We start from the raw sequence: 288,358 nt of genomic DNA, 5'->3' as shown, positions 1-288,358 counted from the left end.
AACGCTTGCGCCATCGCTGCACCGAGCCCTCGCAAGATTGCCTTGTGTGGCGTGGACGGACGGGGAGGTTAATCGGCGGAATTGCCTCCGCCGAAAGCTTTTACGGAAGCACGTCCATACCGGCCTTACTCAACGTCTTGCACACCAGGTAAACGAAGTCCAGCTCAATCGAAGAGCTTGCGGCACACAACGCCAAACCAGGAAACCGGTGCTGGGAGGCGAGCCGATGCGAGATCGCGGAGCGGAGTACTCCCCCTGACGTCACAGTACACCTCACCCAATCCGGGCGCGGCGACCGCAGCGACGCTTGTGCTCGCTCTCGGGGCCAGTGGCAGCAGCAGTAGAGCAGTAACTAGGGGTGTCGCGAACTTTTGTCGAACCGGATTTTTAGGTCGAACTTTCGGGGTTCGACTGGATCGAACCGGTTCGACGACCTTTGAACTTTTCACCAGATTCGACCCGTTCGACTTTGTGAACAGTGTGGCCAGACCTTGATACAAGCATGTCTAGGTTCGGAGTTTTTTTTTATGCAAAGGGTTATTATATTTTATTAACAATTGCAATTAAAAGAAACCAGGTCGAATCACTGAAGTTAATAACTTAATTTTGTGTACACTATTGACTGAAATAACGAATCAGCGCTGCCCTTGATTCATCCCTTAGTCATCACCATCCAATCCGAAGCCAACTGGCCAGCCTGTCGCGCATGCGCACACGAGTCGAACCTCAATACAAGGTTCGTCGATATTCCTACTAAAACTTCGAAAAAGTCGCACCTGGTCGAACTCGAACCTCGGCCGGTTCGCGACACCCCTAGCAGTAACAGTGGTAGCCGTTTTGTGGTTTTATGTCTAGTTTCGGATGGTGTCGTCGGTGTTGTGTTGGCGTTTTGACGGATACTTTCGGTCCTAGTTGGCAGTAGGAATTTGTGGTGCTTTAACGAGCAGGTTAACTACACTGTTAGCAAGTCCCGTGTGTTTGGTGAATATTTGGGGTGAAAAACACGCTATTTACACAGATTACCATAAATTTACACGATGAGTAACGGATAATTCGTTCAGAAATCATGCGAGGTTGTAAAAAACGTGTTTTGGTTCGGTCATACACGCATAACCGTGTAGCCGACCTCGATAACACGCATCGCCCCCGGCGACGACCGCGGCATTGCCGGCTATCGAAGCACCGGAATGCTTGGGGTCACACTTAGAAAGGACCGTCGAGACAAATGCCGCGGAAAGAAACATGTCTCGGAGACAGATATGCACCAAAAGCAATTGCGCCATGTCGCAGGACGTTGGCGAAACCCGCGCCTACCGTGCTCGCCGCCATTTTCTGGTCGATGTCAATGCGGCTTCACTCACGTCGCCAATGTTTGTATTTAGTTTAGGGGTCTTGATAATAGTTTCTTACACACCACAAATAAAGTCATGCGTCAAATTATTCGTTCCAAACAGTTAAAATGGATATAAAAAGCGTGTCCTCGATGTGAACACGTGACATTGCAGTTGGTTTCGTTTTTGCTTCAACCTTCAACTGCTTCAACTGCAAACGATCTGGCCACGGCGCAAGCGCCGATGTACGCTGGAAGCAAGAGCCTGTTGGCTTTCGTTGTTTTTGTTTGACCGGAGAAAATCTGTCAAGTACGCATGGCGCCGCTACTGTTTTGGTTTGACGGGACGCGAGAAGCTTCGCATAGAGCTTCGGAGTTTGCGAGCACATAGTGAAGACGTGACCGGAGAAGTGCCCCTGTGATGTTCCTGGAAGACGGAAAGTACCATTCGTAATCGTCGTGTGTGCTTTGAAAGCGAAGGGAGTCACAGGGTCCACGAGTTCGCAACCACAAGCCAAGGTTCACGACAGCGCGGCGTTGTCTTCGGCGATCTCGTTCTGTTTGGTGCAACCCGGCGATGCGAAAAAGAGCTGAAACGTTCGTCGTGTGTGGTGCGGTGCTTTGTATTCCGGGTCTGTTTGAACCACGCTTTTAACAAGGAGCGCAAATTGTTTGTTGCGTCGTGGAGGTTCAACGGGTACAGTCCCGTCGTCGTCAGCTGCTCCGGTCCAGCTGGTCCGGGAGGACGCAGCGAGCGTTTTTAAAAGTAAATCTTCCTTGGTTCCGTTTCAAACTGTGGAAGTACCCCGACACATACCGTCAGCAAGAAGCAGCGGGCGTTTTCAACAAAATTACGTCGTTTTAATTGAATAATGGACTCCGGATTGTTGTCTTAAATCTGCCGTTTTTTATGCTTCGTGTTGGACTGCGTTTGCACAGCGACGCACACCGCTCGAGTAAATGATTCGGTCCTGCAATGAGTTAGTTGCGCCAATCATGCGGCGTGAATAAATTAGGGCAAGGTTTCCTACCTGCCCACAGATGCATGTACTGAGACCATTTTTTACGTTGTGAACGTAGTGCTCTTTCTTTAATTTGGAAGAGGCGTTGGTGCATTTATTATGGTACAATCACTTGAGAGTTAAGAAATTGGAGAGCGAGCAAGCTTTCCCAACTTTGCCTCTTTCTCTCTGGCACTGCCCCGTTTCAGTTTCAGTAGGCATATCTACTAGCAGGTACAAACTGCTCTAAAGCAGGTAAAAAACGGGAAACTTAGGACGGTGCGGACTCCGTGTTTCGCGCTTTTCGCAAGGTGACAGGGTAAATGCTTTTGTGAGATATGCGGAATATGAAAGCGATTTGCTTATGCCCGTCGTTTGCGTCTCTCCAGCAAAACGAATAAGATGATCAACTACAAAGGCGCAATCACAAGCCAAGATTTAAGATAGCAGTGCGTTTGCTTCGGTGATCCGTTTAGCTGTATTTTACCCTGCTCTCTGCAACACCGTGTCATGACGAAGAGCTGGAACGGTCACGGCGTGTGCTGGCCTCCCGGTTGACAGAAACCTGCGTCGCCCGCATCGGCACCGAGTGCGCTTGGGCTGTTGATGCTCAAGCCTTTCATCCGCGGCTTGTCGCCAGCTCATCCTGCTGCTCAACGGTGAGGAAGCGGCGAGAGTAACCTCGGAAGTGAATGTAAATCCTCGTTCATTCAATTATCCGGTGTCAAAGTGTTGAAGATGTCCAACGTCTACTGAGGGCGGGAACTGCGAGCGTTTTGCCTTGCTTTTATAACCGAAACCAGACCAACGAAATAACTGCCTTGCGTACTATAAAATGACGGAAGCAATAAGTTTCAACAGGTCGAGTACGTCACCGGGGATGTAGGCGAGACGGCGCACACTGTTTAAACGCTTGCAGTATCCACAAGTGGTACCAGGAAAGCGACGTCAACAGAGAAGGAGCTCGCGATTCAGCATAATGCACTGCTACGGGCCCGTGTATTTTCAAAGTTCGGGGTGGTGGCAGTATAAAAAAAAAAAAAGACGCATCAGCGCCCCAAACCAGTGTTCACGAATAACACCGGTCACAAATTCCCAAGCCCCACCGCTCCACTCGACACCGAAACGACATACGACAACAAACTACATCAAAACGCCCCAAAAGTGAAGGCGTCTGCTCCCGTACTGCAACTAGCGGAAGTGAAGTGTTGGGCGGATGTCTGGATGTCCTTCACAGAAATATATGAAAAATGCTTTGCGCAAGGATCATTTTCATTTATTATTGTATACGTGATGACAAAATCCCAATAATTTGTTTTCCTATCTGATTCAAGCTAGTCAGACTGCTCATAACACTAGTCAAGCAAGAAAATAACAAAAATGTGAACTTTTTCATGACCGGTTTAAGATTTATTGTTGACATATCGTTATTTATTGCAACGGACTAACATTATAGATTTTGCCTCCATACTTTTTAAATGCAAACAGTTCTAACACACGGCTGTCCATTGCGCCGTGTTTTGTGTATTCTTCTATAAATCTGTAATGGTCAGCGACCAAAGAGCTCACCCGCACATGTCAAGCTTATATGCGCCGCGGGGAGAAATGGATATCGATTAGGAAGTGTCGGGCGGAGTGTCGTTGTTGTGTTTGTGTACATGTCGGTGCTGTGTAGTACGTGGTACTGGTGTTGCCTGCGTTGTATGTAGGGTTGCTGTGTAGTCGTAGTCGTGGTCGTTCGGAGTGTTACCAGGCTCGTCTTTTTTTTAAATACAGGCTGCTAGAAATCTCGATAGGTGGCGCAAGTTACTGCCCGATTCTAAATAGTTTGCTCAAGTTATTTATCCGTGTAAATTCGGCATTCGTTTTTTTTTTTTTTTTTTTTTTTTTTTTGTCTAGCGGCTTGTTGAAGCTACCGACGCCGCCGACCGCCGACAACGCACGTACGTACCTTTGCAAGTAGCTACGTCCGCCGCTTGGAGACTTTACTGTGTATAAAAGACATAGAACGAGAACTAACGCGCCCTGTGTGCTTTCAATTCGGCTGAAACGCGCGCGGCTCGCTGGGCTCGTCTCTCGCCTGTTCTCGGCCGCTGGCCGCCATGTTTCATAAGGAACACGCTCGAAACGTTTTTGCGGAAGGCAGACACGGTGTAGCGTGTTAAGTTTACACAGCACCTCATGTGTAGACAAAAAACACAGATGGTCTCGTGTAAAACGAACACGTTTCGACGTGTCCGCTATGGGACAACGGTTTACACGTCTGGGCGTGTTATTTTTGCTAACAGTGTATGAAACGCTCGGGGTGTTAAATAAATGGTTGCGAACACTGATCTCTATGACCATTGCTGGTAGGGGTGTCGCAAACTTTTGTCGAACCGGATTTTTGGTTGAACTTTCGGAATTCGACTCAGCCGAACCAGTACGACCCTTCGACCTTTTAACCAGATTCGACCGGTTCGACTTCGTGGACAGTGTGGTCAGACCTTGATACAAGCATGTCTAGGTTCGGAGAATTTTTTTTTTTTCATGCAGGGGTTATTTTATATTTTTGAACAGTTGTAATTAAAATAAACTAATTTTAATCATTAAAGAAGTTAATAACTTAATTGTTTGTGTTGTATTCACTGAAATAACCAATCACTGCTGCCCTTAATTTATCCCTTAGCCATCACTATCCAATCCGAAGCCAACTGGCCAGCCTGTCGCGCATGCGCATAGCAGTCGAACCTGAGTCAAACCTTTGTCGAACTTTTCATAAGAAGGTCGAAAAAGTCGAACCTGGTCGAACTCGAACCTCGACCGTTTGGCGACACCCCTAGTTGCTGGGTCACGTTTCCCGCTGCTCCCGCGAGTGAAGCCACCGGACGGCCGTCTTGTTCGTATACAAATTGCGGTTTTGCTAGCTTTGCAGAGGCTGGCGGCAGCGTGCCGAAGACGTGTTTTTTTCTGGTTCGTCGTCATTTGTCGTAATTTTTTTTTTTTTTCAGACCCTGTGTAAGCGTTGAGATTGCCGTTGAAAACAAGTGGAAAATTTTACAAAAGCGCAATGCCACAGGAAAAAGGCAGAACACATAAAAAGCAAGGTTCGCCGGTCTCGCAGCGTGATCAAAGCTTCCTTGGCACGCCTGAATGCTGCGTCTCTGTGCCTTCGCACGCTTGGATACCGATCAAGAATCGACACCGTGTGAACGTGTTTTCCGAGTGCAATGTGTGTGAAGCCGTATGTGCCTCTGGAACAGTGTTTTACTTTACTCTGAGGACTGTATTTGTAACTTCTGGCACTCGCGGTTCAGAAACTAACTTGATCCAGCGTCCAGGGACGACGGAAGAGGAGGGGAAGGTACGTCTTGTTTTCGTCGTTAGGCAGTCTATAGAATACCACGCGCAACAGCTCCTCATCACTGATCAGTGCTGACTCGTTATCAACCTACTTAATTGCACTTGATGTTTGAGCGCGGCTCGCCTAATTTTGATTGGTCAACGGACTGCACACGACCGTCTGGGCTGCGCTTTAAAAATTTTAATTCTCGCCGTCTTGTATGTTTTGCTTTCGAAAACCCTCCTTGCTCCACAGCGTTGCTCTATTTGTGCTGCCATGTGATCCATTAGAGTAGATTTGAAACATAGCATGGTTAATAGTGCTTAAGACCAACCGCACGCATTGTTTCCCCCCTTTATTGATAGCAACTCGCTGCACATTTGGGCGATCCAGAACTCCGTGGCCGATATACGATGCAAAGACTTATACGCGCGACACACCTTTAAAGGCTTTGCCGCGGCGCCGATTCTTGATCCGTCATGATGTACGAGTGAAATGTAAAAGAAATTAGAGCAGAACAACTTTGGTTTTGATGTGAGTTTAATTGGAAGGAGGGAGAAATGCAATACAGGTGATACGAGGACGATGTATACGGATGACATAGTACTCATGACAGATAACCAGGATACATTATACGAACTAGCTGGAATATGTGGAGAGGAAGGGGACACCTTGGGCATGAGTTTTAGCAGTGAATGGGGAACCCTTGAGGCATGGCCAGCTTTCTGGGACACGCTGTTTTAGTTCTCGATTCTCACAACACGTGGCGTATCAACCTTGAGCAACCTAAAGCCCCTCTATCCTGGGAAAAGTGGCGCCATTCATTGTTGTGGAAATGTTTGAGGCACGTGCCGCGCGCCACTTCTGGGAAGAACATGGCGCCTGAAATCAAGCTCAGTGCTGCTGCAGTGCTGCGCTGTGCCGCCATGACCTTCCCAAGGGCTGCACGCATGCACTGTGGAAGGCTGCACGTTGCAAGTGCCTCGTGCATCGATGCCCCTTGCGCTACTTTTTTTTTTTTTGGCAAATAAGCTATCATCATCATCAGTCGCAGAGATTTCACGACTACGCGCTATGCCAACGTTATTAGATTACCTCAGTTAAGGGGTATAGACCCTTTTCAAAAGTCAGAGTCCTCTTGTGGCAGTCCGAAAAGCTCCAATATTGCCGCTCTAATGGCGGTGATAGGAGATCATGCGCGGCTAAGTCAAGCACCCTCGATTTCGTGCATCGAAGGTGACGTGAAACGACCAACATCTTTTCCTTCTTCTGCTCTATGCTTTCGAAGACGTTCGATTTTTCTGGTGTGGAGAAACAGTGTAGTTCCGCCATTAGAGCGTCGGGTCTGGCTCTGCACAAGGTGGGTAGACTGACTTTCGGAAAGGGTCTATTCACACGAGGGAGAAATTCCGAGGATTTCTCCCCGACACGCGCGCATCACGAGACGAAAACACGAGGCTTTTGCACATCGCAAAGCCTGACGAAGTTCGTCGCGGAATGCGCGTGCCGTGGAGAAATCCCCGGGATTTCTCTCTCGTGTGAATACCCCTTCGGAACTGCTCATGGACGCCACATGCACGAACAGTACCCCCCCCCCCCCCCCCTCACTCACCACGACTCGCCCAGCGTAAAGCCCCTTGATAAAAGCGTTTTTTTTACAAGTACCGCCAACCATTGTTGTGGAAGCGCGCGAGACACGTGCCATGAGCGGGTGCTCCGCCGCCATTCGCTTCCAAGGCTCGCTCATTTCAGTGCTGCGCCGCCATTTGCTTCCAAGGGCCGCTCGAGACATGGGCCCCGTGCACTCGCGCATTTGACGCTACTTGCACGACAAACGCAAACACATCGAGGGGCTTTAGCCCAGCGTCGCTCGACGCGCCGCCAGACGGCTGCTTTAGTAACTGAATCAGGATACGTTCGTATTAACGTTACTATAGAAACGTAAAAACCAACGGAAAAAAACTCTTTTTGTAGTAACTTTTACTGGAGTTTAATACAAAATGGGGGGCGCGTGATGTTTTCGAAAATCTTTAGTTTGCTAGGTTTCGCGGCACAATAATAGGGAGTTTTAGCAGGTCGTTTCCACACGAACGGTTCGCCTTCAAACGCATCCGCGACGCCACTGCGCATGCGCGAGCGAGTCGTTCGGGGAGTCGGGAGGCTCTTCTCGTTCGTTTCTCCCATTCCGGCCGCTGGAGTCGTCACCGCGACGCAGCCAGCACCGTTCACGACTCGGGTAAAAAGAAAAATGGCGGTCGGTTTGGCGACCGCCTTCGCCGACCCAGCCGAGCGTTAGGCTTAGGACAGTGGGAGGCGATTTGGGCCGTCCTGTTTAAGTCTGCTTCATTTGAGAGGTTGAACCAAATCATTTCAAAGACTACTCACAATGGTAAGCGATCGTGAATGCTGTAAACTGCGCGTGCTAGTAAGTTTTTGCGATCTGCGGGCAGACTAGCTGCCGTGGCGACGGCGAGCAGACGAAATTATTTGGTTCGACGGCACACAACGTGAACGATCGTTCAAGTTGAAGATGACGGAGACACACCACATACCTTTACGGTCGTTCAGACACTTTTTACTCTATCTAGCTTCGCAGTTCTTGAAATTCCGACCGGCAAATGTTACGTCAGCCGTCTTGTTTACATCAGTCGTACGCCGGAAACACGAACCGCCACCACGGTGTCCGCCACCGACGCCACTGATTTACACGTTGCAGAATGTTTCACATGTTTACTAGAAGATGGCGCCACCATTAAGTACGATCATCATCATCGTTTGCACGGTCGCGCCACTTTCACGATTCGCCAAAGTGTGTCAAATTTGACGTACGGTTTCACGGAACGGACCAGCTGTACCGTTCGTGATTTTGGAACCGTGTGCTTGAAAAACGACTCGCTAAAACTCACTAATATATTTTTCATACAACCATGCCTCAGCGGTGATTTCAGGTAGCGCGTGCCGACCCAGGCTCATCTTAACTACGCGGCGCGTCCGCTGGGGTGACGGCGGTGGCATCCCTGTAACCCTTTCTACCGTATCTGTTTCGGCTCCGAAATGGCCGATTGAAGCGAAAATAGATGTTAGGTGCAGTTCCTCGAGTGACCGCTGCAGGGTAAATGGCGGCGTTGTGATCGCGATTTGGTGCTTTAGCTGGGCTCGTTGGATCGCATAGTCATGAAACGAAAATATAGATAGCGCTTCGAACGAAGCTTGGCGGATTGAAGTGAGTGAGGGGGGGTACCCCCTTCCGCGGGAGTTCCGCAACTGAAGTAATCTAATAACGTTGGCTATGCTACGCCGGCGGTCGGTGCGCCAGTGCAAGCCACTGTCTCAAGGTGTGAAACAACGTCAAATGTGTTGCGTGGTGTTTTCGTTTGATACTTTTTCGAAACGATGCACACGATATACCTTGAGCTTCAGCAAACATTAGTTTTGTTTAGGTATCTGAATTTGGCTTTTAGAAACAAAAAATCTCCCCATTTATGTGTATTTTGCCGTTTTGCGTTCAAGAGACAATCTGTTATTTCCTGTATTGCGTATGTTATTTCAGTGATGTGCGCCACTATAAGGAGTATTCACGGGGCGCCATATTTGTGGGTGATGTCTAGAGCGCATGCTCTGAACGAGCCCACATTAATAGACTGCTAAGACCGGCAATCTTGAGGGTGCGGAATGCACGTTACAAAAGAACTGTGGAAGCTCGCCATCAGCACGCGCTCACCAGTCGAGCACACAGCTATGGCCGCCAGTGAATACTTCCTCACGTGGAGCGAAAGCTCGCGCTGCAGAACCCAGGGATCCTGGGTTCGAGCCCCACCCCTGCCCGTTTCGATCTGGATGAGCATCGTACCGGCGTGCGGTCGTGTATCACTACTGCGTGATGCACGTTAAAGACCCCAGGCTAGCGGCTGTACCGCACTGGCTAAATTTCTCATCTACAGCTGGGAGACTCGTCGCCCCTGTGAGGCAGACCAAGTTCTAGGCTGTATAAACACACACAAACAGCCCAATTTTTTTTTAATACTTCCTACACACTGTTTCACCTTATGTCGTACCACAGCGAGGGCTAGAAGCACGAGCTCATAGCGTTGACAGCTGCTGATAATGCACGAGAGCTTGCGCCGCAGAGATGTGCCGAGCAAGGAGCTCGCGCTTATAGCCGTTCCTGCAGTGTGAAATAGAGCATAGCATGGTGTAGTTTTGGAATTTGTATCCTCTAAACAAGGAAAAACTATTGTTCTTTCTTTTAAGGCGCTACCGGCTGTTGGTCAGCAAAGCATTTTGTCTTTAGTCCTAAGTTTTTAGTCTTTATTTATTTGGCTCTGGAGAGCCGCGGCACCGTGGAAAGGCAGCAGCCCGTACCATGGAGGCCCGCGATGCCGCGTCTAGTGATCATGATAATGTGATGAGTATATACATGCATGAGGACGAAGACATGGATTGTTGGTATTGGGGAGGATGGCAGTCCGATTCGCAGAAGTCCAGATTTTGTGGAGGTGGGTTGGGTGGTCAGCAGCGAGCCATGGGGATCTGGCACGCCGTTCGATCGGTGCATGAAGGAGCCCCAGGAACATGATGGCGCTGTTGCTCACTGAGGTCGAAGCATCAGGCTCCAAGGAGGTAGCCCATCAAAGAAGAAGCTGCCGCTTCCGAGGAACCAGGGTTCAGATTGGGGCACCGCAGTCGCCCTGTGTGTCATCCTCTCAACGTCGTCGTCGTTGTTCTTTATTTATACGTGTACATATGTATAAATAAAATAAGGTAGATAAAAAGACCCACAATCGAACGGCCAGCGGCGCGCCGTTTTAGTTATATCTCTGGTTATTTCTAGTTATACACGCCTGAAAGAATTTTGTTCAGTTTGTGTCTGTGACCGAGCAAGAACTTTACGTACACAACCAAATTCAAAGCCAAATATATACAATGCAAGTGTTTCTGACCATACATAACAATTGCTTATATTTAAAACCCTGGGCAAAAATTTTGATTGTAAACATCCAATTATTATATAGTCATATTAAACCGCCACATTCTTAGTCAATAAGCTGTCACAAACGCATCGTACAAATCTTTTTTTTTTTTTTTTTTCGGTAAGCCTATAGACGTTTTCTATTTCCTGTCGTTCTCAGTCACGCTGCTTCCATATCTGGGCCCGTTTACTCGAAGCACTAACTGCTCATTCACACTAGAAGCGGATCCGCGTTCGCAAAGCGGTTGCGAACGCGGTTGTATAAAGATTCAGTACAATTGCACGCGCATTTGATGTCATCGAGTGCGCGTGCAATTGTACTGGATCTTTATACAACCGCTTTCGCAACCGCTTTGCGAACGCGGATCCGCTCCCAGTGTGAATGAACGTTAACCGCGGCTAAAGTTAGCCGCAGTACCTAGGAGAGGGATTTTGAGATCACGTGACTGGCTCGGTAGGGATGCGGGGAAACATGGCGGTGCCCCAGTGAGTGAGCGCCGCTCGCTTTGGAACTAATATGTCGTTGTGGTTGCAATATCGGGCGCGTTAGTCAGCAACGAATGGTGCAGGAGGCTTTCGCTTTGCCTTACCTCATTAAACCGCAAAGCATGGGCAATGACATCGCCGCATTTTTTAGATAGTCTTTCGATTCTGGGCACTCGTAAGCCTAAATGAACGCGATAATTGTCGGCATAGCAACGTCTTTGGAAAGCGGATTGTTGATAGCACACAAAAGCAGACGGCGTCCCAACAGACTTTTTTTCTAAATTATCCAAGCACCGAGGTGCATGCTACGACTGTAGTTGCACGCGTCGCACGTGCTGGCGTCTGCAGTAGTAACCGTTCTGAAGCAAAAAGTATAAAACAAATTTTGCCTTGCACGCGCGTTCAAATCTTTTATAAGAGGAAGGCCAGCGCGCGTGAACCGTAGAATTACACTTCCAGCTTTCTCCTCGCGATGCTTGGATAATTTATAAAAAAAGTCTGTCGGGACGCCGTCTGCTTTTGTGTGCTATCAAGAATCCGCTTTCCGAAGACGTTGCCATGCCGACAATTATCGCGGTCATTTAGGCTTAGGAATGCCCAGAATCGAAACACTATCTAAAAAATGCGGCGATGTCATTGCCCATGCTTTACGGTTTAAGTGAGGTAAGGCAAAGCAAAAGCCTCCTGCATTATTCATTGCTGACTAACGCGCCCGATATTGCAGCTACAACGACATATTAGTTCCAAAGCGAGCGGCGCTCGCTCACTGGGGCACCGCCATGTTTCCCCGCATCCCTATCGAGCCGGTCACGTGATCTCGAATTCCCTCTCCTAGGTACTGCGGCTAACTTTAGCCGCGGTTAGCGCTTCGAGCAAACGGGCCCTGGTATGCGGGACGAAAAAATAATAAAACATTTAAACCTCAAATATGGGAGAAAAGTTGGGTGCGGCAAGACAAGGATCTGACAATCACGCATTTTTCGTAAACACCTTCCAGCGGCGTGGACAGATCAGAACGATGTTTTATCGCATACCAGAAGTGACGACATTCAAGATGACTGCACCCTGGCTGAAAAGGTGTAGCCTATGGAAAGGTAGCTTGGCCGCAAGCTTCTTGGTACACGGCGGAGTGCTAACTTTACTGGGGAAAAAAGTAGGTTGAATTTGAAAGTCTCGAGGAATAAAAAGTATTAATTAAAATACCGAAATTTTAACTGCGGTGTGCGCTATGAGTCGGCAGCTATTATATTCCCCGGGAACTTTCCAATTCTTCGTTTCAGTGAGAAGAAATTCAAAATTTTGTCAAAGTAGCCCATGGCACCCAATGCAACAATAATATATTGGGCCCAGGAATAAAAAGTATACAATCCTGAGGTTCAAGTAGGTATTAACTAAGAGTGTATTAGTGCCGTCTATAGAAATCCCGTGGAAATTAAGGATTTCTGCTGTAGTTTGGCTGAAATTATCATTTTACTGCGTTTTGCAGAGAATATAGCCAAGAGAGGGCGCAAGGAGACCGTGTTCATTAGAGTTCCTATATAGGTTCCCTACGAGAGCCAGAGTTGCGCGTTCATCCCCGTAGCGCCGTCTTTCCTGCACGGCATGTTGATCCTGTTCCTCACGTGACTGAATTCGGCGAACAGCGACGCCGCGCGTTCGAGGCGCGCGGCGCACTCAAAAGCAAGTGTCCAGGAATGCTGGGGATGATACAAGACATTGTAATAGAGCATGTGGGAAAATACAAATATCTGGGAGTCTGGCTCAATGAGGAAAATAAATATCTGGAGGAACATGAGAATATAATTAGAGAAAGGAAAGAAATTAATCTATTAAGATGCTCAAGGCACTATGAAACTATAATAGATATGAAGTGTTCAGAGGTATATGGAAAGAAGTGATTGTACCAAAGGTAAGGGCGCAAACGAGCTGGTGGTTGTTAAACATTTTGACAAAAAACCCCAGACTGGGTCAAAAAGGGACGGACAAACACAAAGTCTCAATAAGACTTTGTGTTTGTCCGTCCCTTTTTGACCTAGTCTCGGGGTTTTTTGTCGAAATGGTTGTACCAGTCCTGTATTTTGACAACGGGGTACTGTGCATGAAATCAAAGGTTCAATCAGGATTAGAAATTCTACAAAGAAGCGTAAACATATTGGCACTGGGAGCACATTAAAAAAACATCAAATGAGGGAGTACAGGGGGACATGGGATGGTCATCGTTTGAGAGCAGGGAGGCAATTAGTAAGTTGAAGTTTGAACAAAGGCTGACGGAAATGGATGATACGCGGTGGCCACGGAAGGTATTCAAGTATTTATATATTAAGATTTTAAACACAAAATAAATAAACCGAACCCCAAAGCTTACATTTGAATTCCTAAACACTGGTGATGGGGCTGAGCAGACTAGCGGGAAAGGGGGTGGAAGAGGCAGAGAAGAAAATCTGGGAGGGAAGAATGTAGGAGAAATAAGTTCTAACGGTGTACGGGTCACGAAAGCTGGACATAAGAAAGGACAACGTGTTTGACAATTCACTGGGAAGTTCCCAGTGGGGCTAAATTTCGGGAGACAGACACATTATGTGCCGCCTGCCATAATGATAGCGAGACACTAGAGCACTTGGTTTCGAAGTGCACAACGCCCTGCCCTCCCTGAAGGGGTAACGGATTTGACCGGGGCCCTGGGTTTTACTGGCGGCGATGGAAGGACGGAAGACAAAAGGATTGCTGCAACAAAGAGGCGATTAGAAGATTGGCGGAAATTATCTAGGAAAATTGAATGATAAAACAACTAACAAGTACAGCTGGGACAGGCGGGACAGAGGAATATTGGGACTTCCTCCCGACGTGGCTCCGGCCCAAAGTCTGAACCCTGTCTCCCAGTGGGTCCGGTACTGGGGTAACCAGGGTAACGCCGACAAGGCTTGACCAGAGGAAAATTGCCGATTCCCTCGCCGGGAAAAGAGGCGCGATGTGATTTTTTATTTTTTTTATTTTGCTTGATCCACCGAAGGTCATCTTGGTGATATCCCACACTGCCTGGTAATGGTTAGGTGGAGAAAATTGGTCTTAGAAGGGCGGGAGGAATCATATATTCGTCTTTTTAGACGTAGGCTAGGTGGCGCAAGCTACCGCCCGTTACAAAGGGTATAGCCACTAACATCTATCCATCCATCCATCCATCCATCCGTTGCCTAATCTTTAGAAAAGTTCGGCAAAAATTCATTTTTTCCAAATCCGAGGATTCGGCAAAAGTTCGGCCCATCCACGGTAGAAGAAACACATTTAGGTGATGCCACTCGCCGCTCTTCCCGCTCTTCGCCAAAACATCGATTCGCTCAAATTTCGCTATTCGCTAAAACGCCATTCGCTCATGTGATATGGACCCATGGCACGGCTCATGACTTCCGCCGGAGCCGATGGGCCCCAGGAGGGAGCGAACGTGAACGGTGTATGTTTTGTCTGATGCATGTCTTCTTTTGAAATCTCATCTTCTTTGTCTGCGAGTGTGCTTTGTGCTATTTGTGACTGCTCTAGTGGACTTCATTCGGACTGTGTTCTGTCTTGTGTATGCGCTTGCTTTTCTAGAATGTTCAAGTTTGCTTTGGGCTCCAAGCCTTTTCATTGGCTCGAGGAGAGCCTTCTGTGATTGGTTGTCGAGGTGGCCCCCAAGGGCTGCTAAACCAAATATAAGCGGCCACCGAAGAGCCGTAAGGGACTTGGCTCCCGGATACCAAGCCCTCGACATCTCCCTGCCTCTGGAGGCCAACCAGTACGTCCGATCCCCTTCGGCTGTGCAGTCTTACGCCCGCTAACTCGCAAACTTGGTCCCCCTTACGGCTGTGCAGGAGTTCGGCTCGCCCGCCTTTGTGTGGAACCTTGTTTTCCGAGTTTGGCTGGGGTCGGGGCACCCGCTGAAGGTGTGTGTGGTCGAGGAGGACGGCAGGGAAAGTTTCCTTAGGTTAGAAGTATTCTCCCGAAAGTGTAATTTCTTAAGTGTAATGCTAAGACTTAACTTTATGTCAGTTGGTTTATAAACCTCTATTTGGACTAATCCAGCGAAGAAGTGTACGCGGCAGTATATTACTTTTGACATGTGAATGTTAAGTTCACAAGAACAATTATCCTCTCATAAATCGGCTATTCACCATAGTGCTCCCTTTCTACAAGAAACATCACTTCGTTGTAGCCGCATAAATAATAATTAGCAAGAATATTCTGAAAACTCCTTTTTGTTATTATAATTTATCGTAATATAAAAACAACTGTTCTTGTTTGCTAGTTTATTGATATCAGTATCAGAATAGTGGAAATTACCATAGACGTATAAACGAGAATGATTCCACCTTATTTGGCAAATTGGTCTCAGGGAACCAAAAACAAATAATTTTAAGAAACAACAAAGCGTACCAGCACATTATCGAATCTTCTGGTTTACTTCAGCCGAAATGCAATTCTTGCATTTTGTTGTATTTTTAAATTGTGCTCGTTTGAACTTTACTGTTTCTCAAACATTTGCGTGACGCGCCTCCGAAATATATTTTTCAACATATGTAATACGCATCTTAAACACTACAGAATTCGTCAAATATTGAGGAAGGATTCTATTTAGTTTACACAATCATGAGGAGTTTTTTTTTTTTTTTTTGTAACCAAGAAGAAATTGCGCGCTTTGATTAATTTTGATACTATATATATATATATATATATCCGTGGTGTCAATACATCGACAAGTGTATTCCTGATTAAAGATTAAAACAGCGCAAGGACACGGACAAGAACAAGAAGGTAGACAAACAAGGCGCAGCGCCTTGTTTGTCTACCTTCTTGTTCTTGTCCGTGTCCTTGCGCTGTTTTAATCTTTAATCATGAAATACCAACTAGCCCAAACTTCTACTTTAAAGTGTATTCGACTGAAGAACGCGCTGTTTACACTTCATCATCATAAAATTTCGGCAGAATGATTGCGGTATATGATAGAATGGAGTAGCAGCATGAAAAATTGTTGAAGGCGTACCGTTTCAGTGTTATGGCCATATTTGTATATTAAACACACAGCCTTGTATGGGAGCGCTGCCGCAACCCGCTAAGAAATGGCGCAAGCACACGATGGCACAAATGTCTGGGGATGCGTAATCGTCATTGTTCCGCTACGCGCCCTTGTGTGCTTCATTTTTGTCCAGCCCACAGACACACAAAAATGCCATCCATTACATGAAAGAGACAATAGACTTCTATATATTTGAGAAATTATATATGTGTCAGGAACACATAATTACTTAAATCAGCTTCAAAATCTGAAATTTGTTTTATCATGCTCACCCAAATCACTTATGCACAATTGTCTACCATGGATAAAAACGTCAAAAAAGATTTGCAGAGCATCTTTGAAAGGCTTTGGGGGAGCATTCATCTTATGCAATCTTGTGCGCAGCAAGGACGAGGACAAAAGGGAGAACAGGACACAAGGCGCAACTCTCGACTGATTTTTATTGAATACGTCTTCAGGTATTGATAGTCTGAACCATCGTCACAATGACAACAAACAAAGCGACAAAAGCAAAGAAACAACCATCACCGAGCAGGATTGGCAAAGAAACACAATGCAAGCAAACACAAACATCTTATGCATTGCATAAGATGTCAAACCAACTCGCCCAAACAAACACTCTTCTTGGGAGCATTCAAGTACGATGTACATCTTTAAGGGGATGGGCCCTTTATTTATGTTGTCGAATCTTCATTCAGTAATAAAATATATTTTAATATCAGCAATAAATTTGACCATGAAGTTCACGTAACTGTTCGAGACAGACATAATGAACGATACTCGAAAATACGTCGGCTGTTGAGTCTGCGGAAACGTGCACGGTTTTTTGTTCGCTCCTTCGCAGTGTAAAACACCAGGTCGTGGGTATGCCAAAAAGGTCTTTGCACTAACATGATAGATCTTAAAGAAAAATGTGCGGAAAGAACGGTAATAAATGGTATTCTTCAAAAGCATGCGATGCACGATGCCTAACCGCAAAAATAAATACATAGAGATGTAAGGATATTCCTAATTACACATAAATGGCGCGAGTGACAGACGAAGATTCTTATAATTCTAGCATAAATCACATTTGGGCATCAGCTGGCACGAACTCAAAGCTTCGCAAAATACCGCTTCGGGAATCTAATGTTATGTTCGGTTGAACATGCACTTGTTTTGTGCCCTCACTATACAGCTTTGTGGTTTATCAGTCATGAACTCTATCATTTTATTAGGATGCCGTTTATCATCGCGAAATTGCTAGATATACCGCACAACTTTGCAATTTGGGAATCTACTTTTTCTAGAGTAGCCAACATCGCATTTCACTAAAAATCTAAACTGTTAACATGGTTTGCACGTGACATCATCGCACTATATGCTGGTGGTCGTTGTGATGTTTTCTTGCTGAGAAAATCCAAGTCATTCGTGCAAAAGTTCACGTTGCAGAAGGTTCGCGGTCGGTGCAAGCCATATATTTTAGAGACAAATTATTCTTGCTTGGTGCAGCGCCGTGAGGAACTGAGCGAGCGTTTGGCACCACGGAAACACCCTTCTGGCATTAGTGTTTTTTTGCAAAAATAGAAAGTAGTTACCGGGGACACGCTTTTTGGTCTGTGCCGAAGAGGCGGAACAGAGGAACTTTTACAACCTAGTATGCTCTTAAAATTACCTCCCCCCCTTTTTTTTTTTTTTCTTTTAGGGCGCAGCTTTTAGGCGCCCGTTTCCGGCTTGAGCGGCGTGGCCGTCGGCGTAACCTCGCGGCGCATTATGGAAAACGTCCCATAATGCAACGCGCGGGTCTCACTCATGACCCGCGCGTTGCATTATGAGACGTTACCCATAATGACGTCCCACGTGCCGCCACGGGGGTCCCGCGCTTTGCATTATGGGAAACGTCCCATGATGCAACGATGGGTCTCACATATGACCCGCGCGTTGCACTGTGGGACGTTTCCCATGATGACGTCACACGTGACGTCACGAACGGCGTCACGAGGATCACGCGCGTTGCATTATGAAAAACGTCCCATGATGCAACGCGCGGGTCTCACTCGTGACCCGCGCGTTCCCCCGTACCCTCCCCTCCGTACCCTCCCCTCCTCCTCCTCAAGAGCTGCGTTCTGATTCGGCATTACAGGAAGTTGTAAACGTCTTTCATTTTTTGCTTTTCTAGTTTATACTTGTTATTTCTAAGGGACTTCCCGTTTGGAGGTGTTAATTTGACAATTACGCTTGTTTCACTTGTTATAAGTAATCCTCCATTGCTCTTATTTTGCACCTAAAAACTGTCAAGTTCAAACAAAATACGGAGGTGGTCTAAGCTCGTGGAAGAATTTGAGAACGACACTCCTGTGAGACTTAAAGCTCGTTCACACATTTGCGTCGACTGCGTTGCGCTGCGTTAAGACGTGCTGCGACGTGTTGCACATCGCCTCCCCATTGGCTCGTCGCAAGGGTCGCCATAGCAACAGCTCGACGCAAGCAGTCTTATCGAAGCGCAAGTGGTTGCAATTAGGGATGCCGCGAACCACCCTAGGTTCGAATTCGAAAGGTTTCGATATGTTCGAAGCGAACTGATGTTCGATTTCGAAAAGTTTCGATATTTTCGACCGTAGGAAGGTTCGAATTCGAAAAGTTTGCAACTTTCCAAAATCATGGGGTTTGGAATTCGAAAAGTTCGAAGCTTTCACGGTTTCTAAAAGTTCGAGTTCGATTATTTCTAATATTTGTTTACTTGAGTTTAGATAAATTCGAAGATTTCGAACTTCCATAATTTGAAGTTCGAGAGATTCGAATCTTTAAAGACATAAAGGTCGATAAATTCGAAGATTTCGAACTTATTTCTACATAAATTTCGAGAAGTTCAAAGGTTTCCATTCTCTTTTAATGCTAAATTCGAAGAAAAAAATTCCGAAGGTTTCCGATTTTTTTAAAGTCCAAGTGCGCAAAGTTCGAAGTCCGGTTTTCATGTTCCGCCACAGTTTCAGTTTCAAATAACGTTTTCACGCCTCACTGGTTTTCACGAAATCAGATTTAGAAAAGTTCGGGTGTGATATTTAGACTGCGAGAAGTTGGTCAGGGAATTAAATGAGATGACGAGTGCCCCGGATGTGCTGGAATATTTGCCAGTGCAGTGACGTGTAGCAATACATCTGTAATTGTGACCGCCAGCCCGGGGTGGTCATTAACGTGCATTACGAAGTAGTTAACCTACGAACGCACTGTTTAACGATACTCATCCAGTTCGAAATGGCCAAGGGCAGGCAGGTGATTGACGTTCAGAAAAACCTTTAAGTGATCTGGCAAACTGCCCCCCTACCCTCTTGCACGCTGGTAATCCGATCGAACCCCGTCCGAGTGGCGCTGGCATATAGTAAGTTTAGTTTGTACATGATGCAAAATCCTGAGACTGGGAATAAAATTTGAAAGAAAAAGCGTAAGAAAACAGAAAAAAGGGGACAGGACAGCGTCTCAAACTCAACTCAGCTGAAAACCCAGCTCCGGACAACGTCTTAAACTCAACTCAGCTGAGTTTGAGACGTTGTCCTGTCCCATTTTTTTCTTTCTTCTTACACTATTTCTTGCGAATTTCATTCCCAGTCTCGGGATTTTGCATCATGATCAACATACACCAGCTCGCCTGCACCTTGACAATTATTTTTGTTTGTAATTGCTTTGGAGGTTTATTTTCCGGGGCGGAAGACACGCCGAGCAAAAAGCACAGAAGCTGACGCAACTTGAGGTCGAGGAGAGTTCTACCATACCAGTGGCGTCGGAAGAGGAAAAACCGGGGGGGAGCTCCAGTCTCCCCCCCCCCCCCCCCCCTCCCAGATATTTCGGACTGTTAAAGAAAACAATGCGGGAAAAGAGGGCATGGTTGAGCTTATTTTAATGTGAAATTATTTATGCATATGTATAGCTACTGTCGCTCTTCACTGCATAAAAGATCGCGTAAATGGTCATTGTTAAGGCCGGTTCTCACATGCAGCGAAGCGCTGATGTAACGCTGCTCACGTGCCGTCAGGTACTTATCGTATGCCATGAGCAACAGTTTTGACGGTGCGATACAAAGCTGGTGAACGCTCCTGTCGGCACGTGCTTACCACGAGGTCACCGCTATGCTTGTAGCGCTCCACTGCATGTGTGAACAGGCCTTTAGAAACTCGTTGTCAGGAGGCACTACTCGTCACATGCTCGGTGGCTCGAAAGTTAAAAGCTATGTCTTTTCGACCTAAATAACTGTGCCATTCGTAAAAAATAATCAATAAATAAACATAACAATAAATGCAAAAATAAAAAGCTGGAGAAAAAAACTATCAAGAACCCGCCGGAAGTGTTGTATTCTTGCATATTCAGAGGCCCAGAACTATGAAACAAGATTCTCCTACCAAAATGTGTACAGGCCAAAAGAAACACGTCCCAAAAACGTAAAATGAGAAAAAAAAAAAAATGTATTGCGCGCTGGACTTGAAAAATTTAAGAAATCTTCCCCTATGAGTTAATTTATTCCTCAACGTGAAAAAGAAAACAATAAATACATTATTTTGTATTCTTCAGATGGTAATGATATGTACTGTCTCTGGTGCTCATTTAAACGCGATACCCACACAATGTAGGCGGAAAAAAAATTACCAAGTTTAGGGCATAATTGTCCGTAGGTACATGTTTGGATATTTATTCGAAACTCGTCTTGAACAACAATAATCATATCTTAAGACGACATTCACCTAGGCTATATATAAATAATTCTCAAAAAAGTTTACATCTCTACCATGAATTGCTTCGGCTATAGCGCGCTTCAAATATGGCACAAACGACAATTGTCAAAAACCCGTCGTCCTTCCTCGGTCCTTCGGGAATCTATTTTTCTAAAACCAAGCATGCCAGATGATTGAAATAAACGGCACTGTCTTTCGCAAGGAATGCGGCACCCCATGTAAAATTGCGAGAAAATAATATTACGAATGTACCTCACTGCTTGAATCCAAATGAAACCGCCCGCCGGTCTTTCGAAGTTCGACGAACTGCGAAATTTTACCCTAAAAGTTCGAAGTTTGTCGAACTTTTAACTTTCCAGGAATCGAGAGTTCGACAATTTTTGAATTCTTTAGATTAATAAGTTCGAAAGTTCGAAAATTATTAATTTCTTAGCGTACGAAGTTCGAAAGTTCGAAAAGCTTCGAAATCTTTAGTACAAGAAGGTTGAAAGTTCGAAAATCATCGAATTTGGTAGTCTATCAAGTTCGCAAGCTCGACAAGCATCGAATTTTGCAGCGTAATAAGTTTGAAAATTCGAAACGCGTCGAACTTCTTAGTTTAATAAGTTCGAAAATTCGACTTTCGTCGAATTTCTCGATTTGGAAAGTTCAAAAATTCGAAATCTTTCGAACCTTTCGAACCACTTGAATCGATCATCGAAACTTCGATGCGAAAAAAGTTCGCGGCATCCCTAGTTGCAATCGCTCTCGAACGCAACTGCGTGAACGAGCCTCTGCCAACGTTCGGATGCCCTTCTCAGGCCACTATAGATCCATCTTTTCAGGTATACCTCCCGTACACACTTGTAGTTATATTTAACGTCTAATTAATAACTCACATTTATTCCTTTCGGTGCTTCTAGTCTCGGGACCAACTTTCTGAGGCACTACACTAACAACGAAAACGCGCTGATGTGCCTCAATGATGTGTATATCTAAAAGAGGCCGTGCAACAATTTTTGTACTTTCGGTAAATACCGCTAAGAACTAATCCCTGACGATGATAACTTGCAAAAACACTCATTAGTTTTCCTCTCTGTGCAACGGCAGCGACAGGGCTTAAAGTTTCCCTCCAGTCTGGGTCGGTCTCTCCTAGCTCGAGCACAGGTGAAGGCTTCCGGAAAAAGGAGGGGAGTGTGTGTGTGTGTGTGTGTGGGGGGGGGGGGGGGGGGGGGGGGGCTTTATTTGTGCTTCTTTGATAACATGAAACCGACACTTCTACAGCTTATTTCTACAGTTATGCATTCTTTCAATGTATCCGGGACTTGTCATTTCTGTTCCCAAAGCACAAGACTAGGGACCTTAGGTACAACGGGGGGGTCTCAGATTCTCCGCCAAAATGGGAGGGGGTCCTGGACTCCCTGAGACCCCCCAGACTTTAAGCACTGGCCGAGACAGAAAAAAAGTAAAGGAAAGAAACAACATTCTTCTCCTCAACTCGCAATTATAACAAGCGGCCACGTGATCTTACGCTAATTATATACCGTCAGTGTTCATCATAGTCTGCACTGGATTAAAAAAAGCACAGAGCATGAGCTGAGCTTCGGACATTGTTAGAGCTCGGCTATTCTCATCTTTGATTGAACACAAGCCACCACCCGAATACTTGGCGACGCTGATTGTCATTAACTCGAGCACTCGTCTTGGGTTCATGACAATCTAGTACCTCACTGTGTCACGTGACTCGCGGTGCGAAGTCGGGATGTCATGGGACTTCACGGTGTCAACAACTTTAATCAATCAAGTGACGTTCTCAGTTTAAATCGACTTGACGCATTGAGTCACGTGACTGCGTCACGTGACGTCACGGGACCACGTGGCGTGATATTACTAGGTAGCAAGTTTTACGTAATGACGTCTCGTGACCACGTGACACATGATTAATCATGGTGCCAATACAAAAGGGCCATGAAAACCCACAATTTCTCATGCAATGCAATTCAGGTAGAAATACAAGGCTCTGACAAATTATTTATTCTCAAATATTCATTTTGTGGTATTAACAAAAAAAAAATAGAGAGAAACATGAGGAGAGGAAAACTACCGTGAACCGTTTTTAACCGGTTACCGTTATGTTTTTTTCCGGTTTACTTCCGGTTCACTTCCGGTTCGGTTCCGGTTCCGCTAAAAATAACGGTTCGGTTCCGGTTCGACACACTGTTCAGCCGTCTCTTTTTCGTCCCTACATGTTCCACACACTTCATCTATGTCCTGATATTTCGCTCTGTACCCATCCTAGTTCGCAATACACCTGTCCTGGCCTCAAACCCGCGATTTGCGCAGTCAGTGTCATACAAGGGCCGATGCAGGTGTTTGCAAAGGGAGGGGGGTGTCAGGACATCCGAACCTTCCCTGCGATTCCACCACTGGTGCCACCTGGCGGCAGCTTTGCGCAGATTTTGCTGACTATACCAGAGCTAGTTTCCCATTCTGCCGGAACGCCTCGTGTCACTTGTTTTTCGCTACCACGGTGGAGGCAGCTGCGCCCGGCTGGTATGACTACTGCATTATCTGGCTAAATGTATCAATAGCGTAAACCAGAGTCAACCATACTTCTGTTGTGTTCACCTAGTTTCGATTTCCACTTCATCTTCTTCACAGTGTTGTAAATAGTTCGATGCTATCATCATTCTTCTCTTCTTCATCTTTCTTTGTTTCTATTGGCTCAATCTAATAAAAGAACAGGGGGGCTATGTTGCGCTTTTTGCACTCCCAGGAGACTAGGGAGAGGGAAGTGACGTCAACGACTAGAGCAAATGCAGATTGGATGTTGACAGAAGAAAACAAAATCAACATCCAATCTGCATTTGCTGCGTTGTTGACGTCACTTCCCTCTCCCTAGTCTGCTGGGAGTGCAAAAAGCGCAACATAGCCCCCCAGTCTATCAGAACGCTCGGACCAGACTGGCTGCTCACTTCACAGTGTCCCCGTAGCCCGGGACACAACATACATTTCTGGCGACGAGGAGTTCCTGGACCCGATTGTCTTCACCGGCAAGACATCGGCTGCGCCCCTGGTTTCGTCGGCTGGTTCTCGGCGAATTATTCTGTTCGTCCAGCCGCGTCCTTCGGTCGTCCCCAGCCACATTCAAGATGGCTGTGCTATAGAACGGCCTCCCTCGCAAGCAGAAGGTCATCATCCCATGATGGCGACGTCCGGCGGCAGACTTCCACCAGAGTTCTTGGCGAAACCGGGTACTCCGCCCATTCCATGGAAACGTTGGATACGCATTTTTGAGCGATATCTTCTGGCCACTGGCGCTCGAGATTACGACGCCGAACGTCGGCAGGCCATGCTGCTAAACTGTCTCGGCGAAGCAGGCCAACAGATATTCGACTCATTACCAACGCCCGAGAATGCTGTTGCAACGGCGCCAGCTACGTCGGCAGCAGCAAGCGGCGAACAAACTCGCCGTACACCGGCGAGAGACATCTACAAAGAGACGGTGGAACTCCTGGAAGCAGAGTTCACTGAACCTGTCAACGTGACTCTGCAACAGCTGCAATTTCACCTTCGTAAGCAACAAGAGGGTGAGTCCCTCAAGGACTTTCTGTCGGCGCTGCGAGCCTTAGCGATTCCGGCAAGTTTTGGAGACCAAACGCAAGCAGAGGTTAGGAAACAGTTCATGATCGGCGTCGCGTCGTCTGAAATGCAAGAGCGAATGGTTCTAGATGCCGCTCTTCCATTCGACGTGGTCCTTCAGACGCTTCTCAACATTGAACGTGCACGACGTGAAGTTCGGGAATGGACAACGGCATCGACGCCTTCACCGAACTCTCTATCGACTTGCAACGTTTCCACCGGAAGTGCAGGCTTCGAAGCAGGATCGTCGACAGAAAGGAGCTTGAGACGGAATCATACACCACCACCGTCTTCAAGAAACTCATCACCTCGAGAGTCTTCCCGTCGGTACAGTTCTCGCTCTCCCGCAAGGAGTGAACGTGCTGAGAGCCGAAGATCGACATCTCGAAGCACGCGCGACGCACGCGCGCCAGCTATTTCGCCCTGTGCCACCTGTGGCGGTACCGGCCGAAAACAATCGTCTGGAGGTGGACCACGACGGTCTGGACAGCCAGGTCGTAGGTCGGTCCAATTCACGTCTTCGCCTAGCTCGTGGCAAGACCAACCCCCAAGACGTAACAGTCAGAGAATTTATGGACGAACGTGTGCGAACTGCGGACACGGGTTGGAACGCTGCCAGAGTTACGACACGTGCCCAGCCCGGAATCTTTACTGTTGCAAGTGTGGTCGTCGTGGTCACTTCGGCGGTGTCTGCAGAAGCACGCCCCAGGGCTATTCACAACGGCCGCGGCGCAAAAAAGTCGAACAGATTCTGTCGGATGACGACGACGACGATGAGAAAGACTCAACGCTCGTGAATCATATCACGGGAATGTGCAAATCACGAATCTTCATTACGGTAAAAGTCTTTAAGACGTCACTACCGTTCTTGCTTGATACAGGATCGTCTGTTTCGATAATGGACAAGTCCACATTTATACAGCAGTTCGCAAGCGACGCCAAAGTTGTGCCACCCCCTGTCACGTTGCTGAATTTTTCCCGTGAGCCCATCAACGTGTTGGGAGCTTTCACGGCCACAGTTACGTTCAAAACGAGACAGGCACAAGTGCTGTTTTATATAGCGGACAACGGTACGTCACTACTTGGAATGGACGCTGTGGTAGCACTGGACATTAAAATGAGTGGAGCAGCCAGAACATGCTTCTATACCGACGCTGACGAGCCTGATAAAGCGTCGCGACTGCCAGACCCTCCTTTGGAATCTGAGAAGACTACTGACAACACGGAAGGTCGACAACCAACACCTTCCACATCTACAACTGATGTAACCTGCCAGCCCGACGACATGTCTGCGGCGCTGCAAGAAGAGTGGGCAGCGCGTGCCATGCCACAAAAACAAGCGGCAGCAATTCTGCCTACCGCATCCGCACCGGCAACGCAAAGTCCAACACTTCCAGCGTGTCTCGCACGTTTTAATCACCTCTTCACCCCTGGCTTGGGTCGAGTGAAAGGAATCCAATGCAAGGTAAAGATTCGAGCGTCGGTTCCACCGGTTCAACATCGCATGAGGCGAATCCCTCAAGCGGCTCGGCAACCCGTCTCGGAAGAAGTCAAACGCCTAGAACAAGAAGGCGTGATTGAGCGCATTAATGCCTCAGAATGGGTCTCGCCCATTGTGGTAGTGCAGAAGAAAGACGGCACCATTCGGATGTGCGTTGATCTTCGTAGCGCAAACAAAGCGGTTGTAATTGATAGTTACCCGCTTCCTCACATCGAAGAGCTGTTGAACGCTCTACACGGTGCCCGTCACTTCTCAAAATTAGACCTCGCGGCTGCTTACCATCAAGTGCCATTGCATCCAGACAGCCGTGACATAACAGCATTCATCACACACGAAGGGCTGTTCCGCTACAAAACAGTGTGTTTTGGACTAGCGTCTGCTCCGGCAACGTTCCAGCAGATGATGTCCAAAATCCTGCAAGGCTGTCAAGGCGTACTGTTTTACCTTGACGACGTTGTCGTCTTTGGCAAGACTCAACAAGAACATCTGGAACGTCTGCAGGAGGTCCTTCAACGCATTTCTGACGCAGGGCTCAAGCTTAACAACAAGTGTGTCTTCGGCGCCCCAGAACTCTCTTTTCTGGGACATAAAGTCAGCGGCGCCGGAATTACTCCTTTGCAACAAAAAGTGGATGCTCTTCAAGCTACTCCGATCCCAACAGACCTGACGCAGCTAAGGTCCTTCCTGGACATGGTCGAGTATTATGCACGATTCGTTCCCCACCTTGCGTCTGAGGTAGAACCTTTGCGCAAGTACCTCCGGAAGGGCACGCCCTTTATCTGGGACCAAGCCGCGGACAAGAGCTTCACTCGAGTGAAGAAGTTGCTTTCGTCTTCAAAAACACTCAGGATGTTCAATCCAGACCTACCCATCACTGTGACTACCGATGCTTCGGCGTACGGGCTTGGAGCCGTGCTTCAGCAACTCCACGGCACGGAAGTCCAGACGGTCGCCTTCGCATCACGTACGCTGACCCCGGCAGAGCGCAAGTACTCTGCGGGGGAAAGAGAAGCCCTTGCATGCTTGTGGGCGTGTGAAAGATGGCACACGTACCTGTGGGGTCGTCGTTTCAAGTTGCGGACAGACCATCAGGCACTCGTTGCACTGTTAAACACCCGAGGAAATGGCCTTCGCCCACTCAGAATTACTCGGTGGTCGACCCGTCTCCTGAAGTACAACTTCCAAGTCGAGTACCAGAGGGGCAGTGAAAATCAGGTTGCAGACGCGCTTTCAAGGCTTCCGGTGCCAGATGACGAAGGCGGAACACAATTCGACGAAGAGATTGTGTCATTTGTCTCCCTGGACAGTGAATGCATAACAAAAGCGCAGTTACAAGAGGAAACTGCGGCGGACCCGCTCCTTTCTGCAGTAATGACCTACATCATCTCTGAGTGGCCACCCTGGAGGGCGTTGTCCGCAGATGAGGTCATTCTCCATGATCAGAAAGACACACTCTCGGTGGATGACGGCCTTCTGTTAAGGGGTGAGCAGTTTGTCATCCCAACAAGCATGCGAGCGACGCTGATCGCTAGGGCACACGAAGGTCATGCTGGCATTGTCAGGACGACAACTCGCCTTCGCGAACTTTACTGGTGGCCCCGCATGAACGCGGAGGTGAAGCAGGCAGTTCACGCCTGTGACATCTGCAAGACAGCCGACAAGTCTGCGAAGACGGCAACCACGCCTCTGCAACCGGTGCCTCTGCCGGATCGCCCGTGGTCAAAGGTCGGCATCGACATAGTAGGACCTTTTGAGAGAGCGCCGCCGGCATACCGCTACGTAATCACGTTGGTGGATTACTTCTCTAAATGGCCGGAAGTTCAGTTCTGCTCTAACGTCACCACAAAAACGGTGACTAATTTTCTACATCTGGTGTTTACGCGCGAGGGCTATCCCGACAGTCTCGTCTGCGACAATGGGCCCCAGTTCGTTTCTGAGGAATTCAAAACATTCCTGGCTCAACGGGGGATCAAACACAAGCTTGTCTCTAACTACCATCCACAAGCCAGCGGGCAGGTGGAAAGATTCAACAGAACCCTCAAATCCTACATACAGTGCGCAGCACTCGAGAACCGCGCACTGCACGCTGCAGTCCTGGACTACCTTTTCGTCTACCGCTGTACGCCGCACGCCACCACCGGGTTGTCTCCTGCTCTTCTGCTCCACGGTCGCAAGCCAAGACACAGGCTGCACATTTTGGGTCTCTCCTACACAGAGTTCCTCAAGAACCCGTTTGAGGAGATGCGGCGACTGCGTGAGCGTGTAGAGCAGAGACAAGACCGCTGCAGGAGATATACCGATGGAAGACGGGCGGCTAGAACACCGCGCTTCAGAGTGGGAGACCTCGTCAGAGTGAAAAAGCCTGGAAAAGTGCCTAAGGGAAGCCCAGCTTTCAGTTCTCCTACGCGCATAACACAGCAGGTCGGAAGGTGGACCTATCGACTGGAGGACGGCAAGGTATGGAATGCCTCCAAGCTAGCAACCGTTCCAGAGCCGGAGGTGACTGTGCCTAAAAGCCTCCTCCAAAACAAAACCAACAACAAAGAAAGGGCGATGTGCAATCATCATGACTGGCAACCAACAGCTGTCGCTCCGACACCTCGATTGAGACCAGGATCAGCGGAACCAAATTCAACAGCACCAGCGCCCCAAGTACCAAGACTGCGACGGTCTCAGCGCAGCCGGCGACCACCAGAGCGATTCAGTAGAACTTATATATAACGGAACTGTCATAGTTTATCTCATGAAACCTGTATGTGTGAGTGGTTAAAAATGAGTACATGTAGTAGTATGTGTTAACGTCGATAGTCCTGGTCAGGAATAACTAAACGTGTAGAATTGGAATGAATGTGCTGTAAATAAGTCTGAGAATGGGTCGTGTTATCTTGAGCGATGCCTTCGAAATTGTTGTTGGTTTCAACGTAACGAATTTGGCATTGTACATCGAAAAAAAATTGCCAGTTGTATATATGTGTAATTGTTGTTGTTCACATGCCTTTGGTACTGTATAGTGATCCGGTTTAATTTGTAATTTCCTTGAAATGTTGTTCTCTTCTTGGCTCTCTCTATTAACTATATTCAATGTTTCATTCTTAATTTCCAAATTCAAGGGGAGGGGGGAGAATGTTGTGTTCACCTAGTTTCGATTTCCACTTCATCTTCTTCACAGTGTTGTAAATAGTTCGATGCTATCATCATTCTTCTCTTCTTCATCTTTCTTTGTTTCTATTGGCTCAATCTAATAAAAGAACAGTCTATCAGAACGCTCGGACCAGACTGGCTGCTCACTTCACAGTGTCCCCGTAGCCCGGGACACAACAACTTCGAAGTCAGATCGACCTTACGGTGTCTTAGCACGAATGTGTACTTTGGTGTGCTTCGAACATGGAACGAGTTGTAAATGTCTTACGGGGATCTCTGAAGAGCAGGGCGTCCCAGAGGATGAGGACATTCTGCCTCAAGTCCCGACAGATCTGGAAGCAGAGGTAGACGCCGCCGACCAGGAGCACAGCTGCGACGACGAGACAGATGATGGCGGCCAAGATGAGCCCCACCAACTTCTGCATTTCCTCGTCGACCTTCTGCCAGACATCGACAAACTGCAGCGGAACAACATGGTGTGGGCTGCAAGACAGTCTTCGAGGTGAATGCCGAGACCCCATTCAAAAGCCGGGCACTTGTCCCGAAACCACTGAAGGCGTGGTGTAACAGCCACTGTGCAGTATTTTCAGCTCTACTAAGAAAGAGCATAACTTTGACAGAGTACAGCACCACGGTAGTGATGATGGGATGTGTGTGGGTGGAAGATGACTGCTCTGCGTCAAAAATTGCAGCGTACCACTGCCAGCGCTCTGTCGCAAATGGCAGCGCGTCGCCGGTGACCATGTGGCAGACGGCGCAACCAAAAGCTAGCTATGGTCGGCATTCTACGATTGTCTAAGAGCTCACTTGTGACTGGGCAGGAGGTCGAACAATATGGGGCGCTTTATCGAAGTTGTTGTTTTTAGTTGTTGTCCCCACCGCCTGGTCCCCCCAGCCTGGTGCTTACTAACACAGCATCACAAAGAAATTGAACCTCGCGTAGCACGACCTGGGCTCGAGCGCTTTCCTCTGTCCATTGCTTTGGTTACAGTGAACTAGAATATAGGGCAGTGGAGCGAGCGAGCCCCTCCGCCTGGCGCGTGCCGTGTCGACAGCAGCGGCGGCGCTGCGATCGACAACACTTGAATGCAATGGTCCGAAACCGAAACAGACGCGGCGCGCGACAAACTTTGTCTTCTTTGCTGAAATGTGAATCACTGAAATTCAGGGTGCGTACGCTCGTAATTTATGCGGTCAGTGTTTCCTGTTCGCCTAGCTGCAAGAAAACATCGAATCTTCCCGTACTGCGACTTTCATATAATGCCTGGGGCACGAACTACGGTGCAATTTTCTTATTCACCTAATAACAGCGCTCTAATAAGCTGACTCCAGCGTTGTGGTATTGAACAAAAACAAGATTTGCATTATTTTAAAATCGTACACAACTCGGCATCTGAGTTTCTATGCACCACAAATGAAAAACAAAGCTATACGGAATGCTTGGCAAACTTTATTGCTTGCCTTTGCATATTGTTGAAAGTAAGTTAGCAGAAACTAACACATAATGAAAGTAGTGAATTCCACAAGACTAACACATTTTGCTCATCCTGGCGTGCATAGCTGCCCTTCTCTTAGATAGAAGATTGGACCTGTTCAGACCTTTCACAAAAAAATGAAGTCTCGATGTTACATAAAAGCTGATAACGCAAGGCGTCAGGCTCTTTGCGTGATCTGCGCATCCAATCTTCAAGAGACCAGCACAGTTAATCATCTCCAAAATGTCCATCACACTCTCCCGGTGAACTTTCCGTACACTGAAGCAGCCTGTGAAGATATCCTCCAACACTGTTATGAAGCGAAAACGTTCGACTGAAGGATACAGCAGGACACCTTTGTCATTATAGCGCACAGTCTCTGCAGCATGCAAAAGGCGTCCCTCCTCTTCCGGCAGCAGGAGGGTGCCAACACAAGCAGAGCATCTGCTCGGAAGAACGCATTTTCTTGCAACGTACCCAGCCAGGTAGTATATGAGCCTAGAGTCGCTCCTCTGCACATGGTATTTATGTTCTATACTCTCATCCGAGGTATGTGAACTTGACAACGTTGCCTTCTCATCTGTGTGGGATTTCACTGTGTTGATCAGCATTTGCTTGGCAGTTTCTTGTCCCTTGTCCCCAGCGTCAAGGAGAGAGCTGATCACATCCTCATCTGCATTGCTGCCTGCAACGCTGCGTGCTAAGTTGTAGAACGACAAACAGTGAACTGTGAGCAAAAATTGTTGCGGCGTGGGGTGCGTGTTGCAACCTGAAGAGAGTCTAACTATTCCAAAAAAGTTCTCGATCTTGTCTTGGCTCAGCCGCGAGGTGAGCACGTACGTGTATCCTACCTTCTCACGCAAATAGCGGAGCAGCTCAAGAGTACTGGTGAGAGTGATCCTTAGTCCCTCTGCAGTCGAATTGCTTAGGAAGTGCAACTTATCAGCCTGATACTCCCATGTGTTCAGAAAATTGAGCATTTCTTTGATCTGCTCTACACCTGCAGAGCCGGGTCTCAGGGCTTCTGTCGGGTGTCTGGCAGTCATGACACTAATCAGAGATTTCATTCTCATGAAGAACCGTTGTGTTCCTTCGATGTCACCGCAGTTCCTCTGCAGCCGCGTGCGATAAAAGAAGAATGCTCGCAAAGGGCCCTGTCCGAACAGCTGAAAGGCGTAACTCACTCTCATTTTTTCAAAATTGTTGGGTGCGACATGGACACTTGTTATCCCTGGCATCACTTTCAAAGTGGCTGCACTGCCTTCCAGCTTGAGGGCTTCTCTCACAAACTGCATGGACACGTGTCCTTCAGGCGTTTTGAAAGTCGCGGTGAGGAGTCTGTTCCGGACGTTCTTTACAAGGTGGGGAAATCAGAAAACAAATGAAGGAACCGGCTGCTGTCGACTGGATGTTGTATTTTACAAATCACTTCTTTCAAAGATGCCCGCACGTTAAACATTCGCCACATTTTGCTGTTCCATGACGCCGCATCGCATGTCACATAGTCCACGAAGAGACCAGCCTTTTCTGCCAGAACTGTGGCCTCCAGCACAATTTTGGCTAGAAGGTCACCCTTTACGTTCTCATTGCTTCCAAAAGCCCCAAGAACTTGCGTCCAAGCGCCTACCAGAGGGACAAACATTACAACAAGACCATGATTGCATGGCAACGTTTTTTGTTCATCAGGTGTGTAGGGTCCTAGGTTAACAAAGCCTTCGATTTCGGCTCCTGTGGTGACCGACAGGTGTTCAGAGAGCTTCATTTCATCAATAATTAATCCCCCGTGCCGATGAAACTCGTCAAGTTTGGCAGTCTTTTGCTTCAGTACTCTCAGCATTTTTTCATTAAAGCCATAACTACCTTTGTACTGAGCTGTGTATTTCCTAATTGTTGTCTCACTTGGAAGGGTCAGAATGCCCTGCCTACGCATGTACCGATAGAGCTTTGGGCTTCTCATTTTAAGCAGGACGCACTCCAGAATCCATTGCTTGTCATACCTCATGCCGCGTGCGTCTTTTCTCTTCGATGCTTCGAAGCATTGTCTGACAGCCAGTTGCTGTTTCGGTGGCAGAGACTTTATCTTTTCGGTAAGCACATCATCAGGAGTCGCGGCACATTCATTTTTCATTCTGTTGACATCTCCTGCAAGCTTGTCTAGCCTCAGTAAAAGGCGCTTGTTTTTGCTGGTGCATGCTCGCAGCTTTTGCATAGCGTACCCTCTGGTGCTTCTGGGCATTCTTTTACGTCTTTTGAGACGTGACTGCCGAGTAAAGAGGGCCTTCCTTAAATATCTGCAAGCGGTGCAAGGTGTGCCCTTTTTTGTAGCCCTTCCTTGGCAGTTAACGCTGAAAATAGTTCCAGACTTGCGTTCTGTTTGGTCTCGCAAGCTCGTTGTGAGGTTGCTCACCAGGAAAGCTTCGTTTAGTGCTGCGGCGCCGTTGCAGGGATGCATTTCACACACGCGCTGCAATACGTTTGCTGCGTCCTGCATGTTTGACATTGCCGAGCCGGCCACCAGCTTACCAAGCACAAACGCCTTTGAATAGAAAACACCGGCACTGTCTGCGGTGAAGAACACTGCCTTTTCTACCTTCACTTCAACGGTGAGCGAGTTGAGAGAGCACGATGTGAAACACACTCCCTCGGTGTCGTCAAGCTGGTGAAGGACCCAGTGCCTGTTCGGCGGTATGATTCCCTTCAACGTGGCGAGAGGTGTGACCACAGGGGGTCTGCTAGTACCATCTGGATGGTCGACAAATTCGGGTCCGTCTGCAGTCGATGGGCGTGACTTTTTTGCTGGCGTGACACCTTCGTCGCTTGTCACGTCCCTCTGATCTGTCTTGGGAGCCGCATGCATGCTTGTGCAAGGTGGGAGGCTCCGTGAATCCATGGGGACAGCGTCAGGAGCGAGTGTAGGTTTCCCTCGTGGGATGCGAACTTCCTCACCGTTGATCTGGTGCACATAGTCTCTAATAATGAAATGTGGTTGGAAATGAAGTTCGCAAATTACGCAGTCTGCGGTGAGCGGCTTGCCAGCTCTGTGCAAGCTCTGATCCCACAGCCTTCTTCGTTCAGGATCGGCGGGCGCCTTGAACATCGAGAGCTTTCTTGCGTCGTGGCTTTGGGCGTACCCTGTGTTGCATCCTGGAGCGTAGCAGTGGTTCAGACGTCTTTTAAGGCTCATTGACCCGTAGTGTCAACACGCAGATCGACTGGAGGATAGGACACTGTTCCGAGCAAAGTAGCAATAGAACACGCTGTGAGAAGAAAGAAGACGAAACGCGCTGTCCGAACGTGCCCCAGTCTGCCCCATTCAATAGTCGGCGATCATAGCGCCGCCGCATCTTTCGCCACCGGCGGTGACAGCCAACACAAGGCGCTCCGCTCTCCGCTTGCTCCACTGACTTTGGTCGCACAAGTAGCGGCCTTCAAATCGTCGTCTTCAATTTCTTTGATGAAAAAAAAATATAACAAATTTGATTTATTGTCCCCACAGCTGAAGCGTGCCACTAGAGGCGTGACTGTTCAATCTCCTCCCAAATAATCAAATGTTTTTGCGAGAAGAATCAGTTTGTAAGGCGAATTTGAGTAAGTACCGTGCCTTATTCACATGCATGAGCGTGAAATAAAAGTTGATAAGGTTTTAAATTTTTACTCTCAGTAAATACCGCTTAGAATTATTCATTAGAAATCATAACCTACAAACTCCGTGTTAGAATGTTTTTGTTTGTTTTTTCTCTCCACACATTGGCAGTTGCAGGAAAAAATTACTTCCATAACTTACAACGAGAATAAGCAGTCACGTGATCTGGAGTCGATTATATGTCGTCACCGATTAATTATCAAAGCATTGGGGTTGGCAATGCTCAGGTTCGGCTATTCCCGTGATCGCAGCAAAAGGGCACGAGCCACTACCCGAATGCATGTCGAGGTATCGATTGCCACGAGCCCAAATCGAATGCTCACGCTAGAACACTGTACTCACGCAGTGCTCGGGTCAAATCTATGAGCAGCATTTAAATATCTTGATGACGAAATACTGGCATCGGGTTGTTCCCAACGTCAATATATTGCGATACCCATAGCTTCGTCATCAAGTTTTGTGAGGGAGAGACTGAATGAAAACGTTCGCTTTTATCCCTGAAATTAGGTGGCGGCTTCAGTGGCGCCAAGGAAGCTTGTGAATAATGAAAAGCATTCCTAGCCAGTATCGTTGCGCGGCCCCCTTAAAGAAAATAAATTATTCAATAAAATTGTTAAAAATCAATATTGTTTAGTGATTATAACGTTTAATGAGCCTAAAATACCGCGCAAAGTGCTCTAAAAAAAATGACCGCTTCATAAAATCTTCCAAAAACGTATCCGCCATCTTTTTTTCTTTTTTTTTTTTCGTTTATCTGGCACAATGTTTTGATTTACCAGCGAGTTTGAGTACGGCACCCAAGGAGGTTATTCGCGGCGAGAAGTTTGCGTATCGCCGTCTGAACATTCTCGCAACCCAGAGTGAGCTAGGATACTTAAACTTCCTCTCCTGGTGCAAGCACGTGCAATGCCAAGCTTCTATACTCGCGCTCCACACCAGAGCAGGCACGCTTCCACTCCGATGACAGATTGAGACGCTCAAGTTTATACTACCCAAAACAAGTCCTAACGAGTCCCTTTTAGCAGCGCCCCCTGGGCAACGCAGGAGGCCTATTGACTCGGCTTAGGCTGCGCATGCACGATCGAAGCTCTGAGCGATATCGTTGTTCAGGCCTCGGAATCGGAACTATTCGGGGGGGGGGGGGGGGGGGTTCACTTTTTTGATTCCTGTTCTGATGCCACTGAATCGCTGTAAGACCGCTGATCTCTCTGTCTATTAGACATAGACTTAGAGATCATGCAGTGTGTACGGCCAACACGCTTGACCTTCCTCCAACTCTGTCTATTAGACATAGACTTAGAGATCATGCAGTGTGTACGGCCAACACGCTTGACCTTCCTCCAAGACGTTGGAGGAAGGTCAAGCGTCGGAGGAAGATTAAGACGTCGTGCCACGACGTGGCACGACGTCTTGATCGTATAACTAAAAATACCCCTTGACGCTCCAAACACATCCCCCCCCCCCCCCCCCTAGGCGTCAGCTACATCTAGAGCCACTCTATATGGCAGCGTACGCTGCCATATCGAGTGGCTTTAGCTACATCAGCACACTATACAAGCGCGAGGTAGCCCGCACTCTTGGCTCTGAAACTCGCTTTTCTACCGGGAGCGCTCCTTCTATGTAGTGCCACTAAATAAGCTACGCTCTAGTTCTATGTAAGAACGTTTCAAAGCCTCAACCTCGTGCTCTCGCGCTTGTAGCATTGGCTGCGTGCAGAATCAGCTTAAAGGGACACTGACAGGGTATTTAGGCTCGCCAAGGTTTTTATTTGTACGTGACGTATGAGAGCTATTTGCAGCTCGAAATTCATTTCCTTTCCGCGCGGAAACCGACGATAAAGAACTGGCCGGTTTGAGTCGCGCTCACTCTCTTCACTGCGGTCAAGTGCTGTTCTCCATGGTTTAGACAGTTTAGACACACACACATAAAATGCAGTCAAAGTCGTGAGTCATCGAAGGCACACACTCACTTTTAAAGATAGGAAAACAAATTATACCCAATTTTCGAGGCTTCTAAAAAAACTGCAAATACGTCGATTGAAAAAAAAAAAAAGAGTTGCACAGAGACTTGGAAGCGCTTTGTGCATTCTCTGCGTAATTCTCAACGTGGCGTTGTATCACGGACGGCTGAACAAAGCGGACTGAGCGATGGTGGCGGACGACGGGCCTGGCCCCTCTACTTCACTGCTGTTCGCTGTACCGGCGAATCTGTCTAGCTTCGAAAAAAACGTTACCCGTTACTGTATTGAAAAAGTAGCGAGTACGTTACTACGTTACCGAAAAAACTAAAGCGTTACCGGTAACGCCATTACCTGTAACGCGTTATCGCCAACAGTACGGCACGTGCACGCCCGCCCGCATAGCTCATTCGCACGAACGATGTCTCCTGACTGAAGACATCGCTCGTCTTACGAACATTGAGTTTCTGTCGAATCTTGTAGACCCTGAGATGGGGAACAAAAAACGTTCCTTTTTTTTCCCCCCATCTCAGGGATCTACAAGATGTTTATTCCTTACCAGCTCGCCTGCACGTGCACTCTATCACTGCTTACAATTTCTGTTCCGAGCAGTTGCGTTTTTTTTTTTTTTTTTTTTTTTTGTTTTTTGTTTTATTAAAAATGTACGTGATCAGGTAGACTTCGGACACCGTGTTCCTTTAAGGCTAAGCGGAGTATAATCAAACTCACGTCTTCAGTCGTCACTCGCGCCGCATCATCCTCAACGTTGCCCGAAGACATGGCAAGTTTCGTCTGCACATGCAAAAACTCCACCTGAAAAAAACTGCAGTGTTTACAGAACGTCACTCGGAGTCGCTGTCCCTTGTCGACTGCGCGAAACTATGCAGGCCTGGGAGTGCGAAATGAGCACACCGGCAGTACAAAGTTTCGCTCAGGAGTAAGGCCCGGCGTGTGCAACATGCACGCGAACGCGACTCGAGTTTGTAATCGTGTGTACAGGCGGTACACAAGAGCGTGACCTGTGGCTATTCGAAAGCGTCACTTATTTGGAATGACAACGCAAAAGTATTCGCTCACGTGTCGCGTGTGCATGGGAAGAGGGACTACTGTAGAGGGACAACGTGCAGTACGGTGTCTCGATAGCGATGCGAGTTTATGAGTTCACTAGTGGCCGGATGGAGTGGACGACCGACGCCACACGTTGCATGCATGCCCTTACCACTCATTCACACTGGAAGCGGATCCGCGTTCGCAAAGCGGTTGCCAACGCGGTTGCATAAAGATCCAGTGCAATCGCACGCGCACTCGATGACGTCAAGTGCGCGTGCAATTGTACTGGATCTTTATAGACAATTGCAAGCATGGCGCCATAAGTGGTGCCCCATGCGTACAAGCGCGTGCAACGCGCGGGTGAACGTAGCTTTGGCAAGCTCGTAATCGCACGGGCGTGCCTGCTCGAGCAGATACATGGCGGCGGCCAGTCGCCCGGCTTGCAATCGTCTATACCACTGATCTCTATTGTAGTAGGCTGGATCGCGGACCGCGGCCTCGGCAGCTGGGGCCGGGTGTCGCCACCGGCGGCCATTGATTGACACCAGCCAATGCATGGGACTCTATGGGAAGAACGAGAAAAAGTGCCGTTTTCCCCTGTTTCTAGGCTGTTGTCGGCACTGAAACTTTATGGATACTTTTCGATAAGCCCGTCAAATAGCTTGCATACAAACATTAATACTGTCAGCCCTCGCAGTTCTTATAAATAAATATTTTGTGGTCGAGAGTGACTCCGCTGTAGTGCAGCTCAATGAGGCGAGAGTTACCTAGAGTTACCGCGGAGTCGGTGGCGGTTTCGTTGAGTTGGGTTTAGCAGACGACAAGCTCGAAGGCTTTGCTACGCGGAATTCGCTCACTCCCGGAAAGCCGCTGTCGAGATGGAACTTCTTTGTCATTCATCGACTTCTGGGCTTCCCTAAGGACGGTCTTATTGACGGCAAGTTTCTTTTTTTACTCCGCTACGAGAGCAAGCTTGCCAGCTCAGCCGTAGGTGCTCCGGTACGTTTGATTTTTTTATTCGGCGACCGGACGTTTGACAAATACCGATTCGATCTCCAAACACCCGACATAAGGATCGCAGCGCACCATAAAATACCCGCCTCCGAGCACAGTGTACATGCTTCGATATGCTTACTTTTGTGCGTTTCTTCCATAGACTTGCGTGTATTGCCTGGTGTCAAGCAATGGCCGCCGGTGGCGACACCGACGGGCTCCCGATCCGCGATCCAGCCTACTAAAATAGAGATCAGTGGTCTATACAACCGCGTTCGCAACCGCTTTGCGAACGCGGATCCGCTTCCAGTGTGAATGAGCGGTTAGGGTGCCTTTATGCGCGCTTTGCTTAGGCTGGAGACATCTGGCCATTTTGTCCCACGCTTTTATTTTTATTCTTTTGTTCAGAAGCGCGAGAAAGAGCGTGTCCCTGCAAGCGTTTGTGGTGCTGATTGTGGCGACATTTTGTTTTCGTCGATTTCTTGGTATTTTACGTGTGAGCGCGTGCTGTCCGCATCGGGTACTACAAAGGGTGGCATCACCCTAAACAGAAGGACATTGAGACACCCTACATGCCCTTGGTTGGTACATTATTCCCAGGTTTACAAATCCACAGCAGCACGTAATCTCCACAGCCTAGCACGCGCGCATTCATTGCTTTGCAAAGCGGGCAAACCACGCGCCATACGCACGAAAACCTATGGCGAATTCGCGTGGTCATTTCCCGGCCAAATATTTTGCCATATCTCCGCCAAGGGCGTTCGCGTGGTCAAAAGCTGGCGAGTGCGCGCCGTTCGGGTGGCAGTTCTCAGGCTTGTGCTGGCAATTTACCGGCACAATTTTTGCCCGAGCTCCAAGAGGTCGGGCAGCTTGTCTGCCAGACTGTATCCGGTATCGTCATATCCGAATCGGGAAAGGGAACCAAACGAAACAATGGTCGCCGAGAGCGTGTTCGAGTAGAAAACGAAGCCATTGAGACAGACACCCCTCTGTGGTCCGAGAAAGACAGCAAAAACAACGGAGATAAAATATTTTAAAGGAAGCTTCCGCAAGATCAGTTTCCTACGGGACACAGCGTGTTATTACACCGCTGTAAAAAATGTATTGATAGTGCTGCAGCTCGACACTTGAACGCGCATTACTATTTTAGAGGGCTGGGTCAAATCAAAATGCCGAGGATTCCAGCAAAAAGGTAATAACAAGAAAATGGAATATAAAATGCGACGCTGGTGAGCCTTCTAGGATCCTTGTAAGATGGCAACAGTTCCTCGAGAATCTAAACAAAATATATTACAATTTGTTTACCCCCATCTCAGAGTCCGAATATATGTTGCTGATGCCTAGAGCGTGCCTATTGTATCATAAAATAATCGTGGAAGAAGATAACGAAGTTCACGCGCGACCCAGGCAGACGAAAACGCCACTTGCAGGCGCTTTGTGTTCGGGTGGAGAGGGTCACGTGGTGCGCCGCTGGCGCGGTTTTCGTTGCCTGTGCCGCCGGCGTGAGCTCGCCGGCGATTGACCACCCGAATTCGCCACTAGAGTGCCTCAATGTTCTCCTGTTTAGGGTGATGCCATCGTTTGTAGTACCCGCTGCCGATAACACGCGCTCAAAGGAAAAATACAGAGAAATCGCAAGAAACAAAATGTAGCCGTAGCACAGTCAGCCTCGAGCGTGCACGAGCACGCTCTTTCAACCGCTTCGGAACAAAAAATAAAAATAAGCGTTCGAAACAAAATGGCCAGATGCCATCATCCCGAGCAAAGGGCACATGAAGGCACCCTACAAAAACTCCTTTCGAAAGTCACGTGCTGATTTTTAAAGGGGTACGGAAAAGAAATCGTAGCTCTTATTTCTTTGTTTAGCCAGAAACGACGTTGTGTCAGCGCCTTAGAAAGACCAGTCTTCCGCTCGTGAAAGCACGAAAACCAATTTTAAAACGAATAAAATGATTTCTCAACCGCCTTGTAGCTGGGAGGCCGATGTAGTTATCAAGTAGAATGCCTCCCGCCCCAACGCGACTCACGGTAGTATTCAGGGTAAATGTATAGACCTTGGGTTTGAACGGAATCGCGACTCTTGGCGAGGAAATCCACAGTGCTTCCGCAACGTGCATTCCACACCATCAAGATCGCCGTTCTTAGCAGACGATAGGTAGGAAGTTGATCTGAGGATGCAGGGACTTATGTGGGTTGCGCTCAGAAAGGCAGTCAACGCTGGGGACACTTTGTTGGCATTTTGAGAAGTCATTCTGGTCGTATAGTTCCGTTTCCTGTCCTCTTCTCTCTTTATCAATGGGCGCTTTAAGACAGCGTTCAATCTGACGACCAAAAGAAAAGAAGCAAACAAAACATCGACGTCTTGCCTTTACCGGGGTGGAATATAAAACAAGCAAAAAAAGTGCCTTCTTTTTGTGTCCACTTTTCACTTTCTTCCATTTTTCTTGACACTGAAGAGTGCATTGTTGTCGTGGGTCGTTTCCACTTCTGCGTTGCACCTCCGTGTGGCAATCTTTACTTGCGTAACATCACCCCTTTTGTTTGATGGTCTTTTAAAGGGGTAGAAAAACGAAATTCCAGCGCTCATTTTTTAGTTTTAATGTGTTGCATGTTGCAGCATGACCTCAAAAATACCAGCATTTCGTTGAAAGGCACAACAAGCAAACTAATTTTACAGCTAATTAAACGATCTTTCAATGTGCACCTGGTGGATGCATGTGGAGCCTATTTGGGAGGTAATCTAGCAACGTTGGGGAACTTGTTACGTATAGTCATGACGTAGCAAGTTCCATCGGAGCAGCGCATTGTACCGAACAGTCCAAAAGAACGGAAAGGAGGAACTCTCCTCTTTCTCGGACCCTCGTTTGTGCACCCGGATACAGCCATTCTCCCACTAGAGGATTAGCCCGTCGCTCAAAACTCAGACAAAAGTTGCGTTTCCCACCCCGTTCAGCCTAAGCTGAACGGGGTGGGAACCCCGTTCAGCTTAGGCTGAACGGGGGTACTTCGAACGGCTCGGTTGTAACGCGTTGACGCTATTGACACCACCACAAAGCTGACAACGCCACCAACGGCAAAGCTCATAACCACGCTAACACTGCTACGTCACGAATGCGGGGAATCTTTTCTTTCTGTTTATGTTTGCGCCGGATATCCCATGACGCGTCGCGCTGTCCGTTCGCTTCTCTTCGAGCGCTTGCTCGCGTGCACCGTTTGGAACGAAAAATATTGCCAGTCGTTCAAAATACAAATGTGCGACTATCATTTACGGTTAGTACCCGTCATGCTGGACTCATTTCCGAACAAAATTTGAATATTTGAATATTTGTTTCCATACCCTTTTAAGGGAAACTCCATGAAACAAAAGGAGCCTTTGAAAAGGCGAAGGGAAAACCTTCATTGTACGAACTTTGAGGTGAAATATGAGTCACAATCGGCACAAAAGCGATGTTTGCAGGAGCTCAATCTAAGTCACCGTAGCTTATCAGAGCTAGCAAAAGGATTTTGTTGCTCGAAAGAATGATCACGTTTGCTCGTGCCGCGCTCACGTCACTTCATACAGAAAAACTCGAAGAACGGCTGAATGACAAAATGTACTTGAGATTATGAGCACAATATACTCAGAAATGTAATTAAAATACAGTATCAAATACTCTTGATCAAAAGTATTCGCAAGATACCAAGATACTTCAAAAATTATTTGAAATACAGTGTCTTGAGTACAGCATTTGAGATAGGCACACGTCTGGTTCATATACCACCTGGACATATATCACTTCGTCCCCGGTAAGCCAGGAACAAACCAAACAGAGGCCACCTAGTCTTGCCTCGATCGACTGTTGACACCACGCCGGAGTAGTGGCGCTAATCAAAATACGAAACATACGAGTTCCCTCCGCATGTATTGTTTCAAGGTTGATTTTGCACTTCTTTAATCCCTCCCTCCCCAACTTAGCTCTCCCTTCCTCCTAACAGGGGGGTGGAGGGGGCTGACTGCTTCCACCAAACTTCAGAACCAGGTTATATCCGAACAGCCCTAGAGTGGACTGGAGGGAAAGTTCGGGGCTGAAACATCGACCCCACCTGCCTCCCACTACACGGGTCCTGCCCCAAGATGGAGGGCGGTGGAGCTCTGGACCGAGGGCCCCAAGGGGGATCGGTAGACGAGTGGGCTAGCGCACACCAGCTCGGAGCACGTGGAGCGAAAGCTCGCGCTGCAGAACCGGTTCGGGGTTCTGATTCCTGTGTTCAATCACGACTCCTGCCCGTTTCGATCTGGATGAACATCGTACCGGCGTGCGGTCGCGTACCACTATTGCGTGGTGCACGTTAAAGACCCCAAGCTAGCGGTAGTACTGCACTGACTAAATTTCTCAGTTCCGAACTCAGCTAACCTAATAACGTTGACTGCAGCAGGTCGCTCGCCCTCTCGCAGACGAACTAAGAACCAGAGGCGCGGGGACGGCGGCGTAGACGGTGGCGGGGATTGTCGGCCTTGGTGCTGCTGTCACTTCATGGTTTTGGTCATGGTTCGTGCATTGTGTAATTTACACGATGCAGTTCGTGCTCCTGTCACTTCATGGTGGTTTGTGCATCGTGCAATTTAAACGGAAAAAAATGAGAGACGTTTACAACACCCTGTAACGCCGAATTAGAGCGCAGCTCTTGAGGAGGAGGAGGAAAGGGTACTGAGGGGAGGGTGTACCCCTCCTCCTCATCACCCCTGCTACTCCTCCTCCCCTCCTTCCTCCTCTCCCTCCTTTTGCCCTCCTTCTCCTTCACATGCTCCTCCCCTCATCCTTCAAGCTCCTCCCCATCTCCACCTCTTCCTCCTCCCTCCCCTCTCCCTCTCCCCCTCCTCCTCCGCCGTCGCCCTACGCCACCGCCGTCGGCGTAACCGCGCGGTGCATTATGGGACATTTCCCATGATGCAATGCGCGGCTACGCCGACGGCGACGGCGACGGCGACGCCGCTCAAGCCGGAAACGGGCGTCGTGTTCAAAAATAGGTTGATTATGATCCACAATATTCGTAAATGACAATCGCACGTTTGTATTTTGAGTCTGGTGGCTGTATTTCTTGTTATGGACGAACTCATCTCTGTTACATCACAGCGCGGTGGTGGCGCGTCGGACGCACTTCCGGTCCGGGGCTGTGGGCGAAAGTGCCCATGTAAGACGTGTATTCCTGCGTTGTTTTGAAAGGAACCAAACAAAAACCTGCCTTCTCGTCAAAATGCTGCCACTGGGGCTGTACCAAAAGTGTCGAGAAAGATTTGAAGGTCAGTTTTCATTTCGTCCGAGAACGTGGATATGTGCCGTGAAAATGGAAAACCAGACGCCGTCGGACCACGATTGCTTGGGCGGGAAGCATTTTGGGTTGAATTCACGGATACTTCTGGTCATCAAATTAATTTGTTTTGTTCCAAAACGAACGCCGCAAAACCGTCAAGTTGTACGGACCACCTGCGGACTACGTTCAGTGTGTCTTCAAGTTCAAACGGCCGCCTGATCGTTCGAACTGTCGTCCGCTCTTTCAAACGTTTCTGCTTGTCGTCTGCTTTCTTAGAGGACACCGGCCCGTAGACCAAACGTGGGCCCGGTACTTGCGATAAGAAGTAAGTTCAGGCCTCAAAAGACTTAAGTTTGAAGGTTGGTAAGCTGGCTGGACGTAAACAGTACATACAAGGAGATGTTGATCATTGTTACCAGTGGCCATCACCGACTTGTTATGACCGATTTACTTTATTAGATTCTGCTTGCGATTTTCAGTATCGACGTCGACATCTCAGCTACGGTTCACGCTTTTGCAGTCCGAGCGACGTCGCTACTGAAAATTGCGAGCGAAATCTCATCACGTGAATCAGGCTTTAGCGTACATTCTGCGGCGTCCACGCGGAATGGATCGCCGCATATCAGATGATTCACGCGAAGTTTTGCGGTGTAACGAGCCTCGTTAATTTCGCTGACGCCGCTAAAGTAGTCAGACATCGTTAGGAGGACGTAGAATCAATAATTCCAACGCGAAAAAGAGCGCGGGGACTCACACCGTCGCCGACAACATCGCATTTCAATGGTTTGTTTATGGGCGACGGCGAACTTTTTGCCCACACCCCCATCGCGCATGCGCGGCGCCGGTGGCGTCCGCTAGGGGCGCTCCGGTCCAGCAAGCGCTCGGAGAAGGCCCAGCTAAGAGCAGGCGACATCTGGCGCCATCGTGACGTAGGTCGTCTAGGACGAGCAAAGCTACGGCGAGGCTGATGTCGAGGGGATGGCCTAGTCGTTCCAGCCACCGAAGCGGCTGCTTTTGTACGAATTTTGAGCCACGGGTTAATCTTTTATAATCTTGTAGGGGGACAATAGCTACTTCTGGAACACACAAAAGGGATTCTCGGGAAGACGGAAGTTCCTCCTTTTCCTCTTCTCTCGTCGTGGCCGGAGGCGAGACACGCATCGTGCTGTCAAGGTTCCTAGACGGGCATTACAAACGAGGCGTTAGCGACATCCACCAGGTGCTCTTTGCTAATCGTTTAATTCGTTTTAAAATTTCTTTTCGTGACTTTTTTAACAAGATATTGGTGTGTTCGATGTGATACTGCTCCTTTGAACACATATAAACCATAAAACAAGCGCCGAAATTTTGTTGTAGTATCCCTTGAAGATTTTCATCTCCACAGTGGGGTCTGGCAGGCACGTAGCCAGGATTTTCTTTCGGGGGGGGGGGGGGGGGGGGGGGGGGGCGTTTATGACAAAATGTTGTATGAGAAGGAGGGGGAAAGGAGGGTCCCAGCAAAATGGAAGATTTCGAGGGGGGCCCGGGCCCCATGGGCCTCCCCCCTGGCTACGTGCCTGGGGTCTGGTGTAAAAGGTAGGCGATTAATTGGTCTAACAAGCACGTAGCTTTCGCTTGTGGAGATGAAAAGTCTGTCTTTAGTCTCCTTTCGCTCGGAGCCCATGCATTTTTAAGCGTGAATGGAGGACTATGACGTCAATTTCGTGGCGTGTGCTCACACACGGACGGTTCCTGGCGCGTGTAAAGAACGTGCGCCACTTATTATGGACACTAAAATGTTGGGTTCAGTATCCTTTGAAGATACTAAAAGCCCGTTCACACTTTTGCGACCGAGCAAGACCGAGAGAGACCAGACCGGTTTTTAAGCCTCTTGCGATCTCTTAGGACCAGCTCCGCTCTAGCACATCCGGTCCTAAGAAGTCTTTCTCGGTCGTACTCGGTTGCAAGAGTGTGAACGGACCTTAAGGCGTTCAGTCAAAATGTACAAGCGCGTGCGTAAAGATAACTAGTTTGTCTTTTTTATTAAATTTACACATGGCTATATTCCGGTCATGACTCGCGATAAAGAACGTATTCACGTAGATGGTTGAGCAAGTTGGTTTCTAATTTACGATAAGGAAAAAGGGACATTGAAGTTAAACAGACAAGACAGGCTGTCCTGTCTGTTTGTCTTCAATGTCCCTCTTTCCTTATCGTAAACGTATTCACAGGTTTGTGCAAAGTCAACTTGACACTCGAAATGTCGGAAATGTCTATTGTACTCGTTCAATGATATCTTATTCATCAAGAAACTGGAAAGTAACGACCAAAGTAACGTCGTTACTTTCATCGTTAGTTCAGAAAAAGTAATGGAACTACAGTTACAAGTTTTAAAAAGTAAATCGTTACGGTTGAAAGTTACCAAAAAAGTAAAGAAATTACAGTAGCGCGTTACTAGTAATGCGTTACTATTCCAAGACCTACTCTATGTATGTAACGTTTAATATACAGGTGACGAGATTTGTTTTTAAAGCTTTATTTATTGTAACCTTGTTTTAGAGGCTCAAAAAGCCAATCTTGTCGTTTGTGCTCAAATTTAGTGGTTATTCTGCGGCTTGGAGATTAATATATAACCGTAACCTTTACGCGGCTGTTTAAAAAAAAAAATAACAGGGAGGAGAGCAAGAGAGACAAGAGAAAGAGGCCAAAGAACAAAGGCATAAGAAGAAGGGAATGATTTCGTTCAGCTTTTTTAGTGGAACGGATTCCGAAACATATAGACACGTGTTCTTACGTGACTGGACTTCTTGACACCTTGGTCGCCGGCGGGCTTGCTTCGTTGGGCTGGAAGACATAGAGGTGCGCGGCGGTGGCGGTCAGGCGGCTGTTATCATATATGGACGGGTCTTTCTTGTAGTAGATTTCTACCAGAAGCTTGATAAAGAACGCTTGACTCTTGAATTGTACAAAAAAAAATTATATTGGGTACATATATCGGGGTATGGGGGCTTCATGATCTATGTTTATATAGGTTGCCATGTTGGCTTTGACGAAGAAATGCGTGTTTGGGGTTGTGAGAAGACGCTGCCAAAAGGTGGACTGTGAATGCATAGGCTACCTCGTGTAAGTTGCGTTTCTCGGTACCAGTACACAACAGAGGTGTGGATATCGCCAGCATGCACCGTCGGCACGTGGTAACCTGCCCAAGCAGCAAAGATTTGGCCAGTCATTGGCCAATGGCTGGAAATGGTTCTTTGGCCAGTGGCCAGACAGTGGCCAACCATTGGCTGATGAATGTCTTTCTCTGGCCATTGGCCAATGGTCATCAGCCATTGGACAAGCATGTCGATGAATGGCACTCTTTGGCCATTGGCCAAATGACCATCGCCATCCATTGGCCAATGCTTGGCCAAATTCTGTGCTGCCTGGGTGGGCACCCTGGGTAAGTGGATGTTCGATATCCTTCTAAGAGGTGATTGAAGAAAGTTGTATTTCAACAGTGTCTGATGTGAATCCCAGATTGAGGAAACAGCCATGTATGTCACGGCTTCACATGTCTGCTCGATTCGAGAAATAAATCTAGTTAACACCAATTCTTTTTGAGGTCGGTGGGGTTCTGCATTTCTTTCCGTGTAGTAATTTTGAAGCCAACAAACTACTAATTAATCTTTTAACATTATGGAAAATCGCGCACAAAGAGACAAGGACAAAAAAGGAAGGAACACGGAACAGTTGCGCTTACTCACAACTCTTGTATATTGGGTGAAGAAAGGAAAAATGAAGCTGTACAAATGATCAGAGATCAAAGACGAGGAAATGGGCCAGAGACGTTTTGAAAAGGAGCTCGTGGCAAGGAGCTCGTGGCCGGGGAGCGCGTGGCCGGGGCGCTCGTGGCTCGGAACAGATGAGATTGACACGTCAGGTCGAACTGCTTCGTTGCTTGTGCATAGTGTAAATAAATGTTGCTTTAACGTGACCAACGATGACTACCAGAAGTTCCTACAGAAGCAAGGTTCATTCATGACAGGGGACACATCAGGGGTTGACCGGGAGACTACAGTTCAGTCACACCCACTGATATCGATGACTATTTGCTGGATCGCGTTTGCCCAGGGGTGCTATGTTGCGCTTTTTGCACTCCCAGGAGACTTGGAAGAGGGAAGTGACGTCAAAGACTAGAGCAAATGCAGATTGGATGTTGACAGAAGAAAACAAAATCAACATCCAATCTGCATTTGCTGCGTTGTTGACGTCACTTCCCTCTCCCTAGTCTCCTGGGAGTGCAAGCGCAACATAGCCCCCCAGCTCCACCTATGCACAGGAGTGTGGCCACGGTCGGATATTTTTTTGGTAGAGTTATTTTATCTCTAGCCATCATAATATGGCAGACAGCGCTGTGGCTGCCATAAAAGTAGCCGCGGGTCTAGTACACTGTACCGTGGGCGATATTTCATGCTTGACTGAAGTCGCTCGACGAAGCAGATTCATGAAGCTCAGTGGATGCGACAGAGGAAGGTTGACTTTACCGTCATGTTGTGCGGCGCGCTGTTCAAATCGCCCCAATCACGAAAAGACAGGAACTTACCATCGGTAGGTAGTCAGTGTTTTGTGGCAGTCCTGGCGCGCAGGGATATACGTTATCTGCAAAATATTTGTTTGTTCCCAAGGTTTCCACAAAGTCGCCCCGCGACCCTTCAGCTCTGAGTGGAAACGCGTACACTATCTAACGGGAGGTAGATTGCGCCACCATACTACTGGTGTTGCTAGAGATAATATAAGTCTCCCAAACATGAGCCGTTCTACTTTGTGGAGGTGGATGACCAACGAAACTGTTTAGCACACGACACAAACGTGGCGCAGAATGTAAAACAAAGCTACGAACATACACAGGGTGTCACAAAAGAAAATTTACACGGTCTTTTTTACCGCAAAAATAAACTAGGCATCGTCGAACGCTCATTCTCCGCCCAAAGGTAGAGCTAGAGGTCACAACCAGATGCCAAAGTTTCAACCAGGGTTGGGCAGTATCGCGATACAAATGTATCGCGATAGTATTTCAGAAATACATTTCGTATCTGTATTTCTGTATCGCGATACATTTTTTTCACCAGTATCTGTATTCCTGTATCGAAATACATTTTGAAGGCTTTTTTGTATCGCGATACAATTAGGATGAAATGTATTTCGTTACATTTCTCGAGAAATACTCCCCCCCCCCCCCCCCTCCACAAAAAAAACAAAACAAAAAAAAACAACAACACAAGTCCAAACGCATTTTTTTTTTTGTTTTTTTTACTTTCGACGGCACTAGGGTCAAGGAGATGCTGGGGCATTGTTGCTATGCTCAGCAAGGTTCCTTCCGATTCTCCAGACTATTTTTCTATGCGTCCTCTTCTCTCTTTTGAGAAGTTTTGCCTAGTCAGGGACTCAATTCAGGTGGCGTGCCAGGAGTGGACTCTGAGCATCTTCTGCCGCAGGTCCTTGGGTAGAGATTTTTTGAGTCATTGTTTGCTGGCATCCAATGCCCGCTGCTAACCGTCTATCTTGCCTTAGCGGACACAGTACCCCCAGCCGGCAAACCTGAGTCACAGTCCGTTGCAACACGAACCTGGCCGGTGGTTGACTTGAAATAGTAGGATGACTCACGCTGTAAAGTTCAACACTTATTCGGATGCGTCTGCTGCTGCGCCCGTAATATTGCACGGCTCAAGGATACGTCATCAGCCGACGTGAACATGACTCGCTTCTCTGGTGATCCGACACCCAGGAAGGAGGCCAGACGTAGCCTCGCTGTGCCGACCCAGACTTCGTACACCTGCGATTCGTCTCGAACGCGCTGTTTCTCGGAGAGCTGGCAGCTGTGACGGCAATATCAGGTCGCAATCCACGAGGTCTCTGTTTGGATGATGCGAAACTCTAAAACTGCAATCCATGCTCGTTTTTTTTTTTTTTTTTTTTTTTTTTTTTTTTTCAACCGTAACAGAAGATAAGACATGTGTTCCAGGATGCTTCAGGTGGTCCACCATTCTCAAAAATTTAAAATGTCACCGCCTGCACAATCTTCAACGAGGTAACCTACAACGAAAGTACGTATTGTCCTTTCATACAGCAGCGTGGTAAAGTTAAATGTTCAAGGCCACACCTACAGCTGAAGAATACCAGTTCATTTCACCGTGACGTCATATGATCACTGTTGACAGGGGCGTCCTTATTGGACAGGGGCGTGATGACGTATTCATGGGATTTAGGGTGACGCATAATTTATTTAGAGGTCGAAGTCTTTTCGCATCCCTCGTCAGACAGACAAGATGTCAGGGAAGGGACCGCGGTCAGTCCTTGATGGAACTTTTTTCTTAGGCTCTTGAAGACCTCTCGTCGTCCGAAACCACTACCTTCAATGCAAAGGGAAAGGAAGTTCGTGATCAAAAACTTCCACTTCAAACTTCAAGCTTCATCTCAGTTTTTGTTTCCAGCAAATTTGAAAAATGTATTGCAGTATCAGTATTTCTGTATTTGTATTTCTGCCTTCCCTGGAATGTATTCCTGTAACTGTATTTCTAAATACTTTTTGCCTCTATTTAAAATGTATTTCCGATACGTATTGCGATACATTTTTACAGATATATTTTAGTATCAGTATTTTAGCTACTATTTTAATGTATTCCAGTATTTGTATTTCCAAATACATTTTTGAGTATTTCTGCCCAACCCTGGTTTCAACCCCATTTGATAACTTAATTAAAAGTTATAAGTGATTTGCTGAAAATTTCAATGAGAAAATGGTGGCCGACGGAGTTTTCAAACACATGGGGCTCTATAGCACCAGAAACCGAAAACGGGCAAAAATGGGCTCCATTTTCCCATTGAAATTTTCAGAAAATCAGTTATAACTTTTGATTAAGTAATCGGATCGGGCTGAAACTTTGGCATCTGGTTGTGACCTCTAGCTCTACCTTTGGACGGAGAATGAGCGTTCGGCGATGCCTAGTTAATTTTTGCGGTAAAAAAGACCGTGTAAATTTTCATTTGTGACACCCTGTACATTCGCATGGGCAACTATCGCCGCCCCGAGGAACCGAAGGAAACTAGACACGCGCGACGGTACCGCCGCCCCGGGAGAGCGGAAGGAAAGGAAATTAGGCACGTAAGTGCTTGCAACGACGACAAAGAGAGGGCGGTGCGAGCGTAGACATGGCCGGCGCGGGTCGCACATCGGCAAAAATCTTTGAGAAACCTTTATAATATACCTCAGAGTCTACTGATCGTGAAAATGGTGCCTAATGATAAATAATCTACTGAAAATGCATATCCAAGTGATGGTATAAGCTTTCGCACAGAATGAAGCGATTTTGCATCAAATTCGGGACCTGAGTTTTGCTGACGCACACGAAAAATCCACGGAACCCTAGCCAAAAACAGCTTCGCTGTAAAATATGACCGTGGCAGCATTCCCGGTGCGGGCAAACCCGATCCAATAAATAATCAGAGTTCAGTGGTCACAGCCAAATGATCGCAAAAAAGCAACTTCTTTTTAACTCAAAGCAACCGACGGCTGACTTACGCGGCGATCGGCCAAACAGAAGATGGTAATAGCCGATTCACACCAAGGACCGAGTCGCGATTTTTGTCCGCGGATCGCGTACCATGTGACCGGCACGTCACCGATTCCTGCGATCCGCTCCTCGTCTGCAGACGCACGGACTGATAAGTCGAGCGCCTTTTTCACTCGCGGTTTTTTTGGCGGGAAATCGACTTGAAAAGCGTTAGTCTTTCAACGGTACATTGTTTTCTTTGTTTCTTGACGATTAAAACAAAAATGGCGCATCGTTGTGTTTTGTGCGTTCGCCATGCATGGTTTATTTTGTCGTGCGATTCTTGGTTCCACGCGCGAAAGAAACTGCAGAAACTTTGTCCTAGGGTGACCACCCGTCCCGGGACTCCCGGGACTGTCCCACATTGAGGGCTCGTGTCCCGCGTCCCGCGAGAAATTCCCACATCTTCAGAATGTCCCGCACTTCACATTGTCTTAAAATTCGCTCTCCGCAACTCGTGGTGCTGCCGAACAACGGGGCACGGGGAAGCGCGGAGGTCGCTGGTAATCGTGCGAATCGCAATGGTACGCCATTTTCTAGCCAAGCATTGCGGGAAGGGACCGTCGTTCTTGCAGGAGACCCGACGCGCACGCGCCATTATGCCTCTCCCCTTGGTGGCAAAATATTGTAAACGAAAATTGCTCGCCAAAAATTTAAATGTACATTATTGTAACTATTTTCATATCCTTGTGTAAATAAAAAAAAAATTGCTGTGCATTTTTTTTTTTTTTTTTTGTGAAGACAGCTACACAAGGCAGGAAACCTGCAACTCACAACGGTCGAAAAAGAACACGATGTTAAAAATGTGTGTGGAACCATGTTGATAAAAGTAAGCATTGAAAGGAAACAAGAACCTAAAAAATATTTACTATTTCTTAATTTCATTTGTCGCATTAAGTTGAGCTGTAGTTGACTTTTATGCTTTCAACTTCGACACACTTAATAGCATAAAAAATATATCTCACTGGGAGTGAAAATTATTTTAGCCGAATTGCTGAAATACAATTTGCAAGTGTATAAACAGCACAGGATATTAAATGCACCAACAGAGCCTCGGTTCGTGGTGTGCGTGTTCGTAGATTTCCTCTACCCTCCTTCTCCCCCCTCCCCACCCGCCCCGTGTGTCCCGCACTTCGCTAGCAGGAAGGTGGTCACCCTACTTTGTCCGGCTGACGCGAAGCAGATTCCAGTACACCTCCGGGTCCGTGTCAAGAAGCTCCCGTCAAAACTCGCCTGTGGCACGCCGCGATAATTCTTGCACGTCCAATCGGGATTTCACCGAGCAAGACCTTTCTTGTGGTTGTGTGTTATGCACGAGCGCGGAGTGCGAAAAGGTAGAGTTCCTGTAAAGGCTCCCTACGGGAGCCAGAGTTGCGCGTTTGATTCCACGATGCCGCGTGCCGCCCTCGCCGCTATCCGCCGAGATCCGATCACGTGAGGAGCCGTATCATGTATCGTGCAGCAAAGTAGACATCAAGGGTTTCCCCAGGATTCTAATCAAGGGGGGGGGGGGGGGGGGGGGGGGGGTTCCCAATGGCTCGGGGGGGGGGGGGGGGGGGGCGATGCGAGGCGAGGCTAGATAAAATATAAAACTGTTTCTTTTTTAGTCCACTAGCTAAATTACAGACGTCTATTAACCAAATGCTCATACCCGTAATGTGTGTTTCCCTTTCTCTATATATACAACTGAGAGGTGGTGTTTTTTAATCTAAAAAAAAAAAAAAAAAGTTTTTTTTTTCTTTTTTTTTTTTTAGATTTAAGGGGGGGTGTCCAGGAAAACTAGGGGGGGTCTAGGGAAATCCCTGGTAGACGTTGCACGCGCCCCGGCGTACGTTCCCCGGCTTTTGAGCGCGGCGCTGCTATTCGCCGAATTCAGTCACGTGAAAAGCTGTATCCACATGCCATGCATGAACGCGCGACTCTGGCTCCCGTATAGGGAGCCTATAGAAGCTTTACACACGCGCCAAATTACAGCCGCCATTGCTGACCTTCTCTTGTCTTACCGAGATGCCGAGCAACTGAAACGGTAGTTGACGATCCTCTACAAAGGCCGCTGCTTTAGAGAAGGACCAGGTTGAATCTAATGTGGTAATAACCTGGCCTGCTATGGTAAAGATGAAGTGAAATAAACGAAATAAGAGTAAACAAAAACTGAAGGTCAGTTATGGCGGCGTTCATGCACAGCTGCTGCAAAGCGTCTATACAGGAACTCTACGAAAAGGCATCTCCATATGCCCCTCCGGGAGCCCAGAACTTCGTCGCTTCTATGCCGAACCCTTCTCGAGCAGGACCATGCCTGTGTCACTGTCATACTTTGGGTTAGCTAAGCTAGAGGCGCTTCGCGCGAAGCCTATTACGGTGTTCTGCCTTGATCTGTGCCCAACAGCGGCGTACGGTTCTTTATCGCGGTATCAAACGTCGATTTCTCTCTTGCATAACGATACCACGGTGCGATGTTGGAGTGTCGCGGCACTGTGGGGTGGCGAACAGGTTCGGTCTGTCCTCGCTGGCGTCTGCTCGTCGTCTACCTTGTGTGGATCCGCTTGAAGACGGACAAACCGCGGACATGTCGTCACGTGATCAATCCGTCCGCGGATCATTCCGTCGTGTGAATTTGCCGTAAACGGCTCGAGCACCTCGCGTGTGCGTTTTTCTTTGAACCGCTCAATGATTGAGGTTTTTTTTCTGAAGGTGGTGAAGGCGTACAGCTCGTACAATGTACCGAGGAGAAGTTAAGCAAACTTATGATATTTTGTGTAATGATTATGAGCAGTTTTGTTAACCACGACACCTCACTCTTTTTAGCACATCTTCTCCATAGTGCTGATGGCCATCGTGGATAGCGGCTACCGCTTTGTTCTGATGGGCGTTGGGGCCAAGGGACGGCAGAGCGATGGGGGAGCCTACAAGGCATCCGAATTGTGGCAAGCCCTCGAGAACGGCACCCTCAACCTCTTCGACCTGGGCAAGCTCCCCCGGCGCCAGGATCCTCGACTAGACCAGCACGTATCCGTCGAGGACTAAGTCTTCAAACTTCGGCCCGATTTCCTGCGGCCATATCCCGCAAAAGACCTGACTGGGGGAAATAAGGTTTTCAACTACAGGCTGAGCCGAGGATGGTATGCCCAGATAACTAGCTGGTTTGCTTACATTACATGTATCAACAACTGCGACAACATGAATGACAAAATATTGTCCGCATTCATTCCTCCGCCTCACACAAGGTGCACGCTAAAAATGCATTCAGCATCATGGCTGCCCGTTGAAGAATTCTGCTCCGGACGATCAACCTGCTTCCACAAAATGTGAACTATGTCGTAAAGGCCGCGTGTGCTGCACAACTACCTCCTGGCAACCCCGCGAGCATCCCGAAGGGAATGCTACGCAGATGGGGACGGCCACTTCGGGAACGATACAGAAGAGACCTGTAAAGCGGAAACGTCAGAACCATCGAAGAAGCTGTTCTTCTCGATGCTGCCGGCATTTGATCGCAACTTCTCGGGAGAGGTTGGGGCAGCTAGAGACGTATACGCCCATTACTCAACGAGTCTACCACGGGGAGTTAAGTGGCAGGGAAAGTTATCTCGTGTTGACAAAGGAAAAATCCAGAAAAGTCTCTCGCAGAAAGGTGCAATGATAAAGTAAGGTTGTGTTCCACATTTGATGTTGGAATAATCGTTGAGAACTCCAGTGATGGAAGCGGCATTTAACTTCTTGTACCAGGTTCTGTAGCAGGCAAAACATTGGTTTGGAGCAGTCACTGATCCTTTTGGAGCAGATGCCAACATTAGTTAGCACATCACTTGAAAATTAAAGACTGATTGCATCACTAAATGAGTTCATTTTTGTTAATGATTGAAGGTTTTTTGTTACTTGTTAGATTACTTATATCCTTTTGTAATGAGAACAGGTAGGACGCAAAAGAAACCTAGAGCGTTTCTTTGTTGTTGTTGTTGTTTTGAGAAATGAGGCTTTAGTTAGAGAAGGTTTCATATACAATGGGTACTAAAAAATTTCCGAAACATGTATCATGCACAGCTGCTGCAAAGCGTCTATACAGGAACTCTACACTTCCGTTGGGGTAAAGCTTCTCTCCCCTCACTCTTTTACAGCCGGTATTTTATTTAGCCTGTATATGAAAGTTCTGTAAGATGCTTGCAAAAACCAGCTCGTCTATCGGCAAGACGTGCGCCATCAAAGTTATATGAGCCTACCAAACGCAAGACTTCATTATTATAAACTGCCAAACAACCACCCCCAAACAATATGAAAAAGTATACTAGTACAAGTGACGCGATTCCTTAGCGGCGTTGGAACCAGAGTGAATTCAATGTTCGCTGTTCTTTCGATCGACAGCGGCACGGGAACAACTTACCATCTATTCAAATATAGACCCGCTTTTTTTTTTATCGGCGTAGATTTTTAAAATTAAATATCAACTTATCAATTAGACAAAGAAAAAGGAGACCTGGAATAGTTCTGAGCATAACTATTGAGCCTATCGCCCAGGTGCTCATTCGTGTCGGCCGCTGCACATAGAACTCCGGTGCAAAGCGGTGAAGCTCGACATGCGTGCGCTGGTGAGAACTAGTAGCACGGAGGGATGCGGAAAACATGATAACTAAGTGATCTCATCAGGAGTGCAAGACCCTGGTTCTGTCTTGCCACAATAGCCGCCATCCTACAATTTGACAGTGTTTTCTCACAACTTTTAGCTCCTCACATCGCCGACATCGCCTGGAAATTTTGAAGGTGTCGGCGATCAATCCACCAGCGTGTCAACCAATCAGCGCCGGTTGACGAGCAATCTCAATACTTCGTTTCACCTCAAAACGAAGTGAACAGGTTCTTGAAAAAAAGATTAAAAAAAACACGAGAAAGAGGTGAATTTTCGAGTATATTTATCCCGTGATCCTGAATATCCGTTCGCTTTCCCCGAAGAAGTAACTAAACGCGAGAAGACTCGAAAAAACCTCGCACCAGTCGTTACGTCGTAAAAAAGATCTTTCGGCCGCCAAGCGCGTGTCGTTCGTGTGGGCAGCGTGTGCGATTGCAAGCTTGCCAGGTATATTCCCCCGCACTGACATCTGTCGCGACGTCCGTTGTTTTCTTTTTTTGCCTTTTTTAAAGTAGGAAGAGTGCGTGTGCATAGCTCTGATAGGCGCCGAAGATGAGCGAGAGCGGAGATTTTGAAAACTCCTTTTATGACTTAACGCTCCGGGAAGGAGGGGCTTCGGCGGTACTTTAAAAATGATTTTCTGTAGCCTCACCTCTCACGTCCCTGGCACCAAGGCGAGCGCGGCCACGTTTGTTTGTTGTTTGTTGTGTGTTGTTTGTTTGTTGCTTGTTGTAGGCCAATTTAGAGGGACGGAACTATCCTCTAACTTGGGTTCGACACAAGTCGAAGCTCTAGCCTTTGGGCAGCAAACATGCGCGTTTGCACAAAAATTGAACTTGGAGAGCGTAATTTCGCTATTTTAACGATTTTGCTCCTCTTTAAAGACGTGACACGCGCCTGATTAGGTGATATAGACAATTGCTCTCAGCGGTATGCCAATTTATAGAAGGACGGAACTATCCTCTAACTCGGGTTTGACACAAGTCGGGGTTCTGGCCTTTGGGCAGCAAACATGCGCGTTTTTTTTTCTTCCAAAAATTGAACTTGGAGGGCGTAATTTCGCTATTTTAACGATTCGGCTCCTCTTTAATGACGTGACACGCGCGTAATTAGGCGATATTAGCGGCGAGATGTTTTGGTGGCGCCCTCCTATGGTTCCCCCTTGTGACGTCATTACCTTGCAAACAACAAGTTCGATGGTGTTTGTAAATAGCATGGTGGAAGCCTGAAATCATTGCACTCTCAAAGGAACACTGCCAACACCGTCAAAATTAAAGTTCTTTCATTCCTCTTATTTCGTCCATGATAAATCCCCTTTCCGACGTCATAGTCAGCGTTCGGCCAATCGTGGAAGGCCGACCACAGCGACGCTTTCGGTCGCGCACGTCGCCAATATACAATTGCTCTCAGCGGTATGCCAACCTATACCCGTGCCACACGGGCGACTCGAATGCCATTTACAACGAATGACATTTAAGCAAGCGGCCAGTCAGCGCGCGACACTCCGGGCGTGGCGCATTCCACGCGCGACAGATTGCGAGCTGATTCGCCGATCACACAAATGTCATTCGTTGTAAATGGCATTCGAGTTACCCGTGTGGCACGGGTATTAGAAGGACGGTACTATCCTCTAACTCGGGTTTGACACAAGTCGGGGTTCTAGCCTTTGGGCAGCAAACATGCGCGTTTGTCCAAAAATTGAGCTTAGAGAACGTAATTTCGCAATTTTAAGGAATCGGCTCATGTTTACTTATGTAACATACGTGTAATTGAACAAAATCAACAATTGCTTTCATTGGTATGCTATTGCAGTTCAACAGTAATACCGTCTAATCGTAGTTTGACTGGATAAAATCACTATCGATTGTAAACCCGGGTTCAAACCTCGGATCTTACGACCTGTGTAGGGGTTTTATGTATTTGTTGATACTGTTTATGCACTGCTTGAATATTTTGTGATTGCGCCTATCACACATAGAATGCGCCCATTTATGCATTTTCTCAACCTATAAAGAGCAACTCCGCTTCATTTTTGATATTTAGAAAACTTTGTAGCCCTCTTCAGTATCATATAGGAAGACCCCATGTCAAATATTACGATATAATTCCGTCTATATATTTAATAAACTGGCCAGCAAAGTTTCAAATCAGCCAAGTCGCCGAAATCTGCCAACTCTAGCGTGCGACCTGAGGTGCAATCGTCAGCGAAGTCAATGCGACGGAGTTGTAGCGGCCAACGTTGAGCCACTACGTCAGAGGCATGATACGTCATTCTCACGTTTTGTTAGTTTTTACTTCTCAGAGCGAAATTTAACGATGACGTCATGGGTTTCTCCTCCCGGTGTTGGCTGACCGGGCGTTCACGTGATCACCGTAACGCGGATGCGCTAGTTTGCGCTGCCCTGCGCGCTTATCGGTCTGTTTCTCCACTCCCCTTCTCCTCTATCGTCTTCTCCCCTTCCCCCTCTCCCCCGGCCCATCACCGTCCACGCCATGCGAAGCGACCTGCCCCAACACCACCTAGCCTGCCCGCGTCGCGCGTCCTGTCCCTCGCCCCCACGAACGCCACAAGACCACGTGATTCGATCCGAGGACGTAGAGCTGTTTAGTAGTGCTTTGTGAAATGGAATCACATGTAAGCACAAATTTTTCGGAATTGAGCGGAGTTGCCCTTTAAAGCCGAAAGCAGTCGTCCCTTTAAATATCTGAAATGCTCATGGACCGTCGTAATATTGATTGATCAAAAAAAAAAAAAAAAAGGCATCATAGTTTAAGTGAGTTCACTTGGTACCCGTTATCAATGAGAGCAATCTCATATAAAAGACAGTTCTTCTCAGGACGTGGTTCTTGTATGAAGACACGGTCTTTTTTTCGGGTGCTTCCATAGGCGCAATGAGAAAATTTTCCATTGTCCCTTGGCTAAACTTAATATGGTCAAACGAGTTTGGAATTTCGTTTGCAGATGTAAGTATCCCAACTCAATAGAACTCCAATGAGAGCAAGCTGATTATTTGTGTTGGTATTGAGCAATTAAAAATAAAACGGTTCTCCCTATTGAGTTACGGTCGGTCCCGTTCCGGGAAGCCGAGAGATGGCGCAAGTTGTGAGGACGCGCCCATGTCCAAAATTCCTGGGGTTATGATAGATAACGGAAAACCCACGAATTCCTCTTAAACTGAATAGAATGCCAGTAGACCTAACAAAATCATGATATATCTGCATAATTTCAATGCCTGAATAATGTCTGCCACAAATACCATAGTTATCATGTTGAACTTTGTTTCGAAGATAGGTTCGACACCTTGAATGCCCTTGAATGAGCACGCGGATGGAGTATTAATACAAGAGGAACTAATCCTGGATTGTGCTGTTCGGCCTTATTGACAGACGGCAAGGTGAAAATATTATTTAGGGAACACATCTTAAGTTTGTAGCAGAAGTACAATTAAACCATACTATAAGGTCAAATGGGCGAGTTGATAAACGTTGCACGTGGTGGGGACGAAATGCTCCCTGAACGCAGACGAAGACAAGACAAAACCGCAGCTCAATAAACCGCTGTTTATTGAGCTGTTTCCCGTCATGTAGAACGCAACCATTTTCCGGCAATACATCTTTGACGTCTGCGAACAGGATGACAGCGTCCTCTTAACCTTCTCGCAGGAGGCCCTGGGGCGGCGTAGCGCCTTCTTGTCGTGCTCCAGGCTCTTTTTGTGTTTTTGCTGAATCTCCTGTGCAAGGATTGCGACCATGCGGCTGTCGAAGTCCTCACCCCCCAGATGCGTGTCCCCGGGCGTAGACTTGACCTCGAACAGTCCCTTCTCGATGCTCAGGATGGACACGCCGAAGGTTCCACCTCCAAGGTCAAAGATGACCACGTTCAGCTCCTTGTCCTTCGTCGGATCAGTCGAACGCTCGTTGGCTGCTAAGATAGTTCCGGCCACACCCCGGAAATAACCACGTGAACAAGGCACACCATTAGGAGACTAGAAGAGGGGGAAACCATAGATATAATGTAATAATTTGTCCTTTCTTACGGCCTTTCTAAGGAAGCTATTTTGTCTTAGGCACCAATAACCGGACCAAAATGCTATTTCTTATTAGAAACGTCGGACGAGCACAATATTTAGATTTCTGGGATGTTTAAATCCCGCAGAATGAGTTATCTTATCACCAAGAACAAACGATCTCAGAAACGTCTTTAGTGCACCGTTATTAAAAATCTCTAATGGTCCTAAAGAAATCTTTATGAGAATTTTCGCTAGGGAATGGACAGCGTCTTTCATAAAATATAGTATTCTGTTGTCGCGCGTTCGAAGTGCGAGACGCCCGGTCCAGTGCAAGTTGCAACCACATCTTGGTGCGCGGAGGCTAAATCATGAAGGTCTCAAGGGTCGGGAAACAGGCCTTTCAAGGAGCAAATAAACCATTTCACTTTCTCCAGAATGCAAGAGCTCTGCGCGAAGAAATTTCTGTAGTAGAAAACTTAGTTCTGTGATGTCCTTATAGGACGTCCTCACGTTCTGGGGATGTCCTGTAAACGTTCAAAGGATATCCCAGAACGTTAGGACATCCTGCCTACTGCAGTGAGCAACACTGCCTACTGCAGTGGTGCTCAACACCAACTGTTTTGAAGCCGCATTGCAAGCAATTTCAGATTGAACATTGGAAACATAGGAATTTATGTGCATTTATTGGATTCACAGGCAAGAAATTGCAACAATCAAGCGGCCTTTTAAAATGCTAGCGCGACTTTAGATATACGAAACAGCAGAACCACACTACCAGAAAAGGAAACGTTAAAAAGTCTGACATTTTAACTATAGTGCTGTGCATTTTATTAAGTTTTCGTAAGCAAATTAAGAAACAAATTTGCAGCAATAAATATATAGTATGCAAAGAGCAGGGCATTTCAAGATAATTTTTTGTTTGTTTTTAAGAAAGGCTCAGGAACAAGGTTTTCACAATCCCCAGCAAGGTTTGCTGCTGCAGGAAACCAAACAATTCTAAGAAACATTTATAATAAGCTGGCACATCTAATCAGTGACCACAAACAATAATGAACACATTGTACTAGATAACTTTTTTTTTCCAAATCCACTCGTTTTTTTAATTAGAACTAAAATAAAGTGAAAAACCATAAAAAGACCCTGCTCAGAATTTAAATTATTTTGCACATCACAACTCTTCAGTTAGCACATATCATGCACAACTGAATTAAGTATTTGTTTAAAAACAAAATGCTATGCCAGTAAAACTTGGTATTCTTCAGGTTAATAATATTGTACTATGTCACATTAACTGACCACATATGTTCAGATTTGCTTTGCTGAAAACCATGGCAAAACAAACAAACAAACAAAATCATCGCGGAGCCACCCAAGAGCTTCTTCTAGACGCGTGGCTGCATGGCATTGAAAAAAAATTAACTGACTTGGTCTCTTGCAAATTGCATGGGTAAAAAAGTTTCCATTTGATTTATGCAACAACAATTCTCTGTATAGCTAGGCCTGTCTCAGGCTCAATAAAAGAAAGTAAAAGAAAACAATGATCTTTACTCTTTGCAAACAATTACTACAACTAAACAATGTTACATTGTTGCAAACCCATACCCATTTTATCATCCCCTGCATTAAATTAGGAACCACAACTGCAAATAATTAAAAATCCCCGAAGCGTTCAGAACCTTCTGGCACACCATTGCTACTAATCTCCTTGAGGTACTCTGCATACTTCTTTTCTTGAGCCTGCTGTAACTTCTTCAGCTTCTTCAGCAGACCCTTGCTCACTTCCTTTCCCTCCAGGTCGTGAGTGGGCAGCCCTGTCTCGGCGTCAAACTTGCCGTACTTGTCTGTTTCGCCGAGGAACATCTCCTTGGGGTCTATCCTCCGCTGTCTCTCCCTCTCCTTTTTTGCCTCTTCCTCTTCCCTCTTCCTCCTCTCCTTCTCTTCCCTCTTCCGCTCCTCTACCCTCCTCTTCTCCTCCCTCTCCGCAAGGAGGGCTTCCCTGCCCACCACCTTGATGGCTGGTGCCCCTTCCTCGTGGTCTTCAAGCCTGACTCCAAGCTCTGGAAGCACATCGTCCCTGAGGGCATCGCAGAGGTTCAGCAGGTCGCGGGATTCCGGCTTCCCTCCCGCCGCTGCCCGGCACAGACGGCGCACCCCTTCCCTGAACTCGGCAAGCACCTCCAGGTAAGGTGCCACGAGCTTCTCCTCGTTGACCGCAGAGTTTCCCGCATTTCCGCCACCCCCAAACCCGAGGGTCGGTGCTTCTTGCTCGCCCGCCACTCCAAAAACCTTCAGAATTTCCGTCACATACAGAGCCACGTTCTTGAGAAGACCCGCATGCGGAATCGCTTTGGACGCCTTCTTGCTTTTCAAGTAGACGTTGCAGGCTGTCACGGCAGACCGAAGGCTCTCGAGGGCGCTCCTTGTGTCGATGTTGTCGCAGAGGGCTGCATGCACTCCTGCTCTGGCGTCTTGAAAGCTGGCATTGAGGCCAGACTCTTCAGGGCCCCACTTGGCGAAGGCTTCTATGGTATCCGGCATGGGAGCCGACCTGAGCACATCCTTGATGTTGAGGAAGAACTCGCCAAAGGTCTTCTCCCACTGGGCAGCCGACTCCATCGTGTTATCACTGTAGTCAAGCGTGTCCTTCCACGAGTGGAGCAAGAAGGCGAGCCGCAGCCGCCTGGCTGAGTGGCTCCTCAGTGCGTCCCTGATGGACACAAAGTTCTTGAGCGACTTGGACATCTTGCAGCCGGCAATGGTGAGGTGCCCCGAGTGCAGGAAGTAGCGCACCCAGTGGTCGTTGCCGAAGTAAGCCTCCGCCTGGGCAATCTCGTTGTCGTGGTGCGGAAACTTGAGGTCGTAGCCCCCGGTGTGAATGTCCAACGACGAACCCAAAAGATTGCTGGCCATGACGGAGCACTCGATGTGCCAGCCGGGCCGTCCGGCGCCCCACGGGGAGTCCCAAGCAGGCTCACCCGGTTTGGAGGCCTTCCAGAGGGCGAAGTCGTTGGCGTTCCTCTTCTCGTCGTCGCCCGCGACGCTGAGGTCGCCTTCGCCTTCGCGGAGCGCTTTCCGGTCGCCGAAGGCCTCCGGGACAAGCTTGGCGTAGAAGTGGCCGGGGTCGCCATCAAAGCGGGCCGTGTCGAAGTACACAGACCCCTTGGACTCGTAGCCAAACCCGGCCTCGACGATTTTGGCCACGTAGTCGACGATCTCCGGCACATACTCGCTTACCCGCGTCACGACGTCCGGTGGGAGCACGTTCAAGGCCGTCATATCCTTGTAGAACTCTTCCTCCCAGTGCCTCGTCAGCTTGGTGAAGATGGAATGGTCGGAGACCGCGGAGCCCAGCTTGGAGTCGAGCCAGGCGGAGACCGGGTCGGCGGCTGCGTCGAGCAGCGCGTCTCGCTTACTCTCTGAGCTAGCTCCGTCTTCGGGTGTCTCTTCAGCGGCTGCGATCGCCGCCTGGGACTGTTCTAGTAAGCGCGTCATCATCGCTTTTTTGTCCGGGTCTTCCTCACGCTGCACCTTCTGGCTGTAGACATCGACGGCACTCTTCACGTCGTTCAGCAGGCTAGCCACTGACCGCTTCTCACTACGGTAGCTCTCCAGGAGGTAGTTCTGCCTGGCGCGCCTGATAATTTTGTCGTCGATGTCGGTGATGTTCATCACGTAGAAGATATCGTAGCCGAAGTAGTCGGCCAGCACCCGGCGCAAGATGTCGAAGCTGATGTAAGAGCGCGCGTGTCCCATGTGGGAGGCGTCGTAGACCGTTGGTCCGCAGTTGTACCACAGCACCCTCTTGCCTGTTTGTGGCACGAACACCTCCTTTTCCCTGCTGAGGCTGTTGTACAGGCGTAAACGAGGGCCATCTTCGTTGACGGGGGCTTTCCAGACCGGCTGCGAACGCTTCGTGCGCTTACTATCTGCCATGTTGGCGGCTCGACTGGATTGGATTGCATTTGGCTGGCTTGTGGCCTGTCGTTGAGCGTTGAAAAGGGAATAAGCGGACTTCGCTCACTTATTATTGAGCAATAAAGTTGTATACATATAGCATATAATTAAAACTATTTATTTTGCACATCAATTTATTTAGACTCGCATTTTACTAAGAAAAAAGCTAGAAAAATTCGGTATATTTCGACAACATTATACGTCCTTCTTCCACTGATCGTCAGAAAAACCAAGCTTATTATTTCAATGTAATTGAATTTACTGTATGAACCATGTTTTATAACAACCAAAAGCTTCTTCGGATTTGTGCGTTTTCGTGGTTGCTTACGGTGCCGGAGCGCAGACAAACGGCGCGCACTACCGTCTCATTCGAAACCATACCGGCTTCAGCCGGCGCGCATCCATTCACCTTCCCGTCCACTCAAACAACATGGCGACTGAGGGGCCTGTTTTCTTCTCCTGACGGCGACGTTTCCAGCTCGATCGGCGCCCGCGTCATGCCTTTCGGCGTGAAACCGCTCTGCGCGACATGCAAGACGACCGTGTCGTCCATGTGGCGCAAGACCGACGCCGGCGACGTGATCTGCAACTCATGCGCGCTCCGCGGGCACACTGTGAGCGACGGCGACCAGGCGGCTTCGTCCAAGGAGACCAACGGGGCCAACGGCGGCACAAGCAACGGGTGCCCCTTCACCTTGCGCAAGAGCACGCGGGCCAAGAGCTCCAAGCTAAGACAGCAGCAGCAGCAGGCCAAGGCGGCCGTGCCCAAGGGGAAAGGCCGCAGGGCCATCTTCAAGCGAGGGGTTCGTACAGAGTTCAAGCCGAGCTCGGCACACTTTGCTCGGCTTTGCGCTTCGTACGCGCGGGGACGGCCGCGTTTTCCTGCGGGGTACGGCGACGGTGTAGGCGGGTCGAGGAGGTGGCTGAGGCGTCTGACACGGCGTCGGGTTGGAAATCGAAGGCAGGAACGCCTTCATCGCAGCGGGAAAGATTGGAACAGGATCGGTCGGCCTGTGGCAGCCTCGGTTCCTTCTTACTCGCTCTAGAAGATTCTCAGGTTTCCTAGCTAAGTAAATGCACGTTTAACACATCGAGGTTTGCAAAAACGTACTCATTGCGGATTTAAAAGCTTACCTCCGAGGCTGCTTCTGTCCGCCTCCTTGTCAAGCTCACGGTCGTCGTGATCGTCGTTTTCATTTCCCTTGTTTCCACTCTGGGAGGGGCAACGTTTTGTGTCGCTCCGGGGCGACCATTAGAACGGTCCGCTTTCGACGCGATCATTCGAACCTACTGCGTTTAGATAATGACATTAACACAGCGTTAATGCTGTGTCTCTGCGTGCACTCTTCGCTGTTCCGAAACACTAGCTTAAGAGCGCCACTTTGTTTGAGTTTTTCGCCTTTTCGAACGTCTGGAATAATTGCCACGTGTGCCCTTCATTTTTCTTTATCTTTCTTTCTCTCTTCTTTCTTCCAGCCTCTCAAAGCTCCAACCGCAGTGGCTACTTGTGTGACGAGTGATTTTGTATTCTTTAGGGTAAGTGTGCAAAATTGTTCTTTATCATGTTTTAGCGTGCCATATACTATTGTTTTCCTATGCTGCTCAGCTTTCTTTGTGGAGTGAGCTTTAACAGTTTTGTTTGTTTTATTACCATCGCAGTTGATTACGCAAAGGCCATTTAGAGCAGGCAGTGACAGTTTTATGTCACACAGCTTAATACTTGGCTTAGCGAAGTGAAGGTGGCAGTATCGCTTTCTCAAGCAACTGAAGTTTTTTTTTTGACCCTGCACGACTATTCAACACAGATTTATATTCCTTACCGTTATGTGGGGAGACTGAAAGACCAAATTGCAGAGATAAGCTGTTTGTCTTAATCATGTTTCTGAATGTGCACTGATGATGGGAGACGAAACGTCTGATTAAATTGTTAATATTGGTATGTCAAGTTGGTGTAGTTTGCTTGATATCAGTCATGTATTACCTGTCAAATATCTATCCTGAAATGATGAGTTTGTCATACCAAATTTTGAGCAGACAATATCACTGAAATTGAGAATCTAAACGCAGCTTTACTCTTTTTCTTTTTTAATTTCAATCTGTTAAATGTGGCACCTAATTCTGCCTCTATGAGAAAAATGTGATCGTGTGGGTAGCGTTAATTTACATAAAATGAATACTCCCAGGGGATAAAATACATGCATTATTTAAGCACTTCTTAACAAAATTTTGTGCTAGTCCCACTTCCAAAGCAATGAAATAGCTTTTCGTGTTATGATATCATATGCTTTGTTTTTTGTGTACGGTTTGTCACGAAGAACATCTAAGGCGTGCCCTCCACAGAAGGAGAAAGGGCGAGAGAGAAAATATAAATGAAAGTTGTTCGAGAAATGGTGCCCTCCACATTTTTAGAAGTTTTATTTCAGTTCTGAAATTGCATTCAGCACTGAAAATTCGATGTAAACACCTTCCAAGCGAAATGTCAGCTCAGTAAAAAGTCTTGGAACATGGCAAATCAGACATTTTACTGAGCTGACATTTGTCACCCATGACAGCACGGGTGACGAATGTCAACATAGACATTTGTCACCCGTGCTATAATGTCTGTTATTGAAGAGGGAAAAAAAAAGAAGTATGCTTGATTTGTTTAAACCAGTTCACAGTGTTTCTATTTATGAACTGGTTTTGCCATCTAGAGCGCAGCATTAACGAAAATATGTGACAGGGCTTCCCATGGGAACAGCTAGGTATCGTCACAGTTGCTATGCACTGGTCATATGACCATGACATTGTATATCGGCAAGCCATTGACAAGATACGTGCAGATGTAGAGGTGCATCAAGGGAAAAAGCTTCACATGTTGCTACAAATCATATCCTGGACCTTTCGCTCCGTAGTCTGATGCTCTACCCCTGCACCAGCGAGTGGCCTGGATGAGTGCCGTTATGCAGCTGCTATGTACTTGCATTGCTGAATAACTATAGGTTACAATACATGGTCACATGACCATTATAGGTGTTACATGATCCACCAGAGTTACCTAGGGATCATGTCACATGGTGTCATGGTCTGATGAGTGTGTCATGGGACTTCACATAACAGCCAAAACAGGCAGCTAGAAGCAGGATTGAAATGCGCCCTGCGAACTAAGTTAAAGTGCTTAAATTGTGATCTAATGGAAAAAATTTGCAACTTACTTTAATTCTTTCAATAATGTTAGGAGATGGAGAATATGTTGTGTTTGCCTTAGCCTTTCAAGCACTCTAAGAGAGCAATACATATGAAAGAAGTCTAATAGTGCTAAAAAAAAGAAAGCAAGATTAACTCGGACCTAGAAGTCTAAAAGCTCAAAAAAAAGGTTAAAGTGGCTTACGTACAACATGCTCTGCATCTCAGTTTTATGCAAAGGATCAAGGTGAGTTGCAAATTTTCTGGAATGCATGATTTCTATATCAAAGTTTCATTGCACAATTTTAAATATAAATTTACCGTTACAGCTGAAACATTTGGTCAGACATCAGCCGCATTCTAGGTATAGGATAACCAATAGTGCCACGTGTGCCTCCGAGCAAGCGTTCCCGTGGCCAGATGGTTATCGTGCTTGGCTCCTACACAATGGGCTGAGGTTCAGCGCCTTTTCGTTGTTTCTGTAAATGTTGCGTTCTGATACATTCAAGAACCCTGTTGCTTGTTTAAGGTGTGAATGTTCTGCACGCCGAACCTTCTACGCCGATTATTCCAGAAGCCCAGGCATGTACATAAGGGACCCCACGTGGCGAGCCGAAGTCAGTCTCGCCCCAGGGCTCGACCCTGCTGTTATACCGACATTGACGCTGCGACGCTAGCCTTCTTCTATATTGTTTCGGGCACAAGTTTGCACCATTAATGTTTTGTTTTCTCTTCAGTTATTCGTCGCGTCATCAAATGTCGTTCGTGACATTTTGGTAGAGGTGCGGGGTAGCACCTTATGCCCAAGGTTACTCATTTTCCCCTGCGGACCTGTCAACCAAGTCCAATCCCAAGCCCGGCGAGAAGACCACTCTTCGAGGGACCTGAAACTCAGGCCCACCGCCACACCCAGGAATATGCTTTTGGATTTGGCCTGCTGCTGGACAGACTCAAGCCGAAGAAGACGACGATGGCCGACCAGTGGCATATCCCGGCCACTTCTGCCATCAATTACCTGCCCGTCGCAACACAGACAGCTGCTCTGTTTCACGTAGAACAATACGAAGATGTCAAAGGCTGGATCAACCACTATGAACGCATTGCTCACCACAATGGCTGGACCGACAAGCAGTGCCTGCAAAACGTCTATTTCTTGCTGGCGGAGACTGCTAGGCATTGTTACGAAAATCACGAGTCTTTGACTTCGTGGGACGTTTTCAAGAACAAACTGAAGGGGATATTTGTCAACACACACCGCCGAGAAAGAGCCAAAGACCTACTAACCAGAACCCAGGGCCCCAACGAGAGCATCATTAGCTTCATAGAAGATGCCCTGCGCCTGAGTGCCCGTGCTGACCCGCGAGCCACAGATAACGAGAAGCTGCCGGTCCCCATGCACAGGGTGAAAGACGACATCTTTGGAGGCCTCGTCCGCAGCCCTCCGACAGCATTTGAAGATTTTGTCACCGAGGCCATTAACATTGAGCGTGCCTTGCAAGCCAAAGCTAGTCACTACCAGCGACTATCCTCGGGCCATCTAGCTGCGATCTTAGCTCCAACATCCCAAGCATTCGTGAGATCATTCGCAACGTCGTCCAAGAAGAGCTCAGGAAGCTCCTGCCTGCTGCCAACCAGCCCTCTTCATTGTCGATAGCTGAAGCTGTCCGTCAGGAAGTGCAGCGGGCAATCCAACCGGAGACTTCTGCCAGCGTAGCAGCACCCTAGGAACCCCCCCCTGACCTCCGCCGCAGTAGCTCAAAAACCGGCGCCAGCTGCCCGGCGGTATTTGGCACCGCCTCAACGTGAGCTACCAGCACCGCAGACTTTCTAACGTCGGGAAGGGAAGCCAGAGCTTGTCCGTACAGAACAAGCGGTGCCTAGGAAGACGGGTGTGTGGCACACGGCCGATCGACGACCCCTGTGTTATCACTGCAGCAAGGCCGACCACGTCTACTGGAGGTGCCTATACGGACAAATGGGCCTGCAAGGTTATGCAACGAGCGCCCCGCAAACCCTCCATGGGGAGCGACCATGGGACATTGAGGAGTACCTCCAATGACCCCCGTCCCAGGTGCCGACTCTACCGCAAGGTTCCCAATCGCCTTCGCCTTGATGTGTGGTTTTGCCCTTCTGCCTCTTGGCAGCACAGCCTGTACGCCCGATCTCACCAAGAAAACTATGGTAAGTGGGGCGACACCTGGAGGTGGTGTTGCCGAAGACGACCGAAGTAAAGAGCCTCCAAGAACGCCGGAGCACTCCCACTCTCTCGACGTATCCATTGCAACAACTCACCTGTGCAACAGTGCCCAACAACCTGAACGTTGTTATCGATGGCCAAGACGCATCGGCAGCTGTAGTCACAGGCGCAGGCTACTCGGTCTTAAGTGGGAGGCTCTCTCGCCGCCTTTGGAAAGCGGCGACACCATTAGATAGAACTCAAGTACGAGCCGCCGGAGGGCACCTCATCACACCAGTCGGGAGATGCACTGCTCGCGTCAAGATCCGCGGTGAGACGTACCCTGTGAAGTTCGTTGTTTTGCAGGACTGTGTGAGGGACGTTATCCTCGGAATGGACTTTCTCTGTGAGTATGGCGCCATCATCGACCTTGTGGCAAACCAGCTGATGCTGCGAAAGCCTGTTCTGCCGCCGGTGGAGCCCAAGACGATGTCAACCGCGATCCTAGTTATTGCCGACCATGTGAACCTGCCACCGCGGTCAAATGTTTTTTTAACCGTCATAACCGATGCAGCCATGTGCAGTGAGGCTCTTCCGCAAGCCAGCATTCAACTGCTCCTTGAAAAAGGAATTGGCATCGCATGAGGCACAATGGATCTCTAAGAAGGACATACAACCGTTTTTGCGACAAACTTGCGAGAGGAGCGGCAGCACCTAACGAAAGGTACAGCCATGGGCCACGTCAAGGAGCTTCAAGCGCCAGCCGTGGTCACCGCAATCTCGGAGGAAACCTCGTCGTGACAGTACGAGAGCATGCCGCCGCCGCAGCTCGACATCGACCCTGAGCTCTCAGCTCCAAAGTAGCAGCAACTGGTTGATCTCCTCGGTGGACGCAGTAACTGTTTTTCCATGTCGTTGAAAGTTTGCCACATACCAGTGGCGAAACATTACATTGTTACCGACGGCGACATGTACCCAGTCTTCCAGTCACCGCGCTGTGTCTTTTTGAAAGACAGGGAAATCATTCAAAAACAGGTTAAGGAAATGCTCAGCGATGACATCATCCAGCCGTCATGCAGTTCATGGTCTTCACCTGCTGTGCTCGTAAGGAAGAAGGGTGGAACCCTGAGATTCTGTGTAATTTATAGTCGACTCAATGCTGTGACAAAGAAAGATGTCTACCCGCTCCCCCGCATCAATGATACTCTAGACCCTCTGCGCCACTTCCGATATTTTTTGTCGATGGACTTGAAAAATGGCTAATGGAATATCGAGGTTGACGAACGGGACCGGGAGAAAACTGCCTTCGTCACACCTGACAAACTGTGCGAATTTACAGTGATGCCCTTTGGAATATGCGCAGCACTGGCAACCTTCCAGTGTGTCATGGGCACCGTGCTAGCAGGCTTAAAATGGCAGAGCTGTCTTGTCTACCTTAACGACGTTGTGGTGTTCGCTAGCAACTTCGACGAGCACTTATGAAGACTCTTGACTGTAGTCTGACGTCTAATTTAGGAAAAGCTGTGACAAGAAAGAAGAAAAAACAAAGGTGTATATTTGAATAAATTTGGTAATCGGGTAGCTCCTGTGCAGCAGTGAACCGGAAGGGTAGTGTACTTGGACTCAGCTCCAGTTCGGACGCCGCTAAAGCGCAGTGTCACTTTAAAGCGCAAATGTGTGAGTAGGTTTTCATGATATGTGATGGCAGTTGTTTTGGCAGTTTATTATATTAGAATCTTGAGTTTGGTGTTCATAAAACTTGGTGGGACGTAATTTTATTGGTAGACTTTTTAGTGGATATGTTGACTTTTGCTGACAGAGGAATTGTATTTATGGGCTAAATTATCTATTGAGTGTAAAAGGGAGAGGGGGAGAGGCTTTATCTCAACTGAAGTTTTGTGCTGCGATTCATTTTCAACCACTTTTAAATCCCAGATTTTAAATGAAATCTACTTTGAGCTGAGCTTAATTTCTAAAGAGAAGACTGTGTTCCTTTTGTGTTCTATTCATTCTTACTTCAAAAGATAACAAATATAATTTGCTTCAGTATCAAAGAGGAACCCTTCATCTTTATCAAACCCCGCAGGGGGCACCTGTGAAAGCAGGTGTTTGGAGAATGGCGTCTCCACGGACCCCGAGCCATGCGGGTTCGCCCGCTCACGTCTGGCTGTGCGTGGCTTTCCCGTGTCCGGGGAAAAGGGCATCCTGGTGGTTGAGCCGAGCCCGGGGTAGGTTTGGACCCTTCGGGGCCCCCCGGGCGAGGCAATACACCACTTCGGCCCCCGCTTCCCGTAGACGGGTGTCCTGGCTTGGCCCGACCAGGATGATTCAGTCAGTCGCCTTTTCTTCTACTATCCCCTCCCTTCTTTCTCCTTTCTCTGCTCTTCTCTTTTTCATTCTCACCTTCTTTGGCGGCAAGGGCTAACCTTGGGTGGAGACAGATACCTTTCTCGAACCACACTTGGTTATAGTTACTTGGTAGCACTGGTAGTGTAGCATACCCAGCCAAGCCATACTTGCTATGGGGTGCTACCTATCCCCTTGTTGGGCTCGGTGGTGGGTGGTGCGCCACAGTTTCTGAACATCCTCCGCCTTTCATGGCTTCCGCAAACCCTAACCCCGGTTCGGGACGAACGTCTAAGAGGCAGCGTCCAGAACCACAGACCATTGAAAAAGAAACTGTCGAAACATTTTCAAAGTTTTTTTTTATTCACTCACATGACGAGCAAAAACCTGTAGCAAAGATGTCACCTTTTATTGTCGCCAAAGTGCTAGAAAACCTTGTTGGATTTTCTTACAAGGCCAAGAAACTGCACTCAGAAGACCTTCTTGTTGAAGTGAACACTAAAAAGCAAAGCGAAGCGCTTCTCAGACTGACCAACATTGTAGACGTGGAGGTGTCCGTGAGCCCTAACCGTACACTAAACACGGTCCGTGGTGTCCTGTCTGAAGAAGCCTTTCTTTACACCAGTGAAGATGAACTTCTTGAGGGACTGAAAAGTTCAGGTGTCGTCGATGTCAGACGTATAGTGTTCCGCAAGAATGGTGAAAATATCCCTTCAAAACATGTTATTCTCACTTTTGAAAGACGGGCACTCCCAGAGACGGTCAAAGCCGGTTACCTCAACTGTCGCATCCGCCCATACATCCCCAACCCCCAGCGGTGTTTCCGTTGCCAGCGCTTTGGCCACGGATCACGCAGCTGTCGTGGGAAGGAGACATGTGCCAAGTGTGGAAATGAGGGTCATGTGTCTGATGGTTGCGAGGCAGAGGCACACTGCGCAAATTGCAGAGGACCACATCCTGCCTACTACCGAAGCTGCCCCCTCTGGAAGCAAGAGAAGGACATCCTCGCAATTAAGGTTAAAGAAAACCTGTCGTACGCAGATGCAAAAAAGCGCTTTTCCTTCCTTTCTAAGGGAAGTTATGCCGAGGTGGTGCGCAGGGGCCCTGCACCACGCTCGGAGACAAAGGCCACTCAGGTCTCTCCTGAGATCTTGGTTGCCGACCTAAAGGCCCCATCCCCACAACAGAGGCAGCATGCTGCTCCCCTGGGCAAGGACGGGCCGGCGATAGCCGTGCCCGCCCTCCCTTTCAAGACGGTGGCAAGGGGTCAGCGGGCTCACTCTTCTCGCGGAGAGGGCGCTCCAGCTGACTCCTCTGCTCAGGACAGGCCAGCACTGGCTGTACCTGTCAACACAGGCCGCACTCCTATGGAAGAGAAAAAGCAAGTTCCTCAGCCTCAGTCTCTGGAGAGACAGCCAGGAACCAAGGAGCTGTGTGGGTCGCATGCAGCTCCCTTGTCGGGAAACGAGGTGGAACAGATGGATGGGGTAGAACCCCTCCCCAGTTCATCAACCACCCTTCCACCCAGTTCTGGTCGTGGCCGCGGATCGGGGCCTCGCGGCACGGACCCTCCCAGGCCGGCAGGCAAGTCTGCCTGCAAGGCTCAGGAAAACACTAGCGCTGCCTTGTCTGCCCCCTCGTCGACTCCGGGTTCTGACCAGGACGAGATGGAGTGGCAGACTACTAAGAAACAAAAATCAAAAAAACCTGTAATTCCTCCAAAGTGAAACAACTGACTCACCTTTCCATCTGCTCCGGTTTTTTGTCCCTAAAATGGCTTCAATACTCGTCCAGTGGAACTGCCGTGGCCTTCTAAGAAACCTGGACGATGTAGAGCATCTTCTGGAGGAGTACAAGCCACGAGCGCTGTGCTTGCAAGAGACTCATTTGAGTCCCAGTCGCTCTAGTTTTCTGAGACGTTACCAGGTTTTCCGGAGGGATCGCCCGGGCTCTGGCAATTCTTCCGGTGGAGTTGCGGTGGTCCTCCCGAGAGACGTTCCCTGCACTGAGGTTCCACTGTCCACACCACTTGAAGCAGTGGCAGTTCGGTTCATGCACCATAAAGCTCTGACAGTATGCTCTTTATATTTACCACCTTCTTTCACCTTGAAATGTTCAGATTTTAACTCGCTGTTAGATCAGCTTCTAGAGCCTTTCCTTTTGATGGGCGATTTTAATTCTCACAACCCTTTATGGCGGAGCACACGTCAAGATGTCAGAGGAAAAATTGTTGAGTCAGTTTTAACCACACAAAGTCTCTGTCTTTTTAACACGGGCCAGCCAACCTATTTTAGTCCATCATCTTTGTCATCAACTTCCATCGACCTTTCAATTGGTTCTGCTATTTTACTTCCAGATTTTTCCTGGAGTGTGGATTCCAATCCACGTGGAAGCGATCATTTTCCTACTCTTTTAACCTGTAGCGTAGCCCCTCCTTTAGTTCATACACGCCCGCCTCGTTGGAAGCTTGACAAGGCTAATTGGGGCCTTTTTAAGCAGGCATCGCTTCTAGCATATTCTCGTCTCGAAAGTCTCACAATTGACAAACTCAATCATCTTTTAACCGAGCGCATTATCACAGCCGCCAACTTGTCCATCCCGCAGACATCTCAATTTCTTCCTAGGAGGCCAAAGCCCTGGTGAAATTCGGAATGTGAAGAGACACGCAAGAAACAAAATCGGGCTTGGGGTATTCTGAGACGATATCCCACTAGAGATAACCTCATATCCTTTCGGAAAATGAAGGCCCATGCACGCTACGTCCGAAGAAAAGCCAAGCGGGAAAGTTGGCAAGGCTATGCTTCCACTATAAATAGCAGTACCTCACCTAAGGAGGTCTGGGATCGAATACAGAAGATCAATGGTTCCTATCATGCATTTAAAATCCCCCTGCTTTTTAGGAATGGAACATGCCCAGACACACTCGAGGAACAAGCTGATAATTTTGGAGAACATTTTGAATATATATCCAGTTCACATCATTATTCATCTACTTTCCTTCGACACAAGCTGAAGGCTGAGAGCAATCCCTTGAAAACCTGAGGAGGTGAACAGGAAGAATATAATGCTACATTCAGCTTGCACGAGCTTCTCGCAGTTCTTCATAACACAAAGCCCTCAGCTCCTGGACCAGATGGTTTACATTATTCAATGCTGCAGCATCTTCATCCTTCTACACTCGATGTTATTTTATATCTTTATAACCGCATATGGCAGGAGGGCTATTTTCCTTCATCTTGGAAGGTAGCACATGTCCTTCCACTTTTGAAGGCTGGTAAGGATGTTTCTTGTGTTTCCAGTTATAGGCCCATTGCTCTTACCAGCTGTCTCTGTAAGACACTAGAACGAATGATTAATCGTAGACTAATGTACTATTTGGAGCATGGTAAGGTACTCGACAAATTTCAGTGCGGCTATCGTTCATCAAGGTCTACAGTCGACCACTTGGTCCGTCTCGAAACTGTTGTGCGTGAGGCCTTTGCGCACGGGCAGCACTGCCTCTCCGTGTTCTTCAATCTCGAGAAAGCGTACGACACGGCTTGGCGCTTTGCCATTTTGAGGGACCTGTCTGACCTCGGACTACGTGGTCGTATGCTTCGTGCAATTCAGAGCTATCTAGACAGGCGCACCTTTCGAGTTCAGCTGGGAAACACACTCTCCCGTGAATTTCTGCAGGAAAATGGAGTGCCACAGGGGGGAGTGCTAAGTGTCACCTTGTTTATAGTTAAAATGAACTCCATTCCTTCAGTAATCCCTCCGTCGGTTCAGTACTCTCTTTACGTCGATGATTTACAAATTTCAGTTTCCTCCTGTAATCTCTCAGTCTGTGAACGCAGGGTTCAGCTAGGCATCAACAAGCTTACTAAGTGGGCTGACAGTAATGGGTTCAAGTTCTCTCCTGAGAAGACTGCATGTGTTTGCTTCAGCCGCAAACATAGAATTCTTCTTGAACCCTCCCTAACAATCTACAATAGTAATGTTAGTGTCCAACCTCAGCACAAATTTTTGGGTCTTACGTTTGATAGTAAACTGAATTTTATTGCTCATGTAAAAAGCCTGAAATTGAGAGCTCACAAATCTCTCAATATCCTTAAAGTTCTCTCGCACCGGTCTTGGGGCTCAGATCGATTGTGCCTCCTGCGGATCTGTCGCTGTTTGGTACGCTCCCGACTAGACTATGGCTGCTTTGTTTATGGGTCTGCCAGACAGTCTGTTCTCAAGATGTTGGATCCCATTCATCATCTTGGGCTTCGGTTGGCTACAGGTGCGTTTCGTACATCCCCTGTGCCCAGCCTATATGCAGAGACTAACGAGTGCTGCCTCGAGAGACGTAGATTCGCATTGGGCATGATGTACTCTCTTCGCATCCGATCTGTACTCCAGCACCCTACTCGAGAAGTTGTTCAAGAAACACGCTCGGAACGACTGTTTCTTGCAAAACCTACCGTGATCCCTCCGTTCAGTATGCGACTGAAGACCTTGGCCAAGTCTGTCGGATTTGATGTGGCATCCCAGGTAGTAGAATTTCCTGGCATCATAGCACCTTGGGAGCACCCTGACATACACTGCAACCTGTCTCTTGCACAGTATAACAAGAAAAACACTCCAAGTGCTGTGCTTCTGCAAGAATTTTATGAACTGGCTCAATTGTATGAAGATCATACAAAGTTTTATACAGATGGAACAAAATCTGAGACCTTTGTTGGCTGCTCTGTCATTGGCTCTTCAGTGGAAGTTGTAAGGCGGATAAACACTGCCGCTACCATTTTGACAGCGGAGCTGTATGGCCTCCTGCTGGCTACGGAACACATAGCCCGCCACAGGATACCGCTGGCAGTAGTTTTCACGGACTCTCTCAGTGCCTTGCGAGCCATCTCTTCTCTGCTGCCTACAAGGAACGCCCTTGTTGTTGAAGTTCAGAAGAAAGTTATTGTGGCAGCTAGAAAGCATTGCACCATTGTCTTTTGCTGGATTCCCAGCCATGTTGGTATCCCAGGCAATGAGGCGGCCGACCGTGCTGCTCGCACATGCGTCAGCAGGGAGGTAGACATAAACGGAATCCCTCACGTGGACTACCGCTCTTCTGTAAGGTCTCGCATACAAGCCCAATGGCAAGCCGAGTGGAATGAAGAGATCTACAATAAGCTGCATCTCATGAAGCCAAACCTGGGTGAATGGGCAAGTGCCCGACACCGAGAACGGTTTTATGAAGTAATACTGTGTCGTTTGCGCATTGGCCACACGCATCTGACTCATGGCTACTTGCTCCGTGGGGAGGATGCCCCTTTGTGTGAACAATGCAATAAACCTCTAAGTGTTCTCCATTTTTTAATTGAGTGCCCTTTCTACGAACGGGAACGCCAATCTCACTTTGCACAGTTGTACAGAAATCACACTCCCTTACACCCAATGTTTTTGTTGGGTGATGAACCATTCGTGGCTTACAAGCAGGTTTTTAAGTTTTTAGATTCTATTGGTCTTCTACATCAATTGTGAATTTCAGTTTCTCACTCATGCCCATTGTTGTTTGTGATTTAATCCAGTTTTATGTCTCATTTCTTTATTTTTAACCCTGACCACTAGAGTCCTTTCTTCTCACTTACCCTCATTGCAATAGTTTCCTTCTTTGGCGCTCTTTGGCCTCAGCAGCCCTTGCGCCATAAAACCCCAATCCCAATCCCAATCTTTATCAAATATAAACTCGTTAAGCAATGCAATTAAATTTTTATTTTCAAATGACGTGCTAACACTTCTTGGCATCTGCTCCAAAAGCATCGGTGGCTGCTTTAAACCAAAAGTTTACCTGCTACAAGGCGTGCTAGCACCGTGACCTCAGAAGCACACTCCAGTCATGCATAGGTGGCAACCTAATAATATGTTCAACTGCAGTGCCCTTGAAGGGTTCTGATACAATCTATTTAAAACAGTACATCATCTATTATCTCCCTCTCTTTCGCTTTTTATTTGCATGGTTTGTGCAGCATGTTACAATTAGGAAAGGTAAATGTTTCTGGAAGCAATATTCATATTAATTTATTTAAAACCCGGTGACCTTTCCACAGCAAAAAATTTTAAGAGTGAAGACCTCAAAAAAAAAAAAAAATTCAGAGACAACAGTTAAAAGTTTGTGTATGGACACATTTTAATGGATCCTTAAATTACACCCAAGCGACATAGCCTAGATGAACCAAAGTGAAGGGTAGAGCTTGCGCAGTGCGTCACGAGTATGTTGTTTCTCCAGAATCTCCAGACAAGAGTGGAAAGGAGCAAGTTGGGCGATGAAGTGTGCTTTCTGAGGGTGGTTTCAATAAGGCTCATACATTCTTTCATCCTCTTGGTCTTAAAGGGATACTTCAACGAAATTTGAAATATTCCCGTCGTGTTCAAAAATAGGTTGAATATGATCCACAATATCCGTAAATGACAATCGCACGTTTGTATTTTGAGCCTGGTGGCTGTATTTTTCGTTATAAACGGCCCACTCTGGCAAGCGCTCGGAGAAGGCCCAGCTTAGAGCACGTGGCATCCAACGCAATCGCGACGTAGGTCGTCTCAAGACGAGCAAAGCTACGGCGAGGCTGACATCGAGAGGATGGCCTAGTTGTTCCAGACACCGAAGCGGCTGCTTTTGTACGAATTTTGAGTGACGGGTTAATCTTCTATAATCTTCTAGGGGGACAATAGCGACTTCTGCGACACACAGAAGGGATTCTCGGGAAGAGGGGAGTTCCTCCTTTCCCCCTTCTCTCGTCGTGGCCGGAGACGAGACAACCTCCGTCACTAGCTGTCAAGGTTCCTAGACGAGCATTACAAACGAGGCGTTAGCGACATCCACCAGGTGCTCTTTGCTAATCGTTTAATTCGTTTTAAAATTCCTTTTCGAGACTTTTTTAACAAGGTATTGGTATGTTCCATGTTATACTGCTCTTTTGAACACATATAGACCAAAAAATGAGCGCCGAAATTTCGTTGTAGTATCCCTTTAAGACCTATTCTGCCTTTGGCTGGCAGGGATTATCACACCACTAATGAAAACATTGGCTCGCTCACGGATTGTGAGCGGAAGTCTGACCACTCATTAAATCAGCTTTTATTTTTATACCACTCCACATTCAGGATTGGTGCCACAGAACGGCACTTATCTGCGAGGCTTTCGACTCGGCATTAGTTTTCTTCGTCGGTTGTGTGGCGTGTACCGCCCGTGTGCTGTGCTGACGTCCCCTGTCACTTCTTCCCCTCCCCCAGGGCACATACTACCAGGTCGGAGACATAGTGTCCATGATGGATGAAGAGGACGACACCTACTACGCCCAGATACGGGGCCTGCTGCAGGACCAGTACTGCGAGAAGAGTGCGGTCATCACCTGGCTTATCCCGACCACTGCCAGCCCCAAGGACCACTTCGATCCTTCCACCTACCTCCTGGGTCAGTACCGCCCCAATAGACCCATTGGAAGACGGGCAACGCCCTCCGTGGCACTGGAAGGAATTCTGGGAACTGGCTGTATAGAATGAACCCGCTGTAGCGGACGACGATGGCGATGCAGACGAGCGGGCGGGGGCAGGCGAGCAACTGCAGTACTGTCTCTCTCTCTCTCCCCCTCTTGATTCCTTCAGTTTCATGTGGCACATGCAGCAGATTGAGGAGGAGCATGCAGAATGTTCCCATCATTCTTTGTGTGCTTCACGTCTTTAAAAATTGAGCAAATTATCTGTTGATCGAGTTTTTCCAGGTGACTCTAATCACTGTAACTACCCGATTTTAGCGCACACAGCTTTTTTTAGAAACATATGCATGAAAACTGCCTGTGTGTTAGTTTCGGATACAAAACTGAACTCAGGGGCATGTTCAAATTGTTATTCTTTAGTATGAAAACTAGGTATGCCTTAAGGGGGATGGGGGTTCTTAAAATGTTATTATTTATTAAAATATCTCACTCAAATACAGTGATAGGATGTAATGCTTAGTGCTAATTTTGAATCTGTAATCAGATTTAGATGTCTTTTCTCAATCAAAAGATATGACAAAATATGTATTCATAATTAGGTAATTTCTTATGGGTCAATAGGGTAATTTCACACTAAAAGCTTCTTTTCAATACATATGGTGATTTACAAGGGTCCATCATGTGTCCTAAAGCTAATGACATGTTTATAAAGGAACAGTATTTATTATAAATATATCACAATTGCAAAAATATATAAATGGGAAAATAATTATCTTAATTCTTCAGTTGCAGCCAGTATTGAAAAGTACTTTAAGTACATTGTACTTACAGTACTACTTTTAGTAGACTTACAATTTTTTTTTACTTTACTTCAAGTACATTCTTCAAGTATGTACTTGTGCTTTACTTAAAGTATTTTTTTCTGGTACTTTCCAATGAAAGTACAGCGCCTAACTTCAAAGCACATTCCCCAAATTTGATCTTGTTAAATTTGTATCTCAAAATGATGCTTTGTCAACCCTAAAGCGATACTGGGAGGGATATTCTTCTCTCACCAGAAACCCGAGCAGACGACATATCGCTTATCTGGTCGTTTCCCCGAGTGAAGTAATGATGGCTATAAGACAGATACGAATAAGTGCCTGATATGTTGATAGTGTTAAAACAGTTTGTCAGCGAGGGTAGAACAACTATACTCTGTGGCCATTTAATTTTAACCAATATTCACCGCCATTTCCAGAAAGTCACAATCACTGATTGCGGAATGAAAGGGCACCACGAAAGATTGTGTTAAAAAGTACTTGTAGTTTACTTTGAAAGTACACTGTATATATAGTACTTTACTTCAAGTACAATTTGTCTGGTAGACTTACTACCTTACTTGAAGTACCTACATTACCTCTAATGTACTTTGGACTCTACTTCAAGTAGTTTTTGGATATACTTTACTCAACAATGGTTGCAGCTAATCACTTTTTATTTATTACAGGGCAAATCGTAGATTTAGGATGCAGTTCAGTTATTGGAGAAAACTGATATCAAGTTTCTGGAAATTCATTCAGGAGAACCTAATCAAAACCCCCATAAAGCAATGGCACTTGACAAAAAAGGCAAAGATAAGAAAATCACTAAACATTTTCTGATATACTTTGAATCCACCTCCTGGAGACTTGAATATTGTTGCCTTTAAAACAGCCAAGGATGGAATAGTGCAATCATAGTTTGTCAAAATTTCAAAATTATGATTTCTCAAAAATAATTTATTTTGTCATTTCCAGCTATTGAAAACCCTCGTCCCCCCTTAGAATTGGGGTACATTATGATTGGGTAAATATGGCAGTCTCCGATAAGATCGGTCTTATCGTGACCTAAGGCCCACATTTGTACCCCAACCATACCATGCCTGCCACTTTAATCGTAGCTGTATCTGGAACCCGTCCCTAAGTCACAATGTTTGATTACATTTTAAGGTTGAGCAAAGCTTTCGGCACGTGTGCTCATGCAAAAAAAAATTCTGCAGGGCTGCGTACCTCGCAGCCACATCCCGTCTTTTGCAAATACTTTCCAGTGGCCAAGATTCTTAGAAAATATGCACAAGTCCCTAAAAATATCTTGTAATAAAAGCCACTAGACTCTTGCTGCGTGACAAACGCCTTATGACCATTAAAAGCGACCAGATGAAACTGAAAAAGTTTCTCACCAAAACGGATGCCTGAGCAAGTAGCTCAACAAGGGCCTAAGAGGGAGCAACAGGACTGCACAGGAGACATGCTATCCACAGATTTTTGCAAACTCTCAACTCGTTCCAACAAATTAGTAAATTACAAAGAGACACGTGCCAACTGCTTTGCGAGAGGAGCAAAATAACAACTTCAGCATCGAGCCGCCTTGCCATTTTTGCATGCATAAAGCTGTTGCATCCCCGTTTAGTGTGCTAATCACAGATTGCATTCAACCTGCCTCTGGCACACTGTTCCTATATTTGATTCACATCGCACAAAATTTGTTAGCTAACTTGGTATCGGCATTTGTAAATTTCGCTGTGATGGTCCACAAATGATCAGAAAATGTGGAAGGTCCTAGGTGCGAGGCATTCTGTGAAACATTGAGGTAGCGCCTGCCCAAAAGTGATAATTGGTCAAAAATGGAAATGGGCACTTCTTAGGTCCGTGAGTGGAAAAGTAGGAGGGACACGTAATAGGGTGGGCCCTTGTTTGATCCAGTGGAATGCTATAGCAGTATAGGAATCTGGCACGACCCCTAATTTGTAAAGCAGCCATGCCGCTCCCAACAAGACCGCTTTGTACCAAAGATCTTGTGTCGGGCTTCACCGCCTTGCACCGGTGTGTTGGGAGAAGCACCCGGCACGGAGGAACATGTCGGTTAGCTTGGTGGGCTCTGAAGTTTGCGGAGGCTTCCGCCCATTTCAAATGAGTACAGGCGCTGTCACGGGGATAATCAGTGCCTTCATATGTTTGTTTAGGTCCTGTTCTTCCTTCAAATTTAATATGAGACCAGATTACAGTAAAAATAATAAAATAATAAAACAGCTGGGAGGGACAGACAGAACAGAGGAAAATTTGCAACTCCTTCACTTGGGGCAGGAGGTCGGGATGTATTTTTTTCTATGTTTATTCACGTTTTTGATCGCCCGATTTCCCAAAGGTTGTCCTGGTGATTATTTTCTCTGACCCGGTGATAGCGGCAGGGATGTGGAGGGAAAGAAATTAATGCAATGTGAAAGTCGGCATTACCAGATCGGAAAGTGGTCGCGATACCAGACCCTCGTTGAAATTTCACCAGATTTCATCAGACGCTGAAAGTAACATGAGGGAATGCCTAAAAGAGACTAAGCTTTCATATTCAGAATTTATATTTAATGAATAATGTAAACTTACCCAATCAGTTCTAGGTGATTATGCACAACGCTCAATGTGCTCAATTATACAAAGCGCAATGAAACGGACCAGTGGAATGTCATTTTGCTCAGTGCAATGTGACATTTGCAAGAGCACAAAAAAAAAAGAAAAAGAAAACAATTTTTGCACATATAGTTTCTGCACTGCACGGAATATTGTTTACAAGATTTGGTAGTGAAGAAAGCAGTCTTTCTTGCACTTGAAACATGTACATTTTGATAATGTAACAAAGAACGGAACACATAAAAAACTTGTTGTAGCAAGCACACCATTCACCGCCTAGTGTGCTTGCTACCATTATGTGTACTATCTGGCATGTTAGTGAACCATTTTTCTCGAACGGCCACCTCATTCTGTAGCTCAAGAGCTCTAGCTCAGTCGAGGGGCAGATTGTGCCACCAAGCGCTGGCTACCTTAACCCTTTCACCGTCGTCGTTGTACGTGTACGGCGGTGATTACACATTTGAAAGTGGCTGCCTAAACGTGAAGCTGGGCGCACCGCGGGAGATGTTGCTATTTGTTATGTCCTTGGCAAACTATAAATGTTATATTCGCACGGTGTTTTGCTTTGCTGGGCTACTCATAGCTTTCAACTTTGATGCTCTGCATATGTGATGCTCCCTTCGCATAGCAGCTGCTCATACTTCCAACGCTTTTAGGAATTAAATTTAGAGGATGAGAGCTCGTCATCCGACAGAAAAGCTCTGTAAAGTACCTCTAGTTAGGAATCTGAAGCTGCTGGAATGTCGCGCAAGCAAACGCACCAAAATAAAAATGAATTGAAGAAAGGAGACAGCTTTTCACCTTCAATTTTTTTATTTAATACCTTTAAATATAAACAGCAGGCAAGCACTGTATGTGGTCTTACTAGATAATTAAACAAAACCTGTGCCTTGGCCCTTTAATGCTAAAGCATTAACTGTCTTATGAAACAAAGTCGGCATTGTCTGTAGCAGCGAAAAACTGCACCTAAATTCCGTCTGTAGCAGCGAAAAACGACACCTAAGTTCCCATTGGCCAGAAGCACAGCAATGGAGATGCTTCGTCACGGAAGCCGGCGGAGCGCTCAAGGTTAAGGCGGACGCGCCTCGGAAACAAAACAGAAAGAAAAGTACAGCAACGGAAATGCATCGTCACAAAAGCTGCGGAGCCGGCGCGGGCATTGCACCTGTGCAATGAGCGAGAATGATGTCACCGCCGGAGTGCCTTGTGAAAAAGGAAGACGTGGCGCGCTACTTGTAGGAATGTGCTGCATGTAGGAATGCTTTTGCATTCTAATGCATAAGCTGTCTTAGATGCCTTTGTTTAATTTTTGTCTCAGTTTCTTTAACTCTCTTCTTAGCCTTTCTTTTGTACTATTTCTTTGGAAACGAAGCCCAATCACTAAAAAACATCTTTTTTGGGAAAAAACAAACAAGAAAACTCCCATGTCGAAGGCGGTGCAACTAGTTTTGTAATTTCAGTAGATACTGTTTCGAATTAACCCTTTACGGTCATAACTCGCCACACAGTGACACTAAAAAAAAATGAAAGAAAAACGAGGAGCATTCATTCCCTTAACTTGCAGCCAGAACAGCCAGCCATATGATCTGGTGCCAATTTTATGCCACTAATATCCAAAGCCATACGTTGGGTTTGGCAAAGCACAAGTTCCAGACATTGTTTGGGTTCAGCTATTTCCATCATTACAGCGATTGGACATGAGGCACTACTTGAACGCTTGGGGTATTGATGGTCACAAGCCCAAATCAGGTGCTTACGCAGTACTTGTGTCCAAGCTGTGAGCTGCATTTGGCTAATGTTGCCGCTTGGCATCTCCTTTACTAGTCAACACTGTGATCACCGTGACTGTCATCAAAATTTGTCAAGGAGAAAAGTAAAGAAAAAGCCAGCTTTTGTCCTTGAAATTACACCATGACAAAGAAGCTCTTAGTCAGTGGTGTTGCATGCAAATATACTTAGGCAACTTTTAATGCGGCACTGGCAAAACTGGTGCGACATCTCTCACCAGTGGCAGGCCTTAAAAAATTGGGCCGGGCTCACACATCTATATGATAAATGATTTATCTTGAACTTATCAAATGATCCTTTAACTCAAACAACTTTTGACCTGTTTTGTGGCGGGCTTGTCGTCATTTTATTTTAAAACAGTCTTCTTGCTGTTGCTTCTGAGTAACAAAAATTAACTTCAAAACATTATTTTTGTTTGTTTTTCTGAGGCCTTTCACGTTTCCTATATTAGTGTTTCTAAATAAAAGCAATTTGAAAAAAAAAAATAATAATAAATTTGTTCGGCAATTTTATCATTTTTCGTTAAATAGTGGGCAAGCTGGACCCTAGAATTACTTATGATTGTTTATCTCGGCTACACACCTGATGGCTATTATTGGTCTGTATCGGCTGCAAAGAGGTGGAAGCACGGTTTTGGTAGTTTGAATGCTTTTGCTCTTGCTCTCCGATCTTTGCTATGGGGTGCTATGGGGTTTTTTCTGCTACAGACGAAATTTAGGTACAGTTTTTTGCTGCTACAGACAATGCCGACTTTGTTTCATGGGACAGTTAATGCTTTAGCATTAAAAGGTCAAGGCACAGGTTTTGTTTAATTATCTAGTAAGACCACATACAGTGCTTGCCTGCTGTTTATGTTTAAAGGTATTAAATGAAAATATTGAAGGCAAAAAGCTCTCTCCTTTCTTCAATTCAGTTTCACTTTGGTGCGTTCGCTTCCGCGACATTCCAGCGGCTTCAGATTCCTCCTAACTTCAGAATCCAGACCTTTTGTGCTGGTGAAAGCACTAGCACATCTGCACTACACTCCATCTGAAAGGTTCCATATAGAGTTGTTGGAGGCTTGGACACACACACGACTTCAGAAAGTGCTCATTGCGTAAAGGAGGCATTCTGCTAAGTTTTGTCCACGCATTTTCATGCTTCCGATAGCACTGCATACAGCTTGCGAGATGTGAACAGATTCCTGTTGTATTCATAAACTTACATATGTGACATTTTAGTTTATGAAAAACAATAATTGTTTTACCTTTTGGAGTCGTGTGACTTTTCGCCTTGTTGGCCCCTCAGGTCAGAATTATTTTGCTTTAAAAACAATACAATCCCTTAGGGGTCGTAAAATAAAATTCATAATCAAGGCATCCGTGAAACAAAAAGCAGGTCTATATAACGAAGAATTTTAGAATCTTGGCCTGCATCCACGTAGAGCATAGGCAGACAGTTTTCGATTTCCCAGAGGAGGGGGCTGGGGCCCAACTTGTGGGGAGTAATTTCTCAGCTCACGCTCAACTTGCAGGTCCGGAGGAGGACATCCCGCGGAAGCTGGAGTGCATGGAGTTTGTGTGCCACGCGCCATCGGAGTACTTCAAGTCCCGCAACAGCCCGTACCCAAAGCAGACCCCCGAGGGGCCGCAGTGTGGTTTCATTTGGACGAGACTGGGACCCCAGATCAGGCCTGTGCCTACACAGGAGGAGGTCTTTGGGACGTTCTGAGGCCACGGGAGCATAGGGGCCTCCTGGACAAACCCTGTGTGGTGCGTGCGTGCATGTGCGTGTGGATGTGCACGTCGAGAAGGAGAGCATCTGAACCTGCACGAAGAGGGTAACGAAGGTGGACGGTGGAGGGAACTTCCCGGAATGTACAGATTGCTCACGTTGGACCTTGTGGGCCTTTGACAGGCATTGATGTCAGGTATCGTTTCGTGACTGTTTTATATGCGCGGTTGTAGGCGTGTGTGTAAGGATGTGTAGAAAAGTGTGCGTGTGTCTGTGTGGATGCTGCATTAACTGCCTTAGCCCGTATTCCTCGTTCATCCACAGTACCGACTCATTTTAGGACATTGTGCGAGTCAACATTCAATGTTATCACGGTGAAGCGGGAAACAATGTCGTCAGTGAAAATGGAAAACTGCGACGTTCCGTAGGTCACAGCCATGAAGAAAACAAAAGAAGGTGCTACATCGTAGTTTGTATAGAGGAGGATTGTTAGAGTAGTCGGAGGGCATGATCACTAAAGGTCAGATGTATGGGCACCAAGAACCTCGGTGGCCACAATAACACTGAGGTGTAGGCGCGGTAGTCGGGCTTCGAGCTTTTTGGGTTGTAGGAGTGGCATCTGAATCTAAATAGCTGCCATTAGGAGAAAGGAAGAGCTTCACTTCTATCGTATTGATTCTCTCTCGGTTACGGGTTTCCAAAGCCCACTTTGGAGGCCTGCAACGAATGGAGAAGTGGTCTGCAGCGCCGTACGAATCCTCATTGTGCCTGTACGCAACGACCGGGGAGCTTTTGCTCTCAGGTTGAGATGCCTGGAATGAAAAGGTTTTGGTGCCCAAACGTTTGGCTGCCTAGCATAGACAACAGCCCCTTCCACGAATGCTCCACTTTGCACCCCGTAAAGGTTACAACGCTCAATGGGCTGCATCAACTTTGCTCAATTGTGTGAGTCGCCAACAGTGTCGAGCCTTTCTGAAGGCTAAGGCATTGATAATAAATCTTGGTTTTTGTTTTCCCACAAGGACGTGCATGTTTTTGGATCAAGAATAATGCCACCTCGTGACATTATGTGAGGTTGCAATAACATAATGGAATGAGTGTGTAATAAAGTTCATTTCGGCACAGTAGCAGACAATATAAAAAAGCCCAGGTGAATGTGTCTTGCAAGGCTTGCCGCATTATCTATTGGAAGAAAGCTCAATCCTTACCGTGGCTTTAGCGGCTGTTCTGTTTTTGTCGTCACTCCCTGCTTGATCAGCTGTCAGCATAATTAACTCAGTTGTCACTAAGTTAAAAAAAAAACCTGAACCTAGGGAGAAAAAAAAATTATTTTCTTCCTAGTTAGGACAGGCGTGTTTCAAAATAAATGTGTCGAAAAAATAATTTTTTTTTTTTTTTGGCCCAATTTCTATGCTTCAATACGAATTTTTCGATTTGTGGGCAAAACCGAAACTGTTTATCCATGATATGATGATGATAGTGTTTGTATCCAACTAGTGTGCACTTCGAGTTTGCTGGAACTTGAAGCGCACACTAGTTGGGTGCAATCATCATCATACCACAAGGCACAGTTTCGGTTTTGCCCGCAAATCTAAAAATTTGTAATGTAACATAATTATTGTGCAAAAAAAATTTTTTTTTTTCGACAAGCATTTATTTTGAGGCATGCCAATCCTAAACAGTTAGAGAAAAAAAAAGTATCTTTTCCTATGTTGAGTGTTTTTTTTTTAATGTTAAATTGTGCACCGAATGTAAGCATTCTGTCACAAGTGGCAAAAGTGTGGCTGAAACGACCGGGTCATTAGGTTGAGTGATTAGTGTCCAGGTTTTTGATAAAGGGTTTGTGGGATAAACGACAACAAGCGGTTTTAATTTTATTTCATTGAGCACTACTACTGTAAGTGTTGACTCAACAATCGTTTGCCGACCAAGTGGGGAGCAACGATAGAATTCAAAGAGCCGCTGAAATGCTGCTTGTTCATACAGTAGCCTCAATGATAACTCAACTTTCTTCGATTAGACAGCACTGGAGGCCTTCAGAGCTACGCACTCGTCTGGGCATTTTCATATTGTTTGACTATTACAAGCTTACCACAGGTACCCTTTACATTGTTCAGTATGCAGTAAAATCTGTACAGTAAATTTTTTTACTGTTTTTGTTAGAATTTTTATATTAAGGTCCCAAAACCAAAACTTGTGGTCAGCTTCTAATACTGGCACAAACTTTCAATCTGTAGTGATAAAAGAACCAAATTACAAATACTATATTTTTTTTTCTTCAGAGTTAGATTTTGGTATAGACAGGTTAGGCTTCTAGCCACCAGCAACTTTTTGGGCAAAAATGATCAAGGTTTACCTAAGCACTTCTTATGAGTTGCGAATGCGAAAGCATGTACATCAATCTTACTCTATGCGTGTTGGTGCGCTGACGGATATGCAGTGCCATAAGGTGGCCGGTCGTTGAAACTGACGTGCAGCGTCAGGTTAATGATCGGCCACCCCATTCCGCTGTGTGTCCAGCGAATGGGAGCCTGGTCGACGCGCGCTAGCCAATGGGCGCGTTCAGTAGCGGCTCCCTCAGCTCTGAACGGAGTCACTCGAGTTGGAGTCATCAGAGCGCCTATTGAACGGCAAAAAAAACCTCGGCTCCAAACCTGCTTTTACGCAATTTCCGCTTCCTCCCCTGTGCCAGACGGTCTCTGAATAAACTGGAAGCAGACGATGGCGAGCACGATCGCTTTTATTTGACGCCGGTATTGAAGAAGTCTTGACAAGGTCGTTGAAGAAAAAGCGAGTGACTGTACACATCAGCACTGCTATTCGAAGCAATGCAACGCGATCAAGCCCTTCGCTTGGCGGTGCAAAGGCAGTTACTGTTATAAAAACCGACAAAAACGATGTCAGCACACGCAAAATATAGAGCTCGGCGAATCTACGCCGCCGGTTGCGATACTTTTATATCGCCATACGTTTGTGCTGCCCTTCGTAACGAGCTTCCTATAAAATGTATTTGTATACACACGGTAAGTTCGGCCACGCTCAGTGATCAAGGTTTTTGTCAGCCGAAGTGGGCGTCGGCCAACGTGCACCCTGATTTAGCTATGCAAACAAAACATCAATCGGGATCATGCTCTGCGTGAGTGTTGAACCGGCTACTGAATTCGCGTTCATACCCTGCCTTGCTCTGTTCAGCACGGACAGGACTATCGTCGATACTCACCGAGTTTCCGTGCAACGGCGGACAAGACACGGCGTCGAATGAACGTTTACGTTGTTTATTAGCATATTCAAACCAAACAAAATATGGTTCAATGCATTTTCCGAAAAGAGCCTTACCTGGAAAAGAAATTCAAACGCGTTATTCGTCTTACCTTGAGCACTTTTCATTAACAAAAGCGAGCAAACTGCACACCCGCGACAGAACTGATGCAGCTTATCCCGCCATTTTGTTTGTTTTTTCTCTTGCCGGAAATCGTCACCAATCAGGAAATGACGTCATCTTTAGCTCCTTTTACTCTACGAGCACCGTCTCCAGACTCGGTGCTTCAGAGCTCGACTCCGAAGCCCCGGAGTTACGTGCACCGGAAGTGACTTTTGGCTGTCCAGTGGAAGGAGTCAGTGACTCCTTGACTCTGGGGCCGCTACTGAACGTGCCCAATGGGATCACAGCGGTGTAAAAGGTGCCGTTGGCTGTGGACGCGCTAGCCAATGGGATTGAAGCGGTGTAAAAGAGCCGTTTGGCGTGGTTTCAAAGCTGATGACGTCGGCTTACTCCACGAGACAGTTAATGCTCTCGCATTAAAATATGGTATGGTATGGTAAAATATGGTGTGGTATGGTAAAATATGGTATGGTGAAATATGGTATGTTATAGCATACCAAGATTGGATAACAAAACATGCAGATCCATTTTTTGAATTATTATCCCCAGAACTACACCGAGATTGAAGCACATCAGCGGTCATGATACTGGTAGCACCATTCATCCCCAATGCTCCTCAAGAGTGCCGTTACAGGGAAACATTCGTAGCAAAGTGGTTAATTAGGCCAATTATTAAGTTTGAAAATTGTGCCAAAAAAGAACAACCCTGTGGCATGGAATTCATGAGTTATAGTACTAATGCAAGCCAATGACTGCAGTGGTAGCAATCATGAGAGAAACATGGACTGTGATTTGAAAGGACTAAAGAGATTTTGAGCAGGCTAACATTCATACATCTTTATGAATGCATGTCACAGTGATATTTTAGGTGGCATACGCTTGAAGGATACAATGAACAGACAACGACGTGATCTGTCCTTTATGTTTTGCCCGTCCCTTCCGCCTTTGAACGTTTCAATTTGCTTTCCTCCATTTCAGGTTATTTAGCATCATGCTGAACTTCCACCGGCTTTCCTGCACTCTCAGTTTTTTCATTCAACACCGACCAATTGTCCTAAGCCAACGCCGACAGTAAGCCTCCTATATAAGCTTCACTATGCCTGTCAAACTTGAGCATACACAACAGGAAGGCAGTGGGAAAAAGGTGCACTTGGGTTCCACACAGTGGCACCGAGTAAGCAAGTTGTCTGTGGTGAAGGCAATCCTTCACTTTGCAGGGAGCAGCAACGGCAGGCACGCAGGGCAGCTGGGGCTATGGACGTGAATTGCTCTTGCTGGCTGCCATATCTCCGACTGTCTTTGTGCAGAGCACCTCTGCTCTGCACCTCTGCTAACAGCGATTCCATGTTTGAATGCAAGAATTTTGACTTGTAGCCAATGATTTCATTGTATACAAATTCAAGCAACTATGCAGATGCCTACAATGGCACAAAGTGTACAGGAAGACCTGTCATGCTCACCAAGTATTATTTACATATAGTAGTTCTTACGGGGCTTGTCAAAGCTATATGATCCAAAGGCAACGATTCTTTTGAGTCTTGAGCTGTGCTGACTTCAGACTCCATAGACGCCATCGTCACTGTACTCAGGCTCTTTTACCTCGTCTCTGTTTCGCTCTGCCTTCTTCTCCTTAGTATCCAGTATCTTCCCCAGCTTGGCAGATGCATGATTAGGGTTGACAGCCATCTTCTTGGCCTATTCTGTCTTCTGCAAAGGCTCTTGAAACATGTATCGGTGCCAATACAAGTGTTTATGTGGAGGCTGATGAGGGGTTGGACGCAGTGTTGGTCGCCAGAATGCATGTATAGCAGGGGCGGACTTCCCAATAGGCAGCTGCCCAGGGCAAAAGAATTTTGCGGACAGCCAATTTGTAGCCGCCCCCAAAATATATATTTATTTTTTTTAAATCTGGCTTTGAATTAAGCTATTTTGAGAATTTTGGCTCCAAATCTAGCAACTTTTCTTACTTTCTAGCTACTTATTTCAAAACGCAGTTCTTTTCCTGTAAAAAAATGAGAACAAAAAACTTCCTGAAGTCAAGATTGGGCGAGTTTGCAGATGAACAGGTTAGCGACGCTATTTACTTGTGGTGCCCTCTCCCGATAGGCACAGCGACCAGACAACCTAGAATGCGTCATCTGCTCGCTGAAGTCATTTTTCACTACATCCAGATGAAAGTGTCATTTCAATACTTTTGAAATTCTTAATTTTGCTACCTTTGCACTTTTGGTAAGCCGTGTATGGCCGCCTGCCATTTTTCTCATCAATTCGCACGCAGACGGTTATTTATTGCCCTTGTATTTGGAGTGTGAAACAGAAGCATGGTGAGTGGCACTGTCAATGATATAGAACTCGAGAAGCATGGCTGGGGACACGTTTGTGCCCCACAAACCCATGCTTATTTCGCGTTTTTTTCTCTTTCGGACTTGCCCCAGCATCGTCTGCTGGAGCAATTTTGGCTGCAGAGGAAGTGGGATGCAACTCCTCGAGTGCCGGCTCTTCCAAATAATAACTGGTACATATGTATAAAACTTAGGTACCGCTCCCTTGTGTCGCCGACTGCTTAGGCAGCAGTATGGGCAGTCGTACCACAAGACAAGGGAACTGGAGCGAGCTGGAAAACATGGCTTCGTGCATCGAAACACACAGGATGAAATGTCCCAGCATGGTTTACAGCAAGATGTTCGAGCCGGAAGTCAGTCGCATAAAAATCCTCCTATGAGTTGTAATGGAGCGTTGTTATAGATCAGGAGTGGTCAGATGAACATAGCCAAAGAGCCACAAAAAGGAATTATTTTGAGTGAAGAGCCCCAATAAGTTTTTTTCCTCAATCGGTGGCCACGACAAATTGCACTCGTAAAGCGATTGCTCAGTATGCTTTTTTTATTGTAAGTCCCCATTTATAAAACAAGGACCTTGTCTGACGTGCGTGTAATGGTAACAAGTTAACGAAAGGCAAGCAGCGTTTTTTAAAGCGATAGCTTTATGGACGACACTTTGCAGAGATTTTTGTCCTTGTCGTCACAGTGTGTGTGGGGAAAATGTAAAAACCCTTCTCTCCCCTCTTGCCACGAGGAGAGGGTAGTACTTCCCGTGCTCCGTGCCATGTGCAAAAAGCAAGATGGAAGCTTTGGCATTTCGCCAAGAATTGCACAATGCAGGGAGATTCATTGCGTCGTCTGCTTGAAAGACTTTTGTTTTAAAACATTACTTGCATCATGTGAAATCCCACTTTGGTAGTATTCAGTTGCTAAGCGTAATGTTGGACTGTTTTAGAAACTTCCACCGCACTTATCCACTTCACGGATCACTGATGGCAAGTATCGCAAGTAACGTCGCACCTCCGTCCTCGGGTACATGAGGGCTCCATTCCGCCCGCATTACACGACCACCTCCGCCTGCGGGTCCATTCCACCCGCATTGCACAACCGTGCTACAGCCATCGCTTTCGTTTCTTCGCACATTGTGGGCGAAAAAAATTACTTTTTTCTATGTCTTTTTGATCCTGTGGGGGAGGTAGGTTTACGGGGAGATGCGAGCCGCACTTGGGCCCCTGAGGAGTCGTACGAGGCTCGCGAGTTGTGGTTTGGCTACCCCTGTTATAGATCTTTAGCGAAAGTGTATATATGTGTCGATGAATCAAATCACTGCTCTCAGGTTTATGAAGTCATGTTCTTGAGTGGGCTGTCTTTGCAGATATGAATGTTCTCAATTTAGGAGTGTAACATTGGTCATGCCCACAAACCTATGAAAAATATTCAGAAAGTGGACACAAGAAAGCTATGTGCTGTAATATCCCGAGTCATTGCCCACCCAACTTTTTGGGCAAATATTAATTTCCAAAAAGCACGGACCGGTCGCCCATCTTTATAAATATGGCAATGCGGGCTCTGCGATCGCAAACAATCATTCTACCCGAATGACGCAGCCGTGGACCCTAGTTGGAGGACATCAGTAACAAAGTAAAATGAAGGGAAAGGCACTTCTCTTTATTTACGCATTTCCTCCCCGACTTCCGCGACCCCAAAGTCGGGGTACATTCGCGCAAAAGGAAAACGATGGAGATAACAAAATGAAACTTTGTTTTGTTACAAAAAAATTTGTTGAGACGAGAAAAAAAAAAAAAAATCGGCAAGATAGCACAAGCAGTAACCCATTCATAGATCGCAAGGTCAGCGAACGCCCCATATCCTGGAGTGTAACCGTGGATAGTAAGGTCAACGTTTGTCTCCACCGAACTTAGGTCCCACTGCGAACCCGCTCCTTCTCCCGGAATGTCACGACCACAATTAGTAAGCTTGTGCGATGTTTTAGACAAACACAGCGAGCAAATAAAGCTTTGATGGAATGCCACGCACAGACGCGTCCCATTCCGAGCTCCACGTTCGTGGTGCCGTCCACGCCACACAGCAACACCGTCTCGACACGCGTTGATAGCACGCCGCGCACGGACGCATGCATGCGTGCACCAGACAAGGAAGTTGCATAAGAGCCTGCTCCCTGCGATTGACAAGGTGCCTGACTTGGATTTCGGGCGGCAGGGGATTGGGCGATGACTCCGGATATTATGGTATTTGATTGACGTACGGAGAGATGTAGAGATTACAACGAACAGCGAAGTTAAAAAGTCACACACTGTTACCTTTAGCCAAAGTATACAACATTTATTAAAATAATAAGGAGAAAGGGTGTGTGCACCCTCAGACTACAAATTAGAATGTGAAGGTAATTTTTGTAGTTCACGGCTAGTATGCACACTTTGGTAGAAGGCACGCACCGTGGCTTAGTCTCTTTACAAGGCCTTCGAGAAGGGGGCCAATGGATCGCAAGGAAGAATTGTCACAGATACGGTGCCACGCTAAGGCAGATCGAGAGCGCAATGCTCAACGGACGTCCAAAGAGTGCGCTAGAATTGCCGAAGCAACAGGCCAATGAAGAGATCATCGATGCAGTGGATAATGTGCAACAGCTGCCACAGCCAAGTTACAATAAGCCTGTCAGACCAATGGACAGCATACCACAGCAGCAGCCACCAAACGAGAGCGAAGAGCAACGCACACTAGCGAAGACTGTGTCGCATGGGTAACTACAGTGTGCTAATACCACTGCAAGCTCTTTGTTCCAGCATTGCTTCGGAAATTTTAGGAAAAATGCTATCGCGTTACATTTCGTTTGGCAGCAGCCAGAGAAAGCGTAGCCTTTAGCACAGGTGTCACACGAAAGCACGACATCTGGAAAAAAAATCCGGAAAAACCAATACCTTCATGACACAAGCTTACAAATCACATTTTTTATCCAAGATCAAAGGACCGGCGCACTCAAACTGTCTTGAAAGGTGCATCTCTGGTGTAAACACTTGCAGGGCATAACCCCCTCTCAATGCTTTGACAAAGCAGGAAGGTAATCGGCCCCAATGAGCACTTGGTGTTTCTGCTGTAAATGAGAAATTTAGCCCTTGCCGCACCCAGCCTGGGGTCTTTAACGTGCACTGCGCAGTGGAGGTACGTGGCCGCACGCTGGTACGGCATTTGCCCAGATCGAAATGGGCAGGGGCAGGGATTGAACCCAGGATCACCGGGTCCTGCAGCACGAGCTTTAGCTCAACGTGCTCCGGGTTGTGGGGCGCTCGGTCGCCGATCTCCTCGACTAAAGTGCAATGTCTCGGGGAATAGCAACAAGGTAAAAAATCAGACGTTTACAATTCTCTGCAATGCCGAATTAGAGCACAGCTCTTGAGGAGGAGGAGGGGAGAATATGCCTCTCTTCCCCTCCCCTCCTCCTCACCTGCTGTCCTCCTATTAGCAGAAAATTTTCACTAAATTTCCCGCTAAATTTAGTGGGGAGACTGAATCGGTGTTGAGACCCATGTGACGTCGATTTCCCCGCTAAATTTAGCGGGTAAAAATAACCCGCAAAAATTAGCGGGGAAATTTTCCGCTAAATTCAGCAGGAAAAGTTAGCAAAAATTTTCCCGCTAAATTTAGCGGGGAAACTGAAGTGGTGTTCAGGTAACGAGACGTCAATTTCCCCCTAAATTTAGCAGGGAAATTTTTCTAGAAAATTTAGCAGGGAACTTTTTCAGCTAAATTTAGGGGGGAAATTTTTCCGTTAAATTTAGCGGGAAATTTTCCCATAATGCAACGCGCGGTTATGCTGACGGCGATGCCGATGTTGCTCAACCCGGAAACGGGCACCTAAGAGCTGCGCTCTAAAAGAGGATGAATGTAAGCTCAAAACAGTAAAAAATAGGAGTGGAATCTTGTCCAATCCGATAGATTTAATTTGGTTGAGGCAAACATTCTGCATTCCCACACAAGGCAGACGAAAACCAAGCCTCACTAACACTTGCTTTCTGAGCAGCAGCATCACTACCTACTGCGAGCTTGTCCGAGAATTCCCAATGCTGGCTTCGGACAAAAGTATATACTTTCTAATATTGGCATACTGCAACTAAGCACACTTTTGTTTTTGTTGTGCAACGCTACAACACGATCTTCGTAACCTGAAACAGGTTCATATTATTACCAGTATCACCCCGGAAAAAATTTCTCCGTTAGGCCACGCACTGGTCATAAAAGACTTGTAAGCGGGCTTTTGAAAGGGAATCGAAAAGACTTGAAAAATCTAAGCACACACGAGCCTTTTGCAGGTTGGTATGACGTCGTGACAACCTTCCTTGTGAAAGCTGTCCTCAGTCTTCAACCCAAACAAAGAAAACCGAACATTTGCAAAAAAAAAAATCATCAAAACAAGCAAGGAAAGAAATTTCAGACTGCACTGACAGTCATGGGGCCAATCAAGCACAGCAGGAACTGAGAAACTGCACAAATATTTGACTTTTTGTAGGTTACCTATTAAGCAACAAAAACATGCATGCAATTCTTTAGAAAGCCCACAACAGGGCCTACTTCACTCAAAAGAGATACTGCTTATCAAGCTGGCATTGTTTCAATTCTGCGTCACTGCGGTGCAACGATTTTATGATTAAAAGAGTTTGCATCTCGTCATTTTTACGTTGTTTATCGTGTCCCGGAGGATAGAGAAAACACCTCCTTCATTTAAAATGTTGCGATTCCGCTCCATAGTCGCAAAGCAAAAGTCAAGCTTTTTCCCCCACCTGCAGCCCCAAGTGGCAGCCGAAGGAACTACGGCAAAAAGATTACGTGACCTCGCTCGGCTCTAAGCTGCAGCATAGCGCCCGCTTATGTCAGTAGAGAGAGGGAGAGGAAGCGTCCTCCGAGATAGCACACGGGAACCTACACGGCACTCCGAATGACATCACTAGGAGGAGGACCAGGTGTGACCCTGAAGGCTGGGAGTGAGTTGAGGGGTGCCCGAAAGGCCAATATTTATCTTTTTTTTATGCAACAACTAGGACACAGGCGAAATCGGTTTTCAGTTCTTTAGAAGTGTCAGAGGGTAACTTCCAGAAATGTTTGACCGAAGTGCGGAAATCGCTGCACCCCCCCTTTAAGGTTGAAGTGTTCCTGAAGGTTTGAGCTTACTAATCTGTACAATAAGTGTACAGTGCCCACTCACAAAGAAAGGAAGCAAATGGTGCAATGCCACATTCTGCAATTGTGGATAGATCCCGAAAGGAGGCGAAAAAGTGTTCAATTTCAGACGCAACTTCACTGCTTTGTTGTTGAAAGATATTATGGACGCTTTATCAAGTTGCCGAGAAACGAAATTGCGGTGTGTCAAGCGCCAGTCATGAAACTTAGAGTCAATCAATCCCCAACACATCCTTTCAGGTACACATCCGACACATCTAGTAACTGCGGCGTCAATTATTCGAGTCCGCCACTGTTTTGTCATACACGGAGCGCAAGTTTGTCTGCTCCTTGCGCAGGCAGCTCAAGGCAGCTAGCATTGAGGTCTACCCACTATCCTTCCAATCTGAGCCAATCAGAACTCTGCGTTTTTACGTCATCACAACCCTGTGCAAGAAGCAGACAAACTTGCACTCCGCATAGTAATCTGAGCATATATTGGACATGAGTGCTGTGTCTTTGGCAAGGACTCGGATCCAATCACACGCTTCGTGCCTAAGGAATGGTGACTGTCATTGTTGCTCGATGGGCTTTCGAAATTGGTCTATTACACAGGCGTAGCTAGAAAACTTTTTTCGGCGGGGGTTGGGGGCTAAAGCAGCTGGGATGCCCATGACCTAGGGTGCGGAAAGGGAGAAAGGGGCTCAAAATACATGTGCATATTATAGGGTCGGCTGAATTTCAAGGGGGCTGAAGCCCCATAAGCCTCCCCATTGGCTATGCCATTGGTCTACTATGAAACAAAATAAAGGGTGCTCGTTATCAGCAAAAGAAGACGTAGGGCAGATCAATGTTGGCAATGCTGAGGCACTCCAGTCAAACCCAAGTGGCTTCCATTACAGATCACAGAAAAACTGGTTGCGATAGGAAAAAAAGATGCAGCGTAGAAACTGCTCACGACAAGGAAAAAAGATGCGGCTCTTGCTTATAAATATAAGAATTAAAACGAAAGACATACTCCTACTTTCACTCCCTTCCTCCAATGCCATATCCTGACGTAGAGCCGCCCAATAATTTAAGCAGCGAGGCGATGCAGTCAATTCCCCTTTTTTCCACGGACTTTTTAAACTAACTGGCATTGCAACGGCTCTTCAGGCCGGGAATCCAATGTATCGCTAGCCATGCCAAATATGCACGCTTTTATGCCAGCACACAATACATCCTCCCTCGGTGCTGTCGCACACTGTCGCACGCCATCGGTACGGCTTTTCTGTTCCGGCTTTCACCAGCTACGGTTCACTTGGCCGACCCATGCCATGTTTCTTTCTACTGTGGTTCTCCCAAGCACTTAGAGGCTCAGTGTCAGCCGAGCCTCCTTTCTCCCAAGCACGTGCAATGTCCTCCTCCCACCTAAACCCGGTTCTTCGGGCAGTTTACACCTTGAATATCGTGCACTGTCATCACGGGTTGGGGTCCTCCTCCACGCCTCCGTCCGGCTCTCCCCTCTCCTGCGGAAGCGGTGGCACCTTCTTGAAGCCGGACGACTCCAGCTCGATGGTGACCGGTCCATCGTTGCGAATGTCCACCTGCATGAGCGTTCCGAACTCGCCGTCCTTGACCAGCTGCTCGCCGTGCTCCGCCCTCATCCTGCGGAGGAACTCGGCGTAGAAGTCCCTCGACCGGTCGCCGTCCATCGCTAGGTGGAAGTCCGGCTTGTTGCCCTTGAGGGTACACTGGAGCGTGAACTGGCTCACACAAAGCACCTCGAGGCCGAGCTCGCGTGCTGAGCGCCGCCAGCGCTTGCCGTCGTCACCGTTGAAGAGCTTCAGGTTGAGTACCTTGCGGACAATGTAGTCGACGTCGCCATCGGTGTCGTTGCGGTGGATGCCAACGAGCACACACAGGCCACGGCCAATAGAGCTCACCAGGCGGCCGTCCACGTGCACAGCGGCAGAGCTGACCCGTTGGACGACTGCGCGCATTGTGGCTCCGGTCTGGGCGGAGGAAGCGGCAACTGCGAACCTTGATCCGTTTCGAAGCTGCAGAAAGAAAGGTGTCGCATGAAAAGAGTCGTACCATGGTCATCCTTTAAAAGGGTCCGACGTGCCATCTCCCCATAGTCATTTTAGAGCGCAGCTCTTAGGCGCCCGTTTCCGGCTTGAGCGGCGTCACCGTCGCCGTCGGCGTAACCGTGCGTAACCCTCGTGAGGGTTACGAGGGTAACCCTTGTGATCCTCGTGAGGGTAACAACCCTCGTAACCGTCACGAGGGTTAGGAGGGTTACTTCGTGAGGGTTACTCTCACGAGGGTTATGAGAGTTACCTTCACGAGGGTCACGAGGGTTACCCTCACAAGGGTTACCCCCTGAGGTCATGTGACCCCCTCAGGTCACATGACCCCCCTGATGTCACGTGCCCCCTCCCCCAAGGTGACGTGACCACGGGTAGTCACCTATCTCTCAGTACCCTACCATCCTATCCCTCAGTACCCTTCCATCCTCCTCAAGAACTGCGCTCTAATCTGGCGTTAGTTGTAAACGGCTTTCATTTTTTTGTCTCATTTTCACATCGTAAGCGGAGAAAATACAGAAAATATAGTTTGGTTTCAATAGCAAGTATAGTCTATGAGGATTAGCTCCACAAGCTTCCTCCTCTGTTCTCTTTGTGATCACTGTCGTGACACAACAAAGAAGCAAGAATTTTTATTATAGTTCAGAACAAGAGCTAGAAAACCACGACTGTATTCGGCTTGTGAGGTTGCAGCTTTGGGCTCAGAAGAGACTTGCACAGAAGACAAATAAATACTTGAGCCTGTTGTACAGTTACCCCAACTCAAACCTTACCTGACTGAAGAAAGTATCAAACTGATGGCTTTACCCACGGTCCATGAAGCTGTCAGAAGGTTAGGTATTTTTCAGATGTGGTGCATCCTAAATTTTATGTTCACTCACTCAAAAATTTGGACTCAAAAAATCTGGACACCGTTAATGAACAAGGTCTGCAAATCCGCTTTTCTGCACACCCTGGCAAAAAAAGATGCATTGAAGCCATCTGTTTCCTCTTCCCTCAATTTGACATGTTTGATGAAGCCCAGTGGAGAAGAACAAAGCAACCTTGTTGAAGCTAAGTCTAACATCAGCCTTCCTTTGACATGAAGTTTGTTATGCAGTGGCTACGATATTCACAATGAAGTTAATTCTTATTTAGATGTGACATGCTCTTTTTGTTGCCAGTTTGTCGTTACTTCATGCATTTGAGTCAAACAGATCTAATGAAAAGGAACCTAGCGACCAAGTTAGCACTAATAATGATAATAATATTTACTTGCATACAAAAGTGTGATCCTGGGTGGCGTGCAAGGCCGGACAGAAAGGTTAAGACCCATATGCGAGTGCGCTTATGCGACAGGGGCGGTTTTATGGGTCAGGCTTGCGGGGGGCAGTAGTCATTCGGCTGGCCGGGGGGGGGGAGAGTCTGTTGAGATTCAACGATACGGCCGAAACGTTGCCCGGATCTATCTTGTTGACCCAATATTTGCTATGTCGCCAAAACTGAACTTTTCGCTGATGTATATCAATTTTTTAATTAAAAAAAAAAAAAAGCTGACCTCAGGGAGGGGGGGGGGGGGGGGGGGGGGGATCGCTTCCTCCCCTCCCACCCCTCTCTTAAATCCAGCCCTGCTCAGCGGTTCCCTGCATTCAGGCATAGCCCCCTCTAACGAACTATGCATCAACTCCATTGCCTTACTTTTTTTATATTGTATGCAAGCTGCTTTGCAAACAGCTGTTAGCCACATTGTATACGGCTAGCAGATGGCTAGACTATGGGACTATGCTACTGAATATTTATAGGGCTAAATATCAAGAGATAGAGATCAGTATGTGCCGTATGGCATAGAGAGAGTGAGAAGCTAGAACATTCGGTTTTGAATTGTACACGGCTTCACCCTACCCTGGGCCAACGAATTTAGCGGGGGCGCTGAATTTTGCTAACGAGGATGGAAGAACAAAGGAGAAAAGGATTACAGTCACAAAAAAGGAGGTTAGAAGATTGGTGAAAATTATCTGGAGAAAACTGAATAAAGAAATTAACTAGCACAGCTGGGGACAGGCGGGAAAGAGGAAACTTCCTCCTCCTCCCAATCAATCATTTTTGTATACTTATTCTTTTTTACAACTTTAAGGAACGTCCACATAATTTGCCCATCCTGCATGATCAAATTAAATTTTGATTTAATATTTGTTCCTTTTTTGCGCTATTTTGTTAATTAACTAATACTTTAGACCAGTGTGTCGAACCGAAAAAAATATGGGTTCGGTTACGGTTCAGGTTCAGGTAAATTAATTTTGTTCCGGTTCAGTTCCGGTTTGATTATTTCGATCCGCGAACCGGTTCGGGGCACTGAACCGGTTCACGAACCGGTTCGGAAATTATAAATGACAAATTGCAACATCAAAACAAATTACAAATAAAACATCTGAAATCAGCACATACGAAACGGGATACATCGTAGTGTAAGGCTCAGGGATTTCTACCAGGAATGGTTTCTTTATGTGCACTCAAAGGTTACCTCACCGACGTTTACGCATTCGGATTTCATCTAATTGGGTCCGACGCAGTAGCTGTAAAATCCGCGACCTCCTTATAAACCCACTTACAAGTAGAACTCGCTAACTATCCTGCCACCTCGGCGTGTAAGCAATTGAAGGAACAGTGGGGAGAAAATACAGCTTTTTTTATATGAACTAGCCTTCGGTAACTCAAATTGGACCCTTAAAGAAGTTTTCATTAAACAAGATACGGAATATGAAAAACACTTCACCGAACGCAACGCCAGAAGGATGTAATAGGATAAATATTAAAATAGAAGAGTTCGCTGTCTCACAAATATGTTAGCTTCTAAGTGCCTATACGAAACCGGATGCCTTATTATCAAACTCCACAGCATTTTCTTTTCTCATTCCGATGGAAGCAAGCTTCAAGAACTCGCGCGTTCTAGAAACGTGTTATGAAATGAGCACACAGCAGCATTTAGGATTTACGAGATTGTAGAAAAATGAAATCCCGTGACGCGATTTTTTTTTTTTTTTTGCAGAGCCTTCTAATTCTTGTTTTTCCGTGCAAGCCGCGACCAGCGCAATACTAGTTCCTATGTCAAGATTCATGGATGCAGCGTTTGTCAAGATTCATGGATGCAGCGTTTATATTCCTAAGACTGAGTGGAGAAGAAAAATATGTAAGCGAGGTGTGCGTCAGTTGACGGCACTTAAAAAACAAATGGCATTGATAGCATGTTCATTGTCAACAGCGCGTGGCCGAACCGTTTTGACATGAGCCGGTAACCGTTATTTTCTTACCGGTTCAGTTTCGGTTCGGGTTCATCGCGATAACAATATAACGGTTCAGGTTCGGGTTCAGTTCCGGAAAAAATAATGGTTTGGTTCCGGTTTTCGGTTCGGTTCGGTTCCGGTTCGACACCCTGCTATTAAACGGACCGATATAGTTGAAAAGATTTCCTCCTTGGGCTAAGATAAACCATCGCAACATCTCTCAAATCCTTAATTTCTGAAATAAAAAAAAACAATAAAAAACAAGGGGAGACATTATTGCTTTCTTTCTACACTCTATGCTTCATGACAGAGGGATTTTCCGGTTGGCGATGTCCAGAAAAAGTCAGCGAGCACTAAACTTGGGAGTTCGTCTGTTCTCTCCGATTCAGCACATTGTTAATCGGGTTGTTACTTACTTGTTTACCATGCATCCATGAATTGATCTGTTAATCAGGTTGTTACTTACTTGTTTACCAGGCATCCATGAATTGATTTCTTTATTAGTTTATTTTTAAGGAAACTATGGTCAGCGGGCACGGCCGTAGACAATAGCATTCCTCCACCCGCGTCCGTTCAGTCCTTTTGTTGCCAAACAAGATCCTATGAAGCTGTTCGTAAGGACATCCCCAATTTAGGCTCAAAATCAACGTGGTTTTTAAAGTGGCCACAACAGAGGAGACACATTTGCGTCACAATACGATACAATCTATGCTCATTACAACAGACCTGGTTACAACAGACCATTTGAATGTAACATACCAATTTGTGAAGTTTGGTTGGTTTCTATCTACGTACCATTGACTCAACAACTTCATATCTGCATACAACATACTCCTTTTACAACAGATCGAAATCTTGGTCAAAATCAATGTCTGTCATAACGAGCCTAGACTGTACAACAATACTTATTTCGGGAGAGGACTGCAATGTGCTAGTAGACACCGCAAATCTGACATTGTCCAAACTGTAAATTTGGAGTCGGGAGAACTCCATTACAGGTAAACATAAACAAAACAAAAGCTGGACTTTTTCACACCAAAGGTAAATCGGTCAGACTAACGCGAGATATCACTGTAAATTCAACTCCAATTAAGATTCTGAGTCATTTCAGGGCACTGGGAGTAATTTTTTCTGAAAATATGTCCTGGGACAATCACATTAATTTTATAATCCCTAAACTGTCACGAATAGCTGGATTGATATGCCCTCATCAATCAATTTTGCCAAAGAATGTGAAGTTACTAATCTATAATTCACTGTTTTATTCCCACTTAAATTACTGCCATCTCGTCTGGGGCTCAGCTACATTATTCAATCTTGAGAAAATACTTTTATTACAAAAAAGGGTGTTGAGGTCCATCGGTGGCATCCTGTTTGACTCTCATACAGCTGGTCTGTTTACGGCGTAGAATTATTATAATGTACGCTAAAGGTTCAACTGGCGCTATTGGGGTGCTGCAAATTGAAGCAGGCAGCAACCAGTCCGAAATCGACTTCTGGTAATGCATTTTTTATGGGAGAAAGCGAGTGCATTTTCTCTCTGCGTTCGATTATAAGAGCAAATATCACGAACAATTTGTACGTACTAGGCACATTGAACATTTCTCAGTCACGCAGACGAAATAATTGGTCAGTTACGGCGTTTTTATTTTAAATTTTTGGCATGGAAAACGGTGCTAAAACTGCTTCGTACATGTATTTATGTGGATAAGTAACTCCTTGTGCATGCAGACGATCAAAATAAATTGAAAGCCACGTAATATAGTCCGATTTCCAATAAATAAGTACTGTTTTATTCTTTCTGCTCATGAATATGTGCGAAGATGCTTGTTTTGGGTTCAAATCATCACTCGCACGCTCCAAATCTTTGAAAATAGGGAGAAGCCAGAGAACAGGTGCCCGATAAAAACTGCCCGACATAGGAAATAATAAAAAGACACACCTTTTGTAGCCCACATACTTTATGTTTTACGTCCGAATGTTTTTTTAGCCGATCGTAAAGATGAGCACGAAGGAGTAAATTTCATATAGTGACAGGACGGGCATATTAGCAATATATAAGCGCCGCCGGAATGATAGCTAACCTTGAACACACTCTACATTCCTTTCGATTGTTATTTTGCTTAGAATCGTCGCTCGTTTTTACATACCTGCCATGGTACAGAGATTTGGGCCTGAAATACAGCGACGTTTAACACCGTTCAGGGGTAAAGAAAAAAGCTGTAACTAAAGCAATTACGCTTTCCCAATATTAATAAAGGTATATACTATCCGGTACAATTGAAATAACGAAAGTTATTCATGTTATTTTCCGGCGAAGAGACAAAATGCACACGCGTTTTCCCATAGGAATGCACAGGAGCACTGCAAAAGTAGACTGGTTGTTGTCTGCTTCAATTTGCCTCCCGGAAGTCGCGTAGACACTAGCACCAGTTGAACCTCTAGCTCTATGGTTTACGGCTCTCCGCGTTATTAATATATTCAATTTATACAACTATAGACTTACAATACTTTCAAATTGGAAAGCCACAGAAACGTGTTTTCTTACGAATTTGGGACATCTATCTGTAAAGGAATCGGTTTACCTCACTCGTCATGCAGAACATTGAAAAATGGTAACGCGGAGGTCCGAGGGCAAATTACGGCTCTCAAATAATTAGATATACGCTGCCTAAATTGCTCGACCAGTTTGATGCTAGTGAGTTTGATCTTATTAGGATGTCATTTAAGCAACTTTGAGACAAATTTTGTAAAGCTAGACAGGTAAAATACCAGTGATCTGGCGGTTTGTTTAATATTTCCAGGACTATTCAATATTTTTTTTATTTGTGTGTTGTGTGTGTATATTATCCACCCGTTTCGTACTCTCGCATAAAGTAGCATTTTTTTTTCCTGCATTTTTGTTCTTTTGACTATGTAGTGGGTCGAGGGCCCTTGTCAAGCTGTATTTCACAGCTTTTTTCCTCGAGCTCCACCATCAATGTAGATAGAAATAAACAAATTATTATCAAAATAAAGCAAAAACTACATAACACACCAACACAAACGTAAGCATGCCGAAACTGAAACCAACCAAGTCAAGTAACTACTGAGATGGAAAGGTCTTTACACTATCACTCGAACGAGTAACAAATGAAGCCGTCTCTGTTACATGCACATAGTTGAGATGCCAAGAAAGCAACAGAGTTCTACGCACCACCATTTTTTTCATGGCCCCGCTGAATCGCTCTCGCTGTGTTTCTATGTAAAACAGGAGGGCAAATCTATGGGTTTTAAGCTGACATTTTTCACCGGCAGGCTGAGACTTCGTAATAGTTTTGAGTGTCTTGGGCTCTTTTCATCATCCCCCTTTACGAAATTATCTGTGCAAGACAGGCGCGTTCGACAGAGGCCAATGCCAGCTGTAAAGGGCGGGCCACTTTAATCCAAAGTTTCTGCACTGCAAGCTTGCACAAAGACATACACACAGGCCTCTTGCTGTATCCTACGTGGTTCGGAGAAGCTTTGCACAGCGCAATGAAGTGGCATCACTTTTAAGTTGTTATAAACCCAGCGACTGCCACAAGCCCCAGATGGCTGCTGCATCGCAGCCCTCACCGCCGAGGAGCGAGCTGAGCGAGGACCGTGACGTCACAAAACAAGCCTCTAAAAAAGCTCACCAAAGGGGCTATGCTCGACAAATGTTTAGTTTTTTTCTAAAAAGAAACATAAGTGATGATATCGCGTGTGATTGGCTCAATTGACAAAAGAGGGAACTTTCGTCATTTGAGCCTCTAACCAATCAGACGCTATATCGTCACTTCCTCTTTTTTTCAGAAGAAACGAAACATTTGTCAAACATAGTCCAGCCCAGCCCCTCCCCCTCCCCCTCCCCTCCCCCCTCCTCCCCCCCCCCCCCCGAGGTTCATCCTTTTATATGAATTTTCTTGTATAATTAAGTTTAGAGGGCATTCTTGCTTAAATAAACGTGATATAAAAATTAGTAATCTGCTATAAATGCTATTATAACGAATCATTTCGACCCCGATTTTTTTTGGGTTGTAGCACTTTTTGTTTGCGTGGATTTTTGACTCTAACAATATGTGGGGACCAGGTATTAAGTAGCATAAAAAATATTTATATATATATATATATATATTTTTTTTTTTTTTTTTTTTTTTAAGTTTGCATTTTAGTGGTAGTGATATTTAACTTAGCTCAGGAGAACCGCGGAGCCTCATAAAGGCAGGTCGCCCGTACCACGAAGGCTTGTAGTGTGCGGACGTTGTTGTTTTGTGCTCTGCTTTAAAGAATTTCCAGAAGTAAAACACTCCAAGAAGACATTTAGCTAAGGTCGCAGACGACCGGCTTTAGCCACGCCAGCAACGTAAAGGTTGAAAACCGGATGGTGGTCTTCTTTTGTCAGACTCACATTTCTCTCTTCCCAGCTACTAGGACGCGTTCATTTGAAGTGACAACAACCTGGTCATTCGTGTGACGAGCGGAATGTAAAATTTTACAAGGGCGGGTCAGAAAAGCCGTCAAATCGAGCAAATGTTCACCTGAGGTGGGACCGACTGAAGTAGGACCTACTACCGGAGCGACCGGAGCGGAAGATTGAAAGGAAACAGGAAACAAGGCGTTCGCCATCTTGAAACATTGTTGCCTTTTATCGATAAAACTTGGCTCATTAAAATACTTCGTAGAAATTTCGTTTCTCTAATATATTTTTTTACAAAATTGTAGTACACCATTAGTAAAATAAAAATTATAAAGATCTGAAACGTTGGCTATGGCTGATACGACCGAAACGTTGCATTGAATACGAACTGGACGCGACTTCGTCTGCTAGTCGATGCGTGCGAGCCGGCAGAGGGATGTCCTTGTCGCATTCACTGCGGCGTAACTTGGACCGCGAACGCTTTGTGAAACTTGTGGAAACGCAGCGCCGTTCTTCTGAAGTTCTTCGCGAAGGTGGGTCCTTCATCACCGTGTTCGCATTGTGCCTTCCCGTTCTCGACTTTTACGACGCCTGGGACAAAGAAAAAGAAAAGAGTGCGGCCGAGAGGAACGGAACGTTTGTCTGCCCACTGCGCGCAGGCGCAGTAGCAGCGCGATCGCATACGGCGAGTGGATGTCGAGAGCAGCAGAAGCGGCGTTGCGGCTGTTCGTGTTTGTGTGAAGACATCGGTGTGTGCCCGGGCGCATGAGTGTGCTCGTCGTGCGCTTGGACACCTAGCCGCCGTACCGCTGCAGACTCAACAGAGGTGAGCCCAATTCTAGATGCTTTTCGAACTGGAAACGAAGCGGCAGGGGCCGGAGTTTACGCGGAAGAGCCGGAGTAGTCGGTGGGGGAAGCGATCGCTACCGGTTCATCGGGACGAAGGCCAGCTGATTTCGTCGGAAGGTTTTAGGCTTAATCTTCGCAATACAGCGATCTCGGTGGCCTTCCGAGTTACGGAAGAGCTCGGCCTTCGTGGCGATTTTGTAAACGCGCATGTGCCATAAGCGAGTTTCACGGACGCGCGGCCTTCCTCTTGGCGACGCAGTAGACGTTGTTCGTGAAACAACGGCGACCCTGGGAGGAAGACCCCGAAATGTTATCGGCGGTTCCGCGTGCCGTCCTCTGCTCGAGGTCTGGGGCTTGCACTCTTTTGTGGTCCCCTTCAAAAGGCGGAGATTAATGCAATGCGGCGTTTCTTGCCGTCCTACATCGCCGACTACGCGCTTTTTCCATGCAGACGCGCACCGCGCGCGCGCACACGGGGCAACCGAACAACGAGCTTCGTTGTTCACATCAGTGCAGTTTTAGGTCCGATTCGCGTTATCGGTAACGACTTGCAGTTGGGAGAAACTGCAGTGCTTTCAGTGTTGATGTTTTATCCTTTATGTTGTTGTTTTTTTTCCCCTTTCTTTTTCCCTCTTCCTCTCCGGCTCGTCCCATCCATCCGTCGAACTTGGCTCGCGCGAGAGACCTTCGCGGATTCACGGTCGCGCGGCGTGCTTGCGACAGAGTTTTCCCAAGTCCCTCTACGATGGTCGCAGACGTGACGCGGCGCCCAAGTTCGTCTGCGCTGCCGAACCGTCGTGGAAAACTCTCGAATGCTCGGCTGGATCGAACTACGAATGTATCGCGTTGTCAGCTGCGGCTAACGGTGCGTCTGCACATGCACGCGCGTGTGTCACACGGCGTCGGTGGGGGGAAAGGGGGGAGAGGGAAGGGATTTCCCGTTTTGGCAGCTCTCCCTGTGCCAAGGCTCTGACCATGAAAACATCGCTGTCGGTTACGTATTCGCTGCTGTACGTGTGCCGTCACTGCCGCCAGCTCGCGTGTGACTCTCGGCTCCGAGCCCACTGCGTAGACGACGCGCACCGCGTGCATTCCCTGCCGGTGCGGGAAGGTTCCAAGGACTGGTAAAGAAGATACGCAAATGCTTGGCTCACCGGACGTCTTGGCGACGCCGTGGACTCCAGTCTGACGATATCGTATGACTGGGGAGTTCCGTGTTTTCTGTGCGTACCGTTAGACCTCTAAATGTGACCACGCCGAGCCGGATTTTATATCCAAATCGGAGAAAACACCCCGAATCGGAGCTCTGTGTCCCGTTTTCTACAACATGTGTCCCGATAAATGCCGACTTTTATACCCACCGAAAATATTTACTGAACATCACTAAATCAATAAAAAAAAATTGAACACAAACAACACTTTCCAACATTTGTTCCAAAACTCGAAGCGCCGCATCGCGGCGTAATGCCGCGTTATTCATCGCGAGAATCAGTGGGAAGCAAAATCCATACGCGCTCCGCTCCTGACCCCCAGATTCCCAGAATGCAACGCGCGCGGTGACAGATTTATAGAAGTAGCCTATTAGAAGAAAAGTAAACCTAAAAATTCAATCCCAAAGCACCACAAAAAAAAAAAAAAAAACTTGCGTTACGTGTTGGGTTCCGTGTTCTCGGACAGGGCGGGAGTCGCACACAACGTTTCTAGTTCCACCAACATCATGACAGATCTCCTGGACCAATAAAGACCTATTATTATTATGTGGGTTTATTGCAGTTGAAAAGTGCATAATCTTACATTGCCCTTCTTAGCTGTCCACAAACACTGGGGAAAGTTTAACACGAAGGGAATGGGGGAAATTTTTGACAGGTTTTCATCGCACCCCTCTAGTGGTGTAGCCAGCGGGGCTTATGAGGCTACAGCTCCCCCCCCCCCCCCCCCCTTTTTTTTTTTTCCGTCTTTCGACCGCATTTGGACATTAACCCTCCCCGCACTTCAAGGTACAGACCACGAGGCACCTTAGCCCCGTCCCCCCGAAAAAAATTTCTTGGCTACAGCAGAGCCCTACTCCTATATCTTGTTTGTGGTGTGTCGTCTACCAGAACAAGGAATTGCCATATCTTGAATGATGGAACCTGCAAGAAATGTAATCTTTTTGGCTATGACCGTGACCGTGTTCACAACCTTCTCACCTCTCACACTTGATGGCTGGCCACACGTTTGAAAGATTAAGCAGCCAGAGTAATTATTGTCATCTCTCTGTCGACAGTTGACTGAAGCATTGAAATTGAAGCATGTCCAAAAGTAGTGCACCCTAGCAGTTTTGTTACTCAAAGGACATCTTCCAGTATTGCCATTTTTCACCACAGCACATGTGGTGAAAGATGCATAAAATAAGCAGCACACCAAGGTGATGACACACGCAAGCCACATATTAGGTTTACAACCCTGTTTTTAAAGCAACATCAAGGGTGAACAGAGCGAGCAAACTAACGGCAGTGAGGCTTTGGCAAGAAAACTTGCGTGACTTTCTACGATGAAACCAGAAAGATATCACTGATCCTGTATATCACATATTTCATTGCATTTGGGTTTATCTCAACAGTGTTTGTGCTCGGTTAGTTGGCTCGTTATTCAACCAGGCCTGTTGCAGTTTGTGCTTCTGTTAGAACTTATGTATACTATTGGATGCATAAGGACCCTGTGCCACAGAAGGCTATGCATATCACGCACCGCTTTTTTGTAGTGGATAGCGTTCTCCAACCGCGACTGGCTGCGTTCCGGAGCGCAGTCTCGAGAATCGCTCTGTGTCGAGAGAGAACTGTGCGTGACCTTATTATCTCTCTTATTGTGATCTCGATTTCCAGACTGATTTTTGATTACTTTAGCGCGCCATTGTTGTCTGGGAACCAATTGTGTCTGTCATCCATCTATTAGCCAATGCTTCCTATTGTGTTTTGGGAAGGCCCAAGGGCAGATTTTGGTAGGGGCAGTTTAAAGTTCAAGTTGCCAGTCGGAATTTTCAAAAGTATTGTCGACCTTTAACTACAAAACTAAACGAACTAAATGTTTACAATATTTAGTTAGTTTTAGGGTTTCAGTGATGACGCGGTAGTTTGAAAACATGTCGAAATAAGGATCAAGCAAGCCCTAAATCAAGATGCGATCATTAATAACGGTTAAGAGTTGAGCTTGTTGGTACATACTTGTAAATAGATCAGCTTGCACTTTAGAACTAACTAGAACACAAAGAAAGAAAGGACAGGATATGGCACGCAGCTGTGTGTCATATCCTGTCCTTTCTTTCTCTGTGTTCTAGTTATTTCTAAAGTTCAAGCTGATATATCTACAAGTATGCGATCCTTGGTAGGGATTTTTTTTTTGTCATCTGGTTAAAGAATGGCACTATCATTGTGAACGCGTAGTTGACGACGTAAAAAGACTCACTTTCATTCATTTTCATATCGTCGCATTGAGCCAATTTTCGTGCAGCATCTACGATTGCATGTGCAGCACATGCAGTGCTACCTAACATTTCCCTCTTTCTCGTTGCAAGGAGGGCAGCTACGTAATGCAAATTGTACGTCTTTTAAACGTGACTTCGTTCACTCAATTTTGTTTTAGTGAATTCTAAACAACAATGTCAGTTCGTGTGACGCGTGACCATATCATATGAAGAGCGGCATAGTTACATTCATTTTTTGAGTGCTAGCTGCACGCATATGTTCCAGACATCTGGGACACACACTTGTGCCCACTTTTTAGTTTAAAGGAAATGAACGTAAACAACTTATCCTGTTTCTTCAAAACAGCACACCACCTGCCCTTGTTTATCACTGTCCTCTCCTATTAAGTTCTTGCGTCCCTCAACAGGTGTCACTGAAGTCGCTCTTAAATTTGAGTGCAGCAATGCTAAAGCATGTGGTACAGAGCATGCCAACAAGGAAATGTGAACTTGCTATAAGTGATCAACTTATCACATCTGGCACATAGCAGAATCTACTGACAATCAAAAGGAACACGAGTTAAATACCACCGGAGCCGTAAAGTAATTCATTACATTCAATTCACTTGTTGTAATGAGTTTCAATCTCGATTACTAAGTTACAATTGTCGTAACTAAGCGCTTGTTAAATTACTTTTTCATTAACTAAGTGCTTGATAAGTTATAAATGCAATAACTAAGTGCTTTACAAGTTAAAAATTCAATAACTAGTATAAGTACTTGATAAACTAAAAATGCAATAAAAGTATGTGTTCAGTTAAAATTTCAGTTACGAAATTCCGATTTCAGTAACCGAGTACTTCTTGATTTACAATTTACATGTTATTATTTTAGTAACCACGTGCTTGTTAAAGTTCATGCAGCAGTAACTAAGCACTTGTTCGTTTGCTGTCTCTAGACCTGAAATACCCTTTCAGTCTATTTGCTTCCTCCTTCAAATTCCGCTGTTCGCAGCATAATTTATTTTCCTTTCCCCCTCTTTTTGAGTCAGACAGCTCTTGACTGAGCCGACCATTTCACTCCGTCGCTTCGCTTTCTTACTCTGTTTCGAAATCAACAGTATACCGAATCGAAACGAGACCACAACACCCATGGCCTGGATGCTACGGGACATTTTATGAACGATTTCAATAAGATCTAGTTATTTTGGGGGTAACTAACTGGAGTAAATGCCTCTTTAAGTATGTACCAGAGATGGCCAAAATACCTCCAAACTTTTGTCGCAATACAAATACGAAATACTTAGACAAAAATGTATTTTTTACAAATCCAACTACACTTTTTTTTTTTAATTTTAATACAAGATACAAATCCAAGAAAAGTATTTGATCATCTTCAGATAATTTTACAAATACACTTTGTTACCATAAACTTAAACATAAATTTAACTCTGAGTAAATAAAGAAAAAAGAGCATGCCCAAATAAAGGCGTCTCTCGCTAGGTGCGCTGGCGTCGACCGCCATCTTCGAGGATTGCGTGTCGCCCCTCGTCTGACCGTTTCTTTCAGCGTGGTTTAGCCGCAGTTTAAAGTTTGAAGGGTTTTAGGCCACTATACCAAAGCCGCCGAAACAAAAACGCGACCTTTAAGATGGCGGCGCGACAGTGGCGCTCCCTGGCAAAATCGAACATGCACATTCAGTGAATACCACCTATATTTACAAAAAAAAAAAAAAAAAAAAAAAAATCAAGCGCTTAGTAGAAACCTGCAGCTCTCCAAATACAATTTGTCACAAAATAGGCGGGTACAACGTCAGGAAACTAAATGTGTCCTGTACGAATTTAACGTGAAAGGCTCAATTGAAGCAATAAACCTTTCTCAAACATGTCGTCAAGCTCGTCGCTTAAAAAATTTAATCAACCAAAATAAAAAGTCAATAATTGTACCCACTCCGCTAATTTCTTGTCCTAGTCTTCTTCTTTTTTTTTTTTTTTTTTTCTTTCTTGTATATTATGAGGAAGGCGCAGCAAGTTCTATGCTCTTTGCTAGACCCCCCAAATGAGCTGCGCCTAGAGTATCGGCACTCCGTTCCCCGACATTGTTGTGGGCGCCGCCATTTTAGTTCGTATGCAGAGCAGACGGAACTGCCGATCGTCATGATTGAAATGTGCGACCTCCTCAGCATTAGATTCGCTGTTAGGAAGCTCGTGTAATATTGCTTTGCTTTGTCGCAAACTGCTTACACATTTGTGGAGGACGGAAAAGCGTTTCCTGTGATTTCAGATAAAGCTTTAGATAACTGGCAACCATGAGTTTAAGCCACAATATGGCCAAGTTTCGTTACTCTGAAGCGTAGCTTATTTAGTGGCACTACTCTTTGCCTATGACTCCTATAGTGAAGAGAGCATATTATATCGTATATTGAAAAACAACCGGAGACGACGGACAACCAAAAAACACCTCAATTTGTGTTTGTTCCCTTCATCCGTCGTCTCCGTTTTCTTTTTTTTTGTTTTTTTTTTCTTCTCAAATGTGTGTAGCATAAACCAGCTCGCCTGTTTACTTATTCTTTCTTTATATTATATCGCATTTAATTGCGAGAAATAGTGGCCAAAATACTATTTGTCCGCATTTGAAATACTAAATTTTCTGTATTTTAGTACAAGTGACAACAATACATTAGTCAACATGTAATTAAATACGAATTACACAATACTGAATTGTACGTATATCAAATAACTTGTATTTGAAATACTGCCCGTCCGTACAACTATAATCTGGAAGGTTCAGTTAAGGCAATAAAGCATTTTCAAAGACCGCGTTATTAATGCGACGTCTAAAATTTAAATGAGCTTACCAAAAAGTTAGAAGTTATATCGCCCCGTTCATTCCTTGTTCTACTCTTCCTTTTTTTCTGCGATGTTTGTTATGAGCAAAGCGCAGCAAGTTTCATACTCTTTGCGAATGACTCCCATCGCGAAGAGTGTGCATAATATCGGATATTTGATTATGAAGAGCAGTGACCAAAATTGTATGTGGGCAGTATTTCAAATGCAAGTAGTTGAAATACTCAATTTTCAGTGTTTAAATAGAAACGGCAACTGGATTAGCCAATATGTAATTAAATGCAGAATACACAAAGTATTTTAAATGCGTATTTCAAATTTGCAATACTGCCCATTCCTGGACGCACTGGCTTGCAGTAAATTCATGTAATTGTAACTTAGCCAGCAACTCAAAATCAAGGCGTTTTTCTTTTCTATTTTTTTTTCTTTTTTTTTTTTAGACAAAAAAAAAAGGGGGGGGGGATTTGGGTAATTACAGTTAGGGTAAATGTAATTTAAAGTTGCAGTTCGGCTCAAGCAACTGTAACGTTAAAAAACCTTCGCGGCAACGTCAGGTCGGAGGGCAGTAGATGAAGTTATAAATATAGAAATGACGAATATTTTGTCCTCCAATCAACCGGTTATTTGTGAAACCGACTAAATCAGCTGCCAGGGTTTCTCTTTTCCGCAGTTTATATCGTCACCAAATGTGTCGTCACTGTAGGAGGAAAGAGCGAGCTCCCCGACGCCAGGACGGCGTTATCCGTCATAGACGGTGTTGTGTACGTCCGTTTTGTTTCCGTGTCTCCGGTTTATTATGTTTCCTATCCCCGGGCCCGATTACCAAGATTAGTGGTTCTCGTGCGTCTGCGCAGTTGTTAGGGAAAGTACAAAACAATGGCAACACCCTCGCAACGTTCTGACAGACTGCTTGTTGGGACCCTCGCAGGCTAAACCCTCGACTATCCTAATCGTTAGGAGGTTGGGCACCATGAAAACGCAGGCGCATACGTGGGCGGCGGGGGCTAGGTTGGTTGGAGTCGTATCATATTGCCTTGATGTATCTTTTTCTGGAACATTGCGTTCTTGTCTTTTCTAGAAAAAGAAAATGGCTGGTAGATTTGGATTTTGCTCGAACAGACGTTTAGGCATTGAAGGTGACAGGGAAGGACGCTGGCTGCAATAAGTTACGGGAGGTCGGCCAGCCTCTGCAGAGCAGGCTGCCAAGAAGAAAGGGCCCGTTCCGCAAGTTCCGAGCGGCTGCCAATGACGACGTCGGCCGTTCCAGCTCATCCCTGGTGTCGGCCTACGCCGAGGCTGCTTTTAGAAGTCGGATATATCGCTGCAGGATGCCCACCTGGGCTTCGCTGCCGCTCTGCCGGCTGGGCTAGTCCCCCTATTCATGGTCACTGATTTGGCTCAAAATTGCTTAAACACACAAATGGACTCGTGTGATCTAGTAACTCAACTCACGAGTCACAATAACTGTTTTTTTATAAAAGATTTTGCATTTTTCTTTGTAAGTGTTGAAATACTCTACCGGCAATACTGCAGAAGGGTAGGTGGCTCAAGCTGGCGCCGGTTACCAAGGGTATATCCATTAACCATCCATCTGGGGTACAGCTTGCTCCCATCGGGTCACAAGTTTAATTGAAAAATGAATGCTAAAAAAGCTAACGCCAGCAAAAAGCAAAGAAAAAAAAAGCACAATTTAAACAACTCTGGTCATAAAAGAACTCTCAGGAGTTCTTCGGGTTGTCTATATTTTGCACCCTGAGAAAGGTATTTTAAGCACAGCCTGAAAGGGTTCTTCGTGAACAAGCTAGGACGGGTTTAACCTCCTTTTTCGATGCGAAAGAGTTCTCATCGCCCAGTTACTTTTCTAGTGCGTCGGGGGGCGGGGACCGACTCTGGTGGAGTCGAAACCGTTCTTCACGAGCTGTAAGAGTTCTTAGGGCGTCAAAAAGCTTTTCAAAAACTTTTTTTTTTTGTGAGTGTTTTTTTTTTTTTTTTTTGTTTTAGATTAAGACAGCCTGCTTGACTTCCAGGTTTTGTTGTGTCACCCCATTGGGGATCGCGGGTAATGCTGAATCTTTATTTTGGCGTAACCTTCATTTGCCCTTTTTCTTTCTCTCTCTCTCTCTCTCTCTCTCTCTCTCTATGTGTGTGTGTGTGTGTGTGTGTGTGTGTGTGTGTGTGTGTGTGTGTGTGTGTGTGTGTGTGTGTGTGTGTGTGTGTGTGTGTGTGTGTGTGCATGCATACATACATACATACATACATCCGGTGAGAGGGTTCAACAGGCCGGTTGGACGTAAAACAAAAGTTGAGGAGTTCCAGGAAAGGCCTTTACTGCACCAACGTTTCAAGCAGGGACCGCTTTTCTTTAGGGTGGACACGCCATCCCACCCTGAAGGAAAGCGGTCCCCGCTTGAAACGTTGGTGCAGTAATATATATATATAGTGAGAGAGAGAGATAGAGAGAGAGAAACGGCAAATGAAGGTTAGGATTTTATTAATATTATTATTCTTTAAAGAATAATTATTCTGCCGAGAAGACCAAAGCCTGGGCATTCCGAAAACGTGTTAAATTTGGGTAGCTAAAAATGACTGCCTTTAACCACGCATGTAAGTTTGCTTAAAAGTTTAGTGGGACGGTAGGGGTGCTCGCCACGTTTTGTTCCGCCGATTGGTTCGTCTGTGATGTCGACTTCATTGTTCCGCGAAAAGAGCCGAGAGGGAAAGCCCCCCCCCACCCCACCCAGTTTGACTGGGGGTGAGCTACTGGGCAGTGAAGTGATGACAGTCACTGGAATGATCTTCGTTGCGATAACAGCGGTCCTTCGAGTCTGAAGCCGCGTCCAGTGTCCGATTTGACCTTTGGTCGGTGCTTGTCTGGTTTCCTGGTCAGCCCCGCCTAAGCGATGAAAGGGTATCTTTGTTGGCTTTCTTTTTATTTTTTTTATTATTATTGTTGTGCTAGCTCGAAATCACGCGTGTGTGTATGCCATCTCACCTGCGAAGCCTAGAGCAGGATGTTTAATCTTGTCAAGGTCGAGGACGTCGTCGCTCGGCTGCTCTCTTCGCATGCCGTGCTCGATCGCGAAGGAGGTTCAGGGAGGGGGCTCGCGGGTCTTGTAGAGAGGGGGAGAGAGAGGGCGTGAGGCACACTAGGTTTTGCGCGCGGTGATAACCCTGGAAGCAGAGTTGGCATCGGGAGCGCCGCCTGGGTGCAGCGAAGAGGCCCTTCCTCCTGGGTGGTTATCATTTGAGCCCGTTCTCGTTTCGCCCTTCTCACTTGGCCCTTCTCAAAACAACCATTCTCAAAAGGACCTTCTCGCTTTGACCTGTCGCATTTGGCCCTTTCCCGTTTCGTCCTTCGTATTTCAACCCCTCTCATTTGAGCCCGTTCTCGTTTCGCCCTTCTCACTTGGCCCTTCTCAAAACAACCATTCTCAAAAAGACCTTCTCGCTTTGACCTGTCGCATTTGGCCCTTTCCCATTTCGTCCTTCGTATTTCAACCTCCCTCATTTGAGCCCGTTCTCTTTTCGCCCTTCTCCCTGGGCCCCTTTCAAAACAACCATTCTAAAAAAATATCTTGCTTTGACACGGCACATTTGACTCTTTCTACTCCAAATTTGTTTTGTTTTTTGGGGTAATATATATTCATAAATTCACTAATATTTCCTGTTGTGTGTGTGCCACGCTATTGGCTTAATCTCTCTGCCAATGATTTTAGCCGTGGGTCGTGGTCGTGGACAAAAGCTACTGCCTGACTAAACAACAGACCAACTACTTATCGCAGACAGATCACAGTCCGAAATGTCACTTTCTTTGAGGTCGCACTTTGCTTGGAAACAGAGTTTCCAAGCAAAGTGTCCATTGTTTTCTTTCTTTTCTTTGTGTTCGTTTAGAGAAAGAGAAGCAGGCGACATTGTACAAACGTATTACGTTATCTATAGTGTTTGTATTTTTGGGGGGTGAGAAGTGTGTGTGTGTGAGGGGGGGGGGAGTGGGGAACGCCGGATGGGAGAACAACATAGGTCGAGAGAAAGTGGGGACTGTGAATCCAGTTCTTTTGTTGTCCGGGGTGGGCCGTGGGTGGTGGGAGCTGAGTCATAAAACGCTGAACCGTCAACTTGCACCCGGAATTCCATGATCGAATCGTCGCTTCACTCGACAGCGAGACGTCAGTCAGGGAAGATGGACAAGTTTGTTCTAAGCGAAACGCAAAAAAAGAAATTGTGTCTTCACCTTGAAGGCTACAAGTATTACAAACGACGACAGAATGCAAACGGAACGATCGCGTGGCGTTGTTGCCGTTACACTTCATCAGGATGTGTGGCTTCGATATTGACCGAAGAAGACAACGTGAAAAGCAGATCACGTAAGTTGCTATATTCGATTTGCCTTTGACGGTCTGTTTCAGCATGATAGAAATCGCTATTTGTTTTCGTTCCTTACTTACTCTTATCAGCACCACTTAGTACAAGCCTAAAGGCAGTTAAAGTGTCATTGCCCATTCACGTTCCTATTTACTTATAGACGATCATAACCATGCACCAGACGAGGCGACGCTTGTGAAGGACCAGCTGCGCGTGGCACTGAAAAAGGCAGCAGCAGCCAACCCCAATACGCCCGTGCCAAGGTTGTTTCAAGAGGAACTTCTCCGAACTTGTTCTGCAGTAGGTTTTACATTATTACATCTATCGCGTATAAAGAAGTATTATTCAAAGTTAGCTGAACCAAATCACTAAATTTATTCTAGGTGCCAGATGAAGTCGCAGCAGAAGTACCCACGTTTGCCACCCTCAAGGATACGATGTATCGGGAAAGGCGTTCAGCGCAGCCACCGCTTCCATCATCAGCCTCCACTCTGCAACTCAACGACGCCCACAAAAAGACAGAAAGCGCAGAGCCGTTCCTGGTCGTCGACGACCGCAGTGATCCCTCGTCTTGCATACTTGCCTTCGCTACACGAGATGGAATGCAGCGGCTGTCGTCAGCCAAAATTATTTTTGCGGATGGGACGTTTTTTGTTGTACCGCACATCTATGACCAACTTGTAACCCTGCATGTTGTAACCGACGGCGTGCATAGCGCAGCGGTTTACTTCCTGTTGTCGGGTCGGTCACGACAAACCTATGTCCGTGCTTTTCAAGGGCTCAAAGCTGCATTCATATCGGCTGGGATTTCATTCTCGACCCCTGATATTTTCATGACGGATTTTGAGCAGGCGCTTATTGGTGGTCTGCGCGACGTGTTTCCTCAAGCTGCTCATCGCGGGTGCCATTTTCACTTTGCGCAAAGAGTATGGGCTTCCGTTCAGAGGGCTGGGCTCCAAAGTGCATATTCCAGTGATAACCAAGTAAGGGCTCTGATTCGTAAGCTCGTGGCACTTTCCTTTGTTCCGCCTTGTGATATCCCTCGCGCCTGGGCGTTTCTGCATCAGGAGGGTCTATTGCTCGGTATACCGGAGCTACCTGCTGTACTCGATTACTTCGACGCGACGTGGATAAGTGGCATTTTCCAACTCGAACAGTGGAACCACCATGGAAACAGGGGACCCAGAACCAACAACCACATGGAGGCATGGCATCGAAAAATCAAAGGCATGTCAGGAAAAGCGCACCCGAATCCCTTCGCGTTCATTGATTTAATCAAGAGAGACGAGGCCCAAACAAGAGTCCTCTTGCTTCAAGTTGCAAACGGGGGAGCCGTACGTGCGCAAGGCCGCAAGTGGGCCAATAAAGACAGAAAACTGGCGGAGCTTGAAGGCCGTTTCAACAGCGGCGCCATTTCGCTTTTTCAATTTCTAAACTTGGCTCAAGCTTTTTCTGGGCTGTAAGCATTGTTCAGAGCTTTAGCCGGAAAAATAAACGCGCGAAAATGTTGCCGTTGACTCGTTGTACGAATGTGAAAATGTGTGAAAAATAAAACCAAGTTGTTCGTCCGTAAAAGATGGTATCCCTTTCTTCGAATGCAGAAAAATGAATTCGACAAAGCTTCATATTGCCCGTTCGCGCACGGGCAATATGAGAATGGGCCCAGTTGCGAAAAACCGATTCGGATCTTATGACAATATTCCACCGAGGCGGACGAAGTGAGAATAGGACTAAATACGTAAGGTTCAAATGCGAATGGTGCGTTTTCAGATGGCGGGCAAAAAGAGAAGGGGCCCAGTTGCGAAAATACTGATTCGGACCATATGAGAAGGTTCAAACGAGGCGGACCAGGTGAGAATAGGACGAAATCCGCAAGGTTCAAATGCGAATGGGACGTTTTCAGATAACGGGCAAAATGAGAATGGGCCTATTTGAGAAAAACCTGATTCGGATCTTATGAGAAGGTTCAAACGAGAAGGACCAAATGAGAATGGGACGAAATGCGCATGGTTCAAATGCGAATGGGACGTTTTGAGATACACCCCTTCCTCCTTGGCGGTGGATGTCATTTCCTCAAGCGGGGAGAAAGCCTGACCTCGGACCGAAGTGGGGGAGGAGGGACAGCCTTGTGGGATTCATGGTCGCTCTTACGCCACCGCTGATTCGGTAATGGGTAACGCCGCGGTGAGGGGCAGAAGCGGCTTGATTTCATGGCCGATACACGTTCCGCCTATGGGAGAGCTCCCTGCGTGGAGAGGAGCGACCTGGTGGCCTTTGTCGCTGACTTGGCGCGCGTACAGGTACACCGAGGCCTCGGACGAACAGATGGCGTACTTGGGAAACTAGCTACACGAATAAAAGTTATAAAATTAATTAAGCGAAAGACTCCAGTAATAGAATAGGCGGTCGGTGCTCCCGTCGTTTTGTACGGGTATTTGAACGAAATGAAGTGTACCGCCTTTGAGTCTGTGCGGAGAGCTGTTGTTCGAAGGAAGCCGCCTTCAAAGCAAAAAATCTATTTTTTTATCGTTTTTGTTTTATTTGTTTTTCTCACGATGTACAAGGTGTAACCAAAAAGTTCCGGTACTGACTTTGTAGGCTAAAAGGAGAGGGCAGCACAGTGATGCGCGCGTGGCAGTCAAAGGAAGGGACCACCGTGTCTCGTTATATACCACAGGGCGTCGCTCGGTGAACATTTGCAGCTGCGCTACGCGAGTTTTTATGACCATGTGCACGGGCACAATTGCGATTTTAACATAGACTGCAAACCAGAGCGAGAGCGAACACCAATTCTGCGTCAAACTCGGCAAATGTAGAACAGAGACCTTTGAAAGGATTCAGCAGGCTTGTCTCCAAAAGCAGTGAATGTTGCGAAGTGTTTTGAGTGGCAGTTGAGCCTCGGGAAGGGCAGAACATCGCTGGAAGACGGAAGAGTGGTAGGGCTGATATGACCTTATCCGACGTTTCCTTGACTTCAGTGATGTTCTTCCATTCCTTAGGCGGCGAGTGCCCCTCAACACACCTCGCACACCTCACTGCTTTTTGACATAAGCCTTCTAAATAATTTCAGAGGTCTCTGTTTTAGATGGGCCGGGCTGGATGCAAAAATTGATATTCGCTGTCGCTTTAGTTTCCAGATATAAATAGAGAGATGGCCATTATGAGGGGGGGGGTTTGTGCATATGGTCAAACAAGCTCGCGTAGCGCAGTTCCAAATGTTCACAGAGCGACGCAATTTGACGTAACGACGCAGGAAGGCCTTCAACTGCTGCGCGCGCATCACTACTGTGCCGCCCTCCTTTTTACGCTACAAAATCAGTCTCGGAATTTTTTTATGAATCTTCGTATAGTGGCAGTTACTGATAATGATACCAACCTGCGTGCGCAAAGACATCAACGGAGTATCTGGTGTTCCTATCGGAACGATCTACTCAAACTCTACTAAAAGCAGAACATTCACATCGGGCCCGATTTTAGACATGACCATATACGTTGTATGTGCAGGTATCATTTGGTATCATTTCGGCGCATTTTTCTTTCTCGCGTTCGATCCTGCACAACCTGACGATCTGTTTAGCTGTAGCTCCGTTGGTTTCCCCAGTGAGAGTGGCACACCTTCACGTTTGTGTATCGCTGCGAGCGTGCGCCCATTCGTTCGGGAGCACCCGGGCCAGCATCCCCCGATTGGGCGCACAGCACCTTGGCACCCGTGGCGCGTCCTCCCACCGCTGTCCTCCGCGGCCATATTTCTCTAATGAGGCGCTCGTGAACTCGTGTAATGGGCCGTACCGGGAGATGTCGTTGTCGGGGGTCCGCGGGGCGTGTCCGAGACGACGCCAGTAATCTCCGGTTCGCCTTGGGGCCGCCCCGGGACTGGCTCGCTCTCCGGGGTTCGTCACAATGACTCTTCCGTTTCCGGCTTTGTGCTCTTCCTTCGGTCACATGGCCGCAAACTGCGTCACGCGTTTCTTTTTTTTTTCTTTTTTTAGAGCCACTGGTGGTAGTTGTTGCGGTATTTTTGCGAACGTGGCATCCTGGCTGATGTCCGCCTGCTTAAGTGCATGCAGTGTGCACATATGTTCTGTTGCTTATTTAGCGGTCAGAGGTGCTGACACGAAGGCGTGGCTTTGTAGGGGTGGCCATGCTGCGGCGCACGAGTCGTACGCGATTCCTGGCAGGTTCGGGTGGTGCCTAGAGCAAGGTTTTGTATGGAACAGACGACGTCACACCATTGTCTCTTCGTGACGCTGCGTGCGTTTGCTGTCAGCACCACCCGGATACAAAGCCTTTGCGCTGAATTTTCTGGGTCACCGAGAGAAGGGAAGCACGCTTTTCTGCCATTTCCACTCCCCATTTACACGCGCTCTTTCTGCACCACCTGGTTCTTCTCCTCCCGTTCCTGCGTACTGGCTTCGTAGCTCAGTCAGCAGCGCATTCGACTTCCACACCGGTGACCGCAGTTCGATCCCTACCACCAAATGACTTCTTTTTTTTTTTTTTTTTTTTTTTTTTTTTTTTTTTTTGTGGCGGTTACGGGTTGACCTTCACATTTTGAACTTATACGCGGCTCCTGAGGTTCTTTGGCCCTACAAAAAGATACCGCTTTAATAGGTGTGAGTGTGTGTTGGAAAATAGAGGACGACCCGTCGTGAATAAAAAAATAAAAAAAACAGTATTATTTTTTATTATTTTCTGCACGCTGCCATATTTTATACTGCTCCGTTTTGAGCATGCGTAGCTGGTCTCTTTCGTGGCATATCAGACGTCGCGCATGCGTCCGCATCCCAGGACTCGACATGTTTCGCCTTGGTGAGCACACCGCTGTAAAGTTGGCTGCGCGAATACCGCTTTAAATCGAATAGCGCAGCGTCATTTCTGCAACGATTTGAACGTTGAAAGAATTGGCATCTTCTACTTTTGACATTGTTCACCTTGTCACAAAGGACAGAAAACACACCTCCTTCCTTCGAAATGTTGCGATTCCGCCACGTAATCGCGAGGCAAAAATTTGAATATTCCCCGACCTGCAGCCGCAAGCGGCGGCCATGAGAACCACGCCACATGACGTCAGTGGCGGTCTTGTAGAAAGATAGCCAGTTGTGCGAATACCTGCTCGATAAAAGGTAACTTTCCTATAAATCTTGTCGTTCCAACGTAAATTAAATGCGTCAAAAACCTGGTAGTCATCGACAAAACTTTTATTATACGGAGTTTTTGTGGCGCCATCTATCCTAGGTTCACAAAACCGTCAGCTTTATCTGCTACCGCGAACAGCCGCCAGAAGCCAAGGGGGGAGGGGGACAGGGCCGGACGGGTATGGCCGGACCCGCATGAGACTTTCCTCCTTTCACCATATCGTTCGCGCTGCGTCCGCCAGCACGTGGTCACGCGGTCGCGAGCGGATGAGTTCTCGCTGCACACTGATGGCTCTAAAGAGAGAGCTTCACCGGAACCCCGCGCAACCCCCATTGACGTCACAGCGCACGTGACTCGGAAGATGGTGAAGGAGTTGAGAGGTGCCGAAAACCTCAATCTTTGCCCATTTTTAAAATAAAAACTAGGACATGCAGGCAAAAGCGGTTTTTTGTTCTTTACTTCGGAAAGGTCGAGACACCAACTCCCAGATTATTTAAAGGGATTGTCTGGTCGAAACCGGAAGTACTTAAGTTTTTGCGCTCGTTATGTCGAGGGAGCCTTCATGTACACAAACGTCATTTTTATTTTGATATATGTTCTCCCGTTATTAATTAAACCTTTCATGACCGTATGTACGAAACTGCATTCCGAATTTCGCCAGTGTCAATGGCTGACATCCGTAGCTGCTGCGTGACGTCACAAAACGCAAAGGTTTGTCGGATGGTCGGGATAACAAGCGTTACCTAGCTGTGTTTGGAGATTTGTGTTTGTCCTTTGTCCCTCTTGTTCCCCTTCTCCAAGGATTATTTTCGTCACTCTTGTCCAGCTCGCTTGTGCCTTTGCATTTAATTGCATTATAGTCGATGGATGTCTTTATTCTGTTTCGAATTAGTCTCCTAGACTGTACCCTACTGAAATACGGTTCTTTTAATGCAGTTCCCAAGCGTGTGCAAAAAAAATGTCAGACCTTTTAGCAGTATATTACTCGAAAACAGCCATAAGCTTCGAGCAGACATATGCCGTATCGCGCAAACACAACTGCGACGGCCACCGATCGAACTAGGAGCGCTTGCAAAGCAAAGGATGCAGATTTCGCTCCTGAAGCGGCACCTAGGTACACGAAGCGGCATCCGGGTACGCATTTCTGCGGATCCACTGGACCGGTGATGAGGCTGCGGGAATTGAATCGCAGTTAGTTCATTCTTGAGAATTGAATCGCAGATTAGTTCATTCTTGAGAATTGAATCGCAGATTAGTTCATTCTTGAGAATTGAATCGGAGATTAGTTCATTCTTGAGAATTGAATCGCAGATTAGTTCATTCTTGAGAATTGAATCGCAGATTAGTTCATTCTTGAGAATTGAATCGCAGATTAGTTCATTCTTGAGAATTGAATCGCAGATTAGTTCATTCTTGAGAATTGAATCGCAGATTAGTTCATTCTTGAGAATTGAATCGCAGATTAGTTCATTCTTGAGAATTGAATCGCAGATTAGTTCATTCTTGAGAATTGAATCGCAGATTAGTTCATTCTTGAGAATTGAATCGGAGATTAGTTCATTCTTGAGAATTGAATCGCAGATTAGTTCATTCTTGAGAATTGAATCGCAGATTAGTTCATTCTTGAGAATTGAATCGGAGATTAGTTCATTCTTGAGAATTGAATCGCAGATTAGTTCATTCTTGAGAATTGAATCGCAGATTAGTTCATTCTTGAGAATTGAATCGCAGATTAGTTCATTCTTGAGAATTGAATCGGAGATTAGTTCATTCTTGAGAATTGAATCGCAGATTAGTTCATTCTTGAGAATTGAATCGCAGATTAGTTCATTCTTGAGAATTGAATCGCAGATTAGTTCATTCTTGAGAATTGAATCGCAGATTAGTTCATTCTTGAGAATTGAATCGCAGATTAGTTCATTCTTGAGAATTGAATCGCAGATTAGTTCATTCTTGAGAATTGAATCGCAGATTAGTTCATTCTTGAGAATTGAATCGCAGATTAGTTCATTCTTGAGAATTGAATCGGAGATTAGTTCATTCTTGAGAATTGAATCGCAGATTAGTTCATTCTTGAGAATTGAATCGCAGATTAGTTCATTCTTGAGAATTGAATCGCAGATTAGTTCATTCTTGAGAATTGAATCGCAGATTAGTTCATTCTTGAGAATTGAATCGCAGATTAGTTCATTCTTGAGAATTGAATCGCAGATTAGTTCATTCTTGAGAATTGAATCGCAGATTAGTTCATTCTTGAGAATTGAATCGCAGATTAGTTCATTCTTGAGAATTGAATCGCAGATTAGTTCATTCTTGAGAATTGAATCGCAGATTAGTTCATTCTTGAGAATTGAATCGCAGATTAGTTCATTCTTGAGAATTGAATCGCAGATTAGTTCATTCTTGAGAATTGAATCGCAGATTAGTTCATTCTTGAGAATTGAATCGGAGATTAGTTCATTCTTGAGAATTGAATCGCAGATTAGTTCATTCTTGAGAATTGAATCGCAGATTAGTTCATTCTTGAGAATTGAATCGCAGATTAGTTCATTCTTGAGAATTGAATCGCAGATTAGTTCATTCTTGAGAATGGAATCGCAGATTAGTTCATTCTTGAGAATTGAATCGCAGATTAGTTCATTCTTGAGAATTGAATCGGAGATTAGTTCATTCTTGAGAATTGAATCGCAGATTAGTTCATTCTTGAGAATTGAATCGCAGATTAGTTCATTCTTGAGAATTGAATCGGAGATTAGTTCATTCTTGAGAATTGAATCGCAGATTAGTTCATTCTTGAGAATTGAATCGCAGATTAGTTCATTCTTGAGAATTGAATCGCAGATTAGTTCATTCTTGAGAATTGAATCGCAGATTAGTTCATTCTTGAGAATTGAATCGGAGATTAGTTCATTCTTGGGAATTGACTCGCAGATTAGTTCATTCTTGAGAATTGAATCGCAGATTAGTTCATTGTTGTATTTAGAAGCTTTGACTATAGGTGGCGCAAGCCGCCGCCCGATTAAAATGGTTCAACCGCCACCACGCATCTATCCATCGTTCTTTCGTCGTTGGCGGTTACAGCTAGGAATTAAGGCTGGGCAATTGATCGGTTAACCGACCGATTAATGGTTTAATCGCGATTAATAATTTGAACAGGTTAATGGGTAAATTTTTTGACGATCCTAAAGAGACGAAGATTCAACGTTTTCACCACGCAGAAGTGAACGAGTACACCTAAATCAAAGGATAACGCTAGGTGTTTGCCCTAAAGTAAACTGTAGGTACGAGATTCGTAACTTGAGACGATTGCAGAAGGCAATTGCAACCTGTCCCGCCCACGTCAACTCCGTTTGACTGTCCGTTTAGCGGCTATTGTGAACAATCAAGGGAGGTCGCCCTTGCTGGAGAATATTAACGAACCTCTTTGCCACGTGCGACTCAATTAATAATTTCTAAGCCTGAGTGTCTGAAGTGTTCTCAACCACACAGAGGTTGATTCGAAATTCAAATTGTATATTGCGCCGTTTTCAGAAATTTACCAAAAGCAAGCATAAAAAAAAGAAAAAAAACTCTTTTATTATATGCATGGAAATGAACGAGACCGATTAATCGATTAATTAACGCATTAAAAGGTTGCGATTAATCGGGTTAAATGTTTTAATCGACGACCAGCCCTACTAGGAATGCGGCGAACCTGCCGAGGCTCGAGTTGGATCAGGTTCTGCTTTTTCGAACTTCTGACGCCAAGTTGGACAGAAGTTTTACTCAAGTTGCCATTTCGTGCGTATACGCGAAACTTTTTAAACGAGCTGACGCTGCCTGGCGAAGGAGATGGTGCAGCATTGCGTATATATAGTTTCACGTTAATAAACTAACTAAAGCCTCAAACATCTTTACTTGTATAGTGTGTAAGATCAGTTTACAAATATAAAATAAGCTACTTTATAAGTTATTTGTTCCCCAAACTTGGAAACATATCCGTAAGCCGAGTTTGCTTCACCTTTGCCAGAAGTTGGAAGGTTTGCAGAAGTTGTCGAACTGTGGACGAAAGTTAGCGACACTTGGCAAAGCGCACTCGACCGCACTCCAAGGCAAATGCGTGAACAATCCTTTTTAGTCCGGGGAACTGCGGGAGAGTCCTCGAGCCGGCCCCGGGGGCGGCTTGGGCCACGGTCAATCGATCGCAGCGGCGGGCCTCGAGCACTTCGCATCAAGGTCGCGGGTTCGACCCCGACCCGCACGGCGACGCTTTCTCGATTTCGGGGCTGCCTTCGGGCTGCCGCGAAACAATGGAGCCGGGATTTCGACATCTGGGCGGCCGACATATTGGGCGGCCTCAGACGTGGCTTGCACCTGTAACGTGTCGAAGGAAAAGATATAGAACTGCTTAGAAAACTGTGCTTGTATGAGAGTAAACGTACTTCGAAGTTTTTAGTGGAGTTTAATCACGGATTGGGGTCGACGTTTCGGCCTGAGTCGGGTCTTCATATACATAGGTACTAAATTAGATTGTGCTGCGCGTAGATTGCGCTCCAGTTTGCGAAGGAAGGTGAATACGTGTGCACGTGAAAAGCACGTGGGGTTGCCAGATTGGTAATTCCTCTTCGCTTCTCGCTGTGAAAAACGCCGCAGCTGCGCGAGCACCTTGTATCACAAGTGTTTCTCTATTTATTTTTTTTCTGGCAATTTTTATTGTTAAAAGGGCATGTGTTTTGAGTTCCTTTGTCTCGTTTAAAAAAAAATGTTATATTCATCTCTTAAACAAAAATTGCTTCTTTTTTTTTTCTGAGAGAAAGAGAGAGAGAGAGAGAGCACGAAGTTTTAATGTGCAGATGAACGAACCGAGTGAACAAACGTTCGACAGGGTGAACTCGTGGAAAGCAAACATTCCAGTTGGTAGCTGAACCCTCAGCCTGTCGATCTGCGTTGGGGAGTGCGAGGGAGTGCGCAGTACCTCGTGATCAGTGACGTTGGACCGCGTACCACGACGATTTTTCACTATTTCTTAGAATAACGTACCGTTCTGTTCGACTGGGGTGTTCAAAGCTCCGATACGCAACCGGGTCAGAGTGAGGATTGACTACATAACAAGGCGTCAATCCTTTCTCTGTCCCTGTTTTCTGGCGCTTTTGGTACATAATGAACCAACTAGCCCAGCTAACCTCCTTGTTGTTCGACCTGTTATTTTTGTCTATCATTGACGGTACCCTGAATTTTCGTTTTTTTTTTTTTTTTTTTTTTTTTTACTTATTATTATTATTCGTAACCTCTACGGGCGGGTTAGTCGGCTCCGTCGAGAGCACTTTTCACCGGGCACGGGTGCATTGCGGAAAAGCGACAGCCGCGGAGTAGACATCGGGCCTGTCGCTTCACGGCAGAGTAGCCGTGGTGGTGGCCGTGGTGAAGGGCGGGTTGCATTTTCGCGGTCAGGAGAAAAGCGCTCCTCCAGAGCGGCATGTTTTTCGCCCAAGCGCCGAATGTTGCGCGCACACGCACGCACGAGCATACGCACACACTCAAAGCTTGCTTTAAAATTTTCGATTATAAGGCGCGAATTTCAGCTGTGATATCCTGGCCGTTAGTCGTGGTTTCTTTTCGAATTCTACGTTAAATATATATATATAGCGAGGTGACTTCTACAAAACACTAAATCCCTCGTTTAATTGCCACCGCTTTTGGGCATCCGACTGTTGGAGGGCACAGGCGGTAAAGCATAGGTTAAAAACTAAATTGACCTTAGCAGGAAAGATATAGAAGCTAGTATTTTTTAAATAAACTATCGCTTACATTTATTTTTCATAATAAACCTGCATTAAAGCCATCGCGGTGTTTATACGTAACTTTCTCTATATTGGTATCTTTAATATTGGGCATAACACCCGTTTTGGTAGTTAAATTTATTAGATGGTAACATTATTTCAGCGTAATACTTTTCTTTAGTTCTACACTGAAATAGCAATTCAGAGATGTTCGTGCTAGGCACAAAAGTGGTTGATTTAAAGGGCCTTTAAAAAAGAAAAGAACGGTTTACAACGTTCCTTTGTCTGCTGTTTCTGCTTTTGACCGCAGACACTGTTGAGTGTTGGAGGGAATCAAACGGTATGTTGTGTCGCCGCGCCTGCTTATAAGTTCCTGCATCATGGGAAAGCAAATAAGGCTGGACAAGCCGATGCCAACATGCACGCGATCTTAACGTTGACTTTACACTCAAATTGACTGAGAATGGGACATTTGCTCGGAAAGTTCGTTTTGCTGCCCCGCTTCCAAAGGTACTCCGAAATGGCTCGTACCAATCACTTCCCGGGGCCCGCGCTTTGTAGCTCTGTCGGAGTTTTAGGCAGTTCTCGTTTCTCGTTACCCTCCTCTTCGCTTCATTTCATGCTAGAGATCGCCTTTGCTTATATATATACCTAATGCCACGATGTCTCGATGCGCAACGCGCGTCTTGCTGGACGGGACTCATCTTTGCCAATTTGAGTAGCTTTGTCGTCTCGTTGAGAAACACGCGATGATGTTCAGGAACGGCAGCCGGTCTGTGGAGCGGTGTGTAACTCGTAATGTGAAACGAGCTGATGAAAGCGCTGCCGCCCAGTAGAATGGCAAAAGGAGAAAATCAAAGGTGGCTGGTAAACGTCTAGACGTGAGAGAGCGAGGTTGGTGGAGGGAGCCGGGGTTGTCCAACTGTCCCGTAGAGAGACGGCCAGACGGCTTTGACTCTTTACTAGACGTGCGACGACGAGGGAGCAGAGAAAGGGACCTCGTTCGGCAGCCTCCCCGGCGATCTGTCTGTCTTCCCGCCTCGCTTTGTTCTCGGCTGCATTGTTCGGCCACTCGGGGAGGGGAGGGTTCGTGTCGTCGGCGAATTCGAGCAGTGTCTGCGCATCTCCACCGTGAGCGCTACTCGTCGCTTGTTTGTTCGATTGTATCTCCTTTTAAGTCATGATCCGAATTCCGCCTGAAAACCGTCACGAAGGAGCGTTACGGAGGATCGTCACTTCGATTTCACTCGCTAAATCTTGCGAGGAAATCCGCGTGACGTGATTTCGTCGTGTGACGCTCGAGTCACGGGATGTACATTTTCCCGCTATGTTTAGTGGATGAAATTGATGTCACTTGACGTCGAATTTCTGCGAGGTGGTAATTGGCGCTCAGCAGATCCTTTGCTCGCCGGTCTTTGTTGTTGTTGATTATTTTTATTTGCATCAAGTACAGCGTTCATGATACTGGAAGCTTGTGGAAAAAGCGGTCGCAAGACCAGCTTGACAAAGCCACAGGCCCCCACATTGGCATTTATGCAGCACCAAAGAGAAAATAATCAACATGCCATACTAGATCGCAGCATCAACAGAAAAAGCAAAATAAAGAGAAGCAACAATGGACTCAGTCAAATTACGTCACAACCACGCAATTGTAGGATATCTTGAAAGGCATTGTCAAGAATAAACAAGATCACCTACATGCGCAGCAACTTTCAAATTTTAATAATATTACGCAGCATTTTTTACATAAGAAAAGTCGACTACGGGCTGAAATAGCAACGCCATGCTTTAAACGTAATATCTAAAAGCCCAACATTATCGGCAGCCAATCTATTTAGTCACCTTGGCAGTTTGTTTTTCAACTTATCTTGCCCATAGAGTGTTCTATAGGTGCTAACATTCCAAGGCACACTATGGCGCCTTGTGTAGGCGGTAGTATTACTATGTAAGTTAGCCAGTCCTTTTAAAAACGATGATTTAGTTTTTACTTCTTGTTTAAAGGCTTTAGAAAGCCGATAATCGTACATTTTATGAATTGGCAATACATTATATTTTACGAACAACTCATGTGTATGAAAGTAAGACGGAATATTTTCAACAACTCTTAGGAACCGTTTTTGTAAGACATGTATTTTATGTAGATTGGCTCGAGTTGTGGATGCCCAGACTAAGTTACAGTGGTTAAGCTTAGATGAAAACAAATTACTATAAATTAAAATCACGTTTCGTGGCAAAATATGCCGATTACGATAAACAAGTTGGACTGTTTGGGACAGCTTAGCGGCTACGGAATCATTATGTGTATCTCACGGCAAAGTTTAGTATGATCAAGCTTTTATTGGTATTATTGGCATATTTATTAGACAAATCAATAATTAAAACTTTCTATTTGCTGTTGGCCAAAATAATGCCACTCCATGCCGAAAGAACTAACAGGTCGTCTCTGAAATCGGCAATTCGCAAAAGAAAACAGAAAAAAAAGTGTATATGTGTGTTTTGATGAATTATGGATGGAGCATGTTTTGCAGTCTACTAGCAAGCAGCCTGACTTGCCTTTTCCGCCTTGCGAAGAAATGAGCTCCCGTTAAAGGGGCAGTCAAGTGGTTTTTGAGTTCGTGTTTTGATAATGACAGCTGAATTTAGACGCCTGAAGTATCTTTAAAAACCAAAAAGTATAGTCATACGGTGATTATTTCTTTAATAAAAATGTAATTGAAGGCCGCCAAACCTCGGATCCATCCGAAAACGAAACCACTCTCATTGGTCGTCGCACGCTTATCAAAAGGATCTCGGGCCAATGGCGTTGGACGACGTTCCGTCGCGCAGTGATCCCGAGGTAGCCGCATCGGCGGAACCTCTGTGTCATTCGAGCTTCGATCATGGCGGGGTTCTCTACGCTCGAGGACCTGACGCCGTTAGAGGTTGAAGTTCTTCGGCGGACAGCCGACCTGGGGATGATTTCCTATGACGCCACTCCGACGTGCGATGTGGACTATAGCAGCGCTTCGGAGTTATGTTCGGGTTCCGAGGACGACGAAACGCAGACCTTTTCGGGCGTTCTTCGATTTGCGGTTGGGGCAAGTCGTAACCAAACCAACGTTTGACATCGCAGCGTTACCTCTGGTACGTGATGTCAAACGATGTCGCCACGTTGACTTTCGCCTCGGGAGAACGGGGGGAAGGCTGGTTCAGACATGTGCAACGAGCGCGTACCTACGACTGCGTCCGTTGCAACCGGAACGACCGCACTGCGCCGCGCGTACACACACCTGTAACCACTACAACAAGCGCAGCGGGTCGTCAGCACGGCGACCGCTTCTGTACGCCGCCGTCAGCTGTGTCAGCGGCCCCTCTAAAAAAGGGGACGCACTGCTACTCAATGCCGTAACAGAATATAGACAGACAGTTTTCTAGTCTAAAGCTTTATTATTTTTTCTTGATAGGCTTGCAGGGTACAGCGAATGAAAAAAAAATAAAATAAAAAGATGCAGCGCCGTCTTGGACGATCACGACTCTAATACACGACATTGCAATAGAACAAATATCGCCACACGCCTTTTCTACGATTATAAAAGACAATGTAATCTTAGCAGCGATATAGCAACGTAGAAATATGATTTCGTGATCAGATAGACGTTGCGAGCGTTCAGGATTGCTAACCGTAATCACTTTTCTCCGGTGATGAAAACGCGTGAAAATTCGTATCCTTTATACGGTACGCGCCAGTAATGCCTTGAACTTGAGCACACGCATGAAATGCGCCAAATCAGAAATCCGGGCGATGTTCGAGGACACAAATGCTTAGAAAGCACCACTGTAGTCGAAGTAAACAAACACGACGGCACGGGCGTTTCTGCTATCTACTCGTGCCACGACATCGCCGCACGAGTAGGTGGATGTTCCCTTCTAGTACGTGCTGGGTTATCATAGCGAAACACGACGAAAATTCACAGTCAAGGATAGCGCTTTTACGCGGAACGATGAGCTTTCACCAGGCCGTCCATTCCGACGATCACCACCGACGCCACGTTTGCGGATAGAAGGAGCCGGCCGGCCTGCAGCGCGCGGAGATACGTGCGCTTCCGCGCATCCCTGGGGAACGGGAAATTCACCCCCCGCGGAGGAAGGCAAATAGAAAACGTAGTCCCTTGTTTGTGAAACGATAATTGCGCTATCGCGTATTCTAAACTAGAAATATTTTACGTCTTGTGAAATTATCATGCACAACATATTTAAATGAACTGAAAATTGTTTTTTAGTGAAACTTTAAAAAGACCGCCAAAATTTTCAAACATACGATAATTTCATTGGTCCTCGCAAGTACAGAAAAGAGTGCGCACGTATTTTATTCCTGCGTGATTAATAGGCGTTTCTGCCTTCTAAAACTGAAGATACTCATTCACTGACACTTCCTTAACACCATCGCACCAAAAAGTAGCTTCTCCAAAAACCGCTTGAGTGTCCCTTTAAGGCAAGTGTCGGGTGGCAACCAGCGCGCACTGCGCTACCAGGCGCTAGCTACGCAACATTTGCTTTTTTTTTTTCTTTCTTTCTAGCGCCCATGTTGGTGCGCCTTATAAATACAGACATCCATCTATATATATATATATAAAAAAAAAAAGACGGAAAAGGAAAACGGTGATTGGGCGTTGGTGCAAACTCTGTCGCGTTCTCAGACTGTGTGTTCATTGACAACCTGCTCCAGCCTCGGCCAACGGAGAAAAAGAAGGAAAGAACGAGGGCTGATACGGCATTTCTTTCGCTTTCCGTGTCTTTTCTTTATCCTCCTTCCGTAGGCTGAACGTACCGCAGAGTCGAGGTGAGTCGCGACTCTCTGCCGTCACAGATTTCGTCCGCCGTTCGTCGGTTTTATTTGGAAGCGAAGAACTCTCTTGGCGTCGAGAATCGACGCTAGTGCCCTGGGGACTCGAAAAAAAAAAAAAAAAAAGGCGAGTCCTTGACATTTGCAATGGGTACTTTGTATTGGAGGAGGTCCGAGATGCGTCCCACGCGCGTCCATCCTTTGGGGAATCAAGTGCGCTGGTCGCCGATGCGCACGGGGGCGAGGGGGAGGGGGGGGGGAGGAGGAGGGGGAGACGGGACCTTGCCTGCCTTCCGGCTGTGCTGCCGCGTGACGTGGTTGGAAGAAGGGCGACCTTGCGCTGGAGATCAAGGCTGCTGCCGCGTCCAAGGTGAGCTTCCCTCTCGCGCGGGGGGAGAGGGAGGCGGCGAGTCGCCAAAGAGCCCCCCCTCTGCTGTCGACCGCGCTACTGCGTTGAGCTGCGCCGCGGCAGGGCCGCTGGCGTGCAGTGCGCGACGCTGCTTCGGCGGCGTCACCCGCGTGGGTGGGACGGTGGGTGTGGTCTCGAGCCCTCGAGGCTGAGCGGTTTTTGGGAGAGGAGGACGCTCGATTAATTGCCAGCTTGTACCTTAGATGGCGGCAGTGGCGCGTGGAGCGCCTGTCGTATTTCTATTTTCGGGAGGAGCGACTCCGAGTGAGCCCTCGTGGTAACTGCCGGGTCGGTAATCTGGCGACTCGACGGTGTCGGACAGGCGTTGTCGCATTGCTTTGACGGGGTTGGGGTTTGGCTAAAAGGAAACCCGGATGAACGCTCAAGAGACCTGGGAGGATACGGGGCAAGGCCGAAATTGTAAGGATGTGCGAATCGTTAGGGAGTTTTCGTACACCGCGTTGCCCCCTCCGCTAAGCGTTCCGCAACGAAGAAGTTGCTACTGCGCCTGCGCGCCGATAGCCTTGACTGTGGAGTTCCCGCTATCGTAGCGGGTTGCGGAGGGCCTTGCGGGACGGCGAAGACGATCTACAAAAACTCCCTGTTGTTTCGAACACCGCTGCGTCGTTCGTGGCTTTCGCGGGGGAAGGAAGAGACGCGACGCTGGTCTCTCCTTACAGTGTTGAAGCTGATGCACCGAGAAATTGAAGGAAAGGAAGAGAGGAGGTCGTTCCAGTCCGAGAGCCAAACGCCGGCGTGCCGCATTCGAGAACGCGTTCGACGAGTGCAGTGGAGACAAGGGCAGCTAGCTTCCGGTCTACCCACTAATTGTTCCAACGAGAGCTTGGCGTGCTGACGTCCCCTCTCGTCTTGTCCCTTCCTTCAGTTTCTCCGCGTATAAGGGCACTCCTCTACTCAGCTCGCTCAAGTATCCGGGCACTCCTTCCGCTTGTTTGGAATCGCTTTGGTGGATCCCACCGTTTATCGATATTGTATTAGTCAACGTCGTTACGTTGTTGTGCTGCACTGCTAAACTGAAGGGGAGCAGAAGCCTTGCCAGGCACCGAGCCTTTAGCTCTGCACCCCCCCCCCCCCCCCAATCACGCAAAAAAAAAAAAATTGCGAATTAAGAAAGCGGCTCAGATGGAGAAAGAGAGAGAGAGGTCAGTTCTCAAAAGGGTGATGACGTTTCCGCGTTCTTTTTATGCGATCTCTTTCTCAAGTCACGACGAGAATGCAGTGAACGACTTCCGATCCTAAATTTCTGCACAGAAATCAATCACGCAATGCGCTTTTTTTTTTTTTTTTTTTTTGGGGGGGGGGGGGGGGGGGGGGGGGCGTTTATTGTGGGACGACCGGGACGAGCTTGCCCGAATTTTCGAGACTTTCAGGTATGGCTTAGAATAACGTGTGATTTGATTCTATCTTCGTATCCAACATGACTCGTTACTTGGAAGTTTCGGGATATTTCTTCCTCATTCTCCGTGGCGGGCTTGTACACGTTACTAAAAAAAAAGTAAGGAATTACATTTATAATTACCCGTGGCTAAATGTAACTAATTACAGTTATAATTACACTTCCACACAAGTAAGGGACCGTTATTTCAAAAAGCAATTCGTTACTTTCGCGGCGTAACTTTCAGCCTTACTGTCTTAGGGTAAGAAACAAGAGAAGTTTTATGCAAGCGTTTATTGTTGCCGCAACTCGCACTTTTGTGACCTTGAGCAACATTTTGCTCTCAAAGAGTCTCATCGAACATCTTGCCTCGTTTCTATGTGAAGATGTTGTCCGCCGCACTGAACACCTTTTCAAACCACCTTTTTCTACAGAGGTGCTGCCACCTGGATGCGCCACTGAGTGGCTACAAAACAATGCGTTAACAAGGCCTCCCCTACCCGCTCGACACCCAAAACGTTAACTAGATCCTGTTGGCTCATTGAGACACTGTGTCCTAACTACGGCTCCATCAAACTTGGTTTTTGTCCTCAGTGTAGATAATTTTGTTCCCTGAAGTTGATACAAACAGGTCATATTTTCTCTCTCTCTCTCTCTGCCAGAAGGAAGCAAAGAAAGAGTGAAGAGACAAAATGAAAAGACGCCTACAGATGCGCTACACCAGCTCGCGTACACATTGACTTTTTTTTTATTTGTTTTTTTTACTGAGGGGAACACTTTGAACTCGGGAGTTTGCCTAATACTGTATGCACGGGGAGTCCGCTTCTTTGTATCAGTGTGCTTCCCACTTCGTTGTGGGCGAGCAAGTTGACGAGTTACGATTTGCAAACAGTTAAACGCCTCAGAGGAAAAAAAAAAAAGATTTATGTTGAGGGGTTAGGTGACGTGAAGAAAGGCATTGGGCAGCTAAAGAATGACAGGCCTTGCGTTTTGTATATGCAGGTGAAAGTGTGATTCCACCAGAGCTTGCGCTTACAGAAAAAAAAAAAGAATGTATATATACTTCCTACGATTTTTTTTGTCAATATTCAAGGTTCCCACATTTTCGCTCAGCGAATGAGAACAAAAATGTAACGGATTCCAATCATTCTCTTACGTAAAAAGAAGCAAGGAAACTACAATTACTTTCTGAAATATGTGATTTTTCCTTTACAAAATTACTAATAAATGTAAGGATTACAAGTAATTTAGTTGCTCGTACAAGCAACTAAATTACTTGTAGTCCTTACATTTATTAGATTGTGTACAAATCTGGTCCGTAATCTGTCCGGGCGGTTGAATTAGCCCCGTTGAGTGCACTTCCCGTCGCGCCCTGGTTCACTGCAGAGAAGCTACCCCCCGGCGGAGTAGACATGGAGGTCTTGCGTATGTCGCTTCGCCGCAGCGCAGCCTCGTGCTAAGAGTAAAACACTTCTCCAGGGTGAAATGGCGCACGACCGGCGCGTTGGGGTAAAACTGAATTTGGTGAACTATGACGTGACTGTCGTGACCGCATTTCTCCTTGGGGTACAATTTCAAAATAAAACTACGGTTAGTTTTTATGATAGACCGTGACATCCTGACAAATACCGCGCGTCATTAATCACAGTTCTTATATGCATATATTTTCTTTTTCTTTTTTTTCTTAAGTTTTAAGAAGGTTACATTTGTTTAAAATTTCGAAAGGATGGGTGAATAGCATTGGTTAGGTGTAAGCTGCGCTGTGGGGTTAAATTTCTAGGTTTAGGTCCTCCCAGCAGCTGGGGCCGTCACACTGCGCAAGCGCAGAAGTCCTTTGCGACACCCCAAGCTCTGCTTTAGGGAGCCAGCGTGTCGACGCCCCCTGTTTTATAAAACTCCCTAATGTGTTCGTGTCTTTGTCTGTCCTTCGCGCTATTTATTGTTCCTAATGTTTATCCATCTAGGCCATCTCGGCAATTTAGCCTGGTACCCCCCCTTTGGCGGTTGCGGTTTCCTCGCGTGTGTCCGTGCATTGGCCCCCGGGTGCGGATGCTTGCACGGAGCCCACGGCGGGGGCCCTCGGAGCGTGACCGCTCGACGAAGCAAAAACACCCCCCCCCCCCCCCCCCCCCCCCCCCCCCCCCACGCACACACACACACACACGTAGTCGGGAACCGGGTGACGTCGAGGACTCCCAGCTGCCCGGTCTCGTGCCCCGCAGCTGGCATCCTGTCTCCCGCCCCCGAGAATTAACCGTCGGACAAGACAAAATGACGCGTCTTTTGTTTGCTTTTTGGAAGGGGGACCGCTTCAAATTTGAAGTGAGTCGCGACTTTTTACGCGTCTCCAGTTCTCGGGGGCCAGCGTAACAAATCTGTGAAAAGAATCCTAACGACTGCTCGTTGCAATGGGAACATCACTCAGTTCATGTTGTATGTATAACCGATCGTTTCTTCGTCTTTTCGTTTCTTCGCGATTGAAGGCATGCTATACTCCGCGACAACTTTTCTTGGCATTTCCGGGGATAGGAGGAGAGCCCGCGCACAGCTTTATTCAACGCTCAAAATGGGAGAGGGAACGTGTAGGGCCCTTCCACTGCATTGCCAAGAAAAGTTGTCGCTGAGTATAGTTCCAAAAGTAAGCTACAATTGTTTAACCACTACCGAGAGAAAAAATAAAAGGTGATAGGGTTGCTTACATGCTCCTGGTAACCTCGTAATTGTTTTATTAACATTTTTTTTAAAGAACAATATTCTTTTAAGTTTTTAAGTAACTTCAGAATTACTGTCTGGAATTACTCGAATCAGTATCTGCGATTCGCTCTAGGAAAAAGAATTACTAACACAGATATAACTGCGAAGTGTAAACATGAGAACGAAAACAAACCAAAAATGATATTGCTACGACGAATGTATAGAGCGTTTCAATCTACACCGAGGTTAAAGACATTTCGAACTGAAGGTTATGATGATGATCCTGAACTCTCAGCTTGCCCTTCTTTTCTGTGGTCGTCTGCTGCCTAGAAAGTATCCTTTTTATTCCAATCTTAGTACAATAATTACGAGGTTATTACGGGTGTTAGTTTGGCAACTTCTGGTTACTACTTTCTAAATAAATAAATATTTCTCCGATGCCAGCGCATGATCCTCCAGTGGTGGTTGTACATTTGTAATATGCACTCCATTCCATTTATGTTTGCGTGTGCCTTACTTTCCCGTCTGTAAGTCGCAACCCCCCCCCCCTCCCCCTTTTTTTTTTTGCTTTTCAAGTAGACCGTTTATAAAAAGAAAAAAAAGTTGGTGGATCAGTTGCATTTTTATAATTGTAAGTTCGGCACGGCGCAATTGCATTGGTACGCCCTCAAATGTGTAATGTGATGGCGATATGTGCCATCACATTCATCAATTATCGCATCAATTTTCAGTATTATCGCAATGAATCGAACCAGAGACGTTACCTTCGCGGCAAATTTGCGTAGTCGTAATATTGTGTATACTTACGGGGATAAAAAAACGCAAATAAGCCGCACCGTTGCCTAAGACGCACCGACGGAAATGTTGGGAAAAACCGCCACTTACACTCCGGGAAACATGGTACACGTGAGACCCGTGACTCAATAAGATTGATTGATTGATTGCGGAAAAGCCACGTATACCGCACAAATACGTCTAAAAGCTACCGCGATTGGACGCCGGGGATTGTCGGTTGGGCGGCGGCGGATGAGCCGGTGCCCGTCCTGCGGTCACCGGTCGGCCCGACCCGCTGGCCCCCACGAGGCCGTCGGGTTGCCTCCGCGTCGTGCCTCCGGTCGCCTCCCGACCGACAGGGGCCGACGGGGCAGACGGGGCCGGCCTCCTCGTCTGCGCTCCCTCGCCGCCGCCGACACGGGAGCAGCGGAACAGCGCGCTGGTTACGCGGCCGACCTGCAGCCCGCGTCCAGGTCGTCATCGCACCTGTGCAAGGCCACCTCCGTCACCGCACGCGCGCGTGAAATGCAGTTTTCGCTTGCACGGAAGAACGCCGCGGCTGTTTGGAAAAACCATCCTGGTAGCAGGATGAGAACGCTGCTAGTATTTACTGGCAGGATGAGAACGCCAGGGTGTCTCTTTCAGATTCCCGGTATCGCGCTTGTTGCCTTCCGCTGTGCTTAGACTGCGCGTGCACGCTCGAGGCTCGCGAGACGCCGCGAAGGTTCATCGAAGGTCGCTGAAGGCGGGGCAACCGAAGGACCCGATTGTCGTTCTCATGCTTTCAGTAGCTACTCGTATAGCCTCCTGTGTACTTACAAAGCCTGGCAGATCGCCACGAGAAGCGGTCGCCGTAATGGAAAACGGGGAGCGGCATGCAACGGATGAGAGGAGAGCCAGGTGACTGGCGCCCCGCTGCGGCGAGACGCCAAAACACACTTCTTCCGACCGGACAAGTGTGGTTTGGGTCCTCGCCGCTGCAAAAGCTGCGCGCCGACGTCCGGGTTCCCCTAGAAATGGCTCTTCGATGCTCTGTGGTACCAGATCCTCGCGCTCAAAATCCGCTACCAGGCACTGAATGGCTCCGTCGTCGAACTGTCAGGTGCTACTGGCGGCGTGAGCCATCGAAAGCGTCGCTGTGGTCGGCCTAGCACGATTGGTCGAGTGCTGACTGTGACGTCAGCCACGCACGCATCCAGGGCTTTTTAAGCGCGAAACACATGTACGACGAAATCGTCCGATCCGACGTCCGACCACGCAATACGACGGTCGGAGGCGAGGGTTTTCAACGCTCTCCGATGCTACGAAAACCCTCTCCCCCAAGGTCATTTCGGCAGTCCGCACGTCGGATCGGAAGGTTTCGTCTTACATGTGTTTCGCGCTTTATTCGGGGGGCGAGGGGGAGGGCGGCGGAAGGGGAGGAGAGGGAGGCAAGGAGGGAATCTTTCGCCGACGTCAGCGAAGGATTCCCCATCGACGAACATAAGAGGAATGGAAGAACTTCACTCTTGATTAGCAGGGTTGTTTTCAGAACGCGATGATTTCGAGCTTCCACCGTGCTCATTACGAACACCGTCGAACTCGTTGTTCGCGAGGTAATGACGTCAGGAGAGGGAACCGAAGGAGGGCGCCACCGAAACATCTCGCCGCCAATAGGATCCCTTCGTAACGGTGGTGAACGCTCTGGATGACTTCGTAGCATCAGAAATTGCGTTTTCACGATGTCAGATTCCGTTTTCTCGAGGGTACGGCCGACACGCGTCGATTCCGTTCTTGTCCACGAACGGTGGTCAATCGACTTTCCGTCTCGGTCAGTCCAGCCTTGTGGAACCGGTGGACCGAAGATGTTTTGGGGAAAAGGACGGTCGGTAGGGGGATACCGGAGGGTACGCGTCAAGTCACGTGGAGTAGACAGCAGCATGCAGCACCGTCGAAGCGCTCTATGGATAGCCTCTGCGTGCGCTGCAGAGAAGCACCTCCGAGGACCTCTGCGAAGGCATGTGCGCGGGCATAGATTGGTACAAAAACAAAACTTACAAAAGCCTAAAAAATACACAAAGAAAGCGCCGTGACTTGTTGTTTTGTTGTTTTCGTGTTTTTGCGCGCGCATTGCCAGTCGACTTATTTAGCGTCGCACTCCTTTATTTTTTTTAGGCGCGGCGCGATGACGTGAACAGATCTCAGAATAAATCTGCGGTCTGAGGCACGTCTTCAATATTAAAATAACATAATCGTGTTTTATTTTTGTTTTTTTTTTTTAGTCACGTTCTTTAATCCTGTGCTTTCGGTTCGAACTGGTCTGTGTTCCTCCGCAAATTTGGAGTTTTTAGAATAGCGTATCCCCAAAAACTTTGCGAAGCTTTTGGGAATACGCGACGACGCAAAGCTTAGCAAAGCTTTGCGTCTAAATTTTTGCACCGTCGCCACCGCCTATATATATTCACCGAATTCAAACGGCGTTCTGGGTTATTAGCGCATGATCACGTATATTTCTTTTGCGTACGCGAAGCTTTTTGGGGTCGCTGTTTCACAGCCCGCCAATATAGACGACTCCGCTGCGCGAAATTAACGGGTATATAGTGGCTTGTCAGCAAACTAGGCTTCGCGAGAAAATACAAAAACGCAGCTTAGTGGGGAATCGAATCGGTGTTAAGCTCACGTGGCGTCAATTTTCCCACTAAATCTAGCGGAGAAACTGAATTTGTTCATAGGTGACGTGACACCAAGTCATGTGGCGTCATTCTGCCCGCTAAATTTACCGGTGAAATTGAATTGGAGGATGAAGGGAGACGAGGGTATAGAGGAGGAGGAGGAGGGGCATACCCTCCCGTCCGTGCCCTCCCCTCCTCCTCCTCAAGAGCTGCGCTCTAATTCGGCATTACAGAGAATTGTAAATGTCTTTATTTTTTTTTCCATTCGCTTAGAACTTAGAACTGATTTCGCGACTGCACGTTCCCCACGAAAACGGGACATGAGGCATTTTTTTTTTTTTTCGATGAAAAACGACGGCACGTCTGGTCACCCTATATCATTATCTTACACCGTGCCCTATGTATAAGCGACCATTTATTGTTTATAGTATACGTTCATTTGATACCGCGAATACCGAAAAAACCTTCACTCTAAGTGAGTGCAATTCCGGGGCTAGCTCATAGATGGCGCCAGCCTGAGGGAGCACAAGGCTAGTTCAGCCATTCCGGACGTTCCACCACGACACGTTGCGCGGACTTGGGTTTTCGTAACTATCTTCGCAGTAAACAGTCACGAAGGTCGTAACAACGCGGTCGTCGCACTCGAGCGCGAATGTCCGAATTGAGTGTCGAGCCGATTGATATCCGCTCGTAAACGTGTAGCCAGATTGTTTCCCGCGACGAGTGACTGCAGCCCGCACAGATGGCGCGAGCTACGCTCCAGCCTCGGGACGGCGTGTCCATCCATATCCATTCATCCTCCAAACGTTCTGTTTCCACGGCGACTACGATGACAGCAACAGCGGCGGGGGAGAAGGAAAAAAAAAAAATCGAGTGCGGAAGAGAACTTTGAGTCGTAAATATTTAGGCTGCGGGCGCAGGCGAGGTTGACGACGAGCGTTATGCTTCATACGCGAGCGGAAGAGGGGGAGGAGGAGGCCATCTTGAGTTTCTTTTCCTCGGGAAGGAGGCCGAATATGTGCCAACTTTGGATGTGGGTCAAGGCGAGGCGAGAATTTATGGTTACGGAGAAATTTCCCAGCCCTGTCTTTTTTTGAACCGAATGTTTCTTTTTGGGGGGGAATGGCTGCGGCGGACGCGCGGGCACTTTTGGACCGCGCGATCGGCGCCTGCTGCTCGGTCTGTTTGACAGCGGGGCGCGAGGAGCCCCGCCTTCCTTTCCCGGCAGAAGAAGGCGTCGCGAGAGGTGCGAACGGGGGAGGGAGAGGAAACGCCATAGCGCTCGACTGCGCAAGATGAACGACATCCGGGTGTGCGGTGGTTCCCGCGTGGATCTGTCAAATACATTTGTGTGTGTGGGTGTGGATCATGCTTTCTCCCAGCGTGCTTCCACCTGCGAGCGAACTGTATACGGGAAACAGCGCGGATGCAAACGACTCTATCGGAACACTTTTTGGGTTCGGCTAAAAGCCGTTTATTGATTATTTGCACAAAAAAAAAAAAAAAAAAACCGCTGGTGCGATAGTTTTGGATTTTCCATCTTGCTTCTTAAAGGAGCTATGCAACGATATTCAATTGGAATGTTTTTCTCTCTACACGAGCTTACTGGCACACCTGGGACTCAAGGATACTCACACGCAACGCTATTGGCCAAGAAACTCGTTTGTTGCGGTGTAATTTCAAGGACAAAAGCGATCATTTTCATTCAATCTTTCCTTTGCAAAATTTGATGACGTAACTCGGGGATCGCAGTACACCCAAGTGACGATATTTGAATGCGGTTCATAGATTGGACCCGAGCATTGCGAGGGCACTTGACTTGGGCTCGTGACAATTGCTGGAGAGGCATTCGGGTTGTGACCCGTGTCCAATCGCTGCAACGACGACAACAGCCGAGCCATAACAATGTCTGGAACTCAGCGCGTGTCCTGCGCTTTGCCAACCCCAGCGCGTGGCTATGATCAACACTGGCGGCATGTAATCGGCTCCAGATCACGTGGCCGCTTGTTCTGGCTGCGAGTTGAGGGGGTGAACGCTGCTCGTTTTTCTTCAATTTTTTTCTTGGACTTCTAATGCGTGGGGTGAAAAACGAACGGGTATTTCGTAGTCATTAACGTTAGGGATTCGTTTTAAGCGGTATTTGTGCACAGTACAAAAATTGTTGCATCGCTCCTTTAAGAGTTGCAGGTAGGCATGTGCCAATAATGGATCTCGATCTCTGTGCGCTGGTATGAATACGGAAATTATACCAGACTCACAGTATTTTTTATGTGCTTGTATACCATGCCGACTATTTTTTTAGTTGAAAGAAAAATACTTTTGTATTTTCATTTACTGAGGTGAAAAGTGCCAAACGTGTCTCTGACAATCCGGTGGCATATTCGGAGCCTTGGAACTCACGAGTTATTATATTTGTCGCTTACCAAATACTATGGGCTATCGACGGTCACAAGTTTAGTTGTTTTTATTTTCAGGAAATATTTTATATAAAATGTGAAATATCGACAAAAATTAGATTTATCGGTATTTTGATCCCACTTTATCGAAAAACCTCATTTTTTATTTCGTTCAATTTTTTTATTATTATTGCTGCCGATCATATTTTCAAGTGGCTTGGTTCGATTTACCCCCCTCTCCCCCCCCCCCCTTTTTTTTTTTTTGTATCTTTTTCTAGAAGTGATTGAAATCGAACCCACGTTCTCGGAACGTCCAAACGCAGTTTCCGCAGGTCGGCTTCCCTGTAGACTGTACTGCTTACTTTTCTGTTAAAATGCATCGGGTAATTTTATTTTTACTGAGAACACGAGTGCTTGGCTACATGTTGTAGTTTCTTATTTTTGTAATGCTGGCAACTGACATTCCTTAGTCCGAACGCTAGGGGGCGGCGGATGTTTCATTATCCGGTGTGTAAAGAGCCAGGGCACAAAGGGCGAAGAAAACGGAACGAGCTCTTTATGTAGCCAGACCGGGATCATGTTGTCACGAATGCCAATTGGCGAGGCGATGAAAAGTGAAGCAAATGAAACGTTTGATGGGGCGAACTTCTGCTCAAAACAAAAAGGGAACAGGGGGTTATCAACAGAGCGTCGCGGGCGTCGCAGGCGGCGAAACAGCAGGATCGAACGATGGGGCGAGGACTGCCTCCGGCTTGCCACGCGGAGCCCCTTATGTACACGCGTGGGCTTCTAGAACAGTCGGCGTAGAAGGTTCGGCGTAGAATATTCTAACCTCGAATAAGCTACAGGGTTCTCGAATTTGCCAGAACACGACGTAGAAACAGAAGAAGGTGCATCCGTAGGCAGGAAACGAACCTCGGCTCTTTGCGTGGGAGTCAAGCTGGATAACCGCTAGGCCACGGGCGCGCTGCCTATCTTACCAGCTGCGCCCGCGGCAATATCTGTGTGTGCTATACACAGCTTGTAAAGCTTGAAGCACCTTGCCACAGTACACAATTTTCGTTCGCAGGACGGCTCCCTGGTACGGACGTCAAAAGACTCCGTCAAAAAAAAAAAAAAACTGGCTACAAGCGTTGTTCTTTTCGACTTACTGGAGAAAGAAATCGATACATTCAGGAAGCACAAAAAAGAAGAATGGGCCTCAGTAGGTGCTTGCAAAGGGATACGCTCCGCGCATGTCTGGTGCACAGTTCGCGAGCCAGGCCGGGAACGTATAGGTGACATAAGCACGAGACGTATAGTGTCCCGCAATATGAAAGACACATTCGCCGGTGCTGTTTATGCAGCGGTGCCAAGTCCACCTTGGCCGGACGCGCTTTCTATTTTGAAGGGGAAAATAGAACGAACATTTATTTATTCCCAAACCCCAAGCGATGTGCGCTTAAAATAAAATCGTCAAATCGCTTTTCTATATTCCCGAAGGCTGTACAATCTGAGCTGTGCAACGATATTCAGTTGGAATGTTTTTCACTATACACGAGCTTACTGGCACTAGTGGGAGTCAAGGATACTCGCACGTAACTCCGCTGGCCAAGAAACTCCTTTGTTGCGGTGTAATTTCAAGGAGAAAAGCGATTTTTTTCATTCAATCTCTCCTTTGCAAAATTTGATGACGTAACGTGGGTATCGCAGTACACCCAGATGACGATATTTGAATGCTGTTCATAGATTGGACCCGAACGTTGCGTGGGGGCACTCGATTTGGGCTCGTGATAATTACTAGCTCGAGAAGCATTCGGGGAGTGGCCCGTGTCCGATCGCTGCAACGACGACAATAGCCGAGCCATAACAATATCTGGAACTCAGCGCGTGCCCTGTGCTTTGCCAACCCCAGCGCGTGGCTATTCTCTACATTGGCGGCATATAGTCGGCTCCAGATCACGTGGCTGCTTGTTCGGGCTGCGAGTTGAGGGGATAAACGCTGCTCGTTTTTCTTTAATTTTTTTCTGAAACTTCTATTGCGTGGGGTGAAAAACGAACGCGTGTTTCATAGGTCATTAACGTCAGGGATCTGTTTTAAGTGGTATTTGCGCAAAGTACGAAAATTGTTGCATCGCCCCTTTAAGCTCGGTGCGACGAAGTGGAGAAACTATCTAGTCTGCAGAGACATTAAGTGACTGCTTTCGCTGCCTTCTGTGCATGTGGGAGTCGTTGCTTCCTGGCGTTCAGAGATATCGATCAGTCTTGAACAATACCCAACACGTTTATTTTTAACTGCACACGCTCGTTCAAACAGAAGGGACACTCGCCGCTCGCTCGCTTTGATTCCAGCTTTCTTTCTTTCCGTCTCGACTTTCTCGGCTGCATCCGACTGCTGCATCGGACCCCTGATCTTTGGTATGTCCTCCTTACCAGAGTGCAGGGCTAGGAACAGAACGCTTGTCCAGAAATCCCGTCGTGGGTCTTGGCCCGCTACTAACAGTCGGTATGTATACGTTTGCACTGGTTTGCACGCGCGGCTTTTACACGTCGTTGAGGCTTTAGGTTAGAGTCGCTCGCAGGTTGGAATCGCCGAAGAAAAAGGTTGAGTAGATTGGGGGACACTCGAAATTAAACGAATAGAATAGTGCACGTTGAAGGTGCATTTGTTCCCTTCGTTTGGACAACCAAAAACAACACAATCCGCAAAAAAAAAAAAAAAAAAAAGAGGTAAAGTTAACGAGAAGAGACTGAATGTGCAGGGGAGTTGGTGATAATTACTAACCATGATGTGTAACTCCCGAAACCAAGGCGAGGGAAAAAACGAACAAACTTGTGTCAAAGAAAAAGACCCAGGAACGTCTAAATGCTTCCAAGCTGGGTTCCAAACGTTTTCTCGTTTTTTTTTTTTTTTTTTTTTTTTTGCTTTGATTTGAGAGTTTTTTTGTTTTTCTCCTTCGCAACGATCTCGGGAGTTACAAAATATAGGTAAAACTAGAAAATGAGAAGCACGGGCGAATATAATGTAATCCTTGCCAAATATTGAAAAAAAAACAAAAAACATTTAGGTGAGGAATTACTTTGGTATATGGGGAAACAGAAGTAAACAAAAATAGGGCGTTGTAAATGTATATATGAATTAAACGATCAGTCAATTCACTCGCTGTATTCACAGATATCGGGTACAAACACGAATGCCTGCATAAACGAGAGTTCGATTTGCTTTCGAGGTTTGGCGACGCCCGTCCAAAGCCTGCAGAGAGAGCATGGTGACTTGCGGGTTACATTACCCGAAGTGACATTAACCCGTGCTCTCGGCTGCTTGCCCCCTCTTCCTCGACTCATTGATTGGCTCGCTGCCCGTGACGGGGAGTCCTTCCCGCTCCCCTTTATTTATCGGACTACTCCCCGGCTCCGGTGCTAACTCGGGGGAGCGAGCGAGGAGACGGACGCTTGCTGATGCCCGCCTCGGTTGCCAGGCGACGAGGGTCCGCGCCTGCGAGGGTCCGCGCCTGGCGTTCTTCGCTAGGCCTGCTGCGTTGGGGGAAGGTTCATCGGCATGGACGCGCACGTCTTGAGACGGGTCGCTTGGGGCTTGGATATTGCCTTCTCGCTTTTTTTTTTTTAGGGGTTTGCATTTGGGATGTTTTAAATGTGTGTGTGTGCGTGTGTATTTGTATTTCTGATGAGGTTGCAAGGGTACGTTTGCACAAAAGGCCCAGCAGTGTTCCCTAATGATTTTCCTTACGGATACCCAGGCTTCCAAGGAGAGGTTTGACTTTCGTTCTGCGGGGACTTTGAATTTTTCTCGAATGTTAAGATCGTTCGCGGTGTTGCGAAGGTTGAGGGCGTTTACCGATGCAGCGCCAAGTGGTAAATTTGAGTGTGGACAAGGCTCCATTGTTGGTGCAAACGGAATAATATGATTGAGCCCTCCAACACCTTGTGCAATGAATTACTGACGTCTGTTTGGGATAACATGGACCGGGAGTGTGCAAGCAACGCTGGTCAGCTAACGAAAAACAAGCGGTGTGTGAATGGAGAAGGGAGTCGGGTCACACGAGAGGAAGGCTCATCAAAATAGTAGGAAAGCATCGATCGTTTAGTTATGTCTCGTTAATACGAATACGCCCCCTTATAGACAACGTTGTCGGGTATACGCCTTAAGGAAATGTGTGCATTTTTGTCTCGTTATTGGGGGCAACTCATATTACGGACGATGTTGCGGGCTAACGTGCAAAGGTGTCCATATTGACGAGGCGTGACTGTATAGAGGTAAAGTACAAATCGATGGATGTGCACACGTTCGTTCTCTCCTGGTGAATTGCTGGCATGGTACAGTAATCTGGAGGGACGTGTGGACTTCAGATACGAATTGAGAAAAAGATAGCGTAAATTGCGACTCAAGGTTTCGTTGTGGAGGGGCCACACTACGCAGCGATCGATTGCTGTGCACATTGAACGGTCGTCGTAGTGGTAGCTGTTTCTTTCCTCAGCGTGCGTTTGTGTAAACGTTGAATTTTAGTGCGGTGGCTGTGTACGTGATTATTCTGCAATCTTGGAGGAGGTATCTCGTTCGACGTGAGCGTATCCAACGAGAGAGAAGGCCTGAAAAGGGCGGGCGCAGACTGCGAACCCGGGATAGAAGCCCGCGGCGGTTGCGACAGGGTTCAAACCCACGACCTTGACAGCTTCTTGGTGCGAGGGAGTACCAAGGCCGCCGACAGGACGATCGATGCACGCGCGTTGGCCGTCAAGGACGCGGCGTCCTCGCTTCTACCTCTGGGGTCCGAACAACTGTACAAGCACGGACGACACGGGGCTGGCGTTGTTCGCCTGCCTCTTTTGAGGCCATAAAAGAAGCGGCACTGAAGGAAAAAGAAAAAAAAAGAAAAAACACGAAACGCCACGATTAGCAGGAATTAAAACGCTTACCATAAAGCTTTACTTTTTTTTCTTTAGTATTGTTTGAAAAACATTTTTGCAGATCGGGTTTATTCGGGGTGTTTGTACGCCGAGTCAGATTGCTTGCAGTGTTGGGAGCGAACGGACTGAATCGGTGTCCCACGCGCGTATGATTGTTTTTCGAAAGGAATAAGCTCGTCTAAAGTCACTGATAGGGCTAGAACGGCAGGGATGTTATTAGTTGTCCCGCCTCCAGCGTTTCGCGAGCGTGCCCAGTGATGTTCTCGCACTGCAGCATTCCAGTGACTGCCGCCACTGGCACGAGGTCGTTTTGGCATGGGGAGTCTGGAGCCAGCCATTTTTACGGACTGTCGAAATTCCGGATCGGTGGCGGGAGCCGTCCTACAGTTTTCGGCCGAAAGAAAGGCGGAGTGCCGATTCAATGTCTCTCGGGAGAGAGAGACACCTCGCTTTATTTGGCCCGTCTCGCGTCGTACCTCAAATCGGGGAACGAAAGAAAGAGAGCGAGAGAAAAAAAAAAAAGTAGAAGCTTTTCGTTTAATTCTACTTAGCCGACTGAGAAGCTTCATCGACACTTTGCAGAGCCGGCAAAGAGAAGGAAAAAAAAAAATGAAAGAAGCATTGCGGAGAAGTACCGAAAACGGAGGGGTACAGCAGCAAAACGTGAAAATGGGAATGGTGGGCCCCCTCCTTCCCTTCCCCTGCCGGCGGCGGCAGCCATCCCCGCCGACGTCGTCGACGGCTGCACCCGAGAATGCACTGTTCGGGGACCGAGCGGAAGAACAGCAGAACCGACGCGCGCTCTTATTTTATCCTGTGTTTCGCGCGCATTTTGTCCGTTTTTGCGCGACTGGGTGCTGGTTCTAAGCCGCGCCCCCGATTGGCCCCCCGGAACCCGCCAATGGGGAGCGTGCATTTCGTTTCTCTCTTGTCCTCTACCGGAGAGGAGGTTCAAGATGGCGGCGCCCGTGTCGGTGGCTGGTTGCTTGGTCCATCTGCCTTCTGCCGCGGCTGTTGGGTTTTGTGTAGTTCTGCTGCTGGAGCTTGCTTGCTGCACGCGGCATTGCAGTCTCGTTGTAGTGCGCGGCGTCTCTGACCTGGAAGTGCGTTTATTTTCCCCCGAGTTTTCTTAGGGTTATTGTAACGTATTTCAGCTGGATCGTCAGATTCATTCGCTAGTGGTTGCCTTTTTTTGTTTATTTTTATTTGTGATTGGGATGGCGGGTCAACGGACACCGTTGAAGGCGATTCGGTGCCGCCTCCGCCGGTGATGACAGTCGTCGGTTCGTTGGTGGCTGCGTGTGTGCGTGCGGTCGTCGTCGGAAGCGCCTCCTTTGTGCCGTGCACGTCGCTGCAGTCCGGGACGCCTTGATCGGAACTCGGCGGCGCCCGGGACGCCGGTCCGGACGAGTCGGGACGCCGAGCCGAACCCAGGGGCTTCGGTGCCGCACGAACCGACCGCCGGTGAGTGATTGTTGAAAGACGTGCCGCTGGTGGCGAGATCGCGCCGGTCCGTCCGTGCTCTGTCTCGTTGGATGGGCTCGGGTTCCACGCGCCCGTGCCTGCTTCTAAGCGCCTTCTGAAGCTACCACATCGACTAATCAGTCCTGTTGCGGCCGTTGTGGTAAAAAAAATGCGTGAGGTATAGTTGCGTTTGCGCGGTTGTGCCCAGACTAAAAATACAAAGTGAAAAAAAAAAGAGAGTAGGAACGCGGTCACGCTGGTAAATAATTTCCACAGTTCAACCCGAGTTCAAATGTGAAGGCAATATCAGCCTACATTTCTGCTGCAACGCGAACCGGTCTATCCTTGCGAAAGACCGAAATGAGACCTCGCGCAGTGTTCCGAAGTTACCTTCCCTCGCCTGCCTCACGCGTGGCGCACCATGCGAGAGATTGTGGGTACAACATATATCTTTGGTAAATTAGCCAAGCACCAAGGAGCATGCTGCGAGTGTAGTTGCATGCTTCGCACGTGCTGGCGTGTGCGGAAGTTCCTTTTCTAAAAGCAAAAGCCTACATCAAATGGCATCTTGCACGCGCGTTCGTCAACGCCTTATTTGGGCTATTTACTTCGAATCTTTCATACGGGGAAGCCGAGCGCATGCTACGCGCGTACCTACATTTCCCAGCATTCTCCTCGATGCTCGGATAATTTAGCGATAGGTTAATCGGACTGATTCATGTACCCACCGCTGCGTGGTGCACGTGAAAGATGGTTAGTATACTTCGCCGGGCACCTTGCCCGCTACAGCGAAGGTTGAAGAAATGTCCATACAAGAGTTGTCGAGCGCTAAGTAATCCACGGGTGCCCCCGTTGTAGCGTCCCGTTTCACACGTATACCGCGCGCCTGCACATCGCTATCAAAGCGACACTCGTGAGCGTCTGGTTTAATCGTCATTTGTACGAGAGCGCTTACGAATGAATGAAACACGCTCCCGCGCCGTTAGCTTACACGGCACTGCGCGCTAGGCCCAAAACAAAGCGTGCATTAGACGCAAACGCGTCAAAACAGACACGTTTCGCGGGCAGGCACGCATCACCATTTCGTCCCGGACAGAATCTCCGTACGCGAACCTGCTTCACCTACCTAGCCATTGTTGTGGCCCCCGTTTCGCCCCTCCGGCGTTTCGGTCGTGTTCGCGCACAATCGGACCCCCCCAGCACCGGCGGCCAGGTGTTTGGGGGGAGGCTCCCCGTCATGTGGCCCCCCTTCCCGAGGGGAGAGGGTGAGAGGTCGGAGAGCGATATCTGGCGCAGCGTTGGGCTGTCCCCCTGGGGCCCCCCGGGTGGCCTGCCCGCCGCTCTTCGCCGCTGCCCTTATAAAAATAGCCGCTGCTCCGATACACACTCGTGTCCCGATCTGACCCAGCCGCCGGGGAGGTCACATATTTAAACCGCCGCTCCCGAGGATTCTGGGTCGTCGTCTTGTTTCGCCCGCCACCCGAATCTTGAGCGGCACTGCTGCTCGCCGGGGCAAGGGACGCCCTCTTTTCCTTCGGCCTTTGTTCTCCCCGGGCCGCTTTCCTGACATCCCCCCGCCGATGCTCGGGAATATCGCCCTCGTGGCTCTGATAGGTGAGGTCGCGGCTGCTTGTAAAGAAAAAAAGATTTAGCTTTTCTTATATGGTTTATTCGGGTGGTGTGTGGGTTAAGGTGTCATAAAACACATTAGAAAAAGTGTAACGCGTAATTTCCTGCTAAATATAGTAAAAACGTTTCCCGCTAATTTCGACAAAATTTTTAGTATTTTCCGAGCTGAGAAAAGTTTATACATGAAGGAGCACGTGCTCGAGGTTGGGCGTCCGAAGGAAACGCCGTGACGCCAGCGCGAAGGAAACGGGCGGCTTATCTGGCTACCCGGGGTCCCCCCTCTCCTCGTTTCGGAGCATGCATGCACCGAGTGACTCCCGCGCTGCTGAGCGGTCTCGACCCCGGCCGGGCCGCGGGTCACTCTGCATCGTCCTAGGGTGTCACTAAGTAGTGAGTCTGTATAGAGCATCTCATCCCGAAGCGCGGGCTGAGGAAGGAGAAGAGGAGGAGGGGCGACGCTGCTCGTGCCGTGGTCCTGACGGCGTCGACTGCTCAACTGGGTTTCGGTGTAACTGGGTTGCCCTGCCGGTCGGTCGGTCGGTCGCTCGGTCGTGGCACGGGGGAGGGGACACCCGCGTTTTGGGCCACGGAGCACGCGCTGCTGCCTGCCGCGGACAAAGGTCCACCTCTCGCCGATGTGGACCTCCGCGCGCGATACCGCTGTCCGTCCGCGTCGCCGGGATCTAGCGCACGGCGCCGCTCCTTGCGCTCAGCGCGTATTGAGATAGGGTCTCTTTTTTCGGCAGTCCGTCGAGCAGCATTCGCGGTCGCCGCGTCTCTTGGGCACGTAGCGCGTGATTGGCTTGCCGAACGCTGACGTCATTCCTCGTGCCCAATACGAGCCGTACCGAGGCTCGCCGAACCTGACGTCATCCCTCGTGCCCAATACGAGCTGAGACGAGGCTAGCCGAACGCTGACGTCGTCCCTCCTGTCCAATACGTCACGGGAGAGTATCCGTGTCAAAAGAATGGCGAACCGGGATAGTAATTCGTGCAGCTGCTATGTACTAGATGGCGCGCACTTTTAAAAAAGGGTTTATTCCTTCGCTGGTGTGATTTCTTACATTGCGCAGATATGCGAGGTATTTCTCGCCTTCTTTACGCCGGAAAGTTCATTTCACTTAACGAGTACGAAATCGAGCGTCGCTGCTTGGTCGGATTTGCTCCGGGTAGACTTGCGCGAATTTTTGGGAACTTTTGGCTCTCGCTTAGAATAACGTCCGATTTTTGTATGAACTTCGTATTGAACGTGGCTCAGTTTTCGAAAGTTGGGGGATATTTCTCGTTGTTCGTGGTCTCTTCGGGCAATTTACTTTGCTCCGTTGAGTGCGCTTCTCGGCGTGCGCTCGTGCGCTGCAAAGAAGCTGCGCCCGCGGAACTAAACTTGAAGATTCTGTGTCAAACAGATCTCTCGACTCGTTCGTTGGGTTCCTTGACCAGAAAACGGGGATTCGGCCGTTTGGCTGGTCATCCGGCGAGTCGAGAGATGCAACGTTGTTAACTCGGAATGAGATTCGGGGGAGGGTGTAGCAAGCGTTCCTCGTGTAAGGAGGCTGCGCGGCCGTCTCGTTGCCCGATCGCGTACAGCTATTGGGGGTAGCCTTGAGCCGAGCGCGCACACGGTCCCAATCATGCGAACGGTCTTGTTTGCTCAGCGCAGATGGAACCCTGCCCCCGTTTAGGGCCGTTTCTTTCTTCTTCCGCTCGAGGCCCATTTTTCTTTCTGCCCCGACGCGCGGGTCTTTAGAGATATCCGAGGTGGCCGGAATGAGACCGTCCCCGGTGTGCGCGGACCGCTCTGCGCCAGACATCCGTCAACCAGGAAGTATACATCCGCGGGACGTCCGTTGACACGGAGAAAGGCCCGGGGTCGATCGTCGGCGGGAGCCGCTAAGTGGTGTGCGATCGTGAGTAATGCCACAATGTACACACCTTCAGCGACAGCGTTTCCTTCCGCGAGTCAGGGAAGGAAGGACGAGACGTGCACGAAACTCCGAAAGATGATCCCGCTCCTCAAACGCATCTTACAGTGTCTCACAACGAGCGCGACGCCAGGCGCCAGGACGGACGCGTACACTCGCCGAACTTCTGCGTGTTTGGCGTTTGGCGCGGGTCGGTGATCCACTAATGATGACGTCATGCGGAGGCCTTGGTTGGTGGTATTGATTTGGCTGCCGCCATGTGTCACTGAGTTTGCCAAAGCTATGCGGGTAGAAACCGGGGGAGGGGAGGAGACTGGAGCGTGGAGCAGACGTCGGGACACCGAGCTATGGTTGGAATGATTAGTCGCAAAACAAGCTGTCTCTATTCGCCGTTCGAACGCGCTCTTACTGAGGTACAGCGGATGCCGGGCATGATGTTTCACGAGCGCAGTGTTTCACGGTAAATTGCACGTTGGAGTCGAAGTGACCGCGTGGTTCCATTCATTCGCTAAAGTAAGATACTTTGTCGCGGGCCACCAGATCCAATTACGACCCAGTTAGCAACGAGTATAGTGTACCACCTAACTGGCTCGGGATTGGATCCGCGTCGACCCGTAGCTTTAGGAGGTGTCCCTGGAGCGATACTTTTACGACAGCACAGCATTTCAGACGCTCGACTTCCCGCGCGACCATTGGAACCTTCATGCGTGCAGCGAAAATTCTCCTCAAATTCTCCGTAGTGTATTAGGCAGTTTTAGAATAGCGCACGCTAAACCTTTGCGCACGCAAATAATAGTGTCGTCGTCAATGCGCATGTGCCAAGTTCTAACCACGCTTTGCGCGCGCTCTTTCAGCGTAAGCTTTTTTTTTTTTTTTTTTTTTCGAAATTGCTTGCGTACGCAAAGTGTCTTTGCGCTCCTCCAGGGAGGGTTCGTGATGAGAAGTTGGCTAAAGCCTGGACGAGCATAGTGAAAACATGGCAAGCCCGGTAGCGCGGCTCCGTGGCGGCGTCGTGAGCGCGACGTCGGCGGCATCCTCGTGACTGCAATCTTCAACGCAGGGCGACATTGTTCTCCTACGGGAGATGCATGTCAGAAACGTTATGGAAGATCCAGCAAGTTGGGCAGCGATCGCCGGCTGTTTGCGGCGCGCGAACATTTCTCGACGAAGGTACGGTGTGCGAAGGTCAGTTAACGACGGTTAAACAACATTCGAATGTAAGAAATAAAGTACGTGGACTGCGAAAGGTATGCCTTTTTATTATCTCCTATGCCGGGCAGTTTTTATCGGGCACCTGTTTTCCGACTTTTCCTTATTTGCAAATATTTAGAGCGTGCGGTTGATGATTTGAACCCAGAATATGCATCTTTGCACATATTCGTGAGCAGAAAGAATAAAGCAGTACTCATTTATTGCAGATCTGACTATATTACGTGGCTTTCAAGTTATTTTGATCGTCTGCATTCACTGGACGTACTTATTCAGTGGTTCTGCGTAGTTCTTGCCGTCTCTTTTGGTTTTCCAGTTGTCCTTCGTTCGTTTGGCACGTATAACCCCCATGCTGAAAGCGCCGACGCCGTGTTCGCGCTAACAGTGTCCGACAGTGCACATAAATACACGTACGAAGCGGTTTAAGCACCGTTTTTCATGCCACACATTTCAGATAAAAACACAGTAATTGACCAATCATTTCGTCTGCGTAACTGAGAAATGTTCGAATGTGCCCAGTACGTACGAATTGTTTGTGATATTTGCTCTTATAATCAAGCGCAGGGAGAAAATGCACTCGCTTTTTTCCATAGAAATGCATTACCGGAAGTCAATTTCGGACTGGTTGATGTCTGCTTCAATTTGCAGCAGCACACTAGCGCCAGTTGAACCTCTAGCGTACATTATAATAATTCTATGTCTAAAACACTCTTGCGTAGCTTGCGCTAACGCAAGCGCTGAATTTAGCGCCAGCGTGCGCTGCGTTATTTTAAAACTCCCTATTGTCATTCAGTAAATGTCGGTGGTTCGCCCTTCATCTGTCCAGCTTAAAAATTAACTTGCAGCCGTCTCTCTCTCTCTCTCTCTCTCTCTCTCTCACACACACACACACACACACACACACACACACACACACACACACACACACACACACACACACATATATATATATATATATATATATATATATATATATATATATTTATTTATTTATTTAAACTTGGAGCATAAAAGACCCGTGAAAGCTGTACAGTGTTCTCTTGGGTCGTGCGCATGTGGGGCGTTGTGTACGTCGTAAAGCGCGCTAGTCGCGGGAAGGTCGTCCCCTTATCCCTCAAGGCTAGGGGCCTTTCGGACCAAAGCGACCTTTAAAAGCATTGGAGGGGGAGGAGAGCATGTTGTAATTGGTTGTCCCGCCGCAGGGCGCGCTCTGCGCGATCCCCGACACCGATGGCGAGGGACGCAACGACTCGGGGCTCGATAAGAGCAGCGACCGATTTTTTGCCGACCAGCTCGCGAGTGTAGAAAGCATGTATCGCGGGACGGGACGGATCGTCACCGCCGATACGCCGGCCGCGGAAGGCCGCGTGCGTATCTGTCGAGCGTGTGCGCTGAATGTTTCCGAGGGCGAACGGCGAGCCTAGTTCATTGCGGCGTCCCCAGATGGCGCCACGGGTTTGGTAGTCCGCCTCAACCGAACGATTGGGCTCGGCCGCGGGCATGATGATGCCATAGTGAACTTTATAGCGATGACGCGTTTATAATGCGTGCTTTTCTTTTTTTTGAGAGGGTGGAGGGGGTGTTTATGTGAAACCGTAGAACGGATTAACGAATTGTTAAGTTTCTGCATGGACATGATGCTTCTTGAAATATGAAGGTTATGCGTACCTGTAACGTCAAGACAGTAAAAAGGAGTTAATTCGTAATTGCAGAAAGTGGCGAGCGTTACTTTTTATCGGTAACGGTAACGCCTTCCTTTTTATTTTGAAGGGGCGTAGGACGCCACCGCGTTACTTTTCTTTGCAAGTAACGAGTAACGTATTTCGTTACTTTTTTTTCGGTAACGCTTACAACACTGCTGTCGCCCAACAGTCGGAATAATGTTGTGTAAACTACTTCTAATTTCATTGGGTTTTTTTTTAATTTTTTCCTCGCAAATTTTGTTTTTGTGTTTGTACAAGCAACGCTAAGTAATGAAGGCATGAATCCATGCGTGACTGGCACGTGTATTCCTGTTCATTGCTTGCGTCGTACCGCCGTATTTAGGGTGTAACAATTGGGCGATAGGTGGGGCACGTGGAGTAGAAAAACCTGCAACGGAGTGGAACGTCGCTCTGTCTGTTTTTTAACCCGGTGATCTCACCCGCGGGAGTAACTCGAATCTACCCGAGTGAGATATGAAACGCAGCCAACCTGACGTGGTCGAACAGTGCTGCGTGAAAAGGCCTTAACAACGCCGGAGTGCTGGAGCATAGCCTCCTGTATACTCACAAAACCTGGCAGATCGCCGCGAGACGCGGCTGCCGAAAGTGAAAAGATAGAGCGACAGACAGCGGATGAGAGGTGAGGCATGTAACAGGCGCCCCGCTGCGGCGAGACGCCGAAAAGCACTTCTCCCGAGCGATGAAATGTCCGCTCGCGTTCCTCTGGCTGCCGCTTCTTTTCTCGTCGGGTTTGAAAACCGTGTTTCGGGCCCTCGCCGCTGCAAAAGCTGTGCGCTGAATACCAGAAATGCTCTCTGCAGGCTACGAGATCCTCGCGCTCCATATCTGCTCCCGGGCGGGCACTCTATGGCTCCGTCGTCGAACTGCCAAGTATAGAGGAGGCTAGGCTGGAGTTTCCGTAGGTCATCCCACCGGAGGCCATCGTGGGGCGCAGCCTCGGACACTGCAGCGTTGTGTTCGGCTGGGACTCGAGTCCAGTCAGCGGAGGACGCGAGTTCGAACCGAAAAACTGACGCGGCGCTCGCGTGTGACGGTCTTCGGGGCAGGGAACAGGAGGCGCTTCGGTCGGCTGCTTGTCAGCAACACTGGCGCCCCAAAAAGCGTAACTTTGGGAAGGCCGTGTCACCGAGCGATTGGACGAGAGCACTGCCTGCGTCACAGTTCGGAAAGGCGCTCGGAGATTCGAGATTGGGTCCAATGACCGCGGCCGCGGGTCCGTATCATAGTTACCAAAATTTGCCGTAAGATGGCGCCACTGGACAAGTAGAAACAAGGACAAACTCTATTCGCGACTCCAACCAGGAGAATTGGGGGACCCTCACTAGAGCGCTTCCCGTTTCCGCCGCGGGAGGGCGAGCGTCGAGCTGGAGACGCGAATACGGGCGCAGCAGACGACCCTGCACACGACAGACATTATTTTTCTACCATGCGGTGCGTGCGAAGGGCGAAAGCGCATCTGGAACACTGGTGGAAGAAAATTTAGAACAAATAGCTTATAGTTCTTTTTTTTTGGCTAAGGCACGAAGACTCTTCGAGCTCGCCCGGTATAAAGGGAAGAGTCGCATCATCATCATCATTATGCACTGCTCTATGCACCAACTCATCAACCTGACGTCACGCCAGTGTGGTGGCGCTGCTGTCGACTACGCATCGCGCATGCGCAGACGCCTCACCTCACAGAGTTCGGGTTTCTGCGCAAACAGCTTGTTGCTGTATACCCCCTAAAGAGCCCTCGTGCTTAGCCTGTCCCGTGCCATAATAATAATAATAATAGTTACGATCGTCCAGTGTGTAAGTAATTGTGGGACTTTTCTGTGTGTCGAGCTTTTACGTGTCGACAGCGGTTTGCTGAGCGTCGTTTGCTTCTTTTGAGGCAAGTGTGTGGCGTTGTTACCGCGAGGGCATTCGCGCACAAACTGGAGGCACTTCAGTCTTCGCTCTCTCAGACCCGTGTCTTTTTGCTTTTCAGTTCTGCCTTGTCGAGTTCTACTTTTGCACCGCTGAGCTTAGCGGGTCGCTGCGCTTCGCCAGCTGGCGCGTTTGTCCCTTGATCGCTTACTCGTTTCGTTCTTTTTTCTTTTTTTAAACACGCACTTTTTTTGCAAACGAAAGAAGTTTTTTTTTTTTCCTTTTCTTTGTTGTAAGTGCGGCGGTGTGCACTATCTCTAAACTTGCCAATAAGTTGACTCCTCCATTCACCGGTGTCAATAAACGTCTTTTCACTCACTTATATGCTGTCTATGTGCGTGTGCCTTTTTTTTTTTTTTTTTTGACAGGAGCTTTTGGGGCACATCTTTTCTCCATTTATTGTGTTTCTCCGTTTATTCTCCCACGTCAGGAGTAATGTGCGTATGCGCTTCTCGTCTAAAATATTTAGGAGGAAAAAGAATTGCAGACTGGAGACACCCGACACGGTTCGCACGCTTTTGTAGTCGCTTTTTACGCGTGCATCATGCCGGTGCTTCCTATGCGCGTCTTACGCAGATACACAGGTTCTTTCAATGTCTGTCTTCGTGTGGTTGACGCGCCAACTCAGCTGCGAGGGCAGGCCAAGTTGTTGTTTATTTCCATTCGTAGTTCGTAACAATGTCTGATAACGATCTAACTGTGTTCGAGAGTTATTTCGATTAACTGGGTTGCTTTCTTCAAGTACAAATTCGTTCGCCGCAGAATACGTTGGCCGTCGAAGGTCACCTTTCCACTGAGAAGCTTCGCGATTAATTTTTACCTAGAAGGGGCGTGGCGAACGTTGGCTTGACCACGTGACACGGGGAGGCCATCGCTCTCGGCTGAGCAGCACACGTGTTGAAGTGGTGGAAGAGAGCGGAATGTTGTTTAGACTACGTGGCCGTAGCAACATCCGACCGCTTGAGCCATCGTTTCCCAAAGTGTGGATCCCGACCCCGAGGGCGATGCAACGTGATATCTATCTCTTTTGAGGGGTCGCAGGGTAGCGGAGTTTAAAAATCACTCATGGTGAGCGATGTAAGCCTTAGGCAAGCTTATACGAACATTAAAGGTTTCTCCGTTTTCGCGCAGAACTCTCTGTGTAGGCTTTGATCTTGAACGCATGTGGCTTTTCGAAGTCTGGTTACATCCTATTTCGCCGTAAAACAAGAAAAAAAAAAATAATGATGGCTTCTTCAATTTCCGTATATTTGCACTAAAAGTAATACGGCTGAATAATTTTAGTCAAAGCCACAGCCGAAGACTCTTTCCTGTGAAGTACACCCGCCGGCAATATGCAGGTGAACAGATTACCTGGTTTCTTGCCTGTTTCACACGTCTCAAATGGTACGTGGTCGAGGGTCTAAACTTTGCGTTCTAGCCTTCTTCTTACAGAGCTTGTTACAAAACTTGCTGGAGCGTCAAAAACAAGAAGAGAGCTGTTCACCTTCATTTCGCTCACGGGTGTACATTTTCAGTTTGGTGACTCATTTCGTAGTTCCATTGAACCCACACTTATTCTTAACAATACAAAATTTGAGAAGTGCATAATAAAGATTTTTTTTTTTTTTGTAAAGTTTGAGCGGAAAGAATTATCCTCACAGTGGGAGACAACGGGGGGCACATTTATGGGTCAGGCTTGGCTGGGGGGGAGGGGGCGAGAGGGGACAAAGGTTTCCTCTTTCTTTTTTTAATTTTAAATTCGCCCCTGTGTGACAAGCAACATGTCAAATACAGCCTTTGCTTTTATTCGCATGTTTGGTTTGTGGGCATGCGCTTGTGCTGAAGAGCACTGGATTCGCCAGGAATCGGATTTTGTACGGTTGCGGCGAAACAAAAGAATCGGTATTTGTCGCTCCACACACTTCTGTTTTTCCTTCCTTAGGTTGCGTTCGACCGCGTCGAACTTCGGCCGGCTAAGGTCACTTTTATCCGACCGACTCGAAGTGGTTGGCTAGTAGCGGGGCAGGGTGGACCGGGGTCTTTGGCGAGATTGGGCTGCTCGGTGTAGCGATGATAGCGGCAGGCGCGGCTGTGCGCGAAGAGAGAAAAATGAGAACGCGCTGCTGAGTCAAGGAGAAGGGGCGGCGGACTTCGACCTGAGTTTGAACGGGTACGCGGGAGGCGTCGTGCAGCAAGCAGCGGGAGGCGGCGTTTTGCAACCCTGCAAACTGGGTTGCCGGTGGCCGCTGTTGCAGCGCCTGCCTAATTTCATTGTAGGCGTCGCGGAGTTGTCAGTGACGCCGCCCGTGTACATGCGAGCACGGTTGGCTTCCCCGGCTCTCCGAGCTCCAGGGGCGACGGAACCCTGTTGGAAGGAAGGAACCAACACCTCGTAACAAGGCCGCAATGCTGGGTTTTCTACGTCAGCTAGACCAACACCACCTAAACATCGTTATCACTTAATTCAAGAAGAAAACGAATTCTACGCTTTGTTCATACGCTGCGCTAAGTAATTCCTGCAAACTCCGGCTAAAAAAAAACAAAAAAAAAAAAACCTGATGGTTTTGATTTTTAAAACGTGTACGACTTGATGAAATAACATTTTCTTAATGTAAAATGCACCTCCATATAGTTTCATTCACCACATAACGGGGGAGATGAGTAACGCTCCGCGAGAGGCGTCGGACTTGTTTTACTATGGTTCTTGAGGTGAATGCGAGTGTAGAATAATAAAGGTCTGCGAACACTCTCCCCTAAAGGTCCGCGTGACGTCATCACACTCAGGTGGTAGCAACTCGGCACTAGACCATTTGCTAAGCGTCTTGGTCCGCATTGGAGGTGCGGACCAAGAAGTTATTTCGTATTGACGCGCGAGGCGTCACATGCTAAACACTAGGGAGATCCTTCCGACGACTCCGATAATGATAGCCGATACTCGACCGTCGCATTTGCGGATGCATCATTGTCCGAGGTATAACGCCCGTTGGGCTGTGAACGTTTTGCAAAGTGCGTGTCTGTCCATGAAAAGTGATCGCAACGAAGGCGCTCAACTTGGGCCGTTTGTCGGGGTCACTAAAGCGTTCAGAAGCGGCTGAAACGTCATTCTCGGCCGCCATATTTTTGGCAGCTTTAGAGACGTACGGAAATTGTTAGAAACGGCAGAAAGGTTTGTTCTCGATCGCCAAACGGTATTAGGACATACGTTCCCTCTTTGGACGACATCTCGTCTCCTGGCAGCCTCCTGCTGCTCTCGTTGGATGGACAGATTGGTGGTGCGCGACCAAAATCGTCGTTGTGGTCGGCATTCACGATTGGCCAGACGCCACGAGTTTTAGTAGGATTCATTTCGCTTTCATCGACGGAAATAAGAGTGATGCCAGACTATCGAATTTGACTGACGGTGTTGGTTTAAGAGTGGGATGACTCCTAGGTTTCGTCGAGATTCTTACACACTTTGTCGAACTTGGTATTCGTGGCCGATTATAAGTAGCCAGGATGACAACGCGTGACGTCACGGTGGCTCTGGTCGCGATGTCACAGACGGAGACTATAAGAGGACGCCACCGAAACATCTCGGCGCTATAATAGCCAAGAGCACTTTAAAGCCCCTTTTTCGTGTTAATTTTGCGGTTGCGTTAGACGCTTGCACATGTTACAGGCCAGCAGGTGGAACGCGCGATCGTCTAATAGGATGCATCGATTGACTTTCTCCACGGATCTTGTCCAGCTTTGGCCAGTGCAAGGACGCGTGCCCGTTTCTGGCGACCTTTACGTCCTCCGTTATCTGCCCGGATGGGAACGGTAATGCCATAAAGAAATGACTGGGTGACGATGGGAGGCTTCGTGCAAGGAGCATGCTGCTCTTGACCGACAACTGCGGGTGCACGAGTTTCCCTTGTGGCGCTCGTTTACCGCACTTTCCTGCCGTTTTGATTGAAGAGAAAACGGCGTTCTCGCGAGAGCCCTCCCGTATCCAGGGGAACTTGTTTCTCGGCCGCTTTGACTAAAGATATGGACTTCGTACGCGTATTCCGTTTATCGAAGGAATCGCTCTTGTTCGGAGTTTTGCCCGGAGGGTTAGTGTCGCCGGGCCCGGTCAAGTTTTCCTAATCGACCGCGAATCGTTCGATCGCCTCTTTCCTAACGGGACGGGCGTGTTTCGCAAAGCTCGGCTGCGCCCCCTGTCCGTTTCAACGCAATGATGAACCGCAGGGTACTCTGCGAGCCATCCCGGCCAATCAGATGCCGCGTCTCACAACCAATTTAGGCTGGAATCATTATCCGACCATCCTTCACTTGGCACACCAGACTTGCTCGGCACATTAATCGAATTGAATGACCGTAAGTGCTTTTCAATATTTTTTTTTCTTTCCCACAACCATAACGGAATGGAACAGCAACGTCCCCCCCCCCCCCCCCATATATTTAGTCTGCACAATCGAACTTTTGTTTGGTGTATACACACACACGCACACACACACGCGCGCGCACACACACACATAAACACACACACACACACACACACACACACACAAAAAAAATTTACACGGTTCTTTTCAAATAAACTAGGCATTGCCGAACGCTCATTCTCCGCCCAAAGCTAGAGCTAGAGGTCACAACCAGATGCCAAAGTTTCAGCCGGAGCCGATAACTTAACCAAAGGTTATAAGCGATGTTCTGAATATTTCAATGGGGAAATGGCGGCCGACGGAGTTTTCGAAATGGGGCTTCATGGCACCAGAAACCGAAAACGGGCGAAAATGGGCTCTATTTTCCCATTGAAATTGTCAGAAAATCGCTTATAACTTTTGATTAAGGTATCGGATCGGGCTGAAATTTTGGCATCTGGTTGTGACCTCTTGCGCTACCTTTCGGCGGAGAATGAGCTTTCGGCGATGCCTAGTGTATTTTTGCGGTGAAAAAAAACAAACCCTGTAAAAATGTTTGTGACACTCTGTATATACATACATACATACATACATACATACACTGATTCTTAATGTGGACGCTTTCGTTCCCCCCAAAAATCGTCCATAATGTGATTTGCCCATATTAACGAGACAAAAATGCATCTATTTCCCCAGTTTGTGCCCGAAAAGTTGTCCACATAGCGGGGTATCCCTATTAACGGGGTCCAGTGTCACGAGATACGACTGTGTATATATTTGTGTTGCATTGTACACTTTTTGGTAATCAAGCTCTCTATGAAAATGAACTCATGCTCGGGCCAGAATTGTGGCTGGCAGTATCCCGTAGACAAATGAGCACGTCCACGGCGTTCGATTGGCGTTGATAGCTGGTTTTATGAATGCGGTCCATGACAAAGTTCAACGGAGTAGTAGCCGCGGGTGTGGCAAGCCGGCAAAGCGTCCTGGTATCCCCGATGGCGCAATGCGGCACGGCGGTCCGAGAAGCACAGAGCCGCGTTGCCATCGCCGTGCGTTCTGACGACACCCCCTTCCGGTGGCTGTTGCTGGTCGATGCCCGCCCGCCTTGGCACGAGGGTCGACTCCCGCGGCTGACACACTTGTTCGCCTCTGACCGCGCGCGCGGCCGGCCGGCAGGACGGTTGGTCGCGCTCCTCCTCCCCCCCGCTGGGACGGGAATCGCGGACGACAGTGTTTGTGGACGCGGCACGAACCCGCTGTCATTCGTCCCGCTTTGCCCCTTTGTTGCGACAACGAGGGGCGGAGGGAGGCGACCGCGTTGCCCGTGGGGCCCCGCGCGCGCTCGTTCAATACCGCCAATAAAGACCGAGACCTGCGCTCGTGACGTCATCGTTAGTGTTTCGCCGCCCCACCCCCACGAGTGGCAGACACCAGGAAGCTCGGCTAGGGTACACCGCAAAGCGGCTGACGCGCGCGCGTCTGGCGTCATAGCGTCGTTGCACCTTATGAGACGCTGCTAGACACGCTGACGGCGACGCCGACGCGCGTCTTAATTGCGGGTTCTTTTCAGGCATAGCAAGCCTGGCAGTTCGACGACGGAGCCATAGAGTGCCCCGTCGCAGATTTGGAGCGCGAGGATCTGGTAGCACAGAGCATCGAAGAGCCATTTCTCGGGGAACCTGGACGTCAGCGCACAGCTTTTGCAGCGGCGAGGACTCGAAACACACTTGTTCGCTTCGAGAGAAGTGTGTTTCGGCGTCTCGCCGCAGCAGGGCGCCAGTCACGTGGCTCTCTTCTCATCCGTTGCTGCCGCTCCACCTTTTCCGTTTCGGCGGCCGCTTCTCGTGGCGATCTGCCAGGCTTTGTCAGTTTATAGGAGGCTATGCGAGTAGCTACTCAAAGAATGAGAACGGCAATCGTTCCGCCGTAAAGACACAATTTGCCAAGGCCCAAGATTCTCTGGTGGTCGTAACTAGGGGTGTTGCGAACTTTTGTCGAACCAGATTTTTTTTCGAACTTTTGGGGTTCGACTGGGTCGACCGGTTCGAACTCGTTCGACGAACCTTCGAACTTTTCACCAGATTCGATCGGTTCGACTTTGTGGACTGTGTGGCCAGACCTTGATACAAGGATGTCTAGTGGAAAAATATTTGACTCCAACCAAAAATTAAACTCGGATCCAACGTTTCAAAACCAGTTCGGTTTCTTCTTCAGGGGCGATTGATCTCGTGCGTGGGAGCAGCCTCGTCTTCTTTGGTGATACGAATATTTTCTAATCGCGCTCCCGCCTTGCCATCCAGTCTTTTTCTAATCACGTGTCGTAGTCCGCTCACATAAACAGATGGTAAGGTACCCATAGATCTGTTGATGTTTCCTGGTGTATTTTGGATGTGCCATGATTCAAGGTGATGTCTTTTTCGGAGATTGGTTTCAACATCAAGAATGGACGCGTTCGCGAAGTCTATCGGATGGTCAAAGGTGTCACAGTGCTCCGCAAGAGCACTGCGTTCTCGGTCGAATTTGCGTACATCGTTCTTGTGCTGGCGTAACCTTTCTATGAAGTTCTTTGTTTCGCCGATATAAGATGCAGGACATTTTAAGCAGGAGATCCGGTAAACAATTCCCGGTGCTTTTTCCTTCGGGGGGCGATCTTTTGGTCTTGGCATGAACCGTCCAAGAGTGGATACCGGTTTGTGAGCCACGTGAATGCCTTGTTTTGCAAGCACCCGTGATAGTGCTTCGCTAGTACCCTGAACGTAGGGAACGCTGATGCGCGTGATGGGGCGATGCGGCGCAGCTCCCTTTGGTTGTGGGTTTTGGCGAGCATGAACCGTACGTTTGGTGACTTGTCGGATGAATCTTGTCGGGTAGCCGTTCTTTCTCAAATCAGCGATCACACTCTGCCCCTCGCTTTTTCTGTCAGTTTCTGAAGAACAGATAACAGCCGCCCTGGACATGAGTGTTGCAACGACTGATGCCTTATGACTCGCTGGATGGTGCGACTTAAAATTAAGGTAGCGTCCGGTGTGAGTGGGCTTCCTGTACACCGAAAACTTCATTTCCTCCCCTTGCCTCTTCACCAGTACATCAAGGAATGGTAAACTGTTGTCCTTTTCCCGTTCCACGGTGAATTGGATGTCGGGCTCGATGGAGTTAAGGTGAGCCAGGAACTTGTCAACTTCTGATGTTTTCAATATACAAAAACAGTCGTCCAGATAACGCATGAACACCTCAGGTTTGTTGGCAAAGGACAGCGCTCGTTGTTCGATGCTTTCCATTGTCAAATTTGCAGTGGTGACAGATATGGACGCACCCATCGCAGTTCCGCTGGTTTGTTTGTAGAAGTCCCCTTTGAAGCAAAAGTAGGTGCCGCGGAGGCAAAAATCAAGAAGGCGGCACAGCTCGTCCACGCTGAGGCTGGTTCTGGTGCTAAGTTCGGAATCTGATTCGAGAACCGCTCTGGTTGTGGAGACTGCCAGGGGTACTGGAACGCTGGTAAAGAGGGACACGACATCGAACGACACCATGCTGTGTTCCCTGTTGACCTTCACTTCCGACATGCGTTCAACGAAGTCACCGGCATTGCGGACAAAGGTGGAGGTTCTTCCAGTGAGAGGCGAAATTATCCGGTGTAAGTAGTTTGACAAGGCCCGGAGCGGAGAGGTGGTGAAATCTACTATGGGTCGCAGAGGAACGTTGATCTTATGAATCTTGGGCAGCCCATAGAAGCCCGGTGCAGAGCCATTCCTGCATATGAGCTGAAAGTAGAGGCCTTTTGAATCGGGGTGGTTCCTGAAAACATCTGCCAGAGTCTTGTTCAGGCCGTCTTGGACTTGGCGGGTTGGATCTTTCTTTAGCTTTTCATAAGCAGGACTGTCAAGGAGGTCTCCGACCTTACGCTCGTAAGCTTCCCGGTCTAGGACCACAGTCGCATTGCCCTTGTCCGCAGGCAGAATTACGATAGTGGTATCCGCCTGGAGCTCCCGCAGCGCTTTGCTTTCTTCTTTAGGCAGGTTATGATGTGGTTGAGAACGGAGTCTTGACAGAATACCTATTGCCTTAAGTCGAACTCCTTCACGAACGTCGGGATCCAGGTGGGAGATTCCGTCTTCTACAGCTGCGACCATTTTCGCCAGGGGTGGTCTTCCTGAGGTCATGTTGAAGTTGTGACCTTTCGCCAAAACATCCGTCTCGCAGTCAGAAAGTCGTTTAGATGAAAGATTCATTACAAAAGCGGTGGTGTCGCAGCTTTTGTTTGTCGTGCTTGCCTTTGATAGAATCGAAAGCTTCCTCTGCTGGGACGAACGTTGCTTTTTTTGGGCAGTGGCCGCGACGTTCCCAGCAAACAACTGCAGAGATGGTAGTACGTCTGGAATCTCTGGTGAATGGAAAGGTCACAACTTCAACATGACGCCAGCACAAGAACGATGTACGCAAATTCGACCGAGAACGCAGTGCTCTTGCGGAGCACTGTGACACCTTTGACCATCCGATAGACTTCGCGAACGCGTCCATTCTTGATGTTGAAACCAATCTCCGAAAAAGACATCACCTTGAATCATGGCACATCCAAAATACACCAGGAAACATCAACAGATCTATGGGTACCTTACCATCTGTTTATGTGAGCGGACTACGACACGTGATTAGAAAAAGACTGGATGGCAAGGCGGGAGCGCGATTAGAAAATATTCGTATCACCAAAGAAGACGAGGCTGCTCCCACGCACGAGATCAATCGCCCCTGAAGAAGAAACCGAACTGGTTTTGAAACGTTGGGTCCGAGTTTAATTTTTGGTTGGAGTCAAATATTTTTCCATTATCACTTCCCAACCAGACAGACGTCTGTCGAAGATGTTTACCTTCAAGGATGTCTAGGTTTGGAGATTATTATTATTTTTTTATTATGCAAAGGGTTAATTTATTTTGTGAACAACTGCAATTAAAAGAAACTAATTCTAATCACTGAAGAAGTTAATAACGTAACAATCAACGCTGCGCTTAATTCATCTCTTAGCCATTAGCATCCAATCCGAAGCCAACTGGAAAGCCTGTCGTGCATGCGCACACGAGTCGGACCTCAATACGAGGTTCGTCGAACTTTCTACTAAAAGTTCGAAAAAGTCGAACCTGGTGGAACTCGAACCGTGGCCGGTTCGCGACACCCCTAGTCGTAACCGTGCAGGCAGGGCCCCTGCATTCCCGTTTGGCAGCGGCATGGGCGGAAGAGGTGGCAGCGTGTCGTCGACCCCCGCTCCCACGCGGCATCCGCTGCCGCTCCCTCCTCCCGGCGCCCCTTATCTGGGTTGGCCCCCCTCCCTCGCGTAGCGACACCTTGGCCCGAGCCCCCGCTGTCGGCGGCCGAGCCGGGGCCGTCCCACTCGGGGCCGATCGTTGCCCGCGCGCATATTTCTCCCTCGTTGTGGGGCCGGTTTTCCGCCGAGGCGCGTGTTTCGTTACTCGGGTTGCCACACGGGCCTGGCGGGAATGGGACCACGGTGTCTTGGCCGGAGGATGACCTCTTCCTCCTCCTCCGCCGCCCGAGGGGGAGAGTGGACGCGGCGTAGGGGCTCGAACCACCACTAAGCAGCGCTTTTTGGGGGACAAGCTTGAACCGCCGCTTCCTTTCTTTGTTTCCATGTCGGTGGTTTCATCTCAAATCGGGCAGGCTAAAAGGTTATCATTTCTAATTTTGACGAAAAAAATATATGTTTTGGGGGTATTTCTGAAATGAACGAGGGCGCAAACGCAATGTTTCCCAGATTTTTTTTTGTTTTCGAGTTACGAAGCATAGAAGCCACAGTTGCAGAAACAAGTATTTTTGCCTGTCATCTCAGGTCGCGTGTATGACACACTCTGCTGCCGTTGTTTTTCATCCATCATCTTAACTTTTTCTCCTCAAGGTACTATAAAGATACCTTGATGTATTCAAATATGTCTAGGAATTTTATATTTTTCTAAAACAAATGTCAAACTCGTCGTTCGGGTCTATTTTTGGTCAACTTTGAGAGGTCCTTACTTTGTCTGTACTTAAGGTAAATTGTTGTTCTTTAGCTCTATGGAAAGCCCAAAGCGAGTCAATTATAGATATAATAATACCATTATGATCTGCCGACTAGCCCCTCCGCCACCGTCACGTAAACCTTAATTGTGAGAAATAACAAAACTTGAAAGTTTGAAGTCGAATAACAGGCTGAAGTTGAGCTAGTTGGTACATAATTTAGGTAAATGGTCAGCTAGAACGAGAGGGACAAACACAGACAGGGAGAAACAGAGACAGCGGTGTGTATGTCTCTGTTTCTCCCTGTCTGTGTTTGTCCCTCTCGTTCTAGCTGACCATTTACCTAAATTTGAAGTCGATTTTCTCAAAAAACACATTTTTGTAAATTTCTATTTTTTTTTTTTAATATTTTTAGATATAATAGTCGACTATATAAAAAAGCAATCTAGAAATGTAATATTTTGGTTGTATGCCCTCTATTCGAGCCGCAGTCGTGTGAAATGCCCCGTGCTCATTTGACTAAAATACAGCAACCTTACCGGCATTGTGCGCCTCTACAATTTCGAAAATATTTTTTTTTTCTTTTTTCTTTTTTGTTTACGTTTTTAAAAAAGACCCTTTCGCAAGACTGCTTCTTGCTGGGATGTGAAGTCTATTTGAAAAAAAATGACTCGTCGCGGGCTAAGCTGGTACTCGAACACGAAGACGTACTGGAGCTTGCCTTATGGGAGTGCGGAGCTAACCAGGAGTTGGACGTCAGTAGAGCAAACGGGTTATATCAGCTGCCACCAGCCTGACACCAACCATAATGAACGGCCTGCATTTTAAAGTTATGATGATAAGGGCAGGCCGTTCACCCTTGTTAGTGTTAGACTGGTGGCAGCTGATCAAACCCGTTTGCTCTACTGACGTCTAACCCCTGGTTAGCTCCGTTGGTAGAGCGCTCTACTGGACATGGAGAGGTCCCTTGTTCGATACCCGGACCAGGCGGATTTTTTTGGTCACACAGCTGTCACCTAGCTGTGTTTGGAGATTTGTGTTTGTCCTTTGTCCCCCTTGTTCCCCTTCTCTGGGCTTTATTATCGTCATTCTTGTCCAGCTCGCTGCCATTAACTGCATTATCATAGATTCAGGCCCTTTTGCCTTTGTCTACACTGTAAACATGCTCACGCTATTAAACAGGCGCGGATTATCTAAGGGTCAGGCTTAGGGAGAGGGAGGCTGTGCAACCAGATGTCACGTCACCAACAAATTGAACCTTACGGCTACGACGTAACGCCACAGACGGGGATAATTGTCATTTCACCGAAAGGGAGGCTTCAAAACTGCTCCCTTTTTAACAAAAAAAAATTGAGCTTGATACCTGAAAAGGAACGGGGATAACGTGTACATGTCTAAGGCACCCCCCCCCCTTTCCCCCCCCCCCCCTTTTTTTTTTTTTTTTGTTTAAAGAAAAAAAAAATAATTTTGCTTATGTTGCGGTTTTACATTTTTAGACCTCAGGAACCACAAGTGGCAATTTTCGTCCAGTATGAGTTTCTGCTATTACAATGCTTAACTTGTAACCGTTTAAAATCATACTATATGTAAGCAAAGAGTGGAAATGTAGTGGTCGCCTCCTCTCGATCGTTGGCTGTGCTAGAGGGGAAAGGAGTGGGAGGAGCTTCCGCCGAAATCTGTCGTCGACCGTAGGCAGTAGCCCATTAGTTCGAGCAAAGGGTTCTTCCAAATCTATTGAGCGCAGCGCAGCTTGATACAGGTAAGACGCACACATGGCCGTTCCCTCTGCGCAACCTCATCACCCCCAAAAAAAGGGGTCTGGGTAAAGCGATCCCCGGCAGTCGTAATAGGGCCGAGTGTGGTGAGAGCGCTCGTCTCCATCGAGTGTGGTAAGCGCCGCCGACCCGACGATCGGGTGTTGGCTTGCGCCACCTAGGCGTAGTTGGCGTTAACCTAATTACGGCGGCGCGGCCGTAGCGCGGAGGGAGGTTCTGGAGATGGGGTCAGGGGCGCTCCGTCGCTCCGGAAATCGAGCAGTGACCCACAAACGTCTTGACGCATGGGGAGCGAGGACGCCGTCTCTCCGCCTCCCCCGTCTTTTGTGTGCTCTAATGGCCGCCATGACGCCGCCGGGCCCAAGGCTTGGCCGCGGGCCGCAGGCCGCCCCGAGCGAGGCTAGGCGCCAGCGAGTGCCGGGCCCTGTTCGTACGCCTCGATGAAAAGGCGCCCGCAATAGCTGATATTGGCGGCAATAGGGAGTTTTAGCAGGTCGTTTCCACACGAACGGTTCGCCCTCGAACGTACCCGCGATGCCACTGCGCATGCGCGCGCGAGTCGTTCGGGGAGTCGGGAGTCTCTTTTCGTTCGTTCCTCCCATTCCAGCCGCTGGAGTCGTCACCGCAACGCAGCCAGCACCGTTCACGACTCGGGTAAAAACAAAGATGGCGATCGGTTCGGCGACCGCCTTCGCCGACCGAGCCGGGCGTTAGGCTTAGGACAGCGGGAGGCGATTTGCCATCCTGTTAGTCTGCTTCATTTGAGAGGTTGAACCAGATCATTTCGAGGACTGCTCACAATGGTAAGCGATCGTGAATGCTGTAAACTGCGCATGCTAGTAAATTTTTGCGATCTGCGGGCAGACTAGCTGCCGTGGCGACCGCGAGCAGACGAAATGATTTGGTTCGACGGCACACAACGTGAACGATCGTTCAAGTTCAAGATGACGGAGACACGCCACATACCTTTACGGTCGTTCAGACACTTTTTACTCGATCTAGCTTCGCAGTTCTTGAAATTCCGACCGGCAAATGTTACGTCGGCCGTCTTGTTTACATCAGTCGTACGCCGGAAACACGAGCCGCCACGGATTTACACGTTGCAGAATGTTTCACATGTTTACTAGAAGATGGCGCCACCATTAAGCCCAATCATCATCATCGTTTACACGGTCGCGCCACTTTCACGATTCGCTAAAGTATGTCAAATTTGAGGAACGGTTTCACGATACAGACCAGCTGTACCGTTCGTGATTTCGGAACCGTGTGCTTGAAAAACGACTCGCTAAAACTCCCTAATAGCTGATATTGGCGGCGGCGCGCTTTAGGACCTTCTCTCTCCCTGGTATTCTGGGCATTTGCCTCGGCCGCATTGTTCGATTCGTTTGAATTCGATGGTTGGCGTTAGGTACGGCAGAAGGGGCCCGCTCGCGCTTTCTCTTCTACGCTTGGTTGCACATTTGTACATTCGTGCAAATCTGAGGGCTCTTTTCTCTCTCTCTCTCTCCCTTTCTATATAATGATGTAATGTATATGCTAGAGTTCTGTAGTTCCAGCGCTCCACTACAGCAATGCGCTGTGGTCGAGAAAGGGATTTTGTGCTCGCTTGAGTTCAGGATCCCTCCCTTTGTTTTTGCAATGCGAGTTTTCGCTCCCTACCTGCGGTGCACTACCTCACTTGGAACGCTGGATAATAAATCATGTTAGAATAAAAATAGAATATCCAGCAATAAAAAAAAAACACTCAGCTATTGATCTTTTTGGGTATTGCGCGTCTTATTGGTTCGCGCGCTTTCTCGTGCGAAGGAGACGCCAAACGGAACTACGCGTTCCCGCGAGATAGTTTTGACAGCGTTAAAGACCGCCACGCACAGTTGCGTTGGAGTGCGTCTGACTGCGTTGCGGCTGCGAGAATCCAGGACATGCCTGCTTCTTATTTCGCGTGCCAAGCTATTCCTTGGATTGCACGCTTCGTACGAAGCACAGATGTGCCCGTGGCTCGCTTTCGTTTCTCGACGCAACGCCGTCAAACGCTCTGAAGAGGAGCTGTGCTTGAGGGCCTTTGAAGCACCATGAAGGCCTTCGTTATGTGGCACAAAATAGTTGACGCCGAGAGAGGCGGATGGTTGCCATGGTTCCGTCCTCGCTTCGATTATTGTTTCGCACGCAGAAAATGACCAAAAAGGCTCGAACTGAGAAGGAGATCAATCGTGTATACTATATATGGGGGCAGCGTGTAAAATGATTTCTGGCTAAGGTCCTGTTAAACGAAACGCTAAGTTCTTCCTTCTCTCTGAGCCGCTACACGTGGCGAGAAGATCCCTCGTTCGGCTATTATAGCCGCCGGAAAAAATAGCCGCATTGATCAGCAAACCACTTCTGTTCTTCTTTTTTTTTTCTTTTTTTTTGTATATATATATATATATATATATATATATGCGTGTGTTTGGCAGCTTTATCCATACAATATTTCATTAACTATCGTACTGCATGTACTTTTTTTTTGTCAATTTTTTTGTTACAAAAGAAAAAAAAAATTGACGACGGTCAAATAGTTGTTTCCTTCTCGGCTGCTATTTCTCTCTAAAACGGATGGTCTGGACGCGTCGGACGCCGCGAACAAATGATCGTACCCCTAAACGGCACAAAGCAGCGTCGAGCCTGTTTTAGCTTTCCTGTTATTTCGTTTCGCTCTTCCTTTTTTTCCTTTTTTTATGTTTAGATAGGCACACGCGCCTATTTCTTTTCGCCGGTAACGTGTTCAATCAGGCTCGTAGGTGGGGGCGGATGAGAGCCGATAGCGTAGAGTATCTGGAAGGAGAAAAATAGGGCAGGGAAAAAAGACCTGCTGCCACCAGCCACTTTCGGCACCCAACTAACGCTTCACCGGAACGTGGGGAGTCTCAGTAGATGGTTCCGATATCTCCGATAACCCTGTACGCCGTCGACGCCTTTGCGTGTTCGTCGTATCGTTATCGAAGATGTCGGAGCGGTGTTTTACGAGGGAGAAAAGAATCATTTCACGCCGTCGCAGCGTCGGCTCTGTCTCACTTCGCGAATGTTGATTTTGTGACGGTGTGACTCAGCTTGTTGCGGTGTTGTGACCCGCCATTGTGACCGAGTCTGTTTCCATCGAACGCGTGGTGCGCTCTAGGCGTGTACGCGGAAGGTTTCTAACGCTGCCTGTAATTTCTTGTTGTGCCCGGCAGGACGTGAGAGGCGCACAGCGAGGGAGCCATGCGGGCCGGAGCGTCGCTCAGCAGTGGCCCCTCCCGCGAGGAGGCCCCGTGCCGGCCCGTCGCTCGGCACCCGGGCCTGAGCTGAGGCCTTCTTCGGACCCCCACGTGGCACGCCGCACCGACCACCACGGACGCCGGAACTGGGCCTGGGCGCCTTGCAGGTGAGCGCTCCCTGCCTTCTGTGCCGCTGTCGTGAGGCGCTGCGCTCACGCTTTGACGAATACACGGTTGCTGGTGTTCGTTAACCACTTGGCTTTCTTTCTCAATGGGGCGCGCAAGTAGTTTTCTTTTAATGCAAGCACCAAATTAATTGAATTGTGGAATTTCTATAGGAGTCCAGTTACACTTATTATCGCTGTGAACCGACTAAAAAAAAATAAAAAGATTGCAACGAAAAAAAACAAAAAACACTATGTTTAAACACCATGATGGGACATATTGTTTTTGTCATTCTGTAATAAAAATATATTTCGGGCAATATTTCGGCTGTTAGATGCAAGCTGGAGGTCACGGCCTACTTCAAGCCCCGCCCACAAACCGTTTCGCCGCCCATTACTCATAGGTTGGCTTCACTGCTCGGTGAAACACGCTAACAAGCCCGGTGTCTCCCTTTCGCGACATCCGGCGCGTCATGACGCTCGATTACAATGTGACGTAAAATTGTTCGCGTTGACGGGCCAGGTGCACTGGAAGACTTGAGCTACTTGCTGCCTTTCGAAGCGAAATGACGGGAACATACCTGGACTAACTTGCTACGAGGCGAATGCCCGATCGCCTCCAGCCAACTGGCTCGCCAATTCTTACCTGCGTAGGTATCTTCTCGGGCATTGAAGGTGCACGGTCGCAATTACGACGGCTGCACAATTCACAGAGCAGCGGCAACGCTTTTACGGAAAGCAACATCTTTACTCGGCATCAACACGCGCAAAGAGAGAAATCAAGCCAGTTCGATCAAAGTTGCGAATGTGGGATGCTACGTTTAGGCCAGTCCTGCTACGAAAACAAGCATCCGCACAGCGCTTCCGGAAGCGCGTGCTTGCGACGGTTGTTTGCTGCGAACTATGTCGGTTGATGAGATCATTTTCTAAACGCCTCTGTGAGCTCCAAACGACCCGCACTCATAAAAATTGACGAGCTCAACAACGTGCTACGCTCGTTCAGCACTGCGCAGATATGCGGGCAGCCATGTTTGTTATCGTTCGAAACCGAAGCGGAAAGTCAGTCTCGGGATAGTTTTGCGACCAATAATTACTATCTAGGTTATTTTTTTCTGAACCATAAAAAGAAAATAGTCGATTAAAATGCTCTTTCGACACGGAGACATATTTACAACCAACCTTTCGCACGTCAATCATCTCTCCAGCTGATGAGAAATGTAATCTGCTAGTAAGCATGGGGCGGGGCTTAGCCGGGATGCGACCTCCACATTCTGCACCTAAACTGCGTCTAGCAACGTAAATATTGCAAAAAAAAAAAGTATTTTTCGTGATAAATGTTTTTGTTATATATATATATCCGTGTCCCGTTAGAAAAAAAAAATGTATTTGCAGCTTTTTTTTTGTGTGTGTGTGTGTAAAGGGGTCTTGTAAGCAGCCTCTTCTGACACGCTTACAACCGGCACCGCAGCACAGCAGGTAGTCGTAGGCAGTAGTAGGTAGGGTGCTCATGTCCCGCTTCGCTGGCAAAGCGAGCATGAAGGCACCCTAGTCGTAGGAGGCTTATACACCGGTTCTGACGCACCCTGTTGCAACCAATTGCAGATGTGTGTGTGTGTGCGCAACCCGCCGTGCTTTTCGGGCACGGTCTCCGGCGAGGAAACTCTGGTCCAGATAGAACCGGAGCACCGAAGTCTAGCTGCCAGTCTCTCAACTTTTGGACAGAATTGTGTGGACCGCTTTCTCGTCTTCGGAATATAGGCTACGAGAGGGTGACAAGCTTCTGCTCAGAGGGAAGGCACTAGATGTTAAAGATGGAAAAGATTGGGTAGTGGAGGAAGCGAGCAGAAGGGAGACGAAGATGTGGAACGCTTTCATGGGAAGGAAACAGAAATAACATGTTCGGATTTGCGAATGCCGAGAATGACATCATCCTGCATTCCGTTGAAGTCCGGAACATTGTGGCCAGCTTGAGAAGGACAATGTCAGTGGCGTAAAATCGGAATCGAGAAAAGTTGGCATTTTGGATCTTTCTAGTCATTACAAACTCTGCTGTCAATCGCGGCTGTTCATTGGGCCCAGTCACACGATCGAGCGTGGGCCCTGACAAACCAGCGATAGGGCTTCATCAATTTCATGCGCTTGCGACCCCCGTCCACTGTGTTGTACTTGTATGCAGCGTTTCTTTTCAGCTGTTTAGAACCGCAGTAAAATAAAACGAGGCCTTTGGAAAAAAAAAAAAAAAAGTTAGACGTGAATTTTTATAGTTGATGTAACTAAACGCAAGAAAATACGAAAAACCTCCGACCAGTCGTTACGTCATACTGGGATCTTTCCGCCGTCAAGCGCCGCGCGTGTCGCTCACCTTTCCGGAAATACGTGGTGGCTCCAGCGTCTGCTTTACGGATCGTGACGTTTTTATGTACGACACGTGAAATTATCCGAGAAGAGAAGACGCAGTTGACGTTGGTTTAGCATATCTGGATTTCAGAATCCAGAGGAGGCGGAAGGAAAGCAAAACGGAGTATGTTCTAACCTTCTTTTCCGCTCGCTTAATTTCTTTTTGTTTTTGTTCTGAGCTCCTAACTATAAGAATGAATGAATGGTGCCGCTACCGGGATATACGAAGCGTTCGAGCCGGCACGAGCGTACATCCGAGCAGCCCCACAATTCCCCTCGTTGCAAAGTCTCCCGAGATTTTCCGGAAAGGTCTATTGCGAGCTTGCCGGGTATATTCGTCCGCGCTGACATCTGTCGTAACGTCTTTCTTTGACCCGTTTGAAAATAGCGGGAGTGCGCGCGTGCATAGCTTTGATGAGGCGCTGAATATGCGAGAGAGCGGAGATTCCGAAAACTCCTTTTATGGCGTAACGCTCCGAGACGGAGGGGCTTCGGCGGTACTTCGAAAATGATTTTCTTGGCCCTCTGTGCACCAAATTGAACAATGATTTAAATATTTGTGATCCTGGAGGCCAATTGAAATCGATTTAAAGGGACACTGACAGCCCCCCCCCCCCCCTCCCCCTATTATGGTGTCGGAAGGCTACCCAATCAATATTTTGCTACAGTGCCACGTATATTTCTAGCAAAATAAGAAAGCGCTACTGCTCAAAACCGAAGCCGCTCTGGGGAGCAAGAAAAAATATAGACGAGGAGAAAGATACCGGAAATCACAAAATACCGAAAATTCTGTTCTGGTTATAGTTGGGCTGTCAAATGTCATGTAGAACTAAAAACCTCGGCGAGCATAACTACCCTGTCGGTGTCCCTTTAATGCTTTACGATCCACCCGGTGACGTCGTGGCTACGCTTCGTCATTCGGTAACCTATACTGCGCGTGCGTTGACGGTCTTCCGCTACCGAACCCTCGCGTGAGTCTATAGTTGGTCCGGTTGCTTGCCCTTCCGTTCGACTCTGCCTCGTCGCGCGGATCGATTGCTCCTGCGCCGCGCTTGGCAAATCTCGCTCATTACGATTAATTGTGGCTCAGTGTGCCTTCAGTATACTTTGCATGCTTATGCATAGCCCGCTGTGGGTTATGTATGCTTTATGTCGCCTTTGCCTCTGTGTATCGATTTTTCTTTACCGCTTGAGCGTAACGCTCTCCGCGTGAAATACAATGTTTTGCTCTCAATGAAAGCGAGGTGAATGCGAGAAACAGATGTCATCGTAGGGCCACCGTCCACTTAACACGTCCTCGCGTAGGACAGTGTATGCGAGCGAGGGCTCGAGCCATAGTCGCTCCAGGGGGAAATGTGTGCCGCGGCGAGGCATCGACTCCCGAGCCGCGGATGATATTGACCCCTTTCGAGACTGCAGCGTTGCGCGTACTGGCTCCGACGGCTGACACGCCGTTGACGTTAGAGCTTTGCCCCTGTTACTTTGTTAAAAAGCGGGTCAGCCTCCGAAGGATTTCTTCTCTGCTTGTTTTCCGCGAGGCCCGATTGTGACATTAGGGATGGATAATGGCTGCTTATTTTGAAACTTGTGCTCCTAGCGCACGGATTTCGAAAGCTTGTACCTCTACCTCAGCTTCTATTTCGTTGCTTTTACTTTACTGACGTTTAAGATTTCGCTAACAGCAGCAGTAAGATTTCTGTATTTGGTTTTAAACTTAATGTAAAACGGTCTTTTGTGTGTGTGGTGTGTGTGTGTGTGTGTGTGTGTGTGTGTGTGTGTGTGTGTGTGTGTGTGTGTGTGTGTGTGCGTGCGCGCGCGCGCGTGTGTTTGCGTGTGTTTGTGTGTTAAATTATAAGCGTTTATATTGAGGTGCATTGGATGTACAGCGTTTCTGAATAAGGAAAAAGAAAAAGGAACAATAAAGCAGAGAGCCTGAACATGAACAACGTCGTCGTTTTTCTTTTTATATATGAAAGAAACGTGTTTCCTCGACTGTTCCCGGCGGTTGGCGTGACTGACCAAAGACAATCGGAGCTTTTCATACTGAGCAAGATTGGCCAATGGGCGGAGCTTGCGGCCCGCTGGAACGAGCCGACGCCTCGATAACACGGTGTGGCGTGTTATCTTATCGAAGAAACAGTCACGATTTGGTATACGTCAACAGCACAAGATGGCCGAGGGAACGCACCATTTCCCGGTTGCCAGGTTCCTTCTGACGCGATTGCTAGACCGTCGGTACCTTCGAAAGACTGCCGAATTCTCGGTGTAAACGCTTCTGAAGTCGATAATGGAAGGCAAGTTTGCAACTGCGCAGGCTGTTTGAGCATGCCTGATCATAAGATGGCGAGATATGGTCACAGTAATGGAACTGTACTCCGTTTCACTTTAAACGCAAGCGAGACCGAAGCTTTCATTTCAACTCGTAAAAGGATAAATTAAGCCAAGTCGAGTCATCGAAAGTAACGGTCTCGGAAAAATACGCTATGGTGAACAATTTCGCGACTCGAACAAACCTCACCTCGCCGTTGTCACTTGTTTGGAATATTCCCTGTGCCCATCGCGTTACTTCGTTACGATTTTGTGGGATCTTCCAACGGGAGTCGCCTACGTGTTTTGTGCGTCTGTTTGCAGCACGCCGGAAATTGAGTTCCATACCTTTCCACGCGAAGAAATGTTGTCTAGTCGTTTTCAGAAGATTATTTTAAATTGTTAGCTTATATTCGGATGTGTAACGCGATCTTTAAATGTAGTTTCTTATTATTTGTTTTTTGTTTTTTTGTCCCGAATTAGTGTGACTTTTCCTTCGTCCTGTTGGCATTTTGAAGCAATGCACTTGATAAAGAGTAGTCACGTCAACGAAGTATAGATGACTAAATCGACTTTTCAGGACAGGCGTTCTACACGAAACAGAAGTGCATAAAACGTTAATCATTATTTCCGCAACTTCTTTCTAACAATAATAACGCTTTTTTTATTTTTTATATATATATATATTTTTTTTTTTTTTTGTGTGTGTGTGTGTGTGTACATTGGCCGTGATCCCAACCATTATCTAGAATATTCACCTCGCAGGGTCGTGGAATAGTTTGACACTGATCGTAGAAATCTGGTCAGCGGGGGCGATCGACCTGCTTCCGTTCTGCTGACGGCACTTCCTCGTCGTTTTCGTTTCGTGCGTCGGTGGGCGCGTTTCGCCGCCTGTAGCGTCTGCGAACAACCGAGGCCTGTGCCGCCCACGCGCACGTCATCGGGCGGTGTGAAACCGGCCCGCGCATGCGCGGAGACATCGTCCCCATTCGTCGTAGCGTCCCCGAGCCGGCGTGAAATCATGCCTCGACTCATTCCCTAGACCGGGCCGCCTGTCCCCAGACGTTTCCCTAGGAGCCCGTTCTGGGGGCGAAAGTTGCCCGTCCGCTTCGGCGGCGTCTCCCCCCCGCTCCAACGGCGACAGGTCCTACTGTGGAGTGCGTGCTTGCTGCGACCCGGGCGACGTGGTGTAGTGGTGCGTTGCCTTTTTTTTTTTTTTTTATTTATTTACCCGAACGGGGAAGTTTGTGACTCCGTCTAGACTGCTTTTCTCGCCGCTTCTCTTCTTTTCCTCCCGTTGTTTTGGTTCCTCATCTTCCTCATCAACTTCCGGTCCCTCGTAGTTGATGGTCGGGGGCGGCCACTTCCGGATCTTTTTCTACAGTTGGCAATTTCCGTGTCGCCGTAATCGTCGTCGCTCCTATTTCTCTCCGGCTTGGACTTATTCACGATGCGGCGGGTGCCAGTGGGTGCTATCGCGCCTTAGTGGCGCTCTGACCCTCGCGACGAAAAAACGGTCCGTTTAGCTCGCTAACGTTTTGTCGAGGCCCACACCTTTTTCTTTGTTTTTCTCTCTTTTTTGACATTCTTCGTTTCTGAACTTTTTTTTTTCCCCTTTTCTGTTTTCACGACCGCTCGGGATCGGCCGGACGGGTGGATAGGCCTAGTATTTTGGCACTCGCTAAGAAGGACAGTTATATTCCGCGCAGTGTTGTCCCTCTTCTCTCTTATCCGCGGTTCCCTCTCCACGCAGCGATTACGTTAGCTTTCTCCCTCTCCCTCTCGTTCTGGTGATCGTTTTCTGCTCGATCCCGTTGCCTGCGTCGTCGCCGTTCCTTGTCCGTCGCCGTGCCGCGCGAGGAGACGTGCTGTCAGCCGCGCTCTCCCCCTGAGACCTATCATCTTCCGGTTTGGTGGTGCGGCGCCGAGTGTTGGGTCCGCGACGTGTTCTGCGGTGCGCTGCGATGTCGTCGTCGTCGTCGGCGGTGATGCCGGTCCCTCGAGGATCCGTCTGAACTTTGTGGGGACAGCCTGCTTTGCTGCGTGGTCGCTGCTGTGCTCCCGCCGCCTCCGCCTCCGTGCGGACGCCACACGACGCAGACATGGTGCTCCGGCCGAACAACGACTCCAACGGTGTGTATTTGCTTTTTGAACCGCGCCTACTCCCGTATCGTTGCCAGCTGTGGACGGGCGTCCAACAGACTCGTGCCAAAAGGTGCTACAGGTGTACGATTCTGCCGGCTCAATCGTCGTGCGTCTGAGGCCCAGATCGCCATTACGGCCGAAAGTCGGAAGTAACGAGATGCGTTGAGGAAGGAACGCGTGTTCTCCTATGCCGAAGAACGTTGACCTGCGAGCTATCATGGCGGCAGTAAACCGGACACAGCGTACGAATATTCGCAACAAATACAACAGCGTAGTTTTTTTATTTATATTTTGTATTCAGCTGCGGACATGTTTACGTAGCGTAAATTCGTCACTCGTTTTATCGATACGTGCACCTTTCAGTCGGTAGTTTGTGCTCTTCTCCCGAGTCTAGATTTCCGAAGTGGTCTTTGGAACCGAAGCCTGTCTCGTATGCACGGTCGGTGATCCCCCTCGTTCGATTTCGGCGTTACACGTGGTTCGACCGTGCCCAGGTGCGACGATGCGGCACACTTGGCCCGCCGCTGCCCGTGCCGGAAGTGACGCGTGCCCGCGCCTCGCCGGAAGTGGGGAAGGGAACGGTTTGCGGGCCTGCATAAACTGGGACGGGGGGCGAGGGGCGCGTGCCAAGGTTTCCCCTTGTGCCCCTCCTCTCCACCGGGGGTCGCTGACGGACGCGGGGATCGCGTGCTCGAGCGAGCGCCCGCCCTCCTCGTCTGACGTCAGTCTGACCCGACCCTGGCGAGTGGCCCTGTTTCTTTTTTTCCCTCTGCGCGGCTGTCCTTCGCATCGTCATGTTTTCGTTTTGACGTTTGTTTTCCGCAATTCACGAAATGCAGTGAGCATATTTGCGGCCGAGTGTCGGTTGATTGTCGACGTGAGCAACTTCCCCCCCGCAAACGCCCCAGATACCGGGTGAAGAGAAAACGTCACGATGTTTGGAAAAGGCGGCGGCTTTTCTTTCGGCACTTCGGCCGGCGTGCGAAGTGCGCTTGTCACCCTGACAGGTGGGGAAACCAGCCAGACGTTCGAGGTGATGGCTGCCAGGTGGCGTGGGTGGCGCGCGTGCCGCCATAAGGAGGCATGGTTCGCCTAATTTTAAATCGTTTGAAACGTCACTATGTCTCGAAGGGGGTATCTTTGCTGGAGTCTGTTTCACCGGGGGTGATGTGAGCATTGCAGACGGCTGCACCACTTTCCAGCTGGCGTGCGCTCCTTGCACGTCCTGTCTTTCTACGACTTTTTACTAGCCCATTGTTTGTGCGTGCCAGGTTCTTGTATATATATATATCAGAACCCAGAAAGAGGATACTTCAGCTTCCTCTGCTAGCGCATGCACGTGCAGTTCCAGGCTTCTATGCACTACGAATATCAATACATAACCGCGTGGATAGCAGGTGCACTACCCATACTGAGCAAAACATAAGCGCCCCTAGCGAGCTTCTCACCGCGAATAGCTGTGTTTGTTCTATCCTTTGACCATTAAAGGAGCTATGCAACAATTTTTGTACTTTGCGCAAATACCGCTTAAAACGGATCCCTAACGTTAATGACCTACGAAACACGCGTTCGTTTTTCACCCCACGCAATAGAAGTCCCAGAAAAAAAATTAAAGAAAAAGGAGCAGCGTTCACCCCCTCAACTCGCAGCCAGAACAAGCGGCCACGTGATCTGGAGCCGATTATATGCCGCCAGTGTTGATCATAGCCACGCGCTGGGATTGGCAAAGCGCAGGACACGCGCTGAGTTCCAGACATTGTTATGGCTCGACTGTTGTCGTCGTTGCAGCGATTGGACACGGGTCACAACCCGAATGCTTCTCGAGCTAGCCATTGTCACGAGCCTAAGTCGAGTGCCCACGCAATGCTCGGGTCCAATCTATGAACCGCATTCAGATATCGTCACTTGGGTGTACTGCGATCCCCGAGTTACGTCATCAAATTTTGCAAAGGAGAGATTGAATGAAAATGATCGCTTTTGTCCTTGAAATTACACCGCAACAAAGGGGTTTCTTGGCCAATGGCGTTGCGTGTGAGTATCCTTGAGTCCCAGGTGTGCCAGTAAGCTCGTGTAGAGAGAAAAACATTCCAATTGAATATCGTTGCACAGCTCCTTTAAACATGGCAGTCGTGGTTAGAGGGCCTTTTGTGTGTCGAGCTGTTTAAAGGGATTGTGCGGTCGAATTTTGTATTCGAGAAAACAATTGAATATCATTGTTATTGCCTTGAGAAGCATCGTACGTGCAATATCCGAATTTTATATGCCCCTCTGCGTGAGTAATTGAATTTATACTTTTCCAATCGCATTCTAGCGTAAACGCTACTTTCGTTGGCAACATTGAAGCTCTGACGTCACAAAACACAAAGCGAGCATTTTTTGTCTCGTTGTTTGCCTGTGAGTGGACGCCTCAGCGTGCTTCGGTTTTGTTGTTGCGCTCGACTTGTTTCGTGGTTGGGTGAGAGTTTTGTTGCGCGGTTGGGTGCCACAACCACTGGGCAGCACATGCGAGCCAAGACATGACGTTCCACACTTTTCCGCGAGACGTGCAGTGACGAGCAAAGTGGATCGTCGTCGTGCGTAGGGACTGGATTCCCGTCCAGATCGAGATCCTGCTGATGCAGCAGCGGCAGCAATCATCTCACAGAAGAAAGCTGCGAGCTGAGCTCTCATTGGACAGAAGGCTTGTAAGCTGAGGTGTGATGCTGCGCTAACGATATCAAACTACGTCCACCCACTCCTCGCCCAAATCGGATCGGTCAATTTAGGTCTGTTCGATTCGTCTGAACTGGCTGAACTAGTTCGGCAGTGCAGGAAATGGTGCATTCGATTCAACCGGAAGTTGCACGACCGCTGCACTGGCGCATTCGATTCATTCCAGTTCTGAACGAGTTCAGCCCAGTTCCTCAAAATCTTGCACCGGCTCCGGACTCGGTTCAGCGTCCGTGCAGAAGCAGACGACAAGAGCAGACGGCGATATCGGAACTCCTCGTCCGTCTCTGCTCGCGGTGCCATTTTTCGCAGCGCTTGCTCAAATGTCTGCGATGTTTAACAATAACGCCGATACGGAGATTGCATTTCCTCTCATTTATGATAATAACGTACCAACGGTGGACGCGGAATTGAGATCATCCCGAGGGTAGGAATTTGCTTGATTATGATATTCTAAAAGCGTTTTAGGCATCTGCTCGCGGAGGTTTGGCTCCCTGTGGTGAGTGTAGAAATATTGGCTCACGTAAATTGTTTCTTTTTGATGCTATGTGGGGATCCACAGTGTTGATATTCTTACTTACTGACACGGGAAAGGTGTTGCCCTCTTGATAGTCTCCGCCTTCAGTTGTTCTTGGATGCATATTGACGACTCCGATACATTGCAGAGGTCTGGGATTCAGTGCGTTGGCACTCGCATGTCCCCCTAGCTGAGCATAATACTGCATGTTTTGTCCGCTGGTATCTGTGGACGCCCACTAACGGGCCTAAAAAAAACACCGAAAATCGGCTTTTTTTTTTTTTTTTGCCGATTGTTGCTTTAATTTGACGCCAAAGTTACGGTCGATAATTGCCCTGGCCAAGACGCTATCGTCAGCCCTTCGTCTTCGAGGTGACCGGTATACCGACCGCGCGCTGCCGCCAGTGACTCCCGACGCAAAATCATCCTGATGCCGCGAACCTATAGTCGAAATGCAAAGATTCCCTTTGAGGGGCATTTGCCGCTACCTTCTGGACTTGTAACCGACAGTTTAGAACTTCGTGGCCGAATCGAACAGATCTTGATTATGCAGCGAAACCGAAACCAACAGCTTGGCCATCTCGAAATGATACCATAAGTTGTATTTAGCACGCGTGACCCGATATCTTTTTGACCCGCGTGTGAAAATAGAGCGTATACCTACGATTCACCAAGCTCGTCCAAGTCAAGTGACGACATGCATTTGAACGGTTCGCTGTTTGCCTTCGACCCACGGACGTCGCCTCTGAGAGAATGACCCGCAGCCTCATCACCGATCCAGTGGATCCGCCGAAATGTGTACCCAGATGCCGCTTCGTGTACCTAAGTGCCGCTTCAGAGGCAAAATCTGCATCCATAGCTTTGCAAGTGCCCCTAGTTCGATCGGCGTCCGTCGCAGTTGTGTTTGCGCGAAACGGCATACGTTTGCTCGAAGCTTATGGCCGTCTGCGAGTAATATCCTGCTAAAAGGCGTGACTTTTTTTGCACGTGCTTGGGAACTGCATTAAAGAGCCGTATTTCAGTAGGGTACTGCCGAGGAGACTATATAATTCGAAACAAAATACAAGACATCCATCGACCAGCGCTTGTTATCCCGACCATCCGACAAACCTTTGCGTTTTGTGACGTCACGCAGCACCTACGGATGTCAGCCATTGACACTGGCGAAATTCGGGGTGCAGTTTCGTACATAGGATCATGAAAGGTTTAATTAATAACGGGAGATCATATATAAAAATAAAAATGATGTTTGCCCATATGAAGGCTCCCTCGACGTAACGAGCGCAAGAACTTAAGTACTTCCGGTTTCGTCCGGAGAATCCCTTTAACAGCCGTGGTGACGTCCGTATAGAACTACTAACGCGTCACAAAGGACATCGGCTCTTTTCCTTTTGAGCACAACATGATCATCCACCTCATCCGTAGGCCGCCTCCGTTGCGTAGAGGTTCCCTTTCAGCCTCCAGAACTCGGGACACAGGGCTCGAACCCTAGGGTGGTTCCTTCCTTAGAGTCCTCAGGCTATCGCTTATATCCTCAGTTGATTTGCCTCGTACAACTAAAATATTTCATTTCCTTTACTTGGTGCGTAGTTTCCTCGATTCCTCTTTCCCGTCGGGGCAATCTTCCCCCCTTCTAAAGAAAAAAAAAAAAAAAAAGAAAGACTTGGTCGTTACACCGAATCGCATGCGCGGGATAATGCATTCATTGTGTCGTACATCTCCCCTTATCGCTCGCAGGTAGAGGTGATTGCAGTGTGCCTGCACCGCATTGCCTACACCTCTACCTACCTACCTCCCACACCCTCTCTTCTGAGGTGTTCGGCCCAGCTCGGACTTGGCGGGCGCTCCTTTTCACGAGGACCGAGGTTTTAACCTTGCAGTAAAGTTTTCATATTAGGGAGTTTTCGTAGACGGCGTCTTCCCTTCCGCTAAGTCCGCCGCAGCGAAGAAGCCGCTATCGCGCATGCGCGCCGATGGCCTTGACCGTAGAGTACCGGGTATCGTAGTGGTACCGGCGAAAACCATCGACGAAAACTCTCGATTGCCTCGCAAGAGGGAGGAGCGAACTGAACAGAAGAAACTGCGTGCTCGTGTATGTCCGGGCAAACAGTGCTATCACATTTCCACGTAGTCTGCTGGTAAAAAACACGCAAATTCAGCCGACGCCAACACCCGTTTCGCGGTGTTGGCGTCGGCGTGACCGCGCTAAATTTAGCGGAGAAATTGACATCACGTGCTTTCAACACCACTTCAATTCCCCGCTAAATTTTGCGGACAAATTTAGTTTCTCCGCTAGATTAGGGGGAAATTGACGTCACGTGACCTCAGCACCAATTCAATTTCTCGCTCAATTTAGTGGGATTTTGAAATGGTTTTGAGGTCATGTGACGTCAATTTTCCCCTTAAATCGAACGGAGAAACTGAATTTATTCGTAGGTGACGTGGCACCAAGTCATGTAACGTCATTTTCCCCGCTAAATATAGCGGGGAAACTGTGGGAGGGGGAGGGTATGGAGGAGGAAATAAGAAGGCAGGGCATATCCTTCCCTGCTGCTCAAAAGCTGCGCCCTAATTTCGCATTAAAAATTTGTAAACGTCTTTTTCTTCTCTGCATTTGCAATGTTTGTGTTTACGCGTGAAAAATCTATGGGAGTGGCATACAGATAAATGGGTACACCTGAAGCGGTTCGCTCGGTCGGCTACCGGACGCGGGGATGTGACTGTGTGGGCCCGCGGTGAGTCGTTCGCGGGACTCGCGAAGGGGAACGTCTTCGTTGTGCCGGCACGGCAGCCCGTGCCAAGGCTCCCCCGTGGGCGCCTTGAGCAGCGCAGCTGTGCGACAACGGCGAGGTTTCGCTCCGACCGCCTCGGGAACCTTGACCGCCCTGCCCTCGTTCTCTGCAGTCTCTGCCCCCTCTCCCCACGTGTGCGCATTGGTCTCTCGCTTCAACTCGCATCAGTCGGGTCTCCAGATACTGACGAAATGGGGCTGATACCACAAAAAGCGGGACACAACTCCACTGTTCTATATATATATATATATATATATGCGTGTGTGTATGTGTAACGACTATGGATAGTAAATAAATAAATAAAAAACATTGACTCGCACAGAACACAGGGGACAAAGGCAAACTCGCTTGTAATTTACTGAAGAGATTATCTCCGGCTATATATATATATTACTTTGTAATTTCGCTTTAGTTTCAATCCGAAACATCGTCTGCCTAAATCCCGTATTTGATAAAAATTTCATGTGGTCTCGTAGACGGCTTCTAAGGCTAAGGTTACGCTTGGTTAGACGTTGTACGTTGCTTGCACTGACATCAAACCATCTGCCATTGTGGTAACCTTGCTGCGGAACGCGTACCTTTTGCAGCACGTGTTGGCACACCACGGTTTGTTTTGTTTTTTCTCAGGAAGAACAAGTACTAATAATGCCAACCAGTATGGGCATGTGACGTCACGTGCAAGCCATTTATTGATTTGTATTCCCAGAATCAAACGCTGAGCTACATACCCCGAGATCCAAGAGACCTGGCGCCGTTTGGTCTGATATTTGTAACGAGATTTCGGTACAACTTGACAAGGAGTGCAAGGTCCCCGGTGTGCCAGTGAAAACGACGGAGCGAAGCATGCGACAGCTCTCCCCGTGCCAGGCGTTGCCGTGCCCTGATTGGCCCGCAGACGCCGTAGCCTTCACTTTGCCAGATTAGGCTGAAACGTACTCCATATCATGACAACGCCGAGGCTGGTGGCGCAAAGTTGATGATACATGAACGGAACGCAGAGAAATCTTGTGTCGGTGATACAGTGATGGGATTACTGCGCCATAGTGCTCACCCTGCTACATCATAGCACTGCAATATTAGGAAGTTTCGCCAATATTGTACCGAAGCTCATTTCACTCTATCAATACGAAAACGAAGCGTTCAGGCGTCGCTGCACTTCTATACTCCGTGACAACTTTCCTTGGCAATGCAGTGGAAGGTACAGGCCTGCGTTCCCTCCCCCATTTTGAGTGTGCGTGGGCTCTCCTCCTCTCCCCGGAAATGGGAAGAGGAGGAGACCCCGCGCGCACTCAAAATGAGAGAGGGAACGCAGGCCTGTACCTTCCACTGCATTGCCAAAAAAAGTTGTCGCGGAGTATAGAATGTTCCGGTAAGCTTGCGCAAGTTTCCAAAACTTTCAGGGGTCGCTTAGAATAACGTCTTGTTTCTTTTGATTTTTGTATCGCACATGACTTAGTAGTCGCAAGTTTCGTGATATTACTCATTGTCCATAGGTCAGTTCGGGTGATTTAATTAGCTCCGTTGGGTGGGCTTCCTACAGCGCGCTGGTACACTGCGGAGAAGCTACGCTCGCGAGGTAGTCATCATGATCCTGCGTATGTCGCTTCGCCTCAGCGCAGCGTCGAGGTCAAGGGGTAAAACGCTCACCCAGGGCGGAGTGGTGCATGACTGGGCGTCGGATATACGAAAGAAAGAAGTAAATGGAACTCTGTAAATGCTGATGTAACAGCATCTGCCTCGCAGTAAAATTTTTAAAACTAGTTTAATGGTAGACTGTATCGGTTAGACCATTATAGTTGGTTAAAATAAATCTGCCCTCCCCCCCTCCCCCCTTAAAAAAAAAATGAGGTTTTGCTCACACAAGATTGGGCTTCTGTGCCCCATTGAGACTGTCAATTCAATGGATTCCATTAAGCTATAGTTTTCGAGCGACTATTTAATAATAACGTGACAAGCGTATACGTTCCGCGGTGCCCCATTCTGCGGAACCAATGGAGGGCGTAGCTTGTCCTGCAGTTCTGTTGCAGCAGGCTGTGTAGTCGGTGACAGGTCAAGAACAAAGTGGAAGCTCCTCCCACCTCTTTCCACTTTAGTAGAGCAAACGCTGGAGAGGAGGAGACCTCCTTCTTCAGCGTTCGCTTTGCCAAAATGGAAAGAGGTGGGAGGAGCTTCCACTTTGTTCTTAAAGGAGCTGTGCAACGATTTTAACGTTGAAGGAATTGGCATTTTCTGCTTTTGATATTGTTCACTGTGTCACAAATGGCAGAAAACACACCTCTTTTCATCGCAATGTTGCGATTCCGCCGCGTAATAGCGAGGCAAAACTTGGAATATTTCCCGACCTGCAGCCACGAGCGGCGGCCATGAGAAACAAGCGGCGTGACGTCACTTGGGTCGTTGTAAGAAAGATAGCAAGTTGTGCGAATACCTGCTCGATAAAAGGTAACTCTTTTTACAAATCTTGTCGTTCCAACATATATATAAATGCGTCAACACCCTGGTATCATCGACAAAACTTTTATTATACGAAGTTTTAGTGGCGCCATCTATCCTAGGTCCACAAAACCGCGAACAGCCGCCAGAAGCCGGAGGGGGAGGGGGACAGCGCCACACTGGCAAGGACGGGTGGTCACGCGGTCGGCAGCGGATGAGTTCTCGCTGCTCGCTGATGGCTCTAAAGAGAGAACTTTTCCGGAACTCCGCGCCTACTCTAGTGACGTCATGTGCACGTGACCCGGAAGACGATGCACGAGTTGAGAGGCGGCAAAAACCTGGATCTTTTTCATTTTTTTAAGTAAAAACTAGGGTATCCAGGCAAAATCTGTTTTCTGTAGTTCACTGCAGAAGTGTCAGGCATCAACTTCCACAATTATTTAAGCAAAGCCCTGAAATTGTTGCACAGCTCCTTTAACGTGTCACCAACTATAGTAGGTCATGAGTCATGACTAGGATTCCGCGATTTCGGAAAATGCCGATAAACCCCCAAAAATTAACCCCCGAGCCGGTTTTCATAAAAGTTTGGAAAAACAAGAAACCCCGAACCCGAGCTGCTGATTAACCCCCCCCCCCCCCCCTTTCCTTTCCCTCACCCTCAAAAGAAAACTGCTTTTTTTTTTTTTTCTAGAGGTTTTTTTTTTTTTTTTTGCTTTTTTTTTATGCACAGTTTTATTGAAGTGTCTGCGCGCCTGCTTCTTTTTTCGGAATCACACGCCTTATCTCGTTCCTTTCTCTTATCGCTACGTGAACGCCATGTTTGTTTATGCTGACGCTATGACAAAGTAGAGGGGCCACTCATTTTTTGCAAAACTGTATTTCTCCTTTTCTTTTTTTTTTTAGAAACTTTTGCACATATTGTAGTGTAAAAACGACAGAAATGCAGAGTCGCGAAGCTCCGAGGACAACATTGATGCTAAGAGTGCCGTAAAAAGCAAAAAACTTGTTTTATGCGCAGCCCCTCTCTTCACAAGCGCTTGCATTTGAGATTATATATTTCCCATATTTATCGCTGGGGGCTAGGATTTCGGACACTGGTCTATTCGGGTAGTGCGTATATTCCCCGAGTTTGGGGAAGTCCCATGCCCGTGCCCTATTCTATTTAAAATGTAAAACCCCCCAAACCTCGTTTTTTTTACGTCCGACACCGTCATTGAATTTCAAAAATACTGAATTTGTAATAAAAAGAACTCGCCGCAAGAAAAATACAACAACAAACACCTGGATTTGTAGAAAAATGAATCCCGAAAACACAGAACTCTGGTTATGACGTATTCCAGCCGCATATTAGTGTTGCTTGGGAGCGCGTGCTGACAGCGTGCCTTCACGAAAGTAATTTCGCATAATCTAAAAAGCATTTTGCGGATCCTAGTCCCTCCTTCTTTCGCAAATGCCTTTGAGATTGTTATACACAACCCCACAGGTAAATTAGTGCTTAAACTAACTTAAAACTTCGACACTTTTGTTTTTATACGTTTCAGTTTTGAGTCTTTCCGTCTCTTTCGACGGTAGTGGGATCATTTGTGTCGCTCCGAGGAGCAAAGTGTCGGTATTAGTTTCATCACGTGCCGAATTATTCTCGACGTCAGGTGCGGAAGGACTAACTTTTCATGATCGCGTCGTACACTCTAAAAAAAAAAAAAAAAGAATAAAAAAGGGGGCGATGTTTTGCTCTTTTGTCACATAATACACTATGCACCCCCTAGCCTTAGTGCCACGTACAAAGCACTCACGTGGCACAGCCGACACTAACTTTTACGAGTGACTTGATAATGGTGCGGTATAAACATTAAACGGTTAAAGTACGTATCAGACAAAAAAACAAAAACAATAAAAAACCACTGAGGTTTTTGCAAAAAGACCAAAAAAAAGAACCGGTAATTTTTTTTTTTTTTTTTGTAGTTAGTAACACGTACAGTAGCTATTTTAATAAGTCGTACCACTCGGCTATCGAGCCGATCGTGAAAGTTGGTACCGTCGGTTCGATGTCAGTGCGCTGTACGTGGAACTGAAGTTGTCGGTGTTTCATGTGTTACAAAGGGTGTAAGAATTGTCCCTTTTTTTTCGAGAGAGAGTACGTTAGACATAGGGGAAGAAAAACAAGGCGTTAATTCACGTGAAAATGAAACCTCTGCGCACCGCTGTGCCGCCACCGTTGCCACCGCATTGACATGCCGCTAGAGAATCGTAGAAAAGTCGGTGCTATCGGCTTTCTCTCGGGTTGTGTTGGTCCCCCCCCCCCCCCCGGAAAACACTTTTGTGAAATTATTCTTTCGTCCCGGTTGCCTGCCGGCCGGGCTCGAGTGGGCCTCCTTGGGCACGCGTCTGCAGGGTTTCGGCACGCGGGGACGTCTTCTCATCCGGCACGTCCCTGGGACGTCTGCCTGGCGGACGCGTGGGCGCGCGCCTCTGGTGCGCTGCTCGGCGATGCGCGTCCGCTGCTCCAAGGACCGCCTTCGGAGTCAAACCGAAAACCTCGTCAACACCTTTTCCTTTTTCTTTTTCTTTCTTTGACGGCGTTGTGAGACGGGGCGTTTCAAGTCGTGGGTGCCAGAGCTGTCAATAAAAATGAATTATAATAGAAAGCTCGCATGCGCGCGAGGGCGTACAGCTCTGCGAAATGCTCTGCTTGCGCGAGCATTTGCGAATCATTTGCTTCTCGTCGTGTCTCGTAACAACGTGTGTAAAAATTCGTAACTTTCAGCGACGGCGGTACCAGGGTGGGAGAATCGCGCTCCCTAGCTCCTCGATGATCGACTTCACAATGAAGGTGCTCACCTACATCTTCCTGGGGTGAAAAAATAAAGTAAGGCTCCTAATACTGCTCTTGTAAAGCAAAACTAGAATTACTTACGCGTCGCAGACCCCGCCTCGTAGTGTTGTTCTACGACGGTCATCCAGATGGCAACCATTTTGATAGGCCCCAGCACGCCCCCTATAAGTCGTGAAAGTTGCGAATAGTGATGCAAGTTTACCTGACGCGGGATACAAAGGGGAACGGGATGAGGGGGTGGCTGGGGCGTGGGAGACATCGCCACCTGGCCGCGGCTTTATTTCGAGGTTCCGAAGTTCGTTCGGAACCTCGAAGGAAAGCCGCGGGCTGCTTTCGAATTCTCAATTTGTGTACTGATGGCTCGCGTCGTCTCATGATAAACCCGACTCTGACGTCACGGCGCTGCGGTGGTGCTGCTGTCGGCGCATACCCAGAAGCTGGTTCACTGGAACGGATGCTGCAGGCGCCCACAATGTCGTGCCTTTTGACAATATTAGGCTTAAGTGGACGTCGGCTCATAGAGAAATCTAGTTTCCCTCAAATATCTTTTGATCGCGTTTTATGCCAGCCGGTAGCATCACATTCTCACGGAGTTCGAACTCTCCAAAATGCATAGTTTTTTTTTTTGTTTTTTTTACCGGGTCCTAAAACGCGGTTTTCTTTTCACGGAAACTCCCTGTATCCAAAAAGTGGCAAGGCACAGACTTTAGCCGTATTAGGCTCGTTCGATTTGCCTGCACCGGTGCAGAAAAGTATTTCCAGTTTGTGTATTGAGATATGACCGGAAGTATACCACCGAACGCTTTTTTTCGTCCGGTGCAGGTAGATCGAACCAGCCTTATGTATGCAACGAATAACGGAAGAAAAGCTGGCAGTGTCGGTTGTCGAGCCTGTCACAGGATGCTGGGAAAGAAGAGCCGAGCTCTCTGTTTGGTCGCCATCTTGGTTCATGGAATGAGCAGTTTCTCCATGACCTCTCCTTCTTGGCGAGCCGATCGAAATTTCCTGCGGACGAGTATCCTTAGAGCGACGTTTCTTGTATACCGAGTTTTCGCTATGCACATGCCGGCGAAACAAGCGCACATCTTCGCTCTGCGACCACGTGCGGCGTTCGTGCTTGGACGCGTCTTTAAACGCAAGAAGAACAACGTCATTGTAATGCCCGATTGCCACTGGAGCGACAAACAAAAACAACCGACTCCTACGAGCCTCGAACACGAGGAGGATGCACGCGAAGGTATCTTTGGCAGGCTTGCAAACACTCGTCTTACTTCACGAGCTCCAAGAGACTGCGAGTCTTGCATGAGGTTACTTCGCGTGCATGCTGCACCTGTGCGAGGCTCATCGGTGCTTGTTGTTTTCGTTGTCGCTCTAGGGGGATTCGGCAATAAGAGATCTGTGGAGATATAGACACGATTGATAAGTGGATTGCATGCACAGTGCCATAGACGCTTATATTGGCGAGGAACGCTTTTAGGCAATGCAATGGCGCTACTTTCCTCACGATCGTAGTGACTTTAGTAGAGCTATAGACCTTTTTCGCATGTGCGCCGCTATCTTGAATTGTCGTCACTTCCAGTATGGGCGAAAACATTGTTTTGCCCTCGCAACGTCAATAGAAGGCATTTAGGAGAAAAGCGTAACCGTCAACCATTCTCGTTTTGCCTCCCCTCTATTTTTTTACTATTTGCAGGTTCAAACGTTCTGATATTTTTTCGTCGCCCATACTACTTTGCGGTCGGGGGCGAGAGTAAGCGGAAAAGGTCTATAACGGGAGGGAGAGTTTATGCAGATCCTGATGTATTGTGTCGCCGGTCTCACCGTCCAATATGGACCCCATTTTCTGGAGTCATCGTGCTCTCCATCAAACCAAGGTCTCCAAAGTACGACAGGCCTCTATTACCGCGGGAAGGCCGTCCCAGCCTCGCGCCCCGAAACGGGGGGAACTGGACTGGAAACGTCCGATTTGAGGCCGCGCTCACTTGTCGAGAATCATGCGGACCGGCTGAGTTTGATACCGCACGGAGTGCTTGGCGAGCTGTGCGAAGAGTCGTGCCATAGCCTCCCGCATGGGCTACTCGCACTATCTGCGCGTGCAAGGATGTTTCGTCGAAATTTTGAAGGTGAGCATAATGCCTTCTGTTTTGTTTCTTTTCTTTTTATTTTCGTGTGGCAGCTGGTGGCGTGCTTTGTTCGTGCAACCCTCATACGTCCCAGGGGGATTTTTTCGTGTGTGTGTGTTTGTTGGCGGAGCTGCCCGTCAGACGCCTCTGAAATACGAAAAGCTAAAATGGCACTAAAGAAGGATCTTTTACTCGCAAATCCGTTGGCAAAATTGGCGGAGAGGTTACCTGCAGGGTAGAAGACGGCTTTCTTAAGGCGTCCCGAAACTGCCCCATTGGAAAAGCCGGTTAGCCGCGTAATAGCCCGCATCGACGTACCTAATGAAATAATTTGTAAAAGAAAAAAACCCGAGGCCATTTTGTCTTAAAGTTATGACAAGTCCCAACCAAAAGTTTTGTCTGCCACGAGCAAAATAAAATCTTATTGAAATATGGTTGTTGCTGAAGTTGGCGAGCGACCTCCACATTACTGGGACGCAAATCGCACCCAGACTTTTCAAAGTGGCCTTACGAACTGAACTGTAGTCGTCAACTCTCGTCACCGCCGAGTCACGTACGACTGCGCCAGGTATCGCAGCTTCATCGGCTCTGTTTGTAACGATTTTGATGAAGGAAATCGTCCACTCGGACTCGCACTTGGTCTGCATCGTTTGTGATGGGCTCTTTTTGTGTGTGGCAAGCGTAGGATGAAACTCTGGTCCGTGATGCGAGCGCCAAGTCGGACGTCTTCGTGTGGCCGGTGTGGCCTCGTCTTAGCCTCGAATTGCGTCCTGGTCATGCGAAGCCCGCGCGTCGAGGTTTTTCCGGAGAACCTCCCTGCTGCTGCCGCCGCCGCTGTCCTTGCGTCGTCGGGGCGGAAGTCGGGCCTCGGGGCCACACGTCCGCGAAATTTGGAGGTCCGGAAGCAGCGACGGGAAGACTGAACGCTGCGGGTCCTTGGTGCCGCCGCCTCGCTTCGCTGGCGTTCTTGCGCGGACCTCGACGGCTCCGGCGTCGAGGCAGCAGGAGCTGGGAGGGCAGAGATTCTTCACTTCGTTGCGCGACTCGGGCGAGTCCTTTGTAGTTGGCTTTCTCCTTCGCGCTCATCTTTCTTGGGATTGGCTGGTATTCATCGTCACCTGGCTGGCAAGACCCTAGTATTGGCTTTCCCACGTCACCTATCGAAGGCCAGCGCAGACAGACTTGGGTTTTGACTCGGGTCCGATCAGAGAGGACACCGTGTCCCGACCCAAGTCTGTCTGCGCTGGCCTCTGATAGGTGACGTTCGCGGACGTGTCTTGCCGTCCAGGAGGTGATAATTGAGATCAGCGGATCCTGAGAAAGTATCGCCAAATATGGTCGCCATTTTGATTCATGGAATGAACAGTTACTCCTCGACCTCTCCGTTTTTTGTGAGCCGATCTAAATCCGCTGGTGAGTTTCGTTAGCGCTGAGATGTTCCGCTGGCACCCTCTTGTCGTTTCCGGTCTCGACGTCGCGACCAGGATTTGCCTCGCCGTGACGTCACGAGTTGTAATCCTCGCTACTTATCGTCTCTGGGAGCTAGTGTGTGTAAAAAGCAACATGGATGCTCGGAGTCATCGGGCCTTCATATATCAACCCCGTCAAAGTGGACAGTCCAACATGGTTCTTCTTTCCGTCGACGAAAGCAACATTAATTCGAATAAAGACGTGAGCGCTTGGCCCATCGCGAATGTCGACAACAGCGACGCTCTTGGTCGCGCACGTCGCCGCCGCGATTTTGTTGTCCACACACCGGCGAAACAAGCGCACATCCTCGCGCTGCCACCAGATGCGGCGCCGGTGGTTGGCGGCATTGAAGCAGATTCCCCTCGTCTTTAGATACGCAAGAACCACAATACCATTGCCAGAGATCTGCGGAGATAAGCATGATTGATACGTGGATTGCACGCGCAGCATGCAGTCCACTTATCAATCTATCAAATGCGCCAGTGTGCACTGTGCACGATGTCCGTGACTCCAGCAACGTTGACTCCAGCGGCCCTCGAAAGCAAATGGCGGCGCAGAATTGGAATGAGCGGCCTCTGGAGGGCGGCTGAGCTCACGCTCGTGGCACGTGTCTTGCTCGTTAGCAATGGTGGGCGGCACTTGTAAAAAACGCGTTTATCGAGGGGCTTTAGCTGCGACTGGTCTTTCCTTCCCCCTCTCCCTATCCCCGGTGCAGAGTAGCAAACTAGAACTGACGTTCGGGTTCAAATCTCTGCCTTTCCTTCATAAAGCACTACTACTACTGGGTTCGAACGACCCTTTCGAAGCTTCGGAGATTTCATGGAAAGTGAGACCGATGAGCCAGTCACCTTGCGAGGTTTGATCATCTGTATGTTAGTATATGTTTGTGTCCGGCTAGCACGCAGGGAAGACCAGGCTTTTGCGTAATCCCTTACATTTATCGGTAATTTTGTAAAGGAATAATTACACATTTTACGAAGTTGCTGTAAAGAATTTCCTTGCTTATCGACGTACGGGAATAATTGTAGTCCGTTACATTTTTCTTTTTCACGAAAGAAAAAAAGCGAGAATATAAAACGCAGAAAAAAAGTTTCTATTTTTTTATATTTCCTAGGGGTAAGTAAGCTTTAGCATAATCATGATCACTCCCCTGCACATACAAAGCGCAAGGCCTGGCGTTCTTCAGCTGCTGCAAGCCTTTCTTCACGTCACCTAAAACCTCAATCTACCTTTTGCCGAAATATGTTCTGCCACCTAGACCCGCGACTAAAGTGAGCTTTGTGAATTCGCCGGTTATGGCTAGACATTAAGGCCCGCGCAAGGCCACTCCCACCCGTTCGACACCCGAAACGTCAGCTACATCCTGTTTGCCCATTGATCCGCTGTGACTTAGATGCGGCGGCTCCCCTAACCTTTGTCCCCATCGTGGATTGTCTTCTGCCCCGAAATCGATTAAAAAATTTCATCTTCCCTCTTTTTCTTTTTTTTTTTTTTTTTTGGGGGGGGGGGGGGGGGTTGTTGTTCGCAGATTATCTGGACAATGGTCTTGAGCATGTCCGCTCAAGACTACTAACAGTGTCCTTCTCGAATGTAGTGACTACGACAGTTCGCATAATGCCACAACAGGAGGGGACGCTCCGTTGTCCGGTGAATAAAGCTGAGACAGAAATCTTCGGAAAAGGGTGTGACATTTGCGAGTTTTAGTAGACCGTGTTTTCCCCTCCGCTACCCGGAACTCTACAGTCAAGGCCATCGGCGCGCAGGCGCAGTGGCGGTTTCTTCGTAGCGGAGGGGAAACACGGTCTACTAAAACTCCCTAGTGGCATGCTTCTCAAACGGTATAAGAACAGTTATCATCTTTGGGAGATACGAATGTTCGTTTGATTTTGTGCTGCTTTTCAGCTAATCTTCTAAAAGCTGCAAGGTGCCCACATCCCTCTCATCCTTTTCGTGTGTTTTTTTTTTTTTTTTTTTTTTTTTCTTTACAGTAGGACGCTTTATTGGTAATATATGGCAACTTCCAGCGATGGTAGTACCGCGATGCGAGAATCGCGCTTCCTAGCTCCTGGGTGATCGTCTTCAGAATGAAGGGGCTCCCTCCTTCTCGCGCGTGTGGCACTGACCGCAGTGTCAGCTCAGAGACGCTGAACCGAAATTTGAATTTCGCGATATAAGGCCGCAGAAACATTGAACGGGACGCTGAGAGTTCCAGAACATCAGACATACATCAATATTTCAACCGGGTGGCCGTATTTCTGAAACAAGGGTGCGATGGAGCGAGGAACGTGGCGTCAGGGTTCTCTCCGAACAGTTCGTCCTCCCTAAGGGCTCGAGGAGACGAAGCGAGGGGGAAAAGAAATGAGATTCGTGACGTTACATGTCTCGTCGGACTCGTCGGCCGTGTTCATTCGGGCACTTTTCCAAAAATACGGCCATGATACCCCAGAATGAGTGATGTTTTGGGGTTTTGCAGAGTCCCCGCCTACCGCTCCAGCCTTGTTTTGAGGGCTCCAAATTTCGGTGCAGGGTGAACGGAGTATAGGTTCCCGCCTGTCCGTCGCAGGAGTCACGCGGTCACTGGCGTCTAATAGTCAAATGTTAAAGGCCAAACGTTATCACGTGGTCTCGGTTGTACGTAGCATGTCTACAATAAAACAACATACGCATAAATTAGTGAAGTAAATACGTAAATTTCTGGCTAATATTTGTGACCTTTTTGAAAAACACTTTTTTTTTTTTTTTTTTGACAGTTGCCTCTTTTAAATTTAATTTGACGATTATGACCAGGCGTAAGCGCGTAGGCTACTCAAGCCGCTGCTGACATGCTCGTAGGACGAACTGGCAAGATGAGTAGCTGTCTGATATCGTACTTTTTTGTTCTCATAAAATAAGTACACACCTAATAACACTTCTATAAAAATAACTCCAATTTTACGCAGCTTCGCTTTTTTTTTCTACCATTTTTTTGTTTCTTTTTACTCCAGCAACACTCGTACCGAGGCTACACATTTCGCCTGCCGGATCCAGTGGAATAGGTTGGCCAAGCTTAACTCCGCAGCCATTGTGTGTTTCAGGGTATGCCATTAAAAGTGGCGGGTGACTGCAAAAATGACTGTAAGGTTGAATGTCAATCGTAGAAAGTATCACAAAATATGCCGTGTGCCGAGGGTTTTACGCTCGCATTTTACGACAGTTGCCTCATTTAAATTAAGTGATAACGAAAGGAAACAAGAACATTAAAATAAGTGTCGCGACCTCCGCCATGTACCGTGGCACACTCGGAAAGACAGCGAGCAAAGATACAAAACAAACGGCGTCTTTGACACGTGGACGGGAATTTTTAAGCGTATCACACTCGGAATGAAAGGCCGAAGCCTCGGAAAGCTCGTAGCCTCTCCGCGTTCCGGATTTTATTTGTGTTACTTATTTATTTGTTACTCTAATCGTGGCCACAATTTCTGCGCCGGCACAGAAGTCCCGCACGCGGTCTTCAAATCCCTCTCTCGTGAGCCGTATTTGCCAGGTCAAGGTGCGCGCAATCGCGGCCGTGCGACTCGCCAGCTTTGAAGCATTCGTTTTTTGTTTTGTTTTTTTCCTTCTCCGGAAGTTTTGGGGAGTTGCGTGCCACCATTCACAGATGGCGCCAATGGTATGGGGAACGGATGCGACCAGTCTAAGTTCGCCCTTTCCTCCACAGGTGCCGCCAACGATTTTCCTAGGTACTTCTAGGGAAATTAGTTGGGTTCGTTGTTTAGAGGTAGGGGAAAGGGGAAACCTAGGGAATTCCTTACAGAGAAACTGGTGGTCTACGGGGATCGGGGGTTCGGTTTGAACTTCCGGATGTCCTCGGCTATGTACGGGAGAGGGGCTAGATTCTTCTCGGCTGCGCAAAGAGAGGGGGAGAGACCAGTAGGGGGTGCTTTGAAGCGGCCGCGGTTGTCCTCGCCGGCCAGATAGATGTAAGGGGGCGATAATGGCGGTGGGGCCTCCGACCCCGTTTCGCTGTCAATCAAACGCGGAAGGACACTCCCATTGTGCTTGCCTGGCTTCTTTTTAATGGGGCTCAACGCGGTCCGCCCGCCAACAAATTTTGTATGCGCCTTTTCTTTTTGTGTGTGTGTGCTTGGATGTTGTTTAATTTTGTTGCTGCGCCCGATAGTTTGGCGGCCTTTGCTCTCGCAGAGAGGCGGCGGCGACCATGGGACAACGCCTGGGGAATATGTGACGAGGTCGGTGCTGCGCAGCTGAACTGAGCGCTCCTCTCTCTCGTCTTCGGTGCCTTGTCGTTTGTTTCCGAACTTCTGAACGCTCAATAAATCCGGGAGCGTGTCGGCTTAAAGTCTCTGCATACACGCTGGATGTTCAGCGGCCTATCTGTGAGCTGGATAGGATATTTCGAGCACCCGCCAAGTGGCCCGTGCCGCCCGACAGCTGGCGAAACGTCCCCAAGATGTCAGCCGCTTGACAGCTGACCTTTTCTTATTTTTATTATTATGTATTTGCACTTGACGTGCCAGTAAAAGATGCGATATTAATTGAGTCACGATGAATCGGCTAAATCGTAATAAGCTGCAGTCTTTCCGCGACTTATTTGCTACGGTAACATGTTAGAAAAAGAAAAAGCTGCGCATTCTTTTTGTGAAAGTGGGGGGAGGGGGAGGAGGATATGGGAAGAATGGACTGGAATGTGCCGCCAGAGCCACGACGCAAACGCCTGCAGTAATTTCTGTGACCATTATTAAACGATTCCCATTATCGCCTTCCGTGCTGTCATCTTCGTCTCCTAGACCGTGGAGTGCGCTCTGATCATGCGTAGTAACTCTTTTCTGCATAATATTGGACGTCGTGCGTGCATCCAGCGAGCCCAGTGACTCGGCATTTTTCTCCTGGAAAAAGAGATGTCTACCGATTGGCTTCTGCAATTCGTAACTTTTTGACGAATACCAAATAAACAACTGCACATTTTTCTGAGATTATAAGAATGAAACATCGTTGACAGTCGTTCGATTTGTGACTCCGCCTGTCGAACCCAGACCGCATTTTGTTGGCGGTTGCGCGGACCGTTCCACGAACGGAAGAGGCTTCCGTCAGCTGTGGCGGCGGTGCCTGGATTTTTCGACGGCGGGGTCGCTCAAATGTCGCCGCCGTGGAACCCGAGTTGGTTCTTCATTTGCGTCACCGGGGTCCGCGTAACCCGTCCACTGACTGTACTCGTAATCCGAACGCGATCGCTTTGCGTCACCGTGCCTTCGGAGGAGGAGGGAGGGCGAGCGTGCGCGCCTCCATCTGTATCTCTCGATGACCTTTCGCCGCCGCCGTTGTTGCCTCGCTTCCTTTTCTTTTTCTGTTTCCGCGGCGAGGTTATTTGTACCGGACTTGCTCGCCTTCCTGTCACCTCGGCGGTTGATTGGCCGCTGTGACCGCTCGGCGTTTTCGCGGGCCAGTTCATGCGGCGGCGGCTCGGGAACCGCATTCGTGAAGGGTCGTTCCCGGACGAAGGGCGCCCGGTCGCACTCCCTCTCTCTCTCTTACCTGGCTGCCTCCTGGTCAGAGAGATGCCCTCAACGGAGGTCCTTCGCTCATTCATATTCCTTGCCTCCAGAAGAGTCTCCCTTTGCCTCCTCCGGTTTATTTTCATCGTCTCCCTTCTCCTCTTTTCCCTCCCCCGTGTCCTCCTTCGCCCCGAGTGAGTCCGCCGGGACGTCCTCGTTCATTTTGGAAGTCCTTGGAGGGGCCTTTGTCCTCTGCAGAGTCTCTCCCCCCCGGCTCTGCTCGCTCCGGGACGGGTGTGGGTCGTCGTCATGGTCGTTGTGTCGCCAGCCCCCGTTGTCTTTTGCGCTCTGAAACTCTGACCCGGTCGTTGACCCGTCCGACCGCGTGGTTGACCAACGCCGTCGGCGGTCGCAGCGATGACCATTGGGCACGCTGATGCACCCCCGTCGCCAATCACCGAGCTCGTGCGTTTGTCCGTCCTTCTGCTATCGCCCGTCCTCTTTTTGGGGGCTCCGGCGCGACCCGTTTGAGGCTAGGAAAAGTCGCTCACATGCCGGTGTTGGAATTCGACCAGGAGTTCGACTTTCTCAAACTTGCGACTCAAATATCGACATCAGTTCGGCCGTCACGCGCACTCGCGTACATTGGAAACGAGCTAGCGTCATCTGGTGGAGAACGGGGAGGGTGCAGCTGTTAACAAACTTAAACTAAATAATGGAAAGTCCATAGTTCTCTTTTGTTTTGCGTAATCCGTAGTGATTATTGATAATTATTATATATTTTTATTAAAATGTGTTAATGTATTTTTTCCCCAAATTTGAAATGTTTTGTGTAGAAATCGGGCAGGTGACTTGCTTAAGACGTCTAAGTTCGTCCAATTTTTACGGAAGTTCGAAGGTTTCTCTGAACCAGTCCAACTTCAGCCTCGTCATAAGTTCGCAACGTCTTCCCTGAAACGTTCAGTCAGGCGGCGTTGTCCCGAAGACTCGGAACGACATTTAATATACGAGGACAAGGGGCAGGGCCGGATTAAGAAATGTTGGGGCCCAGGGCTAAGGCAGTTTAGGAGGCCGCTAGTGATGATGATAGTACTCAAGACGGTGACGATGGTTGCGGCGGTAACGACAGTGGCTGCAATATGTATATTTCGCCACCTTATAGAATACAAAATCGTTCATTTTATTATACGTCTCGGAAGGTTTCTGTGTCGGTAGGTTCGATCAATAGGAAATCCGGGTTTCACCGAGTGGAAATGGAGCAAATGCGATTGTGAATTAGACGCTTTATCGGAAATAGTCAGTCACTCACTAAGAGCGCAAAGCAAGCACATTGAGCAGCTCCACAGACCCCGTAAACTTCCGTTGAAAAGTTGAAAATGATGACTCCGCGTGGTTGACCAGGTCTACAACCTTATTTATGCAGTGCGTGTCTCTGCCGGGGAGCATAAATTCAGTATGACGTTGAGTTAGAGGGATGGCACAGGCGGCACCCCTTGATTTCGGGTGCCTTGATTACTTGGGCACCAATTGCACTAGACATTAACCGAAAAAACAACCGCAAAATTCCAAGTACCGGAAGAAGAAAAAAAATCGCTGTCTCTAAAGACATGTTTCACGAGTCGTATCTCGAAAACTGTCCACCGAATATAGTGTTTTTATTCCAGAAATTGCTCCGATTGATTGGTACTTGTCTAACTAGCCCTCGTTCAATTAATTACTGACTCGAACAGTAAAGCAACACGGACAACGAAGTAATCTTGGCGGTTAAAGAACTTACGGCTCGAACGGCTTCGTCCACACTCTTCTAATAACAGAGCTCTCGTGTTGCAAACTCGGAGGCTTCTGCGTTCAAATAACGAAATAAAAACCACTTTCATTTGGGCACATTCGCAGGCATTTTCTCGTGAAGATCAAGGATATATTTTTAAGCTCCTCTCTTGCATGCTGTCCGTTTTAAGGGAAAAATGTATTAATTAGTTTTGGAAGTGGTCTTGTTTCTTCTAATTGCAGTATTTACGAGCTTTATTTAGCCATTTGGACGTATTGCACTAAGCTAAGAATAATATATCATACCTCAGAGGCTCGTGAAAAAATTCCAGCGATCAAATCACTCGATGGCACCTAAAGTGTTGTCTCGTACTGGCAGATCAGACACAGGCTCCGGAGAAGTTGCTTGCTCTCACTGCCTCTCGAAAACTTTTAGGGGGCATCTCAAGAGCCGGCTCATTGAAATGCCCGGTGGTGGTTAGAGATGGCTCCGGGAGGTTCATCGATATTTCTTTTTGCTTGTTTTAAACTTTTCGTTCCGGTGGAAACGTTCCGCACGGAACTACGCTAAAAGACCCAAAAATGAACAAGAAAAAAATGTGCAGCATGTATGTTGCTCATGTATAGCCTTTGGCAACACTTTCTTGCTGCCTTCCAACCCACCATTTTCCGTAAAACGCGTCAAGGGAGCTCCAGTACAATAGCGTTGCCTCCCTCCCACAAGGAGGGTGGGAGGCAACGCTTAGATTTTGTTGTTCTAGCAGTCTTTTACAACGATCTCACAAACACCAGCTCGTCTAGAGAAAGGAACTTTACAACAATCTTGTTTCACCGTTAAAAAAAAAATTGTGTGTGTGTGCGAGCGTGTGTGTGTGTGTGTGGGGGGGGGGGGGGGGGGGGGAGGAGTTCGTTGGTTGGGCGGGCGACACCAGAAAGCCAGGGCCCAGAAGGTTCCTGCGAGTTTTGTTCCTCCTTTAGGTATGAGCAATTTTAAACAAAAACTCAAACGCTTTTTTTTTTTTTCATATATTTGGGGGTTAGTAAGCCCCCTGGCAGCCAGGCGGCGCCTGTTTTCGCTGCACACTTGGGTAGGCGGCAGCTGCCCGCTTTTCTCATTCACGTCTTTTCCGCTTGGTGGCACGTTACACCGCCCTGTTTGGGCGACCACTTGCACAACAAAAGCGCTCCCTCTACAGCCACGCGTTCGAGCTCGTGCCTCCCAGAGCGCGGCGCTTGAACTTGGACGCGTGCCACTTAGCGGTCTTGCACGGTGGCCGCTAGGCCTCACTGTTTTTACATACGGGAAAGTATGTGTGTCATGATAGTTGGTGCCTTTGGGTTTTCCCTCTTGCGTGGTTTGGTGGCGACCAGTCAACGACCAGGCGGTGAGGGCCGCCAGGTTCGCGAGGTCATCGAAGTTGATCTTGTTTGCCCCGCTTTTCTTCTTCTCTCGTTCAATTTTTTTTTCTCTCCCATTTATGTATTTCGTGATTTCCGGTTACCTAATTACTTCGAGGACACCCCGTCCTGTACTGTGCTCCGAATAGGAGGAGGCAGTGTAACCGGTCGTGCATTCAGAGCGTTTCTAGTTCCGACGTACGACGCCAGGTGGAGGCAGTGACACGCTTTCTGTGGGTTCTGAATCGATGCCCGTTTTCTCCCGGCCAGTGTGTTCGAAACTTTTATTTTGTCTTCCGCCTCCACAATTGACAGTGTCGTACTACGTATAAAGTAAAATAATATCCTACAATCTTTCCTCTTTTTTTTCTCATCGCTTTTCTGTTGTGACGCCAAATGGAGTGTAAAGTGTACCTGTCAAAGAAAAACGTCGGCGCTTTGACATAAATGTTTCTGGAGAAGAAGCAAAATTCCTTCTTGAGCTTTACGTTATGTTCCGTTTTTCTCGAGCCTTACGTAATGCTTTTCTTTTTTCTTACGGTTTTCGAGATTTTTGGTGCGCAGGATATCTCGGATACTGGCTAAGGCCATGGTTCTGTGTGAAGGAGTGCACGTGACACCCGCTAGAGGTGACACCACTAAATGCCGTCTACCGCCAGTGCATAGAAACAAAGGGAAACTGGTAGAGCCGCTACTGTTTGAGAGGTCTCGAACTTTTAACAGCCAAGTAGAATATTATACGTCTGGCAAGAGATAACGCCTCTTTAACTTTTACTTCGGTGCAAGTTCCTTCTTTCTTTTTAATTAAAACCAGTGCCTTTGAAGTGACACCGGCGACAGAGCAGGGCGGAAGCTATTCAAATGCCCTGTCCTTTCCTGAATTTTTTTTTTTTTTTTCTGGGAAATCTTTTTTAGCTTCTCCGGTTACCTCAAAGAACGCCCTTAAAAAGTTTTTTTTTTTTTTTTTTTTTTTTTTTTAGGGAATTGACCCTAGTCGAACGTTATGAAATTAGGGTCACGACCGTGCCTCCTGGTAATATATATATTTTTTTCCGCGTTTTAAATCGGATTTTATCGCTGGCCGTCTCTTCGTTCTTTCTCCGCGTAGAAGAGGCGAAGAGTGAGCGACGTTTTAGTGGGGGGCATTTCTTGCGGTGGCCTCCCCCCCTTTGTTGCGCCTAATTCCCCCCCGGAGGGGCAGTGTTTGTCGTCTTGGGGGGTCCTCCGGGATGTCCCCTTCTGCGAACGGGGGGAGGGGGGCGTACGCGGTTTTTGAGACGCGGGAAGAGCGCGATTCGATCATCGCGTGGTACGCCGTTCGGGTGGTCTCTTTCCCTTCCTTTTTTTTTCTTGCTGCGTGTTCTCTCCCCCTCGCCGTCACCGCAAGACTACCGAGTCCCGACAGAGACGCTGCCTTGTCCTCGAAGGCACGTCGTTTATGTACGCGCGGTATTGTAAAGCGTAAAGACGAGCCACCGTTTACTGCTTTGCGTAACGCGGTTAACATACTTCTCCAGCAAAGACATCGTCCCCGACCGTTGATGCGCACTACACTTGTAAACGGGGTAAAAACTTCTCTTTTTCTTCCATGTTGGGGCAGTTTTTGGAATGCTATTTTCTCCCGGCCTTCGCACAAAGTAAACTCCGTTGGAAGAAACAAAAAAAAAGAAAACACGACCTATGACAGTATACGACGTAATACGTCTCGCAATCACTGTTTTTTTCTTCTAATTGTTTTCGAAGCCGGCTTGTCCCCTTTTTTTATTATTTATTTATGAATTAATTTATTTATTTCAAATCGGAATAAAACCAGAACCACAGTCAATCACCACAACTACAAACTGTATGCACCGCGCGAGAAAAACCGTCAGCCGAGTTGCGACACTGATCTGTAGCAATTAACTCGTGCGGGTAAATTGCTAACGGTCGCCACCAAACTTTACCGGCCGAGTTTTAGTGCATACCAAGTTCGTACGTGGGCGTTCCGAGGAGGTAGGTGCCCCGAGTCTGAAAAGGTTGTGCACCAAGTGTCCGCGTTAGAGAGATATAATTCGTGGTATATTTCCTGCCGTCATTACAAACAAATTATTCGCGGGGAAAACTGCAGCATGCGCGTGCTGTTTCCTGCGATCCCGAAAAGCAGCTCTCGGAGCACGAGAGTTTTGGCTACTCGTGAGGTTGAGCAGGAGGGGGTGGGGAGTAATAACACACGTGTACATGCATGACCCAGCCCGTAGCGGACCACACGCGTGGTTTGTTTCGTGTTTCGTCTCTCTCGCCCTCTTTGAACGCGGTGACGACGTTGCCTTCTTGCGCTGTGAGGCCGCTTATCTTCCTCCCTATTTTTTTTTTTTTTTTTTTTTATGGGCGATGTTTGTGTCCCGATTGTGATCGATCGGGGATTTCGTACTACTATGTTGCCGATCGCTGCCGAAGGGCCTTTAACTGGCGTCATTGTGCTTCCTGCGTAATCTTGCGGATGATTCTCGCCGCTCAGGGTGCTTTGTAGTGCGGCTCTTTACCTTTTCGCGATCTGGTTACAAAGCGGTCGTTGACATCGTAGGAAGAAAAATTTTCATAATAAACACGAAGAAAAGCACTTCGCTCGAACACAATCAGCCAACGACCCGTTGTCACGTGAGCACTGTTGCAGGGTGAGTAATCGGCAGCCGATTGGTCTAATCGTTGCGTTGCAGCCGTCCGGTTGTTTGCTTAGAACACTGCAGTGTTCTGATTGCTGCTCTATTTACTCCGAACTCCGGCGTCGAACGTGCCTCGATACATGCGGACGACGTGCGCCCGCTTGGAGCCAGAAGTTAATTTTAATACATGCACTAATAGCTCAGACCCCGTTTAATTGCCGGTTTGTCGCGGTATACTCGCTTGCGAAGATTGAAAACCTTTTTTTTTTTGTTATAGCTTGGGATAATGTATAGTCTTCGATTCGATATTTGTACCGAGTACTCGCAAAATATCGTAATATTTCTCATTGCTCGTGGTCTAAATATGCGTCGGGGGTTAGCCCCGTTGAGCGCGCTTCTCCACAGCGCACTGGTGCGCTGAGGAGAGACGAAGCCCATCAAGTGGTCATCGCGTTCCTGCGCATCTCGTTTCTCCGCAGCGCAGCCTCGAGCTAGAGTAAAACAGTCCTGGCGAGTTGGTGCACGATGAGAAGAAATGAAACCGCGCGAAGCAAATGGCTGCTGTGTCTTAATTTGACGGCTCCAGCGGGTGAGTCTTAGCATGGCATAGAATCAATAAGAATTAAATCTTTTTTTCCAACTTAGTTGTTTTAAGATGTACTTCTCCACGACTTGGATCAGTCGCATCACTGGAATAGGGAAGTCAGCTCCCCTGCGCGGCGTATCCGGCCACATTGAGCCCCTGATAGCCGAATATTGTGCGACGTGGACTTCCTGGGTGTACCGCGCAACTGCACATGCTGGTGTTTTCGAGCGATCGTCTTGCCCCGACGCGGATGCACCTCGGGTTACGTAAACTCCCTAAAGGTCTTTCACGTAAGGGCATTCGGGATCGACGCACCGCATCGTAGTTTATTCGCCTTAGGTCCCATTGCACGTTCTCCGACGTGTCGGAGAGAGAGTCTGACCGGCCGCGAAAGAGCGCGCTCGCTGCGGCGGCAGGACACGGTTTTTGATTGGACATGGCGCGAAACGGAGTTATGCGTAGCCTATATTTTGGGCACGGGTCAGTCGAGTCGTCGGGAGGCAACAACCCGCGGATATCGAGCCAGATAGAAAAGCTGCGGGTGAGCGGGAAAAAAATGAACGACGTGGAGGGGTGGAAACCAGCGACGTGGTCGTGGGGGGGAGAGAAAGGAGGAAGGGAGCGCCGAGTTCGTCGAACCCTGGAGGCAACACGCGCGCGTCCTCCGTCGAAAGGGAAGAGCGCTGCGAAGAGGAACGAACTGGGACGAGGCAAAAGGCTGCAGTAAACAGAAAACAGCCGCTCCGGGCTGCTCCAAGTCGCGCCAGGGGGTGACGGCCGTCGGCGGCCGAACCGCCAGAAAGGAGGCTGGGAAAGGGGCCGCCGCTCGCTGTTGTCTTTTACTCGGCGTGTTTTGTTTCGTGGACCTTATGGCCGGTCGCCGCTGCCGTACTGCTGCTGCAGCGGCGGGGGAGGGGTGGAACAATGGTCCTTTTGGTCGGGGAGAGAGGGGAGCTTCGTTGCGCGCGCTCTCTCCTCCTCCGCCCGCTGTCGTCGTCGCTCCACTTCTCCAGTGGCCCAGTTTTGCCTTCTTTTCGTCGAGCTTTGCTTTTCGACGTGGGAGTGTTTCGCTGCCGTGCGAGATGTTGGCTGTATTTCGCTTCTCCTTCGGCTCTCAATTTTTTTCTCCTTTGTCCTCTACCTCTTTTTTTTTTTTTTTTGAGGAGGGGTTACTCCAATCCGCTCGTTACCAGGCGCATTTGTTCCTGTTTATGAGCGCAATGCCAGTATTGCGTGTCTCTCCCGTGTGTTTCGTTAGCGTTTCGAGGGGTGTGTGATCGAAGCGAGGGCGAGGAGGCCCATCGAGTGGCTTCTGGCGCGAGTAGCCCGTCGGCGGGGCAATGCGCCTTCGTCCTCGCGTGGCGCCGCCAGCGGCGCACGGAGAGTGAGCGACCGTTCGCGCGCTGAGGGAGCATCGTCGTGCCAGGTGCACCGCTCCTCCGGCGTTGTCCGGTCAGCCATCCGCCGCCGGAGTTTGTCGCCCTTCGGCATCCTGCTCCTCGCTCCTCCCTCGCCGCTTTGCCGCGCCGCAGATTAATTCCTGCCTCCACGACGTCGACCGTAATCGCACGCCGGCTGCTCTTGGATACCCGCCGCTCTCCTGAATCGTGGTCGGTCTTGTTGTGTCTCGCCGACGGATTCTTGGCGCGATCGCGCTCTTTCCTGCAAGGGTGCTGCTGCTGGCGGAGGATACGGTGTTGGAGTGTGTGCGTGCGTGTGTGTCCTCGTCGAGAAGATGCGCGACGTCGCGCGTACTCGCCGGAGAAGGACCGTGCTCTCGAAGGCCCCGGAGCCGGTCGCGAGTCGTCGCTGAACGGGGTCCGATTTGAGTGATCTGGACGCAAGGCCGGCGGGTTTCTGATGGTCTGCCTATGGACCCTGCTCAGAGGTGAGACCCGCGTTTGGTCGCCGCCGTGCTTTGTGTCGCTGTCACTCCTCCTCTTTGTTACTTGAGAGGAGCTCGGAGTCGTTGAAGTCCTCGGAATGTCAGCCGATGGTTCGCCACCAGACTTTCGGGTGGTGGGGGCGAGACGTCGACTCTCGGAGGCATTTTGGATGTTTCTTTGGAAGCTGTTGCTAGCTGCGTAACTTTCACCCCTTTCGTAATTTGTTTGGTCATGTTGAATGAACGGCGAAATGAAACAGCAATTCGTAATTTTACGAATAATAATAATAAAAAAGTAGCTTAAGTTTGTTTTCGAATACACTTTAACGCTGAATTACTATCGGCATCAACCCCTACATACCAACTACTACATATGTGATGGTGCGAACAGGTGGATGATGATTATGGGAAAACGTTTATTTCATTTTTGGTGCGTTAAACAAACGCTACACAATCGTATTATTATTTTTTATGCTTATAATTGAGAGCTTCGACTAGGGCAGCTGGACGCCTCTGCCTGTCTGAAGTTTTTCCCTGCCGATTGACTTCGAATTCGACGAACTACGCAAATATTTCCTGGCGCCGAAAAACAAAAAAAACAAAAAAAAAATGAGGCGATATCTCTTACGGACGACGTTTTGCTCGCTTTGTTCCCTCGGTGCCGGGGCGCGATTTGAGAAGGCTGTGTTGGGGGCGCCTGCCCCGACACTTCGGGGGCGGTCTTGTTTGGGCGCGCTCTCGTTCCGAAGGGAGCGTGCGCGTACGGTAATCTAGCTGGGAGTCGTTCCTCCCGCTCTTGAGGCCGGGTCGTCGACCCCTGGGAAGCCGCACTGCGCGCTCTTCTCGAGTCTAAATAAAAGCCGCTGTTTCCCTCTTGGCGGGGCTCGCGTGGCCGCTTGACCGAGAAGCGCGGCTCGCTGGACAGCCGACCGGGCGGTCGTTGGCGACCGGCTTTCTGGTCGGTTGGCACGGGCCACTCGTCGTCCTCGTTGCTCTGCCCGTTGCGTCGTTTTCTGGCGCGTGTCAAAGGGATCCCTTTTCTAGGCCGCCTATATGGGCGTCCCGTACTCGGTTTCCTTTTCAAAGTGCGAGCGTAGCAGAGGTGTGCGGGCTGAGAACGTCCCTGCCAAGCACGCGGGCTTGGGCAGTGCAGTCCAAGTTCGGAGCAGCGTGCTCGCGGATGGAAAAAGAACGAATTGGCGTTTCCCGATAAGCAAGTTACTGGAGGAATCAGGGTGTTAAAAAAAAAAATTGCGAGAAACTTTGATTTCTAGCCAGCTTTCGCCGTCTGACCGTGCGTTTAGAAGAGGGACTTTTGCTAGATCGGGTCTAACAGCTTTGCGTTGGTAGCGGGACCTCGCGCTTTCACCTGGAGCGCGGACCGAACTCGCCCCCGCAGAGCTCGTGGTATGCAGTGCACGATCTACGGGAAGCCCCTAGTGGACACCTCGCCTTCCCGTGTGAAGCCGTTCCAACGAACACGTGTTTCGTTAATTGATCTGAATGAAATGAGTGTCGAATATGTTCGGTCCTGGCCGCAACCGATGGTCGGATAAGTGGGACAGCGGCCCGCGTATCCTGGTCTAAAAATAAAGTTGATACCGCGGGCAAGCGGCGCGAGGGGAGAGCACAGTTCGCGATCTATAAAAGTCGACCGACTTTACGTGTCTTTCGGGCTCGAGTTGTTGTTGGGCCGCTGCCAATAATGACTAACGGCGGTGCACGTGAAATGCGCCAGACTATATAGCTGACTCTACTGCGCTGACTACATTTCTCTATATTGCAGTCTTATACTGCATTGACTATATTTCCCTCGAACCAGTGTCGCCATACCCGGGCGGACAAACGTGTCAAGCTGTCGAAACGCGTCTGATTTGCTTCGCAAGGTGTGTTCTGTGGGAAGAGCCGGTGCATGAGCAGCATAAAACGGCGTAAGAAAGAACACAATGACAAGCACATGACACACACAGACACGGCGCCGACTATCGTATTCTTTCGTAACAAAAATACATAGTATGGATTTTTTTTTTATGTTAGTGTATTTTGTTGCGGAAAGAAAAAAACGACGGTGGAGATAGTGAGCAATGTGTTTGTATAGTTTTTTTTTTCTAATTTGTTTTGCTTTAACAATGAGTTTGGATCAAAAAAGCCTTGATCCAAGCATTCGTTGGAACGCATACATAGCTTGCAAGTGTCGCCATTACGGGTTACTGATGGTTCGGCGAACCGAACACTCGCAGCGCAAAACAATACAGGCATGACCTCGAATGACGCCACACGCAAGCTGTGTATAGCCTAGGCCACGGTATTTGAACTCTTACAGTTTGGGAGATAGAAGGCTCGCGAAAAATTTGGCCATAATCCAGATTGGGGGGTTTGAGCGTCCGGCGGGAGGGCGGATTTTATCTATATGTCGTCAATTGACCGCCGAAGGGGTGTGAGGGCGCGTGTGGAGCAACGGATGCTCGGCATGTGGTGCGGCGTAGGTGAGTGACCTTTAATCGGGTCCTCGGCCGGTTATGGGGTCCTCCCTCGCTCGCGTGCATTGCACGCACGCTCATCTGCGCTATGGTCATTCGGACGCGGAGACTGGGGTCGGGTGCATCTGTCCGTCCTTTTTTTTTTTTTTTTTTTCGTCGTCCACGTTTCAGGAGCGCGATGCGGCGTTCGCTCCTTGACTGCGGGTTGTTCTCATTTTGATAACAGCCAGTTCTTCGAAGATCGGGGGGCTCGCGTGGCCATGTTTCGCCGGGGTTCACGCGGTGCGTGCTTGTTTTCGGAGGGGTCCTTGTATTGGGATCTGACACGCTTCCTAACGAGTAGAGTTCAATGCCCCCCTCACTCTGCCCTCCCTTTTTTTTTTTCGGAGTGCTCGGCTTGTTTCCGTTTTGGAAGAACGAGGGCGGCAGGCAGTCTGAAGTGCGCTTCCCGATGTTGTTGCGTTGTGGGGGGAAGTCTGAGCAAGCCGCGTCGCAATGTTGTAATTTTTTTTTCGGCGCTGTATATTTACACGAAGTGCAGACGCTCTTTTTATTTGTTTGTTTGTTGGCCCGCTTGTCCCAGATCGCGCCTAGGAATGCTTCCCGCATCGGAACCCGACAGTCGCGCGGCGCCAAATCCATCAATCATTGTTGTCCCCTCGATTTTCCTCGAGAGTCTTCTTTCTTTTATTTTTTTTATTTTTATTTCCCATGGAGGAGGAAGCCAGATTTTTAAAAGGGTCCTCTATAGACATTTTTTTGTGTACTAGCTCTCGTCCCCAGCCACCTAATAGGTAAAGAAAAAAAAAAATAGGGAGGCGAAACGAGAATGTGTGACAGTGGGCCGGTGGCGCTTATATCCTAACTGTCTTCTATTGGCGTGGCGACGGCATAACAATGTTTTCGCCCATACTGGAAGTGACGTCAAATTAAGGTGACCGCGCCCTTGTGGGAAGCGTTTACGAAATCAGAAAACTTGGCGGCACTCTCTCTCTGACAAATGTCACCTTCTCTCTCTGTCTCTCTCTGTTACGCGCGGGACACATGCACGCTTAGAAAAAAAAAAAAACGGCGTTTTCTGGCATGTGTCTGAGCTTCGTCCGTTATGGACCGGGGGTTGGCCGGTGACAGAGGGAGAACCCACCTAGCCAGGAGTAACGAAGTAAACGCGGACGAAAGAATAGAAACGAAGCTGCTGAATGACTTGCACATACTACGAGGCCAACAAAATAACGGACATACACCGCATCCATCGAGACGGTATAGGCGTATACACGCTATATTCGTTATTTGAGTTTTCTCTCGTCTCGGGTGAAAGAGTGTTAAAGACAAACATTGACAGACAATCATTTTCGAGGGAAGGAAAACCGGTAAACAGATTTTCTCCGTTCGTACTTCAATTGTCCCCTGCTTATTGTACGCTATGAGGGATGGGGGATTGTATACAGCGGGTGTGACTTTACGGCGAACGTTCCGCACCTGCTTCTCTCGGCTGACTTGCCTTTTGATCCGCGAGGGAGGACGCGAAAAGGACGAATCGAGGTCGACACGCGTGGTGCCGATGCGCGGAGGGTTGCTGACTGGCGAGCATTCGCTCCGACGGAGTAATAGAAACGCACATTCACGCGACCGACGAGTGAGCGTGCATTACGAAGAAGTTTCGGAGAGGGAAGAAAGGTGGGCAGACTCCTGCGTGGTGTGTGTAAATATATATATCTAGCGTCTTTGATTTTTTTTTTTTTGTCCGTTTGCTTTTAGATGGATTAGTGTGGTGGGTGGTAGGCTCAATGAATCTGTACTTGTCTTGCGCGCTGTCGTCTTTGCTCATTCGCTTCGTATTTTCTCAGTTCTCAGAAATATCTTCGTCGTCACACGCGGTTTGGGCTCTGCGCAAGCGCAGTGGAACGACAGCGCAATTTCTTTGCGTACGCAAGGCCGAGGCAGGATTCGCCAGTCGTCGTGGTGTTTTTCGTTCTTTTCGTGAAACTCTCGTCCACATAGGTTGGACAGAAAGCAAAACGACGTCGGTCGTCTAGTTGATCGATCGATTGTCCCCGCTCGAACGATTAATAATTCCAGTCGGGTTTATTTAGGCGTTCTTTGCTCGGGAGGGAAGCGGAAGTGCGCAGGAGACGCCTCAGTCACGTCGCGGGGAAAGTGGGTATGCGAGACGCCTGTTCGCAAGCTGTTGGTAGACGTTGCCTCATTGTGTGCGCAGTTCGATCGCTCTATTTGTCGGTGTTGTTCCGAGACGCGTCGAAGGGGAGCAGCGCCCGAATACCCTTCCCAATTTGGAAGTAAGCGTCTCGTCGTATTTTATCTGCCTTCCGTGCGCGGAACGGAGGCGAGGTGAGCGACCTCGGATGCGGAGGGGAGGAGGCGTACGTTCTCTCGCTGCAGAGAAGTCTTCGTGGTCGTTGGCCGTGTTGGCTGGTGGGGAAAGTACGTTTCGGGTGTCGACGGACAGCGTCGTCGAGGTTGCCCGCCTCCTGCCCCTTCACAGACGGCAGTGTTTAGTTGTGCTGCCACTTTGCTCTTTTTTTTTAGCTCAATTTGTGCGTATTAGTGTTGCCCCGCCGGATTCCTTCTATTTTGTCCCCATCCTCCAAATGGCCTCTGGTGTCACCTCAACGCGGAAATGTCAGGCGTTTTGTTCTCGTTTTGCAAATGCGACTTCGGCAGCAAGGAGTGAGGACGCCTCGACTACAATGGCCCTTGCGTTCGCTCATCTTTCTTTTATTATTATTTATCTTTTACCGGAACTTTTGTAGCCTTCCGCGGCATCAAGAGCATGACGCGCTGGCTCCTGTGACGTCATTCGTTGCCTCTTCGAGAGACTTTCCGATGCACGCTTGGGATAGAGGACGCTGAACACGACAGTCGGAAGACAGGTTGTAGACTCGGTACCACGGCGCAATCCCAAGCCACTGTTCTCGCGTTTCGTCTGATTAGGAAAACGCGGCAGCGTGGAAGGTATAGCTGCCGAGAGTTCGAGCCGTTAGCGTCGCTTGAGACGGCATTGTTGGCATCTTCGGTGTGATAAAGTTCTCTTCTGCTCGCACGTTTATTTCTTTCTCTTTATTGTATAACTTTTTTTTTTCCCCGGCCCCGATTTTTTACGAATCGGGCAGTGGGATTGTACTCGCGACCATTAAATTTCGCCAATTTTAAAGGCTGGAATTCGCCTTTACACGCAATAGAAATATTGGCGGCCACTGAAGTTCGCGAATTTTCCGAGTCCCGAAATTCACGAAAATTGGTTGCTCGCGAACATTAAGGGTGTTTGCAGTATACGTTATCGTTTCATTTACGCAAGAAAAATTGTAAGCACTTCCGCAAGCCGTAAGGGGAAACACAGCGTTAGCTGAAATGTGACGTTCTACCGGTGTCATTTCGGAGCAGATGGTAGAATGAACGGTAGAGGTGGGAGCGCGCATCACAGAGTCCGCCTAGGCGTGTTTCGTATTAAACCGTGTAAAAAGCAAGGGACGAAAATTTTACAGCTTTTTGGAACCAATGGGTGTATTAAGTAAAGAGCATTTCGGCTGTCTGCTTAAGAGGGGAGCGGGTTTTCGTACGTCACTTTGATTCAAATAATCCCACGTGATAAACGAAAAGCGCCCAATAAACAGGGACGAGGAAGTAGACAAGACCAAGTGCACTCTCAAATGAAGGTTTATTGAAACAAACGTACACTATTAATATAATTTTTCCGGCTCTTCGTTTAGAAAATAAAGTTCGTGTATCTGTCAGGTGCATTGACGGGGCACTAACTCATACAGAATGCATCCTTAAAATCCCAAGGCAGTGTTATGTGCGCATCTCCCGAGAACTTGTTGTTTGTGCTTTAATTCTGGGTCGCATGGGCACCACCTATCCCAGTGCACTGCCAGATTTCCCGGTTGGGACTGTTTTACTGACCATGCAATGTAATCTTGTTGCTACCCTGCATGGCCATACATGTTATCTTGCTTGCTTGTTGCCTCGTTATCAACGGCCCGTGGAATGTTTTGGGTCGAACGTGGCCCGCGTCGGTATGAAGCGCGGTCGACGGAGCGAGGGCACGAAGCATCCCACTAACGGCTGTCGGCGTTAAATATTTTACGCAAATGTCCGCGTCGTGAGCCTGTGGTCGAGTTCTGTTGCGTCGATATCTGTCGTGTGTCATGTTTTGATGTCCAAGTGCGCTTTGTGCAGCGCTCGTAATACGCCTAGAACGCAGAAAGAAACGACAATTCAATTTAAAAAAAAAAAAAGAAAAAGGAAGGTTTGTCGCCATTTTTTCCCCCTCTTAAAGTTGTTACACGGCAACGCGCCTCTCTCTTTTTGCACTTTTTTTCTTTCCTGAGGTATTAGCGTGTTTTAAAATGCGTCTTCGTCACATTGGAACGCAAAGAGCGGCACACGCCAATCAATGGGCGGCATAGGGGATGTTCAGGGAACACGCGATGACGGGGCATGGCAATCGAGCGCCGTCATCGGTCTTGGGGGGACAAAAGCACGTGGACGCATAGGGAGGGTGAACGAACGCACGAGGTGTGCAAAGAGCAGACCAACTCGCATGCCGCATATTTAGTCCACCCCCTTGGGCACTTGGGAGAAGTCTAGAACAACAGTCGTACCTTCGCGAGGCAGATCTGCGCGTGTGAGGACCACTGCTCGCTAAATATTCGGGGTTGTCTCCCGATTACATTGACTGCACCATATCTAAGATATCTTGGTTGCCTTTTTTTATTTTTTAGTGCGAAATCATTAACTGATTCATGGAGCGATGCCGGCGTTGTCTGTAGCAGCGAAAAACAGCACCTAAATTCCGTCTGTAACAGCAAAACACGGCACCTTAATTCCCATTGGCCAAAGGAAAGCGCAGCAACGCAGACGCATCGTCACGGAAGCCGTGGAGCGGGCGCCGCGCCTGCGCACCGGGGGAGCGTGATGTCACCGCCGGAGCGCCGTGTGAAGAAAAAAAGACGTGGCGCGCTGTTCGTAGGAATGCGCTGCCTGTAGGAGTGCTTTCTCGTTCCTACAGGTGAGCAGAGGAATGCCCCAGCAACATGGAAGATTGCAGGGGGAGGGGGAGCTGCGTGCCAGCACCTTCGATGACTCTCGGGCGTCTCGCGGGTTTCGAGTGTGCACGCCGAGCGCCAAAGCACGGTGGAAGGCGACGAGCGCGTTCTGGAGGCCGGGCATCTAAACGAGACGTCCTGCCGTTCGGTCACTGTACGCCGGTATTCCTTCGCTGACTCCCGCGGGCAGGGCCCCTCCGGCAGGAGCCGACGTCCTTGGTCCTCGTGTGAAGCGGTGTGAGTAACCTCGTCCACGGCGTCTGCTAGTCGTACGACTCGGGGGCGGCATGAGAAACAAACAAAAAAGGGAACGAGGGAGGTTAATTCCGGGAGTTGCGAGCGGATGCTCGACCGGAGAGGGAGGGGGGACTGCCAAGGAGGTGGTGCACTGGGATGCCCTCGGTCGTTGGCAGCGGCGACGATTTCCGGTTAGCCTCTCGTCCGGGGGCATGCCTGGGATTGCAGACCGGATGCCCCGCCACCTGCCGACGGCTACGCCCATCTTCGGTTGGGGGCAACTGACGCGGTTTTATCCGGGACTGTCTGCAGAGTCTTCCCGAGGTCGTCTTCGTACAAAGGCTGCCTGAGGCCGTACAAAAGACTGTCTGTAGAGATGTTCGAAACAGGTACGAAGCAGGCATCCTTCGAGCGTGCGTGAGACAATTCTCTCATCATACTTCTGCAACGAAGAACGTGGCTTTTGTATTTTGTGCCATAGCCTCCTCTATACACCACAAGGGCGCGCAGCCATCTTGAATGCCGTCACTTCTGGTATGCGGCAAAACATCGTTTTGATCTCTCCACGCCGCTGGAAGGTATTTACGAAAAAATGTATGATTTTCGCACGTTTTTGCTTTGCCTGACCTATATTTTCTCGCGTATTCCAGGTTGAAACGTTCGATTATTTTTTCTTCCCGCATACCAAATGGGAAGCCGCGTGAGTGACAGGAAACAGAAAACGTGCATACTGGCTGTACGATCAATTCGACTGCTCGCACAAAAGACGGACAAAAGCTCCTTACGCCTCTTTCCAATTTAGCAGAGCGAACGCTGGAAAGTAGGCGACTTCCTCCCCGGCGTCATAGCTGTCGTCATCAACGTCGTACAAAAAACAAAAACAAAAAAAAAAAACAATGCCGGTTTGATTATTTCTAAAAGTGGCCCGTGTGTGTGCCTCGTGAAAGGTCACGCTGTCATTTTTCGAAACTTGGCAAATGTAAAATTCAAATTTCAAAAAAAAAAAAAAAAAAAAATATATATATATATATATATATATATATATATATATATTTTTTTTTTTTTTTTTTGTTGATTTTGGTTAAAGTAAGGGCCTCGTGTTATGTGGGTTTCTGTCGTAACTTCCCTTCCGTCGTTTGGGGCTGGTGTTACACTGGGGACAATTACGGACCAGCTCGCCGGCCTTGTCCACTTGATTCCGCGGATTTTCGTTCGAGTCGCCAAGTGAAGTTCTAAAACGACCTTTTCATATTATCAGACACACACAATTTTTTTTTTTTTTTTTTTTAGTTTGGAGAAAACTTGATTGTTTTCGGTGGCCCGCTTCTCCGGACCCCAATCATTTCCTCACTGGCGTACTTAAATTTTTATGGGCTCGTCAATGCGTGGCGACCGCACCTTCCTTTGTTGCCTGACTCCCGTTCTGCCTGCTGAGTGGATATTGGTGAGCGACCCCAGCTGGCAAGTGCGTTCAAAATTGAAACTAGCCCTCCTAAAAAAAAAAAAGAAAAAGTATTTTTTTCTTTTTTTTTTATGATTGGCCGCGAGAAAAGCGAGCAAAGCTCTCCGAAAAAGAGGGTCGCTCCGAGCGATCACCTGGTGAACCCCCCCCCCCCCCTCTCCTCCTCCCTCATACCGCCTCACAGTATTTGCCAGCGTCTTCTTCCCAAGGCATGCTTCCGCACCCTCCCCAGGGGGGTCCGTCCTCCTCGCCGTCGCTTCCTCTTTCAATATCGCGTGTCCGTCGTCGGAGAACTGCAGTAACCCTGACCGCCTCCTCTCCATCTCTCACTCTTTTTTATGTGACTGGTGGCGCCATCTGATAGAAACCATGGGCCCCAACGGAGGAAAAAAAAATACTTGGAAAGAGGCCGGTGCCACCGCGTTCGATAGCACCGCTGCCAAGCTGATGCCTCTTCTTTTTTATTTATTTATTTTTCTCGCTCCCGTTTTGTGTTTGACGAACGCGGCTCTTCCTCCCGGCTGCTCGCAGTGGCCCAGCTGAGGGCGTGACGTCATGATGCCCCTCCAAGTGACGCGTCTCTACTGCGCTTCGGAGGGGGCAAAGCGAGCGCGATTCGGGGCGGCGCTTCGGTCGCTCCCTCCGTGTTTCTCGTCCGTGCGTTCGCAGACGCGTGCGACTGGCCGAGCGTCGGCTTCGCGTCGGGGTGTGATGTTTGGTGCGGTGGTGGACGCTGCCGGTGTGCTTAGGCGGTGATGGGGTGCGGGGGCACTGCTGCTGCTGTTCCGTCCACCGCCACTGTCGTCGGACGTCCCGAACCTGGGTCCGAACCGCGGGCGTTTCCATTCCGGGATCGGTGTCGCCGCTTTGACTGTGGTCGCGTCTTTGTTGCGCCCGCCCGAGGAGACGGGCCTACCCTGAACGGACCTTGCCTATCGACGACGATGGGGAACCGGCCAAACTTGGCGTCGACGACGTCCCTAACGCCGCCCGAGATACGCAGCTCACTCGTATGCCCGTAAGTTGTTTGCCTCAACAGCGACAAAAAAGAAAACAACTATCTCACATTTATATATACGGTATATATAGATACATATATGTACACAATGCTACTTGGCTGTGGTAGGTAGTACATGTACTCCTAAAACTCGCGTTTTTATGTTTGTGCGCACGTTTTAATATAGAAACAAACACTTAAACTGACATCGATTGTTCGCGCCATCATTGACGCGGTTGCTTGTTTACGAAGCCGTGCGTTTTGCTAGAGGAAGGTTACTTCACCGGCGTCGATGCGACGACCCGCCGCGACGTTATGTAACCCGGCCTTGTGACGTGTATTGCTACCCGTGCGGCTTGCATACAAGTGGCACGTTTCAGTCTGCGTTCGATTGGCGACCGCCTGGTGTCGGCGTCGCACCTGTCCGATGTGCAAAGGGGGATGTATGCTTACGGATTCGTAAGCTGCTTGCTCTCGAACCGAGTGACAAGTTCCGACCACATTTCAGGCGGGCTTTTCTCTCTTCTCCGACAATTTCTTTCGATGTCACATTATACTAGAGAGGGCGGCACCCCTCGCATCGGTCGTTGCCGGAGCGAGGTTGACACGAGTGTGCTTGTTGTCGGGCTCTTCGCGGTCTCGCGGTGCGTGTGACGGCACAATACGCGTCCCGGGGCCGTTCCGAAACGCCGTCGGTTCCGTTAACTGCGTCCCTGGCGTTCGGGAGCTCTTTTGGTCACTCGCTGAACGAGGACGGCACGAAGGTCTTTCCAGAGGGAGCATCGTACACCTTCGATGATGCTTTGTCTCGTGGACATCGAGCGTGCACGACGCCGAGCCAAAGCACGGCGGAAGGCAACGAACGCGGGTGGAAACTGAGACAGAGCGGGGAGACGAGGGAGCGCGTGGACACCACAGAGCCGAGTTCTGGCTGGAATGATTAGTCGGTAAACATAAAGGCAAGTTGCCTTTGTCTCTACTAACTATTCGAACGCTTCCGAACAGGGAGATATAGGCTTGCGTAAGGTAAACGACAACAAAAAATGTGCGTAGACACACAAACGCACCTTATGTTTCCCAAGCCCTTTCTTTTTTTCTTCAAGCTGTTATAGAAGGTTACGAGAGAAGGCGTCTTTTTGAGACCCGCTGTCCTTCCTATGACTGATGCGTCGCTCAAGACGGCATTGCATTTGTTGCGAAAGCCTGTCGTCGTGCGCGGCCCAGCAGGGCTCGGCTCGTGTGGCAGCAGCACGCCTCCCAGGTGTGCACTTCTTGGGGCTCATTCTTTTCGTCATTGCCCTTTGCACACGACAGAGAGCGAGCGCAGTCGCGTTGAAGTAGTGTGCATCAGATGACGTTAACCGTGGCAAAAAAGTTCTGGTCGTCGTTTTCGGGACCCATTCGCCCGAATTGTGATCATATCCGAGTACTGTTTCACCTGCGAGGAAGACATTAGTTGCCGGCTGCTGCAATCGAGTTCTGAATGTTGCTTTGATGGCCAAAGGCATTTCGCGGAGAGGAGCTCGCTAGGGGCGCTTCTGTGTTCCTCACTGTGAGTAGCGCACGTGCTACCTACGCGGTTATGTTTTAATTCTCATAGTGCATAGAAGCTTGACATTGTACGTGCTTGCGCCAGCAGAGGAAATTGAAGTATCCTCAGTCTGGGTGTGTAGCAACAAAATTCCCCAGGTGTCAATACCCAAACTTCTCTCCGGGAATAGTTTTGACTGAAGACGCTGAGGGATTCGAACTTGAAGTCTGTTTCGTCATAAATGCGAGGAGAGCCAATGTTACACGCACGAGCATGTCGTCTTGACCGACGCTTTCATTTCACGAGCGTGCGTATATAGCAGAGCTATTCGAGGCTTTGCACTCACTCTTGTAGCTTTTTCTTAGCTGGCAACGCTGCGCTATCGTTAGAGCAAATTATGTATGGGCGATTGCAAGCAAGGCGATGGGCCACCGCCATGTCTCTGCTCGTGCGGATAAGCCCGTGCAAGTGGAAGCTTGCCAAAGCCATGTTGACTCATACGCTGCATGTGCTTGAGCACGCATATGTGGCACCTACCAGTCGGGGAACCATGTTTGCAATTTTCTATATATTTCCACAATGGCACAGCCATCTTGAACGTCGTCACTTCTGGTATGCGGTAAAACATCGTTTCCGCTAGAATATGTTCACGGAAAATGGGTGACTGTCAGACATCCTTTGTTTTGCCTCACCAATATTTTCTCGCATATTCCCGGTTGTAATGTTTTATTATCTCTTCGTCCCGCATACCAGATACATAACCCACGTGACTGAGAACGGCAGGAAACAGAAAACGCCTATATGAGCTATCTGTCCTTGATGCGAGTACCTCAAGATGACGTCAAATGGGGCACCGTATTTCGCGCCCCCTTGCCACTAATGTGCCGGGAAAACAGAATATCGGACTCAGTGTGCTAACTGCCTAAAGCAGGGGTCTCAAACATGCACGGCCCGCGACTCGCTGAGACGTGGGCCGCCGGCAACCAGGTACGACTCCCTCCCCCGGTTCCCATGCCTCGAGCACCAGATCTCGTCGATTCATTTTCGCTCGAAAAGTAGCTCTGCTCTTTTAACGTGTTCACGTGGCTTATACTTATCTGTGTTCATGTACCCTTTTGTTCCGCTCTATTTCTTGCCTCCCAGCTCTTTGTAATGTACAACAATTCCGCTAGGCTGGAAGCGCGAGCTATTCCTTGAGCAATGCATCTCGGCTGCGCGAACTCTCGATCAGCAGGAGCAACTGCCAGAGATAAAGCTACAAACTAGGGATTCTCGGCTTGAAAAACATAATCGCCCTTAAAAGACAAGTATGGGTTTAGAGTGTTATAACGAAAAATCTCCAGGAAAGTAGACATGTTGACCTTGATTAATTCCTGAGTAAATTAAGCAACGGGAACGACAGTGCACTTTGATCTCTTGTTCTGTTAAAAATGGCAGAACGTTGGCGGGGCGGTGACATTTTAATTCTTATTGTCACAGCAGGTCAGGGTCGAAAGTAGTCGCATAAAACATTTTAAATCTAAATATGTAAATGGAAATACTGTGAGTTGACGAAAAGGCATAGAGCACGAGGTCTTTTTTCTTTAAAATCTTTTAAACCGTCCCCCCTTCCCCGTCTCGTTTTACATTGTCCCTCGACCTTTCCGGTGCGGCCTATCTGGCCCCTAAACTCATCAGTTTGAGACCACTGACCTATAGGGAAAACTTGGAGCGTAGTTCCAGAGTAACTAGTTGGCAGGGAATTTGGACAATAGCTGTCGGTAGTTGCTTCTTTCCTCCTGGTTAGGCGGTGAGGAGTTCGGAAACGCAAATGTGTTGGGACACCCTGGCATAACCCTCAATGGCTCAGCATGTGCCGAAAGCCAGTGTCTTCTGGAGACCGGAGTTCATTGGATCCCTTTCGCTGGGAACTCGATTTAGAGAAACTTTGCAAGGGATCCCTTTGATCCACTCTTATGAAACCGGGCCTGACCGGCATCTTGGTCGTCATGTTTCCGCACGTCATTCCGCACTTCGCTAGAACGTCGTTCGATCAAATGTGGTGAACCTGTCGTCGAATTCTTCCTATTTTTTCCCCTTTCCCTCGAAACTGATGACGTGGACCCCGGCGGGGAAGTTGCATGGTCGACGATAATCGAGTGATGAATACACCCGCCGTGCGTGGAGTGTGTTTAGTCTCGTCATACGCATTTTTTTTCTTTTCCCCGTTGGCCGCAGTACCGCGTTCTGTTTCACGAACGCGCGCACGTGGCCCGTGATTTCCACACTGACGCGAACAGAGTGGCTTGTGCCGGGTTTCGTCGCCGTTGTGGTTCAATCTCGCTGGACATTGTCGCTCTACTTCGGCCCGCCCTGTGAACACCTTTTGGCCCTCTGTGAGTTGTCACGACGTTGTTATATCGAGTGCACTCGGAATCTGGTGAGTGAACCGATGACAATGTTTGTTTCGATTGCTTGGCGCGCGAGACAGAGTTCGAGCATGGTATGCCCGATCAGGTGATGTGTATCGCCGAAGCGTTGGCGTGACGGTTATACTTGTATCCTAAATCTCTTCTATTGGCATGGCTACGGTAAATCAGTGTTTTCGCCCATGCTGGAAGTGACGACAATTCAAGATGGCGGCGCCCACCAGGCGACGGGAGAAAGGGCAAGCGCCAGGAAGGCTGGGAAGGAGGAGAGACATCTCCCCTTGCCCTCCTCTCCCGTCCCGCCTTGTTAGTGCTCGCCCCCTTCTCTCTTCGCCTGCACTGTACACCGCTTGATCTTGTCCTTTTTTTTTTTTTTTTTTTTTTTGGGGGGGCGAGAAACAGTACAAGGTTTGCTGACCACGCCAAGACGTTTGAATGCCGTTCTCTGGTAGACTTCTCAAAAAAGTTAGGCTATACACCCCCGCGGCGTGACTCCGCGGCGTGACTACCAGATACACGAATCAAGCAGCAGCTCGCACAGAGCACCTAAAGAGACAAGAGAGAAAGAGAGTTCCTCGCTGGTTAACTGCAGCGTTTGTTTCGCCTGAACATGCCCCTTCGACTTGTGCACGGACTGCGGTTACCGGTCTTTCGAAGCGTCCCCCGCAGGTCGCCCACTAAATGACCGCTGCCCGCTCTATCGTCGGCCAGCTGCTCGCAGTGTTTACCTCTTCGACAGCTGCGCGTGTCGAGGACCGGCCTCCCTCGCCTGCTACTGCGACGTACGTAATCTGGTGCGCTGCGGGTTATCCCTCCACGTGTGCGTGTGTGCTCGACGGTTCCGGCGCTGATCGTGGGTGGCTGCCCGTACGGTCATTAACGCCACGCTAAATGGAGGCGCGTGTTTCTCTTCGTCGTCTAATTTCCGGAAATCCTCGGGGTTTTCTAAACAAAAACCTGTAAGGGGTGTGCGCTTCCGAGCATCACCGGTTTGGGGCTCCGTCCTTTCTGCGTACACGCACGTTGCTTCCGGCCTCCCTGTCCTTCTCATCCTGGGAGGGACAATAGACGAGCGTCGCTCGGAGCAGTCGTCGACAGTTCCAGCACCTTTCCGAAAAACGCTCCTAGGCCGCCGCCATGTTGCCGATGCGGCTGGTGAGACTCTCGCGCCCCCTATCTGCTAGAAATTTTCTGCCGCTCTCTTGGACTGTGAAAACGCGCTCAGCGCGATTCTCCACCTATCTTTTGCGCTTTTGCATTCGACGTTTTCTGGCCCCTCCTGAAAGCTTCCACTTGCTTCTTCTGATGTATGCTGCGTACCCGTTCTGTGCTATCTTCCACTGTGAGAAATAGGGCCGGTGAGTGCCTGCCATCTTACCTAGCGTTTCTGCTCGGCATTCACGGCAAACGGAGGGCCGCCGAACAATGAGAGCTGTTCTCACCTTCTCCTGCAGAGATAATCCGCGTAGAGTCCTCCTCAGGCACAGCCCGAAATAGTTGTTCGGGTTGGAGCCAGTCGCGCCCGTTTCTTTGCCTTCGTGCTTGTGTGGAAAAAAGGAAGCTCTCCCCGAAACGAAGTCATCTTGGATTCCGCCCGATCGTCAAGATGTGACTGTCGTCGACTGTGATTGTGTTATTTGAGATCTTTAAAAAAAAAAATATATATATATATATATATATATATATATATATATATATATATATATATATATATATATATATATATATATATATTTTTTCAGACAATGCTGCATCGTGTGGTACGTACAATATATATTGTTCGAATGTTGCTAAATTGTATGTCCGTGTCCTGTCCATCGGTAAACACGTTATTTGTGAGTGAAAAATGCACGCCCTTCGACTATGTTCTCTCGTAAATTATTGTCGACAGCTAAGCGCTTCGTCGTATGACACGCGGGTAATCGGGCGGCGCCACAAAAACTTGTTGTCAAAAAAAAAAAAGGCAACACATTCTAGTCGCATTTGTTTTGTCGCGCGCATACCCAATAAAAATTAGTTTTTTTTTTTTTTTTCTTTTTCAAATGTGGTAGAATGTTTTCTTAATGTCCTCGGCAAAATGCATACACCATGAAACACAAACTACAGCGGGAAAAGACGATAATTTAGCTCCCAGCAGTGTTTGAAACTGCACCTACGCAGGCTGCGCCTATCAAATCATAGTGCACTCGGTTAGGGTTAGCAGGGACACCGGTGAGAGTCTGGCCTCAAACCCAGTGACTGGGCTCGAAAACGGTTTGTTGCCTCTGGGGTAGTGTTTCTTCGAGAAGTGTATAGACCTTTTTCACTTACTTTCGTCCTCAGCCACCTGGCAGGCGTATCCAATATGGGGGACGAAAAAGTAATCAAACATTTCAACCTGCAATTAGTAAAAAAAAAAATAAACCGGAGACAAAATGGAAATGGGTGACGGTTATGCTTATGCTGTGACAACGAAACAATGTTTTCGCCCATGCTGGAAGTGACGAAATTTCAAGATGGCGGCGCCCTCCTGAAATAGGTCTATATACCTTTCCAAGTTCGGGCATAACAGCGCCCGATTCAGTTCCCTTGAAACCACAAAAGCGGTAAACAAAAAGGAACGAAACGAAGGGAAGTGTGCGCGACACGAAAGACGAGAACTTTGACGCACCGAGCGCTGCCTTGGGCAACCGGATTCGATTTCTCGCCTTGTTGCCACGTGAGCCGTCGACAGGAAGCGTCAATCTGCGCTTCAGATTGCCGTAGGACAAAGCCGGAAAAAGGAACCGAAAAAAAAAAAAATCAATCGCGCGCCCTTGAGCGATCAAGAAAAAGCAGCGAACCCACGGAAGAGAGAGAAGAAAAATAAAATCGAACAAGGCCGTTCAATTTCAGAACTTTGCACTGGAACCATTCTAGGCTTAAAACGACCCTTGATAACGTGTCACGTGACGAGGAACACCGCTGGTCGTTGTGTTCCGGTCGAATGTCACGTGACACTGACAGCAGGGCGTCGATGGGTCGTGGCGTTTGCTGGGTGGGGTAAGGCGGGGAGGCCCTCTGTCGCTCCCGCTGGGTGCGCTTTCCCGTGGCACGCTGGTGCAGAAAAACCTTCGTCTGGTCTCTGTGTGTGATGTGAGCGCGTGTGATCCGCCCCGAGCGAGCTTTGGCGAGGTCATTCCCGCCGCCGATTCGATGTCGGCGTGATCGATGAAGCTCCGGCCTTGGTGCCGCGCGATCTGTTTTCCGGCCGCCGAGCATCGGGCGTTCCGGGTCCCCACGACCCTTCCCAAGCGCATTGCGCGTGCATTGTTGTCGGCGTTCCTTTCCTTCTCCCGCGCTGGGGAGGCGCGTGCATCGATCGCAGCGCCTCCTAGCCGAACAACGGTGGCGCCATTCCCGGCGAAAGCGTAGTTCGTTGTCCGTGCTTGCATCTACGTAGACTCGACCGTAGCCCCGACGCCTTCTGATAGATAACGCGGGTGTTTCGTCAGCGTTGGGCTGCTGGGGACTCGTGTTCGGTCGGCGAGAACACGACTTCCAGCCGAAAGCAGCACTCGTGTTCGATTCGTCTGCCCCGCGCTGCAGAGTAGAAGATTTGGCGCTAAGCACTATCGCCTTGTTGTCTACCAGGTGTTGCCCTATCGGATCGATTCGAGCAGGGACCAATCTCGTGCACCTTTCTTCCTCCTCTTGTGGTCGGTTTGCCTCGCTGCATACCCGACCCGGAGGAATAACACGGAGCCAACGGTTTCAACAACAAGAAACTACATTTAATGGGACATGGAGAGGACGATTAACATGGTTACCAGCGGCGCCTGAGTCCAGGCAGCGACTCCCCGTGCGCCGCCTCTGATCTGCCTTATCAAGGCGGCGCATTGATGTGCGTGTGACTTGCGTGACGTCGCCGCCACGCGGGATGAGTTCGGCACCTTTGCCTCGCAGTCGGGCAACTGGGCTGGGAAGCCGCCAGGGTGCCCGCACTCTAACAGATCCTAGACTTTTCGCTCGATGCGCTCCGGCACATCCCCGTAACAAAAGGCCCGCAAGAATCCCGTACATATTTCTTTTACGTGCAGCGGGCACGCACTCCCTCCAAGTGCTCTGTCAAACTCGATGCACTAGAAGCGCTAGTGTCCAATGCAGCGCCCCAATTTTCTTCCCCGCAAGTATGCTTCTCCGTCTTCACGCAAATGCCAACCTTCGAGGGCTCAAGGTTGGGACACCTTCCGTGTCGTGGGTGGTTCAGATTTGACGACGCGCCTCGCGTGCGACACTTGACGATGCAGAATGGTGAGAAGTTGTCGGTGCGGGAACGGTTGGGGTTCGCGTAACTAAATCGATAAACAGCAAATAGTGTTCGAGCTGACTTCGCAGAATCACTTCTTCTCGTCCAACTTGTTTGCGCTCGGAGACTCACCAAATGGCCGTAGAAACACATGCATGGAGCATGTTTTGAACACAGAATAACATGTATAGAACACGTATTGTACATGTTCAATACACGTTCAGCATGTGTCGTTGAATCACGGCCCCTCCATCGAGGGGCCGTGGTTGAACGATACATGCTGTTATGATTCGTGTATAATTGAACGATACATTCTGTTGGGATTCGTGTATAATTGAACGATACATTCTGTTGATTCGTGTATAATTGAACGATACATTGCTGTTATTATTTAGCACGTTCAATACATGTATTAAACGCACAATAACATGTATTGAACACAAGTGGCAGTGTTAAAAACTGCTCAAATCGCAAAAAAAAAAAAAAATGATTCGAAGGGAAAAAAAAAACTGTGCTACTTTTATTTACCTTTATTGAAACTTGTACGTTTTGATGAAATAACTGACTTTTCGAGCAAGAAGTCGAGCTTCTTTTTCTTAAATTATTATCACGGTTTTCGAGGTGAAAATGAAGTTAGTGCGACGAAGCCCTCAGCGTTCATCGCACGAAAGACACTGAGACTAACCCGTCGAAAAGGAATGTGATAATCGTGCAGCGAATCTGATTCAAGACACAAAGAAATTGCCGAGTGGAGCACTCGGTGATTCGACGCTGTCTACTGTCTGTCTACTGTCGTGCAGCTGTCGTGGTGATGAAACGAGCGGTTTCGCTTGCACGCACTTTTCCGTGCTGCTGCTCACACGTGCCTCACCCGGCGGCGACGGCCTCGCCTTCGGAGGTTCACGTGGCCCATTGTGACGATTGTTGACGCGGGCCTCCGTCTTCCGACGTAAGCACTTGCGCCTTGGGCCAAGCCGCGGGCTCCGGGCATTTCGGGAAAAATGGGGGCTCGCGAAGGGTCTGAGGTCCGACCTTGCGTCTTTCTTCTTGGAGACCCTCGGTTACGAAAGCTCGCGAGTAAACTCCAACTTCTTGACTCAAAAGTCGCGTGGGGATTGTTCAGTGATTGGAGCCGAGCAGGCTGGTGAACTTTCGAGACACTGGCCCCACCGAGCTTTTTTTGACGCACGCGTGATGACGGCGCCCTATGGAGGAGCGGCATGGCTGCAGTGTACGAGCCGTCTCGTGCTCGGCAGGCGCAGAGATTCGGCGAGGTTGTCGTATACGTGCGGGAAGGCTTCCCTCTGCGCATTGCGGCCTCGGACTGGTGAGATCGCTCCATCGCCTAAATGAATTTGAGGCGTTTCGGAAATTCCCCCGCGCTCCTCGGGAGTAGCTGGGACTCGGGATTTCGCCAAGTTGTGTAGTAAACTCTTGTTTGCGGTTTGCGGAGCTCATAGCCGCGTTTGGGGTTAAACGTGAAATTGGTTCGATGACGGATATTACATCGGAGTCTTTCCTTTTGACGTACAGGTACGTCTTTCTCCGCGCTCGGAAGGTGTGTGCAAAGCTGGGAGGTCGATGTCACGAAAAGTTGGTCACGGAAGTGTGACGTCACGCAGATCGCCGCCCGCTGCCGAGAAACCGGGCAGTGCAGACGCGCGCCCTTTCTTGTTCGCTTCAACGTGACGCGCTGCTGTCTGATTGCAACGGCGATCGATAGACGCCGCTCCGGCAGCCGGGGTTCCGCGCGCTACTCTCTCGCGCTACTCGGCGGAGCGTTAAAAAACAATCGACGCAGTTTCGCATATGCGGCTCGGAGATGGCAGCGCGGGGGGCTGCACCTTCGCCTCTGCCGGACTCTGAGCCAGGGGCATTCGCTTCTGGCGCACCCGACATCGTCATGCGGCAGGAGCCCCTGGGCGTTTCTTCAGCTGCTGCCGTAGTTCTACGGAAATCTAGGCAGCCTTGTAAACCTATGCACCGATGCTTTTTTTTTTTTTCTCTCGCGAGTTTAGGAAAATCATTTGTCCAGTAGACGGTTGAAGCCTGCGGCATACATTGGCATTTATTTGTTCGTTCCTTTAGGTCGTGTCTAAGCGGATCCCGTCACTTGACTTTCGGTCCTCCACGTGTTCCGAGCATAAACAAACTCCGCGGCACCTCACGACAGATGTCAGGACGCCAGGTCTTCGTATATCGTTCGCACACGCGCGCGCACCCACACGACTCTATTTTCGTTTGTTTCTCGTAAATAGTCTGCAAAGACCGACTCCGCTCATCTCGAAGTTGGCAGTGCGGTGGAAGCTACGTGCTCGTCGGACCAATCACGGGTCTCGTCACGTGATGACGGTCCTCCTGCGTGCAGAGAGTCGGGCGATAAAAAGGGCGCGTCCGATTGGCCCGGAAAGGACGCCTAGCTCTCAGCGCACTGCAGGGGCGAGCAGAGCGACCTGTCCTGCCAGCGGGCGGCAAGACGGCGTGCCGTGCAGCGGGCGCCCTGCCAGCCTGGCCGAAAAACGCGTCCTTGAACCGAGCTCGGTCGAGGGGTGGTGCCTCGTGGCGCCCCCCTCGGGGCCCCGCAAGCAACACTGGCCTTTCGCGTCGTTCCCACGCGACCCTGGTCCCCCCAGTGGGCCCGAAGTCGTCCTTGGAGGGGTGGGCCCCCTCCGGGCGTCGGGGATCGACGTGCGCGCACTGGGACGACTCCGATGATCGGAATTGGTGGCCGAGTGGGCTAAAGCGCGTCTCAGCTCGGAGCGTGGAGCGAAAGCTTGCGCTGCAGAACCTCCAGGGTTCGATCCCCACCCACTGCCCCTTTTCGATCTGGATGAGTTTCGTACGGGGCACGCGTTCGTGTAATCACTACTGAGTGGTGCACGTTAAAGACCCCACGTTAGCAGTTGTACTGCACTGGCTAAATTTCTCGACGACGGCTAAGAGACGAGTCACGGTTTGAGGTGTATTAGCGCCGAGGCTGTCTGAACATACAAGCAACAATTTTGTATCGGAATACGAGACAGCTCCCAGCCAGCCAATCGGAGCGGTCGTGTGACTCGTTTCATCACTCTGATTGGCTCACGACGGCCGTAGCTTTCGTCTTTCGCCAGTTACGCTGAAACTGCCTCGTTGAGTGAGCCGCCGAAGTTCACATGCAGGGTGTGGATGCATCTTCGCTTACTCCGATAATGGGCGAGCCCTCGGTGTGCTCTGTTTACAATCGACGGAGCGGGCGGCTTTAGAGGGAAACCTCCGGAGAGATTGACACGCCCGCCGTCGGAAGACTGTCGGTGTCAAGGGACCCGTGACCTTGGCAGGGCGTTTGTCGCCCGATGTTTTGCGCGGCGTTCTTGGAGGCAGATACGGCGTCGTGCAGCCGGACGCGGCGCGCGGTCACTGCACGCGCGGCACTTGACATGCACGCGCGGCACTTGACGTCAGTCGTGCGTGTCGTGTCGGTCGCAGCAGCAGCAGCAGTGGTGAACCTGGCTGCGGTGCACTGCAAGCGCGACCTGGCACGAGTCGCGCCCGTCGGCGTTTTAGCGGGATGTATCGGTTATCGGAAGATACGCGGCAATTCGCGTGTCTTTCGAAGCGGTAGCGCTGACTGTAGAACGGGGCAAAACACTTACCTTGGAAAGGGCCACAGCTCTTGTGGGAATACGCGCACACTTGTTTACAGACGGAAAGCGAGTCTTTGAACGTGTTTCTTTCGGCTCCATTTTGGTGTCTCGCTTGCTTGGAGCGCGCTATTTTTCAAATGGTAGCGCACGAGAGAATACGGACGACTCCGGTGAGCTTTGCATGCCCTAAAAATCCCGAAAGCAAACAACGACACAAAAGTCTAAAAAAAAAAAAAAAAACAAAAAAAAAACGTAGTGGCGTGTAAAAAAAGAAAAAGTATATTTAGGTAGTTTAATTTAGTTATAAGTACTCCGGGGCTGCGGTGTGCCAGACGCCTGACGTTTGTTTCGTACGTCACTCCCCAAACATCACCCTTTTGTACAGCAGGAAACCCTTAACTCCCAATCCGTAAAGTCCGTTCGTCCGTGCTGCATTTCCCGCTAAATTTAGCGGCGAGATTTTTTGTCACGTGACCTGTACACCAATTCCTTGTCTTCCCTAAATTTAGCGGGAAACTTGACGTCACGTGACCTGGCGTTACGAGAAGTATAGACCACTTCAATTTTCCCGCTAGATTTAGCGGGAAAATTGACATCACGCGACCTGACGTCACGTGCCTTGTACAGCAGTTTAGTTTCCCCGATAAATCTAACAAAAAAATTTGACGTCACGCGAAAAAAAAAAAAGAAATATGTATATATTATATACTATATAGATTTTTTTTTCTACCCCAAAACTACCGTTTAATGTATTCTGAAGAAATTGAAATAATCGCTCCTTAAATACTGTAATTTCTGCATTATAACAGTTGACAGCAAATAAAGTTGACATCGAATAAAATTTGCTGTCAACTTTTCTTTAAATATTTTTTCAGACATTTCCGGAAATGTTTCTAAGAACATTGATGTCTTTTGTCCCAGGAGTTACCGGAATGTTCCGGTATACGTATGTCTACTACAGCTGCGAGTGGTTTTCTAAATCTAGATGCCACTTGTGCGTCGTCATTAGGGCCGCCGCCTCGGGTCTGCAGGATGCCCTCATGTCGTATGGCTCGAAACGAGTTCCTCGACGAGAGCGATACATCTCTGTCCCTCGTTCGCGCCTCGCTGTTCCTTTTTGGCGAGCAAATGTTGTCCGCTCGACCGTTCTTCGAACGGATGTAGGTCAACCGCGCCGAGGAAGGGCCATTTTTCGTAGATGTGCGCGCGTACATACGCGACACAAACTGTCAAGTGTTTTGGGTCGAGACAGGTCAGGCCCGGTCGCTCTGGGGGCAGCGGGGAAGAGGCGAGGACACGAATCAAATGCGCGTAAACACGGGGCCGAAGAGGAACCGCAGAGCGGGAACAACTCCCGAGGGGGGGAGATTGGGGAAGGGCGATCGCGGAGGGGAGCGAAGAATGCTCTCTTGGCGTCGAAGGCCGTTGCTCCCATTGTATCCCGTCGCCTTCCGTTTGTCCGTCTGCTCGCCTTTTTTTTTTTTTTATGTTATGTTGATTTGACGCGTTGGCTGGCTCCTCGCCAGTTTCTTCTGCCGGTCGGACGGCAGAACGGCGGACAAGTCGGGGACGTGAGACGCACAATCCCGCTTCCAAATCGTTATTTTTTCTTCTTCCGTTTCCCTTAGGGTGAGGAAACACGAAAAACTGGGTCAGACTCTGAATAGGCCGTCCCTTACTCTACCGTCTTTTAACGCGGGGTTTTAACCCCCCCCCCTCCTCTCATAATGCTCGCTTTTTGATCACCTGAAAGAGGGAACCCTATCAGTACCCTCGCCCCCTCTCCCCAATATTGTGATACTTATGTATATATGCCTTTTATATATATATATATTTTTTTTTTTTTTTTGGAGTGATGTCTTTTATTCGAATGTTTTTCGTTCGCCGTTTGTGAGAGATTGGCGTGCTCCCCTTGCGTACCTTTTTATGTGACCGTGGGATGTGGCTTTCTTTGTCCCAAATTTTCTTTTTATTATTATTGTTATTATTTGCGATATTTTCTTTGAAACCCGTTTCAAGTACTAAACGCAAAAGTTAAACTGGGACGAGGTCGCTGGTGCGTGCCGATGTTGTGCTTTCGTCGACAAATTGGAGGTTGGGGTGGGGGCAGCTACTCCTCGCGTCACGTGACCCGAGGTTCTGATCCGGAGCATTCGAATAGTATCTGTGCGCGGCGCGACCGGTTCCGAAGGCCGACCTTGCCGACTCGGCGTGCACCCCCTCCGGGGTTCGGGCCGCGCTTCGATCAGACCGGTGCCGTCCACGGTCGCGTCCTGGTCGGTCCGTGTGCGGGTCTGGGAGGCGGCGGCGCTGCGTCGTGGTCGTCGCACTCGGGAGAGGAACGCGGAGGGTGCTTAGCCAGGTTGCCGGAGCGACGGGGGCGGGGTGCCGTCGGCGCGGAAGCTCTCCGTTGACAGGCAAGTGACGCCGTGCGTGTCCATCTGTGAGCTGAGCCCTGCAACACCCTCCAGCCCACTCTACGATCCGAGGGATTCAGTCGAACAGCGCCAAATGCGCATTTTCACGCCTGAAGTAGGAGAGTGATGAATATTATAGTCGACATGCTTATTGCGCTTCGTGTTTAGTTTATAAATGTATGCTTTCTTGATGTCGTTTTTTTCTCTCTCTTTCTCAGTTTTGTCATATGATGTATGACCTGTGTCATCGGTCTTCTTTTTTCTCTTATATTTTTTTTGCGTATTTTTACCTCGCCTACTGAAATATTCTCCCGAGACTGGCAGCATTCCTAAATAAATAAGGCACCGAGCGCAAGCTACAGCCCCTCCTATTGGCCGAGTCCCACTAGATCGACGAACAGAAACCACCGACAGGCCGCGAGCGCGCGAAGCTATCGTTGACAGGCGTGCAATCACTCCCGCTTTCTTCCCGACCACCGAGACACTGCGAGCTTGCCAAAGGCACCTTCGCGTGCATGCCGCCCGTCCTTGCGGCTTGTCGGTGTCGGTTGTTTGTTTGTTGCTCTAGTGGGACTCGGTCGTAATTGGTGCATCTACCACCACCATCCGTGGCCCCCTTGTGCATTAGGCGCTCGCTTTCCTCAAACAATCAACGGGCAAAAAAAAAAAAAAAAAAAAAGTTGCCCAACAGAATTGCGTGCAGCGTGTCTCGGGAACCAACGTTGACAACGTTTCGATAGCGGTTGTCGCAATCGCTGGCGAAACGCGTTCGAGCACAATGCATGTTGGTCGACAATCGTCATACTCGGATGTCGCAGTTTTTTGCGGGCCGGCGCGAAACATCTCTGCAACCTCGGATGATGAACGAGTGAGCACGCCACGCGTTGTCCCGACCGTTTTGCCCGAATGCGTGTGTCGCCTATGACATCGTTCGTGTGAAAGCACCAAAGCGTGTGCACTGCAACCTGTTCCACGCTGTCGACAGCCGATTTTCCGTTCTTTCTTGCGTCTGTGTGTCGATGCGTTTCGTCATTCGCGCTCGTCTGTAACCTTGCTGTTGAAAGTCAACTGTCGTCGCCAAGTTCTGTCTTTTTGTGCGATTTTCTCGGCCTGGACACGGCGGGCGTATAGCAACTGTCACGAGAACACGTTGCTGGCTCTGCCCGTGCGTATATATCGGGCACGGTGCGCCCGTCTAGTTGCCACTGGCATAGCCTCCTCTATACACGCACATGCTGGCAGTTCGACGACGCAGCCATAGAGTGCCCGGTCGCAGATTTGGAGCGCGAGGATCTGGTGGCACAGAGCATCAAAGCGCCATTTCTCGGGGAAGCTGGACCTCAGCGCACAGCTTTTGCTTCGGCGAAGACCCGAAACACACTTATTCTCCTGGGAGAAGTGTGTTTCGGCGTCTCGCCGCAGCGGGGCACTAGTCACGTGGCTCTCCTCTCATCCGTTGTCTGCCACTCCGCTTTTCTCATTTCGGCGGCCGCATCTCGTGGTGATCAACAGGCTTTGTCAGTATAGAGAAGGCTATTCCGCTGGCAAACGGTGGGCGTGAATGAGATGTTTTAAAATAATAATCATATCTTTTTTTTTTTCTTTTTGGTTTCAGTGTTAAGCCCCTGTTTTTTTCAGGCACCTATAAATGGCCTTCAGTGCGAACTCGTCTGAAGTATCGGCAGTTCGTGATCTCGACGCTGCACGTGTGCACCGGCGTGCACTGGTTCCTCGATTCTTTCAAAGAGTCCATTTAAGGGCCTTGAATAGCCTTGTTACACGGGCACACTTAACTGCAGTTACGCTAAGCCACAGTTAGCGCACAATATTTGCCGACGACATTCTGCGGCTACGCACACAAAACTATGGGCGAACGTGCGTTTGAGCATTCTGATCATCCATCGAAGCAGTGCACGCGCGCTCTTCAGTTCTTATGGAATAGCTGTTTGAGAGTATAGTGCGGTATCTGTGGCGCCGCGTAACGGCAGTTAAGCTGAGTTAACCGCAGTTAAGTGCGCCCGTGTAATAGGGGTATAAAGGTGCCCATAACCTATAGCTTCCACGGTGCTGCAGCCCCGCACTACTGCGAGACCAAGTGGCTTCGTCTTGCGTCTCATGCGTCCTCTAGCAAAGAAGCCAATGGAAGCCACGCGCGGAGTAAAAGAAGCGAAAGCGTCTCACGAAAGTAATCTTACGTCGCCACAAAAACGCAAAAAAACAAACAAAAAAAAACGTCATTGCACATTAGTTAAATTCGATAATGTGACGACTTGCACACTCACGTGCCTACCACGTGTGGTTTGCTCGCAACAATGTGTGGCGCTTCTTTTTTTTTTTTTTTTTTTTACGGAATTTTTGCTTATACGGCGTCGCTCTCCCTTGTCTTTCCAGCTGCGCGCGGTGAGGTGTTGCCCGAGTCATCGAGCAGCATGGCCATTCCGCGACTGCCCACGCCGCCCCCGCAGAGTGAGGTCAACACGCCCGTGGCCGAGAGCTGGTGCTACACTCAGGTGAGCAGCCCGTGGACACCCCGTCGGCCGAGATCTCGGCTTACACCCGAAAGATCCGATCCAAACCTTCGTCCCTCGCGGCAGAGCGCTTCGTTGGCTTGGCACGCAAAGCACCCGAATTTCACTCCTCCCTTCCAGCCCCGACTTGTTGCTCTTCCGACTTCTTGAAACGCTGTCAGCTGTGCCTCAGTGTTCCGGCTAGTCACTGTAGCTGGGTCTTTACGGTGGCGCCCTCTCGTGGTTTCCGGCGGTGGCGTCACGAGTTGCGATCCTGGCTACTTGACATTTCCAAACTACAAGCTCGAGTGTGTGTGTAACAAGTGCGACAGAAGCTCTGAGTCGTCGCATTCTTACACCCGTCATCACAGTTGGCAGTCTTGCTCCTATTTCCGTCGGCGGAAACAGAGGTAGTCCAGATAAAGACGCCGTAGTGACCGTTTCGCCAGTCGTCTATGCCGACCACAGCGACGCTTTTGGTCGCGCACGTCGCTGTCACAGACAGGACGAGGACGGCACGTCTTTTGGAATGCCGCCAGCACCTTGCCTTCCGTCGTGCTTCGGCCTGCCCGTGCACACGCGAGGCTCCCGAGACTCGTTGTCGAACGCATGGAGTCGGGACAACTGAAACACCTCGGTCGCATCTCGCCGTATACGGAGCCTGCAGATATCGCCATTGGTCGGTACTGACGGTTACTTCTACTTACTGCCTTCTTTGAACTGCAACTTTTGCGGTGTGAAACTGACGGCGAGAACCGAACGCTCCCGCCCCGTAAGATACTGGCATGGCCGCGAGTGACATCACCTGCAATCTGTGGGAGAAGCGAACACGTGAACACTGCAGGGCTTGCCTCTACAGCTAGAGCGTCGAGGGTAGGCTGTACGTCTTATTAAAGGGGTCATGAAACGATTTTCCTACTTCTTCCTCCTTAGCTTTAATCCTCAACTCAAATGCGAATTGTGAAATCTCGTCGTCGTGACACTCTTCGGCACCGGTGCGGTGACTCTTAGCTTCCACCGTGCTGTTTATGCAAACCATAGAACTTGTCAATCACCAGGGACGATAAGTTCCGTCAGGGCACTTATTAGCCACGAACGCCAATCCGAATATTCGTCGACGGATTGATTGTTGACGAGCGCATACGTCCGAGTGACGCAGTTCTCGTGTCCAATGCGTGAGCTGGGCTCTGCTGACGTCAGGTTGGCACCGCTAACGCGCTTTTGGAACCACGGATGTATCATAGTGAAAAGGCGGAGAGCTTTCGAAGGAAAGAAGGTACAACGTAATCCTCTATATTTCCAGATGTTCGCACGGAAAAGCTGGCTTTTGACTGTCTACCCTCTCTCTTTTGGCCAACTAAACGATATGCGATCAGTAAAGTCGCAATTTAAAAGAATTTATCCCAGCCCCAAATTTGTTTCATGGCCCCTTTAACTGGGAAATTATGTAGACCCGCTGTTTCTGGTCCGCGTTAGTTCGCTCGGTGAGCAGCTGCTCTGTTACAAAAACGCTAATTCGTGCGTTCAGTTTTTTTTTATCTTGCAGGTTAGATTGTATGGTCGCTAAAGGGAGTTTGGCGTTCGACTAAAAACTAGAACTGTGCACGAATTAAAAAAAAAATGTTGACATATTAATCGGTGACCTTCAGTCGGTTAATTAATTGCTCTAATGTGGAGGAAGGATGATATAACTGAACATGTATCACGAATTTACAAATATAACTTCGGGGGACACGATCGACCTTTTACCCGAGGAGCATGCTGGGAGTGTAGTTCCGCGCCCTGCGCGTGCTTGTTGACAGCAGCAGGTGTTCTGGTGCCAGAATCAAAAATAAATCGCAGTTTTAGATCCAAAGACGAAGCTATGACATTGGGTTCGAAAACACGCGATGAAGGTCGTCAATACCTACAGTTTACTTATACTTTTTTTTTATACATAATTTACGTTTATAGTTTTTTTTATATCATCACCAACTACTAGGGCTCTTTCTCCTCCATAACCACATTTTTAGTAGTCCATGCGTGTGGAGCACCACAGACGTAGATATTTCTGCGCCATAAACCCACTATCGGTGCCCATAGTAACGAGACGCGACCGTATTGGAAAGAATGTCCTCAGGCACGCCCGCTTTGCGCGCTCTTTCTCTCTTTAGATGGAACGGTTGGACACATACTGCTGGGCCTTCTGTTTCGGGCGGCTACATCCGCCACCGATTTCAAACTCCCCGCAGCTAATGCGTCTACTGGAAGCGACTCGATTTTCGTGGGCTACATATTCCGCGCATGTTGCGAAGTGCGAGTTTCGGGAATGTTTGGCGGGCCCAGCCAGTGGCGTAGGCGGAGGAAACGTTTCGGGGTTCCCAACCTCGTTGGGGGTTCCACCTTTGACGCCCAACTGCATAGCCGTCCCCCCCACCAAAATTGCTGGCTACGCATGACGCGATATTCGCGAAAACTTTTCGTTTAGATATACAAAAAAAGAAGAGAAAAAAATAAGCTTTTTTATATGTGTTTAATTAGTCGGATAATGTCTTAATTCGATCCATTTTCCAAGTGTTTCGATTTCGCTATCGATTTTGGGTCCAGTGCCTTCATGCAGATATTTTGCTCTTGCTCTGTCTAATATTGGGAAGTAGCCCGGGCCACCTTGTGGAGGGCATCACGAACGGACAAAACGCAATAACAACAAGAAGAAGAAGAAAAACATCGCTAAGTCGGAATATATATGTTTTCGTTCGCGGTTTAAAGATAAATTCTTGGGTTTTGAGCTGCCCATAGACCTCAGCTTGGTTCTGGGCTTCGGCTCGGGAGGTTGAATTCTAGCGCGAGGTGGAAAGAAGAGGCGTCTGTGCAGTTCAGCCGGTCACCGTCTTCTCATGGGTCTTCGCTGCCTCCCCGACGAAGCGAAGAGGGTCTCCAGTTCACTCGGGGTGTCACAAAAGAGCCCCTCGAAAGCCCCGGTAGGGACGTGCGATGGCGGGGGACACAAAAGAGCGCGCATTGGGGGCGGGAGAGGTCGAAAATGCGGGTCGGGGAGAGGGGGGTACAGAGGGCGAGGGATGAAGTATTTGTGTAAAGCTCGCAGGGAGGTCGGTCGTCAAGCTGGCGGACTCGGATGGCTACGCGGACATTTTGGACGCGGAGATAGGAAGTTTTCCACGGTTACCCGAGAAATCGTGGCTAGGTGGCGCTAGCCGCCGCCCGATTAAAAGGGTTCAGCCGTATTTATCCATTCATCCATCCGTTGTAAGCAGCCACCGTGGTAGTACACCAAAACTAGTGATAGGTAGGGGTGTCGCGAACCGGCCGAGGTTCGAGTTCGACCAGGTTCGACTTTTTTTAACTTTTCGTGGAAATTCCGACGAACCTTGTATTGAGGTTCGACTCGTGTGCGCATGCGCGACAGGCTGGCCAGTTGGCTTCGGATTGGATGGTAATGGCTAAGGGATGAGTTAAGGGCACCGCTGATTGGTTATTTCAGTTAATACAGCACAAAAAATTAAGCTATTAACGTCTTCAGTGATTAGAATTGGTTTCTTTTAATTCCAACTGTTCATAAAATAAAATAACCCTTTGCATAAAATAAATTCTCCAAACCTAGACATGCGTGTATCAAGGTCTGGCCACACTGTCCGCAAAGTCGAACCGGTCGAATCTGGTGAAAAGTTCGAAGGTTCGTCGAACCGGTTCGACCCAGTCGAACCCGAAAAGTTCGACCTAAAAATCCGGTTCGACAAAACTTCGCGACACCCGTTGTGATAGGACGAATCTTTATCCGAACCGAGATTCGGAAAGAATCGGAGCGTTGCCATGGTTGCTAGAACACGTTGGGAGTGTTTCAACTTTTCGGGATATTAAATTCACTAAATTCTACAAAATGCACAAAATAATGTTGTAATATAATATCATAGTAATAAATAAAATGTTCCACTTTGTTTATATTTTTTTTTTTTTTTTTTTTCCGAGAACGGTAGCCAGACCGCGCGGGAAAATTGGTTTCGGTTTCGGATTACGACCAAAATAGGCATGTTGGTGCACGTGGAAATACAAGCGCATGTTTTCATGGCCGCGAGAGATCGATGCCGTACGTGCTGTCTGGTACAGACACATTTCGTGCCTATAATTACGGTCATAGTGGCACACACCCCACAAGTATGTTCGATTCGATTCTCTCCAACGTGTGTCCACTGAGGTATTGCAATTGGAACACGGGAAACAATCTGAAACTTCTTGCGCCGTACGATTACAGTCTCCTGTAGTGCATTTGCACCTTTCTGGTTAATGATATCCGATTTAGTTCTAGTAACGTTTCACGGCCGACGTGCTGCCGAGAACGGATAAGCGACAGCGCGAATCAGCGACGTTTTTTCTCGCAACCGGTGCCGGTAGGCAGTCGAAGTTGTGACGAGCAACATCTCGCTCTCGCGCCTTACAAGTACAGACGTACGCAACTCTAGAGAAGGAGAGGAATCATTTCCTTGCCCGAATATATTTAGTGTGCGTTGAGCCACATTATGTATAATACACAGCGTTTCGCTGCATTTTACCGATCAGCGATAAACCGCGCAGAAACCGAGACCGTGCATTGGTTAGGCCTACGTCAACCCCACCTACTTTTACACCGGCCCTGTTTAAAGAAACAGGCCAGGGTTTAGAATGATAGTACAGTGCATACCATACGTTGAAATATACAAGACGAAATTTGGTTATACGCAGTAACAGTACCTTAAAAAAAACAACACAACTGACCGCATTCGCGTGGTTTACGACAAGTTTCACGCTGCCGTCTGCAACCAGCGACGAATCTGACGGATCTCCGAATCTGCCGAATATTCGTCGCGGGAAGTTCGGAAATTTCCGAATCTGTCCGAATCCGAATCCCCGGCGATTGGTCCCATCACTAGCCATAACCGTGGCGACGGCCAGTCGGTCGCACTGAAACGCGAATGCGTGAGCGAGGCACATTGTTGCGATCATCGATACTGGAATGAGACTGCGATCAGGTGCGCTTACAGCGATTCTTGAGGGTCAAGAGGGAGTTTTCGTAGATTGTTTTCGCCGTCCCGCAACGCTCTCCGCCACGATTCCCGGAACTCTATACATGCCTTGCACCTACGTCACATGATGACGTCGAACACCGGTATCCACCGTGCTGGTGGTTGGCTCGGCGGCCTTTCGCAGCGACAGCAATGGTAAACTGCTAGCCGCGCTCGGCTGTAGCAGTTACCCCGTATCCCGACGATCGTTTCGTCGACATGCCCCGCGAGACAGAGTAGCCGTCAAGTTAGAAAAACTACGAGCGGCACAAAAGGGATTCGGCCGCCGATTACCGGGTTTGCGGGACTCATTTCATAGCGCTGAGCGACGGCACTGTTGAGACGTTGCCTCCTCTTTTACTACCTTCTGTTGTGTTCTCTTTCTGCCCCAGTCTCAGGTTTACAATCATGTTCAACTTACACCAGCTCGCCTGCACTCTGACTATTTTTTTTATTTTTCAACCGTTGTTTACGTTCGTGCACGCCTTTGCATCGGCTTTTGCCCGTTCATTGCGTAGTTTGCCTTTGCCTTTCGTTACATAACGCTGTTTCCACGCTTCGAGCGCACCTTCGGGGCTCCCGGCCGAGTTCGGGCGATTGTCGCGCCGCGAGCCCGGCCAGACGGCGATCGGTCGCGGCGGCGGCCCCCGCGTGTGCGCCGAGACGACGACGCCGCCGGGGCATCGGTGTGTGCTGTCCGCGAAAGTATGCGTGCGAGCCGGTTATGAAGCATCCTAATATAAACCCCGAGACAATGAGTGTTGTCTTGTCCATTATTTGATTTACCCTTGTCTCATTGTTTAGATTATGACGGTAACCTTCCGTTGTTTAACAGGATTTCCCAGAATCGTAAAAAAAATTTATACAAGCGACTCCTAGAGCGCTCGTCAAAAAAAGTTTTTTTTTTTTTCTTTTTATCGAACGTTTTTGCTCGTAGCGCAATCGTACCAATGGCGAAAACTTCCGCACGCACTGGCTAAACGTCATCATCGTAAGCTGGGCGCGTTTTTCCAAGTTCACACGTGACACAATGAGGTAGCTTTGTTGAAAATATGGAGCACGTCAGCGCATGTACAGGCAGATAGCGGCATCCTACGCCTTGGTTAGCGCATCCGCGCGGTGTCAAGTCAACCACCAGTATGGTGCGAGGTCCCGTCTTTCCCTAGCGTGACGTCACTTGCAAGGCGTAGGCGCAGTCGCGGCCTCTTCGTTGTGGAGGGCTTATGCTCGTCATTCCTCGGTTTTCCGAGCGTTCCCGATCGTTCTTGCGCTTTACCAAGAACCACTGAGTCTTGCTAGCGGTTTTTCCCGACCTAGGTGCCCACAGCCCGACGCAGGCTTGCTGCGGTGTAGGCGCCGTCTAAGGACGGACTACATGATTCCTACGTACTGTCGGGTCCACTGTAAACTAAAGATTTTTTTTTTTTTTTGCGTATTTGTTAGTTTTTGAGTGAACTGTTGAAATTGATATTCAAACAGAGCTTCTGGGGATCGCAGGCGCAGAAAAAGGCCGAATCGGATTTCTGGGGCATTTTGATCGTGATAGTATATAAATATCAACCTCAGCGTACGGGAACCAGTGAGGAACTCCGTGGTTCCATAGTTGCAGGACGTACAAACGGGTTCCGCCTCAGATGACGTGCGGTGCTCGTGTCAGCGTTTTTACACGCGTCCCTGGGAAACGACCGTTCCTTTTCCTCTGTCGAGGAGAAAAAAAGAAAACGGGGGGAAACGAGAACCCACGAAAAAAGAAAGAAAAAAAGGCGCGCTTTGAGTCTTTCGGCTTCCTTCTTCGTGTTCCAATGCCGAGAATTTGACCTTGCGAATCAAGGCTGGGGCTCCCGAAATAGGTCAGGCGAACGCAGGCACAGCGTCTTCTTGCCCCGCCGATGCTCTCCTCTGCGTTGCCGTGCCGACGCTGCTGCGGGATTTACTTTCTTTCGGGCTTATTGTGTTCTCGGCTCTTGTCCTGCGGCTTTTTCGATGCCTCCGCTTTCTTTGTGGCTTTCCAGGCTCTTCACATTTCACGCTGGATGTATGGAAAGACACACGTGGTTTCGAAGGACGCGTCTGTTCTCGAGATGCGGTGCCATTGTCTGTGCGTGCCCTTTGATGATCCTCGTGTAAGGGTTTCCTCTAGAAAAACCAACAAACAAAAGAGCTCGTTCATGTTTGAGGTCTCTTTCCGGCTTGCAACGCAAGAATTAAACCGAAGATGGTTTTATACCGTGAACGACTTAAGTTTCGTGAGAACCTCGATTTCGCAGATTTCGCGAATTCCAAAATCTCGTGAACTAATACATCACGTACCAGTGTACCACTCCCAATCGCGAAATTTTGTACACGCGGAATATTCGTGAAACGCACACTTCGCCAAACATCGAGCCCGCGAAAATTAAGTCCTTGACAATAAATCTTTGTAAAGCTCTTTTTTTTTTTTTTTTTTTTTTTTTTTTTTACAGTTAGAGCTGTGCGCGTCAATGTATGACTTGTAGAGAGCCTAAAGTAAGAGTTTGTTCAACTGTTAGATCGGGATACGTGTTTATGGGCGCCATTAAATTGCGAAATTTTGTTGTGGGTTTATGGGGCTACGTGTGGTTTTTCAACGTAAATCCGGTTATAAACAGCCCTGGAGATGCTTGAAGATTATACGCGAAGAATAAAATAACACTTTACTATAGACACCATTTTTGTTCCGAGATGATCAGCATTTTTTTTTTTTTTTTTAAAGCAACATAGTGTGTATAATCTCTACCGCCGCCATTAAATTGCAAACGCTCTTCATGGTTTGAGTTGAACGCACTATTACTTGAGGATCTCCAATGACTCGCTTCGGTTGTTGGACACCTAACGAGAAAGTTGGCGGCGAGATCTACCGCAGCGATTGGCCAGCGGCGCGCTTGACCTTGTCGCCGGCCAATCGCAACGGCCAGAGATCTCGCCGAGTGGTTATAGCGAGTATCAAACTTGAGCCAGTGACAAATGCGCCCTGTGCGCGTACGCTACTGGCTCTCACTTTCCCCCCCCTAATTTCCTTTTACAACTCTTACACACGCACAGTATCGAACTTGGAGCGCCATCGTGCGCTCGAGGCCAGTGCGCACGATGGCGACGATGAGACAGCAGCGTCCGCCCAAACGGCAGAGGGAGGCCGGCAACACATGGCCACATTCGCGTCCCGAGGCCTTTGCATCTTCGTGTGTCTGTGTCCGTGCGGGTCTTCCACGAGGACGACGGCGGCGGAGGAGGGCGTCGTGAAAAACGGTCTTTGGGGTTTCGACGGGAAGGTCGCGGACCTCGGAGCATAAATTCTCACGTGGGGCCCCGCGATGCTCCCCAGACGAGCTTAGGGGGCGTGGGCCCCTCGATATCACTTCCCTTCCTTCCTTCCATACTTTCATACTTTTTTTTTTTTTTTTTTGCCTAGTATTTTTTTTTATTTTTTTGCCTAGATTTTTTTTTTTCTAGAAAAAAGAAAGGGGGGATGGGTGAGTGTACTGCCCCGCTGTTTCTATGTGGCAACTCCCCTCCAGCTGTTATGGTGGGGCACCAGGGACCTCCAACTATAAATCTGTCTTCATCCAGCCTGTTTGGCCCATGGAGGTGCTGGCTATTGTGCCTCCTTTTATCTGGTCCTTGTTTCTCTTTGTCTTTCCTCTCACAGGCACATGCTCAAACACACACAACAGCAGCTTCCCTGCTTGGGGGTCTCTCTCAAAGTCATGGTTGCTTTGGATTTGGCCTCTCTGGTTCAGTAAAGCGGGAAGTTGGAGATTTCGTCCCACGAGCTTTTTTTGTGAGGGCTGTTGTCCAGGCAGCATCCAAAAGGAACCAAAATCGGTTGCCTGGAGACTGCACCTTTCAACATCGTTATATTTTGCTCCAGGTACCTCTTAAAAACTTGGGACTTTTTATGACATTCATTCTCAGTAATTCATTAGAATCGCAACTCTGTTCCCTGCAAGAAGACAGAAAAAGCAGTTCCTTCAGAACCCCCCCCCCCCCCCCCCCCACCCCACCCCACCCCACCCTTACCGGCAACCATCAATTGCAAGGTGCAAGTCTGTGGTGCAGGCAGGGCCAGACAGGTTCAGGGGATTCCTTGCAGGTACAGGGAAAGTTTACTGCTAGGAGGGGTTTCCCCTAACTCTTTTTTGTACATACATCCCCGAGATGTTCAGGCTCCAGAGGCCCACGTCCGGGGAGCCCAGCTGGGCCATCTGTTTAACCTCTTCCCTCCTCTTTCCCTGCTCATGTGACCTGAAATTAGCCCGATCCCGAGAAGTGGACATAACATCCGTCAAAACGTGTAGCTGGCACACATTCTGTTCTCTAGTTTCTAATTTTTGCTACATGTAGTTGTCTCCTCCAGGCAGTCCGCTGTAGCTATCTTGGTCTTGTTTCCTGTTACCTGGGCTGACGGGCCTGCAGCCTAAACTGGAGCAAAGGTTGAATGCCCCACCCACACTTCCTGGTGTGCCCCAGGCACAGGCACGCATATGTGTCGCCGCCTGCAGCACGGGAAATTTGTTGGATGGCTTACCCCATAGTTAGTACATGGTCTAATTTGCTTCCCTTTGTCTGGGGCTAACATATTTGTTTCCTTTTCCATACCCCCTTTGTTTGAGGTGTATACCCAAGAATGATAGAGCTCTTTCTCCGTACCCATTTAGTCGGGAAGAAAACTGACAGGATACTTCTATGAGAGAAATCTTGTCTTAGTCTTCTTCAGCAACTAAAAGGAAAGATCATTTAGTAAGAAAACTTATAGGATGCTTCTGTAAGAGAAATGTCCTAATCTACTTTAGCGAAAAAAGAAAAGATCTAGGAAAAAAATTGACAGGAAACTTCTATAGGGGAAATATTGTCTTAGTTTACTTGAGAAACAAAAAGAAAGATGATTAGATTAAACCTTTGTATTCACATAGACTCTACCACTGAATCTTTGATTTTTATTAAGATTCAGCTATTAGCGACCAGCTGCACTCGTGGTGCTCAAGAGTGTCGCTTCGACCCGATGGCTCATGTTCTCCAATTGTCGTTGTTTTATGCACAGCAAATCCCAGCCAAATATAATGCAAGTATTAATTCCATTTAGTGTTAGACCAGAGGTCTTCAAACCTTTTGGCTAAGAGACCAGATTAGAGAACTGTCGCAGGTCTCAAGGGCTGGAAGAAAGGAGTAAATTATAAAAAGGAAAGAACCGAATAAACAAACCTAGATAAGCATTTTAACACAAATTATTGTTAGAGTAAGTATAAAAAAATGAAAGCCTTTTACAACTCCCTGTAATGCTCAATTAGAGTGCAGCTCTTGAGGAGGAGGATGGAAGGGTACTGAGGGGAGGGTATATCCCTCGTCCCTTCTCCTCACCTCGCCATCCTGCCTGCTACTCTGCCACAGGGTCCATGTGGTCTCACTTGGCCCCCCGTGAGGTCACGTGACACCCCCCCGCCCTGAGGTCACGTGACTGAAGGGGGGGGGGGGGGCATGTGACCTTGCAGTTACGCCGACAGCAACGCCGCTCAAGCCGGAAACTGGCGCCTAAAAGCTGCGCTCTAAAACAGCACCCTAAGTTTGATGAATGTGTTTACTTTAATTTGAAATTTAATATATTGCTGATTATGACCTTGCACGAAAATTGTGATGATGAGTATTCACCAGGCATAAGTCAAAGCACTTGGGAAATTAGGCACATTCACCCAGTGTAAAAGACTAATGATAATGATAAAACTAATGCTGACAATATGTAGTAATTGTGACAAAGGTCACGGCACACTGTACATGAGAATGCAAATAAATTTTAACAAAGTTACAGAGACATGAATCGGGGAAGGGAACTAAGACTGGTGATGCTGATGACAGTATTCAATAAATATTATGACGAGAGGGCCTGTGTTGCAGTGCAGTTCTCTCATTCTCTCTGGTATCTTTGTGAGCGCATTGCAGTGCCGTTTCTTTGCGTGATCTTTATTTTGTGCCGGTAGCAGCAGATCTGCTGGAAGGGGGCCACGGGCCGGGCTTTATTGGAAGGACTTAAGCCAGCCACTGGCCAGTCCATAGACTTCCGCGGATCGGGGTTTGGAGACCCCTTTGTCAGACAATGCTCACTAATTTGGACCAAAGGAAGACTCCTTATGTTCAGTTTCATTTTGTACAGAGTAACAGTTGTTTTCTTTATGATATTGCTTGCTCCTCTCAGTAGTGAGCAGATAAGCTGATTGACTTTTCTAAATGTATGTTTCACTGAAAATAAACCTAAAAAAAAACTTTATAAAAAAAAGACTTCTACATGCATTTTTAAAGTTTCCTTGTCATGCGTTCATCCCTGGCTACCAGCAGACACATCATCATGAGCAGTCTAACAGCCACTGTTGCATCTGCCTCACTTATGTCATTTTCTTACTCATCTCACTCATCCAACTGTTGTGAGTTTAGGCACTTGGCACCTGCATTTCCCAATAGTCAGCATGACGTGACATCCGTGTGCATTCCCCCTACAGTGCAATTCTTTGTCAACAAGCTGCAAACCAGAAAAAAATCTATTCTGCTCAAAGACCATGCAGTGGGGTGATGCAAGGTTGCCATTGTCGTAAGGATGGGGTAGCCTCCACGCAGGGTTGAAGGATATGACTTGAATTTGGACGGTCTTTCTCCCCTCGTTTAATCTGTATGACTTGCCGATTTCACTGGTAGCCGGTGGTGCAAACTGTCAGAGTGGCTAGCATTACAGAAAGGTAATCAGAAAAGAAGCAAGACATGCAGTTTCTGGGCTCCTGCCCAGGTTTTATTTTGTGCACTAGGTTGGCTGCCTAGACATACATGCATCTGCTTCTTTGTGCATGGCACCTCTCTTCACGTGTTGCATGGTATAAACGAGGCAGGGCACCATGTGATATATGTTTGTTATTTGTGTCATTTCAGGTGAAAGTGATCAAGTTTTCCTACATGTGGACCATTAACAACTTCAGCTTCTGCCGAGAAGAGATGGGTGAAGTGCTCAAGAGCTCCACCTTCTCAGCCGGAGCCAACGACAAGCTCAAGTGGTGGGTACACCCCTCCCTGTCCACAGCCGTTCAACATCTCCACCTGCAACAAGCTGGAAAAAAACTATGTTCCCATCTGCCACAATTCAATGGTGATGAAAACCATACAGCATCGCCTTCGAAGGCTACTCGTACACAAGTAGCTTTCACATCCTTGCTAGTGCAGTGGGGCTTTGTCATTCGGTTTAATATAACCTAATCAATTTCAACTTTGTACTTGTAAAGGGGAGAAGTAAAAAACTTCTCTTGTATGCAAGGTTTGGGGGACTAGAGAATGCTCTATGGTTATGGGAGGGATGTTAGGTTTAAGTAGGTCAGTAAACGGTCCCTTATATTTTCCTTCCTCCCCTTTGGCCGTCAGGAAAAGAAAAGTTGGCCAGAAAATGTTCAGGTCTCTCTTTGAAGTTAGTGTACCGTATCATATTTAGTAGTTCTCACACCTAGATCAATTGAAATTAAGTTTGACATTCTTTGAAGACAACAGTAGCTATATAAGATTTGTTAGATGGGCCCTCAAACCGTCTACTCTCTCAATGGCACTAAAATGGGCTCTTGGAATTTGGAGAAACGAACCATATCTGTGGAGCTTTATCAGACCTTGTCGGTGAATGCTTTTTATCTTGAATTGTGTGAGGATCTTTGATGCTACCATTTAAAGAGTGAGCGGTTGTGTGCGCCTTCTCGCTCGTGTCTGTCGGAGAGGAGGGTCCCGAAGGGCTGCCTGTGTGTCCCAGGTGCCTGCGGGTGAACCCCAAGGGCCTGGACGAGGAGAGCAAGGACTACCTATCGCTCTACCTTCTGCTCGTCTCCTGCAACAAGAGCGAGGTCCGAGCCAAGTTCAAGTTCTCCATCCTCAACGCCAAGAGAGAGGAGACCAAAGCAATGGGTGAGCACCTCAGGGTAGCAGCCAACCTGCATTCTTGCGTGCCACTTCCCCGGGGGGTGGCTGTGTATACCGGGGAAGAAATCCAACCATTGCTGCCCCAGTGGCCAAGTTGAGAACAAAAACTGACGGGGACAATAACAATGAGAAGTATTTATGTTTCTGACCAAACGCCCAGCCGAAGTACCCAAACGCTGATGGAGCACTTGCATCCAATCTGTGCACTACGCTCGATCAAGAAAAGTGACGTAAAGAATTCCATCCACAGGCCTTGTGTTTGGTAAACACCGAGCCCTGTGGAAAACAAACTAGACTAAACGCCTCCTACATATCAATGTCCTCACCAATACTCCTGTAGCTACCTGGGGGCAGGGTCGACCTTGGTCTACTTGTTTGCTCCCTTAAGCATGCTTCAAAGTGCCGCCCCACTGTGCATTGGTCAGACCCTGAAGTGATTGGTCTTCAAGCTTAGCAGTCTTCATTCAAAGTTTGCAAAAAGCTGGCTAGAAGTGTTTGCTACTTCTAGCCGTTCTAAGGAATTTTCTACTCTCAGGTTCACTCCTCGGTAAAACTCGCTCATGAATGCACTCACTCGCCTTACTTTCCCTCACCGATCGGGCATGAGGTAAAGGTGATTGAGTTTGTAAGCCTCAAAAATTCAGGAGTTTGAGGATGAATGAGGGGTGTCAGTTCGGTAAGTTAGTGAGGTCGGCGAGTTAGTGAGGTCGGCGAGTTTGTGAGGTCGGCGAGTTTGGTGAGGATGAGGTCCCTGAGGGGCTATGGGTTCGATGAGGGTTTGCGGGGTGACATCGAGGAAGGGCGGGTCATGTGACTTTTCCATACATTTGCGGGGAAACTGAGTTGACGTTCACTTTGCGACGGTTCTCTACGAGTGACGAGAAAGGAGAAAAAGGCGCTGATGGGTATATTTGCCCTCTTTGGCTCCGGCTTCCTTTACACTGGCTTGGCGTGCTCTTTTGCCGCTGGTCGCTGGTTTGTGGCAGGGTGGCGAGAGAGGGGGCAGGGCTCCTCACCCTCTCCTGCTCCCGTGTAGACTGTAGACTGCGAGGCACGGATGTATGTACAGTGTTTTGTTGTTCGTGAAGGAGGAAAATCGGTGCTACGCCACTACGCCCCAAGGCAGTTGCTAGAATATAAGGTATTTTGTATTCCAATAAAAATTATTTTATAATATAAAATGATTGCTGGAAGATAAAATATTTTTGGTGCAATGCTTACATTGCTGGGGCATACCCTGAATGGGGAGAGATTGGGAAACATGCTTTTATTTCGGGACGCTGTCTCCGAAATAGATGGACTCTCGAGCAAATGGTATCACGGTAGTGCTTTTGCATTGATCTTTTTTTAGAGTGGCATGTTCCTCTTTCGTTTGTATTGTGCATCAGCATGTTGCGTAAAGCTTGTCTCTACAAGGGACATTTGTTATCGGCTGACATACAGTCTCGGATTTCCGGCAAGGAAAGTAACCTCATTTGCGTCTTCCTCTTCCAACCTCTGAGGAAGCGAGGGAAAGAAAAAATTTGGAGAAAAGGCTCTCTCTTTTGTGGGGGAGGGAATCACACTCTAATAGAGAAGAAGTGAAGCAGAACAGGGAGTTTGGAAGAGGAGGAAGTGGGCAACAATGGAATTTTCACAGACCTAAAATGATATTTATTTATTTCATTCTCAAGGCTGAAGTCCCTCTGTATGGAATGTCCGAAACGTCCCAAAAGTGTAAGTGAAGTCTAGGAAATCGAAGCTTGGGTGACCGGTACGAGCCGTTCCCACTGTCGTAGGGGATGGAAAGAGACGTGGGCCTTGTTTCACCTAGTGCCTTTTTGTTCCCTCGCAGAGAGCCAGCGGGCATACCGGTTTGTGCAGGGAAAGGACTGGGGCTTCAAGAAGTTCATCCGGCGGGACTTCTTGCTCGATGAGGCCAACGGGCTGCTGCCCGACGACAAGCTCACCCTGTACTGCGAGGCAAGGACCCCCCCTTCTGCTCTGCCCCCGCAGGGCACCCAGTGCCGCTACGTCCCGCACACCTGTGGTCGGCGGCGGGTTAAGGACCCGGTAGATGCTTCGCCTCCAGCTTGTTGCCTGCCGCCAGGCTTTGGCTGCGCCTGCCACAAACTGTCGTCAAAGGCAGAGAGATCGCACTCAAGAGGGAGCATCTACTCAGTTCTTTGCCCATCATTGACTATAAGTGGCAAATAGCTGGGCCATCCTCCAAAGTAGCCGCATATGTGACCACTTTGGAGAGCCCCTTTGGATGGGTCAAAGCCATGCTGTTGCGACATCAAGAAAAAAAAGTTTTGCACATTATTCGTGCATTGCGTGAGGCAGTACTTTCGAGATCTGGTTGTTGGATGAAGAAACTCTGCTAAACTATGTTTTTGGTGTTTGAAACGTCCATGTCTTGACAGAATAATATAAAACTCGCCCACATATATCTTAATTCACCTCAAGAAGTAAATTGAGAAGCATTATATAAATCAGTAATGCTCCGCAAGAAGTGGGACGTTTTTTCACTTCGGTTCTCAAGGTGAATGAGAGTACAGTTGATCGGGTGAAATACCCGTAGCTCAGTTCTGAACCTTTTGGAACTCTTTAAGCTTCTTTAGGCCTGTGGTTCTCAGCCATTGATGTTTCGCAGACCCCGTGTTGATCAGCGGAGTTATGGTGAGGGGAAGGGAAAGCTTTAGGTTAATTGTGATAATAAATTATTAAAGGGATACTTCAACAAAATTTGAAATGTACCCGTCGTGTTTGCAAATAGGCTGAATATGATCCACAATATCCCTAAATGACAATCGCATGTTTGTATTTTGAGCCTGATGGCGGTATTTTTTGTTACAAACGGCCCACTCTGGCAAGCACTCGGAGAGCACCCAGCGGAGAGCACGTCGCATCCGCCGCAATCGTGACGTAGATTGTCTGGGGACCTTACGTCCGGACGCAGAGGACGCTGCGAGCTATTTCAGTCAATCCCGCTCCGCGGACGTAGCCCGTGATACGCTTTTCGCGCGTCGCTGCGATGGCTCATAGCATCCGCTGAAAGCAGCCAAAGCACACCTGCCATCTGGCCACCGCAAGTAACCCGAAAGTTGCCCTTGTACGAATTTTGAGTGACTGGTTAATCTTCTATAATCTTGTAGAGGGACAATAGCTACTTCTGGGACACAGTCTCGGGGAGGGGGGAGTTTTGCCTTCAGCTATTCTCTCATGTAGCCGGAGGTAAGACAGTTACCGTCGCTAACTCTAAAGGTTCCTAAACGGGCACTACAAACGAGGCGTTAGCGACATCCACCAGGTGCTCTTTGCTGATCGATTAATTTGCTTTAAAAATTTCCTTTCGTGTCTTTTTCAGCAAGAGATTGGTGTGTCTGATGTGATAGTGCTCCCTTGAACACGAACAGACCAAGAAATAAGTGCCGAAAGTTTGTTGTAGTATCCCTTTAAGTGATATAACTAAGGGCTAATGTGAAGTAGACTACTCTCATTGGCATACACAAGAAAAAACTCGCCCGGAAATCGGAAACATTTCTTCTCAATCTAAAAAAAAAAAAAAATTATTGCCAAATTTGTTGAGCGATGAGGCAGGGCTTTACGGACCCCCGGAATGCCTTCGCAGACCGCAATACGTCCGCGGGCTCCCAGTTGAGAACCACTGCTTTAGGCGATGGAAGTTTGGGTATTTCAGGATTTGGATGGTTTTGCTGCATACGCCCTTTGCAAATATGTGGAATGTTCATTGAGACCAATTGCAGGCGTTGAATGAGAACATGAACTTCAGATATAAACCATCAATTCGTGTTCTTACAAAAGGCCTCGGACATCTTGCACAAAGTTCTATAACAGTCCGATTTTAGTGTGCCGGTGATAGTGCTTGCATAGAGTGCAACAGACGGTCTACTTGCATATGAATCACATGCAATCTATTTACTCTGGCTGGTTCTCTTTGTCGATCACAAGAATTTCTTGATGGCACTGCTATGCCAGTCGTCCGAAAGGAGAAATGATCTTGGTTTTAGTAACGATATCATTAAAATGCAAAACTGAAACCTTTGGAAATTTTTGAAAACAGCCAAAGCTTCGTTATTTTCTTAAGGTTTCTCGCTGGTGAAAATAGCTGCATGTGAAGGGAACTAAGATGGTGTCCCATGATAGTCTGGAGTGAATGGAAAAGCAAACTGGCAGGTGCTGCAGATATCCTCCCTTGAAGAGAGAACCGATGCTTTCAGCACTCGCTCCTTTTAATAGTTTCTATTTTACCCCCACATTTTTCTTCCTCCTCTGCTCTCTGAGCAGCTGGAGGCTAGATGTTAGGTCTTGCAACAGCAAAAATTGTTTCTATTGTGCCGTGTTATCCTCTTAAATAGGCTGCTGTTTTCTCAATTTGTGCAAGCACTCCAAAGATCATCCTTTAGAAAGCAGAATACAAAATGAGTTAAAATCATTGCTGAATAATGGAGGGCAGTTATACCTAGTTGTTCACGGGGTTTGTAAGAAACGTGCAGCCTTGCCAGAATCAACAAAGTGGGCTTAACCCCCTAAGCGTTTCAAACGAGCCTACAGTAATATCCCAAGAGGTAGCCCACTCAAAAGCGAGAGCATATTGGGTGTCTTTCAGCTGACTTTCAGTGTATGAGCAAAAAAAAAATTTTAAAAATGTGAATTTTGTATTTTGTGATTTGCCACACTTCTTTACATTGAGGGGCAATGGAACATAGACTTCCCAGTCAGGAAGGTTTGCTCATCTTCCGCTGTAGGTAACTAACCCCATTTTGGCCAACATCACCCTTGGCCAGGGCACTGCAATTTTTAGAAGTATCAGGATAAGTATAGCTTGTCTGCTTCTTTCGTTCATGCACTCAACCATTTTGGACGAACCAGGCTCGCTTATAGCTTGGCTTGCAGCTGTGCTAACAAATGACAGCACTAAATTTTTTTTTTTTTTTTTTTTTGGTTTGTGATTAGAAATGTGATTTTGAAGGCGAGAAATGTAATTTTGAAGACAACAATTAAGCAGTTGAGGGTCAGTAATTCCTCAAAACAACTTGTGTTAAAAGAACATTAAAAAAACTAAACTCTTTTTTTAAATAGGGTTTTGGGTCGACTCGATGCTTGATGTTAATTGGCTGCTTCCCTTGGTTGCTGCAGGTGAGCGTGGTGGCAGACTCCGTGAACATTTCTGGTCAGAACAACGCCATCCAATTCAAGGTGCCCGAGTGCCGTCTCTCGGACGACTTTGGCCACCTCTTTGAAAGCCAGAAGTTCAGCGACGTCATCCTCAGCGTCAACGGCAGGGAGTTCTACGCTCACAAGGCCATTCTCGCTGGTGAGGGAGACGGTCCTTTTTCTGCCCATTTCCTGTCCTTGCTGCTTCGCGTCGTAGGCACATCCTTTCGGATTCAATGAATCTGCCGCCTCGGTGGCTTTGAAATGAAGCATTGCCTGTCTTCGGATGTCCAGTTCGAATCCCAGCCAAGGTGCTTACATGCCAGCCAAGGTGGTTTCACAACAAAACGATCCCCAGATGGTAGAAATTATTGCTCAGTCCTTCGCCGGAACGTGCGAGATGTCTTCGTTGATTTGGCATATATTTATTTATTTATTTACCATTTGAACTTGATTTTGGCATTTATACAGCATTACTGTTCACAGTCGCCAACCGATTTTTCACACTTCGCTGGGACCGAGAAAATGTCAGAATGAAAAAGCAGTCCGAAAAATTTGCAGATTAAACACTAGCCTTTATTATTACATCAAAGCAGGCTTAAAAAAGCCGCCAATAGTGCATTGCTTCAGGTTATGCCTCCCTTTGCTTTCGGCCACTTTCTAGCATTAGCTTGAGAATCACTGCCTTCTTTTCTAGCGTTATGGTCGAGTGCTTTTCGCGCTTCTAAGCAACACTTTGCGGCGTTAAAAGAACAGATGGATGGGGGCCATAACGTCCAAGCCAGCGTAGTCTGAAAACTCAATTCACCGAGACGAGATGAGAAGCCCAAGTCCATGACTGCAGGATGGCGAATGAACAAAGCAAAGTGGTAACAGCAGTGATGATAATGACGTGCAGCTAGAAAAAAAAATACTCCGTAGCGTAGTGTCACTTGGCAGTAGGACTCAGCCATGGAGTAACCAAGTAGCGCTGCCAAACCGTGCCGATCCATGTGCAGTCAACATAGAACCTAAAATGGTGGCCTCTTGGTGGTGTTCCCATTATTCGCTCGCAACAATTTTGTTTGAAACACCAAACTTTTGGACCTTAAGCTGTCCGAAATATTGGTGGGGAATATGCACTATTTCTATCAGGTAGGTCACAGTTCTTTCTTTTGGTTCGAAATAAGGAACAAGTCAGAATTATCGGGGTCCAAAAAATCGGTTTGCAACTGTAATTGCAAAAAGGAGGGGGGGGGGGGGGGGGGGGGGGAAATGGCCTTGTACATTAAGAAAAATAGTGTAATGAAATGTTTTGCATACCCTGCAGAAGGAATCTTTAAAAGCGCAAGCTGAAATGAGAACAGCAAGTTAGAGATGATGTATTTATGCATGCAGGGTACTCGTTTTCATAGAAGAGCGAAGGCTTATTTTGAGTCTGTGTGTGCAATAATATAAAGGCAAACGGGCGAATACGTATCTGGCAGTTTTCGAGTCTGAACTCGAGCATACATGGATTACTGGTTATTTTACTGCAAAAAAAAAAATTACCGCATCTGGTGAATGATGTTGATTGGGGCAAAGCTCTAATGGTGCTGATGATACTGATTTTATTCATAGGTAGTGCTGATGGTGCTGATTTTTTGTTATTGCTCATAGGTAGTGCTGAGTTCCAAGTTGCGTTTCGACTTCATTATTACTGCTTTATGGTCGGTGAAATGCAGAGCCAGTGGTTCTTCTAGCGGATCAGCTTGGATCCGCTAGAAGTCGTGGGAACGCATCTCCACCGCTTGAGTCAACGGTCCATGTCAGAAAGACAATGTGTGGTATGGATCGTGGTTATATACGCAGTTGAGCATTTGACCGCAGCGCCCTCTCGTCTATAAACATTGAGCCAATGCATGCAAAGTTTAACGCGATTATATACGCATTTGACTGCAGCGCCTTCTCCTGTATAGACGTTGAGCGGCTACATGCAACGTTTCATCCATGACATCCCCAGCTCTTGAGTTACTACCACATCTCGGAGCCCCCTACTCGTCCCGCAGTCGTGGCCGAGTGGTTTTAAGGCGATGGACTAGAAATCCATTGGGGTCTCCCCGCACAGGTTCGAATCCTGTCTACTGCACAAACATTTTGCTTTTTTTAAGAAGACAGATGGGATGGCAATCAATGTGAGCACGGATGCCGGACAAGGCTAGACCCTAAGGAGCTTTGCCCCTAAAAGTGTATAAATAAGCTTATGATCAACAAAAAAAACTTCCCGTTTTATTCGTCTACCCATTTTATTTAAATAAAAGTTGAAAAGTAATTTCATACAAATAAAACTGGTTACATGTGGTGGATTTGATTGCATGCTCTGCTGTGTTGAGTGACAGCTGGCCAACGGTGGCAGTGGCCATGATAAGCATGTTGCCATGCACACTGCTGATGCATATGTAATGCCTCATGGGCTGCTGCAAAGATGTCACAGTTGTTGTTAGGCCAAAATTGTTTCCTGCACTAAGGATAAAACCACTCGTGATAACATAGAGGGAAACTGGAGAGATTCTTCAACAAGACAAACCATAATTTGCCATAGACACTTGTTTTCGTCATTTACTTTCGAAAAAGTTGGCACATGCTGCATGATTACCTAGAGCTTCAATCTGCTTACTGGCATTCCATTAATTTTGTGAACAGTCTACCTGTATATTCAAAGACCAGTTCCTGTGGCATTTATAGAGTTTAGGGAGCTCATATCTGGCTCGATAAGCACGGAAGGTGCGCAAGCACCTGTGCACCTCTCAGGACGCAAGGACGGCATTGTGAAGCTGCCACCCGGAAGGTTGGGCAAGGCGATAGAACTATTGCACATCTAGCAGAAACAAGTGCAAAGACAAATACCAAAAACCAGCAATGGAAGCAAAAAGAGAGAACCACTTTGGCAACTGCTCAACAAAAACTTCAAAAATATTTTTTATTTTTTTTTATTTGGTTTTGGAGGTTGAATGAAAGCTATTCAGTTTTCTCAAATACAAAGCCACATCAGTTAGTTCCTGGTCCCATGTTGTCCAAGTTCCCAGTGAGTGATTGCATGTTGAGCGCTCATTTTTGTAGGAATTCTCGCTGCCCCACCCTGAAAGACTGCCTACCCAATATTTATCATAGTTTGTCTTCCTTTGAATCAGCATTCAGTACATTCTTTGCAGTGTAATCTTCTTTTTTTTTTATCATAACATTATTTCTGTTTGCTTTATTTACCCTGACCTGGCTTTTCAAGCATTTTTGTGAGTTTTGTATTTATTTCATTTACAGTGAACAAAGTCTGAAGCAGGTGCTTTTCGTAGTAGTGTATATTTCGAATGAAATTCAGTATATAGTTTGTTTGCATCAATCACTGTTTTTGGAAAAACACTGACCAAGTTGGCGAGAAAAAAAAAAAAAAGACAATTATTTACCGAGAGTGAGTGCCTGTCCTGTGCAAGTCTTTGATCTGTTCATCCATTGAGTTTTCGCATCACTTGGTTACAAACAATGTTTGACCAAGTGGCTCATTTGGCTGCTTCAGTCGAGTTGTTAGTGTTTAGTTTGTTGTTCAGATTCACCAAATGCTCTTTTTCCCCTCTGTGTGTGTAGCGCGGTCCCCTGTGTTTGCGGCCATGTTTGAGCACGAGATGGAGGAGAAGAAACAGAACCGTGTGGAGATCACGGACATGGACCACGAGGTGTTGCGGGAGATGCTGCGCTTCATCTACACGGGGCGGGCACCCAACCTGGACAAGATGGCCGACGACCTCCTGGCTGCTGCCGACAAGGTCTCCCTCTCTCTCTCCCTCTCTCCTTCTTTCTCTTGCTCTTGACAACGCCACATACTACACATATACATTGTGTGACGACTACTCAAGCTCTATAGATTTGAGAAGCCTACGACCCTTGTTGACTGTCATGGAATCCCTTTCTCCCTTCCTCGAATAGGGAATTCTAATATGTTAATAGGGAAGGACCTGGTTCATTACGCAAAAGTGTCTCGTGTCAGCTAACTTTGGCGAACAATGTCTCGCCTGCAGTCATCGCCCACCAAATTTAGGGACTTTGTTGGCTCGCTATATCTCGAACTTTAGTGGTCATTGTAAAGGCCCGTTCACACTCTTGCGACCGAGTACGACTGAGAGCGACTTCTTAGGACCGGATGCGAGGCAGCGGAGCTGGTCCTAAGAGATCACAAGAGGCTTAAAAACCGGTCTGGTCTCTCTCGGTCGTACTCGGTTGCAAGAGTGTGAACGGGCCTTAATAGTGTCGCTGATGCAGCAGTTGGGTCATGCCTCACCCCCATTGGCTGGCATAAGTGATCTTCTGACCATAACGACAACCAATGACGTTCTTGTCGGAAATTAGTGTGCAGTTTTCGGTACATCATCGATGGCACGGAGATTTGCCGACCTAAAAATGTATTCTGCATACAGTGATTTCGTTGGGTATTGCCAAAGTACCCCCACCCCCGTTCCTTTTCTTTTAAACAGCCAGGAAGGCTAATGCAAGAAATTTTAAATGAATACATATCCCTGTAGGGGTTCAACGGGACAGTCGTTTGTGAGCGTAAAGAGCTGGGAAAATGTATAAATTGGGAATGAATCGCCGAGGTTCTAGTGTAGTTTTGTAATAGGTTGACAACTGCTCAGTGCATGGTCTTCACACCATAGTATTCTAGATAATTGGTTTATACCTAAAATAATGACTGTGTCTGACCCCTAAAAACCTATGGGAGCTTCACCTCCTGTTTGGTGTCTGTGCGTGTGCAAGGGGAACGACCCTCTAACCCTCTGCTTGTGTGTCTGCGCAGTATGCCCTGGAGCGGTTAAAAGTGATGTGCGAGGAGGCACTCTGCTCGAACCTGTCTGTAGAAACGGCGGCCGAAGTTCTCATCCTGGCCGACATGCACAGTGCAGACCAGCTCAAGGCGCACGCCATCGACTTCATCAACACGTGAGCTGGCTTCTTGCGTCCTTGTCCCGCCGCCTGCAGTGGCGTTCTGGCGCTTAAAGACCGACTACCAGTTCGCGCTTTCCACTTTTCCCTCGCTTCCTCCTCTCCCCCCTTCTACCCTGTCCACCGTTGCTGTTTTCTCCTCTCCCATGGTGAGGAGGATCTTCTGCCTTGCAGAATCTCGGGTCTGGTCGTCGGCCTTTAAGGAGGTCTGAGGATTGTTGGGGACATTGTCCTAGACTTAACTGGGGCAGAACTTTGTTGATGTCGGTCACATTTGACGCAGCAATGAAAGAACAGTGCCAGTCACTAGGACCAGGTGGAAATGGTCCTTCGTTTTGCTGTGCGCGTGTCTACCAGTTCAGTCTTGGGCCATGTTACGTCTTTCGTCTAAGGCAACTTGAGCTGAAGGAATCGAGTCTATTCCCGCTAATAAAGAAGCAGGTGCAAAGAATTTAGCCTCCATTTGGAGCAATGAATGCTCCAAATGGAGGCCAAAATTTTGTCTCTGTCACAAAGAGTGTGTGATGTGATGTTGATGCCCAGCCAACCAGTATGTTTGAGTGGTGCTTGTAAGGTTTCTTATTTTGCAATTTGTTCTGGAAATTTTACTGAAACTTTCAGGAATCTTTGTGGTAGAAACCTTAAAAAATGTTTTTGAGGCATTTTTTGTTTTTTAATTAAAAATAACACGCCGATAACCCTATTGTGAAGAACAGCTGGGTGTCGTACTACAACACTCCATTGTAGGCAGAACAGCATGATAAGCAGTATGCTACAAGAATGACGAGAAAGAAACAAACTGGAAGCAAAATTGAATAGACAAAATTGGGCGATTTAGTGGCACAGTCTTTTATAAACAGTCTGAAAAGCTTAGACAACTTGTCGGGGTAACTCTCGTACGAAATAATTCATCAATTTACTAATTGAACATAGTTTGCGGAAAGTCGTGGGAACTGTCAGAATCTAGGCAACACGTGGAGCAGGACATTTGTGTCTGAAATCTCGAGACAAAATCATAGAGGTAGATGCAGGATGCGCAAAAGACGGCGCCGTGTATGTCCTTTTTCTTTTGCCAATTTTTCCATTGCTTGTTTTTATGTCCAGCTGATCGTCATATTTGTTTAGATCGCAACGTGCCCTTCTTGCCCCTGCATGACAATACATTTTCGTTCGAGAAATTCCGGGCTAAAATCGTCGCGAAACTCTCGGGCAAGCGGCCGGTCCGGCGGCGCCCGTGGGGAGAGCTAGAATTTGAGGTAGAGGCGGGCTGGGGTTTGCTCCTTGCCAGCAGGCATGCCACGGACGTGATGGAGACTGCAGGCTGGAAGACCATGATCCACCGGCAGCCCCACCTGATCGCAGAGGCCTTCCGAGCACTGGCCACGCAGCAGATCCCACCCATTGGACCGCCCCGCAAGCGGATCAAGCAGTCCTAGGGCCGCCACCCGCTGCACGGAAGCCCGGCCAGTGCCCCCCTGCCTCGACCGACCGACCAATTGGCCCGTCGACCAACGTCCCTTTCCTCAGGAGCCAAAGTGAATTCCCTTCGCGTACCAAGCGTGGCAGTGATAAGACGTGCGGGCGACGAGAGCCGTGGCGACGCCGCTTCTCGGCTTCCCCGGTCCGAGCCTTTTTTCTCTCGTTTCTCGTCTGTACAAAAAAAAAAAAAAAAGGCAAAGTGCGACGGATTTTTTTTTTTTTTTTTTTTTTGCTGCTTCTCAAAGTTGGTCTTCTTCGGCGGATCCTGCCGAAGCTCCAAAATGCCGGGGGCGCTCCTGTCCCGGTGCCGCAGCGTTCCCCGGCTGGGACGAGGGCAAGGGCGCGCAAAGTCAAACCGTCGCTCGGCACCTCTCGAGAACGACGCCACCTGTGATTCCAAACACCGGACGGATTCGGTCGTCGGCCACAAACTTTTTCCGAGGAATTTTTTCTCGTTGTGAAGAAAGGGGGAAGGGGGGTGGGTTGGGGGGAAAGAGGACGTCCTCTTGGTGTGACGGAGAGGAGCGATCCAAGCCAGGAAGCCAAAAGCGAAGGATGTCGCCGTCTCGGAAGAATGAGGGAAATGACGCGAACGAGAGTTCTCTCTCTCTCTTCCCAGTGGGAAAGAAGCTGTGCAAGTGGAGCTTGTGTTGCGCATTTGTGGGGGTGTGCGTCGTGGCAAAACTGGAGCAAGAAAGAAAGAAAAAAAAAAAAGGACTGCTTGAGGAAGAGTGAGAACTGGAGTTACCTTGTTTTTTTTTTTGTTTATTCCCACGTGCGCGTTTGGGAACCTCCCTTCCTTCGAGCACACCAAAACTGTCGAGGAGAAGACGGTTATGACTTTTGCAGATGTGTTTGTGTATTCCCCGTGTACGTGTGTGTGCATGTTTTTCACGCGTGTGCGTCCCTCTCCCCATCGTCGTCACATAGCAACTGTCGTGAGGAGGAAAAGTTAATTTATGCAAAAAAGACAATTTGAGGAGGTGGTGGGTGGCTTCCTATCTGGGATAGAGACAAAGATTGCGGTTTTTACGTCAAGCTTGCAAGGCAAGACTAAGAACTTTTTTGGGGGGGGGGGGGGGGGGGAGGGGGGGGGGGCTTTGTTTCCCGTGAATGTCAAGCAGAAAAGCTTGATTGGCAGGCACTTACCAGCCTTATTTCTCACAATGGAAGTTAACACAAAAAGGGTATGCAGCACGCATAAAAAAATTAAGTTGAAACTTTCAAGAGAGGCGAGAAAACGTTGAATGCAAGACCGCAAAAACGTAGGTAGAAAACCGCACTGAGCGGGTCTTCACAGTCCCAGAGAGTGGCAGAAAATTTCTAGCTGATAGAGGGCGCGAGAGTCGCACCAGCTGCATCAGCAACATGGCGGCGGCCTAGGAGCGTTTTCTGGAAAGGCGTATAAAGTAAGATTAAAGGGCTTGTGTGTTTGAACTTTCAGTATTCTTTAGGAATCCCATCACTAAAAGCATATGAGAAATGTGCTCTTTTAGATTTTGAGGAATATCAATAAGGCGTGGATCATTGAACTGAAGAGAATGTGTCCAATGTATAAAGGTAATTTTTTTTATTGGGTTGGAGAAGTTGTATGCCACCCACCATCGTTTGATAGTCAATCTTGTACATAGAATACAATTTTCTTTTTCCTGGAACTTGCCAATCACTGATGAACGGACAAAACGGGGTTTGTTCATTTTTGTTACAATGGCTGCCACAGGTTTGATATGCTAACTGCTGTTCTGTGATGAAAACAGCAAAGGAGGAAAAAAAAGAAAACCCACACCAAAGCTTAGCACTCTCATTTCTTTTTAAGTGTGTGTGCAGTGTGCATACTATCAATTTACAGTTGTGCACGAAATCAAGCATTTAGGAAAGCATGTGTAGCATCAGCATGACTGCGGTTTTGAAAGTTTTTTCTTCAATGTTTTAGGATCTTTTCATTGTGGTTTGGAAGGTTCCGAGAGGTGGACGTAGTACTCATTGTAAGTTAAGATGAATGTTTTGCACGATTGGAACTGTGTTGCAGCACTATTTTTTTTAATTATAAATCACACTGTTAATAAAATGAAATTGAACCCTTAGCAGCATGCTTCTATCAATTTTTTTTCTGCGAACATTGCAACAGGTTGTTTTGTAAATGGGTATGTAATTTTCACCAATTTGGAAGCACTGTAGTAGTCGGTGATGCTCAAGCGCAAGCTTTCTGCCTCTGATAGCACTTTGTCACACGGACTCGTTTTTTGTTCAACATACCACCGCTTTCTACATTTGTGTTTTCTGAGAATTGAGGATCGTCAGTCTTGTGCCGCAACACTCCATGCTAGTACTTGTCTGTGGCTTTGAATATTTCGAAACCAGAACCATTATCTTGCAGAGCCGCAGCCACAACCATAGTTCTGACCAGGCAGAATGTTGGAAGGAAGAGCTGCAACCTTCAAAACACTGCTACCACAGCACCGCGCGACGAATGAACAATGACAACGTAACGATCCTCGTGGCTTGGGAAAATATAAATGTACAAAGCGGTGGTGCGTTAGATCAAAAACGGACAATTGCACACCAGACGGGGGCCACAATGTAAATGCAGCGACTCGCTGTGTAGTCAACATTTCCGTAGTACATCGCTAGCTATGGTTCAGAACGAAATTTGGACAATGATATTAGGACAGAGTGTTTATGATAATGTTTGTTTCAGACCATGTTGAATTAACCTGAGACGGGGGTAAAGAAGAAACATCAAAACAAAGAAGAGGCAGAAACTCTGATAACTCATTTATTTAGTTCACCTCCTTATATAGTCTCAATATCAAGGTAATCACCAACACAAAGGACAAAGTCTATACAGTTCCATGTGCCAGTCTAGATCACCCAATATAAAAAAGTGGAGAACCTCAATTGCAGGTCGACGCGATAAGGCAACATTCATCCTCCTTCAAACTTGAATAAAAGAATCTCTCTCCCGTTTCATTCTAAACACAGTCACCACTTCTGGTTCAAAGGACGCCCTCTCCACAAACTACCCCCAAAAAACGCCGAAGCGGCTTCGGGCCAACACACGTCAAAAACCAAAAAAAAGTGCTTTGCAGTTATTTTGAACAATCGCAACTAGAAATACCCATTTCACACTTTAAAAAAAAAAAAAAAATTAACAATACAATTTTAAAATGCTTTTCGAATTGCTTCCGAACTGTAGTGAAGCCCGATTTTATTAGCACAGTCTCCCTTACTACCCTCTTTACATTATTCCTCTCATTGTGTACGATTTCAGTCTCCGACCAGAGCGCCACGTATTCTTGCATTCATGGATATGTTTTGCGATTTCCGAGTTTCGTGCATTGTTCTTCACATTTCTTTTATGTTTGTTTAATCTGCTATTAATGCAGCGTGATGTCTGCCCTATGTACTTAAACCCGCACTCCAATGGTATTTGATACACAGCACCATTCTCGCAACATACCGATTTTTCCCTATGGGCTTTTCCCCTCACTCACACCTCTTTGAAATGCATCAATTTGCTTAAGCCGAAAAGTGAAGCCCCCGATTAACTTGATGCTGATTGGCCGAGCCAGGTGACGATGTCGCGTTCTCTAGCTCGACCTTGATCGGCTGGTTCAGGTTCTGAAAGAGTGCCAGGGGTTTAAAACCCAGGTTAGCGCCGGTATCTCCGTTCCAGGAATTGCCATTGGAGAGTTTTAGTAGATCGTTCCCATGACTCCGATAACGATATCCCGATACTCCGCCACCGCCTCCCTTGCGCATGCATAGTATCGTTATCGGGGCTATCGGAGGTATCGGAACGATCTACTAAAACTCTCTATTGAGTTTACACACCACGCGTTAGGTCACTCTCTAAACTAACCGATGAAGACGTAGATGCCAATCCCAGAGGAGTCATATTAAAAGTGCATAGCAAATTGCTGGGAAATTGTGGTAAGCGTGAAACACCAAAGTATCGCCAAAGTAAATATGCCACACGTTTCATGTGCAACACAATTGCCCAGCAATTTGCTACGCATCTTCTGCAAGCAATAAACTCTGGTATAATTTGACCATTGAAAAGCCATTTTTGCAGCCTGTATCATCTGTTCAAATTAAATGCTTTAAAAGAAGCATCCAGATTTGTGCGTGACTGTGGAAATTGACGTAATTACTTTATTAATAAAAAAAAAAAAGCTTTGCATTAAACGGGTCCATATCACAAGAGCGAATGACATTTTAGCGAACGGCGACATTTGAGCGAATGGTCGTTTTAGCGAATAACGGGGGCGCGCGTTAACCCATCCGTCGCGCTGCGCTTTACGCCGCTTCGCGGCGACAGTCTGCGGCAACTCATTACAAAAATATGAACTCACTTGGCCCACCCGAAAACGCCGCTTCGCGGCGTCCGACTCTTCGCTAAGGTGTCATTCGATGAAACGTGGGCGTTCGCTAAAACGTCATTCGATCAAGTGAGTGCCTCCCGCATTAAACAACTTTTTTTCAGTACAGAAATCTGGCAGAAAATAGATTTAGTGGTGGATCTAAAAATTGTCGCACATTCTATTTTAGATACTTTGGGGCCTTTGCACAGATGAACGGCACTTGCAACGATCCACAGACTACGAGCCATCAAAGCCAAACCGGCGCCGTGCGAGTGTCGCGTGAGCTACGACCCTCTGCTGTTTATAAGGTGAAAGGGACCATGGGTGGTGTCGGGGTAACTAGTGTACTTGGCTTTTTTCTTTGCCCACGAAAACTTTATTCTGAACGGTAACTTTTCTTTTGTGTCCGAGATTTTCTATTCTAAATATTTCTAGTTTTCCGTTGACCTTTGAGCAGACAGTGCTGTGGGAGTTACGCCCTCGCCGGACCAATCAACTGCCTCCCTTTCATCACCTGACCCCACTCCCCGCACGCGTGTACGCACGGAAGCATAATCACGTGGCTAAATTGATAGACGTAACGTAGGGGCGGTCCGACGAGCATGTAGGTTCCACCGTACTGTCAGCTTAGGAATGAAAGGATTACATGGTCCTTACCGAAAAGAAACTCGTGAGCCCTACAAATAGCCCGGAGAGCGATCCACGAATACAATTCATACGATAGCAACAGCCCCTTTCGGTGCTCATTTCTTGCCAGTGTGACTTATCCCTGTTGTTCAAGGTTTGGGGGGTGATACACCAACTCGTGTTTACAAACAAACCGGAGCGCCCCTAGCGGACAACACCGGTGCTGCGCGTGCGCGATGGAGTGTGGGCAAGAAACTCGCCGTCGCCCATAAACAAACCATTGAAATGCAACGTTGTCGGCGTCGGTGCGAGTCCCCCTGCCCTGTTTCATGTTCGAATTGTTGATTCTACGTCTTCCTGGCAATTCCTGACTACTTGAGCGGCCTCAGCGAAATTACCGAGGCTCGTTATACCGCAAAACTTCGCGTGAATAATGTGACAGGCGGCAATTCATTCTGCGTGGACGTTGCAGAATGTACACTAAAGCCTGATTCACATAATGAGATTTCGCTCGCAATTTTCAGTCGCGACGTCGCTCGGACTGCAAAAGCATGACCCGTAGCTGAGATGGTCAACGTCGATGCTGAAAATCGCGAGCAGAATCGGACCAGGTAAATCAGTTTGTGATGGCCACTGGTAACAATGATCAACATCTCCTTGTATCTACTGTTCACACTTAGCCTACTTACCCCAACCAACCTTCAAACTTGAGTTTTTTGAGGCCTGCACTTACTTTTCGCTAGTACCGGGCCAACATTTGGTCTACGGGCCGGTGTCGTCAAAAGAGCAGACGACAAGCAGAAGCGTTTGAAAGAGCAGACGCAGTTCGAACGATCAGGCGGCCGTTCGAACTTGAAGACGCACTGAACGTAGTCCGCAGGTGGTCCGTACAACTTGACGGTTTTCCGGCGTTCATGTCGGAACACAACAAATAGATCTGATAACCACAAGTATCCGTGAATTCAACCCAAAGTGCTTCCCGCCCAAGCAGTCGTAATCCGATGGCGTCTGGTTTTTCATTTTCACGGCACATATCCACATTCTCGGACGAACCGAGCACATGAAAACTGACCTTCAAACTTTTCTCGACTCTTTCGATAAAGCCAAAGTTGCGGCGTTTTGACGAGAAAGCAGGTTTTTGTCAAGTTCCTTTGAAAACAACGCAGGAATCGGTGTTGCCACAGCTCCCCAGAAAATAGTAGTAGATTTCAGCTTGAAAAATCAGTAGATTATCTAAATTTTGGTAGCTTGCTTTTCTATTAGCTTGTTTGTGTAGTACGGTTGTTGCATTGATAATTTGCGCAGCACATGTAAAAAATGCCACAAAAAAAAAAAGGAGCAGGGAAAAAAAGTGGAAACTGTATGCAAAGCAAATTCCCCCAAAATCCTCTTTCTGCAATATCTGGAAGTCGGCTGCCACGCGACTATTACAGGATTCCCGGAAATCGCTTAGTCTTTATCGCTTAGTGGTCTGCTTAATCAAGTAGTTTCACACTTCTTGCTCTTTGAGTGTAAAATTGGTTGCCAGAACTTTTCTTAAAAGTCCCCATATCCCGAGGTATTTTAAAGGGAAGGGCCCTCCAATTATTTTTTGACTGATCGAAAGATTGCGCTGAGGCAACCTCAGGCAACGTAGTGATACGGAGAAAAAATCGTGGTGGGAAACTTGGCGTTATTTTCGAAGCAAATTAAAATCACACAAACCGCGATGCCTACGGCACGGCATGAAAGGCGCGAAGCGAGCTGCGCCCTCTTCAGATGGCCGACCGCGCCGTCGCTCTGTAGCGACTCTAGCTTTGACAAGCCTTCCTTTCCCTTTCCCATTTTGTACACCAATCCACCCGCGTTTAATTTAACTATCCCCTGCATTCTGTTGTCCCCTGTACGCATACACTATTGGTTCTCTTTTTTCCCCCCTCTATTCCTTTTACAACGCCTACACACACACACAAACACGCGCGCACACACAAGCACACGCACGCACACACACGAAATGACTCGCCGAAGTGCGCCGAAATAACTCGAGGGCGCGCCTTGGAGCAAATAGTAGTAGGGTTCCTCAGGGCGCGCGCATCGAGGAACCCTAAATAGTAGTAGTTTTGGACCATCTGTAGGCAGAAATGACCAAAATCAGTAGATTCTGAGGTATTATCACTGAATCAGCAGAAATCTTAAAAAATCAGTAGATCTACTGATAAATCAGTAGGAATGCATGTCTCTCATGGGGACTTCCGCCCACAGCCCCAGACCGGAAGTGCGCCCGACGCGCCACCCCTGCGCCGTGACCTAGCACAATTGCCTAGCAGCGATGAGTTCGTGGGGAATGTCCTAAATACAACGTTCAAAGGCAGAGATTTTCCCAGCAGCTTCAGGACCTTCGTCCTCCACTCGAGGAAACTGATGACATTATTTTTCCACGGGGCTCTCGAGCCCGTCGCAGACATATGCAAGGACTCTGGACTTTTAGCACAATTTTAAAAGCAGCCGATTCCAGAACAGCACGTGTGTTTGTGTGTGTGTGTGGGTGTGTAGCGACAAGTGATTATTAACACTGACCGCCGGCTTTCCTCCTCTTTCCTTCCTTCCTCCTTCCCCATCTCCTGTTTCCTTTCTCTGCTCTTCTTTATGTTTCCCTCTGTTCTTCGGACGGGACATCGTAGGCGTTTCTATCGCATGACAAACTCCGTCCTCTCTACTACTTCACGGAAATCCTCCTCCTAGAAGCCGCTTCGGCACTTATCATGCTAGAAGGGCGAAAAGAAGTGAGAAGAAAATTGGAGTGGGAAACTAAGGAAAGGAGAGAAATCTTCCATAAGAATTAATTTTTGTGCAATATAATAGAGCGCAGCTCTTAGGCGCCCGTTTCCGGCTTGAGCGCCGTCGGCGTAACCGCGCGTTGCATTATGGGACACTTCCCATAACGACGTCACGTGTGACGTCACGGGGGTCACAAGTGAGATCATGAGGGAGGAGAAGGAGGGAAATTTTTTAAATTAGCGGAAAACCTTTCCCGCTAAAGTTAGCGGAAGAATTTCTCCACTAAAACTTTAGTGGCAAAATTTCCCCGCTAAATTTAGCGAAAAAATTTCCCCGCTAAATAGACCCTTTTCGAAATTCAGACTGGCAACTTTGATCACCATCATCATCTGAAAAATGGGATATGTGCCGTACTAGGCTGCCTTCTGTTTACTGATGAAGGAAGTTGAAGATGCTCATTAGCAGATAATTTGAGGCTTATACATTCATGACGTTAGCACGATGTGAAGCAGGGATTGAAAGCAAGATCTGTGTAAGCGTCCATTTCTAGCTCGTGCCCAGACAATCTCTTAGCAGCATCAAGGTGCTCCAAAGCCCCTTGAATTGTAGAGCTACAGTTAACGAACGAAACCGGAGAAGCGGAACAGCACTGGAAGACGGCTGCGGGTGCGCTGGCGCTTGCAGCACCGTTGTTCCGGCTATGGCTCCGGCTTGGCCGCTTAATCAGCTTGACTCCGGCCAGCTACGGCCGATTCGCAGCTGTCGACTTCACTGTCGTCTGCTAGCTTTAAATTTTTTTGTTCACCTACGAACACAAACCATGTACTTGGAAGTTCACTGGAAACAATTGTTTTTGAGGTATTTATATTCGTAATGAAGCTTGTTAGGTTGCCTCTATCTGCCGGCTGATGGAGGCACCCTAAAGCGCGATCCAAACCAACGCTTCTTTTTGCGCCTGTAGGTCGTGCGGCTGCGGATGTGACGCATTTTCGTGACGTCGCGCCGCTTCTTCGCTCCTTCCGGGCGCGCACAAGAAAGTTGGATAATTTCAACTTCTCAACGCGCACAAAAACGCGCGGTGACGTAGTAGGGCCGGCGCTCCTGTGTCCCGGCCAATCGGTGGAGGGAGCCAATCGGTGCACGGAGAAGTGGGGAGGAGAGAGTAAGTGGCGGAAGTCACGTGGCTACACCAAACCGTGCGGTATTTTTTTTTTTTTTTTTTTTTCGCACGTAGCAGACGAGTTGCGTCGCGTGATTCGTTCGCCGTGCGATTCCTTTGCAATTATGCTTGTTCAGCTCGCTATTCTGTACTTCAAGATGAGTTATTTTGTACATTTAAGTGTTGGCAATTAGTAGTGAGTGCCCGTGGTGAATTCCCGTGATCGGCTCCGAAAAGAACACTCCCAAGATGTTGCGTGAAGAGCTGCCTTACATCTCTTGCATCTGAAAGTGGCATTGTGAGGCAGAGTGCGTAGGTTTCCGAAAGATCAACGGGTCGGGATCAATGGCTGGCTGCAATTCCTTTAGAACAGTTACGCGAAGCTCAAAAAGCGGACGCTACCCGATTCATATGCACCTTGCGTTTTGTGGAAAGTGACTACATTGGGTTCGCAGGTGTCAAAAATGGAATGCCATACCATTTAATTCAGCAACGTATCGTCCACAACAATTTTTTTTTTCAGGTGATAATTGTAAAAAAAATGATATATATATATATATATATATATATATATATATATATATATATATATATAAACATCGCAAAATGCTTTACAAAAAAAAAAATGGTACACCCACGCCAGGTATCGAACCCGTGCCCGCTGCGTGGGAAGCGGACGTCTTTCCACTGAGTTACTGATTTTTTTTTCTTTATTGCACCACTGAGTTACTGAAATAACTTTTGTTTTTTCTTTATTGCGCACAATACACTCAAACGACACATAACAAGCTGGGGCTAAAACACCACGTGCCTCATCTTGGGGCCGCAGTGATCATTAAAACACTGACACCCCAAAGGTCGTATTTATTTTTATTGTCTAAAACGATGCAAGTTGCATTCATAGACACGCAAAAAAAACCGCATCGCGAAAAAAAATTTTCACGCGCGCGCGCGCGCGATTTTTGGTTTTGGCGTTTGATTTTCCCGCCTCTCGCATCTTTTGATCGGTGACGTCAAAAATCAGGAAATTTAGAAGCTTTGTAGGCGACATCTCTATAACATTTAATTACGGCAATCCTAAAACATGTTTTTTAACGCAATTGCGAACGCACTACGGCCCTTCTTTTTGAAATACCAAAAATCGGGAGTTCGTTGTGGTGCCGTCTCCTGGATTTGTATCCTCCAACGGAAAACAGGCGACACCGCTCAAAACCGGTCCGCCGCAACGCCGCCGCTCACTCCTTTCCTCCTCGCTTTGAGTCGCCATGGCAACAGCAGGGAGTGTTGAAAGAAAGTGGACTCTCAGGTCTCCGCAATTTTTGACGTCAAGGCACCGGCGCCGATCGCGCGGGAACTTCGAATTCGGCATTTGGAAATTGTTTTTTTACTTCACAAATACTGAATTCCCAAATTTCAAATTTTGAGGGTAATGTCCCGGCATCGTTTTCAATCGTTTCGGATAATAAAAAAAAAATATGATTTTGATGTGTCAGTGCCCCTTTAAAGCATCTAATAGGCCAATCCACACTAGCGGGATCTCACTCGGTCCAAAAACAATCTTTACCTGTAAAACAACTTCAACAAAAAACAAACGTGCCGACTTTGGCCTAATTTCCGCATGTCGCACTGCCATGCGTGATTTCCAAAGACTGTACAACCCCAAGGCCATGAACAGGTCGTAAAGCACATTTTCCTCTTTCTCAACAGGAAGGAAACGAATGGTGTACTGTTCAATGCATAGATCTTTTCTCGGGGTCCGTTTTAGGACATCCCAAAGAAAAGACAGCGTCCCAGCAATGCAAGAACGCGTGCTCAATAGACCGATGCCACCAAGCGAACTGCGCAGGCGAGCGCATTCCGGAAGTATTGCCGCCGCCATGCTGCTTGTAGTCATCGCTCTCCGGCTTCCCGGCTGAAAAGGGCTCATGTGGGCGTACATCATAGTTTGGGAAGCCCTGGTGTTAGCTTGGATTCTCCTGCATATCAGTACTTTATAAGATTGTGTTGTTTGTGATGCCTTAGTTTGTCATCAGGCGCAAAAACAAAAAACAGTTTCAGTCGTCTTATCGCTTTAGAATCGCTTTGTCGTATGCTTCGTCGTCGTCCGCTTCTTCGCCTTCGTGAACGCGCGTGAACCCACTGCGTTCACGCGGTGATCTTACTGCAACAGCGGCCAAAACAACGAGGCCCCTTCTCCCTCGAGCACTCCGGGTGCTCCTACGTCTCAATAAACTTGGAAGCAAGTGAATATCTACGTGAAAGAGCACAAAATCCGAGGGACCATCGGCTCGGTGTAGCACCGCGGAACAGCGTCAAATGTGTCGGTGAAATACTGAGCTATGTAGTGCGCAGGCTTGGGCATAACTTTTATTCGACAATGAAGACGAGCTCAATAGACATTCTCGGAGAGAGATAGTTTTCTAAAACTCCTTCTATTCTGGTTGAGAGCCTTTGCGACAGGGTACATATGAACTGCGGGGGGAAGCGTGCACACAAAGAAACGATCTACAAAAAGAACCTGCCTGACGAGCCGTAACAACTCGCATTTGTCAACCATGAGAGATGCTTGGAAACTTCGGGCAGAGATGAGCTCTTGTGTACAGTTTCTATTCAATTTTATTTGGTTTGCTCAAGCTCCGAACGGTAAGAGCTGACCGACGGAGAATGTTTTTTTCCGCTCTGTCGATTGGTGTTAATACAGAATGGATCAGTAACGCCAGCAAAATCAGGTTGTGGCATAATAGCCCACTAAAAAAAAATATTAAGTCTGATTTTGAAAAAGTCGTTTTATTTCAAGTTATATATATATATATATAAAGAGTGACGAATGTTGACAAATGCTTCCGTTGATATATGGGCAAAAGTGATGTGCGCAGACACAGCAGCCGTAGGATGAAAAGAGTAAAATTCTAATTTAATGGCGAAAAAAGTCACGCAAGAAAAAAGGGTGAAGTGCCGAAAAAAAGTTGTATTAGTTTACGGGAATAATGAAGACTAGGCACAAGAACGCTAATTACGCGGGAAAGAAACTTCTAAACAGGACGGAGTAAAAGTCAAAGTTAACACACAAGAACTTACAAAAATTAGACCTTATGCGAAATTGCTTTGAGGTCTGACAACACTGAGAGTGTCGCCATTTTAATGTTGGCAAGCGTTGCCGGTACCGAAGCACGGTGGAGGCATCGAAGACAGCCGTGCGGGCAATGTGCGATGGCGCAGCAACTGTTTTCCGCCTTCTGATTATGTTATGTGGACGAACAGTTAAACAACCTACCACAACTGTCTGACAAAACTCTCGGAGGCCTTTGTACGCTGGCGACAACCTCGTCGAAGCAGCGGACCAAGCCCTACGCCTTCGCTGTGGAAGCCTGTTGTCGCCAGCTTGTGCACAGGCCTCCGAAAGGATTAGGCCGTCATGCGTTTCATCTTTGAGAACGCTTTTAATTCTTTTTTCGATGTGAATACGCTTGAAGTCGTACTGTTTAGCGGTATACTGCTCCACGCAAATGCAGGACTCAAGATGAGGTCTTTTTGTTCGTTTTTTTTTTTTCTTCTTTTTTTTAGTTCTTTACTGGCGGAGGGCTTTTTGGTGGAACACTCTGTGTTCTTCTAAAAGAAACTGTGCCCAGGGCAATATTTTTCAAGCGTTGCAAAGGGCTAAAATTCGTTTCGGATAGCATTGACCTCAAGCACAGTTGACGGATGATGCGCTATTAATGAAGATTTTTTCAACCCTGGCAGAATAACTGCAGTGACTTTCTCAAAACTACCCCCGAGCTTCTTTGCACAAAACAAAATTTCTACCTCGGCCGCGATATATAAAAAAGAAAAGCAGGCTGTAAAATGGAGTTGGCACCGCCCGTGTTGTTTCATTCGACGTCTGCAACGTAAACTTTTGCCGCCGCCGACGTCGAAGTTTTAGCCACTGCGATGAACCTAACCCATACCGTGACCTAACCATACCACTGTTAACCATACGCATCTTTAATTATGGTTGGTGGCGTAGATTATAAAAACTGCCATCTTTTTGCCTCGCTTAACAGCTGCTTGCGCATCAAGCTGCTTGCGCATCTTGCGCAAGAAAAAGAGCTGCTTGCGCATCAGGAACAAGGCAGGCCGACACTGCTACGCACATAAAATAAAAAGGTCATAAACAAATTTGGTACAACTTATAAAAAAAGATTAGGGCTCAGTTCAATAGTTGTAAATGGTTTCACGGCGCGCGATAACGTCCGCATGTTTCTTCGCGTTGTCACCGATTGTTTTTGTCAAAAGCTGCGTATCAAGTGACAAATAAAAATGAGCAAAAAAGGTGAACCCTGTTCACGTTTGCGTTCACGTCATGCATGAATCGAAGGTTTATCGCTGCATCCGCAGTAGAACGCCGCAATCATTGGCACCGCATCTCTCGTACGAAGCGCGGTCGCTTGTTTACATGGGGTCTTTGCCGGTCGGGTCTCTGGTTTCGTTTTCTCGCCACTAACAAGATGGCGGACGTAGTTCTCGGCGCGCTACTAGATGGCGGAAAAGGGCCTGACGTCCGTCGACGTTTCGGCAGTGGCACTGCCTTCTTCAGGACGGGAGCCCATATGGCGTGGTAGGTTAGTTTTATAAAATATCTAGGGAGAGGGTTAGTTAACGCGAAAGTTCGAAGGGGTTTGTAGGGTAAGGGAAGCACGGGGGGGACGAGTCCAATTTTGTCGCGATGAGGGAGGCGGCTCTGGGTTTTTTTCACAGGTGCACTGGTGGTATGGAGGAGCTCGTAGGGAGGGGGAACACAGAGGGCAAAGTCCAATCTTGACGCGATGAGGCATGACAATTGTAGGTTCTGTTCGCCGGTGCATTGGTAGCAGAAGGAGCTTGCCGGGAGAGGAAGCGCCAGGGGGTATGAGTCCACTTTTGTCGCGGTGAGGGATTAAGGTTGTGGATTTTGTTCGGAAGCTGCCTACCCGGGAAGGCAGCTTCCGAACCATGAGGAAGGGGGAGCTGCCCTAAAGTGAATGCAATAGCAGATGGGTCGTTCCAGTTACAGATGATACCAAGCAGAAAATTATTAATAAATGTGTTATTAAAAACATGGAATGTGAATGGCACGGACAAGAAGGAGGAGATCAACACAGCGCTGTGTTGTGTTCATATCCTCTGTTCCCATATTCTTCATGATTTTTTTTTCAATAATTGGCTACTAAGTAGTCCAATCATCACCACTAGTCAATAAAAGTATGCTGCCAACTCGCTGAAACAAAAGAAAGTTGCTAACCGGCGTTTGCACGAGTCGTGCATGGGCGGTTCTGAACTTACGGGCGTTGCCAAGACGCAGCGTCTCCCAGCTCTCAGTCATCGATTGTTATTCTTGAACACGGTATTCGTAAATATCTAAAATATCCACTAAAACGGCTAAAACGTAAAAAAAAGGAGATTTCCGAAGCTTCTGGAACTTGAACGACCATTCAAACGAGCCCAACGGAAGCTGATTGCGATAGCGATGGTCTTGCGCAGTCTTCAAGAGTCTCTTTTCCTTTTTATTTATTGTTATTTTTTTAGAACTATACTAAGCAAAATAAATTATATTAGTAACAATATGAATTTCACTAAAATAATAATGTAAAACATTACAAAAAGTGAGTAAATCTTAGGTTTTATTTAAACTTTAGGTTGTTCCTTTTTTGTGTAAACCGAAACCGAAACTAACTCAAGCAACGTTTCCTTCGTCGTAATTGTTTGCGTGTGCGTGTGTGCATGCGCGTGCGTGTGTTTGTGCGCACGCGTGTGGATGCGTCCGCGTGCATGCGCGTGTGCGCCTGCGCGCGGGCGTGGGTTTGCGCGTGTGCATGCGTGTGTACGTGCGTGCGCGCGTGTATGCGTGCGACTGCGAGCGCGCAAGCGTCTGTTTGTTCGTTCTATTGCACTGCGCCCGCAAGAAGAACAATTGGATGTCCCTGGACACTGTTAAAACACTAACTTATTGATTGTTATTATTATTATTATTGTTGTTATTGAAACATAGCCCTGAGACTTTAGACACAGGGCCCTAAACTTTTCTATAGCTGGCTGTAGCTGTATCTATAAATTTTTAAAGCCGACCATGCAAAGCTACAGGGGGTGATAGCTTCCCATTGAATTTCCCATAGACGACCATAGGCCATTTTTTATGGGATGTCTCGGACTGGTTTATTATGGGATTTGCCTCTTTATGTGTGTGAGTTTTTGTGCATGTCACCATATTCTCAAATGAATATTTTACTCGGGTTGACATGGTCATGAGACAGGTTCTAGCAGCATATCATGGATATTTGTCAAACATTTTCACAATCTTTTGATTTCATGTTGCCAGATATAAACTCGAGACTAACTGATTTTCTTACTGTACACTTCCATCAATCAATATTTGTAAAAAATGCTAGTATAGAGCATTTCACCCTACTTTCCGATTTCTTGAGCATGGAGTGATTTGTAAGAAAATTAAATATGAACTCATATATAAAATTTTGTTTTCAAACATAAAAATTGTATGCAAGAGAGGCACTTAATTATCAGCTATTTGCATGAATTACAACTGACAATATAAGAAACTAGATTGCTAACAACTGTTGCTTTTCAAGCAGAAATCTTACCTGTACATTATGTACAGGGCCATATATAAGCTTTCCAAAACCATTTCACATTATTTATTTAGCACCCTCTTCTACACCCTTCTCACATTCTTCAGTAAATGTAGGGTGTAACAAGAAACAGCACCTTTTTCGGTAAAATTATGAGTTTGTATTTTTAGTTTTAGGGTGTTAAAAACGTTGTTTGCCTTTTTTTAAAAAAGGCAAACAACAAAACCAGCGTTCTGCACATCTAGGTCGAGATGTTCATTTTCTTTTTCTTTTACGTGTGGCTCGATTTTGAACGTTTCCGTTGCGGTTTTAACCGAAGCTGTTAGCTTTCCTTGGCTCAGGAAATCAGTATCCTAGCACCTAATTAAAACATTACTGAGACTAGCTTAAGTTTAATCAATATATGAGAGACGTCTTGTTTAGGCTCTTCAAAAACACGAAGTCTGAAATATCCAATCTTATCCGATTCAGGCACAAGCTGATCGGGGTGCATGGCTAGCGTGGCAGTTTACTAAGCTGAGTGCATTGATACACCTATAGGTTTTTAAGGTAGAGAAGGGGGCTTATGGTCGGTATACAGGTACACTGGCTGGGTAACGGTGGGTGCGTCTTCCAGGAAAGGGGAGCATCTGCGCCCGATGCACCCGACTACAACTTTTTTTTCTTCGAGTGCAGTTGGGAAGTAAATATGTGGAACAGTAACCGAAAAATCGCGGATGTGGCATTCGCGCTAAGAGTGCCGCGCGGCGACAGAGCGGTATAGTTAACGCGAAGATGACGTCGGCGCTGCTTTCGTATTTTATTTTCATAGAACAACGACGGGCACAATATTTTCCCACTTCTAGTATAATGTTCCAAATGAACATATCACATGACAGTGCTAGTTAAGACAATAGCCTTTCAAGTCTAACGAAAAAAAAACTGAATGAAACGCTGATCGTTTGCTTGCGCTAACAGTGTTCGCGCGATGCACGCACTAATATTCTGCCAACCACTCGCTCGTGATGCTTCTCTCGCTGCCCGTCGTTATGCCAAAGTTTCGTCAACGCGATGAAAGTTTAGATTATGGGTGTCCCTGCGGCGAAACTGAAAATCAGCACCTTTGGCAGAACACTTGTCGGCCATGTTTATGTCCACGGCGGCCAAGCTGAGAATCAGCCCTTCTGGCCAAACACTCGCCGGCCGTGTTTATGTTTCCGGCGGCCAAGGTGGAAATCAGCACCGCTGGCCAAACACTTGCCGGCCGTGTTTATGTCTCCGGCGGCCAAGCTGAAAATCAGCACTGCTGGCCAAACACTCTCCGGCCGTGTTTATGTTTCCGTCGGCCAAGCTGAAAATCAGCACTACTGGCCAAACACTTGCCGGCCGTGTTTATGTTTCCGGCGGCCAAGCTGAAAATCAGCACTTGTGGCCAAACACTTGCCGGGCGTGTTTATGTCCCCGGCGGCCAAGCTCAAAATCACCACTACTGGCCAAACACTTGCCGACCGTGTTTATGTGCCCGGCGGCCAAGCTGAAAGTCACCACTGCTGGCCGAACACTTGCCAGCCGTGTTTATGTCTCCGGCGTCCAAGCTGAAAATGAGCACTTCTGGCCAGGCGCTTGCCGGCAGTGTTTATGTCTCCGGCGGACAAGCTAAAAACAGCTAGTTTGTGGCCGGACCCTTGCCGGCCTTGTTTATGCCTCCGGTGGCCAAGCACTTAAAGTGGCCAAGCTGTCCAGACACTGGCCAACCGTCGGCCGATCGAAATTCACTTTCTGGTGCTGCTTGGGGGCCTTCCACTTATAAAAGATTTGAAGTAAATAATCATAATAAATCTTTGACGAACGCGCGTGCACGGCAAAATTTGTTTTAGGCTTTTTGCTTCAGAACAGTTATTACTGCAGATGCCAGCAGGTGCAGCGCGTCTACACTCGTAGCATGCACCTCGGTGCTTTTGAAATTTAGCAAAAGGTTTATGGGAACGCTCTCTGCTTTTGTGTGCTATCAATATCCGGCCGATTGAGTCAAGGCAATCCACATTCCAAAGACGTTGCCATGCCGACAACTATCGCGTTCATTTAGGCTTAGGAATGACCAGAGACGAAAGTCTATCTAAAAGATGCGGCGAGGTCATTGCTCATCTTTTGCGTTTTAAGTGAGGTAAGGTAACGCGAAAACCTCCTGCACCATTCATTGCTGACTAACGCGCCCGCTACTGCAGCTACTGCGACGTATTAGTTCCAAAGCGAGCGGCGCTCACTCACCGGGGCACCGCCATGTTTCCCCGCCGTCCTTACTCTGCCGGTCACGTGACCCAAAATTCCCCCTCGTAGGGAAATCCGGTTAACCGCAAACGGGCCCTGGAGCCAGACCTTTACTGGCAAGGTGGAAGTATGAAGACGGAAGAAAAACGATTTTACAGCCGGCGGTACACACATTTTCTTTACACGCTTCAGTACATCTTGTCCAGGGCATGCCATGTACGGCAGCCGGTAAAGCGCGGCACCGGGAAAAGTATGTCAAGAAGGTTGCGGGTTAATTTTCTGCGCGTTACCGTTGACAAATATTCAAGGGAAAATCTCACAACCCAAAAATTAACAGCGTCTACCACCTCCTTTATGAACCCAACCATCTTTGCAGGAGGACACACTTCTGAAAACACGACAAAATATGGCAGGGCTCCAGCTAGGTGCGTTTGTAACATAACCTGCAACAGTGGGTTTCTTTGATCGCGTATAAAAAGAAAGCGAGACACAGTTTTTCGAACAAAAAGATGGGCCAGCCCAACCCCTCCCTTGGAAACACCGCGAAAAAGATTATCACGGCACATCGGTTCGCTCACCTTCAACCACAAAAACAGCGCAAAAACTCGATGTATCTTTTGAATGCAGCTTCGCGTACACCACAATACTTGGAGCACATACCACAACTTGGCGGTTAAAACATTAAATGCCGTTGCTCGAGTAAAAATCGACAAATTACGATTCTGCCACCCAGATGTTTTCTCCCAGTAGGGTGTTACGTTTCAAGTGCTGCAGCGGAGCCCATTTGCACGGGGTCGTGCTCCATCGAATTCCCTCGAACTGAGCTGGCGTTGTTGCCCACGAACCATGCCATAAGCCAACGCTTTTGTCTAGGTTAACCGCGGCCCCCGTTGCATCACAGAACGTCATGCAAAGTCTTAAAGCCTCGCCAACACTCTTCTTGTAGGTACAAAACAGTGCAATATCATCCGCATAAGACAAAACTTTTGTCTCTATTCAACCTATCAAAAACCCATGCACATTCTTGTTTTGAATCACACTTAAACAAAAGGGCTCTAGATACAAAGCAAATAACAAAGGGGACAAGGGCATCCCTGCCTCACAGACATTTTCGGGGTTAAAGCATTGTTCAATACTAATTTGGTCGTACACCCAGTGTACGCCGTACGAATTCCTTCAAAGATAACATTCCCAACATTCGCTCGTTTTAAAACAGCCCAAAGCACTTTATGTTGCATGCGATCAAATGCTTTCTGTAAGTCGACTTGAATCATGGCCACCTGGCCTCTTTCATTATCAGTACATTCCAAAATCGTACGCGCGACATGTATATTTGTTTGTATGGATCGTCCACGAATCCCACAGGTTTGGTGTTTCCCGGACTAACTCCCGTACCACATGCTGCAGTGGGTGTAGCACGGTTGCCCCGTGTGCAGAATCCCTGTCGCAAAAGCGCCGCGTCATTCGCCCCACGTTTCGAAAACCCTGCGTTCGATTACCCGTCCCGTATTCCCCCCCGTGCCAAAAGCCCCGTCATCACTGCCCCCATCCCACTCTCTTTGCGCTTCAACCACCATTTTTCCATGTCTTAACCTAAACTGTTCAGGGTCTACAACGGGTATTTTAAATTAAAGAAACAGCAAAATTATGTTAACTTGAACCGCTGAAATCTTATAATGACGTACTGTGGCCAATTGCATAAACCTGCATAACCAGCGATGAACTCCGCTGTCATAGAGGTATACTCAGATGCAGAATTATAGACTTCAACTACCTAGATGGATACAATTATACTTTAGAACGTCGTAAGAATTGAACTGGTGTTTGGTGATGTATTCATAATAAGCATGGCGCCATGAGCTGCGGGTTAAGAGTTTTGATAGAACCCACTTCGTCGGAGCTGCGGGTCCGCGCGTGCTTCAGAGTCGACGAAAGCTTTAGTCCAATACTTATTCATAAAATCGGCGACTTTAAATACATATTTTGCCATTGACTGATATTTCCTGTTTGTTCTATACTTCCAACGTCACAAGACGAAGAATGTGTATGGCGTACGCCTGAAGGACGTGGAGCTTTATCCAGTTATTTCTTACTTGAGTTCCGGGAACGGCATGATTATGTTAGGCAGGCTGGATTGCACCGCTACTCTCTCTTAGTTATTCAAATTCAAATTCGTCATTGATTCCTGAATCAGAGAAAGGAGGCAGAGAAAAAAGCAACTGACACGCTGCTTGACTAGCCTCTGCCCCCCGTAGCGGCACAGGGAAGAACGAACATAATCGGAAAGACACTAGCATTTGACATATTCATTATAGCATGGGAAAGACAACATCATTTATATTGCTAAAAAGAAGAATGTAAACAAAAGGGAGAGAAAAAAGAAACGAAAAAGAATGTCAGAAATAACAACACGCGCAAAACGCATACAATCGCGTTATACTAAACTTTTTTTATTTTATTTTACATGGGAGTAACCATTAGACAAAAAGTGAACATATTTGTCTGGTGGACATATAGTGAAGATATCTATATCGAGTTCATTAAAACGATTCAGAAGATGGGGGAGGGTACATTTTAACATCTGATTCCCATAGTTTGTTCTTGAATGCGGCACTATCCATATCTCAGCATCACGAGTTGGATAATTTGCTTGTCTAAGTTTGCGGGCATCTTCTGACTCCGATTCCCTCAGACCCTGTCTCCGGATGAATATGACACTGCAATACTTCGCTCTCGGCAAAAGGGTTTATTCACTCACTCATTGCCTTGGGGGGTTTCGGGATCGGGGGACGGTCATCAGCGAGGCCGGGGGAGAGTCCGCTGCCCGAGCAGCTTCTCCGAGTCCCAGCGGTGGTCGTCCACACCGCGTCATGGGGACGTCGTCGTCCAGGGTCGCTGTCCGGTCCGTTTGTCGAGTCCGCCACTCGACGTAGTGCCCGCACTCCCTGCGCCAGCGTCCAGCGCCGTCCGAGCTCGCCTCCATGACCGGTCCCTTGTCTAGTCGGCAGCCCAAGCCAAAGCTCTCTTCCTTTGTCTCCGTTGCCCCTCTTAAGACCTTCCCAAGTCCTTGTCCCGCCGACCGTCCAATCGGGAACCTGCCGCGAGCCGATCCTCCGACGTCAGCGCTGGGTGAGGGGGCGCTTGCCCCGTTCCTCCCGGAGAGCTCGGACATTCCGCGACAGGACGGCGACTGGAAACGGGAAGGTCACAGGGAACGAAGGAGCGCCCGACAATACGGCGGCGGGGACCGGCAAGGTCACGGAGAGCGGAGGAGCCAGGGAGAGGGTCCCCACACCTCCCCTCCCTCAAGGCTCGGACCCCGGGGGGCTTGAGGTTGCGTGGTCCCCAGGACCCTGGGCAGGGAGCTCGTTCAGCTGAGTGTCGCCGATGACGACGAGCACCCTCGATGATGATGATGGCGTCAAACCAGGCAGGTCAGCGGTGAACGTTGATTCACTGGGAAGCTCGTGACCGACGGAGCACGGTCCACGAACTGGTCCGGAGCACCACAGCTCACAACACGGACGGGCACTCAGGCACACACAACACGCCGGCTCTTAAAGTTCGCTTCCGTCCCTAATGTAGCAGACAGCGAATCGCGCAAAAACGAATACCGGCACGCTATATCAGACAGCGCGACGAAACCAAAATCTTTCGATCGTTGGACATGCCACGAAATAAAAACAAAACTTTTCGTCTCAATACTAGCAGGCAGGCAATCATCAAGAACGTCAAGCTACACGTTCAAGAGGTACTGTACATAAGAGGAAATCTATTCCTGAACTAAAAAGCGTGAGCACTCATTGTATGCTCAAATCGTACATACGCCCACTATACAACATTTGCTCCTATCAAACTCAACCGCATTCTTTTAAAACAGTAAGCAATCTACCAGAGCGTCAGAACCGCACACCTCTGACAACAATATTAATCTCCAACACACTCGCGAAGAACGCACAAAACCTCAAAAACTAAGAATAACCTTCCGTAAAACAGAAACAGTCACAAATCCAGTCCCGTTCGCGAGGTGCGACTCGGAAGGAACACGCTGCCAACAACCCATGACAGGCACTCATGCACTCGGCGTTCGCGCTACCCGAGCTACAAACACGCTACAGCCAAGCTACGCAGCACGCCTTCATCAGAAGGGGTAATCACCTTACTGAGAGGCCGTTGTTCCGTGGTACCGGCCACTTACGCCAGTACAAAGGGAACATTACCTGGATCGTGCGAACAGCAGATCTCATTGGACAGCCTATTTACAAAGCTATGTCCGTAACGTCTGGGCATCTACCGGACGTTACCGCTTCACTGCTCGGAGGTAACCACCCAACAGGAGCGACGAGCGCGTAACGGCGGTCCGCACCGAACCCCGCACAGGCTCGACAACCGCAACAAGCGCATCGACGCACGTTAGAGTTCTCCCCAGGCCAAACCCCGACACCGCATAACTAAAAAGTCTTCCAGCTGATGTCAAGGCCGGCCGGGATCGAGCAATAAAAGTACGCCGTCAACGCGTCTCGCGACTCTTCAACGTTCTCGAATCGAGCAACGTGTCCGCATACAAACGCAGTAGGTTACGCACAAAGCTCGCCCCCAGCCAAGTCAACACGCCGCATGACTGAAAAGTCTTCTTGCGACTGTAAGGACAGGCAGGGTTCGAACAATGTAAGTATCCCACACGCGCACCTCTCAGCTTCCGCGCAACGAGCGCGATACCAAAATGCCAAATAATCTAACCGGCCGGTCTTGGAAATGGACGAGCTAATAAACTATATTTGCTCTGCATAAACAGTTTCCGCAGCGTCGAAGTGTCTACAGCATTTACCGCCGCATTCCAACACCCGCTACCCATTCATGCAAAGGCTGCAGTTAGTACAGCGACGGGCTGACCCAACGCAAAACAGTTATAGGCCGCCGACGGCCATGCCGCTGCCATAATTTCTAGGCTTCCCGGGCACGTACCCGCCGACGTGAACCGTACGTTTTCCCGGGCCAACCGCGCATCTGTACAGGATAAAACTATGAACCACTCGTCACATCCTCGCAAGACCGCCACTCCCCTCGTGCAGGTTTCCACTGCACGGGCCCAGCTCTTTCCTCACCTAGCTGTCTTTTCTCCCCTAAATCTATAATTTCACTCCAGCCCAGGTCTTTGCACGACCAATTACGCTCTCTACGCCATCGCGTCCCAACGCGAACCAAAGCACGGCTGAGAACCGTATTCGGCGGCAGCGCAAAGCGCGCGCTGGCCGCCGCTCCTCCGGAAACGGAGAAAACGAAATAAAAGAGTAACTCCCGCCGCGAGGCTCAACCATCGATATGGCGGTGTGAGGATCCGGAACCAACTGTGCGCACAATCAAACGGGATCAACCTCACGACTCTACAACCAGAAACGCACGGGTCATGCCCATCGCGTCAGACTGGACTCCACGGAGCATTACACACGCACAGCCACTGATAAAGTGAAAACGGAAACTCTGTGGTTTTCTGGATTCCAATATCTGCGCACCAGACATCGCGTATCCGCCACGATTTAGTGCGCTTAGCCCCTAAATGTAGCCTCTGGCCACAAGGTACTCGTTCAAAGCGATCTTGGTCGGAACCACAAGAGCGCATTCGTACCTTAAAACGCTGTAAACTAACGACGCCCAAAACCGCGCCGACAGCTCAAGCAAGGCCAACTGGGAGCTAGCATGCGATCAAACCGAAACGCTAGGCTCCTCCCGGACAAAATGCAATGCGGGAATAATTTCCAAACACAGTCCATGCAACCGCCATCCGCAATGGGAGCATTCTCCACCCGGAGCGATGTGTCTCTAACGCGTCCGATCGGTAACAAGCGTTTCAAACCATTACATCGATACGCGAACAAAGGCGGTTAGGCGCGTCACATCCCCCCGAAGCGTGAGCCGGCATCTTTCCCAGCGGACGCGGACGGCCGGAGGCGTAGGTGGGGGGACGCCCGACGCTACAGGCCTCGAGGGGTGCGGTAATTTCGACGCACAGAGCGCTCTTGCTCAGCAGGATCAACCTGCCAGCATCCAACGGTGCGCTGAACAGTGAATACGCGAGGCGCTTCTCGTAACGGGGGATAAGCAAATTCCTGACAGGATGGGCAAAAGGGTTAATCCCTTAAAACAGCGGTCAAAATCCGCGCCTCCTAGTCAGACAGGCGATAATGTCAGGGCCTCCGTGCGGCGCTCCCGCAACGAAACTTCGTGCGGCGCTCCCGCGACAAAGATGACCCCCAAAAAGAGCGCGAAACAGTGCCCCAATTCAACCGGAAACAGGTTAGGAATCGGAATGCCTGCCTGATCAAAAATCAGGCCCCACGTTGCGGCGCCAGTTTATGCGGGCATCTTCTGACTCCGATTCCCTCAGACCCTGTCTCCGGATGAATATTATAGCATCCTCGATCATCCGCACCGGTGCGCACCGGGGCACTGAGGTGCGCCCCTTCATCTTCGATCAAGTGCACCGGTGCGGATGATCGAGGATGCTATATGACACTGCAATACTTCGCTCTCGGCAAAAGGGTTTATTCACTCACTCATTGCCTTGGGGGGTTTCGGGATCGGGGGACGGTCATCAGCGAGGCCGGGGGAGAGTCCGCTGCCCGAGCAGCTTCTCCGAGTCCCAGCGGTGGTCGTCCACACCGCGTCATGGGGACGTCGTCGTCCAGGGTCGCTGTCCGGTCCGTTTGTCGAGTCCGCCACTCGACGTAGCGCCCGCACTCCCTGCGCCAGCGTCCAGCGCCGTCCGAGCTCGCCTCCATGACCGGTCCCTTGTCTAGTCGGCAGCCCAAGCCAAAGCTCTCTTCCTTTGTCTCCGTTGCCCTTCTTAAGACCTTCCCAAGTCCTTGTCCCGCCGACCGTCCAATCGGGAACCTGTCGCGAGCCGATCCTCCGACGTCAGCGCTGGGTGAGGGGGCGCTTGCCCCGTTCCTCCCGGAGAGCTCGGACATTCCGCGACAGGACGGCGACTGGAAACGGGAAGGTCACAGGGAACGAAGGAGAGTTTCAGCGACGGTGTCACCGCCCTGGCGGCCGGTCGCCGAAAGAGAACGAGGGGGATAGGTTCGCTGGCCGGTCAGGGCGGTGACTTTGTGTATATGCGTTGGCCGCGAACGTAGGCTTATAAACTTCGGCAGCAAGAATATTACGCGGCTCTAGTGTTTCGGTACGAGCAACAGAGGTGACACGATCTGCTACGACCAGCTACGACCACCCGCCGCTGCGATGCAGGCGTCGAAGGAGCGCAACCTGTGTACTACGCAGTCAGCCGCCTTCGCCCGACGCAGATCGTTCGGCATTCAGGGCTTTCCGCCCCGGGTTCTTCGCTTGTACTTGAAACCGAGTATTATTTCCTGTGCTTGTGTATGTGCTCAGTGGCTGGATATGGACCTCATAGAGCAGTTCTTCAGACTCAACAGCGATTCAAAGTTGACGGCGGAAGGGCTTGCAGCAACGCTTTCGGTTGGTGCACGAGTGCGACGACTACACGGATAAATTTTAAGATTGCTGCTAGCAAGGTGGGCCATAGTCGCTTTATGTTGACACGATTTTGAGTGTAAGTACTCCGTGCAAAGGCGAATCTATCGCGTTTCTAATCCACCTTTGTTTTTGTTGTTTAGCAAATGCTTCTGTACCGATCACGGAGTGAATGTCTTCGGCCTTACATTGCGGAACGCCCAATTAAAAGTCATATTCGCTCAGCGAGAAAACTTCCCTTTCGGGTGACCTTCTGATTGGTAATTTCTCCCGTACTTAAGTGCTTTAATCAACACGATCGATTAAGTTTGCTTCCCTAGTTAGGACATTTTTGTGCTACATGCGGCACTAATGCTTGGCACGATGTATGCCACTGGTGGTATTGTGAATTGGTTTACTTCCAAAGCTAACAGTGTGACAGGTGGGACCATTCAATTTGCTAAAAATTTGATGATATGGGAATTTCGTTGCATAACTAGCGTTTCACGTTTAAGGTTGATAAGAAACATGCTCATGTGATAATGCATGTCTACAGCATAAGCTTTGCACATCCAGAATAGATGTGCTATAGGCTACAGCCTCAAGATTTTTAATGGACCAAATTGGTGATTACACGGCAATAAATATTGTGGTGAAAAACTGCCCATTGACTCGGTGAGTTTTGATTGTGACCATTGGTGTGCTGTTGGCAAATTAGATAATGGCACACCTTTTCCCTGACCATCTGGCTTCAAGGGGCATTGCATCTAGATGTGCTTAAATATCTTTATTTCAAGGTTCAGTGGACCCCTCTGCATCATTACAGGAAGGCAGTCTCAAGCCACAACAAACAGCAGCGAATATACAATGCATAATAACAGGCACCAGTGTCCAGGCGTATAGTCCGCAGAAGCCAATTTGAGCCTAAAAATGTGTGTTTTGTTTAGATAGTTTGCATTCGGTGTATAATCCGCAGGGCCCGATTTCCGCACCCAGTGCATAGTCCGCCAAGCTGGTGCGTTGTGTCTTCGTGCTTTTTTTCCTGGGTGGCATTTTCTTCAGAAGTTCTTCGGTGAACGCTATTGAGCCTGAAAAACTGCTTTTGAGGCCCATATCTCGCCACAGATCACACACAAGCACAGAAAATAACACTCGGTGCCAAGTACAAACGAAGCACCTGGGCAGAAAGCCGTGAATGCCAAACGAGCAGTGTTGGGCGACGGCGACTGACTGCGTTGCGCCCCTTCGACGCCTGCATCGCTGCGGTGGGTGGTCGTAGCTAGTCGTAGCGAGATGATCTTCAAGCAAGAAATCTTGTTATACCATAGTCAAGATATGTGTGCAAGTGTTCGACAACGTGGGCTCTCTCACGTTGGTGCAGTTGTCATCAAGAAAGGTGTATATCAACAATGTTGCGTGTTTGAGGCTGAAACTATGACGCATACTTATCTGAACCTAAATTTATCGGTCTGCGGCTACAAACATTTTCGTTGACGTTGCTTAGATGATGTAACCATTCAGGCGTCGCATTAAATGGTGTTGCGACTCTTCGGTTCTCTATGAAAACCTATTTTTGCCCTAATAAAAGACATTTTCAAAAGGACATGTGTCTTCTGCTGATACATATCTTCCCATTTACAATGCAGAGGCAAACAGAAAATCAACTGCATACATCTACCACTTAGCATAAGCACCTTTGGCATTCATTCTTGAGCACACTCAAATATCAGCTTAGTTTGGTCTTGTTTTAGAAGCTTTGCCCTGTTCTGTAAAAAGAAAACAGTTAAAAAAGCTTTACCTCCGTTCTCCTTCTCGCATTTAATACAGACTTCTTTGTCAGCAGATATCACCGTGGCACATACAAC

General features: G+C 48.1%; 5 protein-coding genes across 12 annotated transcripts; 3 read left to right on the top strand and 2 right to left on the bottom strand.

Moving 5' to 3' along the window:
- Positions 1-60,378: 60,378 nt before the first annotated feature.
- LOC121835800 (cysteine--tRNA ligase, cytoplasmic-like) lies at positions 60,379-63,682 on the bottom strand. The gene has a single exon (XM_042290302.1). The coding sequence runs from the start codon at positions 63,661-63,663 to the stop codon at positions 61,381-61,383; it is 2,283 nt and encodes a 760-aa protein (XP_042146236.1). The 5' UTR covers positions 63,664-63,682; the 3' UTR covers positions 60,379-61,380.
- Positions 63,683-64,035: 353 nt separating this feature from the next.
- On the top strand, positions 64,036-86,760 carry LOC8051373 (GATA zinc finger domain-containing protein 1). Its single transcript, XM_029969338.3, has 4 exons — positions 64,036-64,487; positions 65,161-65,220; positions 78,617-78,797; positions 85,543-86,760. The coding sequence occupies exons 1-4, from the start codon at positions 64,182-64,184 to the stop codon at positions 85,737-85,739; spliced, it is 744 nt and encodes a 247-aa protein (XP_029825198.1). The 5' UTR covers positions 64,036-64,181; the 3' UTR covers positions 85,740-86,760.
- Positions 86,761-97,801: 11,041 nt separating this feature from the next.
- LOC121835797 (D-aminoacyl-tRNA deacylase-like) lies at positions 97,802-106,564 on the bottom strand. Of its 2 annotated transcripts, none has more exons than XM_042290295.1 (2): positions 106,488-106,564; positions 97,802-98,656 (listed from the first exon to the last, which is right to left on the bottom strand). In XM_042290295.1, the coding sequence occupies exon 2, from the start codon at positions 98,597-98,599 to the stop codon at positions 98,078-98,080; it is 522 nt and encodes a 173-aa protein (XP_042146229.1). In that variant the 5' UTR covers positions 98,600-98,656; positions 106,488-106,564; the 3' UTR covers positions 97,802-98,077. The 2 variants fall into 2 exon arrangements, with proteins under 2 accessions (XP_042146229.1, XP_042146233.1); XM_042290299.1 differs by lacking the exon at positions 106,488-106,564 and adding an exon at positions 106,358-106,445.
- Positions 106,565-106,846: 282 nt separating this feature from the next.
- LOC8051380 (protein roadkill) lies at positions 106,847-263,348 on the top strand. 7 transcript variants are annotated; one of them, XM_029968963.4, is made up of 10 exons: positions 106,847-107,192; positions 174,017-174,207; positions 236,580-236,698; positions 248,656-248,777; positions 249,512-249,663; positions 251,513-251,640; positions 254,821-254,998; positions 258,436-258,614; positions 259,640-259,782; positions 261,074-262,335. In XM_029968963.4, exons 3-10 carry the CDS (start codon positions 236,618-236,620, stop codon positions 261,219-261,221), a joined length of 1,131 nt encoding a protein of 376 aa, XP_029824823.1. In that variant the 5' UTR covers positions 106,847-107,192; positions 174,017-174,207; positions 236,580-236,617; the 3' UTR covers positions 261,222-262,335. The 7 variants fall into 7 exon arrangements, with proteins under 7 accessions (XP_029824823.1, XP_029824925.1, XP_040360117.1 ...); XM_029969065.4 differs by lacking the exon at positions 106,847-107,192 and adding an exon at positions 150,253-150,270; XM_040504183.2 differs by lacking the exon at positions 106,847-107,192 and having other exon boundaries at positions 174,144-174,207; positions 261,077-262,335.
- Positions 117,576-119,439, top strand: LOC115309566. The gene is made up of 3 exons (XM_040219406.2): positions 117,576-117,866; positions 118,025-118,164; positions 118,248-119,439. Exons 1-3 carry the CDS (start codon positions 117,635-117,637, stop codon positions 119,325-119,327), a joined length of 1,452 nt encoding a protein of 483 aa, XP_040075340.1. The 5' UTR covers positions 117,576-117,634; the 3' UTR covers positions 119,328-119,439.
- Positions 263,349-288,358: the final 25,010 nt, after the last annotated feature.

The sequence above is a fragment of the Ixodes scapularis genome, unplaced genomic scaffold (genome assembly GCF_016920785.2).
Source record: "Ixodes scapularis isolate PalLabHiFi unplaced genomic scaffold, ASM1692078v2 PGA_scaffold0__279_contigs__length_252992795, whole genome shotgun sequence".
Lineage (NCBI taxonomy): Eukaryota > Metazoa > Arthropoda > Arachnida > Ixodida > Ixodidae > Ixodes > Ixodes scapularis.
This window is presented reverse-complemented; position numbering and strand designations above follow the sequence as displayed.

Coding starts and splice junctions, on each gene's coding strand:
- LOC121835797 (XM_042290295.1), bottom strand. CDS start 98,599: ATGCGCGCAGTCGTCCAACGGGTCAGCTCTGCCGCTGTGCACGTGGAC.
- LOC8051373 (XM_029969338.3), top strand. CDS start 64,182: ATGCCTTTCGGCGTGAAACCGCTCTGCGCGACATGCAAGACGACCGTG. Junction 65,221..78,616: donor GTGATTTTGTATTCTTTAGG/GTAAGTGTGCAA, acceptor CCCCTCCCCCAG/GGCACATACTACCAGGTCGG. Junction 78,798..85,542: donor TCCTTCCACCTACCTCCTGG/GTCAGTACCGCC, acceptor CTCAACTTGCAG/GTCCGGAGGAGGACATCCCG.
- LOC121835800 (XM_042290302.1), bottom strand. CDS start 63,663: ATGGCAGATAGTAAGCGCACGAAGCGTTCGCAGCCGGTCTGGAAAGCC.
- LOC8051380 (XM_029968797.4), top strand. CDS start 181,011: ATGGTGCTCCGGCCGAACAACGACTCCAACG. Junction 181,042..236,579: donor GCCGAACAACGACTCCAACG/GTGTGTATTTGC, acceptor TTGTCTTTCCAG/CTGCGCGCGGTGAGGTGTTG. Junction 249,664..251,512: donor AGAGGAGACCAAAGCAATGG/GTGAGCACCTCA, acceptor GTTCCCTCGCAG/AGAGCCAGCGGGCATACCGG.
- LOC115309566 (XM_040219406.2), top strand. CDS start 117,635: ATGATCGAATCGTCGCTTCACTCGACAGCGAGACGTCAGTCAGGGAAG. Junction 117,867..118,024: donor CAACGTGAAAAGCAGATCAC/GTAAGTTGCTAT, acceptor ATTTACTTATAG/ACGATCATAACCATGCACCA. Junction 118,165..118,247: donor TTCTCCGAACTTGTTCTGCA/GTAGGTTTTACA, acceptor AATTTATTCTAG/GTGCCAGATGAAGTCGCAGC.